The sequence below is a fragment of the Macrobrachium nipponense genome, chromosome 15, assembly GCF_015104395.2.
Source record: "Macrobrachium nipponense isolate FS-2020 chromosome 15, ASM1510439v2, whole genome shotgun sequence".
In the NCBI taxonomy this organism is placed as follows: domain Eukaryota; kingdom Metazoa; phylum Arthropoda; class Malacostraca; order Decapoda; family Palaemonidae; genus Macrobrachium; species Macrobrachium nipponense.
The window spans coordinates 4,877,909-5,158,710 of record NC_087208.1 but is presented as its reverse complement, the minus strand read 5'-3'; the positions used below and the strand labels follow the sequence as shown (position 1 = coordinate 5,158,710).

The following is a 280,802-nucleotide window of genomic DNA, read 5'->3' as shown; positions in this document are numbered from 1 at the left end:
AATTTGTTACATGATTACAATAAGGCGCATTTATTTGTTTTTGGGTTGTAAGTGGAAGACAAAATTTGAGATTTTGGGTATTAGCCAATGAACCAATTTGGAATTTATGCTAAGCGTTATTTTCAAGTCTATTATGCATTTAATTTGTGTATTACAATTTATTTAAGGTGGCCTAAGTGAGTTTTGAGCCTAACCTTATTTGACCGTTGTTGTCAGCTGCACATTTATATTTGTGGAATTTGCAGAGGCTAGCCTAAGATTTTTGGCTATTTTTTAGTTATTTGTTATAGCCTCTGCCTTTGACTTGTAGGCCATTTTGACTATATGGTCAGTCTTTTGCTGTTGACTTTGTTAGCCTTTTGGTTTGGCTCATTTTGCCCCTTTCTTTGGGTCTTGGTTTTGCCTACTGATTTTTTACTAGTTTACAGTTTACAACAAGTATTTGAAATTTATTTTTTAACCATATTGAAGTTTTACAATTTGCTAGTGAATCATATTTCATTAAGCTGTATCATAGCAACCTTTAAGATTACTGATCGCGCAGTGGGTACAAGGGAGCTGGTACTAGAGTGCTAAATAGTGCTACAACAACTATGTAGCTAGTCCAGCTGTGATGACTGTAAAATCCAGTGTGGAAAGGTTGCAAAATCGATGAAACAAATATTTGGAAGTAAGCAGTCAATATATCTCCGAGGGAGATTCTTGGGGTGAGGAGGAGTTTGATGCACGTGAATAGAATCATGCACAATAATAAATTTCATATAATACAGACTAATAAATTATTAGATGCTTTAGGTTGACTACAGAGTGCAGTTCCTGGAATTCCAATCCTGTTCCGACACAACAGAACGCCAAGGTTCGCTTACCTGAAGTAAAGATTAACAGTGTTGATGGAAAAGTAGAAGAATGGCAAACTTGGTGGGACAATTTCCGTTCATTAGTTCATGATCGTAAGGATATGGACAAGGTATTGAAAATGACACACCTTACGTCATGTTTGAAAGGTAAAGCATTGTTAGTTGTCTCAGGGTTTCAGGCCACAGACCAAATTGTGATGATGCTATTGCAGCTTTGTATGATAGATTTGCTAACCCAGAGAAGGTAAAACAAACATTAGTGCTACAGTTGTTCAATATGGTTAAGCATAAGAATACTGCTAAGGAATTGGAGCAGTTTATGCTGGATTTTGAAAGAATTAATGAAGACTCTTCAACACTGTTATTGATTCACAGTCTTCCCATTGGCTTATTGCTGTTCTGTTACAGAGGAAATTGCCCCCAGAGGCAGAGATGTTCATTTTTCAGAAGTTTCAGACTAAATATTTTACAGTTGATCAAATCAGCAAAGGTTTTGCCGACCACCTTGAATTTTTGATAGGATGCCAAATAGTAGCAAATTACTGTCTGATAGTGATAAATTTCTACAGGATAATGGTAAATCTCAAGTTAGAGATGAAGTTAAATTCTCTAACCAGACACGATGGGTATTTACAGAGAAGACTCAAATTAGAACATATTCATTTGAAGCAACATCATCTAAAAACCAATGTTAATTGTGGTCATCAGATAGTCACAGATTCAGACAGTGCTCAAAGTATGCAGATGCAACTTCCTGAAGAAGTATAGACTGATAGATATGGGATGGTGTTCTAGATGTTTAAGAAATAAGCATAATGGCAAGTGTTTGCAGCCTGTTAAATGCTTTGTCTGCAATAGGACTAATCATAATGAAGTGTTTTACTACAGCAATTTTGGAGGCAAGTTGCAATGTGAGGTGAAATCAGATAGTACTGTAAAGTCAGATAAGCAAGTTAACAGTACAAACATTAAAGTTAAAATTGTAATTGCAAGCACAAAGAGCACTGGGTCCAGATATTCTGCTTTATCGACGGCTCAGGTCCAGGTATCAAATTCATAAATTATGGGAATTAAAATCGATAGACATTGTGTCTACAGAAAGTATGCCAATAGTGTTGAGTATCAAAATGACAGTATTTGGTTCGTCTTTCCTGGAAAGAAAATTGCCCTCTTTTGCCCAACAACTATAGAATGGCTTTAGGTCAAGTGTATTCATTAATGAAAATTTATCAAAGGTTCCTGGAAGTTTGGATGCGTAGCCTAATATCATTCAGGATCAGTTAAAACAGAACTTTATTGAGAAAGTTCCTGATGCAGTAGTTGGTGCTAATGCACATTATATTCCGCATCATGGGGTGCTTAAGATTCGGACACTACCCCCTTAAGGATAGTGTATAATTGCAGTGCTCGAGATTGAAAGGATATTCCTTCTCTCAATGATTGTTTAATCAAAGGACCCTCCCTGATGGAGAAGTTAGGTGATGTTTTGTTAAAGTATAGTGTCAATGATTTCACTTTTAGTGCAGATATTCGGAGGGATTTTTTGCGGGTAGGCCTGCAGAATGTTGATCAAGATTTTGTTAGATTTCTTTGGTCCCGAGGTCCACAGAACCCAGAAACAAGTTTAGACACTTATAGATTTGCTAGTGTGCTGTTTGGTAGTACGTCATCATCTCCATTTTTGTTGATGGCAAAACTCGACTATCAATTTGAGTAGGTCAGGTAGCCCCTTTAAGAATTTGATTGCCAAATCCTTTTATGTTGATAATCTTCAGGGTAGTATGTCTAATGAAATAGAATTGTTAGAGTTGTATGCTGAGGCTAACAAGCAACTGAGGAGTGCCAATATGCCACTCAGGATTGTGGTAACTAACACCGAGAAACTTAAAACTAAAATCGAAGAAGATAACAGTGATTATATTGTTCCTACCACTACTTCAGTTCTTGGATTGAATTGAGATGTAAACTCGTACATGCTTAGTCTGAAGTCTTCTAATGTATTTGTACCTGAAGTAATCACAAAACACAATTTACTTAGTTTGGTCTCGACTGTTTTTTATCCACTAGGATTCCTTTGTCCGGTAATCATAAGGGGTAAAATCCTTATTCAAGCTGCTTGGAGGACTAATGCCTCATGGAATGATCTATTAGGTAAAGAATTTTTAAGTAGTTGGATGGAATTATATAAAGAGTTCAAGACAATTTGTGAATTTTCAGTACCTCGCAAGGTTGCAACTCAAGGAGTATGCTATGGTTTGCACATATTTTGCGACAGCTCGATCAAAGCTTATGGTTGTGCAGCCTATTTGGTAGGAAATTGAGAAAGTAATCTTGTTATGGCAAAAGCTAAGGTTGCCCCCCTTAAAACAAAAACTCTTCCACAGTTGGAACTGACATCAATTTGGTTAGGAACTAAATTAGCCAACTAAACTCACAAAGTTTTAAGCGATATCAATATTTCAAGAACTGTAATTTGGTCTGATAATGAGGCCTCTATTCAATGGGTCAGAAACGATAATTCCAAAATTACATATGTCAAGAACAGGGTGGCTGAGATCAGAGAAGTGTTAGCCAATTATCAAATATTTCATGTATCTACTGGAGAAAATCCTGCTGACTTAGTGACTCGTGGAGTCAAAGTTAAAGACTTGGTGTCAAATTCTTTATGGTTGAAAGGTCCTGCTTGGCTACCATGTGAAAGTTTGTGGCCAAGTCAAAAGGATGAAGTTGTAGTTCCTACATGATATACAGACCCTTGGTACTTTACATTTGGAGATACTTTTAGCATAGGCTGGAATACGGCCATTAAATTCTTGAAAACGGTGGTTAGGATTAGGATGTCTCAAAGACTTGTTAGTCCATCCGAGGAGACATCGTGTGCTCACTTATCTGTAGGACCAGGTTTTACTTTGCATTCACAGTCCTTATGATTTTGTCTAGCTTTCTTTTAAACTGTTCCACACTGCTGCTGTTTACAACTTCTGGTGGCAGTTTATTCCATGTGTCACATATCTTGTATATAAAGAAGTTCCCACAATGGGATGTGTTGTATCTCTTCAGTTTTAGTTTCCAACCATTATTTCTTGTCTAGTTTTCGTTTAATATAAATAGGTTACTGTCTACTTTTGTTATGCCTTTCAGTATTTTAAATGTTTCTATTAGTTGTCCTCGCAATTGTCGTGTTTCTAAGCCATACATGTTCAGGCTCTCCAGTTGTCTTCGGTAACCTATTTGCCTGATGGATGGAATTAACTTTGTGGCTCTTGCTTGTACCCGTTATTGGACGGGGCCTGTCACCTGCACTAAACAATCAAAGTGCTACAGAGATTTAAAAAAAAAAAAAAAAATTGCCACGCTACTTGGGAACTACAGATATATCATTACTCTGTGCAGTATTTATGAAACTTAATTTTATTATGAAAATATATTTATGAAAATTCATGCATATTTTGCAGTGTACTCATACCTTTTTGAAACAATTAGTAAATTTAAAGTTCTTAAAACTCTAGAACTTGTATTATTTTTACTGTAACATAAGTTTCCTTGAGTAACAAACATTTGTAACTGTAGATGAAGTCCATTTGTGGATAGAGTACTGCTGTTTTTTATGTACTTTTGTTCCTTCCAGAAGAAAGACTGATTTTATAAATTATTTGATGTTTTCATTACATTTCAGTTCTGAGTATCACCATTCTCTTCCATCGTTGAGAGTATTCATCTCATGTTTAACCATTTGAAAGGAAAATCTGGTGTTATGGTAACCGTGGCCTGACCTTTCCTTTAGGGGGACATATTTGGTGTAAGTTTTTGTTTGATCTTCCTTCTTTATTTGGTATTGTTTATTTTACAGATCCTTTATCATTTCTTGCTTTATTTATTGTTAGTGGTATAGTCTCTCAGGAGTGTTTAAATGAGACAGTGCAAGTTTCTTCCTTCATTCACACTAGAACGATACGGTAACAATTATAAATTTAACCATCAGGAATATGAATCGAAAATTGAAGTTTCTCTTGACCCGTTGATCGCCACAGCTCTGGGAATCTGACTCCTTTCTGGGATGGCGGTTCGTGCTGTTCTCCCGCTTACAGTGGGGCATCGCTTAGTTCACGGATCGGAGTATTTCACGGATCCAGTTAATCCACGGGTTTTTCTTGGACCGCTTCTCATGTTACATCACTGGTATGAATCGCTGGCATCACGGGTTTGTTGTGTTCGGCATATGGCGATGCTTTTCGGTAGGCTAACCCTCGGCCGTGGTCCGATAACTACCAACATTCATTTAAAGACTCATATAATGATATTAACTGACAATAAAGGTAATAAAAACCATTCTCACCTAATATATTATTGTCCTATCTTGGAAATAAATAGCCTTATTCAAGGTTTATGTACGACGTTCATTGGTAGGCTAAGCGTAGTTGCAGTGCGATACCACCAACGTACACAAACAGATTCACATTATGATATTAACTGACAATAAAGGTAATAAAACCATTCTTACCATATATATTATAGTCATATCTTCATAATAAATAGCCTATTCAAAGAATACTTCCACATCATTGCACTCAACTTATCGTCGGAGTGGCCAGCCACAAAATGTAAGCATATACCTTTACGTACGAAAATGGTTTATGTCATGTATACGGTTGCAGTTCAAAGCGACATTTTTTGTTTGATAAACTTTTAGAAATTTTTTTTCTGGGCTCAGCTCGTGTCGCTTGCGCGAAATATTCCTTTAATCTATTATTTCTAGGGTAAATGTACTAAACTACCATACGAGAATAAATAAAATAAAGAAAAGGTCAGTATGAACTGACTCGCTCACCCTCTAGGAGGGTGTCGGTATGAACACTAGGCGAGTGAGGACCACTACCACGAGCCAAATGCCAATAGAAATCTCCCACTACAAAAACCCTCCAAGAGGGGAGCCGTCCCACAGAGGGAGCAGCTCGTACTATATACTACACCATCCCCATGCTTGCGACTGCTGCGCCTCTAGTGGCCATCCTTTTAAAGTTAGCGCCAGGAGCCACACGTGCTAATTTTCTCTCTGTGTTTTTTGTGCCCTTTCGTGGATTTTTTACTATAATGGAGCGTGCAGGGCTAATCGCAGCAGCTAAGTTAAAGTACTAAAAAAAGTAGTTTTACGGTTAGCGAGTTTTTTCCGTCCCCGAGACGGTATTTGCCGTTTTTTAGGTATAGATACGTTCTCGGGGGCTGGAAGCATGGCAGCATGGTCCTGCCGCATGTTGGGTTCGTTCTTGGTCTCCCATACCTAGAACACACCCCTTATTATTTTACGCTCTATTTTGATTATCCGCGTTATTACGTCTACTCAAGTTGTTATACATGTATGTATTTCACCTTTTGTAGGCTTTTTTCTATCCAGACCCTAGTTCAGGTTCCTTGTATCGGCCCCTGACTAGCTTTGAGTGGTAGACTTGCCTTCGGGCTAGTCGCACACTCCTGGATTTTTTCTCCTGCTGCTTTTATTTTACCTTCTTTCTTTCATTTTATTATATATTATATTTTTATGTTTTGTTGTTGTTAGGTTAGTTGGCGTCTGGCTTAGCCTAGGTCCTGGCTCGTAGAGCCTAGTCTACCGTTGATCAGTTCGGTCGCTTCCTCATAGCTTCTCTCTGATCAGTTGGTTTTCGCCCTATGGGCCTATATGCTAACCGCTTTTCAGTTCTGGTTGCTTCCCGATAGCTTCTCTCTGATTAGTTGGTTGGCCTAGGCTTGGTTACCGTATCTTAGTTTACCGCCTCGTGGTCACTACGTGATCACGAGTCAGCCAGGCGCTGCCAGTCCCCTTCCCCCTCTCCCGCTCTCCCTTAGAGTCGGGCGGGGGTGGGTCGGTCTGTCCTTGCTCGCCCAGCATGCCCGAGCCTGCCTCCCCCTTCCCCTCCACCGGAGGGGCCTGGGAGTCCGACAGTCCCTGACTGGTTCCGACCTCTCCGCTTCTCGGCTCGGCCCTGGTAGTACGTTTGTGGGGGGCTCTGGCCTTCCCCCCCTTCCGTTACTTCCTTGTCTCGTCCGGGTTAGCGCGAGTCTGTATGTCATCTCGCCCTTCCCTCCTTACTAGAGCTCCTCCCTATCGGAGTCCTGGTATCCAGCGGAAGGGTATAGTCCACCATAGTTTGGGGACCGGAGCCATACAATAGGTCTTTAACTAACCGTACCGGATTGCTGAGTTACTACACTCCGCTTCACTGGACCTAGTCCGGTTACTTGCATGTAGGTTTTAAGTTATCTTTAAGTTTATCTAAGTTTCTTAAACCATCCCCACCCCTCCCTTAGTAGTTACCGGATCTCTCCGGGATTATAGCCTATTCAGGCCATGCAGGGAGGGGTTATGCCCAAATTTTTCCGAGCTCCGCCACGTAACGGAGTTCTTTTGTCCTTAGTCTGTAAGTTGTTTTACCCCTTTAAGATACTCATGTGTCTTCCCACTTACAGGCCACCAACTGTGAGCATCCGGGATGTTTCCGCTACACTTCAGGACCCCTGTGGACACGAAGTTTGCGGTCCCCATGCTCCATTGCGCGCACTCCGCACGGGGACATCCAGGTCTGGTACCATGAGACGTGTACCATATGTTACGATCTGGTGAGGCCAGCCTTTTGGGAAGGCGTAAGTATTCCATCTCCGCATGCCGCTCCGCCTCTGTTACTTCTTAAGTTTTCATCATTACTTTAACTTAGGCATCTAGTTTAAGTTATATCCTAAGTTTTAGTTTTAAGTGGTTCTTAATTCTAAAATATATCCTCTCTTACAGGCTCCGGCAGTAAGAGATACGGCATTGGCTACCCTGCGGGCCTGGGTCGGAGGTTTTGGCAAGAACGCCGCCAAGGGTCAGCCCTACATTCTGGAGAAGCGTTTAGCTTTGTTAATCTTCCCCGGAGGCAAGGCGACTGGATACGTCGATCCGGTAGAGGCGGACCCCTCTATTGCCTTTATCCAACAACAGCTGGCGGCCGTCCTTGACTGAACAAGACCAGGATATCTCCACGGATGTCGCAAACCCTGGATATAAATGTTGAACCTATGGTAGGTATAGACGACCTGTTTGGTCGAGGTGTAAGTAATGCAGGTACCCAACGGGTCCCCCCCTTGGGAGTGACTGTTTCTTCTACCCCGTGCAACTTCACCATCCTTCCCAGGCTTTACCGGTGATGAGTTATATACTCCTCCAGAGGCTTCGGTTAGGCCTAAGATCAAGTCTAAACATATGACTTTGACTAAGACGTCATCGTCCTCGAAGAAGACGTCCTCGTCTTCTTCTTCGCGTAAGTCTCCGGCTCGTAATCGGCCTCAGACAGGTCTAAAGGGTCTAGCTGGCCGGCTCAAATTCATCAAAGAGTAAGCCTAAGGAGAAATCCCGTACCCCGGCAGTATACCCAGTCCCCACTACCTTTGGTGCCTATTCAGAGTCTCCCCTCCACCTCCGCAGCAGCTCCGGCTCTGGACACCAATGCTGGCCTGTTGCAACAGGTGGGCGACTTGGTAGGCTCCCTTAAGACGAGTATGGAACATATGATATCTCGCCTGTCGGATAGGATAACTTCTCAGGATACTATTATAGCCGGCCTAAGAGAAGCCCCCCTTGCCTCTCCCTCAACCTCTAACACTAGTGGATCTCAGCTTCCCCCGTATGACTCGCTGCCCGCTTTCTTCCATGAACAATCCCTTAGGGAAGAGTAGCGTCATATGCTCCCTTCCAAGATGGTCTCATCTCCATACCGGAGTTTGGAACTCGAAGAATAGAGGACTTCGAGTTCTACCCGGAAGGCCTACAGCCTCCCTTCATAGGCTACGCTAGGCTACGCCTTCGGCTATGGTTAGAGATGACAGGGTACCAAAGGAGACAGTCCTCTATTCTCGGACCAGGCCCAACGAGAATGGCTTAGATGTCTAGACGACATGGACTGTTCGAATACCAAGATCCAACCATTCAAAAGTCCCTTTACCATTTTCACGATGGATGAAGGTACCCCGCTCCCTTTCCTTACCAAGATAGCGAGGTCGACCATCTCAGCAGCTCAGAAAGGGGAACCCATGCCTCAGCTGAAAGAAGCAGATCCCACTTCTCCGTTGCTCCCGTCAATTGGAGAATTATGGGAGGACTTGCCTAACACTTTCACAGCTGGCAAACTCAAACCTGACTGTGCTATGGAGCAGTTTGGTGAAAAGCTGCCCAGGCTCCCGGATAGTCTTATTCAAGCGGAGTTTGACTCGAAAACAAGACTAGCCAGGTCAATCAACCTGATGGCTTATGTCTGAGGTAGCAACCATGGCTTATGGTTCAGAACCAATTTTTAAGCTTATGACCAAAGCCCTGACTCAAACGGTGCAGTCAGACATGTTCGAGTTTGCCACTGCTAGAACAAATTGCAGGAAGCATGTATTGCTTGAGGCAACCATTCGGCATGAACCGAATAGGTTACTTTCTTCTAACATCTGGGGCGCAGATCTCTTCCCAGAGGCTATGGTAAAGGAAGTACAAGCAGAGGCTACGAGGTTGAACAAAGCCTTAAGGACCGTTGGGGTCTTATGGCTAGGAGAAGGCAAGACTTGACACCAAAGGTAAGGGACAAAGGAAGCCTAGACGTTTCCAACCTTACCAAAAGAAGCAGCGCGCTTCCCTCAACAAGTTCATACAGTGCCGTTAGTGCAGACAGCTCAGCCCTCCACGTCTAAAGGCCAATCACAGCCTATTTATGTGATATCCCCTCAGCCTCAACCCTCCACCTCATACGCCATCTCTCCAGCTTACAATCCAGCCTTCGAGAGTCAAGCTTCTCAGAAGTATGACCGCTCGAACAAGGGAGGCAGAGGTAAGCGGTCCTTTCGTGGGAGGAGGATCGGGAGGTCCCTTCAATAGGGGAAAGCACTTCAGAGGAGGTCGAGGGGGTTCCTACCCAGACCGAATGAGGAACTTCAGGTAGGAGGGAGGCTGTTTCATTTTCACTTTCGCCACCGGTGGAACTTCAGCCAGTGGGCTCAGAGCATAGTGTCAAAAGGCTGGGTTGGAGCTGGTTGACGAACCCACCTCCAGACAGACCTTTCCGTCAACTTCCTTCCAAGGATTGACAGAGTACGCAGAGGACTCCTTCAGAAAGGAGCTATAAGCAAAAGTCAAGAGATTAAAATTTCAAGGTCGCTTGTTCAGCGTCCCAAAGAAAGGCTCAAACAAAAGAAGGGTAATCTTAGACTTGTCCCGCTTAAACTTAGCCATCCGCTGCGACAAGTTCAAGATGCTCACGATCTCACAGGTGCGGACCTTACTTCCCGTGGGGCCGTCACCACCTCTATCGATCTTACAGACGCCTACTATCATATCCCTGTTGCAAGACACTTCCGTCCGTATCTGGGATTCAAGATAGGAGACCAGACGTTCTCCTTCAAGGTAGTCCCGTTCGGGCTCAACGTGGCACCCAGGGTGTTCACGAAGCTAGCGGAAGTAGTAGTGCAACAGCTCAGAGCTCAAGGGATTATGGTAGTAGCTATCTCGACGATTGGTTGATCTGGGCCCCATCAGTCGAAGAATGCAACAAGGCCACACTGAAAGTGATCCAATTCCTAGAATATCTAGGATTTCAAGATAAACAGATCCAAGTCCAGACTCACCCCAGAGTCAAACTTTCAGTGGCTAGGCATTCAATGGAATCTATCCTCACACACTCTGTCGATTCCATCCACCAAAAGGAAAGAAATAGCGAAGTCAGTCAAGCAATTTCTAAGTCACAAACTAGCATCGAGGAGAGCTCAGGAAAGAATCCTCGGCTCTCTCCAGTTTGCTTCAGTAACGAACATCTTAATGAAAGCCAAAACTGAAAGATCTAACCAGGATCTGGCGCTCTCGAGCAAATGTCAGGTCCAGGGACAAGCTATCCTCAGTACCTCTGATTCTAAAGAACCGGCTTCGGCGCGTGGGCAAAAGTCAAGAATCTGTCAGTGTCAGTCCCTCTTCAGTTCCCTCCACCAGGGATTACCATCCACACAGACGCGTCCTTAAGCGGCTGGGGAGGGTACTCCCAGGTCAAAAAGGTGCAAGGAATTTGGTCACCCAGTTTCCGTCAGTTCCATATAAACGTACTGGAGGCAATGGCAGTCTTCTTGACTCTGAAAAGATTACGCCCACCAAGGGTACTCCCACATAAAGCTAGTCTTGGACAGCGCAGTGGTAGTGCATTGCATAAACAGAGGAGGCTCCAAGTCACGTCATCTAAATCACGTCATGATAGCCATCTTCTCCCTGGCAGACAAATTCAGTTGGCATCTTTCCTCCACCCACATAGCTGGAGTAAGAAACGTCATAGCAGACGCCCTATCCCGATCAGTACCCCTAGAGTCGGAATGGTCTCTAGACGAGAGTTCGTTCCAATGGATCCTTCAAAGAGTCCCAGGGCTACAGGTGGATCTCTTCGCATCACAAGCGAACCACAAACTACCCGTGTTATGTAGCCCCCAACCTGGACCCTCTGGCTTACGCCACGGACGCCCTGGCTCTGGACTGGAACAACTGGGAGAAGATTTACGTCTTCCCTCCAGTGAATCTCCTTATGAAGGTCTTAGACAAACTCAGGACATTCAGGGGTCAAGTGGCTCTCTCAGTAGCCCCAGACTGGCCGAAGAGCAATTGGTACCCCCTGATCCTGGAACTGGGTCTTCGTCCCCTTCGGATCCCCAGTCCCAAGCTCTCCCAGTCAGTACAAACGAAGACTGTGTTCGCTTCCTCAGGGATTCTCAAAACCCTAACTTTATGGATTTCATGAAGTTTGCGGCAAAAAGAGATGCGAATATTGACCCTCAGAATATTCTTTTCCTGGAATCCCGATAAAAGGGATTCAACTTTGAGGCAGTATGATGCTGCCGTCAAAAAGTTAGCAATCTTCCTGAGAGAGTCAGATATCAGAATCATGACAGTTAATTCTGCTATATCCTTTTTCAGATCTTTATTTGAAAAGGGATTTTAGCAGCTAGCACGATTACGACAAACAAGTCAGCATTGAAAAAGATATTTCAATTTGGATTTAACATAGACTTGACAGATACCTATTTCTCGTCTATTCCTAAAGCATGTGCTAGACTTAGGCCCTCTGTCAGGCCTACGTCAGTTTCATGGTTCTTAAACGATGTTCTAAAATCTGGCTTCCGAAACCGATAATGACACATGCTCGTTTATGATGCTCCTAAGAAAAACTCTGTTTTTTTTTATTAAGCCTAGCTTCAGGAGCAAGAATTTCAGAACTGTCGGCTTTATCCAGAGATCCGGATCATATTCAATTCCTTCCCACAGGGGAATGTGCTACTTTCTCCGGAACGTAGCTTTTTAGCAAAGAACGAAGATCCTTTGATGAGGTGGGAACCTTGGAAGGTACTACCCCTTCCACAAGATGTTTCCCTTTGTCCGGTTTCAACCTTACGAGCCTTTCTATCCAGGACCTCCTCTTCCTCATCGGGGCCCCTCTTTTAGGAGGGAAAAAGGTGGTACTTTATCCACTAAAGGCATCAGGCAACAAATCCTGTACTTTATCAAACAAGCCAATCCTGACTCCTTTCCAAAAGCACATGATGTCAGGGCAGTAGCCACCTCAATTAATTACCTTCTTCCAACATATGAATTTTGCTGATTTAAAGAAGTATACCGGATGGAAATCGCCGACAGTGTTCAAACGTCACTACCTTAAGTCCTTGGAAGCTCTGAAATTTCCAGCAGTAGCAGCGGGTAACATAGTTTCCCCCTGAACCTCTAGCTAGATTATAGGTAGTAGAAGATTCAGTCCTCCTTTCTACCTGCCTCACCCACAGTTCGTCTATTCCTGCCTTGTTCATTAACATTTACCTATCCTTGTGTCTTAGCTGCTCTATTATTGTATAGTGCCCCTTTTGTCTGGTTAGGGACACTAACATCTGATACACATACTGATCTCATAGATGTTATCCCCTTTTATTTTTATGCTAGGGGATACATCATAACGCAATGGTTACGGGTTTTGTATATTAAGTCATATACATTCTAAGATATTTTATTTTATCATTGATCAAATATTTATGTAAATTTATACTAATTGCTATTTCTATTTTTGATACATGTTGTTACACAGATTTATTGTGATAGGTAATCATTGTACCTATTTGTATTTATGTAAATTACCTTATATTATTAACATAATTAGATCTAAGGGTAATTTAAGCATATTCTGATTTTGTTTTACTGTGTACTTGTATCTTGTTAGCAATTATATCCATTCTTTTATTTTGTATCTTTTATTTGAGACCTATTTTGTTTTATTATATCTTATTTACTTTGTTTACAATCTTGTGCTGTTTCTCTGGTACGATTTCGCGCAAGCGACACGAGCTGAGCCCAAGAAAAAGGATTTTGACGTAAGGAAAAAATCTATTTCTGGCGATTGGCTCGTGCCGCCAGCGAAATACCCCCCCTACCCATCCCTTCGCTCAAGATTGTCTGCTAACTTCAGGATGGCCACTAGAGGCGCAGCAGTCGCAAGCATGGGGGGGAGGGTGTAGTAGTAGTACAGCTGCTCCTCTGTGGGACGGCTCCCCTCTTGGAGGGTTTTGTAGTGGGAGATTTCTATTGGCATTTGGCTCGTGGTAGTGGTCTCACTCGCCTAGTGTTCATACCGACCCAAGGACCCTCCTAGAGGGTGAGCGAGTCAGTCATACTGGACCTTTTTCTTTATTTTATTTATTCTCTGGTATGTGTTTAGTACATTTACCCTAGAAATAATAGATTAAAGGATATTTCGCTGGCGACACGAGCCAATCGCCCAGAAATAGATTTTTCCTTACGTCAAAATCCTTTAATAGTAGTGGTAGTGTAATTACAGTAGTAATAACATTAAGGCTAAAATTAATTCGAACTTCATTATTATTTTGGCAGTATTTGTATATAACTTCTCTGAACAATGAAGTCATACAAACGCTATTTGTCATAGATATCGTAAGTATTGCTGTTTGTTATTGGCGACGAAGCGTAAACGAAATACATAAAAGCATTTTTTACCTTATATATTATCGTCATATCTTCATAATAAAAAGGCTATTCGTGGAGTAATTCCATATCAGTGAAATCAATTTTATCTATGCGAGGCCAGCCAGCTAACAAAATGTACGTACGTATATGAAAATCAAATTATGGTAGCGTTCACAGCAAGATTATTTTTCGAAACTTTTATATTAATAACATTACCTTAATATAATTTATCTAGCCTAAATCCCCCAAAAACCGCACCAAAATTTACCACATTGGCAACCCTGTTACCTCCTATTCTGTCCGCCAGTTGGCAACACTGTCATTGACAGATACGAAAACCTTCCCTCAAAATCAGTTGTTAACGAGCGCCCGTGTTGTTTACATCACGGCGCTCTTTATAAATTTCCTTAAACATTTTTTGTGCCTTTAAAGCTTTTCATTATTTGTTAAATGAGACTTTATAATGAATTACCACTCACGCATTACATTCACGAAATAGTGAATTAACTTTGATTTCTGTTGTGGTTCTTATCTTAAATTACGAACTTTTGCGTGACCCGGAACTACTGACCTGTCCAATTCTACAATGGATTACCAAGAAATTACGATGCTTCCTTCTGCCAGCAACATCAGAACTGCCCGGTTTGTGGGACAAGGATGAGTAGCAGGAAGTATGAACCCCATGACATTTGTAGCTCTTGTCGTGGACAGGTTTGTGACTTGACTTCTCGTTGTGACGTTTATGTAAGCCCTGGTCTGACGAGGATATGACTGCTTATATGAAACGCCAAACAATCTTGCAGCGTAAAAGATCGGTTAAGGAGAAAAAGAAATCGATTGCTAGAACTGTATCTAACGAATTCTTTGACTTGGGCGCTCATGATTCTGGCTCTTCGGTTTTTCGGTATCGTACGACTCCGATTCCGAATTAATTGATGCTTTGCCCCCTGTACAACCGGTAATTAGTGAAGTTATTTCTGATGTAGATTCGAAGATTTTGGCAATGGAAACTACCTGGAAACAGAATTTTAAGAAATTACAGCTTAGTCTAGATAGAGATATTTCTGCTAAGTTTAACAATCTGTCAGAGAATTTTCAAGAAGCCTTTACTAGAATGTCTAACACACTTTTAGATTCATTTCAGCTCCTCGTCAGGTACCTGTCGACAGCACCATGGGTAACGGTGCGACAGATACCCCGGCTTGTGAACCCCGTCGTGGCGAAGGCCTAGGGGGATCCGGTCCGGGCAGGTGCCTAACGAATCTTTACCCAACGTGTCCCCTGTTAGTCCCGTAACAGTGCCAAAGGGCGCTTATTTAGGAGAAGGGGGGAGGGATATTAGTGTCAGACCTAAGATAGCTAGTCGTCAGGATTTTACTTCAGAGGAAGTTTCTAAGTTAGGATCTGACGATGATGATGATGATGACGCGGATTCGTGTGATATTGATGTTTCCTCGAATGGATGTCCATGATGTAGATTCAAGAAACTTTTTTATATAATTTTGAGTTTTCTTCCTCAGGCGAGGCCTAAAGAGCAGAAGCAGCCTCCGCCTCGTTGTATTACAGAAGGGATTTTTCTTGACGGTCCTTCCCGGTCACGGGAATTTTTACGTTTTCCCTTTGCCCAGAGGTTCGCGAGAGTGAGGGCGGACGTTGCCACAAACTTTCGAAGGTGATCGGAGAAGGGAAGAGGAAGCTCTCTTCTCTCACGACACCGGAGAGGAGTTTACCAGGTGGCGGATGATTCTTCATTCTCTCGACCCCCCAAGCCCAAATCCTGATTTTGTCAGACTTTCAAGTCAACCCTTGCCTTCTAAGGCTTCAGTCTCTGTCTCAATTGAAGATTTTATTGCTATGGAGGCTGTTTATGAGCTCCTTACAAGAAGCTCAATCCTTCAATATGTGGGTCCTCGGAGGGCTTTTAATGTATATCAAGGACCCCGGGTTTGTTCCTCCTGATGCTCCTCTTTTTGAGAAATTCTGCTCATCCATTTCAATCGCTTCTGTACATCAGAACGAGCTTGCTGCTTCAATGCAGGCCTTTCTTGTTTCTCTAAGGCGTAACCTGTATTTGTCGCAGTTACCCCCTCTGTATTGGAGATTCAGAGAAACCCAAGTCTGTTGTCCTCTTCTCCTTTTGGCGATTTCCTTTTCGATATTTCTGTGCTTTCTGAGGTTTTGAAGGAACATCAAGGTGATGCCTCTTCCCAAGCTCACTGGGCCTTATCAAGAGCTTTTTCCTCTGGTCTTCCTCCCGTTCCTTCAAGGAGTAAGCGTAAGTTTAGGACCAGATCTGTACCTTCTGCTCCAGCCCAACAACCTCCTTCTGGCTCTTTTTTTTGTTTTTTTCCAGAGTATCATCTCAGGTTGCTGGTGCCTTTCTTCTTCATCCTCTGGTGCTCACCCTTTGAAACGCGGAGAGGTTCTGGTCGTGGCTCTAAGGGCAGAGAAAGAGCTCAACCTCCAGGAGGACCTTCTTCTTCTTCTTCTTCTTCTTCTTCCTTGTCTCTGCGTAAGAATTTTTCGGAAGTAGGAGTCATCACCTCGCCTGGAGACCGCAGTAGGAGCTTGTCTCTCCCGCCATTGGTCAGCTTGGCAGGGGAGAGCGGTGGATGCTTGGGTGGTGGAGGTCCTGAAGGAAGGTTACGAGATCCCTTTTGTTTCCAGACCTCCACTTTCCAATCGTCCTCTCGAGTTCAGCAGTTATTCCCCTCACTCAATCAGGGGTCAAGCCTTGGAGAAGGAGCTTTCGGCCCTCTTGGAGAAGGATGCCATAGAGCGAGCTCCTCCTTCTCCCGGGTTTTTACTCTCGGATGTTTGTAGTTCTAACGGCCTCGGGTGTGGCCTGGCGCCCCCATCATAGATCTTTCGGTTTTGAACAAGTTCATCTAAAGTCCAAGTTCAGGATGAAGACGGTCCAGACTGTTCTTTCATCCGTCAGGAGGGGGACTGGATGATTTCCATCGATCTGCAGGATGCTTATCTGCAAATCCCCATCCATCCAAGAAGCAGACCTTACCTTCAGTTTTTCACGGACTCGGGAGTTTTCCAGTTCAAGACCCTTTGTTTCGGCCTCACCACTGCTCCACAGGTCTTTTCTCGGGTGATGGCTCCTGTTTCAGCTATTCTGCATCAGTTAAACGTAAGGATGCTTCGGTATCTGGACGATTGGCTAGTCCAGGCCGAATCTCTAGAGAAATTTCTCCGGTCGAGGGAGATAGTTCTGTCTCTTTGTGTCGAGTTGGGCATTCGTGTCAACTTCGACAAGTCCAATCTAATCCCTTGCAGATCATGACTTATCTGGGGATTGTTTTGAATTCCCAGATTTTGAGGGCTTCTCCCGCTCAGAAACGGATAGACAAGCTTCTGAGTCTGATCGAAGAATTTTTGTCCTCCGTAACGCAGCCAGTTTCTCTTTGGAGGTCTCTCCTGGGCCATTTGTCATCCCTCATCCCTCTGGTTCCCGGAGGTCGTCTCAGAATGAGGTCCTTCAGTCGACACTTCGCCAGTCATGGGATTTCGTGTCCGAGGACACGATAGTCGCCTGCTTCTCCACAATGTCGGAAGGATCTCTGTTGGTGGATGCAAGTTCACCGCCTCAAGTCAGGGACATCTCTTCTTTCGGTTCCTCCGGACCTAATGTTTTGGTCAGACGCCTTGGATCAAGGTTGGGGCGCACACCTGGGCTCCGAAGCCGCTTCGGGCCTTTGGTTAGAGGCGGAGAGAGGAGCATGTCAATAAATGGAGGGAACTGAGGGCAGTGTACCTAGGCTTCTTTCATTTCAGGAACAACTGTTGGAGTCGGTTTGTTGCGATCTTTGTCGACAACACCACAGCAGTCTCGTACTTGAGAAACCAAGGCGGCACACGGTCGGATCTTCTCACTCAAGAAGCCCGATCAATCCTGTGTTGGGCAGAAGACAGGGGGATTACGTTGGTCCCTCAGTTTATCCTGGGCCATCACAACGTCTTAGCAGACGCCTTGTCGAGACCGAACGAAGTTCAAGGGTCGGAGTGGACACTTTGCCAGGAAGTCTTCGACAGCCTCAGGAAGAAATGGCCTGTCACAGTCGATCTGTTTGCCACCCCACTGAATTTTCGGTGCCAGATATTCTTTGCCCCTTACCAGACTCCTCAGAGTGCCGGGACAGACTCTCTTTTGCAGGACTGGGAGGGACTTCAAGCCTATGCTTTTCCTCCGTTCTCTCTGGTGAGGTCAGTCCTCAACAAAGTGAGGGCAACCAAGCGTCTGGATCTCACCTTGATCGCCCCCTTCTGGCCACAGAAGGAGTGGTTTCCCGACCTTCTGGAAGCACTGGTGGAACCCCCCATTCGCCTGCCAGAGAGACCAGATCTTCTCAAACAACCCCATTTTCATCGGTTTCCATCAGAGGCTCCACATGCTTCATCTTCATGCCTGGAGACTGTCAGGAGGTTCTCCAAGCACGAAGGGTTCTCCTCCAGAGTGGCGCGACAGTTGGCTCTTGCCAGGCGGCAATCAACCAGAGTAAATTATCAGGCTAAATGGTCGGTTTACAGACGTTGGTGTAAGTCTCAAGGACATTCAATTTCTAGACCTTCCTTACCGAAAGTAGCGGAGTTTTTAGTTCATTTACATCATGACAGGGCCCTGTCACCTTCGTGCATTAAGGGTTATAGGTCTATGATTTCCTATGTTTTTAAGGCAAGGCTTCCTGAGATCTCTTCATCTTATGTCATTAGAGATTTACTTCGATCTTTTTCCCTATCTCGACCAGGCCGCAGTGTTCGCCTCCGACATGGGACGTTAACAAAGTCCTTCAAGCCTTAAGGTTCCCTCCGTTTGAGCCTCTGAATTCTGCCAAATTTAGGGACCTCTCTTCTAAGACACTCTTCCTTGTCTCACTGGCTACAGCCAAGAGGGTGGGTGAACTGCAAGCACACACTTTTCTGGTTGCCAGATCTGGACAAGACATGATTTTGTCCTACCTTCCTGAATTTGTCGCAAAGACTGAATCGTCTGATAATCCCATTCCCAGTCTTTCGTACTGAAGTCGCTGGTTGACTTTGTTGGTAATTTAAATGAGGAATTAGTTCTTGCCTGTTAGGGCGCTCTCATGTTATTTACGCCGCCACGAAGGACATTCAGGGTCGTCCCCGTCATCTGTTTGTTTCACCCCGAAATGTCAAGAGACATATTTCAAAGAATGGTGTATCCTTTTTTCTCAGAGATCTGATCGTTAAAACTGGTGGTTCGGCTGCTGGGGAAGACCAGACGCCGAGAGCACACAGTATTAGAGCAGTTGCTACATCAGTAGCTTTTATGAAGAACGTCTCAGTCGCCAAGGTGCTTGAGGCGGCGACTTTGCGTTCTAATTCTGTTTTTTGCCTCTTTTTATTTTTACTTGAGGGATATTTCTCTAGTTCTAGCGACCTTCGTTCTTTGGGCCCGTTGGTGATGGCAGGACAGATGGTCAGACAGGAGAATTAGGTAGTCTTCCTGTTTTACGTTTGGTTGCTACCTGTATATTATTCATTAATTTTTGTTTTGTTGTATATATTTTTTGTTTTTGTATTATAACCCATGGCAGTTTTTGACGTAGTTATAATGGGAATTAGGCAGTTTGGTATTTAGGTGTTTTTGATGACAAGGACTGACTGCTTGGCAACTCGTGCTGCTTCCATTTTCAGTGTGAAATGGTTCCAGCCACTGGGTTGTCGGCACTGGCGACTACGCTTCTCCTAGAGTCGATGCTGACCTAGGACTAGCCACTGGTTCGCTTGTCCTGACGACTCCTGCTTCTTCCACTGTCCTGGACAGGGAATTAGTCGATGGATCGTCTGCTGTCATCTGGTGACTCGCTCACCATCTAATTTTTGTCTCACCTGTCTTCTCGGAGTCAGACACTCGTGTGAAATCAGGCGACAATTAGTAGCCCTGAGTTTCTTGTTGACGAAGTCGGTTGCGTTGATACACCCCCGATGATCGTGTAACATGAGACCAGGTTGGACTGTCAGGCATTCGTCCTTCGGGACCGAATCGCCTTTTTGCTCCGCGCTGCTTTCTCTTGGCACCAGAAAGCTCTAGTTAGGAGTTGCTCATGAGCAGATTCGTTGCTGGCGACTTCGGGTTGCGTTAATACACCCCCAAGGTTTGCTTAGCTTTGAATCGCCCAGACAGTCCAGACACTCATCCTTTAGGGAAAGAATAGTGCTTGATAGTCTTCAGGGTGCAGCCTTGCTGTCCGCAATTCGTCTGACTGGTCACCTGGTCGGTCACCTGACTTTAGTACAGACGGACTGACTATGCACTTACTCCTTGTCCTGTGCTACCGCAGTTGGTGGCATTATGGTAGGAGACTTTGAGTTGTTAGTATCTTTGACCTTGGGTTGAGTTTTGACTGCCTATGATATATATTTCTTTGTTTGTTTTCTCCTATTCTGTCCGAAGGGGAAATTGTATTCAGATTCCCTCCTCCTTTTCAATGTGGTTAATCGGGCTAGATAAATTATATTAAGGTAATGTTTATTAACATAGAATTTTTATTCTAAAATTAATATTAATAATACTTACCTGTATAATTTATCTAGTCCCACCCATCCTACCCCACGATCTGCCTATCACAACTGATTTGAGGGAAGGTTTTCGTATCTGTCAACGACAGTGTTGCCAACTGGCGGACAGAATAGGAGGTAACAGGGTTGCCAATGTGGTAAATTTTGGTGCGGTTTTGGGGGATTTAGGGCTAGATAAATTATACAGGTAAGTATTATTAATATTAATTTTAGAATAAAAATTCCATAGTACTATTCATGCTACGTAGTAATAATTTTGTTTGGAATATACGTAACATTAATTTTCAATACAAAATATCATTGTTATTTTGGTAGTGAATAATAGTTTTAGAATTATCATACATACACTGCATTGTTATGGGTTTGTGGCAGTGATAAAACAACCAAAATAACGTTCTCCTTTAAGTCGTCATATCTTCATAATAAAAAGGCTATTCGTGGAGTAATTCCATATCAGTGAAATCAATTTTATCTATGCGAGGCCAGCCAGCTGACAAAATGTACGTACGTATATGAAAATCAAATTATGGTAGCGTTCACAGCAAGATTATCTTTCGAAATATTTATAGTACTATTCATGCTACGTAGTAATAATGTTTTGGAATATATGTAACATTAATTTTCAATACAAAATATCATCGTTATTTTGGTAGTGAATAATAGTTTAGAATTATCATACATACACTGCATTGTTATGGGTTTGTGGCAGTGATAAAACAACCAAAATAACGTTCTCCTTTAAGTCAACGCGTTTAGGAAAAACATGACATAGAATCGACTTTGCGACTTCGTTCACTTTGATGTTTTTAACGATACAATAACTATCATTTGTACTACTAAAACCATCTTCACATAAGTAATTTTTTGTAAGATATGTGTTGTTGCAAAAGCTAGCTTATACATAAAAGGCTTTTATAATTTAAGTCATCTTAGATATACATATGTACCCAAACTCATTGTGGGGAAATTTACTACTGTTTCCTCGGATATTGAAATACTTTAGCATCATTCAAACACTTTAATAATATAATGCATAAATACTAGGCTATACATATTTACATCATATACAAATACTACATACAGTTATATACACATACTTTTATATACAAAGTTAATCATATGAGTAGTGATCAGACAACAGCTGTGCACTGGACTACGTACGTACTACTTGGAAGATAAAACAAACAAAAATTTTGTTGTTGTTAGTCGCCGGGATAGATTAACATTTTTCCAGAGATTAAAGAGCTGAATTTTGTTTTGAAGGTATGTCAACCGCGTTAGTAAATAGGTATCATCTTCTAAGGAAATTTTTTTTCTCTTCTTTTTGCGGAAGAATCTTCAAGCCATTTTGCATTCAAAGTAATGAGAAGGAATCATTCTATTCTTCATGTAATCAGTAAAATACTTACACTAATAAAAAACTAAAAACTACGTACTGTATGCAAAACACATACATCATCGTTAGCTTCGTGTGTGTAAACGTTCATTCTAAGAAATTACAGAGTAGTATAACTAACACCTGATTGGTTGGTTGGTAGCCATGGAGATCTGTTATCCAATGACTGCCCTCTGCTTCTGTTCTATTTATAGACATATGCCATGGATGGCACTAGGTTTGAACGTTACCATGTTCGTGATTTTCTGACTGCTGACGGCAAAAATTACTCAATAATTTTCTTTATATAATTATTCCTTCGTGAAAACAATAATATAATATGATCATTTTAACTTTAACGTATAGTGGTATGAAAAACACCAGTGTGTCGTAGCGATGCGTCATCAATATAGTGGTATGAAAATACCACATGGTGTTGTAGCGATACGTAATCACAAAGTACAAATCCTTTTCCCGGACCATCCTCAGAATTTTACGACTCTTCAACTTCAAGATCGATATGGTGAAATATATTATATAGTCATACTTATTGTTAAAATTCACAAGTTGAACTGCAAAACATTATTATATTTTGATTGTTATGTACATATATTTTTTTGTGTTTTACGGAATGTTTGTTTTGAAAATAATACCTATTAGTGAACATATGGTATTAATTGTCCCACTATTTTATTATAGGTGATCTTAATTATCTCACATTCATTTAACAGTATTATATTAATATTTATTTAAATAAACTGTAATTAATAAATAACAATAATGAAAAACATAAAGGGAAAAAATGTTTTTGCTGCAGTAGTGGTGTTTGTTGATTATGCATCTGACCTCACATTTCCAAAATCTGAAAAATTCCAAAAACCGAAACATCGGAATGTGTGTGTGCTGCACATTTTTTTAAACGCACACAATGTCTACACATTTACTGATACCCGTTGGTGAAAGACTCAAATTACAGTACGTACGTATTTATTCCTGAGAGAGAGAGAGAGAGAGAGAATGATTAAGGACTCCAAGGCGTGTTATTTTTACAATTATTTTATTATCTTGGGATTTTTTTTAATCTTGAGATTTTCTATTCAATTCTCGAGATTAATAAGAAAATTACCGTAACTTGACTAGCATCAGCACACATCTGAATGACTCGGCCATTAGCAGGCTAAACCACCAACCTTATGAACTTGCATGATACATGAGATACATGACAAAACCACTGTTTATTGGTGAAAATTTGGGGGTCGCACGATATGGGAGATTGCACGTTATTCGAGTATATACGGTATGTGATTTTTTTTAGCCTTTTATGGAACAAAATCTAGCAAGAAATTGCCATTCCCAGTTGGCAACACTGGCCTACTCACGTTTGTCCAAGTTTTGTTTGTTGTTGTTATGAAATGTGGTGTGCGGCGCGTTCTTTAAATTGTACCCATATAAACGAGTTAATTATGTGGCATCCAAAAGCCCTGATTCTTTTACTCTTATGGGAAAGACGCCTAAAGGTCAGATGAAGGTTTTTACGTGGAATATATTAACGTGTTGTGACGAAGGGAAGAGATGTTTCGCTGCATACTGCTGGTAGCATTATCGTTATTATATTACTGGATTGCACTGCAAAATCGTCGCCATCTTTTATCAACATAGATTGTTGGTGAGTACCCATATGATTTACATAATTTTGATAGTTCTCTTACCACTCATCCTCTCTTTCCTTGTAAAAAAAAAAAAAGAGGCCCACCATGCGTATGTAGGCTTCTAGCTGTAATCCCTAGGCTAGTAGGCTACATATGTACAGTAGTACATATACTACATTTATTTTTTAAGGCTAATTTTGTACAATAACTTTAAAACTGTCTTGAATTTAGTTTTAGGTGATAGTTGAAAACATATTTGGTGTTTGAACTAAAGTAGGCAGTTATAAACATTGGAATAGTGGTCTTGGGTGGGTTAACTATTAAAGTAGGCAGTTTTAAGCAATTTTTGAGGGGGGTATCAGGATAACACGGGTATTTACTTATCACGGGGGGTTCTGGGCCCTATCACCCGTGGATAACGAGGCCCCACTGTATTCCCTTTTTCTGACTCCTGGTCTGCTTCCAGAGTCCTCGAGGTCCACCTTCAAGGTGGTACTTTGTTTCTGTTCCCACCTGATACTTGTGGTGATTTGTTGATGTTATCTAATCACTGGCCCCCTTGGGGTGTGACTAATTGTTAATCCCTCTTCTTGAGGGTGGAGCTGGTGACGTCACCAGAAGTCTTCAAGTTCCGGCAAAAGTTGAAAGGTTAGGCCACATGTGAAACTGGTAGGGAGTTTTTAATGGCTGTGCTTAGATGAGAACTTTGCGCATGTTACTGTTCAAGACTCTTCCTGTGACTAATTCTCTCTCTCTCTTTTATATTTATGCTATTCCTGACATTTTCCTAGCTATCATTACATCGGTTACTGTGGCCTAACTTTTCCTATTGAGCGTTCATGTCTCATGGTAGTGACTCAAAGCAAATACTAACAGAAAATTCCTTTAACAGCCTAGTATGTACTGTATCTCTTATTTGAATTCATATTAAAATCAAACCCTAATAACCTGCAATGACACTAAAACACCAGTCAGAAGCCATCCCGACAGAATTACTGAAAAGAAGATGGGATACAATTAGGTAATGCACTTCGAAAACCCAGCAGTTATTTTCCAGGTCTTAATTCTTTGAATTTTCATTCGTAATCTATGTACCTCCTGTGGCATTTATAACTACTCCCAATGTTCCATGTGACAAAGTAACCACTGTTAATTTAGGCATGATAGTGTAGCAGTATTGTATACTATAATATACAGTCATGGGAAAATACATCGACATGGATATAAGATGTGGGTGAGACTAGGAATAACTAACTACCAGAATTCACACAGAATTATTATAGCTAAATGGCCACGTTTTCATGAAATATCGTGTGTGGTATCAAGGCTCGGAGCTACCTGTTCAGATTTCTGGATGCTTCTTTAAGTAGTTTTTGGACTTGAGGCTTATGATGGCAAAGCTGGATCCACGTGAAGTTGAAAGGTTAAGCTTATCCATATGAGGAAATTGAAATGAGAGCTCGAGTTTTGGAGCCATATCGAAAATATCTCATGAACTAAATCCTCAAGATGTTCTCTGAACTTGAAAGTCAATTTGGATTTGCCTTTCTTTTCAACAGCTGTTCATTCCTCATACTGTGGCTGAGACTGCAGGTTGAGGATTTCCAGTGTTTAATGTGTCTCCGTTTAGTGTGTCTCCTTCTTTCAGTGTTACTGTTGCTCTTTTCTTTTGTCCATTTCCAGCTCCATGTTGTTTCTACGTAATTTGTTATTTAAAGTTTTTCCCCTTCGGTACTGAAAAATGCTCATAAATATTCCTATATGTTTTCTTCTCTTCTTTGCTTTATGTTTATTAAGAAATCAAATATATGTTTTTTATTTATATATTGAAAAGGCATGAACAGAGTGGTCTTGATACTTTTTAATAATCTATAATTTTGTGTTTATTACAGATCATGGTTCAAAGAGAAGTGAAAAGACCAATGTGGGTGAACGAAACTGATGTTTGAAATTAAAGCGCGGCTAGGCCGAGTAGAACTACAGGAATAAGAACTGAAACAGAACAACAACAAGCAATCTGTCTCCAACAGCAAAGAGAGAGAAACAGACGTGGAATAAGAAAGGGAGCAGAACCAATGAGAAAGACAAAATAAAGATAGAGGCAGAAGATGAGAGAGATGGGCAAATTAACAGTCGGAGAGAGAGACAAAGACAAAATAGAGAGAGACACACAGAAGTGGAGAGAAAGTGACTCAGTCAACAGAACAAAACATGAGAAATCATTTGACGAGGAGGCAAAATCTCTAAATGTTGGATGTATGAATAAGGTTTGTCCTCACTGTAGAGCTCAGCTGTTTCTTGAAGGAACTGCCAATTTTTGCTGTATTGAATGGAAAATTAGATTAGAAAATATCCATGCTTTCTCCCCCACCTGAAATCCATCATTTATTCAGCTATGATCAGCTCATTGCAAATAAATTTAGGAAGAACCCAAGAAGTATAACTGTCTTTTCCAAATGACATCTTTTGGAGCCAAAGAAATAACTTCTAGAAATGGTCGGAATCCTTCTGTCATAATCCAAGAGCAGGTTCATCATTATATTGGATCACTAATTACTAATTCCTGAACCTTGTGAACAAGGTAAATAATCCATCTATATTTTTTGGATTCACAAGAGAGCACTGAAATTAGAATGAGAGTTATTAGATGTTCTAAGACAACACGACCAAGGAAGAAAGAAACTTTCCTTTAGCAAGAAGCAAAATTGCACCTAATAAGAGGCCAGCTCAAGAACATGAGAGGAGGTTCAATAATCAACTTGCCAATGAAGCGTCTGCCATCATTCAAAATAATAATGAGCCAACATCATCCTCATGGCATATTTTGCTTACTCAGAGAGGACAACTGCAAACTATATCCGAGTCCCATCAATCATATGATCCTCTTCAGTACGTCCTTTTCTTTCCTTCTGGAGAGAACGGTAGGCATCAACAAATGCAAATGACCAATAACAAAAAACTGACTCCATTGCATTATTATGCATAACGACTAATAGACCATGAAAATGAATTCAATCATCTGACTCTGGATTGAGGATTTGCCAATTCCTGCTTTGACTTTGCTTTTTCTTTCGTTTCTTTTTGTTCTTTCTCTCCAGTGTTTAATGTGTCTCTCCTAATTTCAGTGTTATTGTTACTTTTCTTTTGTACATTTTCAGCTCCATGTCGTTTTTTTTTTTTTTTTTTTTTTTTTTTTTTTTTTTTTTTTTTTTTTTTTTTTTTTTTTTTTTTTTTTTTTTTAAAGCTAAGTATTTTCTTGCAGTACTGAAAAAATACTTACTTATATAGTTCCTGTTTTGCTTTATTTTTACATTGAAAAGGCATAAATAGAGTGGTCTTTACAGTTTTTGATCATCCATGTTTTGGGTTCATTCCAGATCACGGCTCAAAGAGGAGTGAAAAGACCCATATGAATGAACGAAACTGATGATAGAAATCAAAGTGAGGCTGGGCAGAGTAGAACCACAAGAATAAGAACTGAAACAGAACAACAACAAGCAATCAGTCTCCAACAACAAAGAGAGAGGAACAGACATATAATAAGAGGGGAGCAGCACCTAAGAAACCATTGAGAAAGACAGACAAATTAAAGATATGTAGAGAAGCAGAAGATGAGAGTGATGGGCGACTTAACAGTCGGAGAAAAAGATAAATGAGCCACCATCATCTTCACGGCACATTGTGCTGACTCAGAGAGGAGGACAACTGTAAACTGTATCATAGTCACACCGATCATATGATCCTCTGCAGTACTTCCTATTCTTTCCATCTGGAGAGGACTGTTGGCATCAACAAATGCAAATAACCAATAAAAAAATAAACCTTGAAAGCATTGCGTATTATACATATCGTTTAATGGACCACGAAATTTAATTCAGTCATCTATTAAGAGGTGGGCAGAACTGAATCCTCAAGATGTTCTCCAAACTTGAAAGACAATATGGATGGGTATTCACGCTCAGGTTTACCTGTCAGTCTACCCACAACTGTTCGACAGATGAGTGTCCACACACAAAAAGTAGAACTATCTGTCAGACAGTCGATTCAAGGACATTGACCTCATTCCTCGCCTAGCCTTCATTGTGGCAACAACTATACGGCAGCGTTAGAAACCCCACTGGGTGATAAGGACTTGGAGTTACATAGACTAGCTGCTGCAGCAATTCGCTTCAAAATAGGAAAGAAACAAAAAGGCATAACAAAGTATGGTCTAAATATTGCCTATTAAAGAGGGATGTCTATTCTTATACAATGTTAATGAATAAGGTTAAATTAGACCTGGGGTTTGGTTCAGTTATTTATGAAATAGACTGTGAAGCCTACTTTCACTAGTAACACCTTTCATAAAAAGGCAGAACACTATACTAGGCTTATACCAAATTGTCTATCGCATGGAAAAATATACTATTTTTATTTTTTATCATAAGATTTTGATTCACAATGGTCTACAAATAGGGGAGAGCGGGGCTAGTTGCATCAAATTTTACATTTCCTTCTACAGTATTGTGTAACATTCATTTAATTTAAATTCAGTTGTCATATATAAGACCTCATCATCGAGTTCACATGCGTAGATATTAATAAAAATAATTTCTTATATATTTAATTTTGATATATAATTAAAAATCTTTTTGATGCAACTTACCCCATCTGCGGGGCAAGTTGCATCAGTATGAGGGGCAAGTTGAATCATAAGCAAATTATAATTTTTGAGATATTTCAATGATAAGTAAATACAAAACCACTGCACGAGGTTTCTGAACAGTTTTTACTCCACTTTCATAAACATTCCATGTCTTGAGGTTCAAAATTTATATTTATCCATGAGAGAAGACAGCTTGGAGAAAAATAACTACATTATGTTTGTTGAAACTTGTAGCTCTGGCCAAACTTGTCGCTTCAGGTTGTCTAATTGATAGTACATGTCCATGTCGCCTCATGAAACCTGAAAACCAGTCTTTTCCAGCGTATTTATCATTGCACCAATTATCAGGCATTTTTATCTTTGCTTCATTGGCGCACTTATAAGCCAGTTCCTTGACTTCTCTCGGAGAAAGACCAAAATAAATTGCTGCTGCTGTTTTCAGATAGGATACTAATTCTTCTTCCTGTTCATATGTAAATACTTGTCTTGGTTTGGCATATCCTACATGTGCATTGTTTTTAGCAGTGTTACCAGAGGTTTTGTGAATAAATCGTTGTAAGGTTGAGTAGTGGACACCAAACAGTTGTGCGGACACTCTCACTGATTTATTCTTATTTCGAACAAAATCAGCGGCCTCCTGCATTAATTGGGTTGTTGCTGAACCACGTTCAGTCTTCCTCTTGTAGTTCCGAACCATTTCTGAATTTAATAAAATGAGTTGAATGCATAAGAATATTTTAAATAAAAGTAATGTAATAAATTTACTAATGATTCAACTTGCCCCCTGACAACAATCAAAATTTGATTGCCAGCTAGATATATACTAACGGTCATTCTAATGCAAATTTGTAAGGAAAATAATTGCATATAGAACAGAATTATATAGATATTTTCAAAACACTGCTACTAATATATCATAAATTCTACTACTAATTTATCATAAATTCAAGAGCTCTTGCACAATTCGCCTCTCTCTCTCGCAGCTGTGTCCGCACGGACCAACACACATTTGAACCGCTTGTCAGCCTACTACAGGCTCCGAGTTGCCAGTTATGCCCACTGATGCAACTTACCCGCGATGCAACTAGCCCCGCTCTCCCCTAGCACTGCATGGTCTAACAATGAAATGAATAAAGTCCATAGTACATAGTTTATTCATATTCTGGTTGGAGCGGCTGAGATCCTTCCCAGGCACAGTTCAATGGTGAACTGTCATAAAATCGTTGGTTACCCATCCACATGTCTGTATCGTTCGCAAAAACATTTGTGTATGGGCTTGTCTGAATGCAAAAGTGGGCAGAGTTTCGTGTCTGAACAATCTCAGCGGAAATCTGTCAAGACCAGGTTGCTGGCTTGCGACTTAAGTCTGTCATACACAGGGCGTTCAATGTATGTGTTTGTCTGCCGATATAATGCTATCGCGCACATCTCTTCTAGAGATGATGTCATGTCTTCCCGAGACAAAATCTTTGTTCAGACTTAAATCAGTGTGGAGATCGTTCATACTGTCTAAATAGTGTGTGGGGGTCGATATCGACAATCGTTCAGCATACGGGGCTTTAGGTTATTCCATCAGTTCTAGTGAGTGGACTGACTACGCCCAGAAACTGTCGTCAGCACGTATGTTTTAATGACTTTCGATGAAATGACGGAGACTGACAGGTAGACCTGTGCGTGAATACCCAGCCTTTCTTTTCACCAGCTCTTCATTCCACATACTGTGGCCGAGAGACTGAATTGAGAATTTGCCAATTCCTGCTTTGACTTAGCTTTTTCTTTATTTTTTTTTACCTCCAAACTGTGCATCTTACTTTCAGTGTTATTGTTACTTTTTTTTCTTCAGCTCCATATTGTTTTAAATTTATTTTAAGCTATTATCCTGCAGTACTGAAAAATAACACTAAAAAATATTCTTATGTATTATTTCCATTTTTGCTTTATGCTTGTTAATGAAAATGAATTCAATCATCTATTTAGAGATGTGCATTTATGTCAGCAGTTGGCAGGAGTTATGGCTGCAAAAGTTTAAGCTAAGAAATTGAATGAACACATTTGCCGATGTATTAGACGCACTTTTTTATTTCTTCTTCCAAAATGTGGCCCTGCATCCAGATTGGCCATATTACGGATGGGAGACCGAACAATTTAGGCTAGGCCTAGTAGGTAAGCACAAAAAGTGTTGCTAATAATAAAACATTGGAAAACAAGGCTAATTATTGTTTTTCAGTTGTCTGTGTGTGTATGTTTGTGATTTGTCATGGAGTCTTCAGAGTCTTCACGGCCTTGTCAACGCATGTGCCCGGGCGTCCAGGGTTTTCCGTGCTCCAGGTTTTTGGCTGCTACGATTACAGATACCCATACAACATGCAATAGGTGCAGATCTAATTACTGTACCGTTACTAATCCCTGCCTGGCCTAAGTCACAGTGGAGGGTGTTTTACAAGAAGAGGGAACATCACCGAGTTTCTACTTGTCCTTCTTGGGAAAGTTTTTCTTCTTGTTTGGATGATTTGGCTTCACCTTGTTCTGGAAACGCTTCCCCTGCTGCAGTCGTGCCTCTGTCTCCTTCCTTTTCTTCCACCAGTTCGTCATTGGAGTATTGGGAGTTGCACAGAATGATGATATGTTTAGTGTAGCCCCCTCTCCCTCGGTTTCTAATGCCCTTCCCGAGAGGAAGGAGGCTACACCATCTGTCTCTTTAGTTTCAAACTCTGAATCAATCAAGATGGTGGCTGCTTGGGCATCGCTGGGCCTACGAGGTTCCCCCTCCTTGGATGGCCTATTGTCGCATTTCTTGAAGGCCCGTAAACCCCCCCCCCCCCCCCAGATAGCAGTCCCGCCCCCGTAGGAGGGTAGTGCCATCAGTGGATCTCATGCAGTGAACTGTAGGCATTACTTGAGGTTCTTTGCAGCATGCCTCTGGCACCTAGCTGCAACCACTTAAATTCCTTTTACCATACCTCCTTTTATATTCTCTTTCTTCATCTTACTTTCCACCCTCTCCTAACACTTGATTCATAGTGTAACTGCAAAGTTTTCCTCCTGTTACACCTTTCAAACCTTTTACTGTCAATTTCCATTTCGGCGCTTAATGACCTCATAGGTCCCAGTGCTTGGCCTTTGAGCTAAATTCTGTATTCAGTTCCACTCAATAGCAGTTTTGCCTCCTCCAGGACTACTTTACATTGGCTCTTGTGTGCTGCCACCTTGCAGGTTGCCTCTTATTGCTCCGCCAGCATGGCAAGGCAATCGACCAGCGCTGGCTTTAGAAATGTTGGGATGTCCCTCCCGGCATCTTCTCAGCCTGTGACGTCAGATGTGGTGGTCTCTCTTCCTCCCGTCGTTGTGACGTCATCCCATTCTGCTATGATGTCATCGCTTTCTCTCCCTGAGCCATCGGAGACGTTGCTTCAAGCTGTGTTCAAGAGGCTGGACTCTGTTTTTCATGATTAGTTTTCTGCTATCTCTGTGAAGAAAGAGTAGTAAACGGAGTGATTCTTCCCCTCCACCTTCTAGGAAGAGAAGTCGTAGAGGGGGGAGTTTCACTCTTTCTCCTGCTTCTTCTCCATCCTCGCCTAGCCTTTGAGTCAGACGGAGAATTAAAGACTTGTGGCTTCGTCTGCTGTGAGTGAGAGGAATGCATCACTGTCTTCTTCACATGGCCGTGTCTCTCCCTTACACGCTCGTGTTCATGAGGTTGGAAGTGAGACTTGAAAGGAATGCATTGCCGACTTTGATACACAGTCATGTCTCTCCCTTACACATACGTGTTTGTGATCATGGAGGTGCGGTATGTGATAGGAATTCTTCACCGTCTTCCGCACACGGCCATATCTCTCCTTTGTGTATGTGTTCGTGAACAATGGGATTGTTGCAAGTGACAAGAGTGCTTCGCCATCTACCGTATGCAGCTGTGCCTCTTCCTTGCATGTAAGGCACCGATTAAGAAGTCGAAGGTATCTGCTACAAAGGTGTCTCCTGCGACTTCCAAGGGTTCTTCTCTCTGCAAGTTTGCAGTTGATGGTTGAGAATGTGAAGCTTCTCTGGTTTGCCGATGTGTTTCTCATTCTCCTACTAGAGACTGGAACCTTAGGAGTCAGTCTCCTTCAGGTAGTCCTCTTCAGCGTCATTCCTTGTCTCAGGACCGTGCTTGGTTGTTGTCTGATGGATGTGTACTCAACTCGTCGCATATCCCAGTATGTGATTCGTCCCACGAACACATACATGGTTCGTCTAGCGGACGTGTACATGATTCATCCCATGAACGCGTATGTGGTTCATCACACAAGCATGTACGAGGTTCGAGTGGGGACCATGTACAGGTTTCGTCGCGTGGCAGTGTTCTGGAACCCTCTGTTTCTGGATCTTCAGAGTTTAGGGCCTCTACTTCAGCCAATAAAGAACTGGATGCCAGGCTTCCTAGGGAAGCTTCTCCATTGCCGTTACAGAAGGATGAGGATCCTGCCAAGCCTTCTTCGCATCATCGGTCTCCTTTGCTGGAGCAGGAGGAGGGAGAGAGCCAGGAATTTCTGTCTTCTTTCTCAGAGGTTGTTGATCTCGTTCGTGAGTTCAACAATCTTGAGCGTCGAACATAGTCTCAGATTTCTATGACCCCTACGGGTATAGAGGCCTTACTGGGTGCCAGACAAGATTTTAGGGCTTTGTTTGAGCATCCCTTGTAGGGTCACGCTCAGCCCATCTTACAACGTATGAATGCCTTGGTTTTGATCAAGATAGCTCTCTGCAATCCAATAGATCCTCCAAGTTTCTTCCTCATCCTCTCATGTGGCATAGGAAGTGTTACTCCACTAATGTGGTTCAGTTGATGCCCCGCCCCCTTAATCCGGACATGATCCGTCTTAAACCTGGTATGACCCTGGATCAGGTTAGATCTGAAGGTCCTTCTTTTTTGTCGCAAGAGGCCTTAACTATGGAGAATGTTGTGGCTACCATCTTCTAGACTGTCTCCTGGCTGAAATTGCGGTCCACTGCGATAGCCAGCATTGCTTCAGATTGAACTGAGGGAGGTTTAGTCAGTTCTTCCTCCTTGACTAGGCTGTTGCAGTCTGGTGCAAAGGTTATTTCATATCAGGGCCACCTCAATGCAACCTTGTAGGCCAACCTTCTCCTAGCCAGGAGGGATGCGGCACTGTTGAAGGTGGCTGGGGACCCCCTTGATTCTCAGTTTCTGTTCCCTAGAACTGAGAAGATAAAATTGACCGGTGATGGGCAGATACCAAGGATAGGCTAGTCCACCAGGCAGTGTCTAAGTCGGAGCCTCGTTCTCGTCGTCCCCCTCCTCCCCTCATCAATGACAGGCAAGACAGCCTTCTCCTATCAAGTCATCCAAGCGTTCTGCTTCTGTGAGGATCTCTTAGTCTCCTTCACAGTCCAAGGCAAAACAACAACAAATACCCTTTCAACCCTGCCCCTACAAGGCAGGGAGGGGCTCTAGAGGAAGGGACAGAGGGAGTCGTCAATAGAGTGGGGGCCTCTCTCTCTCCAGTGCCACAGGTAGGGAATACTTTGCAGGCCGTTGGGCCAAATGGCAACTGTACGGAGTGGAGAAATGGGTAATAGACGTTCTTCGGGTGGGATATCTACTACCCTTCAACTTCTTTCCCTCTCTCTCGGACAGACCCCTTCTCAATCGGACGTATACTTAAGACTCCCCGAAGTACTTGGCCCTTGGAGGGGAAGTGTTGAAAATGCTGAACAAAGGTGCGATAGAAGTATAGCGTCCTTCTCTGGGGTTTTAGAGTTGAATTTTCCTGGTTCCAAAAGCTCAGGGTGACTGGAGACTGGTAATAAATTGACCTTCCCACTTTGAAACACTTTGTCAGAAAGATGAGGTTCAGGATGGAGACGCCCCAGACAGTGTTGGCAGTGATAAGAGACAACGACTTCTTGCTGTCAATAGGCTTGAAGGATGCTTGCTTCAAGATTCCGATTCACCCTTCGTCCAGGAAGTTCCTTGCTTCACTCTGGGAGAGCAGGTCTTCCAATTCAAAGTCCTATGCTTCGGGTTGACTATGGCGCCCCTCAGGCGTTCACAAGGGTCTTTGCCATTGTCTCGACATGGGTTCATGCTCAAGGGATTCGCCTGTTAAGATATCTTGACGACTGGCTGGTCTTTGCAAGCTCCAGGGAGAAACTACTTCAGGACAGAGATTATCGTCTTCAGTTTTGTCAGGAACTAGGCTTAATAGTAAACCTGGAGATGTCCAATCTGGTTCCCACCCAGAGAGCTCTCTATCTAGGTATGGTTATAGATATGGCAGCATTGAGGGTTTTTCCATCGGACCAGAGGCTGGAGAGGTTTCGGTCAGTGGCATGCTTGTTCTTGTCACAGTCCAAACAGCCAGCTCACCAGTGGCAGGTCCTTCTGGGGATTTTGTCTTCTCTGCAGTAGCTGGTGCCTCGTGGTCGCCTTCATCTTCAGTCTCTGCAGTGGAGACTGAAGGACTTCGGGTCTCTGGCAGGGGATTCCCCTCTGCAGAGAGTTCCTGTGTCCGAGGAGGTGAGGGAAGCCCTTTGTTGGTGACCAGACACACTCAGTAGAAATCCCTCTGCGTTCTCCCCCTCCAGACTTTCTCTGTTTTCGGATGCTTCCATCACCGGTTGGGGTGCTCATCTGGAAGATCTTGTTTCAGGCATTCGGAGTAGGAAGAGAAGCTGCTGCACATCAACATTTTGGAGTTAAAGGCAGCTTTTCTGGGTCTGCGGGAGTTTCGGGAGAGGGTAGAGGGTCATTCAGTTTTTCTAATGTTTGACAACACCATGGTGGTCGCCTATGTGAACAAGCAGGCCGCTCTGGTGTCTCGTCGGCTCCATTCGTTGATAGTCGAGTTGCACCAGGGGGCTCTTGACAACTCAGTGGAGCTCTCTGCCAGGTACATTCCAGGCAAGAGGAATGTGGTAGCCAACAGGCTGAGTCGTCGGAACCAAATCCTTGGCACAGAGTGGTCTCTGCTTCAGGATGAGGCGGTCAGGTCTTTTAACGTTTAGGGGAGCCTATGCTAGGCCTCTTCGCCACTCGCTTCAACAGGAAGCTGGAGGTTTACTGTTCTACATGACTTCCCTACGTTTTGCCTGATCTGTGAAGTGCTGAACAGGGTAATGAGTTCTCAAAATTTGAGGATGACTTTGGTAGCTCCTCTGTGGCCTTAAGTGGAATGGTTACCGGACCTTCTGTCTCTTCTGTCAGAAGTTCCGAGAGAAATTCCCCTGTGGCGGCAACTTCTTTGCCAGCCTCATGTCGAAAGGTTTCACCAGTCAGTAAAATCCGTCTCTTCACGGGTGGAGACTATCGAGTATCTCCTACGAGGGAGAGGTTTTTCTCAGAAGGCTGTAGGACAGATGTCTGGTTATCTCAGGAAATCCTCGTCAGCAGTTTACCAGGGAAAATGGGCAGTCTACTGTGATTGGTGTTGTCGAGGGGGTTTCTCTCCACTCAGAGCTTCTGATCAGTGGATAGCAGATTTTTTTGGATAGCAGATTTTTTTATCTCCCTCAGGGATGAGAAAGGTCTTCCTGTTTCAGATATCAGAGGCTACAGAGCAGCCTTGGGTTTGTGTTGCATTCAAAAGGTGTGGACATCTCTTCATCCTGAGAAATGTTGTTGTTAAGGAGTTTCGAACATTCCTGCTTTTCGAGTGAACTAAAGCCTCCAGCGTGGGATCTTTCTCTTGTCCTGAGAAGTCTCACTAGAGCTCCTTTAGAGTCCCTGCATCAATCATCAGACAGAGATCTGACACTGAAGACAGTTTTCCTGTTGGCCTTGGCTTCTTCGAAAAGGGTTGGGAAACTTCATGGCCTGAGTTATGTTAAACACACCAGGGATTGGGGGTCTGTGGCTTTTGAGTTTATCCCAGAATTCGTGGCTAAGACCCAGAATCCCTTGGTGCATGACAAATTTGCCTCGTTTTCCATTCCCTCTCTGAATGACTTTCTAGACGACCCGCAAGAACTCTTCTTTGCCCCGTCTGAGCTCTACGGTGTTATCTAAAATGGACTCGTCACCTAAGACTTAGGTGTCAGACATTTTGTTAGCACTGGTTGATCCAGAAGGGAGGTATCCAAGAACACGAATTCATTCTGGTTACATGAGGCGATCAGACAGGCTTACTTCTCTCTTGATAGTTCCGCCACTGAGTCTGTGTGAGCTAGAGCACATGACTTCAGAGGTATAAGCTCCTCTTTGGCATTTAAGAATGCTAGTTCTTGGCTGCGTCAGTCTATGTTCACTTCATTTTACCTAAAGCATGTTGCCCACAGGTCTTTGGAAACTTTTTTTTCTTGATTCCTTTTGCAGCTGTCCAACAAGTTGTGTACACCCAGTGCCCCTCACAAGGCGATTTGTATCTTACCTAAGATGATTGTGGAAGAGAGAATGAGTGAGTTGGCTGGCCTCTTTCTTTCTCTTTGTTCCTTTCCTCTTCCTACGGGCAGGTCGAAGAGTAGACACGTCATATGCTGGAACTGGTCTGATACAGGTGAGTAAGGTGGTCATACTGGTGGTAGTTTTGCATTGTGACTTTGCAATAGACAAATCTCCTATTCAGTAGCAAAAGCTCCTCTCTAGCAAGGGGAGTTAGGATTGGTAGCAAACTCCTGTGGTTTACAAGGTCTGTTACTTGAACAGTCAGTTTTCTTTTGTTCCTGGAATGCAATGCATCTGCCCATATATAATTGTATTTCAACTCAGACGGCTGAGTTTTTAGATATCCGATTGTCTATTTTCTCACGGGCTTCAAATCCCCTTCATTGGAACTCGTTCTTCTAGGAAGGGTGGTCAGGTGGGTTAATCCCCAGCCGGTTTGGTATACTTGTAATTTCCTCCAAGTATAAGTCTGTTCTATTGTTAAGACTGAAGGTTTGTTCTGCATATGAACATATTACAAATTTTTAATCAATTTGTATTTTTCATAGTTAACAAACCTGAGGTCTTAACATTTACTGCCCACCTCTAGCTGGCCCCTCTCTTGTTCCTGGGTTGGGGGAAAGACTTGATGCGTCACGAGATGCTGTGCTTGGTCAATGACCAATTTCCACCTCATATACACAAGAGTTGCTTTACAATCTTTAATTGTTTTAACCGGTTTCCAGCTGGCACGCAAAGATTTATCCTATTGTTAAGACCTCAGGTTTATTTGCTATGAAAAATACAAATTCATTAAAATTTGTCATTTTTGAGTCATATTTATACTGTTGGATTGGGGTCGTAAGTGTCCTAACCCTGAAACATGCATTGTAAACCTGGAAATAATTTCCGATTTATATAATTGAAAAGCATCATAAGCTGAAACTGTTGTAAGCCGAAACTGTCGTAAACTGGGGACTGTTGTTGTATAGCACTATACGTATGTACAACCATATAGCACTAAAAATTAATAATAATTTATTAATGACTATGCATATTATTTACAATTATTTCAACTATTCTTCATCAAACAGCTAACCTTACGCAGCTATCCTTATGCATCATTGGTGTAATATCTTAGTTAAAATAGTACTGTACATATGTATAAATATATAACACTAGAAATTAACAATAATTTATTAGTAACTATGCACATCATTTACAGTTATTTCAACTATTCTTCATCAGAGTGAGATCCATCACTGTCTTCATCATCTGATATTGAATCATGTTCTTCCTTCATCATTCTGTAGAATACTTCATATTCAGGTTCTGTCAATCTTGCAATTCTGTAATACAAACATTTCATTTTAAAGATACATATCATAGTTTAAAAATTCTATACAAAGTAATCTCAACCTTAATAATAAATTAAGACTTTTCATCGTGACTCCTCCAATCCTATTTTACTAACATTCACAGTCTCTGTGTCCCCAGACAAAGTTTTCCGTCTTCCAAACCAAAGAGCATCCTTTAATGTCAAGCATGCACTGTCAAGATTCTCCATTAGGAACTAAGTACATACTCTTTATCACTGTTCTTGTGGCGGTAGTGCTGTCAACAGATATCAAGGGTTTCCCAAGCTTAATCTTTTTGGGAATCCTTATAGTGTTCAGTTCTCTTCCATTTCATAATAATCATTCATACATTTTCTCATTTTCATTGCTTATCATCCATCTCCCCAACAATTAATTTGTTCCTATTGGAAATCGATGTAAATTTTTGCTTTGTTCCTACACGTATACAAACCCTGTCTTTACATATGGGATTAACTTTTAGCACAAGCTGGAGCCGGCCATTTAACTAAAAGTAAGGTGGTTATTGGTAGTTGGCTACCAACGGTAAAGGTTGAAGCCCTACCATCCAGTTGGCACACATTCACTTTATCTTTTGGCCGCAGTCAGGCAGACATGTCTCTTCTGCTGCCTGCCATTTGACTTTTTAACTTTATTCTTTATTTCTTTTAGTTTAATTGAGATTTTTCCTATTTTAGAAATGCAAACCTTACAACGTGTCTACTCTTTTTACATTTTGTTTTAATCACTCCTTCTTGCTGTGTAGTTTTCCTACACAGTTATCTGAATAGTAGTTCTCTCGTTTTAGCCAACATGAGCATTTCTCTTTAATCTCTCTAGCCCCCAACTGTTTCTAATTTTAGATGCCTTCTCAAAATGAAATATCAAAGATCCTTGTTCTACATCTTTTCTTTGTTTATTCTGAAGTATTTTCTCTCTGAAAAAAGCAGTTTTGTTTTGCTTACACTATTATGTACTTGAAATGTTGTAATGTTTTAGTCTTTCAGATGTGGTGTCGTAATACATTTTATGAGAACTCTGCTTGCCTTTGAGCATGGAATCCCCTCCCTTCTCAAGGAAGGAAGTGGAGGTTGATGTTGCCAGACCCTTATAAAGAGTTTACTGGTTTCAGCAAGTTGTCTCCAAGACCATGCCTTCCCCGGGCATTCATCCTTGACTGTATGTCAGGTGTCAGTGCAACTCCTGCCTGGATCGTCTTCCCTTCCTTCCATTGTCTGTTAGGGCATGGACAAGCATTTCTTCACTTCCACAGAGTTCTAAGTGTACTTGTGCTTGCTCTTCCCTGCAAGTTTCCTTTTGATAACAGTTCTTGGTTGCTGTTTTCAGCAATCTCACCGCAGTTTTCTGGACATAATAGCCATGCAAAATATTTAGCATGGCTGTGTCATTGCTTCATGCTGTACAACTGAGGAGGAAAGAGGGGCCTGAGTAGGCAGAAGTAAGCTTTGCCTTGGCCACTATGTTGCATGACTGTGATGTTGCTGCAGTTTGCCAAACATCTTTAGCTGAAGCTTCACTCTCCAAGGAAGAAGTGCAGCTGTGCAGATGTTGTACAGGTGTCCTTTTTACAAATTTTACACAACCTAGAAACAACTATATACTTGGTTGTTTTCACCGATTTTGTTCATCTCCTCCTTAGGCTCTTTCCTGTCTATGGCTAGAGACTTGGAGCCTCTTAATTAGCCTGAGTGAGTGTCAAGTATGTGGAGGCTTCTTCATCCCTGCACTTTCCTGAAAATTTTCTCTCCAAAGAAGAATGAGAATGTCTGCGCTGACGTTGCATGACAGTGTCCCTTCTACAAATACTGCATGACCAAGATACAACTCTCTTCAATTGTTCTCTCTGATTTTGTCTCCTCCTTATGCTGTCCCGTCTGTGGACGCACACTTGACACCTCTTGTTTTTAGCCTAGGTGGATGTCAAGTATGTGGATGCTTCTTCATCACTACACATTCCTGTTTGGGAACGTTACTATAGCATGGCACATCTAGGTCCGGTCTCCCATCCATTCTCACGGGGAGGTTTGGAGAACAGGATAGCTCTTCTGAGAAGGTTTCCCTCCACTACGTTTGTATTACGACTTGTGTCAAATAAGTAGAGCATTTCAAATCGCGATGGATTGCTCTATAGCCTAAGGTGAATTGAAACATACTAACCAAATCGAAGTTCTATGCTACGACCCCCAGATTACTTCACTCATTCTAAGTAACATTAAAGACATTACACTGCGTTGTGTATATTAATGAGTATATAAATATTAACTTAATATTATTATGAATTATGAATGGTGAACTTGTTATTCCTAGTCTGAATTGCCCAAAATCAGCATTAGTATGGTTTCCTTCTTGTTATTCTCATCCAAAGAACATCAAAGGAAAATTCTCACCATTATTAGATAGACATATCCTCTAAAGGAATTTCCCGAAATGAACTTGAAGATAAGAACACTTAAGTTGTTTAGGCTCAGAAATCCTGATGACTTCTTGGAGATCATAGGACAACGTGTCGTCCGAGTGGCAACTTAACTATGACTGATTACATGAGTCATTCCCAGTACAACTGCACTGTACAAGGACTGTAACAAGACTGAATTCACGGTCGCGGCTGACCAAAAACAAACGTCCGACTATCAAATCAACAAACAACTGACAACCAATACTTAAGTACTATTACACACACACACTTACAAACTAATACAGGCAACCCCAGGTTACCAACAAAGGTTCCATTCCTGGGGCTTGACGGTAACCGAAAATCGTCACTAACTGAAATTCAAAAGTCTATGGGTGCCACAATCCACCTTACGGTGCCCTAGACTGGTTAACAATGCCTTAGACAGTGTCATGGCCAGATATTTTGCCTAATATGTAAAAACTTTAATGAAAATGTGGAATTTCATTTGCCTAATCATTTACTATGGTCTGCATGGTAGTTCTGCAAATTTTTAATGTCAGATTCGATGAACTTGCAGGTAAAGCTTGGCTTAGAATGAGAGAGAAAAAATGATATTGTCATGTTACAATAAAGTTTTATACATACTTACCTGACAGATATATACTTAGCTATAGACTCCGTCGTCTCCGACAGAATTTCAAATTTCGCGGCACACGCTACCGGTAGGTCAGGTGATCTACCGCCCTGCCCTGGGTGGCAGGACTAGGAACCATTCCCGTTTTCTAATCAGAATTCTTCTCTTCCACCTGTCTCCTGCGGGGAGGCTGGGTGGGCCATTAATCGTATATATCTGTCAGGTAAGTATGTATAAAACTTTATTGTAACATGACAATATCATTATACATTATAATTGTTGTTTAGAATTAAAAACAGTGATTTCTACAATAACCAAACCAAATCTGATAACAACATGTTTTACTTGCATTTCAGCCATTGTATGATAGTAAATAATTACCATAGTTTTATTACAAATGACGTTAAGTAGGACAGGACTGATATATTTATACAAAATATACAAAAAAAAAAAATTGTACTCCCCGACTAGCCATACATATCCTTGATCCCCTACCAGCAATGACACTATGCGCCCGTGCGACATCCGTGAGCTTGCTAATAGAAAACCAAGCACATATCTGACAAGAGGGTTTATGTACGATAAAATCAAAATATTTTAAGGATCAGTCTTTGCTCCAAGACCCAGCACTGTATCTGCTGATACAAATGGACCTAGAGAGAAGCACTTCTCATAGGTCACTCTCACATCCTTCAGATAATGAGATGCAAACACTGAATTGCACCTCCAATACGTAGTCTCAATGATATTTTTCAAGAGACATATTCTTTTGGAACGCCAAGGACGTTGCTACTGCTCTCACCTCATGGGTCTTAACCTTTAGAAGACCGAAGGATTCCTCCGAGCAGTTCTTGTGAGCGTCCGTAATTACGCTTCTCACAAAGAAAGCCAAGGCGTTCTTGGACATGAGTCTTTTGGGGTTCTTCACAGCACACCAAAGACCTTGTTGACAAGCTCCCATCTGTCTCTTCCTCTCTAAATAAAATTTAAGAGCTCTCACTGGACAGAGAGACCTCTCTGTCTCTCTGCCTACGAGGTTAGATAGACCTTTTACTTCAAAGCTTCTGGGCCAAGGTTTTGACGGTTTTCGTTCTTCGCCAGAAACATTGTCTGAAACGAACAGATGGCAGCATCTCCTTTGAACCCCACTGTGGAATCTAGAGCGTGCAATTCGCTCGTCCTCTTGGCTGTAGCGAGAGACAACAGGAATAAGCATTTCCTGGTGACGTCGCGGAAGGAAGCCAGATGTAAAGGCTCGAATTTATCCGATGAAAGGAATTTCAGGACCACGTCCAGATTCCAACTAGGTGTTCTAGGAGTTGCTGCTTTTGAGGTTTCAAAGGATCTAATTAGATCGTGTAGATCTTTGTTGTCTGCAATATCTAGCCCTCGATTTCTAAATACTGAAGACAGCATGCTTCTGTATCCCTTTATTGTTGAGACAGATAGGTGAGATTCCTCTCTCAGAAAGAGGAGGAAATCGGCAATATTCACTATAGAGGTACTGGAGGAGGACAGCTTCTGACTCTTACACCACCTCCTAAAGACTTCCCACTTCGATTGGTATACTCTTCTCGTCGAAGCTCTGCGGGCTCTAGCGATAGAGCCCGCAGCCTTGCGAGAAAAGCCCCTCGCTCTGACAAGTCTTTCGATAGTCGAAAGGCAGTCAGAGCGAGACCTGGGAGGTTGTGATGAAACCTCTCGAAGTGGGGTTGTCTGAGTAGATCTGGTCTGTTTGGAAGAGATCTGGGGAAGTCCACTATCCACTCCAGTACCTCCGTGAACCATTCCTGTGCTGGCCAAAATGGGGCTATTAGTGTCAACTTCGTGCTCTTTGAAGCTACGAACTTCCTGAGCACTTCCCCCAGGATCTTGAACGGGGGAAAGGCGTAGGCGTCCACCCACTCGACCAATACAGGAGAAACGCGTCTATTGCGAAGGCTCTCGGATCTTCCACTAGAGAGCAAAAGATCTCTACTCTTTTGGAGAGGAACGTCGCAAACAGGTCTATGTGAGGTCTCCCCCACAGGGACCAAAGACTTCGACACACTTCTTCGTGTAGAGTCCATTCTGTGGGAAGGACCTGATTCCTCCTGCTCAGTCTGTCCGCTCTCACATTCTTTATCCTTGTACAAACCTTGTGAGGAGAGTTATGCCTCTTTCTTCTGTCCAGGTTAACAGGTGTTTTGTTAACTGAAAGAGGGAGAAAGAGTGCGTGCCTCCCTGCTTGCATATGTAAGCCAGAGAGCCGTGGTGTTGTCCGAGTTTATCTGTATCACCCCGCCTCTGACTATCTCTTCGAAGAACTTTAAGGCTAGGTGTATGGCCACTAGTTCCTTGCAATTGATGTGCCAGGACACCTGTTCCTTTGTCCAGGTGCCTGACACCTCCCTTGCTCCTAGCGTCGAATATAACACTTGGTCTGGGTTCTGAAGGGCAAGCGATACGCCTTCGTTCTTTTGAAGAGGAAGGATCCACCATTCAAGTGATCTTTTATCTCTTGTGGAAGCGGGAAGATGTCCGAGAGTTGTCCCGTCTTCCAACTCCACACCCCTTTCAGGAAAAACTGAAGAGGGCGAAGGTGAAGCCTCCCCAGAGAGAAGAACTTTTCTAGTGAGGACAGGGTCCCTAACAGGCTCAGATAATCCCTCGCTGAACTGTTCTTTCTCTCTAAGAAGCTCGAGATTTTCGACAAACCTCGAGTGATTCTTTCTCGCGAAGGAAATACTCGAAAAACCCCGAGAATCCATCTGAATCCCCAGATAGACCAAGCTCTGGCGGGGGTGGGGATCAGCTGCGACTTCTCGAGGTTCACGAGTAATCCCAGCGATTCTATCATGTTTCTTGTTACTGATAAGTCCTCCAAGCACTGAATCTCCGACTTGGCCCTGATCAGCCAGTCGTCCAAGTAGAGGGAGATGTTTATTCCCTCTAAGTGAAGCCATCTTGCCACATTCGCCATCAGGTTGGTGAATACACGTACTTGCGGAGCTGTAGACAGACCGAAGCACAGAGCCCTGAATTGAAAAATCTTGTCTCCTATTACAAAACAAGATATTTCTTTGACAAATGGTGAATGGGAACGTGGAAATATGCATCTTGCAAGTCCAGAGAGAGACCATCCAATCTCCTGGACGAAGAGCCGACATTACTGAAGCGGCCGTTTCCATGCGGAACTTCTTTTTCTGAACAAAGCAATTCAGAGCGCTTACGTCCAGTACTGGTCTCCACCCCCCCGATGCCTTTGGTACTAGAAAAAGGAGATTGTAAAATCCCGGGGAGTGTGGATCCTGCACAAGTTCGATGGCCTCCTTTTCCCACATTTGTTCCACCATTTGAAGGAGAGTCTTTCTCATTACAGGGTCTCTGTACCTCGCTGACAGTTCCTGAGGCGTAGATGTTAGGGGAGGGCTGTCCTCGAAGGGGATTACGTATCCTTTCTTTAGGACCGACACTGACCAAGGGTCGGCTCCCCTTTTTGCCCACACTCCTGCAAAGTTCAGGAGTCTGGCGCCCACTGGTGCTTGAAGGAGCAACAAGTCATTTGGTTTCTTGAAAGGTCTAAAGGAAGACCTTCCTCTCTTGTCAGAGTTCTTCTTTCTGGCAGGGGGACGAGCCGCTGCACCTCCACGAAAGGGCTGCTGAGGAGGACGAGAGTCCTTCTTAATCGTCGACACTACGGGCCTCCTTTCTTGGACGTTTGTACTAGTAGGTCCTGTGTCGCCTTCTCAGTTAGCGAGCGAGATATATCCTTCACTAACTGAGAAGGAAACAGATGATCCGACAGAGGGGCGAACAATAAAGCAGTCCTCTGGCTCGGAGAAACCCCTTTTGATAATAGGGATCCATATACTGATCTCTTCTTCAGAAGACCAGCACCAAAAAGGGAAGCCACTTCTCCCGAACCGTCCTGTACTGCCTTGTCCATGCAAGACAGGACGCTATGGAGAATCTCTGGGTTTTTAAGAAACTCCGGATCTTTAGATTTGTTGGCCAGAACTCCGAGTGACCAATCCAGAAAGTTGAACACCTCTAGAGTGACAAAAGTCCCTTTAGAAAGTGGTTCAACTCCGAAGTGCTCCACGTCAATCTGACCGATCCTAGAGAGTGACGTATAGAGGCCTCCACTAAATTGGAAAAGTCCGCATCTGCCGAGGCAGGAAGAGAAAGACCCATAGTCTCTCCTGTCCCATACCAAATACCTCTCTTTCCATGGAGTTTGGAAGGAGGCATGCAGAATACAGTCTTTCCCAACTCTTTCTTCTTGTCCATCCAAGAATCTAAAGAATGGAGGGCCTTCTTCATAGAAATTGCAGGCTTCATTTCAGAAAGGCCGAAGATTTTGTCGTAGTCGAGCTCGAAAAGAGAGAACGAGGAGAAGGAGGAGCCGCCGGACTAAGAGAGTCTCCAAACTCTTGTAGCAATAATGAGGCTAAGACCTTATAATTCGATAGTCCCTCATTTGCAGGAGGTTCGTCATCAGACAAATCGTCTAAACCTCGATCAGACGAAGGAGAAAGCTCTCGTTTGGAGGGAGAGTCCTTCCAAGACCTCCTACGATCTGAAGGAGAGGAGCTTCTATTTGGAGAAGAGTCATAAATTCCAGGAATGAGTCCGACTCCTGCCTCCTGGCTCTTGACTCTTGCTCCTGACACCTGCCTCCTGGCTCCTGACTCCTGCCTCTTGACTCCTGGCTCCTGACTCCTGCCTCTTGCCTCCTGGCTCTTGCCTCCTGGCTCCTGCCTGGATGACTCCACACTCCTGGCTCTTGGCTCTTGCCTCCTGGTTGACTCCTCACTCCTGGCTCTTGGCTCCTGCCTCCTGGGTGACTCCTCACTCCTGGCCGGTGCCAGACGTCTGATCGGTTCATCCACGTTCGTACAGGAAGCCTCACCTCGAGTAGGAGCATCGATCCTGGCGGCAGATACCTCCATACGTCTGGAGGATCGTTTGATCGGAAGGGAAGAGTCTTTCCTTCTAGGAGGCTCCTTTGAAAGAACTCCTACAAAAGACGAAATCTGTTCTTGCATAGCCATCATGAACCTCTTCGTAACCTCCTCTTTATCCTCTTCGGGAGGAGGAGAAGGAGGAGGGGAGGAGTCCATAGCCTCCACCTCCTGACTCCTTCTCACTCTGGTTGAAAGAATGGCTCTTCTTGCCTTCTTAACTCCCGAAGGAGACTCCTCAGGGAAGTTTTCTGGGCTCGAATCAATCGTCGGAGCCTTCCAACTCCTCTTGAGTGGTCGAGATCGATCTGAATCCCTCCAATCACGTCTCGGAGATGAAGATCCCGACGACGAAAAACACTCACGCAGGACGCTTGCAATAGCGATCCTTGGCAGTCTGGGGTGTCACAGAAACCGCCGAAGGGACACCTGATCGGTGGGGATTCTCCACAACCTCCTTTCGGCTTTCGACATTCCTTCTCCTCTGGGCATGTGAGCTTGGAAGAGGTCTAGACCTAGGAGCGTTGCGGAGCCGACACCAGATGCCCCCTCCACTACACTGGGGACACTCCTATCACTGTCCACTGAAAAATCACTAGCCTTACCTTGTATGGCAGCCATTTTGTTTTCCATCAACTTGAAGGCTGCTTTAGATCCGCAAGTTCTTTCGCTGAATCTACAGGTTCTGCAATAGGAGAAGGGGCTGCAATGGAAGGAGAAGTAGCAATACTTACCCTTGGGGAAGATCCCAAGCTAGGAATTAGTTCAGATCTCGAACTACTTAAACTTCTATAAGAAGCCTTCCTCACTCTTTCTCTCTCTAACTTTTTCAAATAATTAGTTAGATTCTTCCATTCGTTCTCACTCAAATTCTCACATTCCTTGCAAGTATTAGTAAAAGAACATTCATACTCACATTCATACTCCCTGCAACCCTTGCATACAGTGTGAGGGTCTACTGAAGCTTTCGGCAACCTCACCTTACAGCCTACATTCACACAACGTCTCACAACCATTCCAGAGTCAGACATTTTTTAAAAAAAAATCCAAAATCAAGTCGTCCACAAAAGCGTATGCCAATCCAACAATCCAGATACGTCACCAAAAGTCGGTCAAGAAGATCAATTGCCGGTGAAAAAAGAAAAACCAATCGAGAGGAACCAACAACAATGTTGATGGCCCGGGCGACAGAAGAATTCTGATTAGAAAATGGGAATGGTTCCTAGTCCTGCCACCCAGGGCAGGGCGGTAGATCACCTGACCTACCGGTAGCGTGTGCCGCTAAATTTGAAATTCTGTCAGAGACGACGGAGTCTATAGCTAAGTATATATCTGGCAGGGAAGTTGAATGTATAAAAAGTCACCTTTTTCAGAATACTAACATTTTCTCCATCTCTTTATTCATCATATCTTCTAGTTAAGTTGATAAAGCAAAAGAGATTGATAAAAAGTATCATTAATAACATTATAATTGTTGTTTAGAATTAAAACAGTTGATTTTCTACAATAACCAAACCAAATCTGATAAACAAGTTTTACTTGCATTTCAGCCATTGTATGATAGTAAATAATTACCATAGTTTTATTACAAATGACGTTAAGTAGGACAGGACTGATATATTTATTTTTACATTATAGATTTGGAGAAAATACCAGCACGGAAATATAGTACTACTAAGCTTAAGCTGCATTTCTGGCTGAAGCTGAGAAAACAATGTTCAAACTGCAAATGACTATAAATTATTGTGCATCACATGGATGAAACTCAATTAGAAACAATAGTGGAGACAAAAATATTTTAATAAAAATTCTGGGCATGAAGGAAAGATTTTACTGTTGTTTTCACGCTGATAAAAGATAAATATGTAAAGCTCTTATTATGAGGAAATTGGGTAAAAATAGCAAAAGGAATCTGTTCATTTTTTCACATAAAAAAAATGCTTCCAGCACCACACCACCAATTAACAAAAAAAAAATAAATAAATAAATAAATCTAGTTCACAAGAAGACGTATGTAAGTCATATTTCAACTTGAAAACACTCCATACAACGAAACATAACTTTGTCCCCTGTACATAGAGTTTCTAGAGATTAATTTACGCTAAATAGAAGAAAGAAAATTTCTGAATTGAGTTAAATGCAGTGAAATAAACTTACCTACATCAGCTGGTTTTTCCAAACCAAAACATGATCGCAACGGCGCCAACTATTAAAAAAATCTAAATCTAGTTTCACAGTAAGAGGTATTCAAGTCATATTTCGACTTTAAAACATGTCATACAATGAAACATAGCCTTGTCCCATATAAGTAGAGTTTCAAACATCATATAATGAAACTAACCTTGTCCCATTTAAATAGAGATTCTAGGAATTAATATACACTAAATAGAAGCAAGAAATAGCTCTTGAATTGAGTTGAATGTGGCAAAATAAACTTACCTCCGTCAGCTGATTTTTTCGAACAAACATTATCGGTTTGTTAGTATTTTATAATACAATAGTAATAAGACAACATAAAGTATTATTATTAAAAGAGCTAAGCCACCAATAACCAGACAATGGTGCTATAAACCCTACAGAGGGTAAAAGCTAGTTATGAAACTGACATACCGGTAACTGGGGGCTGTTGTACATGAAATATCCAAACAATGCTTTTCCTAACTAAATACAAATAAAACAAAATGCAATATCCTTATTTCATACAATACCCATTTCCACTGCATGTAAATGAGAGAAAAATATACAAACTACATTACAACTTGTGACAAAGAACAATACAGTAGTACCTCGAGATACGAAAGGCTCAACTTACGAAAAATCCAAGTTACGAAAGCCAATGCGAAAAATTTTACTGCTCTACATACGAAAAGTTTTCAAGATACGAAAGGTTTCTGAAAGTCCGAGATTCGCCCCATAACAATTTGACGCTCGTGCCGCACGCCGCCATCTTAGTTATAGTAGACTCGCCACCATCCTCCTGCTCTCCCATTGGTTCCTGATGCTAGCCAAGCCATGAGATCCTTCTCTCTGATTGGCCAGCATTCCTCCCATCATTCATCTTCTATACGTACGTGTTGGCGTCCCTTAGCTTGGCCACTCCGCACCCGAAACTTTACCGTACGCAATTGGCATTCGTTCGCTCCAACGATTTCGTTTAGTAACGTAAATTCGTTAGTGATTTCGTTGCAGTACATATCATGTTGTGCGAAGACTGTATATTGTGTAACTTTACGTAAATTAACGTAGTCATGGGTCCCAAGAAAGTTGAAATTCACGGAAAGAAGCGCATGCTCTCTTTGGAGACAAAGATGGAGATCATAAAGAAGTACGAAGCTGGTATGCGATTGAGTGTGATCGCAAAGGAATACGGCCGTAATCCGTCAACAATAGGCACCATCCTTAAACAGAGGGATGCCATCAAAGCAACTACACCGTCGAAGGGCATCACTATTTTGTCCAGCAAGAGGAGCCATGTGCACGACGAGATGGAACGGCTGCTCCTCATCTGGATAAAAGACAAAGAAATCGCTGGCGATACAGTAACGGAGACGGCAATCACTCACAAGGCCAGTGCTATTTTCGGCGAATTTGATTGCGCAGGCGGAAGACGAGGGAGGGGAAGGGACTTCAACGCCAACCCCAGAGTTCAAGGCTTCGCATGGCTGGTTCAAGAAATTTCGTAAACGGACTGGCAGCCATTCGGTGGTGCGTCATGGGGAGGCTGCCAGCTCGGACACGAAAGCGGCCGAAGCCTTTAAAAAGACGTTCGACGAGATGATGACCAAGGAAGGCTACAGTTCTCAGCATGTCTTCAACTGTGATGAGACTGGCCTTTTTTGGAAAAAAATGCCTCGTCGGACATACATCACGGAGGAAGAGAAGAAGCTACCTGGGCATAAGCCTATGAAAGACAGGCTTACGCTTGCACTTTGTTCGAACGCCAGTGGGGATTGTAAGGTGAAGCCCCTACTGGTGTATCACTCCGAGACTCCTCGAGCCTTCAAGGCCCACAAAGTGTTGAAGGAGAAGCTTCCAGTGATGTGGAGGGCTAATGCAAAAGCCTGGGTAACGAGGCTTTTGTTCACCGAGTGGGTAAATCTGTGTTTCGGCCCGACTGTGAAGAGTTTTTTGCAAGAGAAGCGCCTCCCCCTGAAATGTCTCCTGGTGTTGGACAATGCCCCTCCCCACCCTCCTGGCCTCGAGGAAGATATCCTAGCGGAGTATTCCTTCGTTAAGATTCTTTTTCTTCCGCCCAACACCACCCCTCTCCTCCAGCCCATGGACCAGCAAGTGATAGCGAACTTTAAGAAGCTGTACACGAAACATCTTTTCAAGAGATGTTTCGACATCACCGATACCACAAACCTCACCTTGCGTCAATTTTGGAAGGAGCATTTCGACATCGTCATTTGCTTGGCAGGAGGTTTCGAGGTGAACCTTGAATTCCTCGTGGGCGAAGCTGGTGCTGCAGAGTCAGAAACAGTTTTGACGACCCCGAAAACTGTTTTTGGCCAAACCAGATCTTGACGAGATCGTTGCACTCGGCAAGTCCATGGGGCTGGTCGTCGACGAGGACGACATCAACAAACCTTCTCGAGGAGCACTAAGAGGAGCTTACGACGGATGACCTGAAGGAGTTGGAGGCCATGCAACTTAACGTCGTTCAAGAGGAGTTCTCTAGCAGCGGTGAGGAAGAGGAGGAGCCTATGACAACGGCAGAAATTAAGGATATTCTAGGCGCTTTTCATAAAGTGCAATTGTTTATCAAAAAAAGACACCCCGAAAAGGCTCACACAGGTCGTATTGCGCAGTTCAATGACGTTTGCCCGAGTCGTTTCAGAAACATTGTGAAAAGTAGGCAGAAGCAATCTTCCTTGGATCGTTATTTTTTAAAGAGGCCTTCAACAATAACAGGAGAAAGCAAAAAGGAAGAACCAAGTGATAAAAAACAGAAAGTTGAAAGCAAAAAGGAAGAACCTAGTGATAAAAAACAGAAAATTGAAAGCAAAAAGGAAGAACCAAGTGATGAAAAACAGAACGTTGAAAGCGGTGATGAAGTTGAAATTCTGTAAAAAAAAAAAAAAAAAAAAAAAAAAAACCTACGTAAAAGTAAAAAAAGTTAAAATAAAAAGAAAACCTTTTTTCTGGGCTCAGCTCGTGTCGGCCTATGAAAGTATCCTTAATATCATTCTTTCTAGGTAAAATTAGCCTAAAATTACCAGAGAAAAACAAATTAAGAAAATGTCAGTAAAACTTACTCGCTCACTCTTAAAAAGAAGTGTCGGTATGATATAGGGGCGAGTGTGGAACACTACCACGAGACAAACACCAATTAGAACTTCCCTATCAGAATCCCCCCAAGAGAGAGCTGATACCAACGGGCGATGCAGCCCCTACTACTACCTACTAGAGGACAGCCACGGACAGCAGCGCCCCTAGCGGTCTTACCTAATTTTTAGCACCAGCGACAAGTCGCCATTTTCTTGTGCTTGTGTTTTCTTGGATTTATTCGTACTTATCTACGATGGAACGCTCAGCAATTGCCACGGCTAAGTTAAGTAACTCATAAGTAACATTTTACCGTATTTTTATCTTCCGGGTACCAGTATTTTCCTCTTAATAGGTCATATACGGTTCCCCGGTTGTCTCGTGGCGGCCATGCCGCCTCGTAAGAATTCCCGGTCCTCCATACTGGGACTTCTTATACTTATGGGCTTACTTTATCACATTCATTGTTTTACATCGAGTTTTAGCTAGTTCAGCCCTCCTACCATTCTCTTAGCTTGGTATTTAGGGCTATTATTATTTCTGGCCCAGCATCCCGGCTCTTGCTCTACATCGGCTATCGCTGGCTCCGAGTAGGCTCCTGTTTCTTGGAACAGTCTGCCTCCTCCTGGGCTTCTTTCTCTTTTACTAAAAGTGTCTCTTCCACCTTTCGATGTATTTTTATTATTATTTAGGGTGTTAGGCTAGCCTAGGTGCTTGTTCCATGTATTGGTACAGCTTGGTTCACGTGGCCCTACCACGGTTGTGTTGCTCGCGGCCTAGGCCACTTGCGGTCACGTGTTCCATAGCACCTTACCCTGCCCCTTCCCTCCCTCTCTGATATAGGGAGGAGCTGGGGGATCCCTTGGTTGTTATGACAACCTCATCGCCTTCTCTCACACTCTCGGAGGTGACCAGGGGGTCCCCCCAGCGGGGGGTATAGGGCGACCACTATGAGGTACCGGGTCTCCATGCGGGTAGTTTGGTTGGTGAGGCGGGGAGGAGTGGCCATCCCTCCCCCTTTTCTCGCTCCCCCGCCGTGTTTCGCCGGGACCTTCCTCCCTCCCTCCCCAGTTGCTCAGCTACCTCACGATACGTAAGGAGCCTTCCGTCGCAGCCGGGGCACCTTTGGTTATAGTTTATTGGCTCCGCTAGCGGGCAGGGTGGGCTCTACGAGTGGTCGGTTGCTTGCCTACTATATCCTTATATCTCTCCCCCGCTATCGGAAGGGAGCTTACCCTTACCTACGCACTCTTCTAGTAGACGGGCGGAGAGAAGTTGTTTTATTTTTGTTATTTTAAGGATATACCCTAATTATAAGTTATTTTACAATGAATTGTGTGTTATTATATTATTATTATTTCAACCATCCCCGCCATTCTCCGTCGTGGTTTCCATTACCACCACTCCTAGTTGGTTGATTCTTGTGCTTCCGCCATTGGCGGAGCCATAGCCTATCTTCCAACCTGGTTACCACACGTATTTTGGCAGGGGCTACTGGTTTTATCTAACTTTATCGCTCCGGCACCAGCGGAGCATATGTTAGGCTGTAAGTGTTTACTTGGTACTCATGTACTTTTTCACTTACAGGCTACCAACTGCCAGGTCCCAGCCTGCAACGCGACGCTCTATGACCCCTGTGGACATGACGAGTGCAGGTCTCACGCCCCGTGTGCCACATCGTTCAACGAGACGATCGTCTGGCACCCCGAAGCCTGCGCTATATGCTACGACCTGGTCGGTCAGCTGGGGGATGGGGTAAGTCCATTATAGGCTTACTTATGATTTTACTAACAACTTCTAGTCGTAAGTTTGTTAACCCCGTTCCACAATTGGCAGTTAATCTCACCTTTCTTTCAGGCTAGCGGTGTGAGGGAAGTCGCCCTCGCCACCCTGAAAGCGTGGGTGGGCGGCTTTGGAAAAAACGCCGCCAAGGGCCAGCCCTACATTTTGGATAGGAAGCTGGCCATCCAGATCTTCCCCGCGGGCAAGTCGACGGGTTACGTCGACCCCTTGTCCGCTGCCCCACTGATTGCCTCCATCCAGCAAGACCTCCAGCAATCGTTTGGGGTCGTAGCCTCCCAGGAGTCGGTTCCGGACGTCGCTGCCCTGGACCTGAACCTTGAGCCAATGGCGGTAGTTAGCGAGGATTTGTTGGTTGAGGTAGGTTTGTCGGGCGCCCAAGGTCTTTCCTTGGGCGCTCCTGGATCTTCTCCTGTCCCCTCTTCTTCCGCTTCTTTCCAAGGCTTTGCGGGATCCGAGATCCCTATTCGCCCTCCCGCTCTCTCTGTACCTCCTAAGGAGAAGGGAAAGAGAGAACCGAAGACCTTGTCTAAGTCGACTTCTAGGAAGTCGTCTTCGTCTTCTTCGGTTAGGAAGTCGTCGACTTCCTATGCCGATGCGGTGAAGGCAAAGCCGGGCTCTTCCCAGTCGAAGAGCTCCAGAAGCAAGGCTTCGAAGGAGAAGGCTCGCGCTACCACCGAGCCACTGCCTTCTCCCGCCTCCGCTGCCTCCTCTCCGGCTATGCCGGCAGGGGTGGCAAGCACCAGCACCTGCGTTCCCTCTACTGTCTCACCAGGAGTGATGGAACAGGTGGGGGTGCTAGTAGGTTCCCAAATCTCTGCATTGGGTACGCGTTTCGAGCAGATGTTCGCGCAATTATCGAACAGTCTGTCTCAAACTGGACAGTCAATCCAGGACCTCTCTAATAGAATGAGAGAGAATGAGGACCGAGTGGCTGGGCTAGCTCAGGCTCCTCCCCCAGTCTCCCCTGCATCTAGCACGGGGATTCTTCAACTTCCACCTTATGACTCCTTGCCAGCTTTCTCTATGGAGAACCCATGGAGAGTAGCTGCCTACGCTCCATTTAAGGACGGGATGATTTCTATCCCGGAGTTTGGTACTCGAAGGATTGAGGACTTCGAGTTCTACCCTCCGGGTCTGACGCAGCCTTTCATCGGGTATGCTAGGCTGACGCCAACGGCTCTCACGAGAGAAGACAAAATCTCGAAGGAGTCAGTGCTTTACAGTAGAGATCACGCCCAGCGGGAATGGGTTCACTGCCTTGAGGACTGGGAGTGTACTAACACTAGACTCCAGGCCTACAAGAGTCCCTTCACTATTTTCGCGACGGAAGAGGAGGTCTCTCTTCCGTTCGCCACGAAATTGGTGGAGAAGGCTCTTCAGGCAGTCCTCAAGGATGAGCCCATTCCACAATTGAGGGAGTCGGAGTCTACTTCTCCACTCTTCCCCGCCTTCGGAGAGTTGTGGGAAAACCTGCCAGCTACATTCACGCTGGGTAAACTCAAGCCGGACTGCGCCATGGACCAGTTCGGTGAGAAATTACCTAGGCTGCCGGACTCCCTAATCCAGGCAGAGTTCGATGCGCGAACTAGGTTTGGCAGGTCCCTCAACTCTCTCATCGTTACAGAAATGGCTGCTCTTTCCTACGCTACGGAACCGCTGTTCAAGATTTTGGCAAAATCTCAGTTTCAGACGGTTCTGTCGGACGCTTTTGACTTCTTCCAGGCCAGGAGGAACTGCCGGAAGCATGTCCTACAAGAGTGCACAATCAGGCATGAGCCTAATAGACTCTTGGCTGCGAGCATGTGGGGAGCGGATCTCTTCCCAGAGTCCGCAGTGAACGAGGTCCACCACGAAGCTGCTAGACTCAACCAGAGCCTTAGAGCTAGGTGGGGTATTTCCTCTAAGAGGAAACAGGAATCCGTTCCCACTGCTGGCAAGAAACCAAAGAAGGCTGGTAAGAGGTTCCAGCCTTATAAAAAACTCCAACATCAGCAGCAATTTGTGCAGGCAGTCCCAGTTACCCAACAGGGACAACCTTCCACATCTAAACAGAACCAACCTTTCCTCCTGGTGCCCCACCCAGCAATCTCAACCATCCACTTCCTACGCTATCATCGACGGCCTTTAACCCTGCTTATGAGGCTCAAGGCTACTCTCAAACCGAGAGGTAGGGCGAGAGGTTACTTTCGTCAGCGTGGCGCAGGAAAGAGGCACGAGGAATAGGCAGTTCAGAGGAGGGCGTGGTGGCCAACCCGCCCCATCAGCAATGAGGCTCCCAGGTAGATGAGGCTGTTCCTCTTCCGCCACAGGTGGGGGTTCAGCAATTGGGCACAGAGCATAGTGTCCAAAGGATTAGGCTGGAGTTGGATCAAAGATCCCCCTCCAATCAAATCATTTCATCAGGTACCGTCAAAGGAATTGATAGATTACGCGGAAGAACTCCTTCAGAAAGGAGCTATTGCGAGAGTCAAACATCTAAAATTTCAAGGGCGCTTATTCAGCGTGCCAAAGAAAGGCTCAACAAAAGAAGGGTAATCTTAGACTTGTCAAAGCTAAACTCTTTCATTCGCTGCGACAAGTTCAAGATGCTTACCCTCTCGCAAGTAAGGACCCTACTTCCGCGTGGAGCCGTCACATGCTCCATCGATCTTACAGACGCATACTATCATATCCCTATAGCCAGGCACTTCCGCCCATTCCTAGGATTCAGGCTAGGAAATCAGACATTCTCATTCAAAGTGATGCCCTTCGGTCTGAATGTAGCCCCCAGGGTATTCACAAAGATAGCAGAAGTGGTTGTACAACAATTGAGAGCTCAGGGAATCATGGTAGCGGCATACCTCGACGATTGGTTGATCTGGGCACCAACAGTCGAGGAATGTCTCGAAGCTACCAAAAGGTAGTTCACTTTCTGGAACATCTGGGGTTCCAGATAAACAAAACGAAATCCAGACTTACTCCGGAATCTCATTTTCAGTGGCTAGGAATCCAATGGGATTTGTCTTCCCACAATCTATCAATTCCAGTGGCCAAACGGAAGGAAATAGCAAAATCTGTCAGGCAATTCCTCAAATGCAAACAGACGTCAAGAAGAAACCAGGAGAGAATCCTAGGGTCTCTTCAGTTTGCTTCGGTAACAGATATCCTTCTGAAAGCAAGCTGAAAGATATAAATCGAATTTGGCGGTCAAGAGCAAACTCCAAATATCGAGACAAGGTTGTCAGTAGTAATTCCACAGATCCTCCGCAACCAACTACGGCCTTGGTCAAAGTAAAGAACTTAGCCAAGAAGGTACCCCTTCAATATCCCCTCCCAGTGTTAACCATTCACAACTGATGCTCCCTGTCCGGGTGGGGGGATACTCTCAGTTCAAACAGGTTCAGGGGGACTTGGTCAGTTCAATTTCGCCAGCTCCATAAACGTGTTGGAAGCAATGGCAGTATTTCTTACTCTGAAGAGACTGCTTCCCCCGAAGAAGTCTCATCTAAGGCTAGTTTTGGACAGTGCAGTGGTAGTTCATTGCATCAACAGAGGAGGGTCCAAATCCAAGCATGTGAACCATGTCATGATAGCCATCTTTGCATTAGCAAACAAACACAAATGGCATCTGTCTGCCACTCACCTGGCAGGAGTAAGAAATGTGATAGCAGACGCCCTGTCCCGGTCAGTTCCTCTGGAATCAGAGTGGTCTCTGGACATCGGGTCATTCCAGTGGGTAAGCCGGAGAGTCCCAGGTCTCCAAGTGGATCTCTTCGCCTCACAAGCGAACCACAAGCTCCCTTGCTATGTGGCCCCCAACCTGGACCCTCTGGCTTATGCCACGGACGCCCTGTCGTTAGATTGGAATCAGTGGAGGAGGATTTATATTTTTCCTCCAGTGAATCTTCTCTTGAAAGTCCTAGACAAAACTAAGGTCTTTCAAAGGGATAGTAGCTCTGATTGCACCGGACCTGGCCCAAGAGCAACTGGTATCCTCTTCTTTTGGAATTTGGGTCTCCGACCTCAACGGATCCCCAATCCCAAACTGTCACAATCAGTACAAATGAGGACTGTGTTCGCTTCCTCAAGAACTCTCCAGACCCTAACTTTATGGACTTCATGAAGTTTGCGGCTAATAAAGATGCTGACATTGATCCACAGAACATTCTCTTCCTAGAAATCAGATAAGAGGGAGTCAACCATTAGACAATATGACTCAGCTGTTAAAAAATTAGCATCTTTCTTGAGAGAATCGAACACCACAACCATGACAGTTAATTTGGCTATATCCTTTTTCAGATCCTTGTTTGAAAAAGGTTTAGCAGCTAGCACGATTACCACTCACAAATCGGCTTTGAAGAAAATCTTTCAAGTAGGTTTTCAGATAGATTTGACTGAATCTTATTTCACATCTATCCCTAAAGCCTGTGCTAGACTTAGACCTTCTCAGAGGCCTACTACAGTTTCATGGTTCTTAAATGATGTCCTCAAACTAGCTTCAGATACTGACAACTCATCTTGTACGTTCATAATGCTCCTGAGGAAGACATTATTCTTATTAAGCCTAGCCTCAGGAGCTAGAATTTCAGAACTGTCGGCTCTATCCAGGGATGCGGGTCATGTGGAATTCCTCCCATCAGGAGAAGTTCTACTTGCTCCGGATCGTAGCTTTTTAGCCAAAAATGAAGATCCTCTTGCAAGGTGGGCTCCTTGGAAGGTTATCCCACTTCCACAGGATCCTTCTCTCTGCCCAGTATCAACTCTTTTAGAGCCTTTCTATCTCGTACTTCTTCTAGATCCTCAGGTGCTCTCTTTATGAGAGAAAAAGGTGGTACTTTATCAGTTAAAGGCATTAGACAGCAAATCCTTTACTTCATTAAACAAGCCAACCCTGAGTCATTCCCAAAAGCACATGATATCAGGGGAGTAGCCACCTCAATTAATTATTTCCAACATATGAACTTTGAGGATCTTAGGAAGTATACTGGATGGAATCCCCGACAGTCTTTAAACGGCATTATTTTTAAAGTCCCCTTGGGAATCTTTAAAGTTTTTTTCAGCAGTAGCAGCGGGAAACATAGTTTTCCCCTGATACGTTTAGTAGTTGTAGTATTGATCCAGGTCTCCTTTCTACCTACTTCAACCAACATGCCTCAACCTATCGTCAGGCTACTCAACATCATAGCCTTAGCCGTTGTATCATATAGTGGATTGTCCCTTATTTTTTTTGCTAGGGACAACCACTTTTGTACTGATATGTACTTCAGTGTACCTACCCTTATTTTTATGCTAGGGTAGGACACAATATGTTTGTATATTCACCATTTTGTGTTTCTGATGAACTTCAGTCACAATGTGTTTGTATATATTTTGAATAATTATATTAATGATGGATTTCAGTGTACCTACCCTTATTTTTCTGCTAGGGTAGGACACATGTATGTATATATTTTGTAATTATGTGTTCTAGTTAAGTAAATCCCAAATTTGCCTTATTTTACATGCATCTCTGTAATTTTATTTATTTACCATTTAAGTACTTTAAATTACTAACATTCTATTATTTTACTGTTATAATAAGTTAGTTTAAGTGCTTAATTTGTATGCTGTAATTGATTTACTTATATATATCCATCATTTTAAACTGTTTTTCATTGTTTCCTTTTCCATCTTGTCTGTTTCTCTGGTACTCTTTCATAGGCCGACACGAGCTGAGCCCAGAAAAAAGGATTTTGACGAAGGAAAAATCTATTTCTGGGTGATTGGCTCGTGTCGCCCTATGAAACCCCCCCTTTTTTATGGTTTGTTTTCCCCCCCTTGCAGGACAAGATGTATTTACTGTTTTTAATTAAGGATTATGGACCGCTAAGGGGCGCTGCTGTCCGTGGCGTCCTCTTAGTAGTAGTAGTAGGGGCTGCATCGCCCGTTGGTATCAGCTCTCTCTTGGGGGGATTCTGATAGGGAAGTTCTAATTGGTGTTTGTCTCGTGGTAGTGTTCCACACTCGCCCCTATATCATACCGACACTTCTTTTTAAGAGTGAGCGAGTCAGTTTTACTGACATTTTCTTAATTTTGTTTTTCTCTGGTAATTTTAGGCTAATTTTACCTAGAAAGAATGATATTAAGGATACTTTCATAGGGCGACACGAGCCAATCACCCAGAAATAGATTTTCCTTCGTCAAAATCCCTTTTTTACGTTAATTTCTAGATTTTTGTAAGTTAAGTGTTACAGTTTTGTTAAGGTGTTTCGTAAATTTTAGTTTTATAGTTTTCCTTAAATTTTTTATGTGTTTTGGTAAAGTTAAGTGTACGTACGTACGTACGTTTTCTGCCATTTGTCCTCCTCCTCCTCTGCTGCCACTATCGGAGATACCCTCACTCGAAAGGTAAGCTTCCACATTTTACGTTACAGTAATAATATTTTTTGTACACTAATATACACTTTATTTACAGGTTTTGGATTTTTATTCTTAATTTAGGTATTGAATGGTCAAAACTGTTGAAGTATTTCATTGTTTATAGGTCAATTTAGCTTTATTATGAAATTTAATGGGGTGTTTTTGGAGGGCTTGGAACGGATTAGCCATTTTACATGTAAAATGTGTTCCAAGATACGAAAAACTCATTATACGTAGGCCGCCTCGGAACGGATTAATTTCGTATCTCGAGGTACCACTGTATCTCGTCGAAGTTTTGATATACTCCCCCACAAGAAAAACTTGTCTACATTATTTACAATAGTCCTGTTCTTATTATTGCCTTCCTGACTTCTGCAGCTTTCTGACCAGTCTTTCTGCTCTTGCCGGTGCTTGGCTGAATATCTTCTTCTGCAAGATCAATTTTTCAATATCTCCTGCCACAACTCAAGGGGATTTAAGTTAATTACAGGTCTCATGATGCGGCAGGATCACATGCTCAAAAAACAAGCGGGCAAAATCCCCCCCTACATAAACTTAACCAATCCAGCTGCCAAAGTCACCCTCAATCACACTTTCCTCTTTACACTACTGAATACACGCAGGACGATTGACCTACCTACACACAGAACAAAAAAACACAAACATGTACTCGCCCAACTCCAGATATTCCAGGCTATGCTGTGCAGTCTGCTGGTCAAGGTTACTGAGACACCACCAACAACAAAGAAAAACAACCACAACCCAAGAACCACAACCCCACAACTCAACAACAACAACACATCAACCAAGGACCACAACCCAACAGCACAACACAACTCTCAAGGACCACAACCCCACAACTCAACAACAAACAAGGAACACAACCACAACAAAAGACCACTGCAAAAACAATCACCAACACAAAAAAACAGCAAAACAACAAGCCAACACACACCCACTAACAACACCAAGAAATCACAACAGCTCACCAACAACAACCCTCAACCACAACAACTCACATATAACTCAACAGGAACTCATAATGACAACAAACCCAACAACGCTAAACCAAACAATACCAAACTCAACAACAAATCAATAATACACAATAACTGACTATCAATGCCTTCACAGACCGCTGACACTATTGACTATCACAGATTCTGCCTCAAGACTCACTCAAAACTCTGATCTTGACAACTTACTCCAGCTGCACCAGCAGACAACCCAGAACTCGCCAACAGCCAATTCCATCATTAACCAACCATCCATCCACCAATTACGCCCTCTCTCTCTCTCTCTCTCTCTCTCTCTCTCTCTCCCCCCTCCCTTCCTCTCTCCTCTCGTCTCTCTCCCTCTCTCCTCTCTCTTCTCTCTCTCTCTCTCTCTCAAGGACGTTGTCAAATGGAACTCCCATAAATCCTCCATAATGAGCTGGCTATGAGCCCATTCTTAGAACAGCCACTCTTGGAACCTTGTCTTGCCCCATATGTAACTTTCACTTGCTCCTTGGCCCCTCATCCTGGATCAAGAGATATGCATCTTTCCTACTCGATGGGTCTCTTAGCATTGTTAAATGCTCTCTCTCCAATCTTTTTCACAGGTTGTCGCACAACCTCGACAACTTGGACAGATATGTACGGGAATCTTTTCTCGGTAACTCTCTGTCCATAGGTAAGGTCACCAGAGATCTCTTCCCAATTTACTACTTCTCTTGAGAAGAACAGAACTTTCTTCCAAGAACCAAGTGGTTAGAGGTTAAAATATTCTGATGCTGCTACAAATGTGGTGGCATTGTCACTCCACAGGAGTGCTGGGAAACCTCTTCTGCAGTGGATCTTTATAAAACCATGCTGCAGTAGAATTTTCTAAAACTCATGAGGAACGAGTCACAGGACTGGTTATCAACTAGTTCCACATGTATGCCTTTGGTTATCAGGCATGTAAATAGGATGATATGAGCCTTCTTAGTGCCCTGTCCATTTCCCTTAACCCATAATGCACTGGTCTAGTCCATACCTGTGATATTAAAAGGTTGCTTACACTGCACCTTGAACTCAAGTAATGGATAAATCATATTTGGTTTTTACGGCCCTCCCTGCGTTCTCCTACAAATAACAGCAGTAGTGTAATATACTCTTAGTTACCTAGTTGCCTGATCTGTGGGATCCAGAACTCTTGCATGACACTCGCCACAGTTGCATTTACACCCATATGAGTATTATCATTATGATGTTCTTTAATAATTACCTGAGTAACATAGCAACTTTGGCAATACAGTGTACCCCTTATTCACGGGGGATGAGTACCAGACCCCCACAAGAAAAGCTAGAATCCGCAAATAGTTAGAAACCCCTCTAAAAATGCTTGTAACTGCCTTTTCTGATAGTTCAAACAAGAAAAACCCTCTAAAAATGTTTATAACTGAATATTATAATAGTTTTATCACAAAAAATGCATTTAGTAATGAAAATTATATGAAAATACAGTACTAATCTGTGAGTATTTCTCAATGAAAAATACTTCAAACAGGCTAATTTCCTGCAAATAATGGGTAGATATGGTCCAAAGAGAAATCGTCGATTAGATGAGTCTGCGAATCTCAAGAATGCGAATACAGGGGGTCCATTGTAGCATTGGAAATTTAGCAGCTTCTCGGGTAACTGCACAAGTTCTATTCTACCCTTACACTTTATTAACCCAGTGTCCAGGTACAGATTCAACTGGTGTACAAGAGCTAGTTTTGGTTTTCTTACCTTCATCAAACCCTGGTATTCCTCTTTGCAAAATTCTTTTTGCATGAGGACAATAGTCTCAATCTTTGCCTCTAGGAGTTCTTCCAAGGTCAAATCACCAGGTACTTTCACATTGGTTGAACTCTTACAATTATTCAAAAACTGTAGGATCCATGCTGTGGTCCTATAGACCTTTTTGACCTTGCTGAATCTTAACCAATTCAGCAAGTGAGTATAACACCATTCAGGTTGTCCCTTGCATTTTTGACCAAAATTTTCTCTTCCCTAGCCTGTACAAGTGATTCACCCACCCATAACCTATCTATTGGATAAGACAAATCTTTTAACCAAGGGGTCCCTTCCACCAGAAGGAACTATCCGAGATAATTTCTGTCCTTTTCCCACATGTCAACCAGTCACTGGGAATATCATCTGTAGGCACATAAGACAAGCCTGCCTCTGAAATTGAAGAGTTTATTTCCTGTAATCTATTTTTCACAAATAGAGGTAGAAAAATTTTTGATACTAGCTGACTTAGGGAACTTTACTGTGAATAGTTAGATGAAGAAAGAGAATATGAAAGGTGGTACAGTAAAAGGAACGAAAGTGGTTGCACCTAGGTGCTGAAGGCACGCTGCAAAGAACCTTAAGTAATGCTTACAGTGCACCGCATGAGGTCCACTGACAGCACTACCCCCTTACAGAGCATTGAGATAGGAGGACTGAAATTGTTTTAACGAGAGACTGTATTGGTCATTCCTGATTGACACACAGCTTTATGCTTGAAGGAACTGATTCTCCAGTCTGTGTTTGTTCTGACTGCCTGATGACAGTTGAACATAATTCTGGTTTCTTGTCCAATATATGGTGATGCCCACAGGAAATTTGGTCTTTCAGGGAAACTAACTTGCTTATATTTTAGGATATGATGAGGATGTCAATAACCTTGTAAAATTCTTATAAGAGATTGATATATATTACAAAATTTAACTTTAATTTTACCTATCACCTAATGCATACAAGTGTATGCAGTTACACTTTTATTTGTATTTTAATATAAAAATAATTTTTAAAATATTTGTACTTTTTTTTTTTTTAAATATGATTTTTAATTTGTCATTCCATTAAGGTTATCATCACCTTCATTTACATTTCATTAATCATTAGGTTACTGTATTTATTTCATTCCACTACGGTGCTGAATGACCAAATAGGTCCCAGTGCTTGGTCTCATATTGCATCCATCCACCACCTATTCACAGATTTTTCTATGGAACATACATATACATTATTTGAAATTTGCCTATTTGCGGTGTTTTTCATAGAGAAATATTCACTAATTACTGCATTTTCATATTTTTGTGATTAAATGCATATTTTGTGATACAACTTAAAATACTCAGGTTGGTGAACGGCAATCTGGTTTTATGGCGCTTGTCTAGTGCCATAAAATCGGCTATTTATGGTGCCATAAGACGCCAAGTTCTTGTTATCGGCGCCACAAGATGCCAATAATAGATTTACGGCGCCATAACATACCTAAAGAGGTGCCATTAACCGGTTGTCAGTGCCATAAGCGCCATAAATCACCAAGTTTCGATTAATGGTGCTTTTCGCTCATCAGCACTGTGCCAAGAACAGAAACCCCCCCCCCCCCCCCCCCCCCGATAACCAGGGACTGCCTGTACAGGCATTTTTAGAGGGATCTTTTGGTGTTTGAACTATCAAAATAGGCAGTTATAAGCATTTTTAGAGAGGTTTCAAGTATTTGTGGATTTTGGCTACTTGTGGGGGTGGAGGGTTCATGGTACACATCCCCCTTAAATACCAGTGGTCCGACTGTAGCCAGAAAATCACGATGGACTTGCTGTGATCCTCAACACAGAAAGAAGTTGGTCCTAAGGTAGCATGAATTTTTGTCTTTGGTTACAATTATCATCATAACCCATATTCAAACCACTGTGACTGGAGATCAGATGGCAGTACCATGATCCAAAGTCAATGAGTCAATGATGCCAGATGCAGAAGACTGCACCTTAATGTAGAGTGCACTCATTAAAGTAACCAATGCTGTAGCTCAATGGCTGTTTTATCAATCTGTAAAATTTGTAATGTTCATATTACAGACCGGTTTCAAAATATGAGTGATCGAATTTGCGATTCCCCTTTTATGCGGTCGCTAGTTCTCAAAAACAGATTTTCTGGGCTCGACCTGTGTCGCCCAGTGAAATGTTCCTAAAGCACTCATTTCTAGGTATAAATAAATGCTAAATATACCAGAGAAAAAGCCATATGGAATGCCAGAGTACGTATATACCTCTGGCTCGCTCACCCTCAAAGGGTGTCGGTATAGCATCAGAGGCAAGTGGAAGCCACTACCACTGATACTTCACCAAATAGATCTCTCCTCTCTCAAAATCCCCCTCTGCAGAGGTGCCGTTACAACAGCTACCTTCCGCTCGCTACTACTACTGCCTCTGCCAAGAACGTCAATCGCACTCGAAGCGTTAACACGTTTGTTTTTGCTGCAAGGTATTTGTGAATTTTGGAAGTCATCATGTCTTCAGACGTTCAAGAAGCATCTTCATCTAAGTTGAGTATATTATTTGTTGACTTTGAAAGCGGTTAGGCAACTATGCATCAAGTATGGTGTTGTTTAATAATGAAGCGTTTGCATGGGAGCCAAGCGTATCGCTGTTCCCGAGTCGGCCATTTTGGATGCATTGTAGACCGCGTGCTTGGTCTTCTCAACTTTTTATTGCGGGGTATATTTTATGTTAACTTTTTTTGCACATCACAGTATACGTTACTGTTGTCGTGAAATTTTACCATTTCGCTCCTGATGGGTACCGATAGGTTGGTGTGTCACGGTTTGAACCATTACAATATTTAGCCTCTTTAGGGGGTTTCCCTCGTTTATCATCAGTCCTTCAGGAGCGATTTGGTTCCCTCACGAGAGTGCGGTGATATTTTTCATTCCTACGTCATGCGCGAGTATTGTGTTTGAGGTGACCTAGGCTAGCCTAGCGATACGCCATTTTAGTTTTGGGAGGTAAAGGAAACCTTCATTCATTCGCGGTGCTCATGCATGTAGTGTATGTGGTATTATTTATTTTATTATATTATAATATTATATTGCTAATTGTATTTTGATGAGGTTTGAAAGTCCTACACGAATATCTACTTACCCTAGCCTACCCGACCAGATCTAGGCTAGGTTTTGGAAGGTAGGCTTGGCAGTTGAGAGTACTTCTCGCTACCCATAGTTGGCACTAGTCCTGGCTAACCTAACCAGACTGACATATTAGTTTTGGAGCCGGGGAAGACAAGGGCAGCCATCTTCTTATCAAGGATATAGGGCTGCCCCTTGGTCACGTTGCGGCCGAATCCGCCGACCCAGGCCTTCAGGGTGGTTTGGGCGGCGTCCCTGACCACTTGAGCAGTCTGAAAGAGAGGGTCAGTATAAATACTTAAGCTACTTAAGACTAGTTTATGTTATCAACTGTAATGATATATCACTTAGAAGGATTGTATATATAGGCCAAAATCATATACAGTGTTCCCCCCGTATTCGCGTTCTCCGGATTCGCGGCCTATCTAGAAATTATTCGCGGACGGACTCGCCCATTCGCGGAATTTTCCGACGAAAATAATCACTAATTAGTGTATTTTGATGTTTATTTTCATGACTAAATACATTTTTATGATACAAAAATGATTTACTAATTTCAAATATTTAATTTTGATTTAATACTGTATTAGTAAGTTAATAAGTTTAAATAATCACATAATAAAAATAATAATTCTCTCTCTCTCTCTCTCTCTCTCTCTCTCTCTCTACTACAAAGATGTATGTTTTTTTGTATGATAAATAAATGATTTACTATTTTCAAATATTAATATTAATTTATACAGCAATAATATCAATTCATTAAAGAAAATACCATAGTGAATTAGTAAGATTTTAGCTTATAAATTTTAAAAATTATGGAAGAATGAAGGAAATCCCAGTCAGATTCTTTCTCTAACTCCAGGTACTAAAACTCAGATATACGTATCAAGTTAACCCTCTTACGCCGGAGCGGTAAAAAAAAATTTGTCTCCCTTGTGCCGGAGGGGTTTCGGAGTGAGCGCGGAAGCGGAAAAATATTTTTTTCAAAAAATCACAGCGCGCTTAGTTTTCAAGATTAAGAGTTCATTTTTGGCTCCTTTTTTTGTCATTGCCTGAAGTTTAGTATGCAACCATCAGAAATGAAAAAAATTATCATTATCATATATAAATAATGAGATATATGATAGCGCAAAAACGAAATTTCATATATAATTGTATTCAAATCGCTCTGTGCGCAAAAAGGTTAAAGGTAACTAGTTACTTTTTTTCGTTGTAATGTACACTAAATTGCGATCATTTGGCATATAACACATTGTAAAACGATCAAAGCAACACAGAGAAATATTATCACAATATAATGCATGAATTCTCGTAACGCGCGGACGTAAACATTTTTTTCAAAAATTCACCCATAATTCTAAATATTGTCCTAGAGACTTCCAATTACTTTCAAAATAAAGACAAATGATTGAATATTACTATACTGTAAGAGTATTAGCTTACAATTGCAGTTTTCGACCATATCTGACGAGTTAAAGTTGACCGAATGTCAAATTTTTTTATATATATATTTTTTATATGCAATTATTTCGGAAATAAGAAAAGCTACAACCTTCAAATATTTTTCGTTTTATTCTACATGAAATTGCGCACATTTTCATATATAAAACTCTATGAAATGCCTAATATGAAACGGAGCAAATATTCCGAGAATGGTACGTACGTATTTCGGAGATTTGTGGCGGAGAATCCGCGCGCAGAGGGAAGGAAAGATTATTTTTTATAATTCACCATAAATCTAAATATTTTGCTAGAGACTTCGAATTTGTTTCAAGATGAAGATAAATGACTGAATATTACTAGACTGTAAGAGTTTTAGCTTACAATTGCGTTTTTTTCGACCATTTCGGTAGAGTCAAAGTTGACCGAACGTGGTTTTTTTTCTATTTATCGTGATTTATATGCAAATATTTCAAAAAATGAGAAAAGGCTAAACCAACCTTCAATTATTTTGTTTGTTGTATTCTACATGGAATTGCGCACATTTTCATATGTAAAACTTTATTTGGTAAACGGCTAATTTAAAATGGTGCAAACATTACCACAATTGCACGTATGATTTTTTCGGAAGAGTTACCGCGCGGACATAAAGAAAATTTTATTTTTTTCATAAATTCACCATAAATCGAAATATTGTGCTAGAGACTTCCAATTTGTTGCAAAATGAAGGTAAATGCTTGAATATTACTAGAATATAAGCGTTTTAGCTTACAATTGCGTTTTTCGACCATTTTGGTAGTCAAAGTTGACCGAAGGTTGAAATTTTGGCAATTATCGTTATTTATATGAAAATATCTCAAAACTGATAAAAGCTACAACCATGGGTTGCTTTTAGTTGTATTGTGCATGAAATTGCGCACATTTCCATATATAAAACTTTATATAACGGCTAATTTTAAAATGGTGCAAACATTACCACAATCGCATGTATGATTTTTTTCGGAAGAGTTACCGCTCGGACGTAAGGAAAAGTTTTTTTCAAAAATTCACCATAAATCGAAATATTGTAGCTAGAGACTTCCAATCAGTTGCAAAATTAAGGTAAATGATTGAATATTACTAGAAATATAAGCGTTCTAGCTTACAATTGCGTTTTTCGACCATTTCGGGAGTCAAAGTTGACCGAAGGTTGAAATTTTGGCAATTGTTATTTATATGAAAATATCTCAAAACTGATAAAAGCTACAATCATGAGTATTTTATTGTTGTATTCTACATAAAAATGCGCACATTTTCATATATAATACTTCATGTAACGGCTAATTTACAATGGTACAAAAATTATGTCAAAGTGACGAAATAATTTCCGAGATGTGTCACAGATACTTTTTAGTGCGGCAAGAAAGAAATTCGCGCTTGCGCGCCTGCATATCGATTGTAAACAAAACAACACCTTGATCCGTGAACTCCCAGCATCCCCAAGGCGCGTGATTCAAGAGTTTTCGGCTGGTAGGCCTAAAAGTATTTTTCCGCGAATTTAAAAAAAAACTTTTGTATGACGACGTAAAATACGTCCAGTCGGCACCCGAGAGAAAAAAATTTTGACGTAAAATACGTCCAGTCGGCGTTTAAGGGTTAAGTGACCGAGGGGGAAGGAGGTGATTTGTTGCTGCCATCAAGTGGGCATGAAATTTCCACCCCCCCCCCCCTCTCTCTCTCTCTCTCTCTCTCTCTCTCTCTCTCTCATCTCTCGCTCTCTCTCTCTCTCTCTCTCTCTCAGATGAGAGATTTTTATGGTACATATATACAGAATATGTTTATTAATATTTTCAAATAATAATAATAATAATAATAATAATAATAATAATAATAACTGTAATTACAGAAATCATACGTGAAAGTATTTTACAAATACTACTACGATACTCTCTCTCTCTCTCTCTCTCTCTCTCTCTCTCTCTCTCTCTCTCTCTCTCTCTCTCTCTCTCTCAAAGCGATGTATGTTTTTTGGATGATGATTTACTAATTTTCAAATATCAATATTAATGTAAACAGCAATAATATAAATTCATTAAAGAAAATACTAAAGTGAATTAGCAAGATTTTAGTTTATAAATAAAAAGAATTACGTAAGAATGAAAGAAAATGCACTTTACCCCGCATCTTTCTCTTTGAACTCCAGTAGCAAGCCGAGTTGGCTGGGGTCCAACAACTGTGTTGCCATATCTCAGGATAATGTAAACTCTCTCTCTCTCTCTCTCTCTCTCTCTCTCTCTCTTTTACTGAGATGAGAGAATTTCTATGGTACATGTGTATGTTTATTAATATTTTTGCATAATAATAATAATAGTAATATAACTATATTCAAAATTCATATGTGATAGTATTTTAAAGAAGTACAATAATCTATCCACTTCACTCTTTTAACCCTTAAATGGCGAAGCGGTAAAAATCAAAAACCTCTCCCGAATGCCGGGGCCGGTTTTGGACGTGAGCGCGGAAGCGGAAATTTTTTTTTTTTTTTAAATCACAGCCGCGCTTAGTTTTGAACGATTAAGAGTTCATTTTTGGCTCCTTTTTTTTGTCATTGCCTGAAGTTTAGTATGCAACCATCAGAAATGATAAAAATTATCATTATCATATATAAATAATGCGATATATGATAGCGCAAAAACGAAACTTTCATATATAATTGTATTTAAATCGCGACTGTGCGCAAACGGTTAAAGGTAAACAAGTTACTTTTTTTGTTCGTTGTCGTGTAAACTAAATTGCGATCTTTTTGGTATAATAACACATTGTAAACGATAAAGCAACACAAGAGAAAATATCACAAAATGATGCATGAATTCGTAAACGCGCGGACGTAAAAAAATATTTTTTTTCAAAAATTCACCATAAATCTAAATATTGTTATAGAGACTTCGAATTTATTTCAAGATGAAGTTAAATTATGGAATATTACAATACTGTAGTTTTAGCTTACAATTGCAGTTTTCGACCATTTCGGAAGAGTTAAATTTGACCAAATGTCGAAATTTTTTTTATAAATATTTTTTTATATGCATTATTTCGGAAATTAGAAAAGCTACAACCTTCAAATATTTTTACTTTTATTCCTACATGAAATTGCGCACATTTTCATATATAAAACTCTATGAAATGCCTAATATGAAACGGAGCAATTTTCCGAGAATGCGATGTACGCAATTCAGAGATTTATGGCGGAGAATCCGCGTGCGGAAGGAAGGAAAGTTTTTTTCATAAATTCACCATAAATCTAAATATTTTGCTAGAGACTTCCAATTTGTTGCAAAATGAAGGTAAATGATTGAATATTACTAAAATATAAGAGTTTTAGCTTACAATTGCGTTTTTCGACCATTTCGGTAGAGTCAAAGTTGACTGAACATGGTTTTTTTTTTTTCTATTTATCGTGATTTATATGCAAATATTTCGAAAATGAGAAAAGCTACAACCGCCTTCAATTATTTTTAGTTGTATTCTACATGAAATTGCGCACAATTTCATATATAAAACTTTATGTAACGGCTAATTTAAATGGTGCAAACATTACCACAATCGCACGTATGATTTTTTCGGAAGAGTTACCGCGCGGACGTAAGGAAAATTTATTTTTTTCATAAATTCACCATAAATCGAAATATTGTGCTAGAGATTCCAATTTGTTACAAATGAAGATAAGTGATTGAATATTACAAAAATATAAAAGTTTTGCTTACATTGCGTTTTTCGACCATTTCGGTAGAGTCAAAGTTGACCGAAGGTTGAAAATTTGTCACTTATCATTTTTATATGAAAATATCTCAAAACTGATAAAAGCTACAACCATGGGTTGTTTTTTTTAGTTGTATTGTGCATGACATTGCTCACATTTCCATATAAAATAAAACTTTATGTAACGGCTAATTTAAAATGGTGCAAACATTACCACAATCGCATGTATGATTTTTTTTTCGGAAAGAGTTACCGCGCGGACGTAAGGAAAAAAGTTTTTCATAAATTCACCATAAATCAAAAATTATTGTGGCTATGAGACTTCCAATTTGTTGCAAAATTAAAGGTAAATAGTTGAATATTACTACAATATAAGCGTTTTAACTTACAATTGCGTTTTTTCGACCATTTCGGTAGTCAAAGTTGACCGAAGGTTGAAATTTTGGCACTTATCGTTATTTATATGGAAATATTTCAAAACTGATAAAAGCTACAATCATGAGTATTTTTGTTGTTGTTTTAATTCTAAATGAAATTGCGCGCACATTTTTCATATTACTAATACTCCATGTAACGGATAATTTTAAAACGGGTGGCAAAAAATTATGTCAAAGTGACGAAATAATTTACCGCGCGGACGTAGGAAAATTTATTTTTTTCATAAATTCACCATAAATCGAAATATTGTGCTAGAGACTTCCAATTTGTTACAAAATGAAGGTAAGTGATTGAATATTACAAAAATATAAAAGTTTTAGCTTACAATTGCGTTTTTCGACCATTTCGGTAGAGTCAAAGTTGACCGAAGGTTGAAAATTTGTCACTTATCTTTTTTATATGAAAATATCTCAAAACTGATAAAAGCTACAACCATGGGTTGTTTTTAGTTTGTATTGTGCATGACATTGCTCACATTTCCATATATAAAACTTTATGTAACGGCTAATTTTAAAATGGTGCAAACATTACCACAATCGCATGTATGATTTTTTTCGGAAGAGTTACCGCGCGGGACGTAAGGAAAAAGTTTTTTCATAAATTCACCTAAATCAAAATATTGTGCTAGAGACTTCCAATTTGTTGCAAAATTAAGGTAAATAGTTGAATATTACTACAATATAAGCGTTTTAACTTACAATTGCGTTTTTCGACCATTTCGATAGAGTCAAAGTTGACTGAAGGTTGAAATTTTGGCACTTATCGTTATTTATATGAAAATATTTCAAAACTGATAAAAGCTACAATCATGAGTATTTTATTGTTGTATTCTAAATGAAATTGCGCACATTTTCATATATAATACTCCATGTAACGGATAATCTAAAACGGTGCAAAAATTATGTCAAAGTGACGAAATAATTTTTGAGATGTGTCACTGATACTTTTTAGTGCGATAAGAAAGAAATTTGCGCTTGCGCACCTGCGTAACGATTGTAAACAAAACAACGCCTTGATCCGTGAACTCCCAGCATCCCCCCAAGGCGCGTGATTCAAAAGTTTTCGGCTGGTAGCCTATAAGTATTTTTCCGTGACTTTTTAAAAAAACTTTTTTGAGTCGACGTATGGTACGTCCATTCTGGCGTTTAAGGGTTAAATAAGGACAACCCCCCCCCCCCTCTCTCTCTCTCTCCTCTCTCTCATCTCTCTCTCTCGCCTCTTCTCTCTCTCTCTCTCTCTCTCTCTACACGAGATACTAGCATGCGCTAGTGGTAACTCTCGCCCTCTGTTAGGGCTGGAAGTGTATGTATAAGTATATCTTTAAGGACATTACTACATTTTATGGTAAAATAATAATATACAGTACTACTAGTTTACAAATAATATTACGTTTAATGAGATTAAACAGTAACAATAACATTCTCTCTCTCTCTCTCTCTGCTATTGGCTGTTTATATATTTCTAATGGTAAAATGTTTAAGATTTACTTTAAAATGATATTGATACTATACCAATTGAATGGGTATGTTTGTGTAGGATAATACTTTAAGTAGACATTTGGTATTGTGATTTCACATTCCATTGTTCCCTTGTAAAAAGAAAATGGATGTCTCAAATAGTAACAGTATGAAAGAAAACGTGCATGACTGAATACTTATGGGGGGACTGAATTATTTTCACATACGTCACTAAGTCATTCAGTACATACATAGTATGTATTTATGTATAAACATAAAATGTAAGATTTACTTTAAAATAGTATTAATAATATTTCAAAGATTAATATGAACCATAATAGGATATTTTATGTATATTTGATGATGAAGGATGGTCTTTTAAGGGATACTTTGGTGTTTGCATGTTCAGGATAGTTTTATGAGCATTTTTAGAGGGGGTTCCAAACATTCGCGATTCTAACTATTTGCGGGGGGCTCTGGTACGCATCCCCTGCGAATACAGGGGGACCACTGTATGTGAAAACCTGGTATCCGGGAAAGTACTTACTCCGGAGGAGACCTGGTCCACCAATTCGTAGCAAATGGTGCAACTCTCGTGATGCCAGACAGCTAGCTCCCCATAGCGGATGGTGCAGGTAGCATGGGTCCGGCAGACCTCGTGCCCACAGGGGTCCTGTAGGACAGCGTTACATCCTGACTCCTGGCAGTGGGTGGCCTGTAAGTGAACAGATACATGAGTATCAACACTAACTAGTTGGACTAAGTCCAAGAAGTGATATATCATAACACCGGAGTACACCGGAGTTACTTAATAGAAAAAAGCTCGGCCTGCCGTGTAAAGTGGTGGGTGTCCGATAGAATTGGTAAACTAGATTCAGTGCGTCTCCGGTGTTGCCGGAGGACGAAAAATCACCGAAGCAGAGTTACCTAATCTATACGCCAGAACGAGGAGTACGAGAACGGCGGGGGAGGAGCAGGCGGGGGCCAGCAAATAATGGCGGGGAGGATGACTCCGCCGTAAAATGATATCAAAATTTGTAGGTGGTGAACCCAGGTGGTGAGCGGGATCTCCGCCAACTTAGCAAATATATAAAGGATGTATATAATCAATAATGAAATAAAAGTAAACATGCAAAAGAAAATAAACACATGGCGGAGCTCTTCTGCAGTCACCAAACCTGGGGCCTGGCTGAGCCGGAGCCCCAAGCCGCCGGAGCGGGAGGGAGGGATGGTGACTCGGGATGAGAGAGAGCTCGATTCGGAAGCTGAGGAGGTCCAAGCACAGCCGAGCCAGGTGGCCAGCCGAGACTCGACCGTACAGGGGAGCCCCCTCGGTACCGAAGGGTGAGAGCGGTGCGAGCCGAGCCAGCATCGGGTGTTCCCCCCTTCTAACTCCCGTATCCCCCACCGTGGAGAGGGGGGAAGAAGGGAGGGAGCTCGGATGGTTGCCAGGGACAACAGGAACGAGCAGTACTCCCCCCCCCCCACTAGAGGGGGGAGGAAGCATGGGGAACAGACGCAGGGTGGCTCATGGCGATCGCCCGGCTTCGTCGCGGACGTGGTGTGAGCCACGCGGTGAGACAGGCCAGGCGGTCTGAGGTAGCCTAGGCTACCTCTAACCGTCTCAAAAAGCATGAATACAAAAACATCCTAACAGAACACGGGGGGGGGGGAAGAAAAATAAATAGGACGAGAGAAAGCGTAGTCCTGGAGAAGCTAGACCGAGCCAACCAAGAAGGGAGGACGGCTAGCGACTCAAGGAGCTGGCCTATGCCGATACGTAGGAACGTAGGGCGGTGGCCAGGGTGGTCAGGACTAAAAGGAAGGACGTATGTTCAAAGGGAGCCTATCACAGACCTAAAACAAAGGAACATGCATGCATGAACACTGAGCTAAGGAGCGATGAAGGCTACGCACTCAAGAGAGCTCAAGGAACCCCCGTGTAAAGCTAAGCTTAAAATTAATACGGCAAAGCTGCAAATTCACAATGCAAAGTATGTACTGCTAAAATATTCAAGCTTCAACGGTATAGAGGACCGAAGAAGCACGAAATAATGAAACACGTGGGGCGAGCCGAGCAAGGTGACTCGGCAACAAAGCCGACGGGGACGGCGTCTTATTATAACCTAAATAAAAATGGTTAAATGGGCCCCTGACCGGCTAAAAATAGGTGAAACACTTCTAGCAGTATTTAACTTAGATGCAGCGATGGCTTGGCGTTCCATGATGAGATAAATCCAAAAGGAAAGCCCAAAAACACAGATCGAAGAAAAACGTGGGAACTGGATGGTGCTAACGAAAAGGATGACCGGTAGAGGCGCTGGTGGTGGCGTCGAGGGTGCTAGTAGTAGTCATAGCTGGGAGCGGGCCTTGCATCGGCCCTCTCTGGTAGGGGGATTTCGAAGAGGGATGAATCTAAATGGTAAGAGACCCGTGGTAGTGGTTTCACTCGCCCCAGAAACCATACCGACACCTTTTATATAAGGTGAGCGAGTCAGAATGTTCTGACATTTCCATTTTAGCTTTTTCTCTGGTATGTTAGCAATAATTTACCTTAGAAATGTGTGCTAAAGGGACATTTCATGTAGTGACACGGGCTGAGCCCAGAAATGGGTAGTATAAAAAAGTTTGACTGGGTAAGTTGCCATTTGCCTTGGCCGTAATGGAATTATTCCCATAAGGTATGTGTATCGAAATCTGCGATTTTCCAGTTCTGTGAGGCCACGGAGCAACCAAAATCTTGCATAATTGGGGACCGTACTTTATATGAAAGTGTATTTATATCTAAGTAAACTTAAGGCAACTTATAAATGTATAAGTGAACTACTGCAATTTAATGTAACATGTAGTAATCTTACTTAAGCTAAGAGAAGGAACTTTACAAAAATTTAAAACCAAGGTAATTAAATAGTCCTGGCTGTAATCTGAAATAAATCTGCATTCTGCAAGTGGCTTTTACTGTCTTCACAAGATTTGAAGTTGTAAAAGGACCGACCTTGTACTATACATACTATGAACTAAGGTGACATTGCAGTCATCCATTTTGTACTGTACAGTCAGCATCAATACTAGATGCTGATTCTTTGTAAAAGTTCAAGTTCTTAGAAAGTTATAAAACTTACCCCCCAAAAATAAAAAACATATAACTCTAGTATAACTCACACAGGAAGTCTTACTGTAAAGAAGTTATTTGAGTACTAAATGCATTGTACAATAATAACTATTTAATGAGTAACCCTAAAAGGCAATATATTTGTAATACACTTACTTGTTAACGAAAAACTTGTTTGAAGTGTCCATTATCAAGGATAAATCTGCATTTTGCTTGTAGCTTTTCTTGTCCTTTGCAAGATCTGGAGTTTTGTAAAGACCTGCCCTATACAGAAACTGATGACGTACCTTGATATGGAACAGAGACTTTTGAAGAGCCTCACTAGCTGCAATTTGTGCTTGTTCTAGACCCATCATCTAGAATAGAATAGATATAATATATTACTCAGGACTAAAAATTCATGCCAAATGAAAAGATTACAAAAATAAATTGGATAGATTCATACAAGTAGCTTTTATTATAACACAGAAGAGTAAATAGACAAAACTGCAGAGTTGAATTTCTAGACACAGTATTGTTTTTAGTGTTCTGTACAAGCACACAGCAGTTGTTACTCCTCTATGTATGAAGAATATGACTGTCTGCATATTTTGAAAACATCCATATCTTGTAAAACATGAAGACATTCAAAACAAGAAAATTTGTATATATACAGTATTTTCTTGGTTAGAAACCATGAAAGTACATACGTACTGATATACAAAATATGTAAGATGACATCTCTTCTTAGGAAAAAGTACTACAGTCCAACCGCTTAAAACCAGCACCTATACAATCAGGCCACTGCCAGATCACAGAAAATCCCTGAAGATAGAAATTACCTACAAAAAACCCCTAATGTAAACATAGTCTTTGCCAAATCCATTTAATGAAATCCCACATAGCTTATATGGTGACCTGTGTTTTCCCATCAAAAGTTTAGCCCGCAAAGCATTCTTGAATTTAATCCAACCCCCCTGTCATTCCCCCCCGATTTATCCCTTATTCTCCTACCCCCCGCCCAAACCCCCATCTTCAAACGGTCCAATGCGTATAATAAGGTGGCGGGGTTCTCAAATAAACCAAAGCTGCCTGAAGAATCACCCGATTCATTAGTTTACGCTCCTTAAACTTCTCTCCTGTAAGTGACAGGCCATCTCTTCCAAATAGATCCTTGCACCCACTGCGGCACTTGTTTTTTCCGGCTTAAACCTTTTCTATGGCTTTGTTTTCAAGTGCAAAAAACCATCAAAAACTGAGTTTTGGATTTTTTTGCCCGCCTTGCATTTTTTTTGGCAGTTTTATGTTTTTGGGGAAAGCGGATAAGAGAGATAAAACGCGTTTGGGGGGGGGGATGCTTTAAACCTGCATGCGAGCGAGAGACGAGAGGATGAGAGCAGAATGCGGGAAGAGGAGAGAGAAGAGGGATCAGAGAGAGAGAAAAAGACAATGTTGGTAGTGATTGAGGTTAGGTTTTACAGCAACCAGAATATTTCGTTGCAAAGGTCAAAATAATAGAGTTTTGTATTAAGGATAATGAATAATTTTAGTTAAAACTGTTTGTCATGTACTCGTATGCAATTCTATTTCAATACATTTAACTGTCCATTCTCGATTATTAAATTTATGAATATAGCAAAACGCATCATTTGCATTTCTGCTAATCTTTTGTACTTCTTAAAATTAAAACAAAGTTCTAATTATTACTTACCGCGTAAATTTATATAGATAAGCGTTTCACTCACCCGGCAACGGTTGTGTCAAAGTTCTGAAGTTTGTGGGTTGGGGCGTGCTAAGTTTTTTCAGTTTTGGTTTTTGGCTAAGTAACAATGCAACCTGGTCCACGGTTTCCGGAAAGAGGGAAAACCAACATTAGGCAAAGAGCTTCGGGGTTGTTTTGTGCCCTAAAAAGAAAATCTCCATGCTAAGGGACGGATGTTGGCTTAGGGTTCCAATTGATATTACATCTGGGTAAGTAATTAATTAAACTTTAAGTTTTCTGGGCTCAGTTCGTGTCGGCCTGTGAATAATCCCGTTAAGATTACATTGTTTTCTATAAATCACCAATAACCTAAATAATAGAGAAAAAATAAAATCAAGAAGAGTCAGGGAATGCTGACGTCGCCTCCACTCTTGTAAAAGAAGGTTCGGTATGGTAACAGGAGGCCGAGTGAGACCACTACCCGACGCAACACATATGCCATTTCGAACGTTTCCACCTCAAAAATCCCCCAACCTGAGATAGCTGATCCCAAAGGTGATGCGGCCCGCTACTACTACTAATACAGGACGCCAAGCGGGGTGTCAGCGCCCTCTAGTGGCCACTCCCTTTTAATTAGCATATCGACAACACTCGCCGTTTTTTGGGCGTGCTCTTTGTTGTTGTGTTCGCCTTTTGGGTTTTGATTTTCTCCAAGATGGAACAGCGCTGCTATCGCACAGCTAAGTTAAGTGCCTTGAAAGGTTAAATTTTTTGTACTTTCGTCTTCCAGGGACCAGGTATTTTCCGTTTTTTTTTTTTAGTTTATATACCAGTCCAACCCGTGGTTGCGACGTCGTTTGGCGGCCAATGGAGCCACCTCGGGTTGTTTGGTGGGAATTTCCCAGTCGTTCCATAACTGGACGTCTTTTATTACCTTCATGGACTGGACCTTATTTTGCGTTCATCTTCTATTTAAACTCGTATTTTAAGAATTTTAGATCCCACCCATACCCATTGTGTTGTTGCCGCGCGTGACCCATTATCTCTTTGGTTTTTGGTAATTTAGGGCTATACTGTACTTCCCCAGTCCAGACCATCCCACAGCCTTTTGCTCTTTCATCGGCCATACCGGCTGGCTACCGAGTAGTCGGGTCTGGTCTCCGGATCGGTTCCCCTTCTCCTGGACTCCTGTCTCTCTCACTCGTGTGTTTCCTTCTTTAATCTTTTACGATTTGTATTTATTTATTTAGTATTATTTATTATTCAGTGAGTTTTTTTTGTTTAGTGTATTAGGCTAGGCTTTAGCTTTTAGGTGCCCAGTACCTAGGTTTGGTACCGAGTTGGGTTCACGTGTCTTTGTGACCCTAGTGGTTGTTGTTGCTACCGCACCTTGGGTCCACCCTCGATCACGTGCTCCTCTGGGCGCCTTACCGCCACTCCCTTCCCTCCCCTTCCACGCGGTAAGGGTAGGGGTCTTGGCCGGGCCCTCCCTCGGGTTTGGTCATGGACAAACCATTATTAGCCTACTTCCCTCCCTCTCTGAAGGGGGTGCTATAGGAGGAGATACCTGGGTCAGCTGGGAAGCCTGGTGTGACCACTTTATAAGTCTCGGGTACCAGGGGTTGTATCCGATGTGTGAAGGGGGTTTTGGGGTTGGCTACCCCCTCCCCCCACGGTTCGCCTCGGGCCATCCTCCGGTGTTTTCCCAGTTTTTTTCCGCTCACCCCCCAACCCCACCATGTTTCTACCCCACGGCGGACGGAGCCCCTGCCCTCACTAGCCGGGGGGGCCCCTGCGGTTGTTCTGATGTTAACTGGCTGCCGCCAGCCGCCGGGGCTAGGGGTCTACTACGTGGTCTCAAACAGCTTGCCTACTACTACCGTCTTCCCGCTATCGGAGGAGAGCTTGCTTACTTACCCGGGCACGTCCTCTAAGTAGTCTGAAGGTAAGGCAATGTCCTTACTCTCTGTTTGTAGTTAGATACATGCCCCCACTTTTTGATATTATTATTGGTGTGTTATCTTATCATTAACTGCCTCCGCCGTTTCTCCGTACGGGGTTTTTGGTTTTTTCCTTCTGGGCTTTCTCACCACTCCTGGTTGCTCTCCTCCTCTGTTCCCCGGCGTACGCCGCGGACCCCAACCAGGACCGCCCTACAAGACCCACGTATTGCGGGTAAGAGGGACTAGTTTTACTTTAACTTGCATACTCCGGCATTGCAAACGGGAGTTTCATGTTAAGGCTGTAAAGTGGGTGTCTCCGCTACTCATGGTATCCCTTCCACGTTACAAGGCTTACCAATTGCCAGGAACCAGGCTGCAATGCAGTCCCTCCACGACCCTGTGGCCACGAGGAGTTGCAGGGACCCCACACGCCCCGTGCGCCACTACCCTCGGCGAATTGATCGTCTGGCACCACGAAGCATGCACTATATGCTAATGACCATCCGTGAGTCCAGCTTTTGGATGGGGTGAGTAGGTTACCTGGAAAACAATTTTTTCTTACCCCAATCAATATATCGATGTTTTAGTCTTAAGTCTTATTTTAAGCATATTAACTCCGCCATTAGAGGCTTGCATACGGCCCTCGTTCTTTCAGGCCTGCCGCCCCGGTGAAGGAAGGTCGCCATTAGCAAACCCTGAAGGCTTGGGGTAGGGGCTTTGGCTTTGGCAAGAACCCGGCCGCCAATGGGACAGCCGTACATACTGGATAAGAAGTTGGGCTCGTCGGTCCAGATCTTCCCAGGAGGGAAAGCGGACGGGGTTATTGTAGACCCCGCCACGGCATGCCCCAGCCATAGCCTCCACTTACCAATCAGCGGTTGGGTGCAGCAGGCCTTTGGTAAGTGTTTTCGACTCAGGGAAACGGTGCGTTGGACGTCGCCACCTGGATATCAACATTGAGCCAATTGGCGGGTAGGTGTTGAGGATTTTTTGGTTGGTCGAGGTAGGTACTTTCGGGCGCCCACAGGGTTTCCCTTTGGGCGCACCGCTGGATCTTTCTTCTCCTGTTCCTTCTTCCTTCTTCCTTCCAAGGCTTCACGGGGATCTGGTAATCCCTTACTCCTTCGCCTGCTGCTTCTTGTGCCCCCGAAAGTGAAGGGACCACCGATGAAGCAAAAGAACCCCCCCCCCCCCCCCCCCTCCAGAAGATGACAACCAAAAAAGTCTGTCGTCTTCCTTGCATCACGTAAAGTTCTTCGGCATCCTACTCCGGAGCAGTGAAGGCAAAGTCTGACTCTTCCCATTCAGAGGGGTCAAGAAGCAAGGCTTTCTAAGGAAAGAAGGTCCGAGCTCCCCGGCCGAAGCCCAGTACCTTCTCCGGTCATGCTAACCTGGATCCGCTTCCTGGTGACTCCTGTGCGGGATGGCGGGCAACCTATTGGGCATTCTATCCCGCCACCTTCTCTGGCAGGAGTTTTACAACAAGTAGGAGAGATGGGTTGGATTGGTTGGTTCGTTGGTTACGAGATTTCGAGGCAAATGTTTTTGCTCAACTCTCCAGCAGTAATTCAACCAGTCCGGCCAATCGAGGTCAGGACCTTTCTCAAATCGTGGTTATGGAACATGATAATCACTTCGCCGGCCTGAAATCAGGCTCCAACAGGCTAACTTCCCGGTTTAGGAGGGTACTTGGTTTTCGTCCAGTTTACCACTTTATGAATCCCGTTCCGGGACTTTTCTATGAAACAATCCTTGGAGGGTAGACCAGCCTCGATGTCTCCCTTCGAAGGATGGTTCATTGATCCCTCCATTGCCGGGAGTGTGGAACGAGAAAGGATTGAGGCACCTTCGGAGTTCTACCCCCCTGGATTGAACTCACGCCTTTCATAGGATATGCCAGGGCTAAACTCAAACAGCGCTCAAATAGGGAAGACAATATCCCCTAGGAGAGGAACTGTTTGTTTTGGACCAGCAGGGGATCATTGCCCAAAAGAGAGTGGGTTCACTGCCTGGGTGGATTGGGATTGTTCAAAGAAAAAAATACCAAAACTCCAGGCCATTCAAGAGTCCCCTTCACCATCCCTTATGCCAACAGAGGCGGAGGCTTCACTCCCCTTTACGACAAAGAAATGGTGGAGACGACTCTTCAGGCTTGTGCTGAAGGACGAACCCTCCATTCCTCCGCAACACTAAGGGGGAATCAGAGCCCAACATCTCCCCACCTCTTCCCTGCGTTTGGCGAACTATGGGAGAACCTGCCGGCCACCTTTACAGTGGGAAAGCTAAAACCGGGACTGTGCTATGGATCAAGGTTCGGTGAGAAGCTTCCTAGACTGCCCTGATAGCCTTTATTCAGGCAGTTTGATGCTCGGACTAGGCTAGGGAGATCACTTAACTCCCTAGTCCATTACGGGAGGATTGTGCTGCTCTCTCATACGCGGACGGAGCCTTTGTTTAAGATCCTCGCTAAGTCTCAGCTTCAGTCGGTCCAGGCAGACGCCTTTCGACTTCTTCCCGGAGCTATGGAGAAATTGTTCGGAAGCATGTGTTGCAAGAAGCCACCATTCGACACGAACCCCAAATAGGTCTTCGTTGCTTCCAACCATGATGGGGTGCGAACCTCTTCCACAGAAGCTTCTGTGAATGAGGGTGCACCACAATGGCTTCAAGGGCTTAACCAAAGCCTTAGAAAAGCTAGGTGGGGTGGTATCTCATCCAAGAGGAAGCAGGAGAAACCCACCCTCTTCTTGGTAAAAACAAATCTGAAAAACGACCAAAAGGTTTCCAGGCCGCCCCCGCCTAACCAGAAGCACCAAACAACAGCAGCCAACTTTGTCCCAGGCCGTCCCACAGTTTACCCAACCAGGGTCAGCCTTCGAAACATCGAATGCGGAAACCAACCCATCCTCCTGCTGTCCCCTCAAAACTGCCCTCAACCTCGTAACCACCCTTCCTGCTGTACCCCTCAAAACCAGCCCTCAACCTCCGTACACCGTCTCGCCGGCTTTCAACTCCATGTATTGAAAGGCCAAGCATTCCCTACCATTTGAATAGGTTCCTCGGGGAAGGGGAAGCAGGGCGAGAGGCAAACTTTCGTCAGCGAGGCCTCGGGAAGAGGCTTGCAAGTAGGGGTAAGCACTTCAGAGGATGGACGTGGAGGTCATCCCGCACAAGCAGCAGTGGAAGTCCCTCCCCAGGGTAGGAGGGAGGCTGGTTCCTCTTCCATCACAGGTGGGGGTTCAGCAAAGGTGGCACAGAGCATCGTTGGTCCAAGGGATTAAGGTTGGAGTTGGATCAAAGATCCCCACCAAACCAAAAAAATCCAGTTTCTCCAAGTACCATCAAAAGAAGTTGGACAGATTAATGCGAGGAGCTCCTTTCAGAAAGGATGTTGTGGCGGAATAGTCAAGCAATCTAAAATTTCAAGGGGCCCGCTTGTTTCCAGCGGTGCCAAGAAAGGCTCGTCAAAAAGAAGAGTAATCTTAGAGTTGTTTCCCAGCCTAAACTCTTTCATTCGCTGCGACAAGGTTTCAAAATGCTGAACCATCTCGCAGGTTATTGGACCTTCTTACTTCCCCCGTTGGGTCCGTCACCACCTCTATCAATCTTAACTAGACGCATACTATCATATCCCCATCGCGAGGACCACTTCCGCCCCATAACCTAGGTTTCTCAAACTAGGAGACCAATACATTCTCTTTCAAAGTGATGCCCTTCGGACTGATGTAGCCCCCAGGGTATTCACGAAAATAGCGGAAGTAGTAGTTCAAACAACTGAGATCACAAGGGATAATGGTAGATAGCGTACCTCGACGATTGGTTTGATAGCTGGGCACCAAACCGTTACGAGGAATGTTTTCTTCAAAGCCACAAAGAAGGTAGTTCAAATTCCATGTAACATCTGGGGTTCCAGATAAACAAAACGAAATTCCCCCAGATTCCACTCCTCGGAGACCTCGTTTTCAATGGTGGAGGCCATCCACTGGGTATTTGTATCCTCCCCACAATCTGTCAATTCCTGGTGATCAAGAGGAAAAAAGAATAGCCAAGTCAGTGATCAATTTCTCAAGGAACAAACAAGCTTCAAGGAGAAAGAAACCAGGAACGAATCCTAGGTTTGCCCGTTCCAGTTTGCCATCAGTGTCCGGACGTCCTTTTGAAAGCAAGACTGAAAGAATAAATAATCGAGTATTGGCGCTCAAGAGCAAATGTCAAATCTTCGAGACAAGTTGTCCAGTGATTCCACAAATCCTTCGCTAACCAGCGTCCGTCCATGGGCTAAGGTGAGAATCTTTGTCCATGAACAGTTCCCCTTTCAATCTCCTCCTCCGGCGGTTGAACGATTCACCACAGACGCCATCCCTATCCGGTTGGGGGAGGATACTCTCATTTCACATGCAAGTTCAGGGGACTTGGTCCGCTCAGTTCCGCCAGCTTCCACATAAATGTGCTGGAATCGAATGGCAGTTTTCTTACCACTAAGAAGAGCTCCTTCCCCCAAAAGAAGTTCTCATCATAAACGGCTAGTTTTGGACCAGTGCAGTAAGTCGTGCCACTGCATCTCAAAATGGGGAGGATCCAAAATCCAAACACGTGAATCATGTCTATGACCTAGCCAATTTCTCGCTCTAGCGAACAAGCACAAATGTCAAACCTACTTCCTTCCCCCACTTGGCAGGGGTAATGGAATGTTATAGCGGACGCATTGTCCCGGTCAATCCCTCTGGAATCAGAATGGTCCTCTAGACGTCAAGTTCGTTCCAGTGGATATGCCCGGTAGTAGTACCAGGTCTCCAGGTAGATCTATTCGCTTCACAATGCGAACCCACAAGCTTCCTTGCTTATGTGGCCCCAACCCTGGACCCTCTGGCTTATGCAACGGAACCCGCCTTGTCGATAGATTGGCAATCAGTTGGAGAAAGCTCTATATCTTTCCTGCCAGTTGAATCTTCCTCTTGAAAGAGTTGTCTGAGCCAAACTGAGGACTTTCGAAAGGTCAAGTAGCCCTGATAGCTCCACGATTGGCCAAAGATCAAACTGGTACCCTCTGCTTCTAAGAGTTGGGCGTTTCCGACCTCAAACGGATTCCCAACCCCAAAGCTATCGGCAATCAGTACCAAATATGAGGACTGTGTTCGCTTCCTCAGGAATTCCTCCAGATCGATAAACTTTATTGGACTTCCATGAAGTTTTGCGGCTAAAAAAAGATGCTAACATTTGATCCCCAGAATGATCCTTTTTTCTAGAAATCAGAGTAAGAGGGAATCAACTATTAAAACAATATGACTCTGCCGTTCAAAACAAAGTTTGGCATCTTTCCTGGAAGGAAACGGAAAAAAAAAAAAAAAAAATCCTAATACGGAACCACTGCAACCAATTGGAACATTAAATTAGCCATATCCTTTTTCTTCGATTTTCTTTGCTTTGAAAAAGGTCTTAGCATCCTAGCACAATTACCACTAATAAATCAGCTTTGAAAGAAAAATCTTTCCGTTGGGTTTTCAAATAGCACTTAACAGAATCCTACTTTTGCGTCTTATTCCCAAAGCCATGTGCTAAGAACTTATGACCTTCTCAAAAGGCCTATCTTCAGTTTCAATGGTTTTTAAATGACGTTCCTCAAACTAGCCTTGGATACTGACAACTCGTCTTGCACATTTATAATTGCTAACTTATAAAGACCGTTATTTTATTAAGGCCTTGGCCTCATGGGCCATAATTTCAGAACTGTCGGCTCTACAGAGATTACGGGTCATGTAGAATTTCTCCCCTTCAGGGAAGTTGTTGCTTTCTTTTCCGGATCGCAGTTTTTTAGCTAAAAACTGAAAAAGTGAAGTCCTCCTTGGCAAGGTGGGCCCCTTGAAAGTCATTTCATGCTTCCCCCAAGATCCCTCCCTTTGCTCCAGTCTTGACCCTTAAGAGCCCTTCTGTCTCGGACATCCCTCTAGATCCTCAAGGCCCTCTTTTTATGAGGGAAAAAGGTGGCCACCTTATCAGTTAATAGGAATCGATCAGCAGATCCTTTACTTCCATTAAACAAGCCAACCCTGAATTCACTTTCCAAAAGCAAACATGATATCAGGGCAGTAGCTACTTCAATTAATTATTTTCCTTCAGCATATGAATTTTGAGTTTGAGGATCTTAAGAAAATAATACTGGACTGGAAATCACTGGACAGTCATTCAAACGGTCATTTACCTGAAGTCCTGGAATCATTAAAACTTTTTCCGGCAGGTATGTAGCAGCGGGAAACTGAAGAAACATTTTAGTTTCCCCTGATTCTGCAAAGTAGTTGTTTAGTTTAAAAGATCCAGGTTCTCCATTTCTACCTACCTTGTCCTAAACATGCCTCACCCACCTACTGCTATCTCTACGTGTCCCTCTAGACCTTAGCCGCTAGGTTGATTTGGATTTTGGGGGCTGCCCCTTATTTTTTCGGCCATAGGGGCCCCAACCCACATATTGTACATATAAATGTTGCTTCAGTGTTTCTACCCATTTTTTTTATTTTTTGCTATGGTAGAACCACCAATGGATTTGTATATTTTGTAAAATATTTGATTCGTTTTTTTAGGTGAATCCCTATAAAATACTTGTTTTTTGTTTGTTACCATTGTACTAAAAACTGTGCGTTTCATTGATTGAAATTTAAGCTAAGTTTTGTGTTACCCTTATGTTATAATCTTGTTAAACCTGGACCTTTTGATTCACTTATATTATATTCTAATTATTTTCTTATTTTTTATGTTTGTTTCATTTTGACCTCCATTGTCATCTTTGTCTGTTTCTTCTGGTACTATTTCACAGGCCGACACGTAAACTGAGCCCAGAAACGGGATTTTGACGAAGGAAAAATCTATTTTCTGGGTGATTGGTTCCGTAGTCGCCCTTGTGAAACCCACCCCTGCTTTTTCTTTGCCCACCCTGCAGGCCAAAGATGGACATCTTTTGTAAAAGGATGGCCACTAGAAGGCCGCTTGCCACTCCGCTTGGCGTCGGTATTAGTCAGTAGTAGGGCGGGCCGCTCACCCTTTGGGATCAGCTCTTCTCATGGTGGGGGATTTTGGAAGGTGGAAAGTCTAAATTGGGCAAGTGGTTTCGTGGTGGTAGTGGTCCTCTCCGCCCCTGTTACCGATACCGACACTTCTTTTATAAGAGTGAGCGGAAGTCAGTTGATACTGACATCTTCTTGATTTTATTTTTTTCTTGTTGTTTTATTTAGGTTATTTAACCTAGAAATAATGAAACATTAAGGATTACTTTCACAGGGCGACACGAACCAATCACCCAGAAATAGATTTTTCCTTCGTCAAAATCCCTTTTATTGTAAAAATGTAATTTTTAATGATGGGACTTACCCAGTAATTATAGTATATCTGATTCTCACATTGAGGGACGGTGGGATACATTGATATTTCTACCTCATAATATTAACACCAACTAGAACGAGGTTAGAAAAATTTGCCAACTTTATATAAAAATGTTTGTTGATTCCTTACCTAATAAAAGAGTTGATGCCGGAAAATACTGCCCCTGCCCAGGGCTCATTGCCAACAATTCACCAGAGAAAAACTTGTTACCTAAATCCAAAACATATCTAAATAAAAAACTGCCACCACCCTACCAAAGGACTGGAGGGTACTTGGGTACTTCGTACCTCCAGGCTTCCCAATAACACCAACACCTTATATCAAGGAGAATAAGATTTTTAGGAAGGGTTGCTTCCAACACTTCCTTTCCCAACACCACACCAGCCACAAGAAAAGGACCCAGGGCACTGCAGTCATCATACAGTTTCAATATCTCAAAGATAGTGAGACACAAACACACATTACATTTCCAAAATGTAGACTTTAAAATTCCTGACAAAGAGAAGTTTCTCTTAAAAGTCAGCAAAGTGGCTACTGCTCTAATATCATGAGCTTTCACTTTATATAAAGGGAACATGTCTTCTTGAACTGAAGAGTGCACTTCGCGGAGTACTTCCCTCAGACAAAATGCTACAGCATTCTTAGACAACGGTCTGGATGGGTTCTTGACAGAGAACCACAGATTACAAGAACTACCGCAAATGTCCTTAGTTCTATGCAAATACGTAGTATTTTAAAGATCTCACAGGACACATCATCAGATCCCAGAACTTCTGTCAGGCTCTTAATAGAGAAAGAACAAGGGCATGGATTGAAGGGGGATTTGCTCTTGGCCAAAAGCTAAGGGAATACGAGCAGATAGCATTCCCTTTCGAAAAACCTACCCTTTTGTCCAAAGCATGAACTTTACTGATCCTCTTTGCAGTCACCAAAGATATCAGAAAAAGGGTTTTTCTAATCTCTTGCTGAGACAGAATGCATAGGTTCAAAGGGAGGTCCTGACAACCACTATAAAACTATGTCGAGATTCCAAGGTACGGCAGGCAAATTTCCTTGGAGTGTCAAAGGATTTAATAATATCAGAAATGTCAGGATTGGAGGACAAATCCAATCCTCAGTGATGAAAAAGTGACCCAAACAGTGCTCTATAGCCTTTAATGGTGGATGTTGAAAGGTTCCTTGCTGATTTGACATGCAATAAAAAGTCAGCTATTTGGGTCACAGTGGTCTGAGAAGAGGAGAGACTGGTGCTCCTGCACCACCCTCTGAAGATCCTCCATTTATTCTGATAGACACCATTAGAGGATTGCCTCTGCAGCCGGTTTAGAAAATCCTTTCTTTCTAAAGGAGCTTCTTGACAGTTTGAAGCCTGTCAGGGCTAGAGAAGACAGGCCTTGGTAGAACCTCTGGAAGTGTGGTTGTCTGAGTAGCTGCCTCTTTTGAGGAAGCAGCCTCAGGAAATCCACTAGGTGGTCAATAAGATCAGGAAACCATTCCTTTGATGGCCAGAAAGGTGTTATCTGAATTACGGAGCTGAATTACGGAGACATTCTGGTGTGAAAGAAACTTGTTTAACACCTGCCTTATTACACTGAATGGGGGAAAGGCATACAGATCTTTGTTTCATCAGTCTAGGAGAAAAAGCTTCTACTGCCCAGGTCTGAGGATCTGGGACTGGCAAACAATACAGAGGAAGGCGATGGTTCCGGGAAGTGGCAAATACTTCCATCATCAGCTCTCCCCAAAGCTTCCACAGGTCTATGCAGACCAGTAGATCCAAGGTCCATTCCATCAAGAGGACTTGTCCCCGATGGCTTAGCTCATCTGCTAATACATTGGTCCTTCCTTGGACGAACCTGGTAATTATCTGGATGTCGTTTTGGTCTGCCCAGAAGAGAAGATCTCTTGCTGACTCATAAAGAGAGAAAGACTATGTCCCTCCTTGCTTCGCTATGTAAGAGCGTGCCGTCATTTTGTTTACGTGGATCACAATTTTTTTGTTCCTTACTCCTAGAGAGAAGGACTGAAGGCCTAAATGCATAGCCTTAGTTCCTTCACATTTATTTGTAAAGACTTTTGTTCTGGGGACCATATCCCTGACACCTCGTTCTTCTTTAATAGAGCACCCCATCCCAAGTCCGACGTATCTGAGAAGTTCAGGTCGGGGCTCAATGGAAAAAGACTTTCCTTGTGAAAATCTCTCTTTGGAGTTCCACCAGAGGTCCTCCTTTATTTCTCTCGTCACTGGAAACACATGTGAGTCTGGAAGAATCTTCCTGCTCCAGCTCACTTTCAAAAAGAACTGCAGGGGCCAGAGCTGCAGTCTGCCTAGGTCAGCGTAACTTAACCTTTTCTGGGCCTAACCTGTGTCGTCCTGTGAAATGTTCCTATAGCACTCATTTCTAAGGTATAAATATTGCTAAATATACAAGAGAAAACGCTACATGGTTATGCCAGAGTTTCCTGGCTCGCTCACCCTTAATTAAGGGTGTCGGTATGGAAACTGGGGCGTGTGAAACCACTATCAGAGGTCTCCTGCCAATTTAGTCTCTTCCTTTCTCAATATCCCCCGTTCTACAGAGGAGCCGTTCCAGGCCATCTACCGCCCGCTACTGCTACTACTAGCGTCCTGTCCGCCATTCCTTTGATAGCACTGTTTATATCTTGACGAGTGTGCGCGTTTCTGAGAATTCTTCCCTTTATTTTGAAGATTCCACAATGTCTGAGCATCAGGAAACCATTGGATCTAAGTTGAGTACTGCAATTAATAAATTTCCACTTTTTAGGGTAGTGATGTTAATTATAAGTATGTTAGGCGGCGGGAGCTGCATTGGGCATACATCTCAATTGGAAACCCTTCTGTTCAACTCACGCCTCCCGGTAAAATCCCAGGAGGTTGAGGGGACAGGTGAGAGATATCAAGCATTTTCTCGTATTGTTAGAAGCCAAAGCCCTATGTGATCGCCAGCCGGCAGTGGCGATGGCTGCAAGGGTCTAGTTGGAGTGTCCCCACACCCATGGGTTGCTGCCCCAAGGAGAGCAAGCAGGTTCACGCAGGTGCCTAAGTCACATGGTCTCGGCAAGACCTGGGACACAGACCCTGAGTCCGAAGACTAGGGAAAGCAAGCAAGAGATCCCTATGTCTCCCCCATGGAGGGAGGCACCCCTTCAGAGGACCCATGATGGGACCTTCCAGGTTGGAGAAGCAACCTCCTTCCTCTTCTGGTGAGCCTTGGAAGAAGAAGGGGAGGAGGTGGCAGATGAAGACAATGGCACCTTATGACTCCTCTTCTTTGACTTCTTCTTTGATACCTTCTTCAGGCGAGCAGGGAGGAGTTGATTCCTTATGTAGGGGGAATCAGAGACAACACTAGAAGGCACAGCAGGGGCATGAGTAGTTGCACTCGTTGACACTTTAGCCACTCCAGACATTGTAACAATCGATACTGTGATTGTTACAGAACAATGAGTCACTGGAGGCATACCAGAGACACAAAAAGCCCTCAGGTGACTAAGCAAACCTTGCACTGAGGGAACACCCTTAAGATCAAGATAGCCATGTCTCCCAGAGTTCCTCAGTCTCCTCCACACCTGGAAGGAAAGTCGGGTTAGGGTTGGTAGTCTCATCTCATCCTAAAGAAGATTCCTCTACCCCTGAGCAGGTAGAGACCACTGAGCAGAGATTGTACCAGTCAACAGCTCCCAAACGCCAACTCCTGCCTGAAGTAACAAGCGAAGATGATGAAGGTGAGATTGCTCTCATAGGAGAGACAGCAAAGCATGGGATTCTACAGGAGAAAGGAAGGAACAAGATGGATCAGCAACCAATGGTGTAGTTGGGGACGTGTTACCGCCAGACGACATCTTGGAGGCTTTCTTCTACTTCTCCCTCTACGAGTACTTCACCCAATACACTGGGGACCAGCCACGACACTCATCACAAGTTGAGCCAGGTTTACAGTCAAACCCCCTGCAACTGGTGCAGAAGACATAAGGGTCAACATCAAAGGAGGAGAAGTAATGACTACAGGTCTCGGTGGAAATACTGGGGCATGTGCGCTAAGTACTTGCCTTATGCTCCTTAGGCTTAAGGGGGCCGGCCGGAACCGTTATATATGGGCATATAGGGCGAAAAATGCAGTCATGAAAAAATTCATGGAGCTTCATATGGCAATTGAGAATACGTATACGAAATATTTCGTCAAAATTCCTCTTACTTTCGTAGTTACAGGGTAATTAGTTAATGTAACTCAATAAGCCTAAAACATTGATCCAAATAAGAAAATGCAATATTTCTTCTATTATCGTAAATTTTGATAATTATTGTCAAAGAAATTGGGAGAAATGGCATATGTAGACATTCCCCGAGTCGAGAAGGGAGACTTCACTTCAGTCAGCTACCAAGTCCAACCATCAGTGCGAGCACAAACTTCAAGTAGTCTACACGTTCGATTTCACCTCTGACATTCGCTTGCTTTTACGTATGTTTATGTATGTTTCTGCAAGAAGTTCATCATGCCAATGAGGAAAAGACAAGGAAAACATCTCGCTAACATACAGACGAAGAAAAATCGCTCTATTATTATTACAGAATATCATAATATACGCGTAGTTAGTGAAGAGAGAGGGGAGGGTTGGTAGTAAGGGTTGCGTAGTAACGCCCCCGTCTTGCCTGACAGTACACGTCACACTGTGCCCAAGGCTACGATCTTTGAGCAAAGAGATCTTCATTTATGATAGATAACAAAGTTTTGTTTTTATAATACCCAAAATGGAATATGAAATTCATAATAATCATGATTTATTAAATTGTCTTTGTAAAAAGAGAGTACACCTTCGAGTTTCACCTCTGACATTCTCTTGCATTTACGTTTGTTTATCTTCGTTTCGGCAAGAATTTCATCATGCCAAAGAGGAAAATACAAGGAAAACATCTCGCTAACATACAGAAGAAGAAAATTCGCTGTAATAAGCCAAGTTAGTGAAGGGGAGAGAGTGAGTTGCGTAGGAAGGAGTGCCCCATCTTGCCTCAAGCAGTGCCCCAGGCTACGATATATGAGCAAAGGGATCATCATTTATGATTAAATTATGATAAATAAAATAGTTTTGGTTTATTAATACACAAAAAAAAATATACATTCATAATAATCATTATTTATTAACATTGTCTTTATAGAAATACGAAGGAAAACTTTGAACGCCTGTATCTCAAAACTATACTTATTGACCTTCAAAGTCTATCTTCTCATTTAGTTTTAAAGCTATAACACTGGAATTTGGTATATAACTCAGAAAGACATTATAGAACAATCAAATAAGAGCCCTTTTTCCAATTTTTGTTTCTTCTTTTTTTTATAAATTTTTTTCTCCTGATTTATAGGGTTTATTTTTTTACCATATTGAAAAATTCATATCTAGCAAAAAAATGACTTTCAGAAAAAAAACTCCTCATTCGATTTGAGGTCTACATCAGGTCTTAATATTAAATATCAAGGAAGGAGATAGAATTTGAAAAATGGTTATTTCTGGGCTCAGCCTGTGTCGCTCCATGATATGTCCCTTTAGCACTTATTTCTAAGGTATAAATATTGCTATAAATAGCAGAGAAAAGGTTAAATGGTAATGCCAGAGTATTCTGGCTCGCTCACCTTTATTTTAAAGGTGTCGGTATGGTAACTGGGGCGAGTGAAACCACTACCAGAGGTCCCTTGCCATTTAGTCTCTTCCTCCTTCAATATCCCTCATCTACAGAGGAGCCGATCTAAGCCCCACTACTCGCTACCACTACGGCTAGCGCCTCGGATCTCATTCCTTTCGATAGCACGATTCACGCTGCACGCGTTCTCTTTGCTTGTGATTGTGTTTCTGAAAATCCCCAGGTAGGAGGGAGGCTGTATCTCTATCGGCACCGGTGGAGGTTCAGCAAATGGGCCAATATTCCCAAGAACTCCTTCAAAAAGGAGTAGTATCAAGAGTCAAGAACGTAAAATTTCAAGGTCGCTTGTTCAGCGTGCCAAAGAAAGACTCAAACAAGCGAAAAATAATTCTAGACCTATCCCATCTGAACTTATTAATTCACTGCGACAGGTTCCGGATGCTGACCATTTCACAGGTGCGGACCTTACTTCCCCATGGGGCCGTCACCACCTCTATAGATCTTACAGATGCCTACTATCATGTTCCGGTAGCGAGACACTTCCGTCCGTTCCTAGGCTTCAGACTGGGAAAGAAGGCCTACTCCTTCAAAGTGATGGCATTCGGGCTCAACATAGCTCCCAGGGTATTTACAAAGTTGGCGGAGACAGTTGTTCAAGAACTAAGGTCTCAGGGAATAATGCTAGTAGCCTATCTAGACGATTGGCTCGTGTGGGTCACAAGCATTGAAGCATGCCGCAAGGCGACAGTCAAAGTAATCCGGTTTCTGGAACATACTAGGTTTCCAGATAAACAGAACCAAATCCCGGCTAACGCCGCAGTCCCGTTTCCAATGGCTAGGAATCCAATGCGACTTAAACTCTCATACTCTATCAATACCGCCGTTGAAAAGAAGATAAATAGCCAAAGCCACGAGACAATTTCTCAAAAGCAAACAGACGTCCCAGAGGAACCAGGAAAGGGTATTGGGTTCACTCCAATTTGCTTCAGTAACAGACGTTCTTCTGAAAGCCAAACTAAAGGACATAAACCGGGTTTGGCAATCAAGAGCAAACAAAAGATCCCGGGACAAGCTTGCCCCCATCCCGGTGATCTTACGAGAGAGACTCCGCCCTTGGACGGAGATCAAGAATCTGTCAAAGACAGTTCCATTGCAATTCCCTCTGCCGGCTTTAGTGATCCACACAGATGCCTCACTAAGCGGCTGGGGGGATGCTTATCCTCACAAGTACAAAAAGGTACAGGGAACCTGGTCCCTACCATTCCGCCTGCTACATATCAATGTACTGGAAGCTATGACAGTGTTCCTCACCCTGAAAAAGCTTCATCCAGCCAAGAAGTCTCATATCAAGTTGGTATTAGACAGTGCAGTGGTAGTCCACTGCATAAACAGGGGTGGCTCCAAATCGAGCCACGTGAACCATGTCATGATAGCCATATTTTCCCTGGCAGACAGGAACAAATGGCACCTGTCAGCCACTCACCTAGCGGGAGTAAGGAACGTGGTGGCGGATGCCCTGTCCCGGTCAGTTCCACTAGAGTTGGAGTGGACATTGGACAAGGAGTCATTCAAAAGGGTCTGTCAACAAGTACCAGGGCTTTCAGGTAGATCTCTTTGCCACGGAGTCGAACCACAAACTTCCTTGTTATGTGGCTCCCAACCTGGACCCTCTGGCTTACGCCACGGACGCGATGGCTATAGATTGGAATGTGTGGAAGAAAATTTACCTCTTCCCTCCAGTGAATCTTCTCTTGAAAGTCCTGAACAAACTCAGGACGTTCAAAGGTCATATCGCTCTAGTAGCCCCCAATTGGCCCAAGAGCAATTGGTTCCCTCTTCTACTGGAATTGGGACTCTGACCTCAACGGATTCCCAATCCCAAATTGACACAACTAGTACAAACGCGGACTGTGTCCGCTTCCTCAGGAATTCAGAAAGCCCTAACTTTATGGACTTCATGAAGTTTGCAGCTCAGAAAGATGCCAACATCGATCCTCAGAACATCAGGTTCTTAGAATCTGACAAACGAGAATCGACCTTGCGTTAATACGACTCAGCAGTTAACCCTCTTACGCCGGAGCGGTAAATAAAAAATTGTCTCCCGTGTGCCGAAGGGGTTTCGGAGTGAGCGCGGAAGCGGAAAAAATATTTTTTTCAAAAAATCACAGCGCGCTTAGTTTTCAAGATTAAGAGTTCATTTTTGGCTCCTTTTTTTGTCATTGCCTGATATTTAGTATGCAAACCATCAGAAATGAAAAAATTATCATTATCATATATAATAATGCGATATATGATAACGCAAAAATGAAAAGTTCATATATAATTGTATTCAAATCGCGCTGTGCAAAAACGGTTACAGGTAAAAGGTAACAAGTTACTCGTTGTAATGAACACTAAATTGCGATCATTTGGTATATAACACATTGTAAAACTATCAAAGCAACACAGAGAAAATATTATCACAAAATAATGCATGAATTCATAACGTGCGGACATAAACAAATATTTTTTTCAAAAATTCACCATAAATCTAAATATTGTCCTAGAGACTTCTAATTTCTTTCAAAATGAAGACAAATGATTGAATATTACTATACTGTAGAGTATTAGCTTACAATTGCAGTTTTCGACCATATCTGACGAGTTAAAGTTGACCGAATGTCGAATTTATATATATATTTTTTATATGCAATTATTTCGGAAATAAAAAAAACTACAACCTTCAAATAATTTTAGTTTTATTCTACATGAAATTGCGCACATTTTCATATATAAAACTCTATGAAATGCCTAATATGAAACGGAGCAAATATTCCGAGAATGGGACGTACGTTTCGGAGATTTGTGGCGGAGATCCGCGCGCGAAGGGAAGGAAAGATTTTTTTTTAAATTCATATCCTAAATATTTTGCTAGAGACTTCGAATTTGTTTCAAAATGAAGATAAATGACTGAATATTACTAGACTGTAAGAGTTTTAGCTTACAATTGCGTTTTTCGACCATTTCAGTAGTCAAAGTTGACCGAACGTGGTTTTTTTTCTATGTATCGTAATTTATATGCAAATATTTCAAAAATGAGAAAAGCTACAACCTTCAATTATTTTTATTTTTGTTGTATTCTACATGAAATTGCGCACATTTTCATATATTAAAACTTTATGTAACGGCTAATTTAAAATGGTGCAAACATTACCACAATTGCACGTATGATTTTTTCGGAAGAGTTACTGCGCGGACGTAAAGAAAATGTTATTTTTTTCATAAATTCACCATAAATCGAAATATTGTGCTAGAGACTTCCAATTTGTTGCAAAATGAAGGTAAGTGCTTGAATATTACTAGAATATAAGCGTTTTAGCTTACAATTGCGTTTTCGACCATTTCGGTAGAGTCAAAATTGACCGAAGGTTGAAATTTTGGCAATTATCGTTATTTATATAAAAATATCTCAAAACTGATAAAAGCTACAACCATGGGTTGTTTTTAGTTGTATTGTGCATGACATTGCGCACATTTCCATATATAAAACTTTATATAACGGCTAATTTTAAAATGGTGCAAACATTACCACAATCGCATGTATGATTTTTTTCGGAAGAGTTACCGCGCGGACGTAAAGAAAAAGTTTTTTCATAAATTCCCCATAAATCGAAATATTGGCTATAGACTTCCAATTAGCTGCAAAATTAAGGTAAATGATTGAATATTACTAGAATATAAGCGTTTTAGCTTACAATTGCGTTTTTCGACCATTTCGGTAGAGTCAAAGCTGACGAAGGTTGAAATTTGGCATTATCGTTATTTATATGAAAAATATCTCAAAACTGATAACAGCTACAATCATGAGTATTTTATTGTTGTATTCTACATAAAAATGTGCACATTTTTATATATAATACTTCATGTAACGGCTAATTTACAATGGTACAAAAATTATGTCAAAGTGATGAAATAATTTCCGAGATGTGTCACAGATTACTTTTTTAGTGCGGGCGAAAGAAAGAAATTCGCGCTTGCGCGCCTGCGTAACGATTGTAAACAAAACAACACCTTGATCCGTGAACTCCCAGCATCCCCCAAGGCGCGATTCAAAAGTTTTAGGCTGGTAGGCCTATAAGTATTTTTCCGCCAATTTTAAAAAAAACTTTTGTAAGTCGACGTAAAATACGTCCAGTCGGCGTAAGAGGGTTAAGAAACTAGCTGTATTTCTGAAGGACTCAAATGTACAAACCATGACCACGAATCTGGCCATAACCTTTTTCAGAACATTGTTCGAGAAAGGATTAGCAGTTAGTACCATTACTACCAAATCGGCTCTTAAGAAGATCTTCCAATTTGGATTCAAAATAGATCTAACAGATTCATATTTTTCATCTATCCCCAAGGCTTGTGCTAGACTCAGACCATCTGAGAGACCCAAGTCGGTCTCATGGCTCTTAAATGATGTCCTTGAATTGGCTTCTGACACTAATAACGACTCATGTGATTATATAGCTCTCTTAAGGAAAACATTATTCCTAATAAATTTGGCCTCAGGAGCCAGAATTTCTGAACTGTCAGCTCTATCTAGAGAACCAGATCATATAGAGTTTCTCCCTTCAGGAGAAGTGTTACTTTCTCCAGATCGTCAATTCCTAGCTAAAAATGAGGACCCACAGGATAGGTGGTCCCCATGGAAAATTGTCCCACTTCCACAGGACCCGTCCTTATGTCCAGTTAATTCACTAAGAGCATATTTAAGCAGAACTGCCGATATCTTCAGGTCCTCTATTCATTAGGGAAAAAGGTGGCACTAGTTCCTTAAAAGGAATTAGACAACAGATTTTATACTTTATAAAACAGGCTAACCCACAATCCTTCCCACGGGTACATGATGTTAGGGCAGTAGCCACTTCTATTGATTATTTTCAACATATGAATTTTGATGATCTGAAGAAGTACACAGGCTGGAAATCTCTGACAGTATTCAAACGCCACTATTTAAAGTCCTTAGAAGCCTTTAAATTTCCAGCAGTGGCAGCTGGAAACACAGATTCCCCTGGCACTGCTTAACTTAGTAGTAAGTAGTTTATTTATGTCTCTCTTTACATCTCTCTCTCCTGATTAACAACCTAACACTAACTATATGAGAGAGAAGAGTTGAGGTGAGGTCTGGTTGATTTGATTCAAGTGAGAGAGAGAGATACTAATAGAAAGAAAGAATAAAGCTGGAAGGGATGCAGTGGCGAAAGGGAATACGGTAATGATTCCGTGACCTGTGTTCGGACGGGCCCGGCTTGTGCCTTTTAGGTGGAGGCCGGGTCAAGTGTGTGACGATTCCTGGTAACGGGATCTGGCTTGTGTCCACTGGCGTCTGGTCCGGGGGAGAGTTTTCTTTTCTGTTTTAGGCCCCGTGATCCCCGGAAATCCTATGAAGCGAGAAGGGGGTGATGGTATATTGAACCTGACGGTGGCCGTAGAGCGACACAGTTCTTGTGTGGTCCCGTGCACCAACGCCAGTCCGTGAAAGATGCAAGTGAGGAAGTCACACGGGTCGGAATCCATTGCTGTGGCTTGGCTGGGCTGCTTGACCTGTTTGAGTGGCTTGGCCTTGTGACGGTGTTGGAGACCCTGTTTCGACACAGACTGTACCCATCTCCGCATCAGGTCTCCGAGGTTTGGAGCCTCTAGTCGATAGATGAATGTGGGTAAGGGAAATCGGCAATCTTGATCCGTAACTTCGGGACAAGGATTGGCTCTGAGGGTCGGGCCAGTCGGGCCTTCCCGGGAAGCGGGCTTGGGGTTACTCTTTTGGCAGGACTGGGCGAGGTTTAGCTAAGGGCCTTCTTACTTGTAGGTTGGTTCTAACTTGACCGAGGTCGGACCTGGCCGAGCGGGTGCCCTTCCGCGGAACGGGCAAGGTTGTGCAAAGGTATATATTTGTAATGGATTTCAGTTTGTTTTGTATCTGGGACTAGTTCCCTAGTTCGCACCATTTGTATTGTTTAAGCTTCAACGGGCTTCTTAGCCCTATGTTGTACATAGTTAGCTTTAAGGTTCATTTAAACTTGTTGTTACTCATTACTGTAACTTATCTAGATTATAACATTATCTTAATAGAGTTTTAATTTACCTTAAACTTAGTTGATTGTATATATCCTTTCTTCCAAGCTTGTGGGGCCAATTCTCTGGTACTATTTCACGGAGCGACACAGGCTGAGCCCAGAAAAGGGATTTTGATGTGAGGAAAAATCTATTTCTGGCGATTGGTTCGTGTCGCCGCGAAATATCCCTTTAATCCATTATCTAAGGTAAATGCACTAACACATACCAGAGAATAAATAAAATAAAGAAAAGGTCAGTACTACTGACTACTGACTCGCCCCTCCAAGGGGTGTCGGTATGAACACTAGGGCGAGTGAGACCACTACCACGAACACTTACCAATAGAAATCTCCTACTACAAAACCCCCACAGAGGGGAGCCGACCCACAGAGTGGGCAGCAACTACTACTACTCCATCCCATGCTGCCGACTGCTGCGCCCTGGTGGCCGGCCATCCTGAAGTTAGCCAGACAATCTTGGCGCAGGGATGGGTAGGGTGGGATTTCGCTGGGCGACACGAACCAATCGCCCAGAAATAGATTTTTCCTTACGTCAAAATCCCTTTTCTGGGCTCAGTTCGTGTCGCTGCGCGAAATCGTACCAGAGAATTAGCACAAGATTGTAAAGAAAATAAATAAATAAATAAGGTCTCAATAAAACTTAAAATAAAATAAAGAAATATAATTGCCAAGAAATATACAATACACAATTATTCAAGTTAGAAAATATTCCTTAAAATTAACTTAAAGTTAACATATTTGTACAGGGCTTACATGGAATATATGTTGATCTTAACATTTGTGTATAGTTAATATGTACAAAGTAAATAAACGCAATTATAATAATAAAGTGAATTTGAACAAACTTAGAAAATAATATAATAAAACAAATGTATATGACTTAGTATACAAAACCCGTAACCATTGCAAATGTAGATGTGTCACCCTAGCATAAAAATAAGGGGACCACATCATAGAGATCAGAATATACAAACAATTGTGGGTGACCCTAGCAAAAAAAAATAAGGGACACCCACTGTACCATCACAAGAGCAGCTAAGACTCAAGGTAGACGTAGATGAACATGGTAGGTATAGACAAACTGTTGAATGAGATAGGTAGAAAAGGAGAACTGGATCATCAACTTAAGATTAAGCAGAGTCGGGGGAAACTATGTTACCCGCCGCAACTGCTGAAAATTTCAGAGCTTCCAAGGACTTTAAGTAATGACGCTTAAATACTGTCGGCGATTTCCATCCAGTATACTTTTTTAAATCATCAAAATTCATGTGTTGGAAATAGTTAATTGAGGTGGCAACTGCCCTGACATCATGAGCTTTAGGGAAGGAATCAGGGTTGGCTTGCTTAATAAAGTACAGGATCTGTTGCCTGATACCTTTAATAGATAAAGTACCACCTTTTTCTCTCTTAAAGAGAGGACCCGACGAGGATGAGGATGTCCTGGACAGAAAGGCTCGTTAAGGTCTGGATACTGGACAAAGAGAAAAACATTTCTTTGTGGAAAAGGGTATAACCTTCCACGGTTCCCACCTCATCAAAGGATCCTCATTCTTTGCTAAAAAGCTACGTTCCGGAGAAAGTAGAACTTCCCCTGTGGGAAGAAATTCTATATGATTCGGATCTCTGGATAACGCCGACAGTTCTGAAATTCTAGCTCCTGAAGCCAAGCTTAATAAAAATAGAGTTTTTCTTAAGAGCATTACAAATGAACATGTTGTATTGTCTGTTTCTGAAGCCAGCTTTAGAACATCATTCAAGAACCACGATACTGACGTAGGCCTCACTGAAGGTCTAAGTCTAGCACAAGCCTTGGGAATAGACGAGAAGTAAGAGTCTGGTCAAGTCTATGTTGAACCCGAGTTGAAAAATCTTCTTCAAGGCTGACTTGTTTGTCGTAATAGTGCTAGCTGCTAAGCCTTTTTCAAATAAAGATCTGAAAAAGGATATAGCTGAATTGATTGTCATGATTCTAATATCTGATTCTCTCAGGAAGGTTGCCAACTTTTTGACTGCAGCATCATACTGTCTCAAAGTTGAATCTCTTTTATCAGATTCCAAGAAAAGAATATTTCGTGGATCAATATTGCATCTTTTTTAGCCGCAAACTTCATGAAGTCCATAAAGTTAGGGTTTTGAGAATTCCTGAGGAAGCGAACACAGTCTTCGTTTGTACTGACTGGGAGAGCCTGGGATTGGGAATTCGAAGAGGACGAAGACCCAGTTCCAGAATCAGAGGGTACCCAATTGCTCTTCGGCCAGTCTGGGGCTACTAGAGCTACTTGACCCTTGAACGTCCGGAGTTTGTTCAGTACCTTCAGGAGAAGATTCACTGGAGGAAAGACATAAATCTTCTCCCAGTTGTTCCAATCTATGGACAGGGCGTCCGTGGCATAGGCCAGAGGGTCCAGGTTGGGGGCCACATAACATGGGAGTTTGTGGTTCGCTTGAGATGCGATAGATCTACTTGTAGACCTGGAACCCTCCGGAGAATCCATTGGAACGAACTGATGTCCAGTGACCATTCCGACTCCAGAGGAACTGAGCGGGATAGAGCATCTGCTATGACGTTTCTCACTCCAGCTATATGGGTGGAGGAGAGGTGCCAACTGAACTTGTCCGCCAGGAGAAGATGGCTACCATGACATGATTCAGATGTCGTGGACTTGGAGCCTCCCCTGTTTACGCAATGGACTACCACTGCGCTGTCCAGAACTAGCTTTATGTGGGAGTTCTTTGGCGGATGTAACCTTTTCAGAGTCAAGAACACTGCCATCGCTTCTAGTACGTTTATGTGAAGCCGCGGGGGAACCTGGGTGACCAGGTTCCTTGAACCTTCTTGAACTGAGAATATCCTCCCCAGCCGCTTAATGAAGCGTCTGTGTGGATGGTAATCCCCGGAGGAGGAAACTGAAGGGGTACTGATATTGACAGGTTCTTCACTTTTGCCCAAGGGCGTAGACGATTCCGTAGAATCTGTGGGACTGATGACAACTTGTCCCTGGATCTGACATTTGCTCGTGAGCGCCAGATTCTGGTTAGGTCTTTCAGTTTGGCTTTCATCAAGATGTTTGTCACTGAGGCAAATTGGAGGGAACCCAGGATTCTTTCCTGCTTCTCCTTGAAGCAAATTTGTGTTCTAGAAATTGCTTTACTGACTTCGCTATTTCCTTTCTCTTGGCTGATGGAATCGACAGAGTATGGGAGGATAGATTCCATTGAATGCCCAGCCACTGAAAGTTGGACTCCGGAGTGAGTCTTGATTTTGTCCTGTTTATCTTGAACCCCAGATACTCTAGGAACTGGATTACTTTCAGTGTGGCTTTGTGACATTCCTCGACTGTTGGAGCCCAAATCAACCAATCGTCGAGATACGCTACTACCATTATCCCCTGAGACCTCAGTTGTTGGACGACTACTTCCGCCAACTTCGTGAACACCCTGGGTGCCACGTTCAGACCGAAGGGAACTACCTTGAAGGAGAATGCTTGATCTCCTATCTTGAAGCCCAGATAAGGGCGAAAGTGTCTTGCCAATAGGGATATGATAGTATGCGTCTGTAAGATCGATAGAGGTGGTGACGGCCCCACGGGGAAGTAAGGTCCGCACCTGCGAGATGGTCAGCATTTTGAACTTGTCGCAGCGAATGGCCAAGTTTAAGCGGGACAAGTCTAAGATTACCCTTCTTTTTTGTGAGCCTTTCTTTGGAACGCTGAATAAGCGACCTTGAAATTTTAATCTGTTGACTCTCGCTATTGCTCCTTTCTGAAGGAGGTCCTCCGCATACTCCGTCATTTCTTTTGATGGAAGTTGAAGGAAAGGTCTGGATGGAGGGGATTCGCAACCCAACTCCAACCCAGGCCTTTCGACACAATACTCTGTGCCCACTTGCTGAATCCCCACCGGTGCCGGAAGAGAACAGCCTCCCTCCTACCTTCGAGCTCTCACTGCTGCTGGGTTGAGTGACCTCCGCGGCCTCCCCGGAAGTGTTTGTTCCCCTGTTGAGAGACCTTCCTGATCCTCTCTGACGAAAGGATCCCCTACCTCTGCCTCCCCTGCCAAAGCGGTCGTATTGCTGAAAGGCCTGGCCTTCGAACACTTGGTTGAAGGCTGGGGAGACAGCTTAGGGGGAGGTGGAAGGTTGAGGCTGGGGGGAAATCACGTAGATGGGCTGTGATTGAGCCTTAGAAGTAGAGGGTTGGGCTGATTGTACCAACGGAACAGCCGAAACAGCCTGGGTGAAGCGTTGTTGCTTTTTCTGGTAAGGCTGATAACGTTTCAGTTTCCGCTGAGACTTACCTCTTGCTGATTGGTCTTGGCGTCTCTTTGCAGTGAGACCCCAACGATCCTTAAGGCTTTGGTTAAGCCTTGTCGCTTCCGCCTGGACCTCCTTTACCATTGAATCAGGAAAGAGGTCTGCCCCCCAGATGTTGGATGAAAGCAACTTATTCGGCTCATGACGAATAGTTGCTTCCTGGAGGACATGTTTACCGGCAGTTAGTTCTGGCTGTAGCGAACTCAAACATGTCAGACTGGACTGTTTGCGTCAGTGACTTGGTGAGAAGCTTGAAGAGCGGCTCAGAACTGTAAGAAATAGTCGCTACTTCCGTCATTGCCATGGTATTAATGGACCTGGCTAGCCTAGTCTTGGCCTCAAATTCAGCTTGAATGAGGCTGTCCGGAAGCCTAGGCAGCTTCTTACCAAACTGATCATAGCACAGTCTGGCTTGAGTTTGTCCGCCGAAAAGGTGTTGGGCAAATCTTCCCACAATTCTCCGAGTGAAGGGAGCAAAGGAGATGTGGGGTCTGCTTCCCTTAGCTGTGGCAACGACTCCCCCTTCTGGGCGCTGGAATAGTGACCGTTGCTATTTTGCTGAGAAAGGGAAGAGGAGTTCCCTCCTCCATCGTAAAAATGGTGAAGGGACTTTTGAAGGCTTGAATTCTCGTATTTGAACAATCCATATCCTCTAAACACCTGAGCCATTCTCTTTGAGCCTGGTCACGTGAGTAGAGGGACTGTCTCCTTAGGGACTTTGTCCCATCTCTATCATGGCTGCGTCAGTGAGTCTGGCGTAGCCAATGAACGGTGGTTGGAGACCCTCCGGGTAGAACTCGAAGTCCTCAATCCTTCGAGTACCACACTCCGGAATGGAAATAAGACAGTCCTGGAAAGGGGCGTATGACGCCACCCTCCAGGGGTTATTCATAGAGAACGGAGGCAGAGAGTCATGAGGTGGGAGCTGAGCTAGTCCGGTGCCGAAAGCTGGGGGAGTAGCTAGAGGGGCCTGATTAAGTCCGGCGATGATGTCGTCCTGAGACGTAATCCTGTCGGACAACCGGGAGAACATCTGCTCCATGCTGCTCCTCAGAGAGCCGACCAAGTCTCCCATGTGTTGCAACAGTCCAGCATTGGGATCCAAAACCGGAGCTGCTGCGGAGGTGGATGGGTAACTTGGAACAGGTACCAAGGGTAGGGGAGAAACTGCTGGCTCAGCCGGAATACGTGGCCTCTCCTTGGAAGACCTGCTCTTTGAGGATTTGGAGCTTGAAACAGAAGCTCTAGACCTCTCTGCTCCGGGGTTTGACGCCGACGAAGTCTTTTTGGACGACGACGACGTCTTTTTGAGGGTTTTTGGGGTTTTTTACAACCTTCTGGCCCTTGACCTTAGGTCTTACTGAAGCGTCGGGTGAAGTATAAAGGAGCTCAGCTCCTGTAAAGCCTTGGAAGGAAGCTGGAGAATTAGCAGGAGTAGAAGACCCAGTGGCGCCCAAGGGAAGCCCTTGGGCGTCCAACGTACCTACTCGACCAACAGGTCGTCAACACCTACCATGGGCTCTATATTCAAATCAAGTGTCGCGACGTCCGACGAGATATCTTGGCCTGGTTCCTTTATCGAAGCGGCGAGCTGTTGATGAATCGCCGCCATAGTCGGGCTGCCTCTGCCGGGTCGACGTAACCCGTCGACTTGCCTCCGAAGAAGATTAGGACAGCCAACCTCTTCTCTAGAATGTAGGGCTGTCCCTTGGCGGCATTCTTCCCGAATCCGCCGATCCAAGCCCTCAGGGTTGCCAGAGCGGTATCTCTAACGGCGGGAGCCTGGAAGAGAGGGCGTTCATTAGTTTTAAGTTTAAACTTAAGATTAAAAACTTAAGTTAAGTAATAATAGGCTTAGTCTAAAGACATAGGGGATGTACCATCCAATATAAAAAGAGCTTAAGCTTAAAATAAAAGATTAAAATTAAACTTAAGATCTAAAATATTTATTGGAATTACCGAACGGAGTTGGGAATACTTACCCGTCTAAGAACTGACTCACGAGATCGTAACATATGGTGCAGGTTTCGTGGAACCAGACCTGCAGATTCCTGTGCGGAGTCGCGCATGGAACGTGGGACCTGCAGACTTCATGTCCACAGGGGTCCTGGAGCATGGCGTTGCATCCTGGATGCTCACAGTTGGTGGTCTGTAAGTGAAAAGATACATGAGTACCCTAAAAGACATCACTTACAGGCTAATAGAACTCCGCTGCATGCCGGAGCGCGAAAAAATTTTGGGCATAACCCCTCCCTTACCGCCTGAATAGGCTATAACCCCGGAAAGGTCCGGTGTGACAACGTGGGTAAGGGAGGGACTCGGCTTAAGCTAGCTTAAATTAAACTTATGATAGCTTAAAATAAACACAAAAACACTTAAGCCTAATAGCACTAAGTACCGGAATAATTCCGGTGCGCGGCAGTGTTCGTGTCGCGATATCAGCGAAACGGGATGGTTAGAAAAGACCAACTGTACGCCTGATGTCCGCCCGTAAGGGTGAACTAGCAACCTTCCACGTGATTGACGGAGCTCCGGTAAGATAAAAAGCACCAACAATCCGGGAAGGAGCGAGAGGGCGAAACAGACTCGAGCAAACAACGGGGCAACAGAGTAACAACGGAGGGGGAAGGCCAATCCCCCTACCTAGTCACCCCAGCGCACCATGAAGCAAGAGAACGGTCAAGTCCAGTCCTGGGTCTGTCCAGCCTCCCTTACTCCCTCCGCCTAGGGAGAGAGGGGGGAGACAGGCACGGGTATGTGGAGCGAGCGAGGACAGACCTCCCTCCCCCCGGCTCTATGGTAGAGCGGGAGGAGGGTAGGGTGACTGGACGGGCGCCTGGCTGCTTCGCGATCACATGGTGACCACGGAGCGGTAACATAAGAAAACACATCAAAAAACATAGCCTAGGTTAAAGCAACCAACTAATCAGTGAGATGCTATAGAGAAGCAACCGAACTGATGAGAGGAAGCAATAACTGGTGGGGACCATGAAATACAGGACCTAGGCTACGTAATATGCCAGACGCCGTAGGCTAACCTAAAATACATAATTACTAAAATTAAATTAAATTAAAATAAAGTAAGAAAGTAAATCAGTAGGAGAAAAAATCCAGGAGTGTACGACTAACCCGAAAGAAAGTCTACCACTCAAAGCTAGCCGGGGCCGATACTAAGAGCTGTGGCTAGGGTCTGGATGGAAGATGCCTACGCAAGGTAAAGAAGACATGCATGCATGACATAAACCAAGTAGGCTGGACCCCTAACATAATATAGATAAACTAGCAATAGAGCGTAAGTAACAAGGAAGGTTCTAGGTATGGAAGACCAAGAACGAACCCGCCACGAGGCAGAAAACAATGCCGCCATGCTTCCGACCAAGAGCCAGTATTTATACCTAAAAACCCGGCAAATACTGACTCAAAGCTGGAAAAAACCAAATAGAAACCTTAACGGATTACTTAACTTAGCTGCTGCGATGGCTGAACGCTCCATATCTAGTAAAATCCTTGTAAGGGGCACAAAAAACACAAGAGCAAAAAAGGTACGTGTGTACACAGTGCGCTAACTTAAAAGGATGGCCACCAGAGGCGCAGCAGTCGGCAGCATGGGATGGAGTAGTAGTAGTTGCTGCCCACTCTGTGGGTCGGCTCCCCTCTTGTGGGGATTTTGTAGTAGGAGATTTCTATTGGTAAGTGGTTCGTGGTAGTGGTCTCACTCGCCCTAGTGTTCATACCGACACCCTCTTGGTCTTGGAGGGTGAGCGAGTCAGTAGTACTGACCTTTTCTTTATTTTATTTATTCTCTGGTATGTGTTAGTGCATTTACCTTAGAAATAATGGATTAAAGGGATATTTCGCGCAGCGACACGAACTGAGCCCAGAAAAGGGATTTTGACGGAGGAAAAATCTATTTCTGGGCAAGGACCTGTGTCGCCCAGTGAAATCCCACCCCTTTTTCTTTTTTTCCTCCCATTTGGCCCAAGCTTGGGTGCTATCTCCAGGAATGAGATCCGAGGCACTAGCCGTAGTGGTAGCGAGTAGTGGGGCTTAGATCGGCTCCTCTGTAGATGAGGGATATTGAAGGAGGAAGAGACTAAATGGCAAGGGACCTCTGGTAGTGGTTTCACTCACCCAAGTTACCATACCGACACCTTTAAAATAAAGGTGAGCGAGCCAGAATACTCTGGCATTACCATTTAACCTTTTCTCTGGTATTTATAGCAATATTTATACCTTAGAAATGAGTGCTAAAGGGACATTTCACTGGGCGACACAGGTCCTTGCCCAGAAATAGATTTTTCCTCCGTCAAAATCCCTTTTTCTGGATAAATCGCCCTGGCGTCACAAAACCGTAGGTCAGAGGCAAAAATCATATGGGGTTTGGAGATGTCCCAAGTCACCTTATTAAGTGGTATGAATATCAAAGTCCTGTCCTTAAAAAATGGCATTAGCCGGCCGGCCCCCTTAACAGATTCCTGGGTTTATATATATTCCTGGGTTTGTATACTTGCAATACACAAACACACAAGAAAAGCACATTAAGATAGTACAGGCAGTCCCCAGTCATCAGTGGAGGTTCTGTACCCACAACTTGATGATAAGAAAAAGATGCCAATAACCGAAAATCTATGACTTTCAGAGCTTAATGGCGCCAATAACCTGTTAATGGCACCTTGTTAAGTATGTAATGACACCAAAACTATATTATTGGTGCTAATAACCAGAAATTGGCACATTTCTGGGCTCAGCTCGTGTCGCTGCGCGAAATATCCTTTAATCTATTATTTCTAGGGTAAATGTACTAACACATACCAGAGAATAAATAAATAAAGAAAAAGGTCAGTATAACTGACTCGCTCACCCCCCCAGAGGGTGTCGGTATGAACACTATGGCGAGTGAGACCACTACCACGAGCCAAATGCCAATAGAATTCTCCCACTACAAATCCCCCAAGAGGAGAGCCGACCCACAGAGTGGGCAGCACCTACTACTACTACTCCATCCCATGCTGCCGACTGCTGCGCCTCTGGTGGCCATCCTTTTCAGTTAGCGCACACGATACACACGTGCCATTTTCTTCTCTGTGTTTTTGTGCCCTTTCCTTTGGATTTTATTACCATGGAGCGTGCAGCCATCGCAGCAGCTAAGTTAAGTACTCAGTGTTTATTGCTAGTTTGTTTTTTTTCCGGCCCTGAGCACGTATTTGCCGTTTTTTAGGTATAAATATGAACTCTAGGTCGGAAGCATGGCAGCATGGTTCTGCCTCGTGGTGGGTTCGTTCTGGGTCGCCCATACCCAGAACATCCCCTTGCTTATGTACGCTCTATTTTATTTATCCGCTTTGTTAGGGTACAGTCTACACGGTTTGTCATGCATGCATGTCTTTTACCTTATGTAGGCTCTTCTATCCGACCCTAGCCACGGCTCTTAGTATCGGCCTCGGCTAGCTTTGAGTGGTAGACTTGCCTTCGGGTTAGTCGTACACTCCTGGATTTTCTCTCCTGCTATATTGTTTTCTTTCTTTCATTTATTATTCATTTATATTATTTATGTGATATTTGTTAGGTTAGTTAGGCGTCTGGCTTGCTTAGCCTAGGTCTTGGCCCATTGGGCCTACATGTTACCGCTCTTCAGCTCGGTTGCTTCCCGATAGCATCTCTCTGATCAGTTGGTTATGTTTCTAGGCTTAGTTGTTGTTCTTATCGCCCCGTGATCACGAGGTAGCCAGACGCCTGTCCAGTCACCTTCCTCCCCTCCCGCTCTTCTATAGGGTCGGGGGGGGTGGGTAGGTCCTGCCCATGCTCGCTCCACATACCCGAGCCTGCCTCCCTCTCTCCCCCCAGGCGGAGGGGGTAGAGGGACGGGACAGACCCAGACTGGACTCGACCTCTCCGGCTTCTCGGTCCGGCCGGATGGTAAGGTGGGGGGGGAACTGGCCTTTCCCCCTCCATTACTACCCCGTCGCTCCGTTACTAGCCCGAGTCTGTATGCCCTCTTGCTCTTTCCCACCTTACTAGGGCTCCTTTACCACCGGAGACCTGGCATCCAGCGGAAAGGTGCTAGTCTACCCACAGGGTGGACCGGAACATACAGTTGGTCCCTTCTAACCTCTCCGTTTCACTGAGTTACTCACTCCGCCACGCACTGGACGTAGTCCGGTACGTTCGAGTTTTTAGGTTTAAGATCTATTATGTTAAACTATTAAGTTTATCTTAAGTACCTTAAACCATCCCCCCTCCCTTCTTGTCTCACCGGATCCCTCCGGGGTTATAGCCTATTCAGGCGATTAAGGGAGGGGTTATGCCCAAATTTTTTCCGAGCTCCGGCATGCAACGGAGTTCTTCTGTCCTTTAGCCTGTAAGTGATAGTCTTTAAGATACTCATGTGTCTTTTCACTTACAGACCACCAACTGTGAGCATCCGGGGTGCGCCGCCACTCTTCAGGACCCATGTGGACACGAAGTTTGCCGGTCCCATGCTCCATGCGCGACTCCGCACGGGGACATCCAGGTCTGGTACCATGAAACGTGTACCATTTGTTACGATCTGGTGAGCCAGCTCTTAGACGGGGTAAGTATTCCATCTCCGGTAGCTGGTTTTCATTGGTTATAGTGCTTAAGTTTACATCAATCACTCTAACTTAAGGTAAAATTCAAGGGGTCTTATAGCCCCTATAATTTTAAGTTAAGCTTTAAGTTAGCTTTAGTTTTAAGTTATTCTTAAATCTAATCATACCCTCTCTTCCAGGCGCCGGCCGTGAGGGATACCGCACTGGCAACCCTGCGGGCCTGGGTCGGCGGTTTCGGGAAGAACGCCGCCAAGGGTATGCCCTACATCCTGGAGAAGAGGTTGGCGGTCCTAATCTTCCCCGGAGGCAAGGCGACAGGCTACGTCGACCCAGTAGAGGCGGCCCCGACTATCGCTTTCATCTCGCCACAGCTGGCTGCCTCGTTGACTGACCAAGGTCAGGACATCTCCTCGGAAGTCTCTGATGTTGGATATTAATGTAGAACCTATGGTAGGTGTGGACGACCTGTTGGTCGAGGTAGGTAAGTTGGACGCTCAAGGGATACCCTTGGGTGCAACTGCTTCTTCTACTCCTGCAACCTCTCCATCCTTCCAAGGCTTTACGGGTAACGAATTATATACTTCTCCTGACGCTTCAGTTAGACCCAAGGTCAAGGGTCAAGCAGTGAAATCCTTGACGAAGACGTCGTCGTCGTCTAAGAAGACGGCTTCGGCGTCATCCTCTTCTCGTAAGTCTCCGGCTAGGAATCCCGGAGCAGAGAAATCTAGAGCTTCTGGGTCCGGCTCTAAGTCCTCGAGGAGTAAATCCTCCAGGGAGAGATCTCACACTCCAGCGGAGTCGTCAGTTCCGCTACCCTTGGTTCCAGTTCAGAGCCACCCCTCCACCTCCGCAGCAGCTCCGGCTTTGGACTCCAATGCTGGGCTGTTACAACAGGTGGGCGACCTGGTGGGGTCTCTGAAAAATAGTATGGAACAAATGATCTCTCGGTTGTCGGATAGGATTACCTCTCAAGACAACATTATAGCCGGACTGAGCCAAGCTCCTCTAGCCTCTCCTCCACCTTTCAGCACAGGTGGAGCCCAGCTTCCCCCGTATGACTCTCTACCTCCGTTCTCAATGAACAACCCTTGGAGAGTAGCGTCATACGCCCCCTTCCAAGACGGACTCATTTCTATCCCGGAATGTGGAACTCGGAGGATTGAGGACTTCGAGTTCTACCCGGAAGACCTTCAGCCTCCGTTCATCGGCTACGCCAGGCTCACCGCCTCAGCCATGACTCGGGATGATAAGGTTCCAAAAACGACAGTCCTCTATTCACGTGACCAGGCTCAGAGAGAATGGCTCAGGGTGTCTAGAGGAAATGGATTGTTCCAATACGAAAATCCAACCTTTCAAGAGCCCGTTCACGATCTTTACGATGGATGAGAGTACCCCCCCCCGCTCCCTTTCCTGACAAAGATCGCAACATCTACAATTCCAGCGGCCAGAAGGGGATCCCATGCCTCAACTGAAGGAAGCAGATCCTACATCTCCATTACTTCCTTCAGTCGGAGAATTGTGGGAAGACTTGCCTAACACCTTCTCAGCTGGCAAACGAAACCGGACTGTGCTATGGAGCAGTTTGGTGGAGAAGCTACCTAGGCTTCCGGATAGCCTTATTCAGGCAGAATTCGACGCCAAATCACGGTTAGCCAGGTCTATTAATTCCATGGCTATGACCGAGGTGGCTACCATGGCCTATGGGTCAGAACCGCTCTTCAAGCTTCTTACCAAATCCTTGACTCAAACAGTACAGTCAGATATGTTTGAGTTTGCCACTGATAGGACGAACTGTAGGAAGCACGTCCTACAAGAAGCAACTATTCGGCACGAGCCGAATAGGCTACTTGCGTCAAGCATCTGGGGAGCAGACCTCTTCCCAGAAGCGATGGTGAAGGAGGTTCAGTCAGAGGCTACGAGGTTGAACCAGAGCCTTAAGGACCGTTGGGGTCTTACGGCCAAGAGACGACAGGATCTAGCAGTTAAGGGTAAGGGTCAAAGGAAACCTAGACGTTTCCAGCCCTACCAGAAAAAAGCAGCCACGCTTTTCTCAACAAGTTCCGGCTGTTCCTTTGGTGCAAACAGCCCAACCAACCTTCCACCTCAAAGGCTCAAGCGCAGCCGATTTACGTTATCTCCCCTCAGCCTCAGCCCTCCACCTCTTACGCCCTCTCTCCAGCTTACAACCAAGCCTTCGAGAGTCAAGCTTCACAGAAGTATGACCGCTCGGGTAAGGGGGGCAGAGGTAAGCGTTCCTTTCGTGGGAGAGGATCGGGAGGTTCCTTTAATAGGGAAAACATTTCAGGGGAGGCTGAGGAGGCTACCAGAACCAATGAGGTATTTCAGGTAGGAGGGAGGCTGTTTCATTTCACTTTCGCCATCGGTGGAACTTCAGCAAGTGGGCTCAGAGCATTGTGTCAAAAGGCCTGGGTTGGAGCTGGTTAACGAACCCACCTCCATCCAGACCTTTCCGCCAACTTCCTTCCAAGGAATTGACGGAGTATGCGGAGGATCTCCTTCAGAAAGGAGCTATAGCGAGAGTCAAAAGATTAAAATTTCAAGGACGCTTGTTCAGCGTGCCAAAGAAAGGCTCACAAAAAAGAAGGGTAATCTTAGACTTGTCCCGCTTAAACTTGGCCATTCGCTGCGACAAGTTCAAGATGCTCACGATCTCGCAGGTGCGGACCTTACTTCCCCGTGGGCCGTCACCACCTCTATCGATCTTACAGACGCTTACTATCATATCCCTATTGCAAGACACTTCCGTCCGTATCTGGGCTTCAAGATAGGAGACCAGACATTCTCCTTCAAGGTAGTTCCTTTCGGGCTCAACGTGGCACCCAGGGTGTTTACGAAGCTGGCGGAAGTAGTAGTTCAACAACTCAGATCGCAAGGGATTATGGTAGTAGCGTATCTCGACGATTGGTTGATCTGGGCTTCAACAGTCGAGGAATGCAACAAAGCAACACTGAAAGTAATTCAGTTCCTGGAATATCTAGGCTCAAGATCTTCAAGATAAACAGGACCAAGTCAAGACTCACCCCAGAGTCAAACTTTCAGTGGCTAGGCATTCAATGGAATCTATCCTCCCATACTCTGTCGATTCCATCATCCAAAAGAAAGGAAATAGCGAAGTCAGTCAAACAATTTCTGAGTCGCAAACTGGCATCAAGAAGATCTCAGGAAAGGATCTTGGTTCTCTCCAGTTTGCATCAGTGACGAACATCCTAATGAAAGCCAAACTGAAAGACCTAACCAGAATCTGGCGCTCACGAGCAAACGTCAGGTCCAGGGACAAATTATCCTCAGTCCCTCTGATTCTAAAGAATCGTCTCCGGCCGTGGGCGAAAGTCAAGAACTTGTCGGTGTCAGTGCCCCTTCAGTTTCCTCCACCAGGGATCACCATCCACACAGACGCGTCATTAAGCGGTTGGGGAGGATATTCCCAGTTCAAAAAGGTTCAAGGAACGTGGTCACCTCAGTTCCGTCAGTTCCATATAAACGTACTGGAAGCAATGGCAGTGTTCTTGACTCTAAAAAAGTTACGCCCGCCAAAGTACTCCCACATAAAGCTAGTCCTAGACAGCGCAGTGGTGGTACATTGTGTAAACAGGGGAGGCTCCAAGTCACGTCATCTAAATCACGTCATGATAGCCATCTTCTCCCTGGCGGACAAGTTCAGTTGGCATCTCTCCTCCACTCATATAGCTGGAGTGAGAAACGTCATAGCAGATGCTCTATCCCGATCAGTACCTCTAGAGTCGGAATGGTCACTGGACAACAGTTCGTTCCAATGGATTCTTCAGAGGTTCCAGGTCTACAGGTGGATCTCTTCGCATCTCAAGCGAACCACAAACTCCCGTGTTATGTGGCCCCCAACCTGGACCCTCTGGCCTATGCCACGGACGCCCTGGCTCTAAACTGGAACAACTGGGAGAAGATTTATGTCTTTCCTCCGGTGAATCTTCTCATGAAAGTCTTAAACAAACTCAGGACATTCAAGGGTCAAGTGGCTCTAGTAGCCCCAGACTGGCCGAAGAGCAATTGGTACCCTCTCATTCTGGAGCTGGGTCTTCGCCCTCTTCGGATCACCATCCCAGGCTCTCCCAGTCAGTACAAACGAAGACTGTGTTCGCTTCCTCAGGGATTCTCAAAACCCTAACTTTATGGATTTCATGAAGTTTGCAGCGAAAAGGGATGCGAATATTGACCCTCAGAATATTCTCTTCTTAGAATCCGATAAAAGAGATTCAACTTTAAGACAGTATGATGCTGCTGTCAAAAAGTTAGCAACCTTCCTGAAAGAATCAGATATTAGAATCATGACAATCAATTCAGCTATAACCTTTTTCAGGTCCTTATTTGAAAAAGGCTTAGCAGCTAGCACAATTACGACAAACAAGTCAGCCTTGAAAAAGATTTTTCAATTTGGATTCAACATAGACTTGACAGATTCCTACTTCTCGTCTATTCCCAAGGCATGTGCTAGACTTAGACTTCAGTAAGGCCTACGTCAGTATCATGGTTCTTAAACGATGTTCTAAAGCTGGCTTCAGAAACTGATAATGACACATGCTCGTTTATAATGCTCTTAAGAAAAACCCTATTTTTATTAAGCTTGGCCTCAGGAGCTAGAATTTCAGAACTGTCGGCGTTATCCAGAGATCCGGATCATATTCAGTTCCTTCCCACAGGGGAAGTGCTACTTTCTCCGGAACGTAGCTTTATAGCAAAGAATGAAGATCCTTTGATGAGGTGGGAACCATGGAAGGTACTACCCCTTCCACAAGATCTATCTCTTTGCCCAGTTTCAGCCTTACGAGCCTTTCTATCTAGGACTCCTCATCCTCATCGGGTCCTCTCTTTATTTAAGAGAGAAAAGGTGGTACTTTATCTATTAAAGGCATCAGGCAACAAATCCTGTACTTCATTAAACAAGCCAATCCTGACTCTTTTCCAAAAGCACATGATGTCAGGGCAGTAGCCACCTCAATTAACTATTTCCAACATATGAACTTCGATGAGTTGAAAAAATATACTGGATGGAAATCGCCGACAGTGTTCAAACGCCATTACTTAAAGTCCTTGGAAGCTCTGAAATTTTCAGCAGTTGCAGCAGGGAACATAGTTTCCCCTGACTCTGACTAATCTTTAGTAGAAGATCCAGTCCTCCTTTCTACCTGCCTCACCCAACAGTTCGTCTATTCCTGCCTTGTTCATTTACGGTCACCTTGTGTCTTAGCTGCTTTTATGATGATGTAGTGGGTGTCCCTTATTTTTTTTGCTAGGGACACTCACAATGTATGATGGTTATTGATCTCGTGGATGTCATCTCCTTATTTTTATGCTAGGAGATACATCTTATTATAATGGTTACGGGTTTTGTATATTAAGTCATATACATTCCTTTATATATTATTATTGTTGAGTTTATTTTATTCAACTTTTCTGTTAATTGCTTTACAATGTTCTGATACATAGCTTTACACAGATACCATTTTTGTACATATATGATATATTTCTCCTGTATATATGTATATTACCGTAAGTTAAGAAATATTATTAGAATTAAGTGTATTTAAGTAATATTTCTATTTTATATCACTGTGTATATGTATCCTTATTAGCAATTATATTGATTTATTTTTATTTTATCTTTTATTTGAGACCTCTTTATATTTTGCTTAATTTCTTTACAATCTTGTGCTATTTCTCTGGTACGATTTCGCGCAGCGACACGAGCTGAGCCCAGAAAAAAGGGATTTGTTGACGTAAGGAAAAATCTATTTCTGGCGATTGGCTCGTGGTCGCCAGCGAAATCCCGCCCTACCCATCCCATCGCCAAGATTGTCTGCTAACTTCAGGATGGCCACCAGAGGCGCAGCAGTCGGCAGCATGGGATGGAGTAGTAGTAGTAGGTGCTGCCCACTCTGTGGGTCGGCTCTCCTCTTGGGGGATTTTGTAGTGGGAGAATTCTATTGGCATTTGGCTCGTGGTAGTGGTCTCACTCGCCATAGTGTTCATACCGACACTCTCTGGGAGAGTGAGCGAGTCAGTTATACTGACCTTTTTTCTTTATTTATTTATTCTCTGGTATGTGTTAGTACATTTACCCTAGAAATAATAGATTAAAGGATATTTCGCTGGCGACACGAGCCAATCGCCCAGAAATAGATTTTTCCTTACGTCAAAATCCCTTTTTTGGTGCTAGACAAGCCCCAGAAAACCGGATCGCCAATAACCAAGGCTGCCACTTGTCTGTGGGGGTTCTGTTCCCGACAGCATGACGATAACCAAAAATTGCTGATAATAGCACTGATTCCCCATTTATTGGGCGATTCTCGGTTATCGGGCTCAGAACCCCAGTATTAAGGATAACTGGGAAGCTGTCCATATCACAAAATCCATTTTGTTTGATTATAAATTACAAAAAATGAAATAGTGGCCTTTATTAAACACCAAGGCTTATACGTCAAGCAAGATTGGGAACTACGATCATGTCTATGTTTTGTAAGCAAGAAGTTAGGCTAACCCAATTTACCATTTCAGTAACCTCAAATTATCTATCGGTGTTAAACAGTCACTGAATGATGAGTTTCAATGACAAAATTGTCAACTATGTATTACTGTTGCCTTAATGCTAATTATCACTTTGTCACATACGAAAAAACTGCATGGCAATTAAAGTGTAGCCTAGTGATCTACTAACTTCTCACCTTGAAAGAGGCCTAATGACTCCAAAATTAATCTTCCCCCAAACAAATCGTGGAACCAGACATATACAATTCTCTTCCACCCAAAGAAGATCCCATGCCCTCGTGAACAAAGTGAACGAGCGAGTCCCTCCCTGCTTCCGAATGTAGGATAGGGCTGTGGAGTTGTCTGCATGAAAGGCCACCATCTGACCTTTGACTAGGTGCACAAACTTCTGAAGGCCCAGGGACACTGCCAGAAGTTCCTTGACATTGATGAGGAGGGATTTTTTTTCTGTCCAAACTTCTGACACTTTGTGATCCTGAAGAAGGGCTCTCCCAACCTACGTCCGTTGTGTCTGAACTAGAAGAACACACACACCTTCCTGAAGTCTTTCTCTTGAATTCCACCCTGAGAGATTGCTCTTCATCTCTTTCATGATCGGGAAAACTATAGAGTCAGGTTGGGACTTCCTGCACCAGTTTGCCTTGAGGAAGAACTGTAGTCCTTGAGTGTAGTCTTCCTAGCTTCACAAACTTTTCTACCAATGAGAGGGTACCCAGCAAACTCATTCACTGTACTGCCAAGCATGACAGACTGGTAAGGAACTGTTGAACTGTTTGAAGGCACAACTCCACTCTTTTCGGGGGACAGAAAAGCCCTAAAAGTCTGAGTGTCCAGTGTCATTCCCAAATAGAGAGCCTTCTGAGAACGAATAATCTGGGATTTTGACATATTAATTACAATGAACAACTTCCGAGTCAGGCAGAGAGTCCTTTCTAGGTCCTTCGCACACTGACTATCCAGAGAAGCGTGGAGAAGCCAGCCTTTCTGTGGCCATGACATTTTCTGATGTTATTCATAATTTCCTTATGGAATTGATCAAATGCTGCAAGCTGTGTATCCCATTTGGGGAAGCATGCACATTTTGACTGAGCTTCAACAACTGAAATGTAACTGCCTGTTACCAAAGGGGCAGAAGTCCTGGGTAAGTTACAATACCCCTCTGAAAATATAGTAATTTCAGTCAGTCAGATAGATCCTAATATCGCTTTGGGGGGAAAGATCCTCTTCAGCATCGATAGCAGCAAAAGGGGGGATAGAATTCCTTCTAGAAGGTTTCATCCATGGCTACCTAAAATTTGTGTCCCTAAGCCATCTGGGTTCAGCAGGGTCATTTCAGTAGCAATGGCCACTTTATATTCCATAGTAAGAATGTCTCCATGTAAAAATTCCTCCACTTCCCCTGTTGGGTTAACCTGGGTGGTAGTGGGGACTGATGCTACTTGGTTTTTGCCCAAACATAAAACACCTGAAAGGTACTGGGGACTGATGTTATTGGGTTTTGACCTAAACATAAATCTTGATCTGAGAAAAAAGGGTTACAGGTTACATATCTGGTGCCAGAGTTTTGCCGGAAAGATATAATTTCCCCATTCCTTAGTCCTACTGAACCCTATGAATCACCAGGACAGCTTAAAATGAGCCGTTTCATCCTTAAAGCTTGCTGACAGTAGCATACAACAAGTTTATTACACATTTGTTGACCAAGCAAATTTGTATAGTTTTCTACTAGACTATACCCATGGCAGGTGGAGCCATACTGACTGCACAAAATGAACCGAGCAATTTGATGCGTAACACTTTAAATGAGGGTCCTGCATAATGGCAGCCCTGTAGTGATATAAAGCAAGTTGTTATTAGAAGCTAGTCAGTATTCAATTATTAATGAGACACCCCTGTAGTTCATACAGTTTCCAGATTTTTAATAGATTCTATTAGAAATCTATGTTAACTTAAGCCCTTTGAGGTTTAAGTAGTTTTGATATAAATATATGGCTGAATTAATCCCTTTGCACTGCGTGTGTGAAATTTTAATTTTAATTGTCATACTATTCAGACTAATATCCTATGTACTAATTTGTTTAGTTAGCCCAAGCCACTGTCTGAAATGGCTTTAGGTTATTTAATTATGCCTAGGATAGGGTTTATATCCAGTCCTAGGTTATTTGGGCTAAACTACCACTTGGTACACCAACAGATGTTTCCTAAATTGTTCTCTCTTAGCCTAGTATTTATATGCCTAGGATAGGGTTTATATTCCAAGGCTAGGGGTTTTTTTTAGTGGGTTAAACTACCACTGGTTACACCCAACCCGATGTTTCCTAAATTGTTCTCTCTTAGCCTAGTAGTATAGGGTATTGCCTAATCCAGATTATTCTAGATCAAATGTAAAGGCTATATAAAAACAGAGTTACTTTGATATGAACTCATAGTTAGGCTAACATCTCTTGTCTAACCCAGATTGTTTATACCTAGCCCTAGGCTATTTAGTCTACCATAAAAGACAGTAACTTTCTAATGCGAATCTCACTGATGTGAAACTTTATAGTTAGGGTATTGCCTAATCCAGATTATTCTAGATCAAATGTAAAGGCTATATAAAAACAGAGTTACTTTTGTATGAACTCATAGTTAGACTAACATCTCTTGTCTAACCCAGATTGCTTATATCTAGCCCTAGGCTATTCAGTCTATCATAAAAAAACAGTGACTTTCTAATGTGACTCTCACTGATGTGAAACCTTATAGTTAAGCTATCATCTAGCATATAGATTATTGTCTAATCCTTATTAATTAACTGTTTTTGGTCTACTATAGCTACGCTAGCCTATCACCTAGCCGGGGTTATTGTCTAATAATAATCACTTTAGATTACTTAATTCCTTTTTAAAGGTATGCACATGATAGTCTACAGTATTAAGACAATGCTTAAGGATACAGGCTATATAAAAAGGAAAAATGTCTGTAGCCTTTTACATAATCCTAAGATCTTTGGTGCAAACTTAGGCTACTGCCTAGGGCCATAACCTAACAGGATATGTCCTTAAATCTTACCTCAATTCAGGTTACTACCTAATCCTGGTTATTTTTGTTCACACTTACAAATATATAATCCTAGGTTATAGGCTACAGACGATATCTACAACAGTCTAGCTAACATATTCTCACTGAACCGATGTAGAGTGTAGACTACTGCTTGGTAGGCTATTGCTGACATCGTTACCTGAAAGGCTTATCTATATATTTCTTAACAATAATTGTGGAAAATTTCTTTAGGTAAAACTTCTAAATAGAATGATAAATTCTTCAAAACAATTTTCACTTCTACAAATAGCTAACAATCACAAAATGTAAGTAGTGGCAGTGTGTAATGGCAAAAAAAGCTGATTTACGGCTTTTCAAGCACAATAAAATCACAATTTTTGAAAGTAAATTGTATTTTTCCTAACTATACAAACCTGAGGTCCTTTACATTAGGAATTACTTTCATCATAGGTTGGAATACGGCCATCAAATTCTTCAACAAGGTGGTGGTTAGGCAGTAACTACTGTCTGGTAGGCAGATCCGCCTGCCCAGATGTAGACACTCCACTTTGCCTTTCGGCCTAGGTTTCAGATTGAAGGGTGGCATGAGGTGGGCATTAATGTAAAGGACCTCAGGTTTGTATAATAGTTCGGACCAATCCAAGAAGAACTGTTGTTAGGCTCAGAGGTCTGGATAAACTAATCTTTTATAATAATAATAATAATACTTTCAAAAATTGTGATTTGTTCCTACACGATATACAAACCCTTGGTCCTTTTCATTAGGAAGACCACTGATTGGTGGGAGGAATGTGAGTGAGCCTCTAGAACTGACTGGAGTTCAGCACACCTGGGCTATTCCTCCTGGTCGTAAGAGCGAGGAGTGCCCTGCCTCTGACAACTTGATCGGAATATGGGAACTGCATGATCAAGAGTCAGACTTCTGGACCTTTTCAAAATGAGTGAGTAATCGTGACCCATCTGAAAAAGGGCTGTGAAGAATATCTAGAGTTGGAAGCATTAATGCAAAGTTCTTGGAAGGGTTTGGATTATTGCCAGTCTCCTTCCTTCCCTTGCTAGAGGAAGGAGCGGGATTGTTTCTATAATTCTGATAAGAAAAATAGAAAGGAAACTCAATGTGCAAGCTTACCGCATCAACCGCCCAACCAGCAAGTGTAAGTTCAAGTCCTATCCTCAACTTGAAGGATAAGGAGTAGAAGGACGAAGAGGGGAAGGTGGAGACGCCAGTCGCTCTCATATCCTTCTTACCTCTAGAACCGCACACCATGGGTGAGATGCAATTCATCCTCTTAAAGGAGCTGAGTAAACAAACACGACTTGTGAGCACCGCCGGTCCTAGGAAAAGAGGTTCCAGGGACCTGTGGGCAGACCCGAAGGAAAAAAGATATAGTACAATGGTCCCCCACTATTCGCGGGGGATGCGTACCAGACCCCCAACCTGTGAATAGTTAGAACCCACGAATAGTTGGAACCCCTATAAAAATGCTTTAAACCCCAAGAAAAACAAACTAAAAATTTTTATACCTGGTTTTTTTAATAGTTTTATTACAAAAAGTGCATTTTATGATGAAATTAAAAAAAAAAAAAAAAAAGGAATTTGAGGATATTTCTTATAGAAAAATACCACGAATAGCTGAATTTTCCGCGAATAATGCAGGGAAACGTTCCCGAGAGAAATCCGTAAATGCGTGAGTCCACGAATACGGAGAACGCGAATCCGGAGAACGCAAATACGGGGGGTCTACTGTAAATGTTGTTGTAATGAGGCCGCGTCTATCTTCCAGTCTGACATATTCTTCGGAGTGATGAAAAATACCCAGCCACTGGCACTGCTTACTCTCTGAGAGAGCAAACAGTGGACATATCCAATTGCAGGGATGGTCCTCATGATCCTGAAAGACTTGACGAGACGTATCAATAGACACTTCTGCATGGAAGTCGGCAAAGGATAAGGGTATCGATACTAAATGAAGGGTGTCAATCCTTCTTAAGTACAGCAACACACCAATAGAACAAAGTAATGGTTGATTCAGATCAGTCCAAAGGGCAGGAGATCATGAAGGTTTCGGACTCGTCAACAGATGCCGAATGATTGCGCATCTGAGACGTAGTCACAACACGACACCACCCTTTCGAAGGGTGATATTGGAAAGGAACCATACAAATTGTCTGTCTTGTTCGCCAAAGATGCCGTGAGACAAGATGATGATTCTCGCGAGGTGTGTGCACATTAGACAAGAGTCAAATGCCTTCTCGAGACCGAGGTCCCTGTGATGGCAAGACAGAAGTTTCTCATCAGTTGTTGAATCTAGTGAATGACTAAGGTGGATGGGACCTACGTCTTCACAGTTGAATCAGAGAGAAGTGAACTCTTACGATTCTGATCACAGAAAAAATCCTGTCGATGACACCAACCAGTGAAGATGGCTCTAATCCCTGGTGTTTTACAGAGAACTGAAAAAGTTATTCCGTTATTTCATTACTGCTTGGCGAGAAAGTCGGAGCTTGCAATGAAGGTGGAAAGTCTTTCAGTAATGATGACAGATGGATTGTACTGCCTGAAGAACCGCTTCTTGTGGGTTGGATCAGGGAGGAATTTTCTATTTACTCTGGAAGCGTAGCTAGTCGGGTAGGGAACAGGCGAAGTCTTCCATTATTCATTTTCAATTTGGGGTGAACAAAGAATAATTGAACAGCTTACGAATTAGGAAATGTATATAAAACAGAATTCAAATTGTGTGAAGAAAATCATTCTGTGTCATCACAGTGGCCGATGGGGCAGGTGCGATGTAACAGAAGACTACCACAGACTTGTTATACCATGAGGTAAACAAAGATGATAATGATTCTAATGAGCTATATCTCTGTCTGAAAATTCTCGCAACGGCAAATATTATGTACGAGACATGGGCCTTATGAGAGAATTCTGAGCCAACCAGACACCTAAGTCTGTGATTGCCGGGCAGAGAGATTCGAATACTAGGTAGTTAATCCTTGACAGAGAAATACAAACAGAATCTCGGAGCGAAGTGCAGCATTCTGCCCTCGCTCGCTCGACTCTTACACCGAGTTGCCTGGCAGTGCATTCCATGATGGAATGAGTTTGGCTAGAACCATCAAGTGTAAAGAGATACCCTCAGACACCTGCATTTCAACTGAAATGGGAGGGAAAGAAACCCTCTTGTTTGGTGATAAAGCAAATGTTGCAGTGTTGTTAGCAAACAGTACCATTAGTCATCTCAAAATCAAAACCAGGAGCTCATGGGAGGCCCGAAAGGCTGTTCTGAGTTTCAGGTTAATTAATAGAAGGTACTATTCATCTCAGTCACATACCAGAAGAATTAACTTACAGATAAGTGCCTATTACTCCGATGATGCGACTGATAACAGAAGCATGTCGCAAGGAGAATATACTAGTATATTCGTAGGTTCCTGTAAATTGCACTCCAGCCAAATTCTTCTTCATTTGAGAGACAAGAATAAGGACTGGAACCAGACCTCCTTCATTCTCTAATGAAGAGAGCGAAGGTGAAGTTTCCCAAAGGGAGACTTCTACGGTGATAACAGGACACCGAAGATGACTAGTTCAAGCTGAACTGTTTGTTTCCAAAACAGTAGCACTGGAGAGGTATTCAAACTTCTTGGTGCTATCCATCCTGAACAGATTGACGTATGTTCGGTAAGATCCTAAGACTGAACCAAAAACATAGTCTCTGGGATTCGAATTCTGAGGACTAGACTCCATAGAATTCCTCTTATGTATTTCCTTGTTCATTCTGGTGTAACCAGGAAGTAGAGGGAAAAAAAGAGAGGATTGACTGTTCTTGCCTGCTCTTCTCTGAACTTGCGGTGTTCTCACTCAGTCAAACGAAACATTCATTTCCTACAACTGTTTCGTTTGCGCGAACGCAAGCGAAAGTTGAGCGGAGTTAAATGCAGGAAAAGCTGGCGAGAACTTGCCACGTCTTGCTAAGCATCTATCCTCTCTGCGATTGAACCTCACTAAGAGAACTACACAGAGGACCTCCCCCTATCTTCAGATGCCTTGCCCCAAGGAACGGTGACATCAATCAGGCCACTTGAAGAATAGCCATTCCTGGCTTTCACAAGTGGAGATAGCATCCAGTTCCCACTCCGGAGAGAGCAGGTAAGCCGAAGAGACAGCTAACTGCTCCTTCCCCAGGGAAAGGATGCAGACTCTTAGAAGTCTCAAGTGAGACTTCTTAGGGGTGGAGAAACTACCTTCTTCTTAGGCCGTGGAAGCCTTCGAAGAGGCAGGTGAGGAGGCATTAGATGACAAGGACGAAGACAATGACCCCTGTGAAAACTCACTGCAACATGGGAAAGGAGGATGCTATGTCATGGTAAAGGATCGCACTGATCAAGAGAAGAGAATTTGCTCGGTAGAGCAGAGTACTCGGCTCAGCCGAACTGAGTCGAATGAGCTCAGCAGATCACCGCTACATAATCATGAGTGGTCATCGTCAGCAAAGAACTATCACTTTTTCCCAATTAACTGTTCTCCTTCGAGGCCGAAGCTTCGAGAAGAAGGATAAAGAGGAATTCTGTGTCTGCTGTCCTACATGTTTGGACCCTAAGGTCCAAGACACAAGGACGATACTTGACCATTCAACTAGAAGGTGCTGCAGTTATTGGAAGTACCCGTTGTCCAAATGTTTGGATATCACAGAAAACCAAATCACCATGAGAACGCCAAAAACTCCTAGGAATCCCAGCATTCAGCGAGATTACCGGGTATTGTGACAACAATTATTGGAAATTCTCATCTTGCCCGAGTGTTTACAGATCATAGAAAACCAAAACAGTCGAAGAGTGCTAGAAATTCCAAAGAATTTAAGCGCTCGGCGTGACCCCAGAATTACGTCACATGATCATTGGGGAGGAGGCCCTCCTCGACTCCTGTAGAAATCGAGGAGGAACATGCATAAAAACCAGTCCTATATCCTGGCATTTAAGAATTGATTGCGAGTACAATACAACAGAATGTGCACTTGAGGCTCCCAAAATGCAAGAACCCATACGGGACTGCGAATTGAAATCCGTCCAAAGGACAGAAAAGCTCCAGGAGGGGAGAACATAAATCTCTAAGTGTTCGAATCCTAAGAATCGAACCACCAATGTCGAGACGGTGAGAGTTCTCTCCGTCACTGACAGATGATCCTTCCTCAACGACATGGACATACATCTGTTGGGACCTTAAGGGCACCGGCCAGCCACTAGAGGGCAAAAAACACAAAATAATGAAAAATTCTTGAATTCATGGAGCTTCGTATGGCAATGGAGAATGCGTATACGGAACACAGGCAGCCCTCTTTTAACAGCGGTGTCAGTTAACGGCTATCCGGTTTTGCGGTGCTTGTCTAGCGACACTGTTAACCTTAAACGCCGGAGCGGTAAATAAAAAAAATGACTCCCGTATGCCGGAGGGGTTTGAGAGTGAGCGCGTAAGCGGAAAAAATATTTTTTCAAAAAATCACAGCGCGCTTAGTTTTCAAGATTAAGAGTTCATTTTTGGCTCCTTTTTTTGTCATTGCTTGAAGTTTAGTATGCAACCATCAGAAATGAAAAAAATTATTATTATCATATATAAATAATGCGATATATGATAGCGCAAAAAACGAAATTTCATATATAATTGTATTCAAATCGCGCTGTGCGCAAAACGGTTGAAGGTAACAAGTTACTTTTTTTTCGTTGTAATGTGCACTAAATTGCGATCATTTTGATATATAACACATTGTAAAACGATAAAAGCAACACAGAGAAAATATTATCACAAAATAATGCATGAATTCGTAACGCGCTTACGTAAACACATATTTTTTTCAAAAATTCACCATAAATCTAAATATTGTCCTAGAGACTTCCAATATGTTTCAGAATGAAGACAAATGATTGAATATTACTATACTGTAAGAATATTAGCTTACAAATGCAGTTTTCGACCATATCTGACGAGCTAAAGTTGACCGAATGTCGAATTTTTTATATATAGATTTTTTATATGCAATTATTTCGGAAATAAGAAAAGCTACAACTTTCAAATATTTTTCGTTTTATTCTACATGAAATTGCGCACATTTTCATATATAAAACTCTATGAAATGCCTAATATGAAATGGAGCAAATATTCCGAGAATGGGATTTACGCATTTCAGAGATTTGTGGCGGAGAATCCGCGCGCGGAGGGAAGGAAAGTTTTTTTTTTTTTTTTAATAATTCACCATAAATTTAAATATTGTGCTAGAGACTTCGAATTTGTTTCACGATGAAGATAAATGACTGAATATTACTAGACTGTAAGAGTTTTATCTTACAATTGCGTTTTCAGGGGGGGCACCAATTTCGGTAGAGTCAAATTTGACCGAACGTGGTTTTTTTTTTTGTATATATCGTGATTTATATGCAAATATTTCGAAAATGAGAATAGCTACAACCTTCAACTATTTATTGTTGTATTATACATGAAATTGCGCACATTTTCATATATAAAACGTTATGTAACGGCTAATTTAAAATGGTGCAAACATTACCACAATCGCACGTATGATTTTTTCGGAAGAGTTACCGCGCGGACGTAAAGAAAATGTTATTTTTTTCATAAATTCACCATAAATCGAAATATTGTGCTAGAGACTTCCAATTTGTTGCAAAATGAAGGTAAATGCTTGAATATTACTAGAATATAGGCGTTTTAGCTTACAATTGCGTTTTTCGACCATTTCGGTAGTCAAAATTGACCGAAGGTTGAAAATTTGTCACTTATCATTTTTTATATGAAAATATTTCAAAATTGATAAAAGCTACAACCATGGGTTGTTTTTAGTTGTATTGTGCATGAAATTGCACACCTTTTCATATATAAAACTTTATGTAACGGCTAATTTAAAATGGTGCAAACATTACCACAATCGCATGTATGATTATTTTCGGAAGAGTTACCGCGCGGACGTAAGGAAAAAGTTTTTTCATAAATTCTCCATAAATCAAAATATTGTGCTAGAGACTTCCAATTAGTTGCAAAATTAAGTTAAATGATTGAATATTACTAAAATATAAGAGTTTTAGCTTACAATTGCGTTTTTCGACCATTTCGGTAGAGTCAAAGTTGACCGAAGGTTGAAATTTTGGCACTTATCGTTATTTATATGATGATATCTTAAAACTGATAAAAGCTACAATCATGAGTATTTTTTTGTTGTATTCTACATAAAAATGCGCACATTTTCATATATAATACTCTATGTAACGGCTAATTTAAAATGGTACAAAAATTATGTCAAAGTGACGAAATAATTTCAGAGATGTGTCACAGATACTTTTTAGTGCGGCAAGAAAGAAATTCGCGCTTGCGCGCCTGCGTAACGATGTAAACAAAACAACACCTTGATCGTGAACTCCCAGCATCCCCCAAGGCGCGTGATTCAAGAGTTTTCGGCTGGTAGGCCTAAAAGTATTTTTCCGCAAATTTTTAATAAAACTTTTGTATGTCGACGTAAAATACGTCCAGTCGGCACCCGAGAGACAAAAAATGTTCGACGTCAATTACGTACGTCGGGGCGTTTAAGGGTTAACTGGATTTTCGTCTGTTTTTCTTAGTTTCGGCAGTTTTTAATCTTCCCAAAAAGGAAAAGACAAGCAAAATATCTCACTAACACACAGAAGAAGAAAACTGACTCTAACAAGAGTTCAGATCATAATAATGGCGATAATAGAGGAGTGAAGGAGAGAGAGAGTGAGTTTTGCGTAAGAAGGAGCACCCTGTCTCGCCTAATGCAGTGCTCCAGGCTACAATCTTTGAGCAAAGGGATCTTCATTTATGATTAAATTTTGATAAATAACAGTTTTGGTTTATTAATATCCAAAAAAGGAATATAAAATTCATAATAATTATGATTTATTAACAATGTCTTTGTAAAAATACAAAAATAAAAACTTTGAATGCCCAAATCTAAAAACTATACTTATTGACCTTCAAATTTTATCTTCTCCCTCAGTTTTAAAGCTATAGCATTGAAATTTGGTATATAACTTAGAAAGACTTTATAGAACAATTAAATGTGGTCCTTTTTCCAGTTTTTGTTTCACTTTTTTTTCTTACATTTTTTCCTGATTTATAGGGTTTATTGTTTTAAATAAGGAAAAATTCATATCTAGCAAAAAAATGACTTTTAGGAAAAAAACTCTTCATTTGATTGGAGGTCTACATCAGGTCTATATATGGTAGTAATGCCAGGTCTTAATATTAAGTATCAAGGGAGAAGATGGAATTTGAAAAACAGATATTTTCAGGATAAATCACACTGGCGTCACGAAACCGAATGTCAGAGGCGAAAATCATATGCGGTTTGGAGATGTCCCAAGTTACCTTAATAAGTGGTATGAATGTCAGTCCTGTCCTTGAAAAATGGCATTAGCTGGCCGGCACCATTAAGATCCTTCCAGGAATGTAGTCCCCCAACGCTGAATCCTACAGAAAGCACTCTGCAGGATCCCTCCTAATCACCTCACCTCTCCCAGTGTAGCCATAGGAAGTAGAGGGAATAGGTGAGGAAGACTGGACGCTCTTACCTGCCTTGCTAGCCGAACTAGCAGGAGAAGTGAGTTGCGGGCAGCCATTGACCTGCGGTGATGGGTGCAACGGGAGTCTAAGAAAACATTCTCGTCCTCGAAAATGCTTTCCTGCGGAGGGTTATGAAACTCTCGCACAGCAGGAGAAACGTTCAACGGCACTCAGACCGGTTGATCACGAGAATGTGACTGTGGTCTGGGTGGAGTTGAGCGTACACCTCACTGGTGAGGGCCAGTACTGTACTCCGATGTGTTCCAGTCCTCGTCGAGGAAACCTCTCAAGAGAACTGAATGGGGGACCCCCTACCAGTCTTACCAGATGCACAGTCATGTCAACCCTGGGTACCGAGCGATTACCGTGAGTGATCACTGGCAAGGCATGAGTCACCTGAGCGACTCGCTCCTTTCTTTCACTCTGTGCCTGAGTCGCGATGCGTCCCAGTCCTCGTCGAGGTCAAAACCTCTCAAGAGAACTGAATGGGGACCCCCTACCAGTCTCACCACATGGACAGTCCTGCAGGACCATCACTTCAACCCTGGCTACCGAGAAATCACCGGCAAGGCGTGAGTCACCCGAGTGACTCACTCCTTTCTTCCACTCCGTGTCCGAGTCAACGGTGAGCGGACTGAGCGTCACTGACTCTAGATGCATGCGAATCCATAGATTTAAGTGCACTCAGGCATCTTGCAAATGAGTGCCCAACACGGAACGAGTCTTAGGGGCAGAACTTCTAGGACTAGCAACAGAAGTGTGAACCAAAGTTTGCACTTCTATGGGCTCACGACATACTAGGCCCTGGGGTCAGCGTGACGGTTCCTGTTCCCGAAAAAAAAGGCAAGCCAGCGGAAGACCCAACTTCTTCCGCAGTTCGAGGAGGCAGAACCTTAGAAGTTCCATGAAGAGACTTCTTGGAGAGAGAGAGAGAGAGGAGAGAGGAGAGAGAGGAGAGGAGAGACGGAGAGAGAGAGAGAGAGAGAGAGCACCTTCTTCTTCGGCAGGGAGCCTTAGAAGTCGAAGGGGAGGAGGCTGAAGAAAAATATTATGATTACGAAGAGAAAGATGATGACACTTTACGAGCTCTCTTCCCTCTTGACTTCTTTCTCTCCAAATTCTGAAAGACTTCTTCTACAGGGTGAGACATTTACCAGCAGGAGTAGAGTTAATAATCACAGGGCAGCCGCATAGGCACTGTCCAGTGATGAAACTCAAGGATAACAGTGTCAAATTAATATGATTTCCAGTAGGGAACAGTAAATACACTCGAGGACCAGTATCACAGCATGCTGCGAGTTATAGGTACAATTCTGAGGTTAGGATATAGCCAACACGATCTCCAACCATTATTGCTGTAATCAGCTATCACCACTGTTGGCTTGTAAAAGAAAGGAAATGTGATTAAAAAAAAATAAGGATACTCCTCTCACGTACAAGGGCACTGCCCTCCAAGATGAGAGGAGGTAACACCAACACCACACACTCCCCTTCTCTCTTTGTCCAATAAACTAGTGAAAGGACAAAAGAAAAGAAATTCAGGAAGAAAAACAAAGGACAAACCTCCGAAGTTCCCCTCGGTAATTTCCAAAGCGAACGCGTAAATTTCAAATGAAAACAATATTTTGCTCTGATAGTTAAGAGGCGAAAATATGTAACAAGGGTGTAGGCACCATTTCCCGCTGACCATTAACATATAAAGGAGAAAGGCAGCTAGCAAGGCTATCATAAAAAAAGGGTTTGTGTATTAATCATAAAAGTCAATTAATTATTAACTTCAAACACAATATATATTCACTCAAAATACAAAACGATCCCACTGGGAAATTGATGTTAACAGCTAGTCAGCAAGAGCTCACAAACATATATCTTCCTCGAAAGATGGCCGACAGCAAAGTGGAGTGTTTACATCTGGGCAGGCAGGCCTATCCGCCTACCAGACAGTAGTTACTGCCTAACCACCTTGTTCAGGAATTTAACGGCTGTATTCCAGTCTACGCTGAAAGTAATTCCTAATGTAAAGGACCGAGGGGTTTGTATATTGTGTAGGAACAAATCATTATTCCATGTTCTAAATTTAAAAATTTTTGACTGGTACTTGAAATTATGCACATACCTTTCAACTTAGAAGTTTCTGTGAACTTAGGTGATGAAATCAATGAGCAAAGAGCAATACTCTCAGTACTAATGATCCTAAATCGTTAGCACCAACGTGTACTGGCGAAAAACAATATTGTTCCTACACGATATACAAACCCTCGGTCCTTTACATAAGGAACTACTTTTGGCATAGCTGGAATTACAGCCGTTAAATTCTTGAACAAGGTGGTTAGGCAGTAACTACCGGCTAGCCTGCCCGGATGTAAACACTCCACTTTGCTTTCAGCCATCTTCTGATGAAGATGTGTGTTTGTGAGCTCTCACTGACTGGTCGTTGATCATTTTTCCCGATTGCGATCTTTCTGGTTTATTTTTGTTTTTAAATAAATATGTATATACGGTGTTTGATATTACTGTTAAATTCAATTAATACACAAACCCACTTTTTGTGATAGCTTTTATAGCTGCCTTTCTACTTGTGTTAAGAGTCGGCAGCAAAGGTATGCCAACATATTATTTACATTCTTTCGCCCTTTAATGTGAGGACGAGATATGTATTTAACGTGAGGACGAGACATGTATTTAACGTGAATGATTTTGATCCTGTAATGAGACATGTATTCATCCGAAAATTACGCTTACGCTTGGGAATTACCAAGGGGAACTTCAGAGGTTTGTCCTTGTTTTGTTTTTTATGGTAATTTCTCTTCTCCTTCATCCTTTCACTTACTATCGGACGAAGGTAGAAGAGGGGGCGTGTGGTGTTGGTATTTGGGGGATCTCCTCTCTCTTCGGAGGGTGGTGCCCTTGGATGCGAGAGGAGTATCCTTATTACTTTTAATCATTTTTTCCTCTTTTTACAGACTAACAGTGGTGATTGTGTTTACAGCAGTATTGGTTGGATAGCTCTTTGTATTGGTTATCCTAACCTTGGAATTGTACCTGTCGTAGGATGTGATACCGATCCTTGAGTGTGTGTACTGATCCCCTGCTGGTAATCATATTCATTTACCACTACTACCCTGGAGTTATGTCACTGGATGAAGCTTTTGTGCTGCCCTGTGATGTTTATCTATTCCTGATGGTAGAAGTCTGGCATAATTTGGAGGAATCGAAGAGGAAGAAAGCTCGTCAAGTGTTGTTATCCTCCTCTTCGAGATAATCATATTTTCTTGTCTCCACCCCTTTGACTCCTAAGGCTTGCCATAGAAGAGAAGGTGGTCTCCCCCCCTAAGAAGTCCCGTCACAGCTCGTCACGGGACTTCTATGGGTCTGTCTCGCTCTGGTGAGACAGTTGGGTCTTCCACTTGTCCTCCCGTTCCTCCGAGAACGGGGCCCGTCTCTCCTTCCTCAGGGAAGAAGAAGACAGAGACCATGTAGGTACCAGCCACCGCTGGTACCTCCCCTCCCGGCTCCAGAGGTTCCACCTCCGAACCGGGAAAAGTCTCGTCATCGAGTGTATGGTCACCTACGGGTGACCGTGCAGCCAAGGTCCAGACTGCTGAGTACGCTCACCGTGTCAGGAGACAGGCACAGAGCAGAAGGATGGTAAGAGTCACTCAGGTGACTCTCACCAGACCGGCGATCACTCTCACAGCGATTGTTCAGTACCCAGGGTTGACGTGACGTTCCCACGGGACCGTGCATGCAGAGACCGGTGGAGGCTGCCCATCCAGCCCTCTTGAGAGGTTTCGGCCTCGAAGAGGACTTGGACGAGTCAGAGGACAGTATCGGCTGTCTCCTGTCAGGTGCATGCTCACCCCACCCAGATGACGGTCGCGCAAACAGTCTCGGTGGTGGCGGACGCTTTGCCTGCCACGCAAGAGTTTCGTAACCCTCCTCAAGGAAGCGTTCTCTCCACTGCTGCTCCCGCAGGTCCCTCCGGACATGTGCAGTTGGGCCGTGTTGCTACCGCAACTGCCCCAACTCCGTCCTGGATGGAGGACCTGTCAGTTGTCCTGAGGAAGCTGGCGAGGAAGAAGAGGAAGGTGTCGTCATCTTCTTCATTGTCGTCTTCTGCCGCCTCTTCCCCTTCAACTTCCAATACCTCCCAGCCGAGGAAGAAGGTTGCCTCGCTCCCCCCCCCTCTAGGAAGTCTTGCACAGAGACTTCTAAGGGTCTGTCCCGCTCCGGCAGGACAGGTGGGTCTTCCATTGGTCCTCCCATTCCTCCAGGAACGGTGCCTGTCTCTCCTTCCTCAGGGAAGAAGATGGGGACCGTAGGGGTACCAGCTACCACTGGTACCTCTGCTCCTGGCTCCAGAGGTTCCACCTCCGGACTGGGAACTGTCTCGGCCACTCACGAGCGCCACTAAGTGTACAGTCACCTACGGGTGACAGTGCAGCCAAGGTCCAGACTGCTGAGTACGCTCACCGTCAGGACTCAGGCATGGAGCGGAAGGATGGTAAGAGTCGCTCAGGTGACTCTTGCCAGACTGGCGATCGCTCGCGCAGCAATCGTCCGGTACCCAGGGTTGACGTGACGTTCCCACCAGACTGTTCATCTGGTACCTTGGCGCGTCAAGAGGACAGTGCTCACTCTCACCACGTTAGTGGACACTACTAGTCACCCTACCGTCGCTCCCACCGGGATCGGACGGCTTGCATGACTGGTAGCAGCTCCCCTGGCACGCGAGACCGACGCTACCATCCTTGGTCCAGCGCTTCTCCACAAAGAGACTGCTGGTCCAGACCTGCAGCTCGATCGCCACCGTGGGTTGGTGATCGCCTGCAGTCCTCCCAGCCTACCGGTTCTGCTGGTAGGCAGGGTAGGAGCGCTTGTAGCAGCTCCCCTGATGCACAAGACCGATGCTACTGTCCTCGGTCCAGCACTTCTCCGCAAGGAGACTGCTGGTCCAGACCTGCAGCTTGATCACCACCATGGGTTGGCGATTGCCTGCAGTCCTCCCAGAATACTGGTTCTGCTAGTAGGCAGGGTAGGAGCATCAGGTCTCCCTCACCTGTCCCTTCAACCTCCTCGGGCGTGAACAGGAGTGACCATGACGAATGCACTTCTTATGGTCCGGCCACGAGCCTGGTTCGGTCTTGGGACCAAACAGATCATACGCTCAAGTGGTTGGTAGAGATCGTGGGGGCTGGCGAGGACGATGACACTTTCATAGACTCACGAGTGACCTTCACTGCTGTTCACATGAAGCTCCTGCTGGACCGCGCAGGCAGAGACTGGTGTGGGCTCCCCCTTCCGTCCTCTTGAGAGGTTTTGGCCTCGACGAGGGCTGTGACGCGTCTGAGGACGGTATCAACTCTCTCCTGTCAGGTGCACGCTCAGCCCCATCCAGACGACGGTCACGGTGGCGGCAGATGTTTCGCCTACAGTACGAGTTTCGTAATCCTCCTCGGGAAAATGTTTTCTCCAGATGGTAATAGTTTCCTAGACTCGGAGCAGCCATCACCGCAGATTGATGGCTGCCCGTAACTCACTTCTCCGACTGCTAGTTCCGCTGGCAAGGCAAGCGAGAGCGTCCAATCTTCCTACCCCATTCCCTCTCTTCCTATGGCTGCGACGGGAATGGGAGGGATCCTGCAGAGCGTTCTCCATAGGATTCCGTGTCGGGGACTGCGTTCCTGGAGGGACCTTCGGGTCCTACCGGACGTAAGTCCCCGTCATTGAGGAAGGATCTTGCCCATTCCTCCTCGATTTCTATGGGAATCGGGAGGACAACCACCCGATGATCGCCTGACGAAATTGGGGGGGGTTTCGCCGAGCGCTTAAAATTCTTTGGAATTTCTAGCACTCCGAGTGTTTTTGTCTTCTACGATCTGCAAACACTTGGGCAAGACCATGGTCCAGAGTGGAAGAGAATTTAGGCTGGAGGTCTATGTACAGGAATCTACAAATATACTACATATATTTCTCTCACGACATGCTTCTGTTTTTCGTTGAATTGTCCGAGGTGTAGGCATATAACTGGTAACTGTAGTTAACTCTACGGGTATGTGACCGAGGCAAATAGTATCTTCTCTTAATTGAACTACAACTCGGGACTGCCTTGCAAGACTCCCAACAGTTAACGGTTTCGATTTTGAGATACTAATGGTATTGCTTACAACAACAACACCACAGCATTTGCATTCACCGAATAGTCCAGGTTTCTTCCCTCACATATCAGTTAAAATGCAAATGCTCAAGCGTATTGTCTTGCGCTCGATAGTTCTAGCCGAACGCATTCCCTCATGGCAACTCAGGATGACAAGTGAGCGAGAGCTAGTGGTTTACAGGCTGCCTGCCAGCCTTGTCTGCCGCAGCCAGTACAGCTGGCTCTCCAAGATAGTTCATTCGGGTTTTGTCTCTCCTGCTCTGCGATGGTTGACTACCAAATCGAATCTCTGCCTGGAAATCACAGACTTAGGTCTCTGGTTGGCTGGAATTCTCGCATATGGGTATGACCATCTCTCCTGCATCGCCTTTTGGCATTGAGAGACTTTTCAGACAGAGATATCTCACTAGACTCGTTATCTTCTTTCTGTTTACCTCACGGTAAAAGAAGTCTGTGCCTAGTCTTCCGCTTCATCGCACCTGCCGCTGCGATGACACAGAATGATATCTTCAGACATCTGAGTTTGTCTTCTAAATACATCTCGTAATTCGTAGGTGTGTAATTATTCTTTGTTCGCCCCGAATTGTAGATGAATAATGGAAGACTTCACCTGTTATCCGCCCTGCCAGCTCTACTTCCAAGTAATAGAAATGTCTTCCCTGATCCAGTCCATGAGAAGTGGTTCTTCTGGCTGTACAATCCCTGTTTTCAACTGAAAGACACTCTGCTTTCATTGCAAACTCCGACTTCTCACCAAGCAGCAATGAAATAGCGGTTTAGCGTTTTCAGTCCTCTAAAACAACGGGGATTAAAGCTGTCTTCACTGGTTGGTGTCCTCAATGGGACTTTTTCTACATTCAGAATCTTGAGAGTTAACTTATCTCGATTCAGCTGTGAAGACGTAGGTCTGCATTAACCTTAGTCTTTAACTGGCATATAGTATCGTTTCTCCTTAGTTGAGATTCAACTACTATGAGAACTTCTATCTTGCCATCAGGGACCTCGGTCCCTGATCGACTATTGTCTGATGGGCGCATGCCTTAAGAGAATCATCATCTCGTCTCCCAACATCGGTGGCGAACAAGATAGACGATTGGTATGGTTTCTCGGTATAACCCTTCAAAAGGCGTGTCATGTGACTTCGTCTCGGATGCATGACTGCTCACTTCACACTGAGCGCAGTCAGTAGGCAGCTATTGAAGAGTCCGAGACCATCATGAGCTACGCTGTGGACTTTGTATTGGTTGATCCAGATCAATCATTACTTTGTCCTATTGGCATGATGCTGTACCCAAAAGGATCAACACCCACCATGGAGTGTCGGTGTCTTTATCCGCAGCAGAATATCACGGTTGGGTACTTGTTATCACTCCGAAGAATATGTCGCACAGGAAGATAGATAAGGTCTCACTGCGACCATATTTATCTTTCCTTTCGGGCCTGCCTACAGGTCCTTGGAACCTCATATCCTTGGACCAGTGGTGGGTGCTTGCAGGTTGTGTTTGTTTACCCAGCTCCTTCAAGAGGACAAGTTGCATCTCGCCTATGGTGTGCAGTTCTAGAGATAAGAAGGATGCGAGAGTGACTGGCCTCTCCAACTTCCCTACCTCGTCCTTCCACTCCTCTTCCTTCGGGTTGAGGATAGGACTCGAACTTACACTGGCTGGTCAGGCAATTGATGCGGTAAGCTTACACATACAGCATCCTTTTTATGTTTTTTATCAGAATCATAGAAGCAATCCCACTCCTTCCTCTACCAAGAGGAGGAAGGAGACTGGCAATAATGCAAACCCTTCCCAGAACTTTGCATTAATGCCTCAGACTATAAATATTCTTCACAGCCCATTTTCAGATGAGTTACGATTCCTCACTCATTTTGAAAAGGCCCAGAAGTCTGACTCTTCATCATGCAGCTCCTATACTCTGATCAAGTTGTCAGAGGCAGGGCACACCTCCTCACTCTTATGACCAAGAGTAGCCTAGGTGTGTAGAACTCCAGTCAGTTCTAGAGGCTCACTCATATTCCTTCCACCAATCAGTGAGTCTTCCTTATGTAAGGGACCAAGGGTTTGTATATCGTGTAGGAACAAATCACAATTTTTGGAAGTAAATTGTATTTTTCCTAACTATACAAACCTGAGGTCCTTTACATTCATGCCCTCCTCATGCCACCCCTCAATCTGAACCTGGGCCGAAAGGCAAAGTGGAGTGTTTACATCCAGGCAGGCTAGCCTACCTACCTGCCACACGGTAGTTACTGCCTAACCACCTTGTTCAAGAATTTAATGGCCGTAATTCCAGCTACGCCAAAAATAATTCCTTATGTAAAGGACCTCTGGTTTGTATAGTTAGGAAAAATACAATTTACTTCCAAAAATTGTGATGTTTATGGCTTTTCACATACAATAAAATCAAATCGTTGTTCCACATAATACACTAAAATATTTTAAATTGAAAATTAAAATTGTACACTTAGCTTTCACCTTATATATTTCCATGAACCTCGGTAATGAAATTAATAAGCAAAGAACGAAATTCTCGGAGCTAGCCTAATGGTTGTGAATCGTAAGAAGTGCCAATGTGTGCTAGCAAAATAAGCTGATTACGGCTTTTCATGCACCATAAATCATTGCTCCACAGTCTAAACTAAAAAATGTTGACTGGAACTTAAAATTGTGCACTTAACTGAATCAATAAGCAAAGAACAGACTTCTCTGAGCTCTGGTTTCTTGACTGACCAGAAAGGGAATATGTATTTAGTGGCTTGGTCAGATTTTGGTCGTATGTAAACAATATGATGGTGTGTATGCACATAACCACTTCTTCTTCTCGCAGTTTTGATGTAGGTAAACTGAGTGTTAGCATTCGCTGAGGATAACAGAAAGTGCCATTTTATCCCGAATCCATTTATACTCTATGACGTTAAGATGTTTATCATTATGACATAATACCCAGCCACAAGACCAGTTAAGAGAATTCCTTGACATTAGTCTGGTCACCATGGACCTTTGGATAGATCATGGAAAGGGTAATATACTTGAGGATGAGACAGCAACTACACAATCAAAAAGGAAAATATAAAATAAATAGAAGTGTCTTTGTAAAAGCTTACATCATGAATATAACAGTATTCTTACCTCATGAATATACAGAATTTTTTCATTGACAGTGTCCCATTTATCAGTTACAATGCTTGGATTATTCTTTACCAAAACCTTCAGATCACCCGGTACAAACATTGTAGATAATTTTCTGAGTCTTCCAACGATAGCTTTTGGTGGAAATGCAAACACTCGTGGATTACTGTCAAGAAATATTAAAAAATTAATCTATGATAATGATATATATATATTTATTATTCAAATAAATGTTGCCACCTAACATAAAACCATTGGTTTGAATAAGCCATACGTAGAGAGAAAATTCCTGGCTGTCTTGATTACTGGAAAGTGCTGAGATATCTTGTGAAATACAATGTAAAACTTTGGAAGATAAAATGGGTTGACTTTTGGGAAAATATTTAATCATATTTCTATAAAGGTGGATGAAGTTGAAGATGAGGTCATCAGTATACAGGAAAGGCAGTATTCAGTGCTGATGTATTTAATTCCCTGTATATTGATATCAAGAAGAAGAGTGATAGGAGGAATCGAATGTTATGTCTGCCTATGTTGAGCCATATGATTAAAAGAAAAATGAAAGAAAAAGAGATGTTGTTGAGGCTCTGGAAAGAATTAGTGCCTGACAGCAGATTTACAGAGGAAATATTTGAAACAGACAAAAGAAAGATGCAGCTGCTTGTAATACTGGTAATGTAGACAAAATAACTAAAATATGTGAAGAAGCTTTCACCAAAAATTATGGTGTGAATGTAACGAGGGAAGAGTTGAAGAAAATCTCAAATTGTGAGACATATCTGCAGAATATTGAGTAAGTACACTGAGAGTAAGATTATAAGTATTTTTGATAAACCAGCTACTAGGAATATTACATATTACATATTAAATGGGATCTTGTGTCAAGAGACTTAATTCATAAAAATTGTGATAAAGTGAGTTTCTATTATTAAAGGCATGATCCATGTTGCAGCATATCACAGGAAATATATTGCAATTCTTTTGTAAAAGATGTTCTATGCTGCATGAGATTTCATAAGTCTGACATGAATCATGTTATGAATGAGACATGCAGTAAAACTTTGGAGGAGATTGACAGGATTACAAACACAACTGACAATGAATACTGATTGCAAATAAAAAATTATTCTACAAATATTAAGTGGATGGAAATGAAACAGCTGAGATTAAATGAGGATATGGCTGGATGTTTGAGCCTCATCATCCAATTGTTACTATATTAATATTTCTGGGCTCAGCTCGTGTCGGCCTATGAAAGTATCCTTAATATCATTCTTTCTAGGTAAAATTAGCCTAAAATTACCTAGAGAAAAACAAAAATTAAGAAAATGTCAGTAAAACTGACTCCTCACTCTTAAAAATAAAAAGAAGTGTCGGTATGATATAGGGGCGAGTGTGGAACACTACCACGAGACAGACACCAATTAGAACTTCCTATCAGAATCCCCCCAAGAGAGAGTGATACTAACGGGCGATGCAGCCTCTTTTACTGACTACTACTAGAGGACGCCACGGACAGCATTTTTCTTGTGCTGTGCCTTTTTGGGATTTTTCCTTGTAATCCACGATGGAACGCTCTGCAATTGCCACGGCTAAGTTAAGTAACTCATAAGTAATATTTTACCACAGTTTTATCTTCGGGTACCAGTATTTTCCTCTTAATAGGTCATATACGGTTCCCCGGTTGTCTCGTGGCGGCCATGCTGCCTCGTAAGAATTCCCGGTCCTCCATACTGGGACTTCTTATTCTTATGGGCTTACTTTATCACGTTCATTGTTTTACATCGAGTTTTAGATAGTTTAGCCCTCCTACCATTCTCTTAGCTTGGTATTTAGGGCTATTATTTTATTCTGTCCCAGCATCCCGGCTCTTGCTCTACATCGGCTATCGCTGGCTCCGAGTAGGCCTCTGTTTCTTGGAACAGTCTGCCTCCTCCTGGGCTTCTTTCTCTTTCACTAAAAGTGTCTCTTCGCCTTTTTCGATGTATATTTTTTATGTTATTTAGGGTGTTAGGCTAGCTAGGTGCTTGTTCCTTGTATTGGTACAGCTTGGTTCACGTGGCCCTCTCACTTGGTTGTGTTGCTCGCGGCCTAGGCCACTTGCGGTCACGTGTTCCTTAGCACCTTACCCTGCCCCTACCCTCCCTTTCTGGTATAGGGAGGAGCTGGGGGACCCCTTGGTTGTTATAACAACCTCAGTCACCTTCTCTCTTCCTCTCGGAGGTGACCAAGGGTTCCTTCCAGCGGGGGGTATAGGGCGACCACTCATGAGGTACCGGGTCTCCATGCGGGTAGGTTGGTGAGGCGGGGAGGAGTAGGCATCCCTCCCCCCTTTTCTCGCTCCCGCCGTGTTTCGCCGAGACCTTCCTCCCCCCCTCCCCAGTTGCTTAGCCACCTCCCTTGCTATACGAAAGGAGCCTTCCGTCGCAGCCGGGGCACCTTTGTTTATAGGTTACTGGCTCCGCTAGCGGGCGTGGTACTACGAGTGGTCGGTTGCTTGCCTACTATATCCTATATCTCTCCCCCGCTACCGGAGGAAGGGAGCTTACTCCTTACCTACGCACTCTTCTAGTAGACGGGCGGAGAGAGGTTGTTTTATTAATTTTAAGGATATACCCTAATTTGTACGTTATTTTACAATGAATTGTGTATTATTATTATTTTATCAACCATCCCCGCCTTTTTCCGTTGTGGTTTCCATTACCACCACTCCTGGTTGGTTGTCTTTTGTGCCTCCGCCATCAGCGGAGCCATAGCCTAGATACCAACCTAGTTACCACACGTATTTTGGCGGGGCTCTGGTTTAATCTAACTTTATCGCTCCGGCACCAGCGGAGCATATGTTAGACTGTAAGTGTTTCTTGGTACTCATGTACTTTTTCACTTACAGGCTACCAACTGCCAGGTCCTAGGGTGTAACGCGACGCTGTTCGACCCCTGTGGACATGATGAGTGCAGGTCTCACGCCCCCTGTGCCACGTCGTTCAACGAGACGATCGTCTGGCACCATGAAGCCTGCGCCATATGCTACGACCTGGTCGGTCAGCTGGGAGATTGGGGGAAGTCCACTATAGGCTTAATTATCATTTTACTAACAACTTCTAGTCATAAGTTTGTTAACCCCGTTCCACCATTGGCAGCTAATCTCACCTTTCTTTCAGGCTACCGGTGTGAGGGAAGTCGCCCTCGCCACCCTGAAAGCGTGGGTGGGCGGCTTCGGGAAGAACGCCGCCAAGGGCCAGCCCTACATTTTGGACAGGAAGCTGGCCGTCCAGATCTTCCCCGCGGGCAAGTCCACGGGTTATGTTGACCCTTGTCCGCTGCCCCGCTGATAGCCTCCATCCAGCAAGACCTCCAGCAATCATTTGGGGTCGTAGCCTCCCAGGAGTCGGTCCCGGACGTCGCTGCCTTGGACCTTAACCTTGAACCTATGGCGGTAGGGGGAGGATTTGTTGGTTTGAGGTAGGTATGTCGAGCGCCCAAGGTCTTTCCTTGGGTGCTCCTGGATCTTCTCCTGTCCCCTCTTCTTCCGCTTCTTTCCAAGGCTTTTCGGGATCTGAGATCCCTATTCGCCCTCCCGCTCTCTCTGTACCTCCTAAGGAGAAGGGAAAGAGAGAACCGAAGACTCTAGCCAAGACGACTTCTAAGAAGTCGTCTTCGTCTTCTTCGGCTAGGAAGTCGTCGACTTCCTATGCCGATGCGGTGAAGGCAAAGCCGAGCTCTTCTCAATCAAAGAGCTCCAGAAGCAAAGCTTCGAAGGAGAAGGCTCGCGCTCCCGCCGAGTCACTGCCTTCTCCCGCCTCCACCGCTTCCACTCCGGCTACGCCGGTAGCGGTGGCAGGCACTAGCACCTTTGATCCCTCTACTTTCTCAGCAGGGGTGATGGAACAGGTGGGCGCGCTGGTAGGCTCGCAAATCTCCGCACTAGGGACACGGTTCTTGAGCAGATGTTTGCGCAGTTATCAAACAGTCTGTCTCAATCTGGACAGTCAATCCAGGATCTCTCTAACAGAATGAGAGAAAAATGAGGACCGAGTAGCTGGGCTAGCTCAGGTTCCTCCCCCAGTCTCCCCAGCATCTAGCACGGGGATTCTTCAACTCCCGCCATATGACTCCTTGCCAGCTTTCTCTATGGAGAACCCATGGAGAGTAGCTGCCTACGCTCCGTTCAAAGATGGAATGATCTCTATCTCGGAGTGTGGAACTCGAAGGATTGAGGACTTCGAGTTTTACCCTCCGGGCCTGACGCAGCCTTTCATCGGATATGCTAGGCTGACGCCAACGGCTCTGACGAGGGAAGACAAGATCTCGAAGGAGTCGGTCCTGTACAGTAGAGATCACGCTCAGCGGGAATGGGTTCACTGCCTTGAGGACTGGGAGTGTACAAACACGAAACTCCAGGCCTACAAGAGTCCCCTTCACTATTTTTGCGACGGAAGAGGAGGTTTCTCTTCCGTTCGCCACGAAATTAGTGGAGAAATCCCTTCAGGCAGTCCTCAAGGATGAGCCCATCCCACAGTTGAGGGAGGCGGAGTCTACTTCTCCGCTCTTCCCGGCCTTCGGAGAATTGTGGGAGAACTTGCCAGCTACGTTCACGCTTGGTAAGCTCAAACCGGACTGCGCCATGGACCAGTTCGGCGAGAAATTACCTAGGCTGCCGGATTCCCTAACTCCAGGCAGAGTTTTTTGACCGCGCGCGAACTAGGTTTGGCAGGTCCCTCAATTCCCTCATAATCACAGAAATGGCTGCCCTCTCTTACGCTACGGAACCACTGTTCAAGATTCTGGCGAAATCTCAGTTTCAGACGGTTCTAACGGACGCTTTTGACTTCTTCCAGGCTAGGAGGAACTGCCGGAAGCATGTCCTTACAAGAAATGCACCATCAGGCATGAGCCTAATAGACTCTTGGCCGCCAGCATGTGGGGAGCGGATCTCTTCCCAGAGTCCGCGGTGAACGAGGTGCACCACGAAGCTGCTAGACTCAACCAGAGCCTTAGAGCTAGGTGGGGTATTTCCTCAAAGAGGAAACAGGAATCCGTTCCCACTGCTGGCAAGAAACCAAAGAAGGCTGGTGAAGAGGTTCCAGCCATACAAAAAACTCCAGCAACAGCAGCAATTTGTGCAGGCGGTCCCGGTTACCCAACAGGGACAACCTGCCAGCTCGAAGCAGAACCAGCCTATCCTCCTGTTGCCCCCGCAATCTCAGCCATCCACTTCCTACGCTATCTCGCCGGCCTTCAACCCTACTTATGAGACTCAAGGCTACACTCAGCCGAGTAGGTAGGGCGAGAGGTTACTTTACGTCAGCGTGGCGCAGGAAGGGGTACGAGGAGCAGGCAGTTCAGGGGAGGGCGTGGTGGCCAACCCGCCCATCAACAATGAGGCTCCCCAGGTAGGAGGGAGGCTGTTCCTCTTCCGCCACAGGTGGGGGTTCAGCAATTGGGCACAGAGCATAGTGTCCAAAGGATTAGGCTGGAGTTGGATCAAAGATCCTCCTCCAATCAAATCATTTCATCAGTTGCCGTCAAAGGAATTGACAGATTACGCGGAAGAACTCCTTCAGAAAGGAGCTATTGCGAGAGTCAAAAACATCTAAAATTTCAAGGTCGCTTATTCAGCGTGCCAAAGAAAAGGCTCAACAAAAAGAAGGGTAATCTTAGACTTGTCAAAGCTAAAACTCTTTCATTCGCTGCGACAAGTTCAAGATGCTTACCCTCTCGCAAGTAAGGACCTTACTTCCGCGTGGAGCCGTCACATGCTCCATCGATCTTACAGACGCATACTATCATATCCCTATAGCCAGGCACTTCCGCCCATTCCTAGGATTCAGACTAGGAAATCAAACATTCTCATTCAAAGTGATGCCCTTCGGTCTGAATGTAGCCCCCAGGGTATTCACAAAGATAGCAGAAGTGGTTGTACAACAATTGAGAGCTCAGGGAATCATGGTAGCAGCATACCTCGACGATTGGTTGATCTGGGCACCAACAGTCGAGGAATGTCTCAAAGCCACCCAAAAGGTAGTTCACTTTCTGGACATCTGGGGTTCCAGATAAACAAAACGAAATCCAGACTTACTCCGGAATCTCGTTTTCAGTGGCTAGGAATCCAATGGGATTTGTCTTCCCACAATCTGTCAATTCCAGTGGTCAAACGGAAGGAAATAGCAAAATCTGTCAGGCAATTTCTCAAATGCAAACAAACGTCCAGAAGAAACCAGAGAGAATCCTAGGGGTCTCTTCAGTTTTGCTTCGGTAACAGATATCCTTCTGAAAGCAAGGCTGAAAGATATAAATCGAATTTGGCGGTCAAAGCAATCTCCAAATATCGAGACAAGTTGTCAGTAATTCCACAGATCCTCCGCAACCAACTACGGCCTTGGTCAAAAGTAAAGAATTAGCCAAGAAAGTACCCCTTCCATATCCCCTCCCACTGTTAACATTCCATTCCCACGGAATGATACCCTGTCCGGGTGGGGGGGATACTCTCAGTTCAAACAGGTTCAGGGGACTTGGTCAGTTCAATTTCGCCAGCTCCACATAAACGTGTTGGAAGCAATGGCGGTATTTCTTACTCTGAAGAGACTGCTTCCCCCGAAGAAGTCTCATCTCAGGCTAGTTTTGGACAGTGCAGTGGTAGTTCATTGCATCAACAGAGGAGGGTCCAAATCCAAGCATGTGAATCATGTCATGATAGCCATCTTTGCATTAGCAAACAAACACAAATGGCATCTGTCTGCCACTCACCTGGCAGGAGTAAGGAATGTGATAGCAGACGCCCTGTCCCGGTCAGTTCCTCTAGAATCAGAGTGGTCTCTGGACGTCGGGTCATTCCGTGGGTAAGCCGGAGGGTCCCAGGTCTCCAAGTGGATCTCTTCGCCTCACAAGCGAACCACAAGCTCCCTTGCTATGTGGCCCCCAACCTGGACCCTCTGGCTTATGCCACGGACGCCCTGTCGTTGGATTGGAATCAGTGGAGGGGAATTTATGTTTTTCCTCCAGTGAATCTTCTCTTGAAAGTCCTAAACAAACTAAGGTCTTTCAAAGGGATAGTAGCTCTGATTGCACCGGACTGGCCCAAGAGCAACTGGTATCCTCTTCTTCTGGAATTGGGTCTCCGACCTCAACAGATCCCCAATCCCAAGCTATCACAATCAGTACAAATGAGGACTGTGTTCGCTTCCTCAGGAACTCTCCAGACCCTAACTTTATGGACTTCATGAAGTTTGCGGCTAATAAAGATGCTGACATTGATCCACAAAATATTCTCTTCCTAGAATCAGATAAGAGAGAGTCAACTGTTAGACAATATGACTCTGCTGTTAAAAAATTAGCATCTTTCTTGAGGGAATCGAACACTACAACCATGACAGTTAATTTGGCTATATCCTTTTTCAGATCCTTATTTGAAAAAGGCTTAGCAGCTAGCACGATTACCACTCATAAATCGGCTTTGAAGAAAATCTTTCAAGTAGGTTTTCAGATAGATCTGACTGAATCTTATTTCACATCTATCCCTAAAGCCTGCGCTAGACTTAGACCTTCTCAGAGGCCCTACTACAGTTTCATGGTTCTTAAATGATGTCCTCAAACTAGCTTCAGATACTGACAACTCATCTTGTACATTCATAATGCTCCTGAGGAAGACATTATTCTTATTAAGCCTAGCCTCAGGAGCTAGAAATTTCAGAACTGTCGGCTCTATCCAGGGATGCGGGTCATGTGGAATTCCTCCCATCAGGAGAAGTTCTACTTGCTCCGGATCGTAGCTTTTTAGCCAAAAATGAGGATCCTCTTGCAAGGTGGGCTCCTTGGAAAGTTATCCCACTTCCACAGGATCCTTCTCTCTGCCCAGTATCAACTCTTAGAGCCTTTCTATCTCGTACTTCTTCTAGATCCTCAGGTGCTCTCTTCATGAGAGAAAAAGGTGGTACTTTATCAGTAAAAGGTATTAGACAGCAAATCCTTTACTTCATTAAACAAGCCAACCCTGAGTCATTCCCAAAAGCACATGATATCAGGGAGTAGCCACCTCATTAATTATTTTCAACATATGAACTTTGAGGATCTTAGAAAGTATACTGGATGGAAATCACCGACAGTCTTTAAACGGCATTATTTAAAGTCCTTGGAATCTTTAAAGTTTTCAGCAGTAGCAGCGGGAAAACATAGTTTCCCCTGATTACTGTATAGTAGTTGTAGTTTGTTAAATCCAGGTCTCCTTTCTACCTACATCAGCAAACATGCCTCACCCTATCGCCAGGCTACTCAACATCATAGCCTTAGCCGTTGATTCATATAGTGGATTGTCCCTTATTTTTTTGCTAGGGACATCCACATTTGTACTAATAATGTACTTTGGTGTACCTACCCTTATTTTTATGCTAGGGTAGGACACAATATGTTTGTATATATTCACCATTTTTGTATTATGATGAACTTCAGTCCACAATGTTTTGTATATATGTTGCACTATTTGTATTAATGATGGATTCAGTGTACCTACCCCTTATTTTATGCTAGGGTAGGGCACATGAATGTGTATATCTTGTATTTTTGTTAAGTAAATCTCCTTTTTTTTTTTTTTTTTCTTTATATTACATGCAGCTCTGTAATTTCTGTAATTACCATTTAAGTACTTTAAGATTACTAACGTTCTATTATTTTACTGTTTAATATAAGTTAGTTTAAGTGCTTAATCTGTATGCTGTAATTGATTTACTTATATTATATCCATCATTTTACACTGTTTTTCATTGTTCCCTTTTTTACCATCTTGTCTGTTTCTCTGGTACTCTTTCATAGGCCGACACGAGCTGAGCCCAGAAAAGGGATTTTGACGAAGGAAAAATCTATTTCTGGGTGATTGGCTCGTGTCGCCCTATGAAACCCCCCCTTGATGATTTGTTTTCCCCCCCTTGCAGGACAAGATGTATTTAGCTATTTTGATTAAGGATGTCCGCTAGGGGCGCTGCTGTCCGTGGCGTCCTCTAGTAGTAGTAGTAGAGGCTGCATCGCCCGTTAGTATCAGCTCTCTCTTGGGGGATTCTGATAGGAAGTTCTAATTGGTGTCTGTCTCGTGGTAGTGTTCCACACTCGCCCCTATATCATACCGACACTTGCTTTTTAAGAGTGAGCGAGTCAGTTTTACTGACATTTTCTTAATTTGTTTTTCTCTGGTAATTTTAGGCTAATTTTACCTAGAAAGAATGATATTAAGGATACTTTCATAGGGCGACACGAGCCAATCACCCAGAAATAGATTTTTCCTTCGTCAAAATCCCTTTATTCAGTAGATGACACCTATTCATATGGAACAAGCCCAAAGAGGGCATTGACTTGATATTCAAGCTTCCAAAAAACATCATGTTCAATAAGAAGAGGAAGTAAAGTAAAAAACAGAAAGAAAAAATCCCACTTATTAAAAAACAGAAAAAAATAAATTAATAAATAGATAGATAGAAATGCATTAAAATGCAAGTATGTAGTATTAGGGTAGAAATGCATTGCATCTTTGCTTGAACTTCTGAAAGGACATCTGGAATTAAGAAGTTCAGTAGCAAGGCACATTTACTGCATATTGGTGATGCTGTTCAAGGAATCTTGTTGCTCTCAGCAGATAAAGGGGATCAGGGATCAATCATGAATGTGATAAATCTTTGTTGAAATACAACTTATGAAAAAGTGACAAACAAGAGACCACTGTTGATGATCCAAGTCATAACTGCTACTGTGTATTAGGCAACAGAAACCTACCACCACAAACCACTCTATCTAAAAAGAGATAAATCTCTGGCAGAAGCTGACAGCCACACTGGAGAACAGTATTGTAGTAAAAGAAGCACAAACAATCTATAACAGGTTACACTGATTTTATCACTGTTATAAAAGGGATTTTGACGAAGGAAAAATCTATTTCTGGGGGAAGACTTGTGTCGCCCGGTGAAAAGTTCCTGTAGCTCACTTTTCTAAGTATAAATAGATTCTAAATATACCAGAGAAAAAAGCTAGCATGGTATGGGGGGGGGGGGGGGGGGGGGGGTGGGGGGGGGGGGGGGGGGGGGGGGGGGGGGGGGGGGGGGGGGGGGGGGGGGCTCCTCGAAGTCGTGAGCGCCGAAGCAGAAAAAACATGTTTTTTCCAAAATTCACCATAAATCTAAATATTGTTCTAGAGACTTCCAATTTGTTTCAAAATTAAGATAAACGATTGAATATTACTATATTGTAGGAGTTTTAGCTTACAATTGCAGTTTTTGACCATTTCGGACGAGTTAAAGTTGACCGAATGTCAAATTTTTTTATATATTTTTTTATATGCAAATATTTAAAAAATGAGAAAAGCTACAACCTTCAATTATTTTTAGTTGTATTTTAAATGAAATTGCGCACATTTTCATATATAAAACTCTATAAAATGCCTAATATGAAACGAAGCAAATATTACAAGAATGCGACATACACATTTCGGAGATTTGCGGCGGAGAATCCGCGCAGTGCAGAGGGAAGGAAAGTTTTTTTTTTTAATTCACATAAATCTAAATATTGTGCTAGAGACTTCAAATTTGTTTCAAAATGAAGATAAATGACTGAATATTACTAGACTGTACGAGGTTTAGCTTACAATTGCGTTTTTTGACCATTTCGGTAGAGTCAAAGTTGACTGAACATGGTTTTTTTTCTATTTATTGTGATTTATATGCAAATATTTCAAAAATGAGAAAAGCTACAACCTTGAATTATTTTAAGTTGTATTCTACATAAAATTGCGCATATTTTCATGTATAAAACTTTATGTAACGGCTAATTTAAAATGGTGCAAACATTACGACAATCGGACAAAAAAATTTCTGATTTTTTTCGGAAGAGTTACTGCGCGGACGTAAGGAAATTTTTTTTTTTTCATAAATTCACCATAAATCGAAATATTGTTCTAGAGACTTCCAATTTGCTGCAAAATAAAGGTAAATGATTGAATATTACTAGAATGTAAGAGTTTTAGCTTAAAATTCCATTTTTCGACCCTTTTGGCAGAGTCAAAGTTGACCAAAGGTTGAAATTTTGGCACTTATCGTTATTTATATGAAAATATTTCAAAACTGATAAAAGCTACAACCATGGATTGTTTTTAGTTGTATTCTAAATGAAATTGCGCACATTTCCATATATAAAATAGTATGTAAGGGCTAATTTAAAATGGTGCAAACATTACAACAATCGGACGAAAAAATTTATGATTTTTTCGGAAGAGTTACCGCGCTGACGTAAGGAAAAAGTTTTTTTCATAAATTCACCATAAATCGAAATATTGTGCTAGAGACTTCCAATTTGTTGCAAAATAAAGGTAAATGATTGAATATTACTAGAATATAAGAGTTTTAGCTTACAATTGCATTTTCGACCATTTCGGTAGGGTCAAAGTTGACTGAAGGTTGAAATTTTGGCACTTATCGTTATTTATATAAAAATATTTCAAAACTGATGAAAGCTACAACCATGAGTTGTTTTTAGTTGTATTCTACATGAAATTGCACACATTTTCACATATAATACTCCATGTAACGGCTATTATAAAATGGTGTTTTTTAGTGCGAGAAGAAAGAAATTCGCGCTTGCACGCCTGGGTAACGATTGTAAACAAAACAACGCCTTGATCCGTGAGCCCACAGCATCGCCCAAGGCGCGTGGTTCAAAAGTTTTCGCTTGGTAGGCCTATAAGTATTTTTCCGCGAATTTTTTAAAAAACTTTTTATATCGACATACCATACGTCCAATCGGCACCCAACAGACAATTTATGTCAACGTATAATATGTCCAATCGGCGTTTAAGGGCTAATCACACTAGAACTTAAACTATGGCTTAGAACTAGTAATAATAAAATAATATAATAAAACAATCTAAAGGCAAGGTATCTGAAGCAATATACAAGGGTATGTACAGACAGGTCCGTAAAACTAATATGGTCTCAACACTATATACATGTTCCGGTGGCGGGATGGCAAACGAACCATCCCGACCTGGAGGAGAGAGGTTTGGCAGGGAATACGAGCGAGGCAGGTAGGAAGGAGAGAGTATTACGGGAAAAGAAATGACCAAAGGCTAAGAGGAGGAGTTGATAAGATTCATCATTCAGGGGAGACTATGCTCCCTGCAGCAATCGTTGGGAATTTAAGGGCCTCTAAGTTTTTGAGATAGTGGCGTTTAAATACTGATGGAGATTTGCAGCCTGTATATTTCTTCAGGTCTTCGAAATTCATGTTGTGAAAGTAGTTAATGGAGGTAGCCACTGCTCGGATATCAAAGACGTGTGGGACTGAATCCGGGTTGGCCTGTTTAATAAAGTAGAGTATTTGTTGTCTAATACCTTTAAGAGAAATTGTACCACCTTTCTCTCTAATGAAAAGGGGGCCTGAAGATTTTTCAGAAGTCCTGGCTAAGAAGGATTTAAGGGTAACGACAGGACACAATGATGTGTCCTGTGTCAGAGGAATGATTTTCCATGGAACCCATCTGTTTTGTGGGTCCTCGTTCTTAGCCAAGAACCTCCGATCTGGGGATAGTAATACTTCACCCGACGGGAGGAATTCCATGTGGTCTGGATTTCTAGAGAGCCGAGAGTTCAGATATTCTGGCACCTGAGGCCATGGCCATTAAGAATAACGTTTTTCTAAGCAGGGTTATATAAGAGCATGACTTATTATTAGTGTCTGAGGCTAATTTAAGTACGTCATTCAAAAACCAAGAGACCGTATGAGGGCGGTCTATTGGTCTCAGACAGGCACATGCTCGTGGAATCGAAGAGAAGTATGAATCTGACAAGTTAATATTAAAGCCAACCTGAAAAATCTTCCTTAAGGCCGATTTGATTGTCGTAATGGTACTAGCTGCTTGGCCTTTCTCAAATAGAGTTCTAAAGAACGAAATTGCCAGATTCGTAGTCATCTTATGAGCAGCTGAGTCTTTTAGAAAAATGGCCAACTGTTTTACTGCTGAATCATATTGCCTGAGCGTTGATTCTCTTTTATCTGATTCTATGAATAAGATGTTTAGTGGATCAATACTAACGTCCTTTGGGCTGCAAACTTCATGAAGTCCATAAAGTTAGGGCACTCAGAATTCTTGAGGAAGCTGACACAGTCTTGAGTTTGTACTACCTGTGTCAGTTCTGGATGAGGGATCCGTTTGGGCCGGAGCTTCAGTTCTAGAAGAAGCGGAACCAGTTGTTCTTTGGCATCAGAAGATTCACCGGTGGAAATAGGTAAATCTTCTGCCAATTGTTCCAATCTATGGACATCGCATCTGTGGCGTAAGCTAGAGGGTCCAGGTTGGGTGCCACGTAACATGGTAGTTTGTGGTTGGATTCTGTGGCGAATAGGTCTACTTGAAGGTCCGGGATTTGGTTCCAAATCCACCGGAACGACTTCCTGTCCAGGGACCACTCTGATTCCAGCGAAGTTGTCCTGGAAAGTGCGTCTGCGATAACATTCTTTACTCCTGCCAGGTGAGTTGCTGACAGGAGCCAATGCTTTTTCGCCGCCAACGAAAATATCGCAATTAATACATGATTTAGTTTGCTTGACCTGGAGCCTCCTGTTTATGCAATGTACCACCACTAAACTGTCCGAGACTATCCTTACATGACTGTTTCTGGCCGGAGTCAGTCGTTTTTAGGTCAGGAAAACTGCCATAGCTTCCAGAATATTGATGTGGAACTGGCGGAACATATCTGACCATGTTCCCTGTACTTTCTTGTATTGTGAATATCCTCCCCAGCCGCTCAGTGATGCGTCCGTGTGGATGGTTAGAGACGGCGGAGGGAATTGTAGTGGTACTGACTTGGCAAGATTCCGGCGTTTCATCCATGGACGGAGCCTTTCTGTTAGAATAGGTGGAATTATTGAGATCTTGTCCCTGAGATTGATGTTGGCTCTCTTCCTCCAGACTCGATTGATATCCTTCAATCTGGCTTTTAATACGTCGTCTGTTACTGATGCAAACTGTAGCGAACCTAGGATTCTCTCTTGGGTACGCCGAGATGCCTTTTTGCTCTTGAGGAACTGTTTCGTAGCCGTTACTATCTCCTTGACCTTCTTGGGTGGAAGAGACAGCTTGTGTTTGATTAGATACCATTGGATCCCCAGCCATTGGAAGCGGGATGACGGAACGAGCCGAGATTTTTCCTTGTTTATCTGGAAGCCAAGAAATTCCAAGAATTTTATCACCTTGGCTGTTGATTTGCGGCACTCGTCGACGCTGTCTGCCGAAATGAGCCAGTCGTCTAGATAGGCTACTAACATAACCCCTTGAGTTCTTAGTTCTTGAACTATCGTCTCTCCTAGTTTGGTGAATATCTTGGGCGCAATGTTGAGCCCGAACGGCATGACTCTGAATGAGTAAGCCTGCTTTCCTAGCTTGAAGCCTAAGTAAGGAGAGAAGTTCCTTGCTATTGGAACATGATAGTAAGCGTCTGTAAGATCTATAGAGGTGGTGACGGCCCCACGGGGAAGTAAGGTTCACACCTGCGAGACAGTCAGCATGCGGAACTTGTCGCAATGAATGTATGAGTTGAGACGGGACAAGTCCACAATCACTTCTTTTGTCCGAGTCCTTCTTTGGGACACTGAACAGACGTCCTTGAAACTTTAGTCATTTTACTCTCTTTATAGCCCTCTTCTGCAGGAGATCTTTGGTATAGTCCATAAGGTCCGCCGTTGGCACCTGATAAAACTTGATTGGCAGAGGGGGCACTTTCTCCCATTTCCACCCCAGACCTTTTGAGACTATACTGTGGGCCCATGGACTGAAGGTCCAATGGTCCCGGAATAGATATAATCTCTCTCCCACCTGCAGGCTCTCACTGACTGGTTGCAGGTCTGCTACCTCTACCTCCACGGAAGCCTCTACCCCTTGGTCTGCCTCGTAGCCGGGCGCCACCTCTGGCCCTGCTACTTTCCGCATGCCTGTTGTAGCCGCGAAATAGATCCTGTGCTTCATAGGCGGGGTTGAAGGCTGGGGAGGTCATTATGGCCGTGGAGGTTGAAGGCTGTTGGGCCGGCGGAGTTTACACTAGGACAAACTGTTGCTGCGGATGAGCCTTAGATGTCGAAGGCTTACCGACTTGTGATACCGGAACCGCTTGCACGACCGCTTGAGAACAAGAGGCCTGGTAAGGATTGAATCTCCTTGGCCTCTTCTTGGGTCTGGTTTGGTGTCCGGGGGCCTCAAACTTCCGTTTGAAGGGGAGTCCCCAACAGACCCTAAGGCTCTGGTTGGCTCTGGTTGGCTCTGGCTGCCTCCAGAGAGATGTTGTTGACCTCGTCTTCCGGGAACAGATTTTCTCCTCAAATTGAGGATTTTATCAGCCTATTAGGTTCGTGCCTTATAGAGGCACCCGCCAGGACGTACTTCCTGCATGCTCGCCTTGCCATCACAAAGTCGTACAGGTCTGATTGGAAAGTCTGTAGTAGAGCTTTCGTCAGGACCTGGAACAGCTGTTCGCTAGTGTATGTTGAGGCCACCAACTCCGCCGCAGTGACGGAGTTGATAGATATTCCTAGTCTAGACCTTACCTAAAATTCCGCCTTGATCAAATGGTCTGGAATCTTAGGTAGCTTCTCAGAGAATAGGGTGGAAGCGCAATCCGGGTCAAGTTTACCTGCTGTAAACGTGGCAACTACACTCCAAATTTTTCGAATTTTTGCGCCTCTGTGATGTTACAACGATAAACAAAGTTGGGGTATCGAACCACAGGATTAAAAACTTGACCTTTAGCTTGTCACTACTAACAAAATTCTCAGATAAAAACATCAAATCTTATAAACGGGTACAACTCGGGAGACCAAGAAAATTTTACCTTAAGTCCTGAATATTTGCATAAACTACGCTGCAATTTTTCTCACTGTAATGAGTAACAGGCCCAGGGGTCAGCTCAATGTATCCCGAAAGAATTAGAATTAATGACATAAAATCAGTATCAAAACTAATAAGTAAATAGACTCATAAAAACAGTAGTTGTTGCGCTGAACGGCCATAGTTGCCCCACTGCTTGGTGTGTATGCTTAAAATCTATAAATCAATCTATCATAACAATAAACAACTATGCCATCAACAACAGCAACAGTACATATTTAGGAAAAGAAAATTCAATTGAAAGTATAAACAAACATGTCCTATGTCATTGAAAAAATGCCGGAAGCAACTGGTCGACAAGGCGAGGCCAGCACACCTTGTAAGGCAAATGAAATCTGCCAGGTTTGCTACAACAACTTCAACCATAAGTCATGTAAGCAGCATCACACCCTGAAGTGAATGTTGCTTAGAAAAGCCCAAATAACCCATAAGTCATGTAGGCAGGGACATCACACCCTGAAGTGAATGTTACTAAGAAAAGCCACATTAATCCACTATCCCAAAGTACCAAAAAAATATTAGAAAAAGCCTGTACTGACAACCTCTAGTATTCAACGGGGGTAAGGATCAAAACCACCAGTAAACAGCTAAAATCTGAAATACTTGACATCCCCTTCTAAAAACACTTATAATAATTTTATAATAAAATACGTACAATTTTATGTATAAGGCAGTCCCAGTTTTCAGCGGACTCGGTTAATGGCGATCCAGTTTTATGGCGCTTGTCTAGCGCCATAAATTGACGATTTATGGCACCATAATGGGCCAGGTTTCGGCTATCGGTGCTGATAATAGTTATGGCACCATAACACACCTAATGGGAGCACCATTAACCGAAACTTTGCGATATAAGCACCATAAATTGCAGTTTTGGTTAATGGCGGTCTTCGCATATCAGCACCCTGCCGGGAACAGAACCCCTCCCCTCATAACCAGGGTACTTACCAAGTACTTACATAGCTATAACTTCTATCTGTTGCCAGCTAAAATTTTTGAAATTCGCAGAAGAGCTATATTTGTTTTAGCTATGTGATACCCCTGCCCACTACCAGGGGAGAGAGGAACCAACTCAGCACGAACTTGAGTTGTTTATGCCCTACTGTCCATGGGAGGGAAGGAGGGAGGGCTCTGATCACATAACTACTTGGCAAGTATATACATAAAATCTCATTTTATTATAAAAATGTCATTTTTATGAAAGCAACTTACCAAGTATAGTTATATAGCTGAATTCCACATATATTTCATATGAATAATGAAAAAATGCACATACTGCTAGCATTCATGAAAATGATTGTTGGTTCCTTACCTGTTAAGAGAGCTGTACAGATGATTACTGCCTCTGGATGACACTGATTTTAACTTGTAGAGACATGACAGTATAGCCAAGGGTCATCCTCTACTTTAGCAGGATCCATGCAGCAAAGGAATAGTCTGTGGCTAGGCATGGTCAACAGAAAGATGCCCCTGCCCAGGATGCAGTACCATAATCAACATAATCAAATCGGAGCAAACATATCACCTCAAAAAATTAAAAACCACACCCAACTAATAAAAAGACTGAAGGGTACTCCTAGTGCATCAACAGTACCAGTACCCCCAGCTCCCTATAAAAATTCAAAAACCTTATTCAAGGCGAAGAGACAAGATTAGGAAGGAACGACTTCCTATAAACCCTTACTCCTAGGGTACTGCAGTTGCCATAAACCGTTTCAATTTCACACATGTAATGACAGGCAAACACTGATTTGCACTTCCAATATGTCGCTTGGGTAATGAAATCTAAAGAGAGGTTATGTTTAAAGGAAAACGTCATGGCAACTACTCGCACTTCATGAGCTTTCACTTTCATTGCATTAAAATCTAATTCTTTAACTTAGAAGAATGAGTCTCAACAATAACATTTCTCAAGAAGCTTAGACATACGGCGTATAGATTCCTCACAGAACACCATAGGAGATCAGATGAGCCCCAAATCTTCTCTGTCTTTTGCAGATAGCATTTTAAGTGCTCTGACCAGACACAGAGACCTCTCTTCTTACTAAGTCCATAAGGTTTTCAATAATGAAAGAACAAGGTCATGGCTTGGACAGGGTCTTGTGTTTTGCTAAAAATCCCAAGATTAATGTGCATACAGCATTACCTTGACCAAAGCCCACTCTCTTGTCCATCAAGTGAAGCTCACTCACCCTTTTCGCTGTAGACAACGCTACCAGGAATAGGGTCTTTCTTGCCAAGTCTCTCAGTGAAGAAGTATTCAGTGGCTCAAAACATGGTTCTGAAAGCCATTTAAGAAACACATCTTGGCTCCAAGAAAAGGTCTTTAGAACCTTAAGTTTCTCTGTCTCAAAGGATGATGAGATCTGAAAGGTCTTTATTGATCGACAAATTTATCCCTCTGTGCTTAAAGACCAAGCCTTGCATAGCCATATATCCTCTGATGGTCGAAGTCAACAGGTTCCTGGATGTCCTCAAGTGTAACAGGAAATCAGCAGTTTCCGCTATACAAAATGTTTGAGAAGACGATATGTTATGCTTCTTGCACCACTTCGCCTGGTAGACGACATTTGAGGATTTTCTTCTCCACTGTGCAACTGCTTTTGCAGCTTGGTTTGAAAAACTTGTTCATAAAAGTAGTCAGACAGTCTGTAAGCAGTCAGGGCCAGAGTGGATAGTCCTTGATGGAACCTCCTGAGTAGACTGGTTGTCTGTGGAAGCAATCTCGGAAAGTCTACCAGGAGCTATAGCAGATTCGGAAAACATTCTTGCGCTGGCCAGAATGGAGTAATGAGGGTCAAAGAAATGTTGTGGTGAGACCTGAATTTATTGATGACTTCTCTTACTATCTTAAACGGAGGAAAAGCATACAAGTCTTTGTCCGACCAGTTTAAAAGCATCGCATCCATCGCCTATGCTTGTAGGTCCGGGGGTAGCAAGCAGTGAAGAAGAAGACAATGGTTTTTCTGGGCTCAGCCCGTGTCGCTATGTGAAATGTCCCTTTAGCACACATTTCTAAGGTAAAATATTTCCCTTTTTGATGTGGCAATTAGGTCCAAAATTGGTTTGCCCAAAAGTTTCCACAGATCGAGGCAGACCAACGGGTTCAGCATCCACTCTGTTGGAGGGACCTGCTTCTTGTGGCTTAACTTGTCCTCGAATAAGTTGCATTTCCCCTGAATGAATCTTGTTAAGATTCTGGTCTGATTCTGTTTTACCGATAACAACAGAGCTCTTGCCGTTTAACACAGAGTAAACAAGTGAGTTCCTCCCTGTTTTCTGATGAACGAAAGAGCTGTCGTACTCTCCAAGTGGACAGCCACTACCTTTTGGTGGACTGCATCTGCAAACTCCAACAACCCCCAGTGGATAGCAGTTAATTCTTTCCGATTTATATTCCACTGTCTCAGTTGAACATTCCAAGTCCCTGAGACTCCTTGTTCCTAAGATCGCTCCCCAACCTCGATCGGAAATGTCTGAAAAGAATACTAGGTAGGGGTTCAGCAGGAGAATGGACCCCCGGGGTTCAGCAGGTGAAGGGACTTCCTGACTTTCTAACTGCCCGCCTTTCAATCTCAACCAATGCAGATCCTCCTTTATCTCTTTTGTGATCTGGAACACAAATGAGTCTGGAAACTTCTTTGTGTTTCAGTATGCCTTGAGGAAGAACTGGAGATTCCTCATATGCAGTCTCCCCAATGACACGAACTGTTCTTTTGAGGATAGAGTGCCCAACCGACTCATCCATTCCTTTGCTGAGCACTCTTGAAGGGCTAGGAATTTATCCACTTTCTGCAGGGACGATTCCACTCTTAGTGGGGATGGAAAAGCCCCAAAATTCACGAGTTAGTCCTTATCCCCAAATAGACTACTTCCTGACAGGGAACTAACTGTGACTTCTGCAGGTTTATCAGAAGTCCCAATTCTTGAGCTAATGAAAGAGTTTTCTGCAGGTCCCATGTGCACTTTTTATGTTTGCAACAGAAGAAACCAGTCGTCTAGGTAGTATAGGGATACTCATATCCTGACTAGATGTAACCATTTCGCAATGGGGGCTAAGACTCATGTGAACACTTGGGGGCAGTCAAAAGCCTAAAACACAGAGCTCTGAATTGATCGACTTTGTTCTTGAACACAAACCAAAGAAACTTCTTTGTATCCTGGTGAATTGGAATATGGAAGTAAGTATCTTCCATATTGATGAAAATCATCCAATCCCTCTGACAGATGGATGACAAAACCGTCTGATTTGTTTCCATCTTGAATTATGTCTTTTTTTACAAACCAATTCAGAGTGCTTACATCCCACATGGGCCTCCAGCCCCCTAAGGCCTTTGGCTCTACAAATAGACGATTGTAGAATCCTGGGGTTAATGGGTCTACTACTAACTCTATAGCCTTCTTCTGCAAGAGGAATGAAACCTCTCGAAAGGGTGATGAATCTCTCTGAATCTTCCAAGTAGGCTCTCAAAATTATTGGAGAGCTTGATAAGGGTGGAAGGGAGAGTGGTGTCATGACAAAGGACCGCACTGGTCAAGAGCAGAGTCGAGTGAGCTGAACAGATCACCACTACATAATTATGAGTGGTAATCATCAGCAAAGAACTATCACTTTTTCCAATCAACTGTTCTTTGCGACCAAAGCTCCAAGAAGAAGGATAAAGAGGGATTCACAAGGATGGTATTTGACCATTCACCTAGAAAGTGTTGCATGCAGTACCAAGCTTTGATAACTCCAAACCAGACTGAAGAGCGAACTCATCTGTACAGGCAGTCCTGGTTATCGGCAGCAATTCCATTCCCGAGGGGGTGCTGATAAGCTAAAACCGCCATTAACCGAAACTCAGTGATTTATGGCACCATAATGGCGCTTATGGCGACGATAACCGTTACTAGCACCATAAGCACCATTATGGAGCCTCTGTTAGGTATGTTATGCGCCATAAGGCAACTTATGGCACCAATAACTGAAACTCTGCCTGTTATGGCACTTGACGAGCGCCATAAAACCGGATTGCCAATAACCGGGACTGTCTCTACTGGTAAAGTCTCGTCTTGCTTTCCAAGCACTCGTGATAGTGAGCACTCGGCGAGCACTAGAATTCGTAAGAATTCCCATGCTTGGTGAGAAAACATGACTTTTGCAAGACAATAAGCAAGCAAGCCTTGTCTCGCTCTGGTTCTTGGCGACATGATGAAGTCGAGCACTCAGCGAGTGCCAGTGAAACCAAGGGATCCAGGTGCTCACATAAAACCATAATATTGAGAATGCCAGAAACCAAGGGATTCAAGCATTCAGCAAGATTCCTGGGTATTATAATAACAATTATCGGGAATTCTCGTCTCGCCCGAGTGTTTGCAGGTCATAGATGACCAAAACAGTCGAAGAGTGCTAGAAATTCCAAAGAATTTAAGTACTCAGCGAAACGCCTAATTTCGTCAAAAGATCATCAGGGAGAGGGCCCTCCTCGACTTCTGTAGAAATCGAGGAGTAAGAGGCATAAAAACCAGTCCTCTATGCAGGCATTTAAGACTGGATTGTGAGTACAGTTCAACAGAATATACACTTGAGGCTACCAAAATGCAAGAACCCTTAGGGGGACTGTGAATTGAAATCTGTCCAAAGGACAGAAAGAGCCAGGGAGAACAAAGTCTCTAGGTGTTTGAATCCTAAGAATCTAACCAACAGATGTCGAGACGGTGAGAGGTCTCTCCATCATTGACAGAGGATCCTTCCTCAATGATGTGAACATACATCCTGTGGGACCCTAAGATCCTTCCAGGAATGTAGTCCCCCGATGCTGAATCCTGTGGATATCCCTCTGCCAGATCCCTTGGACACACTCGCTCGCCTTGCTAGCAGAACTAGCAGGAGAAGCAAGTTGTCAGCAGCCATCAACCTGCGGTGATGGCCGCGACAAGTCTAAAAGAGCGTTCTCCCCCTGGAGAAACTCTTTCCCAAGGAGGGTTACAAAATTCTAGCACCGCAGGAGAAACGTTCGCCACCACTGAGACCAGTCAATCACGCAAACGTGACCGTGGTCTGGGTGGAGTTGAACGTGCACCTCACTGGTGAGGGCTGGTACCATCCTCCGACGAGTCCCAGTCCTTGTTGAGGACAAAGCCTCTCAAAAGAACTGAATGGGGAACCCCTAACAGTCTCACTGAGTGCACGGTCCAACGGGATGGTCACGTCAATCCTGGGTACTGAGCGATCACAGTGAGAGCGATCATCGGCAAGGCGTGACGCTCCTTCTTCCACTCCATGCCAGATTCATGACGGTGAGCGGACTCAGCATCATTGACTCTAGATGCATGCGAATCCATAGATTTACGCGCACTCGGGTTATCTTGCAAACGAGTGTCCGACATGGAACTAGTCTTAGGGGCAGAACCTCTATGACTAGCAGCAGAAGTGCAAACCCGTTTGCGCTTCTACAGCTCCCGACACACTAGTCCCTGGGGACATCGTGATGGTTCCTGTTTCCAAAGGAACAGGTGAGCCATCGGATGACCCAACTGCCACCTTAGTTTGAGGAGGCAGACCCGTAGGAGTCCCGTGAAAAGACTTCTTGTGGGGGGGGGGGACTACCTTCTTCTTCGGCAAGGAGCCTTAGAAGTTGAAGAGGAGGAGGTTGAAGAAAAATATGACAATTACGAAGAGGAAGATGACGACACTTGACGAGCTCTCTTCCTCCTCAACTCCTTCCTCTCCCAATTCTGCAAGACTCCTTCTACAGGATGAGGCACATTTACCAGCAGAAGTAGATCACAGGGCAACCGCAAAGCCGTTGTCCAGTGACGAAACTCCAGAATAACAGTGGCAAATAAATGATATTGTTAGAATACAATAAAGTTTCATACATACTTACCTGGCAGATATATACTTAGCTAAGACTCCGTCGTCCCCGACAGAAATTCAAATTTCGCGCCACTCGCTACAGGTAGGTCAGGTGATCTACCGGCCTGCCCTGGGTGGCAGGACTAGGAACCATTCCCGTTTTCTATCATATTTTCTCTCTTCCACCTGTCTCCTGCGGGGAGGCTGGGTGGGCCATTAATCGTATATATCTGCCAGGTAAGTATGTATGAAACTTTATTGTATTATAACAATATCATTTTCATACAATGAACTTACCTGTCAGATATATACTTAGCTGATTGGCACCCTTTGGTGGAGGGTAAGAGACAGCTAAAATGGAATAGACAGGTAAACAACATATGTTGTAGGTATAAAAGAAAAACCTTGGTTCCTACCTGATAGGTGGTAGACTTCGTGGCTGTTGCCCGGTACTAGGTCTGCATCCACCTCAAGACTTTTTAAGCGAGATATGTGATCTATGGCTAAGAGTTCTTGTGGGTCTGCCGATGGGGTATGAACCGCTTACTCGGCAGAGCCTGAAAGGACTTTGTCAATGGGTACTGGACCACTTCTATGACAATACACCTTATGAAGGAGCGCACAACCAATCCCGACCACCTGATCCTAACCACCATGTTAGTATAAAGAATTGTTCTGAGTTATCCCCGAACTCATTACAAACAACCATAACTCGAAAACCTAATACGCATACATACAAAAATTCCCCCAAAAAATTTTTTTCATACTCCTCCAAAAGATATCACAAGAGTTCCTTACTGAACAACAGTGACTGGCTGCCTGTGCAGCACCGAGCCCTCTTTGTCAGCAGAAATCTAGAACATATCTAGTAGAAGGTATGTACAAAGTTAAGGATTGGTGTTTGCTCCCGTACCCAGTATCGTATCCGCCGATACGAAAGGCCCCAGAGAAAAACATTTCTCGTAGGTCACGCGAACGTCTTTAAGATAGTGAGATGCAAATACCAAGTTGCACCTCCAATATGTCGTATCAAGGATTTTCTTTAGCGACATATTCTTCTGAAAAGAGAGAGACGTCACCACTGCTCTCAACTTCATGAGCCTTTACTCTTAAGAGTGGAAAAGAGTCGTCAGGACAGAACTTGTGAGCATCTGTAATGACGCTCCTTATGAAGAAAGCTAACGCATTCTTTGATATTTATTCTTGTGGGGTCCTTAATCGAACACCAAAGACCTTGTCTAGAGCCTCCCATTTGTTTCTTCCTGTGTAAGTAGAACTTCAGGGCTCTTACAGGGCAAAGAGACCTTTCTGTTTCTCTACCCACGAGACTTGATAAGCCTTTAATCTCGAATCTCTTGGGCCAGGGATTCGAGGGGTTTTCGTTTTTCGCTAGAAAAAGTGTTCTAAACGAGCAGAAGGCCGAGTCTCTGTTGAATCCGACTTCATCTTCAAGGGCATGAAGTTCACAAATTCTTTTGGCTGTCGCCAAGATAAGAGAAACAAGCATTTCCTCGTTAACCTCTTCATTACTGAAAGTTTGTTTGGAGGTAGGTGGGTACCACCATTCAAGTCTACTACACCGCACCGGGTGCATAAAGGTGGTACGCATAGTACCACCAAAACTCCTCTTTTCAGATAGGGACTTCCAATCTTTCTGTAATTTCGGTTTGAAGAGTTTGGAGCAAAATAAACAGTATGACACGATGCCAGACGTATGATGAACCCAAACAAATATTATTACTGCTTATAGTAGTGTGTAGGTGACAGATGAACTGCGTCTCAACAAAAAATCACAAAACCAGACAAGCGTAAACATGTAATAACTTCTGCCCAAGTAAAAAACCAGTTGTATCATCATTTACTGTATTTATTTATTTATTCACTTATTACATTTTACAAATAAAAGATATGAACACCAGATAAATGAAGGTAGAAATAAAGCCTTATAGTAACTTTATATATAAAAAACCAAACCAGAGAAAAAGCAAAAAAGCGATTTTTTCTGAGGACAAGAAACTTGAAAAATTAGTTTAGATACCCCTGATGCCCCTAAAGTTGTTTTCTGTGATGAAACTAATCTTAGAAAACGTAGAAAATGACATCGACCAATTTTTGAAAGATATACTATAAAATTTGCGATTTCCATATTTATTGGTGGGGCTTTCGCTTTAGTTTTTGCTCTTTTTTTTTTTTGTTATTACGTGCTTATTTACTGTTCTATTTTGATAATACTTTATGTGCATGTTCCAGGTGCGATATACCAACATTCTGTAAGACCGAATTTCTATTCAAGACCGTAGTTTTCTCACCGACCACCAGTGTCCCTTGTACAAGGGACACTGAGTTTCACATTTTTTTTCATAAAATCATTTATTTTCCCTGTAGGATGATAAAACTAACAGAGAATATGCATTATTATAGTGCTAATAATACCTGATAATTTCATTAGCCTTTCTTGATTAGTGTATTTTTGGCAAATATTTTTACGATCGGCACCCTTCCAAACTGGAGTCACTACCGAGAGATTCAGTTCGGCAGCGAACGCAATGTTTACATTCTGCTCACCCACCCGGTAAAGAAGGGGTTAAATCCCTAAACGAAGCTAAATGAGGAGGCTCGAATCTTTCAGACGAAAGGAACTTGAGAACTACATCCAGGTTCCAGCTGGGAGGAGTTAGTTCCTTAGACTTTGTTGTTTCAAACGATCTAATAAGGTCGTGTAGATCTTTATTATCAGCAAGCTCTAGGTCTCTATTTCTGAAGACTGCCGAAAGCATGCTTCTGTATCCTTTTATAGTAGATACAGACAAGTGAGAGTCCTCTCTCAGGAACAAAAGGAAATCAGCGATTTCGGTTACAGAGGTACTGGAGGAGGACAACTTCTTAGACTTACACCACCTTCTAAAAACCTCCCACTTAGACTGATAGACTCGTCTAGTGGAAGCTCTGCGGGCTCTAGCAATAGCGCTTGCAGCTTTGCGAGAAAACCCCCTCGCTCTGACAAGTCTTTCGATAGTCGAAAGGCAGTCAGAGCGAGAGCAGGGAGGTTTTGATGATAACCCTCTCGAAGTGTGGCTGTCTGAGAAGATCCATCCTTCTTGGAAGGGATCTGGGAAGTCTACTGTCCACTCCAGCACCTCTGCAAACCAATCCTGTGCTGGCCAAAAGGGGGCTATCAGGGTCATTCTTGTTCCGTTGGACGCTACAAACTTTCTCAACACTTGCCCCAGGATTTTGAAAGGGGGGAAAGCGTACACGTCTACATGAGACCAATCTAGCAGGAAGGCGTCGACCACGAGAGCTCTTGGGTCTTCCACCACTGAGCAAAAGACTTCCAGCCTTTTGGAAAGGAATGTGGCGAACAGGTCTACATGAGGAGTGCCCCAAAGAGACCAAAGACTCTGACACACTTCTGAGTGAAGGGTCCACTCTGTGTGAAGGACCTGGCTTCTCCTGCTCAGTCTGTCTGCCCTGACGTTTCTCGTACCCTGAACAAATCTTGTCAGGAGGGAGATGTTCCTCTGGGAGGTCCAAAGTAGCAGATCTCTTGCTATTTCGTATAGGAACAAGGAGTGTGTTCCTCCTTGTTTCCGAATGTAGGAAAGGGCGGTAGTGTTGTCCACATTCACTTGGACCACACTGTTTGTCACAAAAGGTTCGAAGAACTTTAGAGCCAAGTGTACTGCAAGAAGTTCTTTGCAATTTATGTGCCAGGACACCTGTGCTGCCTTCCAGGTGCCTGACACTTCTCTCGGTCCTAGTGTTGCTCCCCAACCCTTCTCCGATGCGTCTGAATATAACACTCGGCTTGGGTTCGGAACTTCCAGAGAAATTCCCTTGTTCTCTTTTAGAGGGGACAACCACCATTCCAGGTGTGGTTTCATTTCATTGAAGGAGAAAACTGTCGGAGAGAAGTCCCGTCTTCCAATTCCATGATCTCCTTAGGAAAAACTGAAGAGGACGAAGATGAAGTCTTCCTAGAGGAAAAAACTGTTCGAGCGAGGAAAGGGTCCCTAGAAGGCTTAACCATTCCCTCGCCGAAGTTCGTTCTTTCCCTAAGAAGAGAGAGACTTTTTCCAAGCCTCTCACGATTCTCTCTTGCGAAGGAAATACTCGAAAACCCCGAGAATCCATCTGAATCCCCAGATAGACTAAGTTCTGTCTGGGGATCAGCTGTGACTTCTCGAGGTTCACGAGTAGTCCCAACGACTTTATCAGGTTTAGGGTCAAAGAAAGGTCCTCCAAACACTGTCTCTCTGTTCTGGCCCTGATGAGCCAATCGTCCAGATATAGAGAGATGTTGACGCCTTTGAGGTGAAGAAACCTCGCCACATTCTTCATCAGGTTTGTGAAGACCTGAGGAGCTGTGGACAGGCCGAAACACAAGGCCCTGAACTGAAAGATCCTTCCCCCCGTCATGAAACGGAGGTACTTCTTCGAAGAAGGGTGAATCGGGACATGAAAATAAGCGTCCTGTAGATCCAGAGACACCATCCAATCTCCTTGTCGTAAAGCCGCAAGGACTGAGGCCGAAGTCTCCATAGAGAACTTCTCCTTTAGAACAAACTTGTTCAGAGCGCTGACGTCTAGTACCGGTCTCCAGCCCCCCGAGGCTTTCGCAACCAGAAAAAGACGATTGTAAAACCCCGGAGAGTTTTGCTCCAGTACTAATTCTATAGCTCTTTTGTCCCACATTTGATCCACCATCAGACGAAGAGTATCCCTCAGTACAGGGTCCCTGTATCTGGCTGACAGTTCCCGCGGAATAGTCGTTAGGGGAGGACTGTCCTGGAAGGGGATAAGATATCCCTTCCTGATTATTGACATCGAAGAGGCGTCCGAGTTTATGAATGTCCAGGCGTCTGCAAATTCGAGAAGCCTGGCACCTACTGGTGTTTGGAGGCTGGCTGTCTCACTTCCCTTTCTTAAAGGGACGGGAAGTAGGTCTACCTCTCCTCTCAGGACCTCTCCTTTTTGAGGGAGCTCTGGAGGGAGGGCCTCCTCGAAAGGGCTGAACAATAGAAGTAGGTCCTTTCTTGTCAACCGCAACAAGGGGTCTCTTCTTCCTTGCAGTCTGAAGGAGAAGATCTTGTGTCGCCTTCTCAGTCAGTGAGCGAGAAATGTCCTTCACTAACTGAGAAGGAAACAAGAAGTCTGACATGGGAGCAAAAACCAGGGCTGCTCTCTGTGAGTGTGAAACCGCCTTGGTTAAAAAAGCACTAAAAATAATCCTCTTCTTAAGGAGTACCGCTCCAAAGAGGGAGGAGACTTCTCCCGATCCGTCTTGTACTGCCTTGTCAATACATGACAGTATACTAAGAATGACTTCGGGGTCTAGACCTTCCGAGTCATGAGCCTTCTTTGACATCACCCCAAGGGACCAGTCTAGGAAATTAAAGACTTCCAAAATATGGAAGAGTCCCTTGAGGAGATGATCAGTCTCAGAAATCGACCAAGTCACACGAGCTCCGTTCAAAGCGTGTCTACGCGATGAATCAACTAAGGTTGAAAAATCAGCTTCAGCCGATGCTGGGAGAGAAAGGCCCATGTTCTCCCCAGTTCGGTACCACACACCTCTTTTTCCAGAAAGTATGGCTGGAGGCATACAGAAGGTGGTTCTGACCAGTTCCTTCTTTGACAACATCCACTTGTCAAGCGACTGTAGAGCTCTCTTCATAGAGATAGTCGGTCTCATCTTCAGAACCGACGAAGACTTTGGTACGATTGCACTCGAAAATGATATTGTTAAGATACAAATAAAGTTTGTTCATACTTACCTGACAGATATATATATAGCTGTATTCTCTGACGACCGACAGAATTTCGAAACTCCCGGCAAACGCAGTGGTCGGCTAGGTGGTTAGTACCCATTCCCCTGCTGGGAGGCGGATACCGGGAACCATTCCCATTTTCTATTCAGATTTTCTTTACCACTGTCCCCTGAGGGGAGGTGGGTGGGTACTTGATTATATATATCTGTCAGGTAAGTATGAACAAACTTTATTGTATCATGACAATATCATTTTGTTCATGACACTTACCTGCCAGATATATATATAGCTGAATCCCACCATTGGAGGTGGGAAGGGACAGAATAGAAGGATTTTGGAAACATTTCACATGCAGATGATTGACATCTTGGTTCCCTACCTGTTACCATAGCTGACTTCGTGATTACTGTCACCCAAGCCTGCTTCTGCTTAACTAGAATTTCCAGCAAGGTAGTGACCTGTATAGCTGGATAGTTCTATATGATCTGTCAACGGGAGCGTGACCACAATGTGACTAGACCATATTGACCATACTGAAGACAACGAGCATAATAAATACCACCTAACCTAGCCTCACTAAAGTTAGTCCATAACTTTCAAGCTAATTAAAGGGAAGACCGCCTCAAGCGGCCAACCTACAACCGTAAAAAACAAACCATAATTAAAATCACACACATTCATTTTCTAAAGAATGGGGTTCGTATTGCTTCTCGTCCCCAATACTGTATACCGCGGAAATTGTATGGTCCAAGCGAGTAGCAATTCTCATATGTCGCCTTCACATCTCTGAGGTAGTGTGAAGCAAACACAGAGTTGCTTCGCAAAATGAAATGTGGCACCCGGAGTATCACTGAGTGCCATATTTTTCTGAAAAGCCACCGAAGTAGCTACCGCTCTAACCTCGTGAGCATTAACTTTTAGCAGTTTAAGATCACCATCCGTGCAGGACGAATGAGCTTCCCTGATGGTGTTTCTCAAGAAGAACGCCAGTGCGTTTTTAGACATTGGTAATTCCAGCCTCTTGACCGAACACCACAGGTTGTCTGACGGACCTCTACATTGTTTGGTCTTTTCCAGATAAAATTTGAGAGCTCTGACAGGGCACAAACTCTCTCCGGCTCTCGTCCAACAAACTCTGATAACCCCTTGATATCAAGCTTTTAGGCCAGGGGTTGGATGGGTTTTCGTTCTTCGCTAAGAACGAGGGGCTCAGCGAACACACTGCATTGTGTTCTCTGAAACCCACATGTTTACTCATAGCTTGGATTTCGCTAACCCTCTTAGCTGTTGCCAAAGCGGTTAGGAAAATAGCTTTCCTAGTTACATCTTTCAAAGAGGCAGGGTGCATAGGCTCAAATGGGGCTGACATTAAAAATTTAAGACAACATCTAAATTCCATGAGGGAATCTTGTCTCGTGGAGCTTTTGATGTTTCAAAGGACCTCAATAGATCGTGAAGATCTTTATCATTTGATAAATCCAAGCTCTGTGTCGAAAGACCGTTGACAGCATACTTTTGTAGCCTTTAATCGTTGACACTCAAAGTTTGTCTATATCTCTAAGATGTAAGAGAAAATCAGCAATCTGGCTCACAGAGGTCATGGAGGAGGAAATATTTTGCCTTCTACACCAACTTCTGAAGACAGCCCACTTCGATTGGTAGACAGCTTGGGAAGATGTTCTTCTAGCGCTGGCAATAGCTCTTGCCACCGATCTTGAAAAACCTCTCGCTCTGGCCAACTTTTGGATAGTCTGAATGCAGTCAGACTCAGAGCGGAGAGGTTTCCGTGATACCTCTCGAAGTGGGGCTGTCTGAGTAGATCGATTTTTTCTGGAAGTGTCCTTGGGAAATCTACCAGAAATGACATGGCCTCTGTGAACCAGTCGCTTGCAGGCCAAAAGGGGGCGATCAACATCATTCTTGCTCCTTCCGACGCCGCAAACTTCCTTATTACCTCTCCCAGGAGTTTGAATGGAGGAAAGGCGTAGAGATCCATCCCCTTCCAATTCCAAAGCATGGCGTCTATTGCTATTGCTCCTGGGTCTAGAACCGGAGAGCAGTAAATAGGAAGCCTCTTCGTTTTTGCTGTCCGCGAAGAGGTCTACCAGTGGGCGTCCCCAAAGTTTCCATAACTCCTTGCAAATCTCTGGATGGAGAGTCCATTCGTTTGGAAGCATTTGATGTTGACGGCTGAGGAGATCCGCACGAACGTTCTGCTGTCCTGAAACGAACCTCGTTAGAATCGTTACATTTCTCAGCTTCGCCCAAAGTAAGATTTCCCTCGTATCCTGAACAGGGAGCGAGATAGAGTTCCTCCCTGTTTTTTGAGATATGCAGCGCCGTAGTGTTGTCCGAGTTGACTTGTACAATTAGTCCCACAATCCTTGACTCGAAGCATTGAAGTGCCAACCGAATCGCCTCTAGCTCCTTGAGGTTTATGTGCCAGGACCTCTGTTCCCCTCTCCAGAGGCCTGACCACTTCTCCTCCCCCAGTGTTGCTCCCCAGCCCGTCATGGACGCGTCTGAGAACAACACTAGGTCTGGGCTCAGAACTTTGAGGGACATCCTTTCCGATAGCTTGACGGGATCGGACCACCACTTCAAATGCTCTTTGATCGATTGAGGGATTCTCAAAATCTCGTCTAGGTCTTTCTTGTTCTTCCAGTTGTCTGCTAGGAAAAACTGAAGCTGTCTGAGGTGCAGCCTTCCCAGAGAAACAAATTTCTCCAGCGAGGGAAAATGGTCCCCAGCAGAATCATCCATTCCCTCGCCGAGCATATTTCCTTCTCTAAGAAGACCGATACTTTCTCTAAGCATTTTTAGCTGACGTTCTATGGATGGAAATGCTTGAAAAGCCACTGAATCCATCTGAATCCCCAGATACACGATGGACTGTGTGGGAATCAGATGGGACTTCTCGAAGTTGACCAGAAGGCCCAGGTTCTTCGTCAGCTGTATTGTCGTATGTAGGTCCTCCAGACACTGTTCCTTTGACGTGGACCGGATCAGCCAATCGTCTAAATAGAGTGAGACTCTTATCTTTGAGAGATGGAGCCATCTTGCTACATTTCGCATCAGAAGCGTGAATATCATAGGGGCTGTACTCAGCCCGAAACAGAGAGCTCTGAATTGGAAGACCTGTCCTTTCAGAACGAATCTGAGGAACTTCCTGGACCGAGGATGTATCGGAACATGGAAATAGGCATCTTGGAGATCCAAGGACACCATCCAATCTCCTGGTCTCAGGGAAGCTAAAACAGACTGTGCAGTTTCCATCTTGAATTTTATTTTCCTTACAAAAAGATTCAGCCTGCTTACGTCTAGGACAGGTCTCCATCCTCCCGAGTGCTTCGGAACAAGGAAAAGCCTGTTGTAGAAGCCTGGAGAGTTCCGTGATACAACTCTTTCTACTGCTCTCTTTTCCAACATCTGATCCAAAAGGTCTAATAAGATCTGTTGCTTTGAATCCTGATAAGAGGGCGAAAGGTCTATTGGTTCTATGCTTAATGGTGGTTTCGATAAAACGGGATTTTGTAACCTTTCTCGATCACTTCGAGTGACCAAGAGTTCGCCCCTCTTATCCTCCATGCTTCGGCGAAGAGAGCGAGTCTCGCCCCGACTGGTGTCTGGAGGGCCGAAAAGTCATTTCTTTCCCCTGGTTTTTGAGGGGGCTCTGCCCCTAGGGAAACTCCTCCCTCGAGCAGCAGCTCTTGAAGAGGCTCTTCCACGAAAGGGCTTATAATTCTTCCTAGAAGCTTGCGTGGTTCTTGAAGACATCTGATCAGCAGGACGTTTCGAAGACCGAGACAATAAGTCCTGCGTCGCTCGTTCTTGTAGATTTACTGATAAATCCTTTACCATCGATTGTGGAAAAAGATGAGCAGAAAAGGGAGCGAACAACAATTCTGCTTTTTGCGCTGGCGACACTGACTTAGTTGTGAAGCTACCTGAAGAGTGCGCGTTTCTTCAGGACTCCCGACGCAAAATGTGATGCCAGTTCGTCGGAGCCATCTCTTACTGCTCTGTCCATGCATGACAAAATACTCGCTAAGTCCTCCAATGAGATGGAATCTGGCTTCTAGACTGAACATCCAAGACGCCCAAACACCAATCTAGAAAGTTAAAAACTTCCAAAGTTTTATAAAGGCCTTTGGGATGGTGATCTATCTCCGACATTGTCCACGAAACTTTCGCTGATGCCAGGTAAGATCTTCTAGGAGCTTCCACTAAGTTGGCGAAATCCCCTTGTGCGGAAGCGGGGATTCTTAAACCTGCTTCCTCTTCTGTCTCGTACCACTTCCCCGATCTTCCACTAAGCCTTGTGGGGGGAAGTGCAAAAGAAGTCTTGCCCTTTGTCTTTTTGGATTCCATCCAATCATGGATTCTTTTAAAAGCCCTTTTAGTCGAGAGCGAGGTGGCCATTTTGACAAAATTTGGAGTCTTCCTTGCCTTCGAAGAGGTTAGTTGCGAAGGTGGAGAGAGAGGAACTGGAGCTCGGAACTTCTCGGGAAACAAATCTTTTAAAAGACGAGTCAAAGTCTTATAATCCACAGAGGATGAGGTTGTAGGATCCTCCTCCTCTTCCGAAACAGCCTCGCTTGACGATTTATCTTCTAATGGAGACATAGTCTTATTCTGAATCGAACGAGAAGAAACCAAAGTTTCACCTCCCTTTCGAACCGTAGGTCTTGTGTTTGAAATCAATTTTGAAGAGGAGAGTCTGCTATGTTCTCCTAACCTTGACTTTCTCTCCGAATTTTCCAAACTAACGTCATACGATTTCTCTTGACGAGCACTCATATTGTAGTTGCTACTACCTTGAAGCATATGGCGCTTAACCTTCTGACTAGCGACCTGTTCTTTTCTTCTCAGGGTGACTTTATGCATCGGACGCCTAGCGCCCTCAAAAGCGTCCTCCTTTGCGTCCTGGAAAGCGTCCTCATTTGCGTCCTGAAAAGCGTCCTCATTTGCGTCCTGGAAAGCGTCCTCATTTGCGTCCTGGAAAGCGTCCTCATTTGCGTACTGATATGAAGGACGACGAGCGTCCTTACTAGCACTACGCCTCGCGTCCTCAAAAGCGTCCTCATATTCATCTTCATATCCTTCTTCTGAACTAATATCGTGCGTCTGAAGTCTCTCCAGCCGACGTTTCCGACCCCGAGCGTCCCGAGAAGCGTCCTTACGAGCGTCCTGGTTAGCAAAGCGTTTCTTTTGTTGAATATTCTCTTCCTGTAAGCCAAGATCAATTCCTCCTAATTCTATTTCTGAGCGATCCTTCTGAACGTCTGCCTCTTCGATTCTGGGAAAAGACGACGGCGGCCGCCTGTGCGGCACCTATTGTCTTTTTCTTTACCGCCAATACTTCTAGAGACTCTCTCAGCAGGACTGCTTGCGCGTTCCTGATTGAGTCGATGAGGTCTAGAAGGCGACGGATCAGAAGATGACGAAGAACGAAGAGAAGCCGCAGGAGAACGTCTAGATTTCTTGACGGGTAGCCAAAGATCTTTTTTACGACTACGTGATCTTTCTTCTTTCTTGGCGAAAAACGCATCCAACTGTTGACGAATCGCTTCGAGGGTCTTTTTTGATGGTGAAGAACCATATGATGGAATGAACCTTTGAGAAGAAGATGGGCGAGGGGACGCCTTCTTCCTTCTCTCCTGGACTCGAATCAGGACGCTAAATCTCTTGTGCGGGATACTGTCTTCGAAGTCTTCCGGAGAAGACCGAAGCGTAAATCGAGGCGGAGGACGCTCTCGATCTCCCGATGAAGCTTCCTCTTCCATCATACCTTTCCTAAGAGGGCGAGAAAGACGATGGCCGCCAGTGCGACGTCTTACGTCTTCCTTACCACTCTCACTTGGAGAGGCTGCGTACTCTTCCGTAAGACCTTTCCTAAGAGGGGCGAGAAAGACGATGGCCGCCCGTGCGACACCTTACGTCTTCCATTACCACTCTCAGTCGGAGAGGTCTTCCGAGATTCCCACCCACGGTGAGGTGAGGACGTCTCGGAGGAAGAGAAGCATTCCTTCAAAGTTCGAGCTTGCGCGCGAACTTTGGCAGCCTGGGATGCGTCTTCAGGATCTGCCGAAGGGACGCCAGACCGGTGTTTAATTCCCGTAACCCTCCTTCGGCCTTCGACATGTCCATTCCCTGTGTTCTGGGAGTCCGACAGAGGTCTCAACCTGGAGGCATTATAGGACCGATCTGACGCCCCCTCCACTTCACTAGGGGCACTAACATTATCACTACACTTTTGCACATTAGATTGTAGCACTTTCATTTTCGATTCAAGGTTCCGAATCGATTCTAAAGTGGTAGAAAGGGCATTCCCTTCGGAAACAATCACTTCCTTATCTGAAGGAGAAATTATAGGGTTATGCGTAACATGTTCTACATTTATGTTAGATTGAGCAACTTTACTTTGACTTTTAACAGAAGCACTCCTGGAGGAAGACCTCCTAATTCTGTCACGCTCAAGTCTACGAATGTAAGATTCATACGCCTTCCATTCGACATCAGTTAACACTTCACATTCTTTGCACCTATCATCCAACAAGCAAACATGCCCTCTACAATTCACACACACTGTGTGAGGATCTACCGAGGCTTTTGGTAGCCTCACCTTACATTCTTCTACACCACACACTCTGAAACTAGTAGAACTAGATCCAGACATCTCAATTCTAAGAAAAATCAAAGCCAAAATCAAAATCCAAACCACAATAGCGTATGCCAAATCACTAAGCCAAGTCCGAAACCAAAAGACAATCCAAATACTCAAGTGACAAATGAAGTTTTCGAAATCCTAAGCGGAGGTCTGTAAACAGATGTTTACCGACCGGCGACAGAAGAAAATCTGAATAGAAAATGGGAATGGTTCCCGGTATCCGCCTCCCAGCGGCGGGAATGGGTACTAACCACCTAGCCGACCACTGCGTTTGCCGGGAGTTTCGAAATTCTGTCGGTCGTCAGAGAATACAGCTATATATATATCTGGCAGGTAAGTGTCATGAACAAAAAGTGATCGAGGCGAAGGAGGAGCGGCAGGAGTCAACGAATCTCCATACTCTTGCAACAGAAGGGCTGTCAAAATTCTATAGTTAGAGAAGCCTTCTCTACCATTAGTCTCGTCTTCCGAATCTACGTCCAACCCGTGAGGAGAATCCGCTTGAAATACGAGAGGATCTTCACCAACTTCTCTCTCTACTGGAGACAAACTCCTACTAGGAGAGGGACTCATCGAGTGAACAGATTCTCTCTCAAGTCTACTAGGTGTCTCGCGTCTGCTTGACTTCTCACGCCTGGCAAGCTCCTCGCGCTTGGCTGGCGCATCGCGCTTGGCTGGCGCTTCGCGCTTGGCTGGAGCTTGTTGCTTGGCTGGCTCCTCGTGCTTGGCTGGCGTCTTGCGCCTGGCTGATGGCCTCGCGCTTGGCTGGCGCCTCGCGCTTGGCTGACTCCTCGCGCCTGGCTGGCGCCTCGCGCTTGGCTGACTCCTCGCGCCTGGCTGGCGCCTCGCGCCTGGCTGATTTCTCGTGCCTGGTTGGCGTCTCGAACCTGGCTGGAGTCTCGCGCCTGAGAGTATCCTTGTCTGGTGCAACGCGCTTGGCTAGCTCCTGACGTCTGTAAGAACTTCGCGCTGGAAGAAGTCTCGCGCTTGTAAGGCTCTTCATGCCTAGAAAGCTGTTCGGGTCTGAAAGACTTATCTAGCCTATCTGGTACCGTAAGCCTGGTTAGGACGCTTCACGTCTGGCAGGCGAAAGGAGACGAGACTTCTTAATAGGAAGTCTAGCGTCCTTTTTGCGAGGGGGATCCCTCGAAAGAACTCCGACTAAAGAGGCTAACTGTTCTTGCACAGCTAACAAAATCCTCTTTGAAGCCACACCAGCGTCCTCTTCAATAGAAGAAGCAGGAGACCTCGAAGGTGTGCGATCCTCAACTACCGATCGTGGAGACGTCGAGACTATCTTAGCCTTCTTGATAGAAGAGGGGGCTTCCTCCAAGAAACGCTCTGGGCTCGAGTCAAACGCGGGTTCCTTCCAGTGCCTTTTCAGTGGCCTAGATAGATCCGAGTCCTTCCACCCTCGTTTAGGTGAAGGAGAACCGGACGAAGAGAAACAATCTCGTAGGACGCTTCTATTAAAGCGGTCCTGAGCAGTCTGTTGCGAAACAGAGCCTGCTGAAGGGACGCCTGACCGTTGGGGATTCCCCACGACCTCCGTAAGGCTTTCGACTTTCCTTCTCCTCTGGGTATGTGAGCTTGGAAGAGGTCTAGGCCTGGGAGCATCGCAGGGACGGTCAGACGCCCCCTCCACAACACTGGGAACACTCACTTCACTAAGCAAATCGCTATCACTTCCCTTACCTTGCATGGCCGCCATTTTTGTCTTCATCTTACGAAGAGTAGCCTTCAGATTGGCGATTTCAGAAGCCGAATCTGAATGCAAAGCCTGTGAGGGTTCAGATACAGAGGGAGAATCAAAATCATTAATAACAGGAGAGTTAGACTCAGAAAAGGCTCAATAGGCCTTGTACTTACACCTTGTTATGTGCAGCCCGTCTAATTCTATCCCTCTCTAACTTCTTCAAGTAAGAAGTTAGAGTCTTCCATTCATTAGCATTCAACTTTTCACACTCATTACAGGTGTTAGCTAAAGAACATTCAAACCCCCTACACTTACGACATACAGTGTGAGGATCAACCGAAGCCTTCGGTATCCTCACCTTGCAGCCTACATTCACACACACTCTCACACTAACACTTGAATCAGACATTCTAGCAGAAAATCAAAAGCAAGTCCCAATCCAGTCCACGGTAGCGAATGCCAAAACAACGATCCAGGTACGTCACCAAAAAATCCAATAAAGTTGATCAAAAAGTCTTGAAAAGCGAATTCCAGTCAGGAGGTAGTAACAACAATGTTGATACCACCGGCGACAGAGAAAATATGATAGAAAACGGGAATGGTTCCTAGTCCTGCCACCCAGGGCAGGCCGGTAGATCACCTGACCTACCTGTAGCGAGTGGCGCGAAATTTGAATTTCTGTCGGGGACGATGGAGTCTTAGCTAAGTATATATCTGACAGGTAAGTTCATTGTATGAAAATATAATTTTCAGCAGGGGAACAGTACACATACTCAAGGACCACTATCACAGCATGCTAAGAGTTACAGATACGATTCCGAGGTTAGGAAATAGCCAACACAACGATGTCCACCCATCCACTGCCGTAATCAACTATCATCACTGTTAGCCTGTAAAAGAAAGGAAATAGTATGATTAAAAACAAAAAATAAGCATACTCCTCTCACATCCAAGGGCACCAGCCTCTGAAACAAGACAAGATCCCTCCAACACCAACACAAAAACCTGGAGGCCCCTTCATCCAATAAGCTAGCAAAAGGATGAAAGAGGAGAGAAAATAAAGGACAAATCTCCGAAGCTTCCCTCAGTAATTTCCAAAGCGTAAGCATAAATTTCAAATGAATACACTGTCTCGCCTTGACGTTAAAGGGTGAAAATATGTAATATGGGTGTAGGCACCCCCTTGCTGCCGGCCCTTAACACATACAATACAAAGGTGGCTAGCAAGACTATCACAAAAAGAAACACAATATAAATATATAATCATTCAAAATAATAAAAATGATATTGTTATTGTACAATAAAGTTTCATACATACTTACCTGGCAGATATATACTTAGCTATAGACTCCGTCGTCCCCGACAGAAATTCAAATTTCGCGGCACACGCTACAGGTAGGTCAGGTGATCTACCGGCCTGCTGCTGGGTGGCAGGAATAGGAACCATTACCGTTCTAGAACCAGATTTTCTCTTCCACCTGTCTCCTGAGGGGAGGCTGGGTGGGCCATTTAATCGTATATATCTGCCAGGTAAGTATGTATGAAACTTTATTGTACAATAACAATATCATTTTCATACATTCAACTTCCCTGTCAGATATATACTTAGCTGATTGGCACCTTTGGCAGAGGGTAAGAGACAGCTAATTACTGATTAGACAGGTAAACAACATACATTGTAGGTAATAAAAATAATTAACAATACCCTGGTTCCTACCTGTTTTGGCAGAAGATTTCATAGCTACTGCTTAGAAGTCTGCTTCGCCTCAAGAGCCTCAGCGAGGGTGTGACCTATGGCTGAGAGCTCTTGTGAGGACTGTCAATGGGGTCTTATCCACTTACTCGACAGAACCTGATGGCAATTGTCACTGGGGTCCTATCCACTTACACGACAATATACCTATGCCTAACGGCATAACAAAGGAGTACAACACTGATCCCGATCACCCGATCCTAACCGTGGATTAGTACTTACGATTGAAAGGAGTTATCCCACTTTCAAACAACCTTAAAAACTCAACACCAACTATTTCGAAATTAAAACTATACAAAAACACAAAGAAAAAATTAAGGATCAGTCTTATCTCCTTTACCCAGCACTATATCCGCTGATACATACGTGTAATAAATACATTTATTCAATGTACAGGATCTGTAAATATAAAACCCATGACCTGAGGTCATGGCATTAGGAGGGTCCTACGTGACCAAAGCAGATCTAGATTACGCTATGCGCTGTCTGCAGTAGCCTGGTCTAGCTCAGAGCTTTGTCAACATTTTATGTTTATGATAACTTTGCACAACAACTTCCATGGGAAGCGGTGACCTGTTAACCTACGCCGGAAACTTGTAACTTCCGAGCCGGCGGACTACGTATGTTTTTATATGAATTGCTGAGATAGCTAATGTTCCGCTATCGACGCGATGCTTTAGAATGGCAGTTCCGCGCCAACCATCAAACATATCGGTCTTCCGACCGAGCTGCATCTCCTAGTATGGAGTTACAGAATAAAGTTGTTATCTTTGTTCAACTTATCTGTTTGAATCATCTCCTTTAGCTAAGAAGAACCACTCTACTAAGATATCCCAAGGAGATGGGAGGAACCAGAAATACTTACGAATGACAGTCGTAAGGAGAACACAAAAAAAAGTCTATCGCCAAGCGATGAGACTTACATGTGGTGGCAGCGTATAACGAAGAATAAAATTAACAAGACCCATATCAGCCGACCGAAGGCTACAAGAACTAACTTCCACCTTCAACATCAAACTAAACAGAGGAAACGGGATCTTCAATCAACGCAACAGTTTATGAAGACGCAGATATGTCCTTCATCGAGAAGAATACAAGCATTAACACCGACGTTTGAGCGACTGTTGTCACTTATCTTCGAGAATCTACACCGGACGAGAGCAGCATCGAACATCAACGGAAAGAAGAAAACAAACACAGGAAACATCACCCGATCACGAGCAAGGACGCAGAGAGTACAGCTAGAGGTAGTAGTGCAAGGACGGAGGCTGTGACGTCATCAATCTTGGACTTCTCCACGCTTCGTGCACCGAGAGAAGACCGTGACGTCATCACGACTTCCGACGCGAGACTTAGACAGGAACTGAGACGTCATCCCATGTCAACAATCCTTCGCAATATAACCTGGAGCTAAGTACCATTTTTATCTATTCAGGTCTTTTCCTCAGTGAAGTGTTGTTCATCAAGAGTCGATCATCCAGTATTCTGGGGGTGAGTTGTTCGCCATATTAATCTTCCTTCATTACAGAATCAATCTTCAACTACGAGTTCTCGCCCGCAGATTAATTTTTTTTTCTCTTCTCGCTGTTGTTAATCGTTTCTTGCAGGAATTCTCCGTATAATATTTTATCATATTATCTGTATTTTTGTATCTTTTGGGGATTTTCCTATTATTATAACACACTTATACAGTACATTGCATATGCGTTTACGTAGTGGTCGAGTGTACTCTTATAGATATTTTGATAGGATTGCAAGGAATAGAAGTGATAAGAAAAAAGTGAAAGTCGAAATGGCAACTACTCCGGCTGGCAACCCCAATGTGGTGACTCTCGTTAGCGCGAGGTCAGCAATTGTCCCTTTTCAAGGTCGGGTCAATGGGTTCCTGCCTCAAAATGTTGAGGCATGGATCTCATCTGTAGACGCTCATTTAAATGCAAAAAGCATCACAGACCCAGCAGTACAATTACAGGAGGCCAAGAGCTTCATAGACTTTGCAAAAGGAGACGCAAGTGCGTATCTAAGGGGGGTTTCTTTCCAAGAGGCGCTTACATGGGACGAGTTCAAAATCGGATTACGTGCCGTGTATGGGGGTGAAGAGGCTTTAGATGTAGTATTAGCATTGAGAAATATCCTTAACCAAGCCTCCATGACTCAGCTTAATGTTGTCGAGCGGGCGGCGCTAATTGCCGACCGGCTAAATGAATATCAGGATAGTTTAAGTAACTCCGGGTGGGTTGCGGGTGCCAAAATCAAAGTGAAAGATTTTATCCGTTTGATCTACCTTACGTCTATCACTGCAATGTTGCCTGAAGCGTTAGTACGGTGTTTTGATAAAAAATTGCAGCCCGACAGTACGGAATTAGATGTGTATAAATAAATAAAAAAACACATGTCTAAATGTACCGACCTAGATCCTTCGCTCATTCAAGTTTTTGCAAAAAATGAGAACAAGCCACAACAAGTAAATGTGGTACATAATAATAATCAAGTTGCAGGGATGGTTTGTTATAACTGTAAAAGACCAGGTCACATGATTTCAGACTGTCGGACGCGTTTTTGTTCAATACACAATAGTTCAACTCATTCATATAACCGTTGCTACTCGAGGAATCAACAGCATAATGCTACAAACACGCAACCAGTTGCCAGTGCAAATAAAAAGAAGGGTCCTCAGTACTATAAGAAGAAACAACCAAACGGAAATTCTGCACAACAGCAGAAAAAACAAACAAATCGTGCTTCAGGTACCTCTGTTCCTGGGCCGTCTAGCCAGAACTCGCAAGGGCAAGCGAATTTTCAAGGTGTGATAAACAAAACAAATACCACGTAGTTCACTCCAAGGGGGGAGAGGGCGATGTTGGGTCATCAATATCAACATCTTTTGTATCAAATAATCAGTTTAATCATTTATCAGATCATTGTGAGGCAATTGATTTTCCTATGAAACACACGGCCGAATCAAAAAAATCTGTGCAGGTTCCCGTAGATTTGCAACAAATTCATGCAATTATTAGTCAAGACGAGTTGCGACCAACCTTACATGCAGTAAATTTGGACCATAAGTCATTCACTTTGTTCTTTGATTCTGGTAGTCCACGTAATATCATGGATTTAAGGACTCATCATTTACTCTTTTCAAATTTCCCTATAGAAAAGTCCGGAATAAGGCTCTCAGGCATAGGGAATAATGAATTAAATGTTGTGGGCGTAACTCATGTACAGTACAAGGTCGGTAAGCGCACGTTTGCTGATACCTTTGTCGTTGTACAAAACATTAATATGTATCCCGCAGTAATTATCGGATACCCGTCTATGGGCACTCAAAATATTATCTTAGCACCTGCAAAACACGGCGTGTATATCAAAGGGAAATTCTATAGGTCTTCTAATACCCTAAAATCAGTTTTAGATCATAAAGAGACAGACAGAATTGTCACTTACATTACAGAACCAATCACCTGTCTCATGAACCAAGAAATAATACAGGCAACCCAACAGAACTCTCGCTCACCCGTAATATCAGCTTGCACGCAAACTCTCGAGCCTAACGTAACTTCAAACATATTAGTGCGTGTAAAGAGAACCTTGCCAGGATCTGAAAACATTAATCCTTTCCGAAACTCTGAAAACACACACACGGATTATCCGTCACACAAGCCATTTATACAGTCGGCTCACAACAACAATGTAACATCGAAGTCTGTAATCATTTGAATACCACTTTAGTAATCCACAAAAATCAACATATCTTGGATGCCGAAGTTTATAAACATCGCATTCTTACCGTAGCTGAGATAAATCACGCTCAATCAGTTGCGGATGAACCCCTTTTGCAATCTATAAAGAACAAAATCAATAAGGACATTCAAGAAGAAATTCAGCAGAAATTCTTGAATCTTTTAACTAAATATCATGATGTTTTTTCCACTACGGATGGAACCTTAGGAAAAACGGATGTCATCGAGCACCAAATAAGGCTCAAGGACAAACAGAAAGTAATCTATGTACCTTCGTACCGACTTCCTATGAAATTTCAGAATGAGATAACAGAGGAAGTAGGTAAAATGCTAAAAGAAGGAGTCATTAGGAAATCAAACAGCCCTTATAATTTTCCGTTAATAGTAGTACCGAAAAAAGATCGAACTTGGCGGATATGCGTAGATTTTCGTCGTTTAAATGAAGAAACAATCCCTGACAGATTCCCAGTACCCTGTACCGATGATATCCTATCTCTACTAGGTCAGAACAAATATTTCACAAGCTAGACTTACTAAAAGGATTTCATCAGATTCCGTTGGAACAAGAGAGTATCCCATACACTGCCTTCAGCACAGCCAGGGGACATTATGAATTTTTGCGTATGCCTTTTGGTTTACGTTGTGCTCCTATAACTTTTACTCGTATGATAAACATCGTGTTTGGAGACTTGTTAGGAGATATCCTACATGCCTACATGGACGACCTAGTAATCTTTTCCAACACATTAGAAGAACATTTACGTAAATTAGAGTTAGTGCTACAAAGACTAAGGCAGCATAATTTAAGGGTAAAGATAAGTAAGTGTGAATTTTTTTTTAAAACAGAACTAGTCTATTTAGGTTTCACGGTTTCTAGTGAAGGTCTTAAAGTCGTACATGATAAGGTGTCGGCTATCCGTAACTTTCCGATACCTACTAACGTCAAGGGAATACAGCAATTTTTAGGCTGTAGCGGCTACTATCGCCGCTTTATACGCAACTACTCAATCATAGCCGCTCCCCTAACCGATCTTATAAAAAAGGGCGTAGATTTCGTATGGTCTGAAATGCATCAACAGGCGTTCGATAAATTGAAAGATGAACTGTGTAGTTCTCCTATCTTGAAATTTCCTGACTTCGGTAAGGAATTTTTCATAGCAACAGACGCCTCAGACCTAGGAGTAGGTGGGGTATTGCTTCAACAATATGATAAACAGTTTTTCCCTATAGCTTTTTATTCTAATATACGGTTATCCCGTCAAGGTTCTCACTGATCATAAGCCCCTAACTGACTTTCTTTAAAGGCTTTAGTCACAGCCCCAAGCGAACTCGGTGGCACATGATCATTCAGGACTTTGGCGCGAGGATCGGGTATTTACCTGGGAAAGCAAATATCATTGCTGACGCATTATCACGCAACCCTCTTCATCTTGTACCAAGCCATTAGCTGAATTAATAGATATCTCAACCTCCACGCCCATTGTTAAAACTATATCTGAACAGGAAGATCTGGGCTGGAGTGCTGAACTATTACAGACGGAACAAAGAAAAGATCCGCAAATAGAAAAAATCATCATTGCGTTAAACGGAAATCCGAAGGAAAAGGAATACCTAGAGTATAAGCAGCAGAATTATATCATACAGGACAATATCCTGTGTAGATCCGTGACGAGGAAAACCCGCAACACACCGCAGCTGAATAACAACCAGGTGGTGGTGCCTATCTCACTCATACCCACTGTCCTTAAAATGGTTGCATGAAAATCCACTGCACGGACACCCGGGTTATACCTTGATGTCACAGAAAGCCAAATCCTTATTTTATTGGCATACGATGCTTACAGATATAAAAAAGCACATAGCAAATTGTCGCACTTGTCAAGAATACAAAGGGCACACGAAGACACCTGTCAGCCTAGGGCTTACCCCGTGCCAAATCAACCCTTTGAAAGAGTACATTTAGATTTATTAACAGGATTTTACGAGTCAGACAGAGGAAATAAGCACCTCCTAGTAATTATAGACGCTTTGACTCGATATACAGAACTTATAGCGCTTAAAACAAAAACCGCGGTCGAGTGCGCTAGGAAGTTTACGAGTGCTACATTTGTAAACATGGAATTCCACACATCATTATCTCAGACTCGGGCGGGGAGTTCAATAATCATTTCCTTAACTCCTTGTGCGAATTCCTTTGTATAAAGAAAATCAATACCATGATCTATCACCCAGAGTCTTAATGGGCTAGTGGAAAGGGCAAATCGTAAGTTTTTAAACATTCTAAGGGTCACCTTAGGGGGGGCAGACCCCAACTGGGACATTGCCATACCTGCGGTACTAAGCACACTTAATCACTCGTATCATGTGTCTATTAAAATGACACCGCACGAGGCACTGTACGGCTATCCCGGCCAGAAGCCTTTTCCACATCTTAAAGCCTACAACTAATCTATCAAATCCTCTAAAGGATGTTATGGATGCAAGCATAAGTCGATAAATATAATCGTAAGAATCTAGAAGAAAGCACAAATAATAATGAAAAAAAATCATGATAAAATAGCTAAGCCAACTAGAACATATGCCGTGGGCGATCAGGTATACATACAAGTATACGTACGTAAAGGTTTAAATTATAAACTGACACCTAAGTTTGAAGGCCCGTTTAACATTTTAGAAAATTTAACGGCCAATAGAGTTAGGGTTCAAAATGTGTCTAAACCCACTGATGTGAGAATAGTCCCATTGGCACATATCAGAATCTAAGGTAGATGGAGTGAGGGAAAAAATGGTTGTATTTATGAAACTTGTATAATAATTTATATATATATCTATTAATCATATTGTATGTAAACCTATTCTTTTACGCGAGTTATTACATATGTTTTACTCATTGCAGGTTTCAAAAATGAATCTGTTATTGTTGGGAGTGATATTGTGTATCCAGACATCTTTGTTGTATGGAAAGAGCGCTAGGACGAAAGAAATAGAATTTAATCATGGCTCGATTATCGAGAGAATAGATGATGTATTCATCGTGTCAAGTAATATTGTTATAGAAGTAGATATGCATGCGATTTTCTTGCCTGAAGATGACGTCCTTAACTTAAAGAATGACCTGATGAGGTTTGCTATTTCGCTTAAGGAAATGACGAACGTAATTTTCATGCTAACTCAGAGATTTCGCTAGCTCAAACACTAAGCGTCGCCGAAATGTTGTCTTATGACATACAAAATAAAACCGCCGAGGCAGAAGAACTCGCTCGTGACCTGCTGATGTGGTCTGTGCGGCACAATACTCTCGAACGCCGCAACCCGCTTATTCTGGCTGGACTAAACATCTTAGGATCAGTTGCGAATCTAGGCTTAGGAATTTCAAATCGCCTTAAGATAAATAATCAAAATAAAAGAATTGAGTTCTTGCAACACAAAAAACCGAATTGGCTTGTCTGAACTTCGCAGGCCAGTTATCTTCAAATCAATCAAATAATGAGTATCGTTAATGAACATTCAAAATAATATCGATCAGGTCATGGAAGTTCAACATTTGCTGGCTACGTTAGCTTACTATAGTTCGAAAATAGATCATATCCGTGTGAAAATATCACATTTTATTGAGAAGTCAAAGGATTACGTAGAAGCGATTACGTTAGCAACAAAGGGTGTGTTATCTCCTCACCTCATGCCTATTAAAGATCTGACGTTAACTTTGGAAAACGGACGGGAGAAACTAGGTTATATTCCTTTATTAGACGCCCATAAAGTAGAGTTCTATTATAGCCTAATATCAGTCCAGCGTTGAAAATTATAGAATTATGATCACAATTCCTTTTGATTCTTCCGATGCTTGGCAATCATACAAAATAGCACCGTTTCCTACTTTCATGACGAATAACTCAAATCCAGTAATATCCAATTTAACGGGGCATGTACTGATTTCTTCTGATAACAAAGAAATCATTTACAGTCATTAACGACTTAAATGAACTCACTCACTGTTCAGAAGGCCATGAATAGTAAAATTTGTACAGCTGACTCTTTTGAATTCTATCCTATATCAACGGATTCATGTGAGTTTAGGCATAGTGCTAAACGGCTCTCTCTCTCATACAAGCGAAGGTTGTCTGGGGAAACTTTATCCCTTTTACGGTAATAAATTCAATTACAGGATGAATAATGGTTCCTGGATTCGTTATGATAACAAAGCCGGATTCGACGTAGTGTGTCCCGGGCGGTACCACCGCCCATGCCCCTATCTTCGTAGCAGCCGATGGTTGTGTGGCGGGGGACATGCTACAAAAACTACACCGTCAGGGGAGGCGTCAACACGATAATACGTGAGAAGGCGTATTTTGCGAACTACACTTGGGCATCCACAATCATCCCGTCACTACCTCTCCCATACAACGCGCGAGTGGCTCATCGTTTGACGCAACTGGCTGAGATGACCCACGCGTCACCGACTTATGCAGGTGGAGAAATTCTTCGCTACTACATTCTGCTAGCCGTGTTCAGCGTGACGGCCATATTGGTTATCGCCGTCAACATCTTTGCTTGGCGTAGGCTGAGGCGTAAACAGAAGGATCTCCAAGGGAACGTATTGGCCCGTCTAGATGACGTACCCGTTAAACTCAAGTCGTTTGAGTTTAGGGCCGCCTGAACCTGGCCACTTCAGTTTGTGCCTAGGGAATTGTCTGGAATTGTGTTGTGTGTGAAAAGCGGTCCGTATGCTGGCAAAAATGTAGGACAAGAAAGACTCACGCCTTTGCATTTGAACAGTTAAAGTATCTCCCGGGCACCTAGTAAAACATTATAGCCCAATATTATACATTAATATATTCCTAAAGGTATTTTACGGGCACCTAATAAAATATATCAGCCCTATATATTGCATTTCTGCAGAATTACATAGTTATACTATTATACCATTGTACAATTATATTTATCTATTACAAAGAGTGTCAAGTACTCTTTAACAATTATCCATGATCATGCTATAATCATTATTTAGTAACCATTATTCTGAATCAGGTTACTTATTATCATATTAATCATGTATACATGTTAATCTTTTGATTTTTTACCTTTTTATTATTTGGGGTACCTAATCATTATTATTACCAAACATGGATCTATATTTCCATGCATTTATCTTTGTTTATGAATATGTCAAAAAGGGTATGTAACAGAACCTTTTTATGCATTTAATCACTTATTATGTTATACCTAGACGTATGTTACGAGCACGCTCCTATGAAACAATGTTTAAAGTAATTTTTTTTTGTTATTCAAGGCTTGAATAGGTAGCAGTCCGAGCCTAATGTAATAAATACATTTATTCAATGTACAGGATCTGTAAATATAAACCCATGACCTGAGGTCATGGCATTAGGAGGGTCCTACGTGACCAAAGCAGATCTAGATTACGCTATGCGCTGTCTGCAGTAGCCTGGTCTAGCTCAGAGCTTTGTCAACATTTTATGTTTATGATAACTTTGCACAACAACTTCCATGGGAAGCGGTTGACCTGTTAACCTACGCCGGAAACTTGTAACTTCCGAGCCGGCGGACTACGTATGTTTTTATATGAATTGCTGAGATAGCTAATGTTCCGCTATCGACGCGATGCTTTAGAATGGCAGTTCCGCGCCAACCATCAAACATATCGGTCTTCCGACCGAGCTGCATCTCCTAGTATGGAGTTACAGAATAAGTTGTTATCTTTGTTCAACTTATCTGTTTGAAGCATCTCCTTTAGCTAAGAAGAACCACTCTACTAAGATATCCCAAGGAGATGGGAGGAACCAGAAATACTTACGAATGACAGTCGTAAGGAGAACACAAAAAAAGTCTATCGCCAAGCGATGAGACTTACATACGGACCCAGAGAGAAGCATTTCTCGTATGTTACCCTTACATCCTTTAAGTAATGGGAGGCAAACACCGAGTTGCACCTCCAATACGTGGCTGCTAAGATGTTTTTCATTGACATGTTCTTATTGAACGATAACGATGTAGCAACTGCACGTACCTCGTGCGCTTTAACTCTCAATGTCGTAAATGAATCACTTTTACACTTCATGTGCGCTTCAGTTATTACATTTCTGACAAAAAAAGCTAAGGCATTTTTGGACATTGGTCTCTTCGGGTCCTTAACCGCACACCAGAGACTCTGATTGCAACCTTGCAACTGTTTCTTCTTCTGCAGGTAAAATTTCAATGCTCTAACAGGACATAATGATCTTTCAATTTCATTTCCCACCAATTGAGAAAGCCCTTTGACTTCAAAGCTCCTGGGCCAAGGTCTTGAAGGATTTTAATTTTTTGCTAAAAACAAAGGCCTGAAAGATACCACTGCAGAGTCTCCCTTAAAGCCCACTCTCGAGTCTAGAGCCTGCAATTCGCTTACTCTTTTTGCAGTAGCGAGAGCTATCAGAAAAATACTCTTTCTTGTAATGTCTCTGAAGGACGCTTTATCAGGAGGCTCGAACTTCTCTGATGTGAGGTATCTAAGAACCACATCTAGGTTCCAACTAGGGGTAAGTGAAGTCCTTGATTTAGTCGTCTCAAATGATCGAATCAAATCATGAAGGTCTTTGTTATTCTCTATGTTCAGGCTCCTGTTCCTGAACACAGCAGATAACATGCTCTTATAACCCTTTATAGTGGACACTGCTAATTGAGATTCCTCCCTCAAATATAGAAGGAAATCAGCAATTTCGGTCACAGAGGTATCGGAGGAGGACAGCTTCTTAGCCTTGCACCATCTACGGAAAACTTCCCACTTCGATTGGTATATCCGCATGGTAGAGGATCTTCTTGCTCTCGCAATTGCTTTCGCAGCTTTGCGAGAAAAGCCTCTCGCTCTGACCAATCTTTCGATAGTCGAAAGGCAGTCAGGGCGAGAGCGTGGATGTTTTTGTGATACCTCTCGAAGTGGGGTTGTTTGAGCAGATCTGTCCTTTCGGGAAGAGATCTGGGGAAGTCCACCGTCCATTCCTGTACCTCTGTGAACCATTCTCGAGCGGGCCAATAGGGAGCAATTAACGTCATCCTCATTCCTTCCGAGGACACGAACTTCCTTATCACTTCCCCCAGTATCTTGAATGGGGGAAAAGCATATGCGTCTATGCCCGTCCAATTCATGAGCATGGCATCGACTGACAGGGCTCTGGGATCCTCCCCCAACGAGCAGAAGTTCTCCAACCTTCTGGTCTACTGAGGCTTCCCCCAAAGAGACCATAGTTGCTGGCAGACTTCTGAATGAAGGGTCCATTCTGTTGGAAGGACCTGGTTCTTCCTGCTCAATCTGTCTGCCCTTATATTTCTCCCTCCTTGAACGAATCTCGTCAGGAGCACTGTCTTTCGTTCCTCCGTCCAGATCAATAGATCCCTTGCCAACTCGTAAAGGGAGAAAGAGTGTGTCCCCCCCTGCTTTCTTATGTATGCCAGAGCCGTGGTGTTGTCCGAGTTGACCTGGACCACCACGCCTTTGACTTCGTCCTCGAAATGTCTCAGAGCCAAATGAATGGCTATGAGCTCTTTCGCATTTAAATGCCAGGTCGTCTGCTCTTTCGTCCAGCTGCCTGACACTTCCTTCGTCCCTAGTGTTGCTCCCCATCCCGTTTCTGAGGCGTCGGAGAACAACACTAGGCGAGGGTTCTGCAGAGACAAGGACACTCCCTTGTTCTTTTTTAGAGGTCCTAACCACCATCGTAAGTGGTTCTTGATGTTTTCCTCTATGGGAAAGGTATCTGTCAGTTCTCCTGCCTTTCTGTTCCACCTTCTCCTCAGGTAGAACTGCAAGGGTTTCATGTGCAGCCTCCCCAGAGAAACGAACTGCTCTAGCGACGAAAGGGTGCCCAGAAGACTGAGCCATTCCCTCGATGAGCTTCGTTCTTTCTCTAGGAAGGCCGAGATCTTTTCCAATCCTCTCGTAATTCTTTCCTGGGATGGAAATGTGCTCAAAACCCCAAACCCCGAGAATCCATCCGAATCCCCAGATAGACAATGTCCTGGCTGGGGATCGTCTGAGACTTCCCGAGGTTCACGAGCAATCCTAGAGATCTGACTAGTTCCAGAGTTATCTCCAAGTCCTCCAAACACTGTTGTCTTGACTGAGCTCTTATGAGCCAGTCGTCCAAGTAAAGCGATATTCTCACCCCCTTCAGATGTAGCCATCTTGCTACGTTCCTCATCAACGCCGTAAACACCTGAGGAGCTGTCGAGAGGCCGAAGCACAAAGCCCTGAATTGATAAATCCTTCCCTGCACCATGAATCGAAGATATTTTCTCGATGAAGGATGCAGGGGGACGTGAAAGTAAGCGTCCTGAAGGTCGAGGGAGACCATCCAATCTCCTGGACGCAGAGCAGCAAGGACCGAGTTGGAAGTCTCCATGGAGAACTTTGTCTTCTCCACGAAGCGGTTCAATGCACTCACGTCCAGGACCGGCCTCCACCCTCACGAGGCTTTTGGCACTAAGAAGAGGCGATTGTAAAAGCCCCGGGAGTGAGGATCCTGTACTGTCTCAATGGCCTCCTTCTCCAACATTTGCTGTACTAACCCTAACAGGGCATCTCTTTTTACAGTATCTTTGTACCTCGCTGACAGCTCCCTCGGTGTCGTCGTCAATGGAGGTCTGTCCCTGAAGGGGATGAGATATCCTTTCTTGAGCACTTCTAGAGACCAAGAATCTGCTTTCCTCGAGGCCCACGCTTCTGAAAATTTCAGAAGCCTGGCCCCTACTGGTGCTTGGAGGACTGGAATGTCATTTTGGATTCTTCCTCGGGACTCTAACGGAAGACCTTCCTCTTTTTTCCCCTCCTCTCTTCCTAGGGGCTCGGCTTGAAGAGCTCCCTCGAAAGGGCTGCTGGGCACTTCTTGGCTCCCTCTTCGTGACAGGAACGGCTGGTCTTGACTTCTTTGCCGATTGTATAAGCAAGTCTTGTGTTGCCTTCTCAGTAAGAGTGTGGGAAATATCCCTCACTAATTGAGAAGGGAACAACTGTTTAGACAGAGGGGCGTATAAGAGAGATGCCCTCTGGACTGGAGAGACTGCTTTAGTTAAAAATGAACTAAAGACAGCCCTCTTCTTCAGTATTCCTGCCCCAAAAAGGGATGCCACTTCCGCAGATACATCTTGCACCGCCTTGTCCATGCAAGCGAGCACACTACGCAGGACTTCTGGTTCCAAGAAATCAGGGTCTTGAGTCTTCTTGGCCAAAGCCCCAAGGGACCAGTCAAGGAAGTTAAAAACTTCCAAGACATGGAGTACTCCCTTGAGGAGATGGTCCATTTCCGACATGGTCTAGTTCGTTTTGGCTGATGGAAGCGCATGTCTTCTTGCCGAGTCCACCAAGGTTGAGAAGTCCGCGTCTGCCGAGGAGGGAAGAGTAAGTCCCATTGATTCGCTCGTGTTGTACCAAATTCCTCTTCTTCCCGATAGTCTGGAAGGGGGACAGGTAAACACAGTCTTCCCCCCCGCCTCCCTGGTTTTAAGCCAATTTCCGAAAGACTGCAAAGCTCTCTTCATTGAGATGGTAGGCTGCATCTTCAAAAAAAGAGGAAGACTTTGCAGTCTTCGTACTGGAAAATAAAGACAGAGGAGAAGGAGGGGCAGCAGGGCTCAGGGACTCCCCGAATTCTTTCAATAAGAGGGCTGTCAAGGTCTTATAGTCCGAAAGACCTGCCCCCTTATTTTCTTCCGAGTCCGAGACATCTTCTATGTCATGAGGAGTGATATTTGGAGAAGAGTGCGCAACCGGAGGGGGACTCCTCTCTAGGCAAGGTGAAGGGCTCCTAGCAACATCAACTCCAACCTGACAAGGGCTATGGCCGCCTGTGCGACATCTTGAGTCCCTGCCAGGCGAAGGCCGATATTGCCCTTTGGCTTTAGTTACACTAAGACCCTCCTGACAAGGGCGACGGCCGCCTGTGCGACAACTCCCGTCCCTATCAGGAGAAGGCCTCGAATGTCTTTCACCTTTCACAGAATCAGGCATATCCTGACAGGGGCTACGGCCGCCTGTGCGACATCTAGAGACCCTGTCAGGCGAAAACTGATCCTGCAAAAATTCCCAAAGAGGAGCCTCTCGGTCCGCCTCTCGGTCCGCCTCTAACTCCATTTCCAATGAAGATCCTGGTTCATAGCGCCTGGAGCCTAGCTCCTGGCGCTTGGTTGGAGCCTTGCGCCTGGTTGACACTTGGTGGCTGGTAGGCGCTTCAGGCGCCAGGCGCCTGAAATGAGGCTCAGGTGCCATGCGCCTGGAAGGAGGCTTGGGCGCCAGGCGCTTTGCGCCTAGCTCCAGGCACTTTGCGCCTAGTTTCAGGCGCTTCGCGCCTCGTTTCAGGCAAAGCGCCTCGTTTCAGGTGCTTCAGGCGCTTTGCGCCTCATCCGAGCTCTCAGAGACTTCCATCGGACGGGATCTTTTTACTGGAAGGAATCTATCCTTTCTTCTGGGAGGATCCTTCTTCAAAACTCCTACTAAAGAAGATATCAGCTGTTGCATCTGTTCCAAGATCTTCGTAGCTGCGTCTTCTCTTTCCACTTCCGATGTAGGGGAAGGAGCATCTGATGAAAATACCTCCTTTCTCTTCTTTTCCTGAGGATATTCTTCCGGGAACTCTTCCGGGCTGGAGTCGAAAGCTGGCGACTTCCAAGATCTCTTAGAAGGTCTCGACAGCCTGTCCGAACTCCATCCTTTCTTTGAAGAAGAATCGGATGAAGAAAAGCACTGTTTTAGGATGCCTTTCCAACGGCTTTCCTTGGCAGTCTGGGACGCAACTACAGAATCTGCCGAGGGGACGCCTGACCGGTGGGGATTCTCTGAAACCTCCCTGCGGCTTTCAACATTCCTTCTCCTCTGGGCTTGGGAGCTTGGAAGAGGTCTATACCTGGGTGAGACAGAGCGATCAGATGCACCCTCCACTTCACTGGGAACACTTTCACTATGCTTACCTTCCAAATCCTTTAACTTACGCTCCATCTCCAAAAGGGAAGCTTTCAGATTTGCAATTTCCGATGTTGAACTTGCAGAGTTGGACAATTGAGAAGGTAAAGCTGTATGGGAGGAAACATTTGGATTAGAGATAGGCAAGCGACTACTAACTGGCTCGTTAGAGACCGACCTACTCAAACTCTTGGAAGAGGCTTTTCTAGCCCTATCCTTTTCCAATTTTCTTAAATAAGAATTAAGTATCTTCCATGCCTCCTCATTTAAATTCTTACATTCTTCGCATGTATTCAATTGTGAGCATTCATTCCCTCTACAATTCTTACAAGTAGTGTGAGGATCTACCGAAGCTTTCGGTAGTCTCACATAACTTTCATTCACACACACTCTGAACGAAAACGAAGTATCAGACATTCTGAGAAAAATCCAAATCAAAAATCAGAAACAGTCCACAAAAGCGTATGCCAGGCCAGAGATCCAATACGTCACCAAAATATCAGTCTAGAAGATCAACGGCGATGAAATTCGAAAGTCAAAGTCAGGAGGAACTAGCAAACGATGTTACCAGCCCCGGCGACAGAGAAAATCTGGTTCTAGAAGCGGTAACTGGGGTTTTCCTATTCCTGCCACCCCCCAGCTGGCAGGCCCGGTAGATCACTTGCCTTGACCTACCTGTAGCGTGTGCCGCGAAATTTGAATTTTTGTCGGGGACGACGGAGTCTATAGCTAAGTATATATCTGACAGGGAAGTTGAATGTATGAAATGACAAACTACAACACTAAGGACATCACTACGCACTCTCCCAACAGATGACTCTCCAACAAGGCCGTGTACGGGCACAGGTGTGGCAGCAGTACGAACATGAGTCGGTGAGGAATCCCAAACACTCGTGATAGAATGAGAATCCCTCGGAGTCAAACTCCTGGAAGTACCAGGGAGAGGGGCAGGCAAACACTCCTGCTGCACAAACTCTATGCTCACAACCTTCGACCTCTTGACAGGCACCTTGAGATCCTTACGGCAACGAATAGGCCCAGGAGAAGAAGTGGAAGCACCTGCAACATGTGCACAAATGAGGGAGGTTGCAACACACTCGCGACTCGATGCAGAGGATGAAGCAACCACTGCACATGGCACAAGGGAAGATGCACTAACACTCTCAGAAACAGCAACACTTGCAGGAACACAGGCGTGCTCGCTCCTCACTCGCAGACAAAGAAAAGGCAAAGTCCTTAGCCTTCCAACACTTGATATGCCGACGTGGCGGAGATGGGGGAGAAGGAGAGGAAGACATCACTGGCTCCTTACACAATCTCTTCGCAGGAGGCGGGGGCGATGCAACACACTTGCTTGTCCTCCAGCCGACATGGCAGCCAACTTATCTTCTAAAACAGTCCAATCTCTTAAGAACCACCTGGCATAAAACCTCAGATGGATCAGCAAGAGAAAGGACCAACAACATAGAAGGGAGATGCAGCGAACTGGATGGCAGAGATGACATCACAAGCAGCGATGACATCATGGCTTCCCCTCGATCCGAACAGGAAGCAGACGCCACTGGCAGAGGTTACGGTTTCCCTCTGACTCGAAGAAGCGGCAATTGCACTGGCGGAGCAATACAAAATGGGTGACCTCAGCTACCCACGAAGACGAGGCCAGGAGGAGGGGGAAGGGCATGGACAGCATGAAGAGGCAGGTAGCGAGCATCCATGAAGTCCGTCAGCAAACCCTCCAAGGAGGGTGGACCCCATAGACCAAGCATCCCCCAAAGTGCCGCCATTTGGACGCCTCCAACTCTGAAATAAAAGAAATTGATGAAAAGCCTCCTCCCTCTCAGGAATCAAATTAACTCCTGTAGAAGAAGGGGCAACATTACATAAATCAGCCTGTGGGCCTCCTGATACTTCCAATAACGAATTGATGGAAGAAAAGGAAGGAGACAAAGGCACAACACTACCATGGGGTGTGACAGCAGCAGGAGATGAAGCATCGGGATGAGGAGAAGAAAAACCCTTCCACGAAGGAAGAGTAGAAACCCTACGATGCTCCCTCTTACAATAAAATAACTTCCATTGCTCTCCACGCATGGCATTCTGTGCAGGGATTCGTTATTGTACAAACGTTAGAGCGACACCTACTGCAAGTGATGTGTGGGTCGGTCACAGCCAAAAAACGAGAACACACACAACCTGGAGTTCCGGTGCACACACGTTGACGAGGCCGAGATGGAGCAGAAGCAGCCATAATAACAGCACACACACACACATGCACACTCAAACCCAAGCAAAACAGGCAATGAACCAGGTAAAGGCTGAGAGAGGTCAACCACAACTCTCGTCCAGGCGGTTAAAGAAAAGACTGACAAGGTGGTGTGGGTGCGTGGTCCTTGACCACTCTTCACCCGATATATGCACACGTTGCCAGATTTCACAAGATTCCTTGCTTTCATCTGCAATTTAACCGGAACCAGCTAGGCACTAGAAATTATCCTATTGTTAAGACCTAAGGTTTGTTCACGCATGAACAAAGAAAGATCCCACTGGGAAAATCGTGATTAACGGTTAGTCAGCAAGAGCTCATAAACATACTACGTCTTCATCGGAAGACGGCTGAAAGCAAAGTGGAGTGTTTACATCTAGGCAGGCAGGCCAATCCACCAAACAGACAGTAGTTACTGCCTAACCACCTTGTCCAAGAATTTAACGGCCATATTCCATCCTACGCTGAAAGTAATTCCTGGTGAGAAGGACCGAGGGTTTGTATATCATGTAGCAACAAAGTCAATATAACAGACTTATCTACAAATGTATCACATCTCACATGGCAACATAGCTAAAATGACAATTTGTCCAAAATTGCATTTTTCCTAACTATACAAACTGAGGTCCTTTTACAATAGGAAGGTACTAGCGGCAGCTGGATAGGTCGTAAGCTTTCGAACAAGGGGTTCGGTAGTTAACTGCTTGTCCGACAGGCGCGCGCGCGCGACTGGGAGGTAAACAAATCACTTTTGCTTTGGCCCAAGCAAAAACTGCAGAGTGAGGGGTGGCATGAGGTGGGGCTATGTGTAAAAGGACCTCAGGTTTGTATAGTTAGGAAAAATGCAATTTTGGACAAATTGTCATTTGTTCCGACACGGCATACAAACCTTCGGTCCTTTTACAATAGGAAGACTCACTTCTTGGTGGGAGGAATCTGAGTCTTTTGTGAACAGACTGGTGTTCGCCCAACCTTGGAAGCCTCCCTGGTCGTAAGAGCGAGGGAGGGATCCAAGCCTCTGTCCGATTGATCGGGTGTGCACCGCAGGATCAATGGTCAGACCTCTGGACCGAGTACTAAGAGAGAGGCATGCGTATCTCTTCGTACCAGCAATGCAAGAACTTGTTCCTGTACAGGAGCAAATATAAAGTCATGGGTTTGACTCTTGTAGGCATCCACTTCCCCCCCTTGTAGAAGGAAGTGGTGGATATTCTGCTCCTATCCCTAGTGCAAAGGGATAGGATGGATGGGGCTCTGTCATATAGCTCACCTGCATCTCGTCCTCATCCAGCGTAGTGACGACCATGGCCCTCTGCCCACAGGTAGAGGGGAAGGAAAAGACGGGAAGAGAGAGCCAGTCACTCACTCACTCACACATCCATCCACACAGTCACACCAGGACTCGATGCTGTTCAGCCTGCGAGGGTCTGGGTTAGCTACACAACTTGTTGAGCAGGCCACCACGGGTCCCAAGGAAAAAGGTATCCAAGGACCTGTGGGCAATATCCCGAAGGTAGAAGGACGTAAGGTAGTCTGGTTAGACCAGACCCCTGCCTTCAGGACCTGCGCCACGGAGAAGTTCTTGCGAAACGCCAACGAGGGGCAATACTTCTGACTTCGTGAGCTCTCGGACGGGGACGTACGGATGTCGTCACTACCATCAGCCTCATAACGCCCTCCTGATGACCTCACGCAGCCAGAATGAAAGAGTGTTCTTTGGATACTTCTTTCTTGGTGACCCCGGTGCTAACGAAGAGGCGTCGACACTCAGGCCTGAGGTGTCGAGTTCTCTTCAGATAGCGCCGTAGCGCCCTCACAGGACAAAGCAGCATCTCATCCGCATCATTATCGGTGAAGTCCAATAGGGAGGGAATCGTGAATGACTCGAACCTGTCATCAGGGACTGAAGGTTTCTGAGTCTTCGCAACGAAGTTCGGGACGAAATCGAGGCAGCGTCACGGATCCCCATCCCCTGGAGTGTCGTACATCATAGGAAAGACCATGAAGTTCCCCTACTCTCTTCGCCGATGCCAGGGCCAGCAAGAAGAGGGTCTTGAGGGTCAGATCCCTGTCTGACGACTCTCGGAGTGGCTCGAACGGTGTTCGAGTCAGACTCCTAGGACGAGAGTCACGTCCCATGCAGGGGGCCTGAGTTCCCTGGGTGGGCAAGACCCTTTCGAAGCTCCTCATAAGCAAGGAGATCTCGAACGAGTTCGAGATGTCCAACCCCCTCAGTTTCAGGACGAGCGCCAAGGCGGCTCTGTATCCTTTAACTGTGGGGACTGAAGTGGAGCTTCTCTCTCGAAGAAAAAACGAGGAAATCCGCTACCTGCTGAAGAGTGGCTCTGAGAGGAGATAGACCCCGTCTACGACACCAACCACAGAAGACGGCCCACTTCCCCTGGTACACAGCTGCAGAGGACTGACGGACGTTTCCAGCCATCTCTGTTGCTGCGCTACGAGAAAAGCCTCTCATTCGCAAGAGATGGTGGATAACAGCCAGCCGTGAAGACGTAGGGACTGGACTGCTCGGTGGTACCGCTCGACGTGTGGCTGGGCGAGAAGGTTGTGCCAAGGGGGAATCTCTCTCGGTTTCTCCTGCGAGAAGAGCCAGCAGGTCCGGTACCAAAATGGCCTGTGGCCATTTGTGAGCCACCAGGATCATCCTGAGATTCGGGGTGACCCAGCGGCTCGACTTGATCACCTTGCGAATCAGGCTGAACGGGGGGGTGGGAAAGGCATAGGCGAAGAGGTTGTCCCACGGGTGTTGAAGAGCGTCCTCTGCAGCTGCCCATGGGTCCGGCACGGCCGAGAAGAACACCTGGAGCTTCCTGTTGTGCCGGGTGGCGAACAGATCCACGACTGGTCGCCCCCACAGGTCGAAGAGCCTTTCCGCCACGTCCTGGTGTAGAGACCATTCGGTCCCTATCACCTGATCCCGACGGCTGAGCGTGTCTGCTACTACATTCCTCTTCCCTGGAATGTAGCGTGCCGACAGCTCTATTGAGTGTGCCTGAGCCCACTCGTGCACCTGCCGAGTCAACTGGTACAACGGGAGAGACACTAGGCCCCCCTGTTGTTGACGTAAGCCACCACCGTGGTGTTGTCGCACATCAACACCACTGAGTGCCCCATCAAGCGGTCCTGAAACTCTTGGAGAGCGAGGAACGCTGCCTTGAGTTCCAGAACATTGATGTGAAGGTGCTTGTCGTTCTCGTCCCACACTGCCTGAAGTCAGCAACTCCCTCCAGGTGTTGACGCCCCATCCCTCGGTCGATGCGTCTGAGAACAGCTGCATGTCCGGGGGGGGAGTGCGCAGTGGCACTCCTCTTAAGAGGTTCCTGTCGTCGAGCCACCAGGCTAGGTCCTGCCTCACCTCCTGTGTCAGTGACACTGGAAAGCTTGGGGGATCCGTCGCCTGTGACCAACTCTCCTTTAGTCTCCACTGAAGAGACCGCAGGTGAAGACGCCCGTGAGGGACTAACTTCTCGGAGTGACGACAGGTGTCCGATCACGACTTGCCATCGCTGAGCTACCTGTTCCTGCCGAGACAGGAACTGGTTGGCTGCCTCCCTGAATCTGCTGATCCGCGAGTCTGCGGGGAAGACTCGCCCTGCTACCGTGTCGATCAGCATACCCAGGTACTTTCATCCTCCTGCTTGGGCTCGAGATCGGACTTCTCGAAGTTCACAACGATCCCCAGATCGCGACAGAACTCGAGCAGTCGATCCCTGTCCTGTAGCAACTGCGAGCGGGAGCTCGCCAGGACTAACCAATCGTCGATATCCTCATCAGACGTATCCCGTGCGAATGGGCCCAAGCAGACACCAGAGTGAACACTCGCGTGAACACCTGTGGGGCGGTTGAGAGACCGAAGCACAGTGCCCTGAACTGGTACACCGTCCCGTCGAGGATGAAGCGGAGGTACTTTCTGGAGGACTGATGAATGGGTATTTGGAAATACGCATCCTTCAAGTCCACTGAAAGCATGAAATCGTTCTCCCTGATGGAGTCGAGCACTGAGCGTGCCGTCTCCATCGTGAACCGGGTCTGGCGAACAAACCGGTTCAGGGGAGAGAGATCTATCACCGGGCGCCAGCCTCCCGTAGACTTTTCCACCAGGAAGAGTCGACTGTAAAAGCCCGGTGACTGATCCGTGACGATCTCTACCGCTCTCTTGCTCAGCATGGTCTTGATCTCCTGTCTGAGTGCTACGTCCTTCGATGACCCTGGAACGTACGACTGCTGTTGGACCGGGTTGGAGGTGAGGGGTGGCCGAGATTCGAAGGGTAATAGATATCCCTCCCGAAGGACATCTACAATCCAGGTCTCGGCGCCGTAGCGCTGCCAGTTGCCCAATGGCTGGCCAGGCACCCCCCCCACTTCCGGCAGCAGGTGAGGGGGAACGCCGTCCCTAGCGTTTCCCCCCTTTCTTCGACTTCTTCCCAGAGCCTCCACGGGATGAGGAGGGCTGGGAGGAGGGCTGGTTACGGCTCCCCTTGTTAGAAGTCGAAGAAGACAGAGTCATTCCTCGGGGCTTCGACGTAGCAACCGTCTTAGCAGCCGAGGAAGCGCTAGCCGAGCTCTTAGACTTGGCCGCAGTCCGAGGCTGCCCAGAGCCTTCGAGACTGCCTGGTGAACCACAGACGGCGTCACTGTCATCAGTGCGTCGTCTGTCCACCGCAGCGTCCACCATCTCTCCTGGGAAGAGAGACGTGGAACTCCGTAAAGGTCCGTTTCTAAGCCCCAACGCCGCCTCACGCCCGGCCGCCCTGGAAACCCGAGTAAGGACAGCGTCCCTTCGTCGGAGAACCAGGTTGGCCCACAGGTTCACCGTCTGGTGGGCAAGGAAGGAGATGGCTCTTCCCCCAGACTGGCAAAGTCTCTGAAGGCCGAGTCATCTTCGGGAGAAATTCCCCCGGAGTTGGCTGCGACCTTAGATACTGTGAGGGACCACAGATCTAGCCAGGAGACGGCCTGGAAAGCTGCCATGGCGGTAGATTCCAGGCGAGTGCCTCTTGCTGCGAGAACCACAAGTTCTCGGACAGGAGCTGTTGCAGAGACACACCCGGAGTCAACCTAGCTAACTCCGGGTTCACCTGTTTGGCGGCATCGGGTCTTCAGATGGCACGTAAAACCGCCGCTGTCGTAGCAGAGGAGGTGGAAGCAGCTTGCTCGACCTGCCAGACTTGAGCGAACCGTCTTGTCCGGAGACAAGCGATTCAACCTGGTCCAGCACTGAGTCCGCAAGCTCGGAACGCGGCAAACCCACCGTCGGTCTGGGTTCCCTCTTCGGGCCCCAGGGAACGACTCGAGCCGGGACGTGGGCTCGGATGGTGGGAGCGGCGATCCTTCCCCCCCCGAGGTCGGTTGTTGTGCTGACGAATCAGCGCAATAACCTCGGCAAAATTCCTCTGGATCTCGGGCGTGATAGCATCCTTGTGGAGTCGGACCGTCCAGTCCCTCAAACAGGAGTACCTCCCGAGACCCTCCTCCCTCAAGGAGAGGAGCAGCGACAGCCCCCTCTCGGTCTCCTCCAACCACCTGTGCGTACGACCTGGCTGGTCCGAGGACCGAGCCTGGTACGTACGACGACGTGGCGGGATCCTGAGGGGCGCACCCCTCACGATCACTCCTCAATACTCGCGCCCTCCCGGTGTAACCCGAGGAGGTTGAAGTATGGGAGAGGCAGACCTGACGCTCTCTCCTCGCTCACTGGCAGAACCAGCGGGCTTGGAGGACTGCAGGCGATCGCCAACCCGCGTGGCGATCGAGCTGCAGACCTAGTCGAGCCGTCTCGCTGTGGAGAACGGCTGGACCAAGAACGCGGCGGCCCCGGTCTCGTGTGTCAGAGGAGCTGGTGCTGGTCGCCGTACCCGATCGCTCTGTGAGAGCGACGGTCAGGCGACCGGCGAGGCTCCACTGTCACGGTGAGATCGGTGCGTTATCCTCACGGTGCGTCAGTTCGCTGGTACCAGCCGTGGCTGGTGCGCGAACGGGGGGACCTCTTCCCAGCCTCAGCCCGTGGCCGGTCATGGACCGTCACGTCCGCCCGGAGGGTAGCCAGCCGCTCGCCGTGAGAGCGAGAGCTGGTCTGGTGAGAGTCGCTGTGAGCGGCTGTCACCAGTCTTCCGCTCCGTGCCGTGAACCTGACGCTGAGCGGACTCAGAGGTCTGGTTCCTGGCTGCACGGTCGCTGGTAGGCGACCGTACACTCGGTACCTCTCGCGAACGAGCGGCCGAGCCGGATCCTGCTGCTGTGGCCGAACCACTAACAGCAGGTGAGGAAGTGCCGGTGTTAGCCGGCACCCCTCTGGTCCCCGTAGTCTTCTTCCTTGCGGGAGAAGAGAAGGGCGGGTCCTGCTCCCGAAGGAGCAGGGCGACCAGCGGAAGAACCACCCCCCGTCTCACCAGAGCGAGACGGGCCCTTAGAAGTCCCGAAGGGGAGACTTCTTTAGGGGGGGGGGAGGCGACCTTCTTCTTCTTAGGCGGGGGAGCCTTAGAAGAAGAAGGGGAAGAGGCGGCAGACGACGACGACGACGAAGAAGACGATGAAGACGACGACGACACCTTCCTCCTCTTCTTCTTCTTCTTCGTCAACCTCCTCAGGACCGACGTCAGATCTGCATCCAGGACGGAGCGGGGCTGCTGTTGCCGAAGCAACAGGGCCCGGACGTACCTGTCCGAACAGACCAGCATCGGGAGCAGCGGCGCCAGGAACAGGAACAACATCAGCAGGTGCGAGCATCACAGGAACGGCAGTCGAGACGGCAGGAGCAGGAACAGGAACAGCAGCGGTGGTCACGGCAGGTACGGCAGGCTGTGTGGGCGGTACAGATGGTCGAACCAGCGGCACAGACGTCATCGGCACCGGTGGGAGGTCCAGGGGCGAGCTCTTCGGGCACATGAAGTCCGGTCGTGGCAGCACGGCAAACCCAGGTGGCGGCATCACACTCCCCCGAGTTACGGCGACTGGCCCCTGCACCGATGTTGTGGGTGTTACCGAGACCGCGTGCTGGGTGTACACCAGGTTGAGGAGGTGACGCGTAGCCGGGTGTTGTCAGGGTCGTGGTGGTGGTGTGACCGTTGCATGAGTAACCGCCACGGAGCCAGCCAGATGATAGAGCAGCCCTGGACACTCGGCACGCCCTGCAGCCCCAACGATGCCCACACCTGTCCGAGGTCATCCTTCACGGCAACCGCACCTGAGGAGGCAAAAGTCGGGTGATTAGAAGGATCCTCTACCCGCTCAGCGAAGACGAGCGGATAGAGGACCCAGAATACAACTCTACGTCAGGGTATCTAGCGCCCTCCTCCACACTCGACACGTCAGGAGAGGAGAAGGACCTAGACACCCCCGACGAAGGGGAAGGCGCGAGACGTGGAAGTTGAGCGGGCGGCAGGAAAGAAGACGAAGTGTCCGTCACCAAAGGAGTCGCGGGAGAGCTTTCCGACGACTCCTTTGCAGGCCTTCGCTTCTTCCTGCCCTCATACAAAGTCCACTGCGCCTCCGACCAGTCATTACACACATCACAGGGCTCGGCCCGGGTGCATTCGCGCCCCGACACCGAGCACACAAAATATGAGGGTCAATCTCCGGGAACGATCTAAACTTCCGCATTTGCGCCCTTCGATACCCGGGCAAAGTCTCCTCGGTAGCGAGGCGAGGAGATTCCATCATTATTCACTTGAAAGCCGTAATTAATATATAAAGAGAGAATAATTGTACTTACAATACTCTTTCATACACAATTACAACCAAACTTAGAAAGCAAAACGACGAGCAGCGGGCAGAGAGCGAACACACAGTCCATCCACTGTGAGGCCGAAAGCAAAAGTGATTTGTTTACCTCCCAGTCGCGCGCGCGCGCCTGTCGGACAAGCAGTTAACTACCGAACCCCTTGTTCGAAAGCTTACGACCTATCCAGCTGCCGCTAGTACCTTCCTATTGTAAAAGGACCGAAGGTTTGTATGCCGTGTCGGAACAAAGTTTAAATAGAAAAGTAGCTTCAAGTTGAGGAGTAACTTCTCAAAGTTTTTCTCAAAAGCACATGACCAGCATGCTTGGCCAAAAACCCCTCTTATTTTTAATTCTACCATAAAGTTATGATGGTGCACATACAGTAATGTACGTCTTCTCTTTTTAAATCTAGTACGTACTTGTAAACTCTTGGGATCTACTAATGGAATTTCAAAACCAGCCATGTTTAACAATGCTTTTTACAGTATCTGGATAAAATGTCCTCACGAATTCTGTTTACCTTCTTTTTCTTACGTTGCATCACTTGGGTCAAGGAGATCTAAACCAAAATATTTTTAGTTTTGTACAATCAATAATGATGCAGAGTATTGATAACAAATGTACGTAAATAGTATCAATATTTACATGTGAACAATCCATTAGGCAATGATATATTACAACCAGATCATTACTGGCTTGTTTAATTTACAATTTACTAAAGCACAGTTGAAAAACCCAAGGGTATGCTAAATCTTTACAAAGCAATATATACATGTTACTGAAATACAAATCAAGCATAAGAACTCGTTGCTATACATGTTACTGAAATACAGAATAAACATAAGACCTCAATGCTACTCAACATTTGCAAACATTGAAAATGTAATCAATCTTCATCCTTACCTCTGCACCAGATCCAGAAGAGAATGGTTCCCAATGTATATCAAGCTCAGTTTTTCTATGTGTTGTTCAAGTGCTTTCCTATTAATCTGAAGGATGTCAGGACAATATACTATATTCTTGAATGCAATATCTGCTGGCATTCCACCACTCACCATTACTTCGCAAAAATTCTTCCACTGTGATACAGGATATTTTACCAGGTCAGGAGTACCCAAAAACTGGGACTGCAAAGTTTTTTGGTCAACTCCAAAGTCAAGTAAATATTGATAAAGAGACAAAAATGAATTTCTGTGTCTATTGTCAATGCCTTTCCCGTGAAGTGTTTCAAAAAGTTCTAAGCCTTTCCTTCTGGTATCTCTGCTGTCATCCTCCATAACTGCATTGACATTTAAATGTCTTCTACTTAGGTCTGCACCCAGTACATTACTAAGGGGGATACATTTCCACTGCAATACACCAGAATAAATGCCTCGTGATCCTATTTTCAACAGTCGCACAGCCATTTTCTGAAACTATAAAAACAAAAATCAATATGCTATTCAATATAATCAAATTAGCAATAATTTTCAGGTACCCTCCTCTTACAGAATTAGAAAAAATGACATTTTCAATCAATTAGTAGTTTTCATAACTAAAAAATCTTGTCTTAATGTAAGAATAAATTCTCTGGCGCTAGCTGGAGTCTGGTTAAAAACAACACAGGGAATTGGTGGCAATAGGCATAAGCAAATAGGGGAGTCAGAGGAAGCTACACAACCTGCTTAACCCCTGCTACGCAACATCATACCAGTTTCCTTCTAGCCCGGGAAAGAATGAGGGGTGGCTTGAGGTGGGGCATATTCGTTAACACCGAAGGTTTGCTAGTTATGAAAAATACAAATTGATTTTAAAATCTGTCAATTGTTCATATGTATACAGAACAAACCTTGGTCTTAACATAGGGATGACTTACCTCTTGGAGAAAGGATAAGAAAGTCTTAGAACCAACTGGAATGTCAGACCACCTGGGCTCACTTCCTGACCATAGGAAGGACATAGGAAGGAGTCACAAACAGTCAGATATCTGGGCTAATAGACTATGAAATACATATCTACATTGTCTTGATGATGGTAAATAACAGTTGGAGACAAAAAAAAAAAATTTATGTTAGCCACCAATTTTGTTTGTTGCCATTTCCACTCTCCCCTTGTAAGAGAGAGGAATGGGACTTGCTTCTATACAGAATTTGTATTGTGTAGGAACAAACATGAAAAAAATTTACAGAATGGAAGTTAGCTCTCCTTCATCTCAACAGTTCCAGCACATGATGGAATTATTCTCTCTACTGACCATTGGTAGAGAAGTAAAAGGTAAGATATTAAACCTGTCTTGCCAGGGACACTGGATGAGCTCACACAACTTGCTGAGCAGCCACCACCAGACCAAAGGAAAAAGTGTCCAAGGACCTGTGGGCAATGTCCCGCAGATAGAAGGATGTGAAGGTGGTTTGGTGAAGCCATATACCTGTCTTCAAAATCCTGCAAACTGACAAGTTCTTCTTGAAAGTGATGGTTGGGCCTAGACTCCTAACATCATGTGCTCTTGCAAGCACTGTATTGGCATCTGAATGTAAACCAGAGGTGTAAGCTTGTCTCATCACTTCATGTAGCCAAAAGGAGATAGTATTCTTGGACACTTCTTTCTTGTTTCAGCACGTGCTAACAAAAAGTCTTTGGCTATCAGGTCTGAGATGGCGAGCCCTTTTCAGACAGCAATTCGTCTGGGTCATCAACAACAAAATCCCCAAGAGAGGGGATCGAGAAAGACTCAAAACTATCATCATGAATAGAGAGATTTTGAGCCTTAGCTACAAATTTCGGGACAAATTCGAAGGTTAAAGAACTTCAACCCCTTGTATATTTAACATTAAAAGAGCCCATGTAATTCACCAATTCTCTTTCAAGAAGCCAAGATCAGTAAGAAAACTGCCTTGAGGGTTGAATTCACTCTTGAGGTTCACAATGGTTCATATGGAGGATGAGTGAGACATGAGCACCACTGTCAGGTCCCACTAATGAGGTTTGAGATCTCTTGGGAAAGAGGGATGTTCAAAATTCTGGAGAAGCATTCAAACTTCCCATGATGAAGGGATATCCATGTCCTTTAAACGTAGAGCCAGTCCTAGAGCAGCTCTATAGCCCTTGATTGATGAAATTGAGAGTAGTAGAAGTATCTCCCTACAGAGAAAGATGAAGAAATCCATTGTGTATACTTGTTGAATAGAAGTTCCAACAAGAGAGAAACACCGCTGACGACAACAATCACAGTAGACTGCCCATTTTCCTTGATACATGGCTGTAGGTGATCTGAGGTAACCTGGAATCACAATGTCGAAAATTGTATTTTTCCTAACTATACAAACCTGAGGGCCTTAACATATGGAATGTAATCAGCGCCAGCTGGAACCGGTCGTAAGCTTTCGAACAAGGTGGTTCGGTAGTTAACTGCTAGTACGATAGTCGGGAGTCCCGCCCGACTGGGAGGTGAGGAGTCACTTTGCTTTAGGCCCAGGAACAGAGTGAGGGGTGGCATGAGGTGGGACTATGTGTAAAGGACCTCAGGTTTGTATAGTAGGAAAAATACAATTTTCGACTAATTGTGATTTGTTCCAATATGTAATACAAACCCTCGGTCCTTTAACATATGGAAGAATCACTTATTGGTGGGTGGAATCTGAGTCTTAAGAACAGACTGGTGTTTGTCCGACCTTGGTTCCCTCCCTGGTCGTAAGAGCAGAGGGAGGGATCCTAGCCTCTGCCCAGCTGATCGGGGTGTGCACCGCAGGATCAGTGGCCAGACTTCTGGAGGGAGGCAAGCGTGCCTCTTATGAATAGCAAGCAAGAACTAAGGTCATGGGTTTGTCTCTTGTTGGCGTCCACTCTCCCCCCCTTGTTAGGGGAGTGGTGGAAAACGCTCCTATCCCTACTGAAAGGGATAGGACGGAGCTCAGTTGTATAGCCTACCTGCATCGGCCTCCTGTCCAGCGTAGTGATGATTGCAGCCCTCTGCCACAGGTAGAGGAGAGAAAAGGGGAGGAAGAGAAGCCAGTCACACTCTCATTCACTCACCCATTCACGCAGTCACACAAGGATGCAATGCTGTTTTGTCTGCTCGGGAGCTGGGTAAGCTACACAACTTGTTGAGCAGCCACCACGGGTCCCAAGGAAAAGGTGTCCAAGGACCTGTGGGCGATATCCCGAAGGTAGAAGAAAGTAAAGGTGGTCTGGTTAGCCCAAACCCCTGCCTTCAGCACCAGTGCCACGGAGAAGTTCTTGTGGAACGCAAGGGTTGGACCAATACGTACCTCTGACTTCGTGGGCCCTTGGTCGAAGGGCACCGGTGTCGTCACTCCTCTCTGAAGCGTACGCCTTCCTGATGACCTCACGAAGCCAGAAAGAAAGTGTTCTTGGACACCTCCTTCTTGGTAACCCCAGTGCTAACGAAGAGGCGTCGACACCCAGGCCTGAGGTGGCGAGCTCTCTTCAGATAGCACCATAGCGCCCCCACAGGACAAAGCAGCATCTCATCTGCATCATCATCGGTAAAGTCCTTCAGGGAGGGGATCGTGAATGACTCGAATCGGTCGTCAGGGACCGAAGGGTTCTGAGTCTTCGCTACGAAGTCCGGGACGAAATCGAGCGTCACTGATCCCCATCCCCTCCTGTGCTTGACATCGAAAGAAAGACCATGAAGTTCCACTACTCTCTTCGCCAATGCCAGGGCCAGCAGAAAGACGATTGATTGATTGATTGATTGTGTATTATATCTGGCGTCACAACATCTACGTAATTGACACCAAAATAAATTAAATAGAAAAAATTAAATTTTTAATAAATTTCATATAAAAATATCAATAAATATATTATAAAAATTTTCTTCATATATATAAGTTCTTACATAGACAATCTATGTATAATTTAAATTTGGTTGAGGAGGCCCGCCTCCCTCATATAGATATATAACTGTTCTATATTACAATCCTTTCCAAGAATTGTAGCTAGGATAAAATTACCTACTCTGTCACGACCCCAAGACAGGACCTATGTCTCAAATTCAAGAATCTGGGACATTCAATCAACAAATGTTTCACAGTCAAGGGCAGAGTGCAGTTCTCGCAAAACGGAGGATTTTCACGAGACATCAAGAAACCATGTGTAAGTCTTGTACGTCCAATCCTCAATCTGCACAACATCGTTTCTTGTCTCCTTGGCATATTCGGATATGACCAATGAGACACTGATGACGTGATACTACGCATTTTTTGATTAGTTAAAATATCCTCCCACTGTGCCTGCCAACATTTTTTAACTCTCTGACCTACTAGAGGATACAAATCCCGATATGGTAGTAGGCATCTTGTGGGTTATAGGGAGCTGACCGCAGACTTTGCAAGTTGGTCAGCTTTCTCATTCCCAGCCACCCCAACATGAGAAGGCACCAAACAGAACTTTATTTCTTTCCCTCTTCTTTTTAGTAAAAGCAGCCATTCCAATATATCTAAAATCAGAGAGTTTAAAGGGTTAAAAGATTCCAGTGACTGAAGAACACTTCTTGAGTCACAATATATAATAAAATTATTTTCATTCCGAATTAAAACTTCCTTTAAAGCCTTAAAATCCATATAAATTCTGCTGTAAAAATTGATGCAGGCAGATGATACCTGCCACTTCTCTCTACATCAGGGAAGGCTACACCAAAGCCGACGCTAGCATCTGACTTTGAGCCATCCGTAAAAACTGCAGTGGAGTCATCATGTTGCACGGAATGTTCTAAAAATATTGACCACATGGCCTCACTGGACAATTCTGTCTTGGTAAAATTAAAATATCTACAAAATTTTACCTCTGGGAAGTTCCAGGGGGAACTAACTGAATATTTTGCTGGTAAAATCTTGATTTTTGGCATATTTAATTCACGGACAATAAAATTTACTCTAAAAGCAAATGGATGAGGTTGCTTGGGGTGATTTTCATAAAACTGCCAATGCCTTTCATTTCTCATACAAATGCTGGTTAAAGACTTAGGTAGCCTCTGGAATCTATACCAGCTCCGAACCAGCAGACGCTTGTAATGAAGATCCAGTGGCACCTCATCAGCATCTACAAGCATGCTCTCGGTGGGAGATGATTTAAATGCTCCTGTACACAACCATATTCCTCCATGATGAATTGAGTTGAGCATTTTAAGGCTATTTGGCTCTCGCAGAAGTGTACACCTCACACCCATAACTTAATTTTGAAACGACCAAGGCTTTATATAATCTCAACATCAGAGTTCGGTCTGCACCCCACGAAGTGTGAGACAAGACTTTCAGCAAATTCATTGCTTTCAAGCATTTTGCCTTGATATATTTCAGATGTGGAATCCAATTCAGCTTGCTATCAAAAATCAAACCAAGAAACCTTGTTTCACCAACACATGGAATTCTCTGCCTATGAATGAATAGACCTAGATCAGGGTGGATTCCCCTTATACGACAAAAGTGCATGGTTATAGTTTTACTGGCAGAAAATCTAAAACCATTAACCTCAGCCCATTTTACTATATTATCAATGCAGAGCTGAAGGCGGCATTCAGCCACTGCCATCCTTGATGCTGCTAAGGAAATTGACAGGTCATCAACAAATAAGGTATATGTTATATCTAGGGGAATTATTTTAGAAACCCCATTGATTACCAAGGCGAACAAGGTTACACTTAAAACACTTCCTTGTGGTACTCCTTCTTCTTGATTAAACACATCTGACAATGTTGCTCCAACCTGAACCTGAAATATCCTATTTTTTAAAAAAGGGATTTTGACGAAGGAAAAATCTATTTCTGGGGGAGGACCTGTGTCGCCCGCTGAAAAATCCCTCTAGCTCATTTTTCAAGTATAAATAAACTCTAGATATACCAGAGAAAAAGCTAGCATGTTATGCTGAAGTTACTACCCTCAGCGCGAGCATCCCGAAGGGTGTCTGTATAAGTATGGGGGCGATGTGGAAACCACAATTCACAGGACCTCTGCCACTTAGAAGATTCCCTCTACAAAATCCCCCTTCACTGTGGGAGCCGTCACAACGAACCCCACCACAATCTCCTCTCGCTACTACTACTAATACCCACGCGCTCCTTTCATTCCTGGAATAGCCTTTCAAGCTTGATTGGCCAGGGTGGGAAAGTAAAAATGAAAAAAGGAAAGGGTTGGGTTCACCGGGCGACACAGGTCCTCCCCCAGAAATAGATTTTTCCTTCGTCAAAATGACAATTTGTCGAAAATTGCATTTTTCCTAACTATACAAACTGAGGTCCTTTAACAATAGAAGTAGCTAGCGGCAGCTGGAACGGTCGTAAGCTTCGAACAAGGGGAGAACGGTAGTTAACTGCTTGTCCGACAGTCGCGCGGTAAACAAATCACTTTTGCTTTTGGCCCATGCAAAATACGCAGAGTGAGGGGTGGCATGAGGAGGGACTATATGTAAAGGACCTCAGGTTTGTATAGTTAGGAAAAATGCAATTTTCGACAAATTGTCATTTGTTCCGATACGTAATACAAACCATCGGTCCTTTAACAATAGGAAGACTCAATTCTTGGTGGGAGGAATCTGAGTCTTTTGATGAACAGACTGGTGTTCGTCCATCCCTGGAATGCCTCCCTGGTCGTAAGAGCGAGGGAGGGATCCAAGCCTCTGTCCGATTGATCGGGGTGTGCACCGCAGGATCAATGGTCAGACCTCTGGGCCGAGTACTAAGAGAGAGGCAAGCGTATCTCTTCGTACCAGCAAGCAAGAACTTGTTCCTGTTTGCAAGAGGCAACATAAAGTAAGGCAACATAAAGTATGGGTTGTCTCAAGCTGGCATCCACTTCCTCCCCCTTGTTGGAGGAAGTGGTGGATATTTACTCCTATCCCTAGTGAAAGGGATAGGATGGGGCTCTGTTGAGCAGCTCACCTGCATCTTGTCCTTATCCAGCAGGGTGACGACCGTGTCCCTCTAACCACAGGTAGAGGGGAAGAAAAAGATGGGAAGAGGAGCCAGTCACACTCATTCACTCATCCATTCTTACGGTCACACCAGGACTCGATGCTGTTCAGCCTGCGAGGGTCTGGGTTCGCTACACAACGTGTTGAGCAGCCACCACGGGTCCCAAGGAAAAAGATCCAAGGACCTGTGGGCAATATCCCGAAGGTAGAAGGAAGGGCATGTGGTCTGGTTGGACCAGACCCCTGCCTTCAGTACCTGCGCCACGGAGAAGTTCTTGCGGACAAGGCAGCATCTCCTTCGCATCGAAGGCGGTGAAGTCCATTAGGGAGAGGATTGTGAACGACTCGAACCAATCGTCAAGGACCGAAGGGTTCTGAGTCTTCGCTACGAAGTTCGGTACGAAATCGAGCGTCACGGATCCCCATCCCCTGGATGCTTGACTTCGCAGGAGAAGTCATGCAGTTCCTCAGCAGGAAAAGAAGGAAATAGTCGCATGACCTATCCCTCTTCTCTACTTCGGTGATGTTCAGTACCCATACTGGTCTGTCCGTTTGCCACGAAGTCTCGTCGCATCCTCCTATCCCCATGCAGCGAAGTTCTCGGTAGTGGATAGGACACCGACACTCCATGGTGGGTGTCGATGGTATGGGTACTGTGACAAGCTATTAAAACGAAGTAATGATTGCTCTGTAACAACCGAACTAAGTCAACAGCGTAGTTCGTAACTGACTCGGGCGCTCTGACAGCTGCCGACTGACTGCGTTCGGTAGGAGGCAAGTTTGGTCCAATCATCCGAGTACGAAGTCACGTGACCTTCGCCTTTAAAGGGTTATGCCGAGAGACCAAAACAAATAATGTATTTGTTTGTCACCAATGCCGGACAGCGAGGTGATGATTCTCTTAAGGCATGTCCCAACAGGCGAAAGTCAATTGCCTTCTAGAGACCGAGGTCCCTGAAGGCAAAACATCTCATAGTTGTTGAATCTCAGCTAAGGAGAAACAACACTATGTACCGTTGAAGACGAAGGTAGATATTGAATGCAACCTACGTCTTCACAGACGAATCGAGAGAAGGATTCTCAAGATTCATAACCTGTGCTTACAAATGACTGAAAACGCTAACCGCTATTTCATTGCTGTCCGGTGAGAAGTCGTAGTTGCAATGAAAGCGGGGCGTTCTTCAGTAATGAAAAACACAGGGGAAAGCCGCCTGAAGAACTGCTTCTCATGGGCTGAACATTTGGAAGTAGAGCTGTCAGGTCGGAGAGTAGGCGATGTCTTCTGACACATCTTGTAATTCGGGTTGAACAATGAACAATTGTACACCTACGAATACGAGATATTTTGAAGACAAACTCAGATGTCTGCAAAATCATTCGCATTATCGCAGTGCGATGCAGCGGGAGACTTGTACAGACTTCTGTAACCATGCGGTAAACAGAAAGATGAAAGAGTCCAAGAAGATATCTCTGTTGAAAATTCTCGCAATGTCGAAGGCGATGGAATCTAGCGTCACAGCAGTAGATGGTCCTTCATTATTGCGAGAATCCCCGTTAATCAGAGACCTAAGTCCATGATTGTTGGGCAGAGATACGGTTCGGTAGTCAATCAAAGCAGGGAAGAGAGAGACATAACTGACAGTCAATCTCGGAGGCCCAGCTGATACTGAGCTGCTATCAGGCAGTTCCAATACGCAGTAGTTGAGCCTGAGCTCTCGCTGACTCGTCATCCTGAGTTGCCAGGTAATCCTTTATTCACGAAGGAATGCGTTCGGCTAGAACCACGAGCATAAAAGATATGCTCGAGCAATTATATTTAGGCGAAACGAATTTCAGTAAATATAAAAGTTGAAATGGTGTTGTCGTGACAAAACCATAAGTATATAAAATTGAAACTGAAAACTCCTGGGAGGTTGCAGGCAACCCCGAGTTGCAGTTCAATTAGAATACTTCTCTCTAAGTCGCAATCCGTATATTAACTAGGATATGCGCCTACCCCTCGGACAATTCAACTGCTTAGTAGAATCATGTCGCGAGGTTAATATACGTAGTATATTTGTAGGATTCTGAACAACGATCTCCATCCTAAATTCTTTCCTTCAAGAAAACAAAATAAGGATTGGAGATCGACCACCTTCGATCTCTATCAAAGAGAGTGAAGGAGAAGTCTTCCTCGAAGGAAAGCTTCAATGGTGAACAGAATACTAAGACGATAGTTCAAGCCAAACTGGATATTCCCGTCCGATCTTCTCTATTCCAGGTTGGTCGCCTACTGTGAGATAGTTTTCTTTCAGCAGCAGTCTTCTTCCCAATGCTAGAAATTCCAGGAATTCGAGCATAGGCGAGGTTCCCGATTATCGTGTAACATATCGGGGATTCTCGTCTTGCTCACTTTGGACCGTGGTCTCGCCTAAGTGTTTGGAGATCGTAAAAAAACTCGAACACTCTGAATGCGCTAGAAATTCCGTAGAATTCTAAGCAGTCTGCGAAACCCCCACCGAATTCGTCAAACGATATCGGCTGGCGTGGGTTCCTCTCGGATTCCCGTAGAAATCGAGAATGGGCCAAGATCCGTCCTCAACGACCCGGGCTTACGTCAGGTAGGACCCGAAGGTCCCCCCGGTAGCGCAGTCCCCAACGTGGGATCCTACAGAGAAATCTCTGTAGGATCCCTCCCCTTTCCCTCGTAGCCGTAAGGAGAGAGGGAATGGGGGAGGAATTGGATACTCGCTCGCCTTCCCAGTGGAACTAGCAGTTGGAGAGAGTAGGAGCAGCCATCGCCTCGCGGCGATGGCCTCTAAGAGTCTGGGAAAACGTATCGTCAGGAGAAAACGTTTTCCCGCGGAGGGTTACGAACTCTCACTGTAGGTAAGGGTCTGCCGCCACTGTGAACGTCGTCTGGGTGGGGCTGATCGACACCTGACAGGAGAGAGCCGATACCGTCCCCTCAGACTCATTCCAGTCCTCGTCGAGGTCGAAACCTCTCAGGAGGACCGAAGGAGTATTTAAATACGGTGTCCGAAGACACGTAGAAACGCCGCTGTCGCAGTAGAGGAGGTGGAAGTAGCTTGATCGACCGGCCAGAACTGAGAGAGACCTTCTTGTCTGGAGACGAGACACTCTGGTTCGAGAGAGAATCGGCAAGCTCCGATCGCGGCAGACCCACTCGGTTTGGGTTCCCTCTCGGGACCCCAAAACGACTCGAGCAGAGACGTGGGCTCTGCTGGTGGAGCGGCAATCCTTCCGCAAGGTCATTATGCTGATGAATCAGCTTAATGACTTCTGCAAAATTCCTCTGTATCTCGGGAGTAACCGCGTCTTGCGGAGTAGGACCGTCCAGTCCCTCCAGCAAGAACAGATCCCGAGATACTCCTCCTTCAGAAGGAGGAACAGCGGCAGATCCCTGACGGTCGCCTCCAGCTACTTGCGCGTATGTCCTGGTCGGTCTTAGAACCGTGCCTGGTCCATACGGCGTCATAGCGGGATCGCGAGCGGCGCACCTCTCGCGATCACTCCTAGGTACCTCGCTCCTCCCGGTGTAGCCCGAGGAGGTTGAAGGTACAGGAGAGGCAGACCTCTGACGCTCCCCCCTAGCTCGCTGGCAGGACCAGCGTGCTTGGAGGGCTGATGCCTGATCGTCAACCCGCGGTGGCGATCGAGCAGCAGGCCTAGCCTTGCCGCTCGCCTGGGGCGAGAGGCTCGGCTGAGAACGTCGACGCTGATCTCTAGCGTCAGGCGAGCTGTTGCTGGTTACCGTCTCCGCCCGGTCCCGATGGGAGCGGCGGTCAGGTGACCTGCTAGGCTCGCTGTCGCGGTGAGACCGGCGAGCGTCCTCTCGGCGCGTCGAGCCGCTGGTACCAGCCGTGGCTGGTACCGACGGCCGCGGGGACCCCTTCCTCGCCTCAACCCGTGGCTGGTAAGCGACCGTCACGTCACCCGAGCCAGCCAGCTGGTCGCTGCGAGAGCGTCCACTGGGCCTGGCGAGAGTCTCTGCATGACTCTCGCCGCATGTCTTCTGCTCCGCGCTTCGGTCTTGACGGCGAGCGAGCTCGGGCGTTAAGACTTTGGCTGGACGGTCTCCCGCGGAAGGGACGTCCACTCGGTACTTCTCGCTAACGAGAAGCCGAGGCGGATCCTGGTTTAGCGGCAGAACCGCTAGAAACCAGGCGAGGAAGTGCCAGCTGAAGCTGGTACTCCTCTGGTCCCCGTCTTCTTCTCCTTGGTAGAAGAAGAGACAGGGCCCTGTTCCCGAGGGAGCAGGAGGACCAGCAGAAGAGCTCCCCGAATCGCCGGAGCGAGAACGGGGCCCTTAGAAGATCCCGAAGGAGCCTTCTTAGGGGGGGGGGAAAACCCGGGTTACCAGCTGGTCGCTGCAAGAGCGGCCGCTGGCCTGGCGAGAGGTCACCTGAGTGGCTCTTCCACCAGCCTTCTGCTCCGTGCCGCGTCTTGGCGCCGAGCGAACTCTGGCGCCGAAACTTGGCTGCACGGTCTCCCGAGGGAGAACGTACACTCGGGATCTCTCGCGAACGAGAGAGAGACCGAGCCGGAAACCTGGCGTAGCGGCAATCGCCGCTAGCACCAGGCGAGGAAGTACCGGAGCTAACCGATACTCCTCTGGTCCCCGTCTATCTCTTACTTACGGAAGGGGAGACGGGCCCCGCTCCCGAAGGAGCAGGAGGACCAGCAGAAGGACCCCCCGTCCCACCGGGGTGGGACGGACCCTTAGAAGTTCCCGAAGGAGACTTCTTTAGGGGGAAGGCAGCCTTCTTCTTCTTCGGTTTATGGGCCTTAGAAGTCGAAGGGGAAGAGGCAGCAGCAGACTATGAACGAACGATGACAGCTTCCTCTTCTTTTCCTCTTCCTCGTCAGCTCACGCAGGACAGTCATCAGGTCCTCCATCCAGGCCGGAGCCGGGGTCTTATTGCCCGAAGCAACACGGCCCGACTGCACCTGTCCGGAAGGACCTGGGACTGGGAAGACACACCGTGGGCAGGGACCAGCATGGACAGGCTCAGGAACCAGGAGCGACAGGAACAGCAACCAGCTCAGGAGCGGTTCAGGAACAGCTGGCAGCGGTAGACCCAGAAGGGACAGGCCAAGCCAACAGCGGGGAATCACATCAGCAGCGGGAATTACATCAGCGGCAGGTACGGCAGGTCCAGCCATTGCCTTGTAGAATCATCGGCAGCCAGCGGGAACCTGGGTACTGGCGGCCGGTCCAGGGGCGAGCTGCTGGAACAGCGGAAGTTCTGGGGCAGGCAACACGAAGAAAAACAGGCGGCGGCGGCAACACCCCTCTCGGTACGGCGGCGGCCCTAGTAGCGGCAGACGGCGTCACCGACACAGCATGGGGAGTGTAGGACCGGTCGGGGGGGGGAGCAGCATAAGCGGCCGTGGTAGTAGTGGAGACCGCCCCAGACCTCGCTAGACGCTGCAGCAGCCCGTGGAAGCTAGGCACGCCCTGCCGCCGCGGTGGTGGCCATACCTGTCCAAGGTCGTCTCCCACGGATGTAGCACCTGCGGTAGCATAGATAGATTAGTAAGAGGGGTTCCCTCACGCACGGGGGGAAGACATGCCCCACCCCGAACGCAAGGAAGACCCCAAATACAAAATACAACGAGGAAGCTGAGCGGGGGGCAGGAAGGAAGACGAATAATCGGATACCAAGGGAGTTGCGGGCGAGCTTTTCCGACGACTTCCTGGCAGACCTTCGCTTCCCCTACCCCCGCACAGCAGTGGAAAGTATATGAAAATGAAACAGAATACTGCACTTGCGATTCACTTCATAAAACTTAAAGGGGAAAAGATCAATCCAACCCGGGTAAGAACGGTAAACTTGATCCAAATAATATGATTCTATCATAAAATATATATGAAAATGAAACAAAATACTGCACTTGCGATTTCACTTTCACAGAAAATAATCGTAAGGATCAATTCCCGGGTAAGAGCGAAAATTGATCCAAATTAAATTTTATGGCAAATAAATAAATGAAAAATGAAAAGAACACTGCATTGCGAATCCACTTCATTGCATTTGTATCACACCAAATAAAAGGCTCGTGCCGAGCGCAATCACGCTTCGGTAACGAACACACAGGGAAAGAAAATATAATGAAAAAAGTACTTACATTTTTCAATTACACATTTTCGCCCAAAATACATGACTCGGCGCGAGCGCGCCCGCCCTTGGCACCGAGACATAATTCAAGGTTCATTCATGAAAAGAGAGGAAATCGCCGCATCTACGGCAATAGCTCCATGTTGGTTCATAATTAAGTAATGAAAATGAAAACAGTGTACTTACAGTTCATTTCAAGTCAAACAAACCATTAGTAGAAAACACAATATAAACAAAGCATACGACGATGAAGCGGGCAGAGAGCGATGACGAACACGTCCTTCACACCCGCGGCCGAAAGCAAAAGTGATTTGTTTACCTCCCAGTCGCGCGGCGCGCGACTGTCCGGACAAGCAGTTAACTACGTTCTCCCCTTGTTCGAAGCTTACGACCGTTCCAGCTGCCGCTAGCTACTTCCTATTGTTAAAGGACCGATGGTTTGTATTACGTATCGGAACAAATCCCTTTTCTGGGTTCAACCTGTGTCTGCCGTTGAAAAACATAACAGAGTTCCATCCAAGCTAAAACAGATACCTTCATATAATAGGGGTTAATAAAACCCAGAGTAAAGTTCAAATATAAGACTATTTAATACTGAAGTTTTCTGAGCAATATTACTTAACAGTTAATAAATTTAGACCTTAACCTACTTAAACCTATTAATACAACAATATAATATGGTAATGTACCATAGGCATCTGAATAAACTTGACAGTTATGTACAGAATATCTGGTGAGGCCACTGTGGCTCTATCAACTAAATATTAACATTATTTATAAGCTCCGGTGGCGGAATAGACAGGTCTAGCCCAGCCCGGGGAAGAGGTTGGTGGGGAGTACGAGCGAGTCAGGTAGGTAGGAGAGAGTGTTAGGAAAAGAATTGACAGAAGGGAAATTTAAGGGAGTTTGTCAACCCCTTTCTTCGGGGAAGACTCTGCTCCCTGCCGCCACTGTTGGAAATTTAAGGGCCTCCAAGTTCTTTAGATAGTGGCGCTTAAAAAATGCCAGAGATTTCCAACCCGTACACTTCTTCAGGTCCTCAAAGTTCATATTCTGAAAGTAGTTAATAGAGGTGGCAACTGCTCAGATGTCATGAACATGTGGAACAGAATCCGGATTGGCTTGTTTAATGAAGTAAAGTACGTATATAGGCCTACCAGCCTAAAACTTTTGAATCACGCGCCTTGGGGGATGCTGGGAGTTCACGGATCAAGGTGTTGTTTTGTTTACAATCGTTACGCAGGCGCGCAAGCGCGAATTTCTTTCTTGCCGCACTAAAAAGTATCTGTGACACATCTCGGAAATTATTTCGTCACTTTGACATAATTTTTGTACCATTGTAAATTAGCCGTTACATGAAGTATTATATATGAAAATGTGCGCATTTTTATGTAAAATACAACAATAAAATACTCATGATTGTAGCTTTTATCAGTTTTGAGATATTTTCATATAAATAACGATAATTGCCAAACTTTCAACCTTCGGTCAACTTTGACTCTACCGAAATGGTCGAAAAACGCAATTGTAAGCTAAAACTCTTATATTTTAGTAATATTCAATCATTTACCTTAATTTTGCAACTAATTGGAAGTCTCTAGCACAATATTTCAATTTATGGTGAATTTATGAAAAACTTTTTCCTTACGTCCGCGCGGTAACTCTTTGAAAAAAATCATATATGCGATTGTGGTAATGTTTGCACCATTTTAAAATTAGCCGTTATATAAAGTTTTATATATGGAAATGTGCGCAATTTCATGCACAATACAACTAAAAACAACCCATGGTTGTAGCTTTTATCAGTTTTGAGATATTTTTCATATAAATAACGATAATTGCCAAAATTTCAACCTTCGGTCAACTTTTGACTCTACCGAATTATGGTCGAAAAAACGCATTGTAGCTAAACGCTTATATTCTAGTATATTCAAGCATTTACCTTCATTTTGCAACAAATTGGAAGTCTCTAGCACAGTATTTCGATTTATGGTAAATTTATGAAAAAAATAAAATTTTCTTTACGTCCGCGATGTAACTCTTCCGAAAAAATCATACATGCGATTGTGGTAATGTTTGCACCATTTTAAATTAGCCATTACATAAAGTTTTATATATGAAAATGTGTGCAATTTCATGTAGAATACAACAAAATAATTGGAGGTTGTAGCTTTTTCTCATTTTTGAAATATTTGCATATAAATCACGATAATAGAAAAAAACCACGTCGGTCAAATTTGACTCTACCGAAATGGTAAAAAAACGCAATTGTAAGCTAAAACTCTTACAGTCTAGTAATATTCAGTCATTTATCTTCATCTTGAAACAAATTCGAAGTCTCTAGCAAAATATTTAGATATATGGTGAATTTTAAAAAAAATCTTTCCTTCTCTCCGCGCGCGGATTCTCCGCCACAAATCTCCGAAATGCGTACGTCCCATTCTCGGAATATTTGCTCCATTTCATATTAGGCATTTCATGGAGTTTCATATATGAAAATGTGCGCAATTTCATGTAGAATAAAACGAAAAATATTTGAAGGTTGTAGCTTTTCTTATTTCCGAAATAATTGCATATAAAAAATATATATATATAAAAATTCGACATTCGGTCAACTTTAAAATCGTCAGAGATATGGTCGAAAACTGCAATTGTAAGCTAATACTTTTCTTACAGTATAGTAATATTCAATCATTTGTCTTCATTTTGAAAGAAATTGAAAGTCTCTGGACAATATTTAGATTTATGGTGAATTTTTGAAAAAAATTTAAAAAAATATTTGTTTACGTCCGCATGTTACGAATTCATGCATTATTTTGTGCTAATATTTTCTCTGTGTTGCTTTTATCGTTTTACAATGTGTTATTATACCAAAAATGATCAAACAATTTCAGTGTACATTACAACAAGAAAAAAAGTAACTTGTTACCAAATTTAACCGTTTTGCGCACAGCACGATTTGAATACAATTATATATTAAAATTCGTTTTTGCGCTATCATATATCGCATTTATTTATGATAATGATAATTTTTTTCATTTCTGATGGTTGCATACTAAACTTCAGCCAATGACAAAAAAAGGAGCCACAAATGAACTCTTAATCTTGAAAAATAAGCGCGCTGTGATTTTTTGAAAAAAATATTTTTTCTGCTTCCGCGCTCACTCTGAAACACCTCCGGCACACGGGAGACAATTTTTTTTTTACCGCTTCGGCGTTTAAGGGATGAATAGGATGTTTAATGGATCTATGCTTGCGTCCTTCTGTGCCACAAACTTCATGAAGTCCATAAAGTTAGGGCATCCAGAATCCTTGAGGAAGCTGACACAGTCTGAGTTTGTACTACCTGTGTCAGTTTTGGGTACGGGATCCGCTTGGGCTTGAGTTTCAGTTCTAGGAGGAGTGGATACCAGTTGCTCTTCGGCCAGTTGGGCGCTATTAGTGTTATCTGGCCCTTGAAGGATCTCAGCTTGTGCAATACCTTCAACAGAAGGTTCACTGGCGGAAAGAGGTAAATCCTCCGCCAGTTGTTCCAATCTAGAGACATCGCGTCGGTGGCGAAGGCTCGAGTGTCTAGGTTGGGAGCAACGTAGCAAGGTAGCTTGTGGTTGGCTTCCGTGGCAAAGAGATCCACCTGAAGATCTGGGATATGATTGGCAATCCACTTGAATGACTTGTTGTCCAGAGACCATTCCGATTCCAGTGGAGATGTCTTGGAAAGTGAGTCTGCGACAACGTTTGTTACTCCTGCTAGATGAACTGCTGACAGATGCCAGTGATTCCTCTCTGCCAACAAGAATATTGCTATCAGTACATGGTTCAATTTGCTGGACCTGGAGCCTCTTCTGTTTATACAATGTTCCAATATGAGACTGTCCGAGACTATCCTTATGTGGGCCTTCTTGGCCGGAGACAGTTGTTTTAGGGTCAAGAAGACTGCCATTGCTTCCAGGATGTTGATATGGAATTGGCGGAATGTTTCTGACCATGTTCCTTGTACTTTCTTGTGCAGCGAATATCCTCCCCAGCATCTCAGAGATGCGTCTGTGTGGATGGTTAGTGATGGTGAAGGAAACTGCAGAGGCACTGACTTGGACAGGCTTCGATGTTCCGTCCATGGACGGAGCCTCTTTTTTAGAGTAGGAGGAATTACCGAAACCCTGTCTCTGAGTTTGCTGTTGGCTCTTGTTCTCCAGACTTGATTGATGTCCTTCAATCTGGCTTTTAGCAGGACGTCTGTAACTGACGCGAACTGAAGTGAGCCTAGGATCCTCTCCTGGGCTCGCCGAGAAGCTCGTTTGTTCCTGAGAAAGTGCTTCGTAGCCTTCGCTATTTCTTTGGCCTTCTTGGGCGGGAGAGATAGCTCATGTTTGTTCAGGTCCCATTGGATTCCCAGCCATTGAAAGCGGGAAGCCGGGGTCAACCTGGATTTTTCCCTGTTTATCTGGAACCCTAGGAATTCCAGGAATTCCAGCACCTTGGATGTTGACTTGTGGCATTCTGCCACGCTGGCTGCCCAAACCAGCCAGTCGTCTAGGTAGGCTACTAGCAGGATGCCTCTCTTTCTTAGTTCCTGAACTATCATCTCCCCTAGTTTGGTGAATACCCTGGGCGCAATGTTGAGCCGGAAGGGCATGACTGAACAAGTAGGCCTGTTTCCCTAGTTTGAAGCCTAGGTACGGGGAAAAGTTCCTGGCTATTGGAACATGATAGTAGGCGTCTGTAAGATCTATAGAGGTGGTGACGGCCCCACGGGGAAGTAAGGTCCGTACCTGCGAGATCGTCAGCATATGGAACTTGTCGCAGTGAATGTAAGAGTTGAGACGGGACAAGTCCAGAATCACTCTCTTTTTGTTTGAGTCCTTCTTTGGGACACTGAACAACCGTCCCTGAAATCTTAGGTATCTCACCTTTTTTATGGCCCTTTTCTGGATGAGATCTTTGGTATAGTCCATAAGGCCCGCCGTAGGTTTTTGATGGAAACTGATTGGTGGGGGAGGCCCTTTCTCCCATTTCCAACCCAGACCTTTTGAGACTATACTGTGGGCGGTCCCAAAAAAGATACAACCTCCCTCCTACCTGCGGACCCTCACTTGTTGGAAGCAGGTCTGGCGCCTCTACCTCCACGGAAGCCCCTGCCTCTTGCTCCACCTCGTAGCCGGGAACCACCTCTGGCCCGGCTACTTCCGGCGTGCCTGCTATATGAACGAAAGAGATCTTTCACTTCATAAGCTGGGTTGAAGGCTGGGGAAGTAACTACTGCCGTCGAGGTAGAGGGCTGAGGGGCTGTAGGAGTTTGTACCAAGACAAACTGTTGTTGGGGGAGCGCCTTAGATGTAGATGGCTTGCCCATTTGCGTCACTGGCACTGCTTGCATGAATGCTTGTGGCCGAGCTGTCTGGTAAGGATTATATCTCCTTGCCTTCTTCTTGGTTCTGGGCTGTTGGCCGGACCCTTCAAACTGGCGCTTGAAGGGGAGACCCCAACAAACCCTAAGGCTCTGGTTGGCCCTGGATGCCTCATGGAGGATGTTATTAACCTCTTCCTTGGGGAAGAGGTTCTCTCCCCAAATTGACGATCTTATGAGCCTATTTGGCCCGTGTTTAATCAAGGCACCCGCCAGGACGTGCTTCCTACAAAGTCGTACAGGTCGGCCTGGAAAGTCTGCAAAAGCGCTTTCGTCAGGACCCTGAAGACTTGTTCTTCGACATAGGTGGAGGCTACCAGCTCCGCCGCTGTGACGGAGTTGATAGATCTTGCCAGTCTGGTCTTAGCTTCGAACTCCGCCTTCACTGAGTGATCCGGAATTCTAGGCAGCTTCTCATAGAAGAGGTCGGAGGCGCAATCCAGGTCAAGCTAAATAGTGGTAAAAGTGGCCGGAGCGTCCTTCCAAATTTCCAATCCAGTGGGTAAGAGAAGAGAGGTAGCCTCTGTTTCTCTTAAAACTGGCATGGGCTTATCCTCTGTCGCTGCTTGCAGCGTCAACTCCGCCACCTTAGAAGTGCAAGGTGACGGAATCCCGTCCATGGTCACAAATATTGTGTAGTTGCCCTTATGTGGCGTCAATTTAGTGTTGACGCAACCCCAATCGGAGAGGGAACTGACCCAAGCAGCTTGGGCCTGCTCCCTCGGGAAGATTACTGTTTCCTTAGGGACTTTATCTACCCTAACTAGCGCTGGGCTAACTTAACAAATCCGGGGAACGGGGACTGGAGCCCTGGCGGAAAGAGTTCAAAATCCTCGATCGGGCGGGTTCCACATCCTTCAATTGTTAGTTTCCCGTCCGAGAATGGGGCATGCAGTGCCAGTCCGAGAATGGGGCATGCAGTGCCAGTCTCCACGGATTCTCTTTGTCAAACTGTGGTAGTTTTGACGCTTCCGGCACCATCATGGATAGCGCCAGAGTCCCGGAGTGGAGAAGTCCAGTGAGCATATCTTCCAGAGGCTTGATTCTTTCCGTCAATGACGTAAAAGCTTGGCCGGAGGTGTCCGGGAGCTGAGGCGAATCTCATCGCCTCAAGCCTCTGGTCAATTACAGTAGAAGGTTAGTGAAGGCTTCCGGGTCGAACGCAGACTCCGCTGCCTTAAGAACAGTCGGTAAGACAACTGTCCCCATAGAAGGGGAAGGGTTCCTGGCAGCAGGCGATGGATCGGCAGATGCCGACGGCTGGGGGGCCCGAGGACAACTCCGTCGCCGCTGGCGGAGCTGGTCTGGTAACCTTCTTTAAGGTCTTAGGTTTTACAGACTTTATCTTGGGAGCAACAGAAAGCGCTCCTCCATATTTGTGGGTGGGCTTAGAGAAGCCCCGGAAAGAAGAGGAAGGAGGAGTAGGACTTAATATGAGACTCGTCTCACTTACCTCCCCACCTACCTGTTCGTCCATGACCATTGGCTCTGAATTGATGTTGATGGCCGCCACCTCTTCCATCAGATCTCCCTGGTCATCAGGGCCCGGCATCGTTGCCACTCGGATGGCTTCTATGAGGGGTTCGGCAATATCGGAAGGGACCGCTGTAGTGGCTCTGGCTCCCTGGAACAACATGGCGCAAAGTCCAGTGTCCAGGACGTACGGTTGGCCCTTCGGCGCGTTCTTGCCGAACCCGCAACCCACTTCCTGAGGGCTACTCTAGCCCCGTGGTATGCGGCTGGGTCCGCCTGTTAGGGAAAACTCGAATTAATGTTTCGTCTGGAAAGGGAAGACTATATTAACTTGTTAAATCATTATATGCAGCCTGATTAGTCATTATATCCAGCATATAACCCTATGATGTGATGCATCACTAACCTGGTCATTAGACATGATCGTCACCATGTAATAGCACACAGTGCAAGCATCTGGGTGCCAGACCACATAGTTGTCTAACTGCACCGCGCAGTTAGCATGGGAGCAACAAACTACGTCGCCATAAGAATTGCCCAACGAACCATGGCACCCCTCCGCCTGACAACGAACCATCCGTAATGGAATGTATTTATGAGCACCGAACTTCGGTAGCGGAGATAACTCCGGAGAGCGCATGCACCTTAATTTAAGCAGGTTTAAACTTAATCTTTAAGCAAAACAACTAACTACAAAGAATAAAGTATCCTTTTCTTTGGGTGTATTAGCCTAATTCCAATTTCGTCCTTGAAGAATGGTCAGGTTCGTTGTAATAAATCTGATGTCCGCCTATGCCGGAAGGGGAGGAAGGATTCTTCTCCCCCCAAACCCCTAATTTTCCTCCAGCGCAGGCGGCGGAGTCAGATGGCTACGTATACCGTAATCGAACCTTGATTTATTCTTCTTCCTCTCCGGAGCTTGGAAAGGAACGGAATTGAGCTTAGGCAACACCGAGTAGTGTTTCAACAGCGAGTGCGAAGGTAAATCACACTCGACCGATTCCTTTCTGGACCGGAGCTGTGTGTAGAGCAGTCTCCGAAGCTCCACTTACTAAACAAATCGACTCCACTGTCCTCTATTTTGCCGGAAGGAAGGGGCTGGAGCAGCGGGCCAGAAAGAATTATTCCTCTGACTCCGCTCGCTATTATTATAGGGAGGCTGTTCCTTCCCACGCTCGAATCGTTACTGGAGTGAAAGAGAGACAGAAGGAAACTTAAAACGTCCAGCGACGGAGCTATTTTATATAGCATCCGGAGTTGCTCCGATCAACTAATGCGGTACTAGACCGCTGAAAGTCGACGGAGCCACTTACCGGAGCATAATGGGTCAACTCTATATTTAACAGCAATAACCCTACCCTCCCCCTTCCCAAGGGGAGGGGGGGAGGTTAATGTGTGGCCGGTCATGATTGCCTGGTCACCCACCCGATCAGAGATGGACCTGTACCTACGCCATATAGCCTAGCTCTCTTATCGCAGACTTGCTGACTGGCCATGGCCCGTCGCGGTTGGTAGTGGTCACACCCGATCAGGAGGCTATGCCTTGTTAGGCCAGGCGTACCAGACCGGTTTATACAAGGATTACTAATACACATAATACAAAATTATACATAAGGAGGCACAATGGAAGAGTTGCCAGGGAATTAGGTAAAGAAGGGAGAAGCAGTATCCCAACTGGGTCCGTTATGGGTGTTCCAGAGTACTACCGTACTGGGCAGGGTAGGCCAATGGCCACACTTGACCAACTAAGATGGACGATGTTCCTCGACCAGACCTACTAGGTCGAAGTCTTTGACCTAGACAGGCAGGGCGAGAAAACCTCAACTAAACCTACTAAACCGAACTTTTCGCTCTAGACCGGCCAGGAGGTAGGTCCAACTGTGTACAGGGTATCAGGAAGGAACACCTAGGCTACCTCACCAAGCCTAGCCTAGGCTAGTTTGGCTATGAGGGGAGGAGAAGGGGGGACAACTCAACCATCCTCTTAAAATACCAAATAACAACCTACTAAATAGTCTAGGCTATCCTTAACCCTCTTACGCCGGAGCGGTAAATAAAAAATTGTCTCCCGTATGCCGGAGGGGTTTCGGAGTGAGCGCGGAAGCTGAAAAAATATTTTTTTCAAAAAATCACAGCGCGCTTAGTTTTCAAGATTAAGAGTTCAGTTTTTGGCTCCTTTTTTTATCATTGCCTGAAGTTTAGTATGCAACTATCAGAAATGAAAAAAATTATCATTTATCATTATAAAATAATGCGATATATGATAGCGCAAAAAAACGAAATTTCATATATAATTGTATTCAAATCGTGCTGTGCGCAAAACGGTTAAAGGTAACAAGTTATTTTTTTTTTTTGTAATGTACACTAAATTGCGATCATTTTGGTATATAACACATTGTAAAACGATAAAAGCAACACAGAGAAAATATTATCACAAAATAATGCATGAATTCGTAACGCGAGGACGTAAACAAATATTTTTTTCAAAAATTCACCATAAATCTAAATATTGTCCTAGAGACTTTCAATTTCTTTCAAAATGAAGACAAATGATTGAATATTACTATACTGTAAGAGTATTAGCTTACAATTGCAGTTTTCGACCATATCTGACGAGTTAAAGTTGACTGAATGTTGAATTTTTATATATATATAATTTTTATATGCAATTATTTCGGAAATAAGAAAAGCTTCAACCTTCAAATATTTTTTGTTTTATTCTACATGAAAATTGCACACATTTTCATATATAAAACTCTATGAAATGCCTAATATGAAACAGAGCAAATATTCCGAGAATGGGACGTACGCATTTCGGTAGATTTGTGGCGGAGAATCCGCGCGGAGGGAAGGAAAGATTTTTTTTTAAATTCACCATAAATCTAAATATTTTGCTAGAGACTTCGAATTTGTTTCAAGATGAAGATAAATGAACGAATATTACTAGACTGTAAGAGTTTTAGCTTACAATTGCGTTTTTTTTTCGACCATTTCGGTAGAGTCAAAGTTGACCGAACGTGGTTTTTTTTTTTCTATTTATCATGATTTATATGCAAATATTTCAAAAATGAGAAAAGCTACAACCTCCAATTATTTTTTGTTGTATTCAACATGAAATTGCGCACATTTTCATATACAAAACTTTATGTAACGGCTAATTTAAAATGGTGCAAACATTACCACAATCGCACATGATTTTTTCGGAAGAGTTACCGCGCGGACATAAAGAAAATGTTATTGTCATGATACAATTAAGTTTGTTCATACTTACCTGGCAGATATATATATAGCTATGTATTCTCCGACGTCCGACAGAATTTCAAAACTCCCACGGCACACGCAGTGGGCGGCCAGGTGGTTAGTACCCATTCCCGCCGCTGGGAGGCGGATATCAGGAATCATTCCCATTTTCTATTCAGAGTTTTTCATACCACTGTCCCCTGAGGGGAGGTGGGTGGGTACCTTAATTATATATACTGCCAGGTAGTATGAACAAACTTTATTGTATCATGACAATAACATTTTGTTCATGAAACTTACCTGTCAGATATATATATATAGCTGAATCCCACCATTGGAGGTGGGGAAGGGACAGAATAGATAGAAGGATTTAGGAAACACCTCAAGTGCACATGATTGACATCTTGATTCCTTACCTGTTAGCATAGCTGACTTCTTGATTACTGTCACCGAAGTCTGCTTTTTGCTTTACTAGAGTTGCCAACAAGGTAGTGACCTGTGTAGTTGGTGCGCTCTAGATGATCTGTAAACGGGAGCGTGACCACAATGTGACTAGACCATATTGACCATACTGTGAGGGCACCGAAGCTAAAAACACCACCTGACCTACCCTATCGAAGTTAGTCCCATAACTTCTAGCTAAAGAAAAGGAAAGCGCCTCAAGCGACTAACCCTTCAACCATAAACCAACACCAAAATTAAAAAGCACACCTACCCCTTTTCTATAGGATAGGATTTGTGCTGCTCCCTGCCCCCAACAACATTTCTGCGGATATGTATGGTCCTAGCGACTCGCAGTTCTCATATGCCGTCTTCACATCCCGCAGGTAATGTGAAGCAAACACAGAGTTGCTTCGCCAAAAGGTAGCGCTAATGATATCATTAAGTGCCATGTTCTTTTGAAATGCCATTGAAGTTGCAACAGCTCTCACTTCATGGGCTTTTATTTTCAAAAGTTTCAGATCACCATCCGGGCAGGACGCATGGGCCTCCCTGATGGTTGCTTCGTAAAAAGAAATAGCCAGTGCATTCTTCGACATCGGTAAAGTCGGGTCTCTTAACAGAACACCATAGATTTTCAGAAGGACCCCGACAATCCTTGGTCTTTTGCAGATAAAATTTGAGAGCCCTGACAGGGCACAGGACTCTCTCTGGCTCTTATCCGATGAACTCTGCTAACCCCTTGATTTCAAAGGTTTTTTGGCCAGGGGTTAGATGGGTTCTCATTCTTAGCTAAGAAATTAGGATTCAAGGAGCACACTGCACTGTGTCCTCTGAAACCCACATATTTACTAATTGCTTGAATTTCACTAACCCTTTTTGCCGTAGCAAGAGCAGTTAGGAAAATCGCCTTTCTAGTAGTGTCTCTCAATGAGGCAGCATGCAGAGGTTCAAAGGGAGCCGACATCAAGAACCTTAGAACTACATCAAGGTTCCATGATGGGACCTTCGGTTGTAGTACTTTGGTTGTCTCAAACGATCTCAAAAGATCGTGAAGGTCTTTATCATTTGTCAGGTCTAATCCTCTGTGACGGAAGACAGCTGACAGCATACTCTTGTATCCTTTTATTGTGGGCACTGCCAGTCTGTCCACATTTCTCAAATGCAGGAGAAACTCTGCGATTTGGTTCACAGAGGTCGTGAAGGAGGAAATACCTTTCTTCCTACACCATCTCCTGAAGACAGCCCACTTCGACTGATAAACTGCTCGAGAGGAAGCCCTTCTCGCATTGGCAATAGCTTCTGCCACTGATCTTGAAAACTCTCGCTCTGGCCAACTTCTTGATAGTCTGAACGCAGTCAAGACTCAGAGTGGAGAGGTTTCCGTGGTACCTCTCGAAGTGGGGCTGTTTGAGATCTACTCTCTCTGGCAGGGTTCTCGGGAAGTCTACCAGAAGAGACATGACCTCCGTGAACCAATCGCTTGAGGGCCAAAAGGGGGGCGATCAGAGTCATTCTCGCTCCTGGCGACGCCGCAAACTTCCTTGTTACCTCTCCTAAGAGTTTGAACGGGGGAAAGGCGTAAACGTCCATCCCCGTCCAGTCCCATAGGATGGCATCTACCGCTATTGCTTCCGGGTCGAGAACTGGAGAGCAATAAATCGGAAGCCTCTTCGTTTTCGAGGTTGCGAAGAGGTCGACTAGCGGCCGTCCCCACACAACTTCCATAGCTCTTGACAAACCTCTAGATGTAGGGTCCAATTATTCTGTGGGAAGCATCCGATGTTGACGGCTTAAAAGATCCGCTCGAACATTTTGTATTCCTGAAATGAACCTTGTTAGGATCACTATGCTTCGAGCTTTCGCCCATAGAAGGATGTCTCTCGCTATCATGAACAGTGATCGAGAGTGTGTCCCCCCCCCTGCCCTGCTTTTTGATGGAAGCGAGAGACGTAGTGTTGTCCGAGTTGATCTGGACAACTCGGCCCACCAATCGTTCTTCGAAGAATTGAAGAGCCAACCGAATGGCCTCCAACTCTTTTAAGTTTATGTGCCAGGACCTCTGTTCCCCTCTCCAGAGGCCTGACACTTCCTCCTTGCCTAGTGTTGCTCCCCATCCCACCATGGAGGCGTCTGAGAACAACACTAGGTCGGGGCTCAAAAGGTTGAGGGACAGTCCTTCCGAAAGTTTGATCGGATCTTGCCACCACTTCAGTTGATCCTTGACCGCTTTTGAGATTACCAAAGTCGAGTCTAGATTCTGTTTGTCTTTCCAGTTTTCTGCCATAAAAAACTGGAGTGGCCTGAGGTGCAACCTCCCCAGGGAAACAAACTTCTCCAGCGAAGAAATGGTTCCCAGCAGGACTCATCCATTCCTTCATTCGCCGAGCATGTTTCTTTCCCTAAGAAGGCTGACACTTTCTCTAAGCATTTCTGCTGACGTTCCTTTGATGGAAAAGCTTGAAAAGCCGCTGAATCCATCTGAATCCCAGATACACGAGGGACTGCGTGGGGATCAGATGGGACTTCTCGTAATTGACTATAAGGCCCAGGGCCTTCGTCAGCTGCAATGTCGTCTGAAGGTCCTCCAGGCACCTTGACTCCGAAGACGACTTGATTAGCCAGTCGTCCAGGTAAAGCGAGACTCTTATCTTCGATAGGTGAAGCCATTTCGCTACATTCCGCACGAGGAAAGTAAAAACCATCGGCGCCGTACTCAGACCGAAGCAAAGAGCCCTGAACTGGAAGACCTGCCCTTTTAAGACGAACCTCAGGAAACTTCCTTGATTGAGGATGGATCGGGACGTGGAAATAAGCGTCTTGTAGGTCCAATGACACCATCCAATCCCCTGGTCTCAAGGCCCCTAACACAGACAGAGATGTTTCCATCCTGAATTTTTCTTTCTTTACAAAAAGGTTCAGTCTGCTGACGTCTAGGACAGGTCTCCATCCCCCAGACTGCTTCGGAACCAGGAATAACCTGTTGTAGAAGCCTGGAATCCAGCATCAGGACTTCTTCTACGGCCTTCTTTTCCAACATTTGATCTAGAAGGTCGAGTAAGATCTGTTTGCTTCTCTGACTGGTATGCGGGCGACAGGTCTATCGGCTTCGTGCTCAAAGGAGGACGGGCGCAGAGAGGAAAGGGATCTTGAATCCTCTCTCGATCACATCTAGGGTCCAGGTGTCCGCCCCTATTCCTCCCCATGCCTGAGCAAAAATAAGGTGAGTCTCGCCCCTACAGGTGCCTGAAGGGCAGAAATGTCAATTTTTTCCCTTCTTGATAGAAGAGGTCTTACCTCTAAAGGACCCCCTTCCTCTCGAAGAACCTCTAGAGGAAGGTGCTCCACGAAAGGGCTTATTAAATTTCTTCTTGGGGGCTGGAGCTGTTGAAGTAGAAGCCTGAGGAGTAGGTCGTCTGGAAGATTGAGTCAAGAGGTCCCTTGTTGCTTTCTCTTGCAAGTTTACCGACAGATCCTTAATCATGGACTGCGGAAATAGATGCGTAGAGAAGGGGGCGAATAATAATTCCGCTTTCTGAGGGAGAAACTGCTTTCGCCGCCCAAAACTACAATAGAGAGCTCTCTTCTTTAGCAGACCTGTAGCAAAATGAGATGCTAACTCATCAGAGCCATCCCTTACTGCTCTATCCATACAACATAATACACTCGAAAGCTCTTCCAACGAAATCGAGTCTTGACTCCTCGATTGTACATCCAAGGCCCCGAGGCACCAATATGATATTGTTATAATACAATAAAGTTTCATACATACTTACCTGGCAGATATATACATAGCTAAGACTCCGTCGTCCCCGACAGAAATTCAAATTTCGCGCCACTCGCTACAGTATGGTCAGGTGATCTACCGGCCTGCCCTGGGTGGCAGGACTAGGAACCATTCCCGTTTTCTACTCATATTTTCTTTTCTTATTCCACCTGTCTCCTTGCGGGGAGGCTGGGTGGGCCCTTAATCGTATATATCTGGCCAGGGTAAGTATGTATGAAACTTTATTGTATTATAACAATATCAAAATTTTCATACAATCAACTTACCTGTCAGATATATACATAGCTGATTGGCACCCTTCGGTGGAGGGTAAGAGACAGCTACTACTGGAATAGACAGGTAAACAACATCTGTTGTAGGTATAAATTAAAAACCTTGGGTTCCTACCTGATAGGTGGTAGCCTACTTCGTGGGTGTTTTCCCCGTAAAGTCCTGCATCACCATCAAGAAAACTTAGGCGAGATATGTGATCTATGGCCAAGAATTCTTGTGGGTCTGCCGAAGGGGTCTTATCCACTTACTCGGCAGAGCCTGAAAGGACTTTGTCAATGGGTGCTGATCCACTTACATGATAACACACCTTATTAAGGAGCACACAACCAATCCCGACCACCTGATCCTAACCACCATGTTAGTATTAAAAATTGCTCCGAGTTATCCCCAACTCTTTACGCAACAAAACCGTAACTCAAACCACAATGCACAAGCACACAATAATTTCAAAAAAAAATTTTATCTATTACAAGATATAACACGAGGTTCCTTACTGAACTGAAGTGACTGGCCCGCTTGTGCGGCAACTGCACTTGTTCAGCAGAAAGTCTAGAACATATCTATTAGACTAAAGTAGTAAAAAAAAATTTTTAAGGATTGTTGTAAGCTCCTGTACCCAGGATTGTGCCCGCAGACACAAAAGGACCTAATGAAAAACATTTTTCATAGGTCACACGACGTCCTTCAAATAGTGAGCCGCAAAACACAGAATTACATCTCCAATATGTCGCTTCCAAGATATTCTTCAGCCACATATTTCTCTGAAAAGAGAGAGAGTCGCCACTGCTCTCACTTCATGAGCTCTTACTCTCAGGAGTTTTAAAGAATCATCCGTGCAAGCCTTATGAGCGTCCATAATTACGTTCCTGACAAAAAAGGCTAAGGCATTCTTAGACATAGGTCATTGATGGATCCTTCACTGAGCACCAAAGGCCTTGTCTAGAACCTCCCAACTGTTCCTTTTTCTGTAAGTAAAACTTTAATGCCCTTACTGGGGCAAAGAGACCTCTCCGGTTCCCTGCCGACGAGACCCGATAATCTTTTATTCGAAGTTTCTCGGCCAGGGGTTTCGAAGGATTTTCGTTCTTCGCCAAGAATAATTCCTTGAAGGAACAGATGGCTGAATCTATATTGAACCCGACTTTGTCACTAAGGGCGTGCAGTTCGCTAACCTTTTTGCCGTCGCCAGTGACAAAAGGAATAAACATTTTCTCGTTATATCACGAAACGAGGCCAAATGTAGGGGTTCAAATCTCTCTGAAGCAAGAACTCAGCACTACGTCTAGATTCCAGTTAGGGGAGAAGTAATTCTAGACTTCTTGGTCTCAAACGACCCTAATCAGATCATGCAGATCCTTATTGTTTCCCAAATCTAGGCTCTCTATTCCTAAAGACGGCCGATAGCATACTTCGATAGCCCTTTATCGTGGCTACGGAGAGCTGCGATTCTTCTCTCAGAAATAACAGAAAATCAGCTATTTCTGTTACAGAGGTACTGGAGGAGGACAACTTCTTTGACTTACACCACCTTCTAAAAACTTCCCACTTGGATTGGTAAACCCGGATAGTGGAAGTCTCCGGGCTCTAGCGATCGAGCTTGCTGCTTTACTAGAAAAGCCTCTCGCTCTGACAAGTCTTTCGATAGTCGAAAGGCAGTCAGAGCGAGAGCGGGGAGGTTTTGATGTGAAACCTCTCGAAGTGTGGCTGTCTGAGAAGATCCCTCCTTTGTGGAAGGGATCTGGGGAAGTCTACTATCCAATCCAGTACCTCTGGAAACCATTCTTGAGCTGGCCAAAGAAGTGGGCTATCAGGGTCATTCTTGTCCCCTTTGAAGTCACAAACTTCCTGAGTACTTGCCCCAGAATCTTGAATGGGGGAAATGCGTAAACGTCTACCTGAGACCAATCTAGTAGGAAGGCGTCTACTGCTAGAGCTCTGGGATCTTCTACTACTGAACAGAAGACTTCCAGTCTCCTCGAGAGGAACGTGGCAAAGAGGTCGACATGAGGAGTTCCCCAAAGAGACCAGAGCTTGAGGCAAACTTCTGAGTGGAGGGTCCATCGGTATGAAGGACCTGGTTCCTCCTGCTCATCCTGTCCGCTCGTACGTTCCTTACTCCCTGAAACGAACCTCGTCAAGAGAGAGATGTTCCTTTGGGATGTCCACAACAGCAGTTCTCTTGTGAGTTCGTAAAGGGCATACGAGTGAGTACCTCCTTGCTTCCGAATGTATGCCAGAGCGGTTGTATTGTCCGCATTCACTTGTACTATTTTGTTGCATACAAACGGTTCGAAGCTCTTTAGAGCTAGGTGTACAGCTAGCAGTTCTTTGCAGTTATGTGCCAGGACACTTGAAGAGCATTCCAAGTGCCTGACACTTTCTCTCTTTCCCAAAGTTGCTCCCCAACCAATTTTTCCGACGCGTCGGAAAACAATACAAGGTTTGGGCTCTGTATTTCCAGGGAAGTACCTTGTTTTCCTCAGTGGGAGTAACCACCATTCTAGATGTCGTTTTATCAGATCTGGAATGGGAAAAAGTCCGAGAGGAGTCCTGTCTTCATGTTCCACGACTTCTGAGGAAGAACTGAAGAGGACGGAGATGAAGTCTTCCTAGATGAAAGAACTGTTCGAGCGAGGAAGGGTCCCTAACAGGCTCAACCATTCCCTCGCCGAAGTCCGTTCCTTCCTTAGGAAGAGAGAGACTTTTTCTAAACCTCTCGCTAGTCTCTCTTGAGAAGGAAATACTCGAAAACCCCGAGAATCCATCCGAATCCCCAGATAGACCAAGTTCTGGCTGGGGATCAGTGGGACTTCTCGAGGGTTCACGAGTAATCCTAAAGTCTTTATTAGGTTTAGTGTCACAGTCAGGTCCTCCAAACACTGTTCCTCTGACTTTGCTCTGATAAGCCAGTCGTCTAGGTATAGAGATATACTGATTCCTTTCAGATGAAGCCATCTCGCCACATTTTTCAAAAGGTTCGTGAAACTGAGGCGCCGTCGACAGGCCGAAGCACAAGGCTCTGAATTGGAAGATCCTTCCCCCCGTCATGAAACGGAGGTACTTCCTCGACGAAGGATGGATCGGGACGTGGAAAATAGGCGTCCTGGAGATCCAGAGACACCATCCAATCCCCTTGGCGAAGAGCCGCCAGGACTGAAGCAGAGGTTTCCATGGAGAACTTCTGTTTTTGAACAAACTTGTTCAGAGCGCTGACGTCCAGAACTGGTCTCCAGCCCCCCGAGGCTTTCGCAACCAAGAAAAGACGATTGTAAAACCCCGGGGAGCTTTGATCCAGCACAAGTTCTATAGCTCTCTTGTCCCACATCTGATCCACCATTTGTTGAAGAGTATCTTTCAACACAGGGTCCTTGTAATTGGCGGACAATTCCCTCGGAAGTTGACGTCAGGGGAGGATTGTCCAGGAAAGGAATGAGATATCCCTTTCTGAGAACCGACATCGACCAAGGGTCTGTGTCGATGCGAGTCCAGGCTTCCGCAAATCCCCGGAGCCTGGCACCTACTGGTGTTTGGAGGAGCGCCACTTCACTTTCCCCTTTTAAAGGGGCGGAACGAGGCTCGACCTCTCTCTCGGTCGTTTTCCTTTAGCGGTAACTCTAGTGGGAGGGCCACTCGAAAGGGCCGAACAGGAGGTAGACGCCACTTTCTTTTCTCCCACCATCACGGTCTCTTCTTCCTGGACGATTGCAGGAGAAGATCTTGAGTCGCTTTCTCCACCGTCAGAGATCGGGAAATATCCTTCACCAACTGTGACGGGAACAGAAAATCAGACCTAGGGGCGAATAACAAAGCTGCTCTTTGTGAATGTGAAACTGCTTTCGTCAAGAAAGCGCTAAACACAGATCTCTTCTTCAAGAGACCTGCTCCAAATAAGGAAGAAACTTCCCCTGAGCCGTCTTGCACCGCCTTGTCAATACATTTTTGACAAAATTGCCGGAGTACATCCGGTTCTAGCCCTCAGGGGCATGAGCTTTCTTGGACATCACCCCAAGGGACCAATCTAGGAAGTTAAAGACTTCTAGAATGTGAAAAAGTCCTTGAGGAGATGATCCAACTCTTGAAGACCCCAAGTAATCTTAGCCGTGTGAAGGCTATGTCTCCTGGATGCGTCTACCAGACTGGAAAAGTCAGCTTCAGCTGAAGCTGGGAGAGTGAGACCCATATTCTCCCCAGTCTGGTACCAAATCCCTCTCTTGCCCGTAAGTCTAGGGGGAGGCATGCAAAAGACTGTCCTTACTAGCTCTTTCTTAGTTAGCATCCAGTTATCCAGCGATTGCAGAGCTCTCTTCTAGAAATCGTCAGTTCTCATCTTCAAGAAAGCCGACGATTTCGGAGTCTTCGAGCATGAAAAAAGTGAACGAGGCGAAGGAGGAGCGGCAGGGATCAATGCATCTCCGTATTCCTGGAGAAGGAGAGCTGTCAAAACTTTGTAGTTCGACAGTCCTTCTTTACCGTGAGACTCGTCCTCTGATTCCTCTTCCATAATCGATCAGTAGGAGAGGCCACTTCCCGTTCCGGGGTCTTCCTGTCCAACAACTCTCTCTACTGGGGACAAACTTTCCTAATCGGCGAGAGGGGCTAAGAGAGGTGTAAAGAGCTCCTCCTGCTTGAACCGGCTCTTGCGTACTTGGTGGCTGGCTCCTCGCGCTTGGCTGGCGCCTCGCGCCTGGGGCTGGCCGGCCTCGCGCCTTGGTGTGTTGGTCCGCCGCATGGCTTTGGTCCTCGCGCTGGCTGGCGCCTCGCGCTTGGCTGGTTGTCTCGCGCCTGGCTGACTCCTCGCGCTTGGCTGGCGCCCTCGCGCCCGGCAGGATCCTCCGCTTGGCTGGGCGGTCTCGCGCCTGACTGACTCTTCGCGCTTGGCTGGCGCCTCGCGCCTGACTGGTGCTCGCGCCTCTCAAAAGGTCCTCGCGCCTGACTGACGCCTCGTGCCTTGTTGAAGTCTCGCGTCTTCCTGGTGTCACATCCTTGCGTGACAGATGCTTGTCTAGAGCCTCACGCTTGGTCTGAATGCTCACGCCTGGTTGTTAACCTCGCGCTCGGCTGAAGCTGCCTGATCTGGCAACTATCCCATCTGGGAGAATCCTCTGGTCCTGTAATGCGTTTCTCGCTTGTCTGGACTCTCTCTTAGAGGACGCTTTTCTTCGTCTGTAGGACGCTCGCGCTTGGCTGGCGCGACGCGCTTGCCGGACGATCAAAAATCTTCCACGAGTATCTATCTGAGTTCTCAAAGACTTCACGTCTCACAGGAGCCTCATCTGGTGGGAGAAGGAAGAGAGTCTTCTTGACCGGCAGTCTGACGTCTTTTCTACGAGGAGGATCCTTCGAAAGGACTCCTACTAAGGCGGAAAGCTGTTCCTGCACCGACAAAATGAATCCTCTTGGACGTTCTCCTGCGTCTCTTCTTGAAAGTGACGAGAGGGAAGACCTCGAAAGGGTGTTGCCCCATCATGGAACGGGCAAAACCCCTCTTCGCCTTCTTGATAGAGGAGGACGCTTCTTCCGAAAAGCGTTCTGGGCTTGAATCCAAAACAGGATCTCTCCAGTGCCTTTTCAGGGGCCTGGACAAGTCCGAATCCTTCCACCCTCGTTTAGGAGAGGGAGAAGCGGACGAAGAGAAACACTCTCTGAGGACGCTTTTTCGATAGCGGTCCTGAGCAGGCTGTCTATATACAGCACCTGCTGAAGGGACGCCTGACCGGGGGGAATTCTCCACAACCTCCGTACGGCTTTCGACTTTCCTTCTCCTCTGGGCTTGGGAGCTTGGAAGAGGTCTAGGCCTGGGAGCGTCGCAGAGACGGTCAGACGCCCCCTCCACAACACTGGGGACACTCACTTCACTAAAATCACTTTCCACAGTCCTTACCTTTCATGGTAGCCATTTTGGATCTCATCCTGTGAAGAGTAGCCTTCAGTTCAGCAATTTCCGATGCCGAATCTGAATGTACGGCCAGTGAGGGTCCTGATACAGAATCATAATTAAGAGAAGAGTTAGAATTATCCAAAGGCTCAATAGGCCTTGTACTACTACCCGCAATCTTAGATGCAGCCTTCTGACTCTATCCCTTTCTAACTTCTTCAAGTAAGAAGTTAGAGTCTTCCATTCCTCAACATTCAACCTCTCACACTCATGACAGGTGTTAGAAATAGAACAATCAAAACCCTACATTTGCGACATACAGTGTGAGGATCAACCGAAGCTTTCAGTATCCTCACCTTGCAGCCTACATTCACACACATTCTCACACAAACACTTGAATCAGACATTCTGAAGAAAAATCAAAAGCAAGTCCAAATCCAGTCCACAGTAGCGAATGCCAAAACAACGATCCAGGTACGTCACCAAAAGTCCACAAAAAGATGATCAATTGTCTAGAAAAGCGAATTCCAGTCAAGAGGTGGCAGCAACGATGTTGATACCACCGGCGACAGAAAAATATCATGAGTAGAAAACGGGAATGGTTCCTAGTCCTGCCACCCAGGGCAGGCCGGTAGATCACCTGAGCCTACCTGTAGCGAGTGGCGCGAAATTTGAATTTCTGTGTCGGGGACGACGAGTCTTAGCTATGTATATATCTGACAGGTAAGTTGATTGTATTGGAAAAAAAAACTAAAAAGTTAAACACTTCTAGCGTCTTAAATAACCCCTTGAGGTGATGATCGTTCTCCGTCATTGTCCAGGAAACCTTAGCCGATGACAAATAAGACCTCCTTGGAGCGTCCACCAAATTGGCGAAATCTCCTTGAAAGAAGAAGCGGTGCTTTCAATCCTGCCTCTTCTCCTGTTTTTACCAGATCCCCCGCTCTCCCTTTCAGTCTAGATGGAGGTAAGTGCAAACGAAGTCTTCCCTTTAACCTTCCTGAATCCATCCAATCCTGGACTCTCTTAAACGCTCTCTTCGCAGAGAGCAAAGTGGCCATCTTAACGAAGCCAGGAGCCTTCCTGGCCTTCGATGAGGCAAATTGTGAAGGGGGAGGAGCAGGAAACGGGCGCTTGAAAATTGTCTGGAAACAAGTTCTTAAGTAAATCCATCAAAGTCTTATAGTCTGAAGACGCTGACGCATTTGGTTCGTCATCATCCGTAGGGCAGAGATCACTAGAAGAATCCTTCTCTCGGTCATCAGCGTCCTTCAAAGATCGCGATGACTTCGACACTTTAACATGTGAAATATCCTGACGCTTCGGACTCAACTGTTGAGCGTCCTGGCAAGCGTCCCGATATGTAAGGCGCCCGCGCGTTCTGAGAAGCGTCCTGCTGAGCGTCCTTACAAGCGTCCTGATGTGTAGGACGCCGTGTGTCCTGAACAGCGTCAGCTCGAGCGTCCTGGCGAGCGTCCGATGTATAAGACGCTGCGCGTCTTGAAAGCGTCTTCTCGAGCGTCCTGGCAAGCGCTTCGCTGCTTAAGACGCCGAGCGTCAAAAGAATCGTCTTCCCGAACGTCCTGAAGCTGATTATCATCATGCAAAGCTTGAACTTCCGTCATGGATCCTTGAGCGTTCTCGGCCTTTTGACAAAGACGCCGGCCGCCTGTGCGGCAACTCACGTCTCTGTCAAATTCGTCTCTCCTAGACGCCCTTTCATGAGGAACGTAATACGTTCTCTAATGCGTCGGCTACTAGGAGGAGACTCAAAGGCCGAAAAACGCGGAGAAGGATCCGGGGACTGCCTAGTCCTCTTAACAGGCAGCCACCGATCCTTCCTCCGATGACTAGGTTCTGCCTCCTTTTCTCAAAATAAGAAGCTAACTGTTTCTGCATTTCCCAAAGCATTTTCCTTGATGGGGAAAGTTCTCGATCAGGAGAAGGACTCATCCTGTGCGAGGAAGATGGGCGAGGGGATGCCCTTTCCTTCAACTCAGGAAACATACTTAGAGCGACTTGGACGCCCAATCGAACGAGGTCCTCCCCTGATGAAGTCTTGTTCCTTTTCTGTGGCGGGGAAAAGCTTCAAACTTCAGGTGATGATTCTACGCCCACTGATCAGAAGGACGTGAAGCGTCCTCTCTCTGAAACCTCTCTTAAGAGGGCGACAAGGGCGACGGCCGCCTGTACGGCACCTTGCGCCCCTGCCGCTCTCCCCATGAGAGGTCTTCCAGAGTCCCAACCTCGGCGAGGAGAGGAGCCTCGGAAGAAGAGAAGCACTCTTTAAGTATCCGTGCCCGTGCACGAACACCGGCAGCCGATGCCTGAGATTTGTCCTCAGTTTTCTGCCGTAGGGACGTCAGACCGGTTCATTAGATACCGTAACCCTCCTTCGGCTTTCGGTTCTTGCCCTCTCCCTAAGGCCTGGGAGTCCTGGCAGGGCCTAGGCCTAGAGGCATTATGGGACCGATCTGACGCCCCCCTCCACAACACTAGATGCACTTACACTTTTATTGCAATTATTCACATTTGATTGTAGAGCAATCACTTTCGATTCCAAGGCGCGAATCGACTCCATAATCGTAGATAATACGTTTCCTCCTGCAGACACTTCCTGATTGTTCAGAGGCAATACAACAGGATTAGGTTGAATTACATCTACAGGAGGATTTAATGGAGATACAATTCTACCCTGACTTCTATTCACAGAAGCACTTCTAGAGGAAGACGACCTGATTCTATCACGCTCAAGCTTTCTCACGTAAGAATCATATGCCTTCCATTCAATTTCAGTCAATTGCTCACACTCGATGCTTCTATCATTCAACAATACATACATGACTTCGACATTTCGATCACACCGAATGAGGGTTCTACCAAAGCTTTCGGCAACCTCACCTTACATTCCTGTACCTTACACACCCTGAAGCTAGCAGAGCTAGATCCAGACATCGTAATCAAAGAAAAGTCAAAGCCAAATCCAAATCAAATCCACTATCACGTATGCTAAGCCAACAAGCAAAATCAAAACCAAAGGTCAATCAGAATACTCAAGTTAGCCCAAGGAGTTTCAAAAATCCTAGGCGGAGGTCTGTAAACATTGTTTACCGACAGGCGACAGAGAAAAATCTGAATAGAAAATGGGAAGATTCCTGATATCGCCTTCCCAGTGGAGGGTATGGGTACTAACGACCGTGGCCCGCCCACTGGTGTGCCAGGAGTTTTGAATTCTGTCGGACGTCGAAGAATACAGCTCACTATATAATATCGGACAGGGAAAGTTTCATGAACAAAATTTTATTTTTTCATAAATTCACCATAAATCGAAATATTGTGCTAGAGACTTCCAATTTGTTGCAAAATAAAGGTAAATTATTGAATATTACTAGAATGTAAGAGTTTTAGCTTAAAATTTTGTTTTTCGACCATTTCGGTCGAGTTAAAGTTGACCGAAGGTTGAAATTTTGGCACTTATCGTTATTTATATGAAAATATTTCAAAACTTATGAAAGCTACAACCATGAGTTGTTTTTAGTTGTATTCTACATGAAATTGTGCACATTTTCATATATAATACTCCATATAACGGCTAATATAAAATGGTGCAAAAATTATGTCAAAGTGACGAAATAATTTCTGAGATGTGTCGCTGATGTTTTTTTAGTGCAAGAAGAAAGAAATTCACGCTTGCGCGCCTGGGTAACGATTGTAAACAAAACAACGCCTTGATCCGTGAGCTCCCAGCTTCCCCCAAGGCGCGTGATTCAAAAGTTTTCGCCTGGTAGGCCTATAAGTATTTTTCCGTGAATTTTTAAAAAAACTTTTTATATCGATGTACCATACGTCCAAGAAGATGGAGGACTTGATGCTACACTCACCTTTATTGGGAAAATGGTCACTTGTAAATTATCATTTATAGCTTTCCAAGTAAAGTCAATAAGACAGTCATCACTACATATAGATAAATCAATTGCTGATAACGTGCCTGTTTGAACATGAAAATGCATAGACTCCCCAGAGTTGAGGATCCCCACATTTTCATCTTCTATGATGGAACCTAAGCACCTTTCCCTTTGATTGGTGATGATGTCACCCCAAAGAGGGTTTCTGCTATTCATATCTCCCAAAATAACAAAAGGACGTGGTAACTGTTGAATAAGAGATTTAAATTCATTGATGGGGAAGGCTTCATTAGGTGGCAGATAGAGAGAGCATACTGTATATTTTCTTTGCAAATGGATCTGCACACCAATCATTTGCAATGCTGATTGAATACTAATAGGATTTTGTGGGGTGTCATTTCGAACATATAAAACACCACCACCATGGCTTCCAGTATTTAAATTATAGGTGGGGTGATAGGATGTATACTCTCGTGGGTTGGGGCACATATTATTACCAATCATGGTCTCCTGCAGAGCTATACAAACAGGAGACACTTCTGATATGAGTAGCCTTAATTCTTCCCATTTAGCTCTTAATCCCTGACAGTTCCACAGAAGAAAATTAAAATGAATTTTACTTTCTTTCCAGAGGCTGTTACATTAGGGCCTCTTTTAAGAGCTTTTCAGCTTACAACCTTGCTCTTTTTTTCTGGAAGGAGACCGATTGTTTAGGGCTGCCTTCCTTTTTAGAAGGTTATCAGTCTCAGGAACAGCAGTCAAAGCTGGTGTCGCCTGAGGAGGGGTGTGAGGATTGGACATTGGTGCATCCTCCAAAGCATTTATAGCTAGTACAGCCTCCAGAGAGGTGGGAGTGCCAGGTATACCCGACACAGCCTCCACAGAGGAAGGTGTACCAGAAATCACTGGTTCTGCTTCCATAGAAGCAATGGCGCCAGAAACCACTGGCACTGCCTCCAAAGAGGAGGGAGTGCCAGAATCAACTGGCACCACCTCCGAATAGGCAGGAGTACCAGAAATCACTGGCACGGCCTCCATCACTGGTGCAGCCTCCAAAGAGGCAGGAGCACCAGAAATCACTGGTGCAGCCTCCGGAGAGGCAAGAGCACCAGAAATCACTGGCGCAGCCTCCGAGGAGGAAGGAGCGCCAGCAACAATTGGCGCCACCTCCAAAGAGGCCCGAGTAAGGGTCGTTACCGGTTTCTTATTTAACACGTTTCCTACGACAGCCATAATGGCTGGAATGCTGGTACTGCGACAGTAGTAAAACTGCTCTATCGTCAGTACCAAAGGAGACAACAAGGGGAGAGGTTGTTCATGCTTGTTTCTCACAAGATAGACTTTGTTGAGGTAAGAAAAGCCGTGACCCACCAGTGGGTCCCATCGCATCTGAATGAAAATTTTATTACTGCAGTGCGATGGGACCCACCGGTGGGTCCCACTTGAATTTTTTTTTTTTATTGTAGCTAACCACTCTGTATCTATGAGACCTGCTATCATGTAATAAATATTTATATATAATTTACGTATTTGAGGGTTTGGTTAGGGTTTCCTTTTCTGTCTTTTTATTTTATAGTGTAATTTATATATTTGAGGTTTGGTAAGGGTTTTCCTTTTCCGTTCCGTTTTTTTTTTTTTCTTAATATGACCCATAGTTTTGAATCTTTTCTAAATTTCTATAAATCAATCAGTAATTTTATATATTGTTTTACCTTAATATCAAAAACTTTACACCGCATATCATCTTTATGGAAGTAAAAAAAAATCTGATAAAAATGAAAGCTCCAATTCTGAAGAAGACACTTCTGATGATGAATATATTCATTCAGAAACAGGAAGCAGTTCATCAAGTGAAGAGTCCCTCCATGATGATTCTGAAAATCAAATCACTGAAGAAGAGCAAGAAAATGAGGAAGAAAATGAGAAAGAAATTTTGAATGAAGACACAAGTCCACCAAATGCCGAGTGGATAAAAGTGACTAAGAAAGCTCGACAACATGGATTAACTGGGAAAGATCGTCTACAGATAACAAAATTTGGCCTATTGATGTTTACAAACAAATAATTACTGATAATATTATAAATCTAATTGTTCAAGAAACCAATCGATATGCTGAGCAGAAAATTTCTTCAGTTACTGTAACAAGAAGATCGAAATTACGGCAGTGGGTTCCTACAAATAACGAAGAAATTGAAAAGTTTATTGGACTTATCATTTACATGGGATTGGTTCCATTCCCTGAGATCCAATTATATTGGTCAAAAAGCATCTTTTATAAGAATGAAATTGTTCCAAAAACAATGAGTAGAGACCGCTTCCTCTTGCTCTTGCAAATGTTACATTTTTGCAACAATGAAGAACCTAATGTGGGAAGAGATTGAAAAATAAGAAAATTACTAGATATGATTTTGGTGCAGTATCAATCAATCTATAAATCAGGATCTGATGTTATAATTGATGAGAGTATGGTGCCTTTCAGAGGCCGTGTCATTTTCAGACAGTACATCCCTGGAAAGAGCCATAAGTATGGATGCAAACTGTTCAAACTTTGCACTCCTGATGGATACACTCTAAACATGGAGTTATATACTGGTGTAGGAGTAGCTCCTCCACCTCTAAGGAAGACTGAATCTCTTGTAGTAAGACTCCTTGCAAATCATATGGATATGGGAGTGACTTTGTTTGCAGATAATTACTATATCTCCTCAGTTCTTAGGAGAGTATCTTCTTCAGCGGAGACTTACCTATGTGGGCACAGTAAGAATCAATAGTAAGTATCTTCCAAAGTCAGTTACAAAAGCAAAACTAAAGAGAGGTGAAATAAAGCCTTAGAAAATAAGAATGGAGTGAAAGTATTCAATTGGAAAGATAAAAGATAGTTGTGACTCCATTAACAGTTCCAGAACATGATGCTACTCTAATCAACACAGGTAAAGTCACAAGGACTGGTTTACCTATCAAGAAACCACAAAGTGTGTTAGACTATAATAAGTGCAAGAAAGGAGTTTGATTATCAGATCAAATGTCATCATATTATTCACCTCTGAAGAAGTCAAGAAAATGGTACAGAAAAGTAGCATTAGAATTTATTGCTGGTACTTCTATAATGAATGCTTGGGTACTTTACAATAAGTACTTTGCTGTCAAGAAAATGTCATTACGTGCATTCAAGGAATCTATTGTCTTATGCTATACTAGTGGTATCATGAAGGAAAAAAACAAACCAGGAAAATCAAGTGTGAATATTTCAGGAAAATCTTCACATTGTCTCAAAGAAGCAGAAGGACAGAAAAGAAAAACAAGGAAACGATGCAGAGGCTGCTACGAAATGTGAGCAGCAAATGAAGGATCCAAAGTGGCCAAAATCAAGTCAAGAAAGGTTTCCACATATTGTGACTCATGTGATGGCACTCCATATCTATGTTATCATGTTTCAATCTCAAACATAACTAGTGATATGATTTTTCATTAGCAAATGGAATAGAAAACTCATTTTCTTATATACTGAATGTCAGACAAATTTTCTTTGCAATTATTTCAATAAAACTTTCTTTATTTTTTTTTGTATACTTCAACCCTTTGATAGCAATACTGATCTACTAAAATAATAATTGCAATTAAAAGTAAGTTTTTTTATAAATTAAAAAAAATAGTTTTGTTCTACTGGGAACCAGCGGTGGGTCACATTGCAGCAAATGAGAGAACAGTGTGACCCACTGGTGGGTCCCATTGCTGGAAACGTGTTAAATTATCCTTATTAACACTTATATTTCTCTTTCGGTTAGGCAGCGACACTGTAAAAGGATATTCCTGGTCTAACATATTGATTCAATACTCTCTCTTTTGCCTCCCTAAATGTGATACGTTCTGTTACCCTTAAAGTTTGAATCTCTTTTTCCATGATGTATACATTACAATTAAGTGAAGATGATGGATGATTTTCTCCACAATGTATACAGCTGGCTTGATTATTACATATGCCATGCTCTCGTTCACTGCATTTGACACAAGTGGCTGGCTTGCCTTGCAGTTTCTGTCTACAGGACCCTAACATATGTCCGAATTCTTGACAATGGAAACATCTCCTCGGTCTTGGGATATATCGTTTAATCTTGAAACGTAGCCAGGCTGCTTTTACTACAGTAGGTAATCAAGTAGAATTAAATTTAATAATTAAATTGGGAAGTGGTACAAAGACTCCATTTACCTTCTTCATTCGCTCAACTCTTATTACACCTTGATCTTTTAGTTCCTCTACAAGTTTTTCTTCGGCGTAAGTCATCAGTTGGGGAGCATATATCATTCCCTTGGAGTGATTCCAAAAAGCATGTGCTGCACATTGTACTTTGACTCCTCCAAGGTGTGATATTTTCAGTTTTTCAGTCTCTTTGGCTGGGGTAGATTCCATCGTCAGCTTTCCTCTACCTTCATGAGAAATCTTAGGCTCTCGGCCACAACACTTCGCAATGTCTCGATATGTACAGCAAAAATATCATAACCATCTTCTTCCAAATTTAAAGTTAAATACTTTTCATAAGACTTCAAATATTCCAGGTCCAATTTCAAACATATGTCTGCTTAATTTCCCTTTACTCTGTACAGGAGCATAGGGTTTCAGTGTAATTACACGAAGGTTTTTTTTATTTTTCCAGAGGAAGGTTGTCAGGGGAGGTTCCAGTAGTCGTTAACTGTGCCGATTTACCGCCATCAAAGGGTCCAGGGGTACTTGTATATTTATTTTCCGATTTCATAAAGATCTAAGTACAAAAAAAATAGAAATAAACCTGAAAACCTTAAAAGATATCATCAGCCTTTCATGGATTTTATTCTTCCACTAATGGCACAAGTGAGAACTGACTCCCAAATGTCCGCGTCCCTACCCTACCCCACAGGGGGATGGCACAACATGATTAGAGTGGCCCAAGTGTAAGCCAAACCCGCTTGATAGGACAGAGAGTATTACCAGAATACAATCATCCCCCACCCTAATCACATTATGGGCAAACCGGACAGAATGCCGAGAGTCCTATCTGCAAAACTAGACCCCCCTGGAATCCATGGTCCAGCCCTGCAAAATAGCTCCGCCTGATATCGCTCAGGTCCGAACATTATCGGGCAGTTGATGGTCCTGCCATGGTTCCCACTATTTAGCTTCAGATATAAAACCCAGTCCCAGCTATGATATCTTTTCTGTTTACCAGGTCCAGTAAATTTAAGCAAAGGTAGAAAATTCCACATAATTAATTCAAAATGCTAGTAAAAAAAAAAAATAAATAAATAAAAAAATAAAAAGTGTCCTCTGCAGCTGCCCATGGGTCCAGCACAACTGAGTAGAAAACTTTGAGTTTCCTGTTGTGCCGGGTGGCGAACAGATCTACGACTGGACGCTTAAAGATGTAATTGTATTCTTTTTTCACCAATTAAATATCAAGTGAATAAGGCCGAGCCAAGCGATGACAATGAATCGACTGCGGTTGTTTACCCTATAAACATACACACACTATAAATGTGCATAACATATACATACAGAAACACTAAATGTTATCCATTCTGAATAGGAAACAAATAGCCTATATGGTAAAAACCAGTTTGCAAACAATGTTTCCTAGTGTGGACAGGCCTTACCTAAGCTGCGAAACTAGTTTTACCCATAACACTATCATATTGGTTCCACACAGTTGCATGGTGAAACAATCTACTCTTTGGGTAGGTATAGGACAGAGTGGCGACATAGCGGCCACCTTCCTCGGAATGTGGCCACTTTTCAAAACAGCACTTGAATTAGCCTATGCCATTTGATACTAGGTATTCATAATTTAAGGGAAAACACTTACTTCGAGAAGAGCGTTGAGGTCTCTGTGTGCTGCCTGGATAGGCCACAACTCTTGACTGAATCAGTCATGGCAACGAATTCAAGTACTTTTTTGAGAATGTGGCTGCATTCAATGTCCGGTGGCCGCTATGTCGCCGCTCGGTCATTTATCCTAGTAGTTCGCAGATCCGGGGACAGATCCTACAATTCCAGAACCATTACCCCAAATAACAAAATGCATAGAATAAAAGTTGTCCAGAATTCCAAAATATACCCGAAAAGTCACTTATCTGACCATTTTACACCAAAATACCATCCGCCGATATTTCCCGTGAAACGTAAATTTTTCTAAGTACCCACTTGATGTGAAGGCTGACATGGTCCTTGTAGCTCCCATAGTTCTTGAGTTGGCCGCGGACAGGCGCTGTACGTCGGCCCGCCCCCAACGCGGGAAATTTTAAATCAAACCAATCCTGTATCAGGTTGACCCAGGTCATTCCCAAGGGACATGGATTAACTTCCTCCCAACCAATAAAAACGTGTCCCATGAATATGAATCAGACAATCATACCTGCAGTCACAAAATTTGCCCTTTCCGTTCTACACCGCCGCCATGGATAGAACGCATTCCGTATTATTTCCCAAAAGTGTTACAGCTGACGAGTTCGATCAATATACACATTTGTATATTGGTATCCTTATCGAGTTTTTACGAAACACTGACGAATTTATGAAGTGTTATACAGGGAAGGGTTACTTGGGGACTATTCGGGGTTGTGTACAACATGCAACACAGCGAACCGACGGTTCATGAAACATGGGACCAGCGAGGCCACGGGCCAAGCGATATACATGTGGCGATGTACAAACAGCAAGTGCGGTAAGAAGGTATCAGTTCGGCATGGATCCTTTTTTGAAAAGTCGCGTTTGTCCCTAGAAACAATTATTATATTAATATTTTGCTTCACAAAGAAAATCCCACAGTGTGTTGTCACGGATTTGGTTATGCCTCTAGCACCTAACACCATGGTGGATTGGTATAATTTTTGTAGGGATGTATGTTGCCAAATCCTGTGTGCTGATAATAAGAAAATCGGTTGTCCTGGTCATATTGTTGAGATCGACGAATCTAAATTTGGGAAACGGAAGTACAACCATGGCCGAAAGATAGACAGATCTTGGGTGTTCGGTGGCATTGACCGACAGACACGTGAGACCTTTTTCAAGGTGGTTCCTGACCGTTCTGCCGAAACTCTGATCCCGGTGTTGCTTGATAACGTACTTTCAGAAACCACAATCATATCTGATTGCTGGAAGTCGTACAGCAAAGTCCGGGATCATTATTTTGCGCATAATGTCGTGAACCACAGCGTTAACTTCGTTAGCCCGGACGACCCGAATGTACACACGAACACTATAGAATCGCAGTGGCGTGTTCTTAAACGGAGCGCGCTACCGAGACACGATACGCAGCAAGAACTTTACAAAAGCTATTTTTCTACGTACTGTATCCAGAAGCGGTATCTACAAGATGTTCCGTGTCCATTTCGGGCGTTCCTGAAATTGATCAAACGTGTCTATCCGCTCAAAAGCCGCCCGACATCCCCCATCTCAAATTGGATTTCCCGGCCCGAAACATTAAGACCAGGACCTTCTACCAGCGAGCCACATGATCCCTTACCCGTTCCAAAGAGGCCGAGACTGATGCCTTCATCTACCCCTTCATGGTCGTCGAACAGCAGCGAGTTTGAAATGTGAATAAGGTAAGTTGTATATTAATTTTTGTTAGCCTTAAAACTAGTGTTTCGGTTATTTCGAAGCCAGTACCGAAGCATGTGTTCGAACAGTACTATTTCGGTTAGTTCGAAGCCAGTACCGAAGCACGTGTTCGAACAGTACTGTTTCGGTTAGTTCGAAGCCAGTACCGAAGCATGTTTTTGAACAGTAAGGCCGTGGCAAACGAGGAAGGTGTTTAATGTTACAGTTATGGGGGGGATTTATAGCCTAGGCTAGTCGTGTTTTTTCATATGTACTGTGGCTAATTCACTGTAACCCCTGTGGCTAGCGCGCGCAGCGCAACATTACCTCTTGCCAGAACATGTCGAGCCTGCCAAGAATCTTTAAATATGCGGATAAGGCGCGAAGCGCCGTTCCGCTGCAGCCTTACTGTAACCTCTGTGGCTAGCAAGCGCAGCGCAACATTACCTCTTGCCAGAACATGTCGGGCTTGCGGATAAGGCGCGAAGCGCCGTTCCGCCACAGCCTTGCTGTGGGGTCTAAGCTTCTAATTTAATGTCGGTTAGTGGTAGCCTAGGCTAGACGTTTTACATGTAGGCTAGTCTTTCAAAAGTTCGGCAATGTAAGGGGTCCTAGGCAAGCCTAGCCTACGTCAACCTTGAATGCAGAGTAAGGGGACAAACTTTTGTATTAAGGGTCAAAGGTTTGGGTCTCAAAACCGGGAATTGAGAGTTACGTGCGCCGTGAAAGTCCTACGCCGCTTCCCCCCACCCAAAAACCCTGGTTTCCCAATGGGTCCCCCCTTTACCGTTTGATGTTTTTCAGGCTTTATTTTTACTGGGTCAATTACAAAAAAGGGCCAAAAACGTTATTCTCAGCTATTTTTTCCCCGGAAAATCGATCGTCCCCGGATCTGTAGTAGCTCCCCTAAGTAATCTACAATCACAAAAATACAACCTTGCTTTTGTGCAAACTTACGCTAGGTAAATGGCGAAAGGGTTCCACAGAAAGTAGCGCAGTATAGGTATAGGAATAGCATAAGACACTTTTCCTATATCATATTCTTATTTATAAAAAGTAAACCAAAGCGGTCACTGTGCTTCTTCATCAAATAGGTATACAACACGGTGACACATTAGTTGTAGTTGTGGAAGTGGCAATAATTTTAATTACGGCTCCCAGACACAACAGAACGTGAAATGGTAGTTATTCGGTGCTTCGCCGTTGTAGCAGCACCCCAAATTTAAAATTCACTTACCTCAGTTTTAATGCATTATTGTACTCATAGATATAAAGGGGATCTATGATTGTACCAATAGTAAATTATTTCTCGTACTGTTGCTACAGTCTAATTTCCTTCTCAAGTTTTATCAAATTTTATAGGTTATTAAGTAAAAGTGGTAAAGTTCATCTTACAAAAATTTTCTTGATCAAATTCGGACCAGCCCGTTGACTAAGTAGTGTGTGGAATTTTTATTTTTCTATTTCATGGACTGCTGCAACTCTATCACAATCTACTTAAGTTGAACTACATGATTAATCAAAAGATATCGCAGCTCGGGATACGATTACTCTTGCATTGTTTGAGTTACACTGGTTACCCATCAATGTCAGGACAATGTTTAAAGTATGCGTTATGACTCCTGTTATCAACAGGTACAGGTGGGTTCTTTTTTCCCCGAACCCCTGTCACTCCACTGAAGGTACCCTGCCAGATCAACAAAATAGTGTCTTCTATACAATGGTGCATCAAGTCTGAGTCATAGCGTTGCAATAGTCCACTCTGTTGATGATACAGTTAATCACAAGTGCTTTAACGCAAAAATTAACATAACTTCATTTAGTTTTAGTTGCTTAAATGCCATCAATTCCTTAAGACTTGTAAGAATCGCTATCATTTGGTTTCTTATTTGTACCTCAAAAGGCTATTATGGAGAAATACAATAATGTCGTCTGCAAACATTAAACTTCGTCCCATGACTGCATAGTACATTTAACAATTTAGTATATATATGAAATAAGGCACTTCTCTCCTCATTGTATCATAAGATGAATATGACTTTCAAGTTTGTGTACTGTATTTTTTGTGGTCTTTCAGATACTACTAGGCTTTATCGATAATTCCAATGCACAGCTGTCGCAGAGTTCGAGTAAAACCAGGGTGTCACGTTTGTCTTCTTTCATTATTTCTATTTAAGCATTACAACGGATCATACAGCAGTCTTTGTAGAAAGAATATGAGTGGCTATTAATTGACTAACAATCCACAAACCATTCGCCCTTTCCAGATGAATAATTAATTGTTCCACGAATTACAGTAGGTATAGCACTTTTAACATAATTTTGTAACAGGTTTGTATGGACTCAAGTTTTGATAACCAAAATAGATTTCCAAAGTATTTACTAAATTTACTACACATAATACAACAAACGAATAGTTTTAATTTATCTGGGAGAGGATGCTCTTCGAATGTCCGTTTTATACTTCAGATACGCAGTCCAAGGCTGCTTGATAGTAAGAGGACTGAAATTATCCAGCAATAAAAAAATGTGCGTGTATTTGAGTGGTATTGTGGCGGGATCACAAGCTGAAAAACAAGCAGGCAAAATCCCCCCCCCCCCATCCCACATTAACCTAGTCACTCCAGCTCCCAAACCCAACAACAAAAAAACAAAACACAAAACACATGTACTTACCAATCATCCAGTTTACTCCGGGGCTATCCTGTGCTGTCCGCTGGTTGAGGTCACAGAAATACCACAACAATACAAAAAATCACATATAACAACAAAACACAACAGACCAGCAACAAACAACACAACAGCACAGGCACAACAACCCTAAGCAAAAAAAAAAAAAAACACTAACTTAACAACAACTAAACAACAACAAAACAAAACACAAAACAACCAATTTCCAATGCCTTCAAATAACTGTCCGACATTACTACTCTCACCAAAGACTGACTCAAAAACACTAAAAACACAGAACTCTAATAATCAGCAGCACCAGCAGACAGCCCAGAACCCAACAACAACCAATTCAGTCATTAACTATCCATACAGCAATTACACCCTCTCTCTCTCTCTCACACACACAGACGTTGTCAAATGGAACTCCATAACTCCTCCATATTTCCTCCCCTGTTACATTTGACAACGTTTCCTTTCACTCACAACACCCACGGATGCTCAGATGCAGGTCCCCTGGATCTTGTTTGATGGCCCTCATACACACTCTCAGTTACACCACCATCAACTTCTCCCAGATCACTTCCAGTCAGACTAACATTACTATCTCCCTCACTACCATCCCCCCAAATCCCATTCACTATCTCATCTACCCCCTCTAACTCTTGTCCGAACATCTCTTGTAACTCTGCCACCAAATCACTTACCTCATTTACACTCCTGCCAAACTCCCGAAGAGACTCATTCATACTGCCAACTACATCCTTACCACCTGATTCCCTTCCCGGTGAAATTTCACTAAACCCTGACAATTCAAACCCACACACGCTATACGTATCATTCCTCCCCTCAAAGTCATCTGTATTACACGCCTTATCCACCATTTTTACCCTCACACTAACCCCTCTATCATGCAGTTCACGTTTCTCCCTTCCATTCCCTTTCCTTACCTTCTTCCGCTTTCTTCCATACTTAACCAACACTAACTGCCGATCTTCCAGACCCATTTGCTCACTGATGCTCGGCTCACATTTATTCACCCTCAACCACTCAGTCATCGCATTCTCCCGAACATACTGGGTTACTTCCCTCCACTTTTGGAGCTGGTTATGGTGTGCCCTAACCTCATCCACACCCCCATCTACTCGCAATTTCCCAAACATAACTCAATCCGCTTGGTCCCACTTCCAAAATCTCAAAAGGCCCTTCAAATTTCTCCCTTACCTTATTCACATTCATTCTCCCTTTCTCAACCACCTCTTTCAACACCTTATCTCCAATCCTAAAACTTTCAAACCTTTCACTCGCTTTCTTCCACAAATCTCGATCACTCTCTGACAGACCCAACCGCGGCCTAACAATCCTTTCAAAATTCAACACATACTTACAAGGAGACATACCTATACTCTTCTGCAGTGTGGCGTTATATACCCACACTGCACGTCCTACATACACATCCCAATCATTGTCGCCTTTACTCATCATTCGCAAAATCTCAGTCATCGTTCTAACAGTCCTTTCCGCCAAACCATTCGCACTGGGCCCATATGGAGTAGAATACACATGGACAATACCCCATTCCTTCAACATTTCTTCAAATTCCCACCCCACAAACTCAGGCCCATTATCACTCAACATTTTCACCGGCTTACACACACACATAGGCAACAGTTTCACTCCTCTTATCTTTGATGGGAAATGCATAGGCAAATTTACTCATATGATCCACCATCACAATCATTCCCAAATGCCCCCTCACAGTCTTTGGCAATGAAACACAATCAATCAAAGGCATTTCAAACTGCTTTCATCTGCAATCTCAACACAGGCAGACTCGCATGCACACGCTGATACTTTCCCCTCTGACAGTCTTCACACGTAACAGCCACATCCACACCAATCTTATTCAACCCAGGCGCATACAATCTCTCTCTCATGCACTCCCACAACTTATTTTCCCCATATGCCCAAACCGATCATGCACCAACAAACACATACTCACTGCTGACTCAACAGAAAACACCGGCACATACACTCCCCTGTCATACACCCCTTCCTGATGCAAAAAGTACACTATGTTTTTACAAACCACAAACCGTTTAGCAACCCTCTTATACACACCCAACTCATGCGGCCAATCTTCAACACGTACTCCCCCCAAGACACACGGCCGCAACATACTTATCTCCAAGCACTTATCTTGCATTTCCTCAATCTCCTCCTCACTCAACAAATCATTCTCACTTCTAGCAATATCAATTACCCCCACAAAGTTTGCTACAAATGCACTACAATCCTGAATCCTAGCTATTGTGCTACCCCCCTTACAAAGAATCCCATTTCCTATATCTACGCTTACATCATGCATCCTCAAAAAATCCATCCCTATCAAAAAGCAACCTGGCATATTTTCTCCCATGATTATAAAGTTATGTACAACTTCCAAATCTCCTAACCTAACCTTTAACTGCACCTCTTCCCACACCAAAACACTTCCTTGTCCCAGCCCATGTATCCTCACACTCTACCCTCAACCTCTTATTCTCCACTTCCAACCTTCCCTTAGCTTCCCTCGCCAACCTCAGCTCCTCCTTCAGCCTCTCTATCTCCTTCAACCCTTCCATCCTCTCTTTCTCCACCAATCAAACAATTCACTACCCCAATTGCCCTGCAGCTGCCGCACCAATAGTCCCTGTTCGGGCGCCAAAAAATAATGTGGCGGGATCACAAGCTGAAAAACAAGCTGGCAAAATCCGCCCCCCCCCCCCAACATTAACCTAGTCACTCCAGCTCCCAAACCCACCCTCAGTCACACTTTCCTCTTTACACAACAAAATACAGCAGGACAATTGACAAAAAACAAACAAAAACAAAAAACACACAAAATGACAATTTGTCCAAAATTGCATTTTTCCTAACTATACAAAACCTGAAGGTCCCTTTTACAATAGGAAGGTTACTAGCGGCAGCTGGATAGGTCATAAGCTTTCGAACAAGGGTTCAGTAGTTAACTGCTTGTCCGACAGGCGCGCGCGAGCGACTGGGAGGTAAACAATCTTTTGCTTTTGGCCCAAGCAAAAAACTGCAGAGTGAGGGGTGGCATGAGGTGGGACTATGTGTAAAAGGACCTCAGGTTTGTATAGTTAGGAAAAATGCAATTTTGGACAAATTGTCATTTGTTCCAACACGGCATACAAACCTTCGGTCCTTTTACAATAGGAAGACTCACTTCTTGGTGGGAGGAATCTGAGTCTTTTGTGAACAGACTGGTGTTCGCCCAACCTTGGAATGCCTCCCTGGTCGTAAGAGCGAGGGAGGGATCCAAGCCTCTGTCCAATTGATCGGGGTGTGCACCGCAGGATCAATGGTCAGACCTCTGGACCCAAGTACTAGGAGAGAGGCAAGCGTGTCTCTTTGTACCAGCAATGTAAGAACTTGTTCCTGTACAGGAGCAAATATAAAGTCATGGGTTTGTCTCTTGTTGGCACCCACTTCCCCCCCTTCCCCCCTTGTAGGAGGAAGTGGTGGATATTCTGCTTCTATCCCTAGTGAAAGGGATAGAATGGGGCTCTGTCATATAGCTCACTGCATCTCGTCCTCATCCAGCGTAGTGACGACCGTGACCCTCTGCCCACAGGTAGAGGAGGAGGAAAAGATGGGAAGAGAAGCCAGTCACTCACTCATTCACACATCCATCCGCACAGTCACACCAGGACTCGATGCTGTTCAGCCACCCTGCGAGGTGGGCTGGGTTAGCTACACAACTTGTTGAGCAGCCACCACGGGTCCCAAGGAAAAGGTATCCAAGGACCTGTGGGCAATATCCCGAAGGTAGAAGGAGGTGAAGGTAGTCTGGTTAGACCAGACACCTGCCTTCAGGACCTGCGCCACGGAGAAGTTCTTACGAACCCAACGAGGGGCCAATACTTCTGACTTCGTGAGCTCTCGGATGGGACGTACGGATGTCGTCACTACCATCAGCCAGAACGAAAGAGTGTTCTTGGATACTTCTTTCTTGGTTACCCCGTGCTAACGAGAGGCGTCGACACTCAGGCCTGAGGTGCCGAGTTCTCTTCAGATAGCGCCGTAGCGCCCTCACAGGACAAAGCAGCATCTCATCCGCATCATTATTGGTGAAGTCCATTAGGGAGGGGAATCCGTGAAAGACTCGAACCTGTCGTCAGGACCGAAGGTTTCTGAGTCTTCGCAACGAAGTTCGGGACGAAATCGAGCGTCACAGATCCCCATCCCCTGGAGTGTCGTACTTCCCTGGAATGTAGCGTGCCGACAGCTCTATTGAGTGAGCCTCGGCCCACTCGTGCACCTGCCGAGTCAACTGGTACACGGAGAGACACTAGGCCCCCCTGTTTGTTGACGTAAGCCACAACCGTGGTGTTGTCGCACATCAACACAACTGAGTGTCCCATCAAGCGGTCCTGAAACTCTGGGAGCGCGAGAAACGCAGCCTTGAGTTCCAGTACATTGATGTGAAGGTGCTTGTCGTGCTCGTCCCACACTCCTGAAGTTAGCAACTCCTCCAGGTGTGCGCCCCACCCCTCGGTCGATGCGTCTGAGAACAGCTGCAACTCCGGGGGGGGAGTGCGTAGAGGCACTCCCTTTAAGAGGTTCCTGTCGTCCAGGCCACCACCAGGCTAGTTCCTGCCTCACCTCCGGTGTCAGTGACACTGGAAAGCTCGGGGGATCCGTTGCCTGTGACCAACTCTCCTTTAGCCTCCACTGAAGAGACCGCAGGTGAAGACGCCCGTGAGGGACTAACTTCTCGAGTGACAACAGGTGTCCGATCACGACTTGCCATCGCTGAGCTGCCTGTTCCTGCCGAGACAGGAACTGGTTGGCTGCCTCCCTGAATCTGCTGATCCGCGAGTCTGCGGGGAAGACTCGCCCTGCTACCGTGTCGATCAGCATACCCAGGTACTTCATTCTCTGCTTGGGCTCGAGATCGGACTTCTCGAAGTTCACAACGATCCCCAGATCGCGACAGAACTCGAGTAACCGATCCCTGTCCTGTAGCAACTGCGAGCAGGCAGCTCGCCAGGACTAGCCAATCGTCGAGATACCTCAGAAGACGTATCCCGTTCGAATGGGCCCAAGCAGACACCAGAGTGAACACTCGCGTGAACACCTGTGGGGCGGTTGAGAGACCGAAACAAAGTGCCCTGAATTGGTACACCGTTCCCAGTCAAGGATGAAGCGGAGGTACTTTCTAGAGGACTGATGAATGGGTATTTGGAATACGCATCCTTCAGGTCCCCATGAAAGCATGAAATCGTTCTCCCTGATTGAGTCGAGCACGGAGCGTGCCGTCTCCATCGTGAACCGGGGTCTGGCGAACGAACCGGTTCAGGGGAGAGAGATCTATCACCGGGCGCCAGCCCCCCGTAGACTTCTCCACCAGGAAAAGTCGACTGTAGAAGCCCGGTGACTGATCCGTGACGATCTCTACAGCTCGTTTGCTCAGCATGGTCTTGATCTCCTGTCTTAATGCTACGTCCTTCGAAGATCGTGGAACGTATACTGCGTTGGACTGGGTTGGAGGTGAGGGGTGGCCGAGATTCGAAGGGTAATAGATATCCCTCCCGAAGGACATCTACTATCCAGGTCTCGGCGCCGTAGCGCTGCCAAGTTGCCCAATGGCTGGCCAGGCACCCCCCACTTCCGGCAGCAGGTGAGGGGGAACGCCGTCCCTAGCGTTTCCCCCCTTTCTTCGACTTCTTCCCCGACCCTCCTTCGCGGAGAAGGAAGGCTGGGAGGAGGGCTGGTTACGGCCCCCCTTTGCAGAAGAACGAAGAAGACAGAGTCTTTCCACGGGGACTTCGACGCGACTACCGTCTTAGCCACCGTGGAAGCGCTAGCCGAGCTCTTTGGCTTGGCCGCAGTTCGAGGCTGCCCAGAAGCCTTCGAAACTGCCTGGTGTACCAGACGGTCACTGTCATCAGTGCGCCGTCTGTCCACCGCAGCGTCCACCATCTCTCCTGGGAAGAGAGATGAGGAACTCCGTAACGGTCCATTACGAAGCCCTAATGCCGCCTCACGCCCAGCCGCCCTGGATACTCGAGTAAGGACAGCGTCCCTACGTCGGAGAACCAGGTTGGCCCACAGGTTTACCGTCTGGTGGGCTAGGAAGGAGATGGCTCTTCCCCAGACTGGCAAGCCTCCTGAACGCCGAGTCTTCTTCGGGAGAAATTTCCCCGGAGTTGGCTGCGACCTTAGACACTGTGAGGGACCACAGGTCTATCCAGGAGACGGCCTGGAAAGCTGCCATGGCAGTGGATTCAAGACCAAGTGCCTCTTGCTGCGAGAACCACAGGCTCTCTGACAGGAGCTGCTGCAGAGGACACACCCGGCGTTAGCCTGGCCTAACTACCGGGTTCACCCTTTTTGGTTTGGCTGGCATCGGGGTCTTCAGATGGCACGTAGAAATGCCGCTGTCGCAGTAGAGGAGGCGGAAGTAGCTTGCTCGACCTGCCGGACTTGAGAGAGCCGTCTTGCCCGAAGACAAGAGACTCCACCTGGTCCAGAACCGAGTCGGCGAGCTCCGATCGTGGGCAATCCCACTGTCGGTCTGGGTTCCCTCTTCGGGGCCCCATAAGAACGACTCGAGCCGGGACGTGGGCTCGGAAGGTGGGAGTGGTGATCCTTCCCCGAGGTCGTTGTGCTGACGAATCAGCGCAATTACCTCGGCAAAGTTCCTCTGGATCTCCGGAGTGACTGCATCCTGAGGAGTAGGACCATCCAGTCCCTCGAACAGGAGCAACTCCCGAGACCCTCCCCCCTCGAGGGGGGGAACAGCGACAGACCCCTCTCGGTCTCCTCCAGCCACTTGCGCATACATCCTGGCCGGTCCGAGAACCGTGCCTGGCACGTAGGGTGTCGTGGTGGTATCATGAGGGGCTCACCCCTCACGATCACTCCTCAATACCTCGCTCCTCCCGGTGTAACCCGAGGAGGTTGAAGGTACTGGAGAGGCAGACCTGACGCTCCCTGGCAGAACCAGCAGGCTTGGAGGGCTGCAGGCGATCGTCAACCCGCGGTGGCGATCGAGCTGCAGACCTGGTCGAACCGTCTCGCTGTGGAGAACGGCTGGACTGAGCACAGTGGCCCCGATCTCAAGTGTCAGAAGAGCTGGTGCTGGTTGCCGTACCCGATCGCTCTCTGTGAGAGCGACGGTCAGGCGACCTGCAGGCTCCACTGTCACGGTGAGACGGGCGGTCGTCCTCACGGCACGTCACGTAGCCGCTGGTGGCCGCAGCCGTTGGCTGGCACCGGCGAACGGGGGGGACTTCTCAGCCTCAGCCCATGGCCGGTCATGGCCCGTCACGTCGCCCGGGTAGCCAGCTTGGTCTCGAGAGCGAGAGCTGGTCTGGTGAGAGTCGCGTGAGTGGCTGTCACCAGTCTTCCGCTCCGTGCCGTGAACCTGACGCTGAGCGGGCTCAGAGGTCTGGTTCCTGGCTGCACGATCGCTGGTAGGCGACCGTACACTCAGTACCTACCCCGCGCGAACGAGAGGCCGAGATGGATCCTGATGCAGTGGCAGAACCACTGACACCAGGCGAGGAAGTGCCAGTGTTAGCCGACACCCCTCTGGTCCCCGTAGTCTTCTTCCTTGCGGAAGAAGAGACGGGCCCTGCTCCCGAAGGAGCAGGATGACCAGCGGAAGAACCCCCCGTCTCACCGGAGCGAGACGGGAGGGCCCCTTAGAAGTTCCCGGAGACTTCTTAGGGGGGAGGAGGCGACCTTCTTCTTCTTAGGCTGTGAAGCCTTAGAAGATGAAGGGGGAGAGGCGGCAGACGACGACGACAACGAAGAAGACGACGACGACACCTTCCTCCTCTTCCTCTTCTTCTTCGTCAGCTTCCTCAGGACCGATGTCAAGTCAGCCATCCAGGGCGGAGCCGGGGCTGCTGTTGCCGAAGCAACAGGGCCCTATGCACCTGTCCAGACAGACCGACATCGGGAGCAGCGGCGCCACGAACAGGAACGACATCAGCAGGTGCAGGCATCACAGGAACAGCAGGAACAGAGACGGCAGGAACGGGTACAGGAACGGCAGCGGTGGTCGGCAACATCACATCACTCATCAGCGGCTGGGCAGGTACGGCAGGTACGGCAGGAGGTACAGACAGGCCAGGAGGACGGACCAGCGACACCGACATCCTAGGCACCGGCGGGAGGTCCAGGGGCGAGCTCTTCGGGCACACGAAGTCCGGTCGAGGCAGCACGGCAAACCCAGGCGGCGGTGGCATCACACTCCCCCGTGGTACGGCGATCGGCCCCTGCACCGATGAAGTTGGTGTTACAGACACCGCATGCGGGGAATACACCAGATGAGGAGGTGAAGCATAGCCAGGGGTCGACAAGGTCGTGGTAGTGGTGGTCACTGTGGCATGCCGTGCACCAGCAACCGAGCCAGCTAGATGGTAGAGCAGCCCCTGGACACTCGGCACGCCCTGCAAGCCCAACGATGCCCACACCTGTCCAAGGTCGTCCTTCGCAGCAACAGCACCTGAGGAAGCAAAGGTCGGTTGATTAGCAGGGGCCTCTACCCGTCCGCGCGGTGTAGACGAACGGATAGAGGACCCAGAGTACAACTCAACGTCAGGGTACCTAGCGCCCTCCTCCACACTCGACAGGTCGGGTGAGGAGAAGGACCTGGAAACCCCCCGCCCCCCCGCAGGGGAAGGCGCCAACCGTGGGAGCTGAGCAGGGGGCAGGAAAGAAGACGAAGTGTCCGTCACCAAAGGAGTCGCGGGAGAGCTCTCCGACGACTCCTTTGTCGGCCTTCGCTTCTTCCTACCCTCGTACATGCCCCACTGCGCCTCCGACCAAGACACACATACATCACAAGGCTCGGCGCGGGTACACTCACGCCCCCGACACCGAGCACACAGCACTGAGGGTCGTTTCTGGGCTGGGAATGAGCGGAATTTTCCGCATTTACGCCCTCCGGTTCCCGGGCACAATCGCCGGATGGTAGCGGGGCGCGGAGAATCCATCATCGATCAATAATTCACTTGATAAATGAATAATTATAAAGGAAATGATTGTACTTACAATGATTCTTCACAGAAAGAGAAAACACAACCATACAAACGATAGAAAGCAAACGACGAGAAGCGGGCAGAGAGCGTAGAACACACACGTCCACTCGCTGTGAGGCCGAAAGCAAAAGTGATTGTTTACCTCCCAGTCGCGCGCGCGCGCCTGTCGGACAAGCAGTTAACTACCGAACCCCTTGTTCGAAAGCTTACGACCTATCCAGCTGCCGCTAGTAACCTTCCTATTGTAAAAGGACCGAAGGTTTGTATGCCGTGTCGGAACAAACACATGTACTTACCAATCAATCCAGTTACTCCGGGGCTATCCTGTGCTGTCCGCTGGTTGAGGTCACAGAAATACCAACAACAACACAAAAAATCACATATAATAACAAAACACAACAAAAGACCACTGCACAAACAACACAATAGCACAGGCACAACAACTCTAAGCACACACTAACTTAACACAAAACAAACACAAAACTCAACCAATTTCCAATGCCTTCAAATAACTGTCTGACACTACTACTCTCACCAGCTCTCATCAAATACTGACTCAAAAACACTAAAACACAGAACTCTAACAATCAGCAGCACCAGCAGACAACCCAGAACCCACCAACAACCAATTCAGTCATTAACTATCCATACAGCAATTACACACTCTCTCTCTCTCTCTCTCTCTCTCACAGACGTTGTCAAATGGAACTCCATAACTCCTCCATAGTATGATAGTGTGTACTATATGGCAAATATTGTGGAGTAAGTTGTACAGCTCATCAAATGCCCCTCTGCATGTGTGTGTAAAAGACAAAATTTACGAATCCCGCAGTCTTGCATCGATGTAGTACTAGGTCCAGATAAAAAGCCTAAAATAGGCAGCAAAGATAGTAAGTACTCATGGGCGCCCGTAGCATTTTTATTTTTCCAAAGCCGGGACAAATTTTGATATATAGGCTTATATATGATATATATTCATAGACTATACTATATATATAATATATATTATATCTATATATATATATAATATATAATATATATATATAATATTATATTATGCAGTGGAACTGCGATACCAATAAATTAAGTGAAGCAAGATACGATAAAGGAAAAATACAATGTTACATTGTCTTTTATTCAATAGTTCCATATACTGTTCAGCTGAATTCAAATATTTCTGGAAAGAACAACACAGTTATATACCGTATACAAATATTATGCAATACATAATGATACCTTTAATTTACTTAAACTGAAAAATATTGTAAAATGGAAGTAAAAATATTGTAAAATGGATGTAGTTAAATGTCATAAATGTAATATCATATATATATAAATTTTCACCAGGATTTCAGGGGGGACAAGTGCCCCACTTGCTCCTATGTGCGGCCGCCCATGTAAGCAATGTGCGTGTCTTCACAGTAACAAATTGGTAAATCAGCCTTTTACAGCACATTAGCACAGTAATTAATCAACAGTTAATGAAATAAGTTAGTATACTTGAAATTGCTAGTTTATTTACATACAATAACACCGCACGTTAGTGAATATTGTCCGACGTAAACAAGCCATTTTGAGAACGTTGAAATTCGAAAAGGGCCAAGATGTTATAATGTAAAACTGGAAAAGTGCAGAACCTCAGATAGGGTTACTAGCTGGAAATTAGAAAAGGCAACTGGCTCTTTGTTTACAGAGCGGCAGACACACCTGTGCACGATTAAATCAATTGACTAACTGATTAATATACGCTGAACCTCAACATATTTTTGATATTTTTCTTAGCAATGAGCTGTCCTATTTTTTTTTTTTTTTTTTGTCTTGAAGCAGCTCGGCCAAGCCAGAGAGAGAGAGAGAGAGAGCAAAAAAAAAAAAAAAAATGTCTCCTCTCGGAAAAATTAGAAGCAGACCCCAACAAAAAGATACTAGTCTTGCCATACATGGGGCAATTAAATACCTTCAGAAAACACATTAAGAAATGAGGGTATTTGTATAACTCAAACTCGACCGCCTTAAACGTAATATGACCAGCAATAATATATGAAAATCTGTTCAAAATAGAGGTGCTACATCACGAGACTGCTAAGAAGTATGTGGCGGAGACCGTGAGACATCAGTCCATTTGTTTAGAATAAATTTGTGAAAGATCCGACAGAGCAGTGAAAGGGACCTTGATTCATCTGGTAGAAACCTTCAGTAATAATTTTCTTTAGTGAAGAGGGTGACATTTTAAGTCATTATATTTCAAAGTTCGACAAATCTGCAAATACTTCTGTGGTTTCACATCTCTCTTGCACATATAGTTGGGATGAGGTTGTTTTGCGACAGAATCGATACGTGGGCACCGATGCTAATCAAGGAAGACCTACTTTCAAATACTCAACAGTACAACTATCAAAACACAAATGAACACAAAGCCCTTGAGATCGTTAAGAATTCGTCGTGATCAGATCAGCAAAAATTCTTACCTGACAAGAACCGCTGAATTGTCATTTTTCACTTCTTACACTGTTCTGTCAAAAAACTTGTTTCTTTTCACTTTTTGACAGTAGTGCACAATTTAATTTTATAACTGAAACAGCATGTTGAAAAGACGTTTGAAGGTGCCTGTAATAGGTAAAAATATATAATTGTTTATACAGCTGTTGATCTTTTAGCCCAAATATATCGTAATCAATAATCTCACAGAAGACAAAATTATAACGAATGTAGAGAATGCTGTACTGAAGGAACAAGAAAGATTAATGAAAAGTAGAAGGATCTATAACAAAGCCGGAATGAAAAATAATCTATAACTATGCACTTGTTGCCACCATATGTTTTATGTTTAGTATCACTACAGCCTTTCTTTACACAATTTCTACATTTTGAATTGTCGCTGTCCCATTCATTTGAGTTGTGATTTTCACATATTTAGGGTAAACTTGGTCATTTCTACAATTTATTGCGCAATGACCAAATTACTGACATTTATAGCATTGATAGAGCATGCAACAGTCATACACTTTGCATCGGCTATACAATGTACACAGTTGGTCATCTTATCATAGTTAGCCTTTCGTATTTGTGGTGTCCATTTAATGATATAGCTCATGCATTTGTCATCTTTTACTTTCATTTCCTTTACAATTTTCAGGCTGTCCTTTTCATGAATGAAAATACATATCCGGGGATTTTTCTTTACAATGTTGTTGACAATGTCATCTTCATCCTTCGGGACTTTTACTATTTTTTGTTCTGGGTTTAAGTTTACCCTTCTTTTTCACTGATATTTTGCTGATTTCTTGAATCTCCTTTTTGCCATTTCTCAGTTTTTCCTGTCTGGAAATCTTACAAATAAGTGTCCACCTCTTGTTGTTTTAACCCATTCAACCGGCGCCGGTATTTTACTCATAATTTGCCTTTTCATTTGCTTCTGTGCTCTTCGTTTGTAGATTTGATCAGAAGCACTTTCTTATCTTTAGTGATTCAACATAAGTTTTGTCTATGTTTGTCATAGTCTTTACATCTTTAGCAACATTGTCAATTTTGTTTTGAATTTCATCAACGTTGATCATTACGTCACTAGTTTTCTGAGATGAATCCTTAATCAACTTTGCTAATATCTCTGTTTGCTTTTATTTCTTCAAGTTCATCTCAATTGAGATTTTTGTGTGCTCTTGTTCTGGCCTCTTGCAACTGTTGTCACTCTGAAGTATGAGTGTGTATATCTATATCTATAGGTGCGTATTTGTCTTCAATACCTGATCATTTATGGTGGAACCATGTATCACATATTTCACAGCAAATTCCTTCGTCACCAACTTCATCAGAGCAATGTCCACACGTTGCTTTCTCTCCCTCGACACCTATGGGTTGACTCATTGTCCTCCAGTATTTTCTTAAGTGTTCCATCTTTACGCGCTGCTTCGATAATTATGAGATAATGTTCATATGATAGTTTGATCTTTCATCTATTTTATTTAATGTCCATGTTATTTATTTTCTCCTCTTCCTTCATCTTCGTATTCATTTTGAACATCGCGCAAGTCAGGCACTTTACTCGAGAGCACTTTACAGACTCCTCGTCCTCCCACGACCGCTACTCAATCTAAACATCCGAGATGCTTAACCGGAATTTCCCTAAATTTTAGTTTTAATGCAGCTGCCAAAGGAACAAATATTGTATCATTACTGGTTAATACAGAGCTACATGGCAACAACAAAATATTTAATCTGGAGTGCATAAAAATGTAAATACTGTACAGTAGGAAGAAGGGAGGAGTTTGCCGTGTTTGGGTGACTCACGTTTCACTGGAAGAGACTAGTGTAAGGACAATGCTTTATCGTAAGGACAACGCTTTATCTCCAAATTTATTGTACGACGTGTTCCTACAGTCGCGTTATTCTTACATCCATTCGAGAGAGCATTCAGCGTTTTTTCCACCAATGTATAAATCATGCAACATCATACTCTGTATACTTTTATATATATGAATATGTCTCAAAAGAAACACAAATTGGCTGTCGCTGACCCATTTTTACTCTCTCGTGGGTCGGACACTACACTTCCGCCCGCATGTTGTATATATGAATTTCCCTTCCCTGTAATAAAGTCATATACGGGCTGCTCTACGAGCAAGAGCCCGTGCTGGCACAAGGCCAGCTTAATCTCAAACAACAACAACGTAATAAAGTCAGTACACTTCTACCTGCCTCTTTCTTCACACCCTCACAACTGGTGACCTCCTGGTTTGGACGGTGACCCAAGCAATTTTGCCTAAGCCATTAAGGGACTAACTACTGCTGCTCACCTTCAGAAATCTTTAGTGGACTCACATGGCACCTCAGTTTAGATCTCTGAAAGCTCCTGCCATGGAAAGTCAATGCCTCTAACGGACTCAAAATGGCATACCTTCACCAGGTGTGTTCAGGCGTTCCTCAAATGGTTTGGCCAGCCATTTATGACTCCCGTTGATCATTTCTGTGTGAGTGGACAATGGAAGCAGACAGTCCCGCTCAAGCCACCCAGGCCCCCTCCTCAACCTCGTGCACAGCCGCCGCTCAGGCTGTCAGGTTGCCCCCTTTTACAGCAGAAGACCCACCCGCCTGGTTCTACCGAGCAGAGGGGCAATTTCAACTCCCAGACGAGGTGCTGCAGGCTGACCTCGTCATATCAGCCCTTCCAGGAGACGTATACAAACGAATAACCTCCTGGCTGAACGCACAGACCAACCCGGTCACACTCAGGGGACTCAAGAAGCTCGTGAAAACCTATGCCACCCCCATCCCTGAAAGAGCTGCCTGCACCCTCGACCTATCACAAACCCGATGCGAGACGCCGACCCAGAGGAAGCTTGGGACACAGTAATGGGCCTCCTCCACCTGCCTGACATAGGCCCTGACGTGAAGAAAATGGAGATCAGCCTCGGCCACGAAATATTCCTCCAGCAACTGGCCCTAGATGTCCGAGGGCAGATAACTGATGCCTATAACCTGCCCAATGATGAGCTCGTGAAGAAAGCAAAAACGTTAACTGTGTCAACCAAGGCCGCGAAGCTCAATGCGCCCGCCCCCCCCCCCCCCCCCCCCCCCCCCCATATGCCTAGCAGCAGAGAAAGAAGAAGGAGCAGACCCGCCGCAGGAGATCAGCGCCGTGACCCAGAAGAAGACCTCCCAGCAGCAGCGGAGCGATAACTCCTGGTGCTACTATCATCGAAGATTCGGGAGGCACTCCAGGAAATGTGAAAGCCCCTGCACTTACCAGCAGTCAAAACAACGGCAACGGCAGACAACACCAGGCCCAACCGTGGCAGCGGCCTAGTTGGAATCACACACTGTAGGATTCTACGTTCACGACGCAATACCCGGCCGTAGGATGCTGGCAGACACTGAGGCAATGAATTCCATATTCCCGCCGTCAGGAAAAGACCGCAGCCGCAACCAAGACAGCTCAACTACCCTCGTCGCCGCCAACAGGACCCCCATCCGCTCCTACAGCACGAACTCCCTTGAAATCTCCATCCTGGGGCGCAACTATGTCTGAACCTTCACCATTGCAGACTTCCTGGCACATAATGGCCTTCTGGTGGACATGGGTCACAAGTGCCTCCTTAACACAGGGACATGCCATTCTCTAACACTCACAGCAGGCCCAGGCATTCCCACAATTTGTGCCATCGCCCCCACAAATACGGTAACCTCCTGCAGGAGTTCCCTGAAGTCTTCAAGACGGAACTTTGTTAGGTAGCCGGAGCTCTGCCCAAACACAGAATATTCCACCACATCACCACCACTGGCCCCGACACCCACAAAGTTCCGAAGACTCCCTCCAGGCTGCCTTCAGGACGCAAAAAGGGCATTCTCAGAAATGGAGCGAATGGGGATCTGCCGGAAAGCATTAAGCCCTTGGGCCTCTCCCCTCCACATGGTGCGGAAACCTGACGGCACCTGGAGGCCCTGCGGAAACTAATGAAAACTTAACCTCGCAATGATCCCTGATCACTGACCCTGCCAAACATGCAGGACTTGACCAAGGCCCTCCAAAGGGCGAAAATCTTAACAAAAGAAGACCTCTTGAAATCTTATATTCAGGTTCAGGTACATCCTGAGGATGTTCCCAAGACTGCCATCATCATGCCGTTCAGCTCCTATGTCTTTCATTACTACACCTTTGACCCGAGAAATGCAGGGCCCACTTTCCAGTGCCTGATGGACAGCATCCTGGGGGACCTGCCCTTCTGCGTCTGCTACGTTGTCGATATTATGATTTTTTCCAGGTCCCCAGAGGAGCATCTACATCACATCCGAGCAGTCCTAAAACGCCTGCAGGAAAACGGGTTGGTCGTCCGATTTGACAAGTGCACCTTCGGCGCCGAGAGGGTGGACTTCCTCGGACACAAGATCTCAACAGCAGACGTTCGCCCCATAGCCTCGAAGGTGGACACAGTGCAGAAGTTCCCAACCCCAACAACACTCAAAGCCCTGCAAGAATTCATCGGAATGGTGAATTACTACTGCTGGTTTATCCCCGACATTGCCCAACCATGTCCCCTTAAACATAGGTCCTGATGGGCAAACCGAAGAACCTGATGTGGTTAGCAGAGCAGCACCAGGCCTTTCGCAACTCGAAGATGTCCCTCGCCAAAGCCATCACCTTGTCCCATCAGGCCCCCACCACGCCCCTACACCTCACCACTGACGCCAGCAACGTCACTTGTGGGGCCATCCTTGAGCAGATGGTCCAGGGTGCCCCTCAGCTACTCGCCTTCTCCAGTAGAAAACTGTCACCCGCTAAGATGAGGTATAGCAGGTTTGACCGCGAGCTCCTGGCAGTGTACAAAGCAGTGCGCCACTTCCGTTACCTCCTCAAGAGTGCCCCTTCACCATCAGGATAGACCATTGCACCTTGGCTCACGCCTTCACCAAGGCAGGCGACGCCTGGTCAGCAAGACAACAGACACACCTGGCACCCATCGCTGAATTCGGCTGCACCACCCACTATGTCCCCGGCGAGAAGAAGCCAGTGGCCGACACCTTTTTGAGGATAGAGATCAATGCCGTCACCTCGGGATCAACTATGAAGACTTCGCCCAGTAACAACCCGCCGACCCTGAGTCTGCCGCATACCGCAACAGCCCTCACCTCCCTCAAGTGAGAGGATGTGCCCTTCGGAACTTCAGGCACGACGCTCCTCTGCGACACCAGTATTGGCTGGCCTGGCCCGCTGATCCCAGCCTCCCGCAGGAGGGCCATGTTCAATGTCATACACGAACTCTCGCACCTCTCAGGCCAGACGATGATGCGCCTCCTGACAGAGAAGTTTGTCTGGCACGGAATTCGGAAGGACTCTATGGAGTGGGCCAGGAACTGCGTCCCTTGCCAGTCAAGCAAGATAAGCCAGCACACAGAATCGGGCGTGGGGGAGTTCCCTCAGCCGAAACGAAGATTTGGCCACATTCACGTGGACGTCGTAGGTCCCCTGCCCCCGTCTGAAGACACCAGATACCTCCTGACGATAATCGACCATTCCACCAGGTGGCCCGGGGCAACGCCGATGTCAGATGCAACCACCAAAGCATGCACGGAAGCCCTTCTCTCCAGCTGGATCAGCCGATTCAGAGTGCCGGACGATATCACGACGTACCGCGGACCTGTCCTCCTGTCGGAGCTGTGGACCTCCTTGGCCCGCCTGATGGAGACGTTGCTGCATGCTACCACCGCCTACAACTCTGCGGCCAACGGCATGGTGGAAAGAGTCCACCGATCACTGAAGGTGTCCCTGATGAGGCACTGCACAGGCAAAGACTGGAAATCTCAACTACCGTGGGTCCTCCTTGGCCTCTGGACCACCCCACAGGCGAACGGCAAGGCGTCACCAGCGGAGAAGGTTTACAGAGAACCATCGGCAGTCCCAGGCGAATTCTTCCCGACCAACACCGAGGATGCAGACGTGTCCATCGCTAGGCTTCGGGAGACCGCTGGAAAGTTCACGCCCTGCCTCAAGACCTTAATTATTGTCTTGTGGGGGGGGGGGGGCAGTATTTGTAAGGACAACGCTTTATCTCCAAATTTATTGTACATGTTCCTACAGTCGTGTTGTTCTTATATCCATTCGAAAGAGCGTTCAGAAGGCTTTCCACCAATGTGTAAATCATGCAACATCATACTCTGTATACTTTTATATATATGAGTGTCTCAAAAGAAACACATTTTGGCTGTTGCCGACCAATTTTTACTCTCTCGTGGATTGGACACTACACTTCCGCCCGCATGTTGTATATATGAATTTCCCTACCTGTATTAAAGTCAGTACACTTCTACCTGCCTCTTTGTTCACACCATCACACCAGCATGGTATTAAATCTTCTTAGCCTAATGAGGAATCGCTGATAATCTTGCATATTTGTTAAACATTTAATGCCACTTGATTATACATGAAATACAAAGGAAATTGCTGGCCAGTTTTTAAACCTGGCTGGTTACCCAAATATTGGCAGTTCTTCATCTTAAATAAACGCCTCCTAAACTTACTACATCAAACAGTTACTTAAAGTAATGATTTTCATATTCTAAGAACACAACATCCCTCTTCCCCTTGGAAATGAAAATAATCATTACTAGAGGATGAATAAACAAATCAAATAAACACATTCTTGAGAACACAACCTATATCATATTTTTATAGCATGCCGCAAGTGATGAAAAGGAATGCCCAAAATAACACATGTAATAGCACTAAAATAAAGTCAAACCTTGATAAACATGGTCACATATTAATTCAAATAATGACAATGAAATAAAGTACATTAAATCACAATCTTTCAAATAATGGAGTTTCACTTTTTCTCTCTGAGTTCGCCTATTACAAGGTGATGGTACATTATCAAATATGTGTGGGTTATCAACAAAACTAGGTTTTGCTTGGCAGATGTCAGGACAGCAATTTACAAAAAGATGAACTTCTAATTACTTTCTTCAGCTGTTGTTATTGCATTGTTCTTTGACACTACAGTATGAGGATCAGGTAAAAATGGAGGTTGAAGCGTACCCTTAACGCTGTTTTTAATTAAAACTTTATCTCCTATATTAATATCTCTATGACATACCCTTTTCTTTTTTTCACAATCTTTCTTCATTTTCATCTTTCCACTAGCATCAGCTTTCCCAATGTTAAAATCATCATCTTCATTTACTGGTTCTGGTAATGACCTAAATCTTCTTTTAAACATTACAGATCTTGGAGCCTTCTTTGTTGTGCTTTGAGGCGTGGCTCTATAGTTCTTAAGAAATGCACTCAAATTACTTTTCCAATTCATATTTTGATACTGAGAGGTTATGATTGCCTTTTAAAATGGTTTGCATAAACCTTTCTACCTCTCCATTGGATTGCAGCCATAATGGTGTTATTTTCCTATGGCGAAAACCTCGTTCCTCACAAAAATTCTCATTAGAATTTTTAAAGTCGAAACCTTGAAAAGGAGGACCATTGTCACTTTTCAATACCTTGGGGTAGACTATCACTTCAACAACTGGATACCTATATGACCATCAATAACCACAAGTAAATATTCCCGTGATGGGTGAATTGGCCCACAGAAATTTCTTCACCCGCTCCATCTGGAAGTACTGACGGAAACAAATTCTCTCTTGTTCTCATGTGTGCATGCCTGACATGGGAGACAATTCTTCATTCACTGCTGTACCTTGTCATCTATCTCTGGAAACCAAACCTTTTCTCTTAATAGCTGCTTTGTTTTTAACAATTTGTGTCCTACATGAGTAAGATCTATCACCGTGTCTTCTAATGTATAAGGAATGACAATTCTTGAGCCCCTTAAAACTATACCATGGTTCATACATGAAGAAAAGCTCTTGCCTAATCCTGTAAAACATTGCGAACCTTCTATCATTCTCTTTCTTTATCATAATACCACAGTTTTTGAAAGTAAATTGTATTTTTCCTAACTTTACAAACCTGAGGTCCTTTACATAAGGAATTACTTTCAGCTTAGGCTGGAATTGCGACCGTAAAATTCTTGAACAAGTTGGTTAGGCAGTAACTACCGTCTGGTAGGCAATTAGACCGCCTGTCCGGATGTAAACACTCCATTTTGCCTTTCAGCCCGGATTTCAGATTGAGGGGTGGCATGAGGCGGGCATAAATGTAAAGGACCTCAGGTTTGTATAGTTAGGAAAAATGCAATTTACTTTCAAAAATTTTGATTTGTTCCTACACGATATAATATCCCCACAGTCCTTTACATAAGGAAGACTCATTGATTGGGGGGAGGAATGTGAGTGACAGTGTTGCCGAAGGGCGGAATTTTCGTCTGCTATGCGGAATACGGGGCAGCTATCCAAGTTTGTATGCCGATGTGGATTCCACATCTGCATTTTCAGCAGCAATTTCTTAATGGCGCATTCATGTAAATATATCATATACAAATTGCAATATTTTTTTTATTTTTAAACAATTTCTCATTCAAAGACAATATTATAAAAGATAAGACTCTTATCAGAATATGACGGTGATATGATTAATGTACATAAATCTGTTAATATATTATAAAATTATTTCCTATATGATTTAATGAGTTATATACAGATATATAAATGCTGTTATGCTTATTACAAACTTATCTGTACATATCTGGGACAATTAAGAAAGGAAAAAATAATACTTCTCATATATATATATAATCCACACATCAAAGGGTACTATAGTAGGCAGGAGAAGAGCACAGGAACATATACACATCCATTTGATACATTTATTGCCAACGCGTTTCTTGACCCATGGTCACATCATCAGGACATCTATATAAAAAGGAGCAACCGAGCACATAATTAAAAGAAACATATATAAAGCTTAAGAAAACTTAAAATGGAAACTAAGTTAAACTTAAATACTGAATCACTCTTAAATACATTTACACATTAAAAACCAAGAAAGCTTAAAATGATCCTTAAAAAACTAAACTCAATAAAAGAAAAAATAAGGTAAAAACGAACTTAAAATGAAGAGCAAGGCGCACCTCTCAAAATGACAGAGACAAACGCACTAAAAGAATACACAAGAACAGAAAAAGAAGGCGGACAAATATAAACAAACAAGCCAGTTATGCTATGAACAGGGGAACAGCCGATGATTGGCAATTTAACGTAGGTACAATTCTCTTTATTAGCAGACTTTCCAAGAGAAGCAGTTCTCCAGGTTCCTTGACTTGGCCAATTATTTTGAAGTTGTCATATTTGATCGATGTCTTGCAACTTCTAGCGTGCGATCTTATATTGGAAAGTTCGGGATTAGACAATCTGCACCCCGTACGATAACTCACGCCCATGTGAGAATCGGCCCTGACCTTGAGGAGACGCCGAGTCGAACCAACGTAATTCCCGGAACTACATCCGGGGCACTTGTACTCATATATGACGCCCGACGTCATCAAAGAACAGAGCCGATCCTTGAAGGGAAACAAAGAGCCAATAGTTTTAGGATATTTTGGAATTAATTTTATATTTAGAGCACCAATCCAATATGTTTTTCAATAATTTTATCACACTGCTTAGCAAAGTTTTGATTGGTGGGTAAAAAACAAAAGCTTGCGTATATAGTAAGTTTAGGTACGTTACATTTAGGTGTTAAGGGTGCAAGTTTTTTTATCAAGAACTTTCTTAATAACCTTAAGTACTAGATGGGCAGGGAATCAGTACTTCCGTAACAACTGTACATACATCAGAGTAGAATAGTTTGCATGCGTAGTGCACTCATTAGCATGAGTGAGTTCGTACAGACACATGAATGGAATGTAACCCCTAGGTAGTAATTTATGGGATCATTAGACAAGAACTCTAGTGGTGATCACATGCTATGTGAAGGTGCCCAGAAGTCCATCAATTAAGGTAGAGTGTTGAAATACAGAAAATTTAAAACGGTGAGTTATTTTCAGATGCTATGAGAGGAGGGGAAGTGCGGTGCGACAATTAATATTATTGAACTTTAATATTACAATTTTTGATAATTGTGGTTTCATTTACCGATGGATTCGGTTTGTCACTACCGAAAACGAATTCTCTGTCAACATTTATTTGAGAAAGACTTATGGGTTTCTTTGACAGAAGATAGAGGGTGACAATTTTAATAACGGTGCCTTAATGATTTTTTGGGGATTTTGAATTCATCTTATTTAACTTTTATGTTAGCTATTTTGGGGATATAATGACTATTTTTGTATCTCAAGACTTTGAACTAGAAGCTAGATTCAATGACTGATTTCAGCTATGCAGAGAGGGCAGACAATGGGAGCATCGAAGGTAGGTCATGTTACCAGTTGGGAATTCTCTCCTTTTTGTTAATCAGGGTCATTTGACCCTGTAGCATAGGCTTGAATTCCTTCATTAGGCTGCCGTACACACTGGCAAAACTTATGAATTTCATAAAACCTATTAATCTGAGGTTTAAAATATTCTTCAATTGAATTTATGGCAGTTTCCACATCATCTTCCCCAACCTTTTGGGTTATTTTTCGGTAGAGTCCACCCACCTCCTACGTTGTAATTTGTATTTTTCATGGGTAGAACACATGAAAGCAGGATATTTATTCTATATATATTACCTGCGCAAATGCATAATAACAGAGGAAAAAATAATCAAATTACGGTAAGTATGCATTTTTTCCAAGTTCTTTGTTGATGTTTCCACTGTCACAAAGAGTCGCTCTCATTTCTTCGTATGTTCGTTTCCTTTCTACTTGACTCCTCCCCATTGCTCACTGTGGCAATTTCCTCCTACATGCGCATATCACCTACTCATCGTGGTCCTCTAATTACAGCCTTGTACATCCATGAAATGTAATATTATTGGCTAATGGATTTTGCCCAGTCACAATCCTTATATATTTTTGTACTAAGTTTTGATTGGCTTTTCATGAAAGACAACAGGTTCTTCCCGACATAAAAAAAAAAAAAAATTTCAGTTCAACAATGGCCACCATGTGGGAAAGTTGTAGGTACGCTTACCGAGAGACTGATGTGGTACTATCACAATTTATAGGTAATAATGAAAAAAGTTTATCATTTTTAAGAGAACACGCTGTGTTACCAAGAGAAGTGAAGTGCCCCAAGTGTGATAAGCTGCGCTTTTTAAGGTTGGATCAACATCAATAAGGTAAGACAATTCGTCATTGTAGATCATTTTAGGCACGATTTTTTAAAGGGGGAGGGGGTCACAGGGGGTGAAGCCCCCACTAAGTAAGGATAACTTCCCCTTAGGTTAGGTTAGGTGGGTGTGCTAGGTTAGACTGCTTCTCTTATTTTACTCATTTTCTGTATTACCCACTTTTGTAAATCATGGTTTAGAAAACGGAGCTCGAGATAGCTCCCAAGTCACTCCAAAAGTGCTCTTTCACCCTCTTATTTTTGCATGGAAAACCATTTTTTCTGTTAGTTTTTTTGTTGCTTTTTTGTATTCTGGTGTTATCTTCCGCTTATTGCTCGTTTTCATTTTCTCCCACCCATTAGCGTTGTGATATTTAGGGTGGTGGTCAATGGAAAACGAGGGTTTTGTGCAAGATAATAACATCAGAACACAACAAAACAACAAGAAAACTCGCAAAAAATGGGTTTCATGAAAAATCGCTGGGTGGATTAACGCAAAATCACCACTTTTGGTGCATCTGTGAACTTTTTGTAAATTTCTGCTATTTCTTTCCTCACAAGGAAATGCAGTAGGGCTTTTTGCCTCTTATCCTCAATATGAGCTCCCTACTACAACATTCCAAAAATCTGTCGTTCCGTCCTGCCACCTGTTGACCACATTGCCATCCTAACTGTGAACTCGAAATGGTTCATTATACCTACCTAGCAAAATCTGCCATGCTGGGATAGGTTAGGCTCTACTTGACGAATAGGCTAGGCTATCACACTGAGGTCTTATCCCTTGTCCTAGTTCAACATTAGGGGTATTTTTACAGAATAGTTCCGCACGGACTGCAAGGAACGTAACCGCGGATACGACATCCACTATGTATTGGGTGGGGCGTCCAATGTATTTCGCTGTGTTTAGTACTGGCCCCTGGGGTTTCATTACAGTCGTCCGAATAAATATTACTTAAAATTCTTGTTCGGGAGGTAAAACTGCATAGAAAAACCGCAATTGCCATAGTCTAGGCCGCCGCAGAATAGCACTCCAGATCTACCAATGTCACTTGATTATACGTGGAATACAAATGAAATTGATGGACAGTTTTTAAACACGAGGGGTTACCCAAATATTTGCGGCGCCTCCCAAACTTACTACATCGCACAGTTACTTAGAGTAATGATTCTCATAACACATGGTAATAGTTTTTCAGTGCTTATCAATTCCAGAGAAACTAAACAAGGAAGCTTGATGCCACATACTCAGGTTTCTTCAGTGTATGTTGCACTGTAGTACGAAATTATAAAACGAAGAAAAATGTTACAGTAATCAGTGACATCTCCACAGTCCGAATATCTAATAGCGAATGGAATTACTGATAATTGCCTAGAGGGCGCTATTATAAATTTGGAAATTAGAAATCCAACAGATGGCGCACACTTGGTGTTGCCTAGTGCAATCATGGTGCGATTTCCCTTCCAAACACAGTTGACTCCTGTATCATATACGTATACCTTGCCGATTTCTTGACAATGATGTATGTAGTACTAATATGAAATGGGTATAGTACCGACAGACAACTCAAATATTTGTTATCAAACATTTGAATTTATTATTTAGGCCTATATGGTTTTATAGGATTGAAGCGTACGTTCGGGGAGAGTTTAATGTAGCATTGGAAGGATAAAATGTGCTATTAATAACCGTATAATTGAAATAAACATAGAAGCACAATAATAGTTGGCAATTTTATAAAATACTGTTAATGAGGAATATCCACTAAACTAAATTAACCAAATGGTGAACTTTGCAATTCAAGTCAAAAGAAGCTGTTATTAAAGAAAAGTCTTCTCGTTCAGCTATGCAAGTTAAGCTAAAAAGTTAAATATATTCTGTAGTTAGGAAAATTATCATAATAGCAAGTTCACAACAGAAATATTGTTCCATCTACGAATTAAATTAAGTAGATTGACCAGAAATAATCCCTCACCAACTTATCTCCCAGATGGCTATAAAGAATTCCATTGCACAGAAAAAGTCTAGCTGTTTTTGTCTTCCCGTGATCGTGCAGTATCTAGATTCTAGAACGCATGGTTTAGAACTTTAGAGACTAGCTTCATGGACTCTTAAAACATGAATAAAGATCCTGGAAGCGAATCTTTCTCTTATCTAATCTGTCCTAATAAGTTTGCTGCATCTTTATTCCTCATTGCCGCTTAAATTTATATAGTCTGAAAGTTATCTATTCCAGAAGTGATATCATCAATAAAAATATAGGAAAAAGATCAAATTTATTGTCCTGTGAAATATACATATTTATGAAAAATTGTGCAACACGTACTAGACGAGAGCAGCTTTCCAAATCAGAAATACCGCCGTATTCTCATATATATATATATATATATATATATATATATATGTATATATATATATATATATATATATAATATATATATATATATATATATATATATATATATCTAATAAAAGGAGCCCATAAAAACACCAAAATAGAGAAAAAGTACTATATTTCAGAGACTGCTGTCTCCCTCTTCAGGTAGATGAATGAGAAAAGTTCACAGAAAAGGTGGTGACTTAAAATGGCTTGTTTGTGGATGGACCTCTTGGTATAAATACCACCTTTTCTGTGAACTTTTCTCATTCATCTACCTGAAGAGGGAGACAGCAGTCTCTGAAATATAGTACTTTTTTCTCTATTTTGGTGTTTTTATGGGCTCCTTTTATTAGATGGAACTCTGTTGTTACAGACATTTTTACCAGTCATATATATATATATATATATATATATATATATATGTGTGTAATATATATATATATATTATATATATATATATATATACACACACACTTGTATATGTTACATATTTGTTTTTTCCCACGAATGATAGCCTTTCTTAGGCATTCACTAGAGCCATACCTTGTTGCAATTAAATACCAGAAACCTAATTAATCACTCGACACAATGGGTTTGTAAGTGCCCATATACACAAATCCTATATATATATATTATTATTATATATATCTATATATAGATATATCTATATATATATATATATATATATATATATATATATATATATGAATTATATATAATATATAATATATAATTGTGTGTGTGTGTGTGTTTGCAATGATTCAGATCCATGTAAAACGATCTGTGATGTTTGAACAACTTCATGGTATTTGAAGCAGAAAACTTTGCAAACTGAGTTGAAACATTTCAGTCCAATTGTGACCTTTTGCCTTTCTCTTTATTTTAATGGCATCTGTTTAGTCTATTGGACTATTCTTTATTTTAATCACTTACCTTTTCAACCTACTGGAGACTTTCCCTTCATTTCAATGACTCGTCTTTTTTATGCTATTGGACTTTTTCTTTATTTTAATAACTGCATAACAAAATTTCTGTGTATTGAACAACGTCTCCACTAAGTCAAATCAGTAGAGCTTCTTTAAAACCTTTCTGGAACCATGATTTCAATTAGGAAAGTGAATACTACTGTTTTTGTTTTGCTACAACTTTATTGCACTAAATCAAGGATGCTTCGTCTACATATTTTTCTATTGCCTTACGTTCCAAACAATGACGTGTTTGTTGTATGGTTTATATACAGTATAAATATATTTGATATAATCATCAACAGATATCATAACACTTGATTGACACTATATGGACTTCATCATTGTCTTGTAGACTAATATATTGGGTGTTTGCACTTTCCTTGAAAATACCTCTGTATACTTTTCTATGCCTTCTTTCGAAACAATTTTTTCCATTTGCGTAGGAAAACCAGTAAATCATAAAATATCAATCATTAGAAAAAATAATTAAGCAGTATACCAGCTACCCAAAATACAACTCTCCTTCTCGGATCAATTCAGACAACATATTTACTACCTTACATACTGTGATGAAGGTACACAAATACATTGATTGCTTTAATATATTCCAGAGATTCAAGCAACAACAAAATAGCATCTCCTATGTTGTCGTGCTCATTTTTACCTTTCCAATGGCTCTTACATACAGGCACACTGTATGGCAAACTTATAAAGTATTTGATACTATTAATAAACGATAAGAATCCTGACAACCAGAAATACTTCAACATATGCATACAAGTGGATAATCATGACATCCCGTATACAGCACAATGTATTCAGCACACTGGACTACAGTAGTAACAGTTACTCACTAAGTATAAATCTGGACGGAAATGTAATATATTTAAGGCATGTTTCGAGTCCTCATCTGTTTCTAACTGTCTCCTTCCCAGGATCAAATCCTCTCTAACTTGTAAGTATAAACATCAGCGATGCATCATAGTGCAAAAGTAGATAGTACTTCGACTACATATACCTGCATAAGTGAATATAAATCTACCATCTGTAACTTCATTCAAGAAATGAGTTCCTTAATGAGAATGGAATGCATGGTTTATCAGAATTTAAAAAATAAAGCTACTGTCATTACAAAAGAGGAAATCTTCCAAGAGATTCTTCGAGAAGAGCAAAATCTGAAAAGAATTCATGACTGATGACCATGAGAGAGAAATTAAATTTTGCCATTCGTGCTTGAACAGTCGATACCCTGACCATGTAAGATCACACTATAAAGGTTCACTATTTTTATAAGAATTCAAAACAACTGGTATCTCAGGGGAGTCCTCAGAACTCGTCGCAGGTGCTTAACTCTTGTAAGAACATCATGCATAGCTTGACCAGCCGTGGGAAATATGAGAACCTGCCTTAGCGTCGGATGTTATCAACTGTTCTTCACAATGACAATGAATTTTGAAGCTCAAGTGGTCAATTTCCCAAGTGTAATTCACTGGAGGCTTCTTATATATTTCATTTTGTAACCCTAATATTTACAATTCTAAATATTTACATATTTTTAATAGTTACACAAACAGAAGTCACTTAGAGAAATACATAAGACTATGGAAGCCGTAGGTTTACCTGGCTCCAGTCACACAGTAATACGCCGCTACTACTGGCATGAAGTGGGGGGGAGTGGGAGTGGCAATGATGTAACTACAGCATATTCTGCAGGACTCTGGTACTCTTTATCTCCTTAAATGTGGACACCAGTTAAGACTCCTCTACCATTCATTTATACAATAAACAGTACAGTAACATGATAATGGAGCAGCTTGTTACAACAAAATTCAACAGGAGTCCTTTCATGTATGTATACTAATTGCTTGATTCTGGTTACAGACAAAATCCTGAGTCATCATTCTTACCAAGGATGTAGTCATACAGGAAATATAGTACGCATTTATTTGTTGTTAAAAACAATGGATGAAAAATGAAATATTTTGTAGGTTTTTGGGGGACAAAGCAAAACGTTATTATTAGCATTAATATTCACCACTCCTAACAAATCATTCGTAGTAGCATCATATCAGTGTTAAGTTTTTGAAACGTAACTTACCCATTTGAAAATATTATTTTCGACTTCATTCAACAACACAAATTTTAATAGGTCAGTAAATAACAATGAACTTGGTTGCTAAGCTGCACTTGATCAGGAATTGATCACGAAAACTTTCTCAAGACGCATCAACTGATACGTTTTAGAAAAAAAATACAAGTATAGTAATCAGAGGTACCTAAATTTGGTCAAAATTGTGAAACTTAATTTTAGATTAATCTGCATTCATTGGCAACGTTAGCTAAGTTCAAAGCACAATATACCAGACTTCATCAATATCAAGAAGACTAGGAAATTTGTTAAAGAAAATAAAAAATAGACTTGAAAGTTAGATAAAGTTTGATATATCACAGCTAAGTACAGTATTTTAGTGATGTATTTTGTATACAACGAATTTTCATGAAGAGCAACAGTTTCTGAATCATTTCTCGAAACAATCAGCTTCTTTGGTTTAAGATCAAATCGTGTCACGTGTGATAAAGCTGAAAACTGGATCAGAACAATTCAGTTGATTGATCAGACAATCCTGCTGGGCATTGCTGGGGTAACCTTTACTAAAAGTTTGATTTTTGACACATTAGTTTGTTTCACCTGACAAGTAACAGAATTTCCAGTATAAAAATAATTCTTAGGGCAGCAATTTTTCACCAGATGAAATAAGAGCTGAATGACATCAAAAACTACTTTAAATTTGGTAGCATCAGACTTCAAATTTCCAAGTTCTATCTCAAAAGAATGCTAATGAAGATTTTGTTTATCATATTAATTACTTGGAAGCTGTCAGTCTGCGAAGAAATTGCTCTTTATGTGATTATATAGACGTTCAAAATTGAAATATTTGGTATACTTTGTATAGATAGCATATGTTTAGTGAAAGGTGTCAGTGAAATAGGTAGTCGTGATTCGAATTAAAATAAACAGTCAACCAAGCCTTTAGGCTTTCAGAATCCACATAAAATCTGATGTGAAAATGGAATAAATTCTTTGGTATATTTCCTTTTTATGAAGGAAATAAGCTTCCTATATAATCTTCCTATAAATATGTATAAATATTGATGGCATTTGTGATTAGGTTATTAACATAAATGATTTTCACAGAAAAAATATACTGTACAAGTTTTCACAGAAACAGAAGTGGTAAGCAGTTGGATCCAAGACGCTACAGAATTTTAAGAAAGATTATTATAAAACAACCATAACTCACCAAACCTTTTCATGATATCAGAGCAACTTGCTACTTCAAAGTATTATACATACATTTCATTTGAGTCATAAATCTCTCGTTCATAATCCATATCGGAATGTAATAGAAATCCATTTGAATTGATCACTGAAATGTGAAGTACCACACGATCTGGAAGGTTGTGAGCGACATAGAGGTCGCCGAGGCTACCGCTTCAGGTTTGTCAGGAGGGAGAACAAACGGGAGTTTTTCCGCGGGGAAGCTTTCCCGCTACAAGAGGAGTCCGAATCGCTTCCTCCATTTGTGTTATTCTGAGCATTTCCACGCGACAGACCCAAGCCACCCCTTCCACTCAGTTCTAATTTGCTTAGCTTTCGACGCATTTGCTCGTCTAGTAGCTGCTGCATGTCCACCTGTAAAAATATCAAGTGATAAAAAAAAGGATTCCTGTGTGTGATATGCAGTACTATAACGTTTTTTATGATTTCATCTCAACGTTCCTAAAACTGCATACTTAAGCAACACTTTAGCGCAGGATAAGTAAATCACCTGTTCTCAGTCCTAAATAATATTATCTCCTTTATATTAATTACACTTTAGTTTATGAAAAATGTTTTAAAGCGTTGCTTCCATACTAAAATTCCTTATCTCATTAAAACAAACTTACTTCAAGTACAGTTCTACTAAAAGATATGAACTTCTCTCACTGCCGTCTCCAGCCCACACATCCCAATGACAGTGTAACAAATGACTTTCGAATAACGATCTCCTAGTAGGTGACATGAGCATTTCCTTACCTGCCACTGCTCCAGCTGCTGTGAGAGCTCCACCTTCTGCTGTATGGCTTCCATGAGCTGTGAGTTGATCTGCATGACATCAATTCGAGTCCTTGCGAGTTCAATCTCGCAAGCATTCTTGCGTGAGACGGCATTATCACGCATGTCCCATGCCTGAGGAACAGACGGGTTTTATAATTAAGAGAGATACAACTGAAACAATATTGGATCAGCGCCATCTGATTCGTTTTATTTTAAAACTGCTTACCTGAGGGATATAGGAATCTTTTTACAAATACTATTGCTACTGCTACTGTTACTAACACAACTACTTATAATCTGATTACTTCAGAATAAATCAAAATCAATGCTAAGAAAATTAACGTTTATTACCAATGATTATCTAAGTCAAATGTTTGGCAGATGCAAGAAAGTCATGCAACCGCTTCCTGTCTTCTAACAGTTACTTAGTACAGTACAACCTCTTTTATCAAGAAATCACGTGAACTTGGACATTCCAAATAACAAGATTTTTAGGCATTCCGGACAATAATATTTATATATATATATTTTAGTGCATTTGATGTTTGCATGCAAAACTTCTGAAACACTTTTCAGAACATATCCACATCTACTGACCAATTTCTGAGGTTCCTTGTAGAACTCATGTTCAGGTGGAATATTCAAACACTCAATTTGAAATTTAGCCATTTTATTTGTGAGTTATGATTTTACTGCAAACGTTGTTGTGTGGTGCACATTTTCTCTTCCGCAGTTTAACACTGTAAAGATTCCACTACATAGTTTTATATGACGACTAATCACTTTGGTGTATATACAGTATAGTGAAAGTGGAATTAGCGTGCATTTTCCTGTTTCTCAGCGTTCCAGGATACTTGAAGTGTCCGAATAGTTACACTGAAGATAAAACAGGTTCTACTGTATGCCCAGAAGTCCTATACATCCACATGACAGCTCCAAATTTTCTCCATGGAGTCAAGTTCTACTAAATTGTCTTTTAGCTTTGCAAATCTGTCAACAACACTGTGCATTCCTGTAGGGCTAAGAAAAAAAGAACTGATAACACTAGCAGTCATGATACTTGAGGCAGTGGCACCAGACAACTCCCACACTTACAGGAAGTTACAGGAACTGCGTCATTTGTGCTGAATTGTTAGTTACAGAAGCCAACCCTTCATGCAATACAACAAATCTTACAAAAAATCAAGAATTTCATGTCACTTGGTTTAATGGAGTTCTCTACAAAATCAGTTTAGCGTAATACAACATACTACAGATGTTACTTGTAAACATGCCATGTATGATTGGGCAAAATTCAAAATTTAGTGTGAAAGAAAACAGTGAAGTTTAAATACTACGTTCTACATACAACGTTTAGTCAAGAAAAGAACTAGAGGACGCAAAAAGTCCCAGCAAAGAAAAGACAGCTATAGAAAAATAAAGAACTAGAGGAAGAAAAAATGTTCCACGAAAGAAAAGACAACTTTTAGTAAAGAAAAGAACTCGAGGATGGAAAAAGTCCTGGTAAAGAAACGACAACCATAGTAAAGAAAATAACCGGAGGAAGAAAAAAATATCCTACCGAAGAAAAGAAAGGTCTTCTTTGGCTATGAAATGGTAGTTCAATGAGGACTGGTATTTTACTAGCTTACTAATCCTTTAACAAATAACAGAAACAAGCACGAGTACCACGTGGTTTTAAGATGGTAATATTACGTTTTTGTACCTTTACTACAATTAATTTGGTGACGAGAACTATCTTCAATTTTTTTTAGTCTTAAATGGATTTCCAGAAACTCAAATTCTTTTCATGCAGGCACGCATGTTTAAAGGACACCAGTCCTTTAATTTAAAGGCCGATGGGATGGGAAAATAAATGTCTGCCTCTATCACAAGACCAAAGGCAAATGAGGAAGGGAGAGAAAAGCGAGGGACTTAACCACGAAAAAGCAACAGATTTGTCTCGTGAAGGATGATCGGTAAAACGTCAAGATAACCAGAAACAAGAAGAGAATTCCAAGAATCTCAGGTGAATTCCAGGTAGGCTATTTGAGTAGGATATGGTTTGTTGTCTGTAATCGATTTGTTCCTACGGCTAAATGTTACTATGCAAAGAAATAAATTCATATATACATAAAGAAAAGTCGTACTAATCAATAAATTAATAAGAAATACACCACACAAGAAATTGAGAGAAAAGACAATGCAAGCATATTTAAGCATAAAAGTTTAAACCTCATGACTGTC

At 44.1% G+C, this 280,802-nt stretch overlaps 2 protein-coding genes and 1 long non-coding RNA gene across 8 annotated transcripts in view; 1 reads left to right on the top strand and 2 right to left on the bottom strand.

Moving 5' to 3' along the window:
- Positions 1 to 28,655, top strand: part of LOC135226982 (uncharacterized) — an 89,788-nt gene extending 61,133 nt beyond the window's left edge. For all 4 annotated transcript variants that reach the window (XR_010317325.1, XR_010317326.1, XR_010317324.1 and 1 more), the window contains 3 exons: positions 4,534 to 4,656; positions 25,335 to 26,363; positions 26,820 to 28,655. This is a non-coding gene — a long non-coding RNA (uncharacterized LOC135226982). The remainder of the gene's footprint in view (positions 1 to 4,533; positions 4,657 to 25,334; positions 26,364 to 26,819) is intronic.
- Positions 28,656 to 37,628: 8,973 nt separating this feature from the next.
- Positions 37,629 to 246,962, bottom strand: LOC135226980 (uncharacterized). Of its 2 annotated transcripts, none has more exons than XM_064266693.1 (5): positions 246,725 to 246,962; positions 200,669 to 201,180; positions 136,439 to 136,604; positions 75,499 to 75,698; positions 37,629 to 37,798 (listed from the first exon to the last, which is right to left on the bottom strand). In XM_064266693.1, the coding sequence occupies exons 2-5, from the start codon at positions 201,169 to 201,171 to the stop codon at positions 37,684 to 37,686; spliced, it is 984 nt and encodes a 327-aa protein (XP_064122763.1). In that variant the 5' UTR covers positions 201,172 to 201,180; positions 246,725 to 246,962; the 3' UTR covers positions 37,629 to 37,683. The 2 variants fall into 2 exon arrangements, with proteins under 2 accessions (XP_064122763.1, XP_064122764.1); XM_064266694.1 differs by having other exon boundaries at positions 200,669 to 201,174.
- A 27,675-nt stretch (positions 246,963 to 274,637) lies between these two features.
- The window catches only part of LOC135226979 (bicaudal D-related protein homolog), a 250,816-nt gene continuing 244,651 nt past the window's right edge, over positions 274,638 to 280,802 (bottom strand). For both annotated transcript variants that reach the window (XM_064266691.1, XM_064266692.1), the window contains 2 exons: positions 278,556 to 278,708; positions 274,638 to 278,171 (listed from right to left, as the gene is read on the bottom strand). In XM_064266691.1, the coding sequence (XP_064122761.1) occupies positions 277,965 to 278,171; positions 278,556 to 278,708 (360 nt within the window). In that variant the 3' untranslated portion in view covers positions 274,638 to 277,964. The remainder of the gene's footprint in view (positions 278,172 to 278,555; positions 278,709 to 280,802) is intronic.

Bases quoted from the DNA above. Each gene is read 5' to 3' on its own strand.
- LOC135226980 (XM_064266693.1), bottom strand. From the start codon at position 201,171: ATGGCTGTGCGACTGTTGAAAATAGGATCACGAGGCATTTATTCTGGT. The intron at 136,605-200,668 runs GTAAGGATGAAG...ATTTCTTGACAG, and splicing joins CTTCTGGATCTGGTGCAGAG to TAATCCACGAGTGTTTGCAT. The intron at 37,799-75,498 runs GTAAGTGTATTA...TTTGTATTACAG, and splicing joins AACAAGTTTTTCGTTAACAA to AATTGCAAGATTGACAGAAC.